A 226,111-nucleotide genomic window follows, 5' to 3' on the forward strand; every position below is an offset into this window, starting at 1 on the left:
TAACTGCAAAGGTGTGGAGGGATTATAGGGAAGTTTGAAGGTATTGCGCAGTAACTTGGAGCCAGCAGTTTCAGAGCCATCATCATTTCTAGGTGCCAAAGGACAAGGTGAGGGATGAGTATGAAAGCCTGTACTTCCTTTAGGATCTGCCACCTTGAGAAGAGGAATGACTTCCTATTGAGCAACACAGCCAGCCTGAGGTGACTCATGAGTCCCAGTATTTTTCCTTCCTCAGAACCCCTGCTGGATTCCGCATTGACCAAACCCAATTGGTAAACAGAAAGCAAGGAAACCCATTGATTTAATTCATACAGATTAGCCTCCGGAGGCAGAGTCTATGGGGATATGAATGGAGAGTGGTTCTGGAGGGGAGAACTCAGGAACAGCAGGCCAAGGCAGGATTGGATTCGTATTCTTGTTCCTACTCTACCATTCTACCATGCACTAAAATGTTTGTCTACATCCACGGATCTTATATTTGTGAAATAATTCATGGCCCAGGATGATTTGTCTTTCTCTGGAGTGAATTTTGTTTGTTGAATGCCTGGAGTTACCTTAATCCACTTTCAGGGTTTGAGACTTTTTTCTGGGCTACTCATATGTTCGGAAGGAAGAGTTGCTATCCATGAAAGGGTCATTTTGCGTCCAATTCACACATACATCTAGACTAGACTATAACACCCTTACTTTTTCTTCATCCTTTGAGGTGTCAGCAATGCAGTTCAGCCTCCCAGTCACCTAATTCCTGTGCACAAAAGTTGCCAGGCCCAAAGCAGCCCCAACTGTAGGCACACCCTCTGAATCCCATTCCTTTCTTTCAGAAGCTGGCCAGATAGTTCCTCATTGTCTCATTAGTCCTTTGATGCCTTTATTTTAAATTTTAAATTTTGTCCAGGCTTCTTAGTCTTCTTTAGTGAGACGGTTGATCAGTATTACCTAATCTGTTGTAATCAGAAGCGGAAATCTCTCCCTTATATTTCTCTAGCTCTTTATCAGGAAAATTCTTTGCCCTGCCTGTAGGTGTTCTCAAAGGTGTCCCCACGGGCAATCTCTAAGTGGAAGTGCAATGGACTCTGAGGGAGGATATAATTTTGACTAGTGAACTTCAGTTCTGTTGCCATGCCTTTTTAAAGTGTAAAGATGTCACAGACTATTTACGAAGTTAGAATTCTATCATTCATTGACTGTGATTTAATCTTTGCCAAAAGCTTCTAGGGAAGCCTGCTTTTGTGGTAAGGATCCAAGCAATATGTTACTTCTCCATTTCCTTGAATTCTTTTTTTTCCTGCTGTGGAATGCCAACTTGTGAGCTTTCAGTGAACAATACAATCCCCTCAGTTCCTCTTTTTTATTAAGTTAATATAACCAGAAAGCATTGTATCTGAATACTATTTTAGATTCCTCTAAAATAATGCCTTCACTGAATTAATATTTAATATCAGGTTCTTGGTTTTAAAAATATTAAATTTAAAGAACATATATAATTTTTTTACAAATCCATATTCAATTGTACTGTATTCCCCAATGTCCTCTCTATCAGATTCTATGTAATAAAGTCTTTATTTTATAGAATTCAGTGCCAGGTTAAGACTTGACTCTTCACATGAATGTCTGTACTATCATGTGCTTTCTTTTTATTTTGGCAGTCAAAACACAGAGCTAAATTTAGCAATCAATTGAATTCTTAATTTATCTTAGCTGCTTGATATATCTTTTACTGGTTTCCTTACTGATTTCTGATAATTTAAAATTATATATACCTTGTTTTGTATGTAGCATTATAGAATTAGGAGTATATAATATTCCTCACTCCCTCTTGTGAGAGCACCAGAATCACAACTGACTGCTAAACAACCATCGACAGGAAGACACTGGAACTCACCACAAAAGATACCTCACATCCAAAGATAAGGGAGAAGCCGCAATGAGATGGTAGAAGGGGCACAATCACAATAAAATCAAATCCAATAACCACTGGCTGAGTGACTCACAAACTGGAGAACAATTATACCACAGAAGTCCACCTACTGGAGTGAAGGTTCTGAGCCCCATGTCAGGCTTCCCAACCTGGTGGTCTGACAACGGGAGGAGGGATTCCCAGAGAATCAGACTTTGAAGGCTAGCGGGATTTGACTGCAGGACTTCGACAAGACTAGGGGAAACAGAGACTCCACTCTTGGAGGGCACACACAAAGTACTGTGTGCATCAGGACCCAGGGGGGGATGTAGCAGTGACCCCATAGGAGACTGAACCAGACCTGCCTGCTAGTGTTGCAGGGTCTCCTGCAGAGGCGGGGGGTGGCTGTGGCTGACCACATGGACAGGGACACTGGCAACAGAAGTTCTGGGAAGTACTCCTTGGCGAGAGCCCTCCCAGAGTCCGCCATTAGCCCCACCAAAGAGCCTGTAGGCTCTGGTGCTGGGTCCTCTCAGGCCAAACAACCAACAGTGAGGGAACTCAGCCCCACCCATCAGCAGACAAGCAGATTAAAGTTTTACTGAGCTCTGCCCACCAGAGCAACACCCAGCTCTACCCACCACCAGTCCCTCCCATCAGGAAGCTTGCACAAGCCTCTTAGATAGCCTCATCCACCAGAGGGCACAGCAGAAGCAAGAAGAACAACAATCCTGCAGCCTGTGGAACAAAAACCACATTCACAGAAAGACAGACAAAATGAAAAGGCAGAGGACTAGGTACCAGATGAAGGAACAAGATAGAACCCCAGAAAAACAACTAAATGAAATGGAGACAGATAGGCAACCTTCCAGAAAAAGAATTCAGAATAATGATAGTGAAGGTGATCCAGGACTTCAGGTAAAGAGTGGAGGCAAAGATCAAGCAGATGTAAGAAATGTTTAACAAAGACGTAGAAGAATTAAAGAAGAAACACCTAGAAGAATTAAAGAACAAACACCTAGAAGAATTAAAGAACAAACAAACAGAGATGAACAATACAATAACCGACATGAAAAATACACTAGAAGGAATCAGTAGCAGAATAACTGAGGCAGAAGAACAGATAAGTGACTTGGAAGACAGAATGGTAGAATTCACTGCTACAGAACAAAATAAAGAAAAAAGAATGAAAAGAAATGAAGACAGACTAAGAGACCTCTGGGACAACATTAAATGCACCAACATTCGCATTATAGGGGTCCCAGAAGGAGAACAGAGAGAGAAAGGACCCAAGAAAATATTTGAAGAGATTATAGTTGATAACTTCCCTAACATGGGAAAGGAAATAGGCACCCAAGTCCAGGAAGTGCAGAGAGTCCCAGGCAGGATAAACCCAAGGAGAAACACGCCGAGACACACAGTAATCAAACTGACAAAAAATAAAGACAAAGAAAAATTATTAAAAGCGACAAGGGAAAAATGACAAACAACATACAAGGGAACTCCCATAAGGTTAATAACTGATTTCTCAGCAGAAACTCTACAAGCCAGAAGGGAGTGGCATGATATATTTAAAGTGATGAAAGGGAAGAAACTACAACCAAGATTACTCTACCCAGCAAGGATCTCATTCAGATTCTATGGAGAAAACAAAAGCCTTACAGACAAGCAAAAGCTAAGAGAATTCAGCACCACCAAACCAGCCCTAAAACATATGCTAAAGGAACTTCTCTAAGTGGGAAACAGAAGAGAAGAAAGGGACCTACAAAAACAACCCCAAAACAATTAAGAAAATGGTAATAGGAACATACATATCGATAATTACCTTAAATGTGAATGGATTAAATGCTCCAGCCAAAACACACAGGCTTCCTGAATGGATACAAAAACAAGAGCCATATATATGTTATCTACAAGCGACCCACTTCAGACCTAGGGATACATTCAGACTGAAAGTGAGGGGATGGAAAAAGATATTCCATGCAAATGGAAATCAAAAGAAAGCTGGAGTAGCTATACTCATAACAGATAAAATAGACTTTAAAATGAAGAATGTTACAAGAGACAAGGAAGTACACTACATAATGATCAAGGGATCAATCCAAGAAGATATAACAATTATAAATATATATGTACCCAACATAGGAGCACCTCAATACATAAGGCAAACGCTAACAGCTATAAAAGAGGAAATCAACAGTAACACAATGGTAGTGGGAGATTTTAACACCTCACTTACATCAATGGACAGATCATCCAGACAGGAAATTAATAAGGAAACACAAGCTTTAAATGACAAAATATACCAGATAGATTTAATTAATATTTATAGGACATTACATCCAAAAACATCAGATTACACATTCTCCTCAAGTGTGCATGGATCATTCTCCAGGATAGACCACCTCTTGGGTCATAAATTAAGCCTTGGAAAATTTAAGAAAATTGAAACCATATCAAGCATTTTTGCTGACCACAATGCCATGAGATTAGAAATAAATTACTGGGAAAAAATGTAAAAAACACAAACACATGGCAGCTAAATGATATGTTACTAAATAACCAAGAATCACTGAAGAAATCAAAGAGGGAATCAAAAAATACAGAGACAAATGGCAATGAAAACATGATGATCCAAAACCTATGGGATGCAGCAAAAGCAGTTCTAAGAGGGAAGTTTATAGCTATACAAACCTACCTCAAGAAACAAGAAAAATCTCAAACAAACAATCTAACCTTACACCTAAAGAAACTTGAGAAAGAAGAACAAACAAAACCCAAAGTTAGTAGAAGGAAAGAAGTCATAAAGATCAGAGCAGAAATAAATGAAATAGAAACAAAGAAAACAATAGCAAAGATCAATAAAACTAAAAGCTGGTTCTTTGAGAGGATAAACAAAATTGATAAACTTTTAGCCAGACTCATCAAGAAAAAGAGGTAGAGGACACAAAACAATAAAATTAGAGATGAAAAAGGAGAAATTACAACAGACACCACAGAAATACAAAGCATCCTAAGAGACTACTACAAGCAACTCTATGCCAATAAAATGGACAACCTGGAAGAAATGGACAAATTCTTAGAAACGTATAACTTTCCAAGACTGAACAAGGAAGAAACAGAAAATATGAACAGACTAATCACAAGTAATGAAATTGAAACTGTGATTAAAAATCTTCCAACAAACCAAAGCCCAGGAACAGATGGCTTCACAGGTGAATTCTATCAAACATTTAGAGAAGAGCTAACACCATCCTTCTCAAACTCTTTCCAAAAATTGCAGAGGAAGGAACACTCCCAAACTCATTGTACGAGGCCTCCATCACCCGATACCAAAACCAGACAAAGATACTACAAAAAAAGAAAATTACAGACCAATATCACTGAGGAATATAGATGCAAAAATCCTCAACAAAATACTAGCAAACAGAATCCAACAGCACATTAAAAGGATCATACACCATGATCAAGTGGGATTTATCCCAGGGACGCAAGGATTCTTTGATATATGCAAATCAATCGGTGTGATACACCATATTAACAAACTGAAGAATAAAAACCATATGATCAGCTCAATAGATTCAGAAAAAGCTTTTGACAAAATTCAACACCCAATTATGATACAAACTCCCCAGAAAGTGGGCACAGAGGGAACTTACCTCAATAAAATAAAGGCCATATATGACAAACCCACAGCCAAGATCTTTCTCAATGGTGAAAAACTGAAGGCATTTCATCTAAGATCAGGAAAAAGACAAGGATGTCTACTGTTGCCACTATTATTCAACATAGTTTTGGAAGTCCTAGCCATGGCAATCAGAGAAGACAAAGAAATAAAAGTAATACAAACTGGAAAAGAAGTAATAAAACTGTTACTGTTTGCAGATGACATGATACTATACATAGATAATCCTAAAGATGCCACCAGAAAACTACTAGAGGTAATCAATGAATTTGGTAAAGTTGCAGGATACAAAATTAATGCACAGAAATCTCTTGCATTCCTATACACTAACAATGAAAGATCAGAAAGAGAAATTAAGGAAACAATTCCATTCACCACTGCAAAAAAAAGAATAAAATACCTAGGAATAAGCCTACTTAAGGAGGTAAAAGACCTGTACTCAGAAAAGTATAAGACACTGATGAAAGAAATCAAAGATGGCACAGACAGAGAGATGTACCATGTTCTTGGATTGGAAGAATCAATATTGTAAAATTGACTATACTTCCCAAAGCAATCTACAGATTCAATGCAATCCCTATCAAATTACCAATGGCATTTTTTACAGAACTAGAACAAAAAATCTTAAAATTTGTATGGAGACACAAAAGACCCTGAATAGCTAAAGCAATCTTGAGGGAAAAAAATGGAGCCGGAGGAATCAGACGCCCTGACTTTAGACTATACTACAAAGCTACAATAATCAAAACAATATGGTACTGGCACAAAAACAGAAATATAGATCAATGGAACAGGAGAGAAAGTCCAGAGATAAACCCATGCACCTATGGTCAACTAAGCTGTGACAAAGGAGGCAAGGATATACAATGGAGAAAAGACAGTCTCTTCAATAAGCGGTGCTGGGAAAACAGGGCAACTACCTGTAAAAGAATGAAATTAGAACACTCCCTAACACCATACACAAAAATAAACTCAAAATGGATTAAAGACCTTAATGTAAGACAGACACTCTAAAACTCTTAGAAGATAACATAGGAAGAACTCTCTTTGACATAAATCACAGCAAGATCTTTTTTGACTCACCTCCTAGAGTAATGAAAATAAAAACGAAAATAAACAATGGGACCTAATGAAACGTCAAAGCTTTTGCACAGCAAAGGAAACTATAAACAAGATGAAAAGACAACCCTCAGAATGGTAGAAATATTTGCAAACGAATCAATGGACAAAGGATTACTCTCCAAAATATGTAAACAGATCATGCAGCTCAATATCAAAAAAACAAACAACCCAATTAAAAAATGGGCAGAAGACCTAAATAGACATTTCTCCAAAGAAGACATACAGATGGCCAAGAAGCACATGAAAAGCTGCTCAACATCACTAATTATTAGAGAAATGCAAATCAAAGCTACAATGAGGTATCACCTCACACCGATTAGAATGGGCATCATCAAAAAAGCTACAAACAAGAAATGCTGGAGAGGGTGTGCAGAAAAGGGAACCCTCTTGCAGTGTTGTGGGAATGTAAATTGATATAGCCACTATGGAGAACAGTATGGAGGTTCCTTAAAAATCTAAAAATAGAATTACCAGATGACCCAGCAATCCCACTACTGGGCATATACCCAGAGAAAAACATAATTAAAAAAGACACATGCACCCCAATGTTCATTGCAGCACTATTTACAATAGCCAGGACATGGAAGCAATGTAAATGCCCATCAATAGACGAATGGATAAAAAAGATGTGGTACATATATACAGTGGAATATTACTCAGCCATACAAAGGAATGAAATTGGGTCATTTGTAGAGATGTGGATGGACGTAGAGTCTGTCATACAGAGGGAAGTAAGTCAGAAAGAGAAAAACAAATATCGTATATTAATGCATATATGTGGAATCTGGAAAAATGGTACAGATGAACCAGTTTGCAAGGCAGAAATAGAGACACATGTAGAGAACAAACGTATGGACACCAAAGGGGGAAAGCGGGGGCGGGGGTGATGGTGGTGGGAATAACTGGGAGATTGGGATTGACATATGTCCACTAATATATATAAAGTTGGTAACTAATAAGAACCTGCTGTATTAAAAAAAAAGAGTATATAATATTTCTACTTACCTGAGGATACAGAGAGAGGCAAACTTGTCACCTAAAGCAAAAGCTCGTTAGCTAGGAGACACTTGCCCATTTCAGGTTTAAAATTCACCATGTTGCATCTTCAAGAAGAAACTTGGAAGCCCAAGATAGGCAATGCTTTTTCTCCTGTCCACCATTACCATATTAGATGTGCTTTTGGCTTAGAAAAATGTGCGCCTTCTATACAGACGAATTGCAAAAAGCACAACTGCTGGGTGATCAAATTAGAAGGCTTTCATTCCTCCAGACAGACACCCTGAGGCGGGCCTGGCAAGCTGAAGGCAGGCAGAATTTCAGCACCACGCCCATGCCCTCTGCCTGGTGCCCCTGCCTCCGCACAGGACTCAAAGTTGAGTTGTAAATTGAACCATCTGAATTTACATACTTTCAACTGTTTATCAGCTATAAAAATGGAAATTTCATTTGGGTACACGTTGTGTAAGATTAATCAGCTAAACCATGCCTTTTAGGTGGGAGAGCCTTGGGACCAAGGAAAGTAGTCTTTCAGCATTGCGTTGGGGTTTGGGTGCCGGTAATCAGTAACATCTTTAAAGTTATTAAATCAATTCAAAGTAAAACAAAGTGAGTAAAATAAAACAAAATTATATATGAACAATGGCTCTGAAAAGATCTGGAAGGGAAGCAAAGGTGAAATGGTATAAAAATTATGGTTTTAAGAAAATAGCTCTCTATATAATTTTGGGCCTTATTTGTGTAGTCAAGTGCTCTTTGAGAATTTGGGCATTTTAATTTTCCAGACATGGTCCCAACGACCTTCCTGTGTTTATTGTTTTGGGCCAGTATGGGGTGGAGGATTATACACTTTCACAGAAGTTTGGAGGTTTGACAAGTTGTTGGAAGTATTAAAAGATACACATCTATTAGTAGTCCACCAACGTTTTGTTTCCTTATGGTCACGGATTCACTAAGTAATTACTTTCCTAATGATATCAAGTTCAAAAACAGATGTGGATCACATAGAATCCAGTTTCCTTGCTAGAAATTTACTTCTATCGTTTTACAAATCTTTAGAAAAAGCTAACTCACTTTGCTTCATTAAGGATACAATTGTGCAGATACAATTGTTCAGCTGCTAGGTGTTTTCCTACATTACTATTTTCTTCCTTCTTTTCACCGTTTACTACTCAACTGTGTTATCCTTCCTTTTCCCCCTAGCTTGCATGTAATTTGCAATATTCTTCAACCTTTTTCATAAAACTCATTCATCTCGGTTCCTGGAGATGGGAAGCCCAAACCTGTTACTTTATTTCACTGCAGCTTTCACTGGTTTTCCTGAAGTTATAGCATTTTGGAGTTCTCTGAGAACTTACACATCTGTTTTTGCTTCCCAAATAAGTAGATACTTTTTGATTGCTCTTAAGCAATTCAGGCATTCCCCCCCGCCCTCCCGTGGTGCAATTTAAAAAAATAGAAGTAATCACTTAATTTCCCTCTTTCATCTGGCGGATGATGAGTTGCCAAGTCCAGTATGGAACCGGTTTTCTATCTGAGGTAAGTATGCGCGATGTTGGGGGAAATTTTAAGAACCCAAATGGGAACGCTATACCGTTCAGCACTTGAAGCTAATCAATTATTCATGATAGCAGAGCTATTGAAAATTTGAAAATGAAAAGTGCCAGGGCAGACCCGATAAATTTAGCCTGCCACTTGCGGAGAGCCACTGTCACCAGTAAACCACCCTCCAGTTCAGGCCGGCTGCAGGACTGTAGTTGAAGTCTTCCCGCCCCGCGCAATGCTGGCCTCCAGATGCTGCCCTAGTCCTGCCAGCGCCGCACGCTTTACCGGACCGCGCTGCAGAGCGAGGCCGGCTGGGGCCGGAGGGGGGCGCCCTGGCTAAGGGGAACGCTGCTAATGCCTCCTGCGCTGGCTCTGAAGACCCGAGTATTCGCAAGAGAGACTTTTTTTGCGCCATCCTGTCGTCGCGTGCGCTCCGGGCTTTTGCCTACTCCAGGTCTTCTTGGGTGGAGGGCCCGGTGGGTGACGGTGCAGAACCTTGGCCCCGGGCGGCGCTCGGGGCTGGGTTGAGGTCCGGGAGCCGCGGCGCAGTCGGTTTAGTCCGGACTCGAGCTTCCCAGCAGCGCCCTCCCCCGGGGCGGGCCCTGACTCTCGGTGCCGCGACGAGTGGGCGGCCAAGAAGCCGGTGGCCGACTGGGCGAGCTGCTGCAAGGAGCGGTGAGACTGGAGCGGCCAGGCTGGTGCCAAAGCGGGCGCGGCGATCGGCAGAGAAACGAGGCCGGGGAAGGAGGAGGAAACAGAGCAGATGAAGGGGAGCCGCCGCCGAGGAAGAAGGCGGATCCTTTCGGCGGCCGCTGCAGCTGTTCCGGGACGCGGTCCAGGGAGTCGGCCCGCCTCTGAGGTGCTGGCCAGGTAGCTCCCCACCCAGAGGGCGCCCTCCCCGACCCCTCCCAGAGCGCCCGGCACGGAAGGAACCAGGACCGCACTCCGGGTGGCCAGGGCGCACCGCACCCCGAGAGGGGCGCCCTTGAGTCGCGCCGCGGCGCAGGTTCGCTAGCCGACTTGTCCGCCCGCCAAGAAAAGGAAGCGCTGTCTCTTCCCGCTCAACCCGGTTCCCCACCCCTTGTACTCTACACCCTGCAGCGGGCGAGCGGCGCGGCCACGGAGGCGCCGAGGAGGGGCGAGCCTCCGCCGGGCAGCGGCGTCCCTTCGGGGGAGAGGGCGCCGGAGAGGAGGCGGCGGCGCGGCGCGACACGGGATGGCAGCTGCTTAGCCCGGCGCGCGCGGAGCAGCCCCGAGCTGTGGCTGGCCAGACGGTGCGGCTGGGCGGGGGACGCCGCCGCCACTGCAGCCCGGCCGGGAGAGATGAGCGCGGAGGCGGGCGAGGGCATCACTTTCTCTGTGCCACCCTTGGCCGAGGGCGGCAGCTACCGGAGGGGAGGAGCGGCGGCGGCCGCCGAGGGCGAGGAGAACCAGCTGCCGCCGCCGCCACCGGGCAGCTTCTGGAACGTGGAGAGTGCCGCCGCCCCTGGTGTTGCGTGTCCCAGTGCCACCCCCGGGAGCAGCGCCACCCGGTGCCGGGGCAACTCTGGTGGCGGAGGAGGCCGACGGACCACGGTGGCATATGTCATCAACGAAGCGAGCCAGGGGCAGCTGGTGGTGGCCGAGAGCGAGGCCCTGCAGTGCCTGCGGCAGGCGTGCGAGACGGTGGGCGCCACCCTGGAGACCCTGCATTTCGGGAAACTGGACTTTGGGGAAACTGCGGTGTTGGACCGTTTTTACAATGCAGGTGCGTGTGCAACCCCTTCCCCATCCGCCGCGGTCAGGGTTCACTTTTTCCCAGGCCACCGCAGGGGGAAAAATGTTTTTTGTTTTCTTTCCTGGGCAGGAAAAAACAATTTCTGGGCAGCAATCGTGCTTCCTACTTATTTACTTCTTGCCCCATCTTAGAGGCAGCGAGCCGCGCTGCGTGACTGCTCCGGGCAGCCTCTCGCAGCTCTGGGGAGAGTGTATTTGTGCGAGAGTCTGACTGCCCAGCCACCAGGAGCCCGGCGTGCGTGTGGTCCTCTTAAAGAACTTCTGATCTCGTGCATTGCGAGATATTTGCCCCAGTCAGCCTTTTCTACATTTAGTGTTTTGGTTTCTGTTCTGTTAGGTTTGGCCCACATTTTCCTTCTGTATATACCTGTGCCTGTTTTAGATGATGTCCTCATTTTTTCTGTGTACTTTTGAGAGTACAGAAATCATGACTTCTGCCACTCAGCCAGCTGCAGGCAGAGCGGATCTGTATGAATTTGCATGTTATGTCATGATCTTCCCAGCTCCCTTAACCTTAAGTTTAGTGGTTTGATTTCCCATCTCTTACCAATTTGAAGTTTCAAGAAATTACTTCCAAAAGCAACTTTGTAATTTACACTAAACTTGTATGATATCTTTGTTAGGATTTTGGTGAAAGAACCAAGGCCTGTTTTTTATTACTCCATATGCCCTGATGGGCTGGAAAGTATATAATTTTTTGTTTGTTTGTTTGTTTGTTTTGTTTTTTGCGGTACGCGGGCCTCTCACTGTTGTGGCCTCTCCCGTTGCGGAGCACAGGCTCCGGATGCGCAGGCTCAGCGGCCATGGCTCATGGGCCCAGTTGCTCCGCGGCACGTGGGATCTTCCTGGACCGGGGCACGAACCCATGTCCCCTGCATCGGCAGGCAGACTCTCAGGCACTGCGCCACCAGGGAAGCCCCTGGAAAGTATATAATTTTAACATTGTTTAAAACACTGATATGCTATTTTAATAACTAAGATTAGATTGGCCTAATAAAGTGTGCCCATTAAAGTGGTTGCTAGAATAATTCATGAAAAAAAATCTTTTCAACCTATTACAGATTTCAGAAAGTGTCACTGCAATTCAAGTGACTGCAGCAATTTGCTATCTGTTAGCAAATGTTAGGGATGAAAGCATGTTATTGAAATTAACCTTTAGCACCCTGTACAACCAATGTTGAGGATATATACATATTTATTTCTTTTATAAGTGGGGGCATAAAATTTGATTTAATGGTGGTTTCAAGCAATAAGGTTCTTGCATTTGTGATCACATAGAAGGTTTTATAATCCAATCTTGTTTCCAGTTCTAATTCTCTTCAGTCTCTTCAAAACACCTTAAGTAGGCTTGTGTCCGTCTTGGAATTCAGCCAAAGCTGAATATTTTAAGAACAAGAAGAACTTCATGTTAAGGAAGCCAGACTAAATAAACTAGGACTTTGGTTCGGGTGTATTTTACAGTCTTGGTCTTCATAACTGGACATGAGTATAATATATTTTAGGTTGGTTCTTTGTGTGGCTTGCTTTTCTAAACAAGAAATATAACTTTTCTAAAAACTACAGCACTTTTATTTTTGGATTATAATTTAGAAGAAGTTTCAAAGAACTGAAAGGTATGTGAGGAAAACACCCAGTGAAATAAGAAGTCTGTTTTTATTGCATTGATAGATTGGGTATTTTTTATAAAAGTAATCTTAAATTCTAAGCTAATTTGCAAGAGTTTCCTAACAAGGCTCACGTACTGTTTATTCTCCAAATACTGTCTCTGGGAAAGGGAGAGAGAAAGATTAGAAGGGACCAGACATTTGAAATGTATCTCATTTAATCCTCCAAACAAGCCTGTGAAGAAAGTACTTAGCATCCTTCTTAGATGAGAAAACCAAGAGGTCCATCACTGGCCCAAGGTCATAGGTAACAACTGGTTAATGGAGGATTTCACTTTGGGTGCCTGATTCTAGAAAGTCCGGCTTCGCCCTTGCTATCTGCATTTAGCTGGGCTAATTTACTCTTAGAATCAAGAGAGGGAAGCATCAAACTCATGTGGCAGAGAGCTGGCAGGGACCTTATGAGCCATCTTGGTGCAATGTGGAATAGTGGGGAGGAGGACACGCTCTAGGAAAACCAGTGTTTCCGGGCCAGCTCTGTCCCATCCCACTGCTTTGTTCAACCTGGGCAGGCCCCAGTTTCACCCCTGCCTGTGACATGATCTCTGAGCTTCCTCATTCAGCATGAAGATGTTGAAGATGTGACCGAATAAGGATGGTATCAGTTTTGTCCAAACCCTTTGTTTTTCTAAACTGAGGGCGGCCAAGATAGATAGTAGTAGAACTTGACTTCTGATTTCTAAGAGAGCGCTTGCTCGTCCTCTACCAGAGTTCAGCAGATTTTTCTGTAAAGGGCCAGATGGCATAAACATTTTAGACTTTGCAGGAGGTGTCTCTCACAACTCCTCAACTCTGCACGTATTACTCAGGAGGACCTAAACAAATGATCGTGGCTGTATTCCAGTAAAACTTTGTTGATGGACACTGAAATTTAAATTTCATGTAATTCACAAAGTATTATTCTTTTTTGATGTTCTTCCCCCAACCATTTAAAAATGGAAAAACCAATCTTAGCTTGCAGGCCTTACAAAAACAGGCCTGGCAAGGTTTTGGCCCCATGCTGACCATTGCTCTACATCCACTACCTCTGCTCGAAAGTTGAACCATTATGATATAGTGGGAAGAACATCATCCCTCAAGTTCCATCTGAGTTTTCATCCTGGCTCTGCTCTGGACCACATAATTGTGAGTGAGGCCCTTTGTCTCCTTCAGCGGCCTATAAAACTGACCAAGGATGGAAGTAGAGGGGGAGATTGAAGAAAATTTCTAAGATTCCCTCATGTAATCCTGTGAGTTTGTAAAGGGAAGGCAGCAGGGTGTGCGGGGACAGAGCACTGGAACAAGAGTTTCAACATCTAGATCTGGTCCTGGTTCTTCTCTAATTTGGAGCAAGTAATTTAAAATCTCAGAGAAGGGTTGTAATAATTGGGTTCTAAGATTCCTTCCAGCCCTCAAATTCTGAACCTTAAAATTGTGACAGTATTGATTAAAAAATGAATCACTTCAGTCCACAGAGATGAATGAACTGCTTGTATTAATATCTATCATGTTGCCACCTCCAGGAGATCAGGGTCCGTGAGAAGCGCAGATTCATGTCCTGGTTGTGAGGGTCTACACGGAATGCCTTGGGCTTCCAGGAAATAGCCTCTAGAATCAAACTGGGGAGTGGGGTTCAGAGGTGACCCCAATCTGCAATAGAATGGTAAGCAAGAGGGACTTAACAAGGGCCTCAGCATTTCAAAGGGAATGTTGGTGTTCGAACAGCTCAGCTTAATAGAATGAATAAGAACTTAAAGCTTGGTTACATTTTTAGAAGCTTCCGCTATCTTTGTGTACTGGTATCTTTCTAAAGAATAGATTGCAGTTAAAGGTTTTCACTGATTTTTCCCTATTTGATTATCGTTCAACTGTAATCGAGTTTGTTCTTTGACTACACTTGTCATTCGCTCTTTCATTCCCGTTCTGAGAGGAAACTAATGTTCTATCAAAGATTTTATGAAAATTCATTGTACTTACATATACAATACTGTCACTCAGAGACGGCAGTTGCCAGGCTAACAACACCCCTTCCCAGCTCCCTGCATTGCAGGCAGTAAATTTCTGTGAAAGCTAAGAGATGTCAGTGATACAGATGTTAGTGATGCAGAACTATTCCATTCAGGTAGACAGACCCCAACTGGCAGGGTCTCAACATTTTTAAAAAAATGAACATTAGTTTTGTGAAGTATGGCTGGTATAGGCTTTGTTATTCCCCTGCTTTGCTTATGGAAAAACTGAACCATAAAAAAGTTATATTCGTTCATTCAGGCTAAATGATTCAAGGTTGCTGCTTAGATCCAGGAGCACACTTTTTCTTAGAAATAGATGGTGGTTAAATTTGGGACTAGACTATAAGAAGCCTTGTTAATTCAGTGTACTTGAAGTGTGAACCCCATTTATCTGTTTAAACATTCAGGAAATTATGTTCCTGCCAACCTAAAACTGGGACTTTTTTAAACAATTAATTATTTAACTTATTTTTGGCTGCGTTGGGTCTTCGTTGCTGCGCGTGGGCTTTCTCTGGTTGCGGTGAGCGGGGACTACTCTTCGTTGTGGTGCGCGGGCTTCTCATTGTGGTGGCTTCTCTTGTTGCGGAGCACAGGCTCTAGGCACGTGGGCTTCAGTAGTTGTGGCACGAGGGTGCAGTAGTTGTGGCTCGCGGGCTCTAGAGCTCAGGCTCAGTAGTTGTGGCGCACGGGCTTAGTTGCTCCACGGCATGTGGGATCTTCCCAGACCAGGGCTCGAACCCGTGTCTCCTGCATTGGCAAGCAGATTCTTAACCACTGCGCCACCAGGGAAGTCCTGAAACTGGGACTTTGAATACATCCTTCCCTGTGTTAGAGTCAGGAACTTTTGCGTTCATCTGGCTTCTGGTAGCATCTTGGCTGGATGTACGAGCATCACTTTGGATTGGTGGTGTTGAGAAGAGGGGCTCTGGTGAGGCAGGGGACAAAGGAAGGATTGGGTGGCTTTAGGGAGAGGAGGAAGCCTGGGCAGGGACTGAGGAGGAAGGATGCTCAGCGAAGGAGGAAGTGATACGGCAGGGGATCCGTAAACACTTTCACCTTCGTCCCCTCCAAACCTATTTATGGGGCTTGACTTGCAGCTGATGTAAGACCCAGGGACAGTGCTCTGCTCAAGGGCACCTCACTCCCTCTCTGGGGGCTCAGGATTGGATGGCTGCCTGCTTCCCCTTTCCTTGCCCCTGGCCAGAACTTCTCCTGGCCTTTCTCTTAGGCAGGCTCTCTGTATTGCAATCTCTTACTCAGCCTTTCACCCATTAGCAACAGTGGGTAACAGGAAGGAAACACATGGAGGCTGAAATTTTAAGAATTTAGCCTTTATATTTTCATCTCTATAGTGTTCCCGCCTTACTTGGGTTTGTGATAAAAGTCACCCATTTGGGCCATGTCACTGGACAGGCATCTGAACTTTCTGGGTTTGGTTCCACTTGCTTCCAGCACAGCTCCTTAGGACTTCCAGTCTCATTTGATAACAAAACAAAAGCAAACATAACCTTTGTCTCCTCTCTATCTCAGACTGAGAAGTTCCTGAGAATCTTCCAGCCCAATTCTGCATTTTCTACTTTTAAATCCAGGGAGGCTTTCATATATACTGTCTCATATACTTGGAGGGAGAAGTATACTTGGGTGGCGTCAGTATTTCCTAAATATTGGTTCCCATGAACTGGTTTAAAAAAATTGAAGACTGACATGAGTTTGTCAACATTTTATCTTTCCAGGTAAGTGTTATAAAGAGAGAAAAAGAAAACTTGACAACCAGCCAGCTACTGCCATGACTTCTTAAAAAGAAAACACATTTTTTTATGTTGAATTAGGGAAGGCATAACTTTAGAGTAAAGAATAGCTTTTTGCATACAGTAAATGTGTGGAAAAACGCATTATTTATTATTCTTTTTCCCATTTCACCATGATGGATGAAAACTTTATCGTGCCAATTAAAAGAGCAGTGTTTGAGAACCTCTAGTCTAAACCACCTTATAGCCCCTTCCTACCTCATCACTGCTTCTTCACCCAAGAAACAAGCCTTAGCAAAATTATCAAAAGAGCAAACATAGGCAAACTCATAAAGAAAAAGTCTAGTTTAGGAAGGGATTAAAAAAATATCCCAGTAGAGGCCCACTCATGGTTTTTCTCTGGGCTGTTGACTTTTTGCCGGCATATCATTGCCTGCCCCCTGTGAGCTCAGAACACTGTGCTTCCTCTTGCTTTCTTGGAGGCAAAGTTAAAATTTTCCAAAAAGAGCTTTACTAGAAAATTGGAAAAAAGCAAAACGAAAAACAAAACTCCAAAGCACAAAAATAACATTTGTTTTTAGAGCACCCATTTCTCATCCCAGATAGTCAACTGCAGCTTGTCCCCACTGGTCCTGCTTCCCAGGCTCCTGGGATCCTGGTTTCTTGTTTCAGTTTGGTTGCCTTTTGTCTGCTTCGTATGTTCATCAGTTGATAGTTCAAGTTGGTTCCACGTCTAGGTGAAGCCTAATTATAGGCTCACAACTTGGCCTTGTCTCACCAGTGGCCGTGGCTGGTGCCAGCCTTCTGGGAGTTCTCTGCTACAAGTCAGTTCCCCTCTGGTGGCTGCAGGGACTGTCCCTTGCTTCCTGTTTTGGAGGCCTGGTTAGAGGCCCGTTCAGTTCCTGTTTCTGGTTTGCGGGATAAAATTGGTTCACTGCTTCTCTGTGGAGCAGTGGGAGGTTGACAAGCACAAAGCCCAATGAATGTGCAAGTTTCCACCAACAGGTACCAACTGGTTTTGCTTTGCAAGTAGTTGCCCTAAGCGGACCCTTCAAACAGCACTCCGCTCTGCCTGAGGCAAGGTGAGAGTTGAGACTATAGTAAATGAGGTGGGAGTGGGCAGTGTTGCAGGAACTACAGCTGTGTGAGTATCAGGAAGAAACCGGTAACCAACAGCCTTGGGAAAGGTATATCTTGAGAAAACAGCCTCACTGTCCCATAAACTGGATATAGATATGTGGGGAAACTGGCTGTTTAAGAAAGCTACCCCTTATTTTCAGGGAGCAAAATTAGATTTGCAAATTTTATTAGTGTCATAAAAGAAAAATAGGAAAGCAAAGCAAAATTATAATTTATTTTAAAATCCACTGGTGATTCTAATATGTTGACTTCTTTCATTGCTTTAATATATTGGCTTTTATCTCTGGCTGGAGATGTTGACTTAAGAAACTCATCAAGGGCTTCCCTGGTGGCGCAATAGTTGAGAATCCGCCTGCCAATGCAGGGGTTACGGGTTCGAGCCCTGGTCTGGGAGGATCCCACGTGCTGCAGAGCAGCTGGGCCCGTGCGCCACAGCTGCTGAGCCTGTGCTCTAGAGCCCGTGAACCACAACTACTGAGCCCATGTGCCGCAACTACTGAAGCCCGCGCGCCTAGGGCCCGTGCTCCGCAACAGGAGAAGCCACTGCAATGAGAAGCCTGCGCACAGCAACAAAGGGTAGCCCCCGCTCGCTGCAACTAGAGAAAATGTGCGCACAGTAACAAAGACCCAACGTGGCCAAAAATAAATAAATAAATAACTTTATTTATTAAAAAAAAAAAGAAACTCATCAAAATATGTGTCAGATTATTGGCGAAGGAGAGACGCTATGAGACAAAGCTGATTTTTAAAGTCTTGTCTAATTATTCCAAAAAAGTTGGAAAGTGAGTACTTACATCTTATGTTTTTTATTTTGTAATTTTGTTTTTTTCCAAAAGAAAATATAAAAACTAAAAGATACAGAACCCAGGCTACATTGTGGCAGTTTTCTTAGGGGGACACAGAAGAGAGGAGAAAAAATTTAAATGTTAACAGTGTCTTCTACTGAAAATCCTAGCAGAGCGGATCTGTGTAACTTGAATGCTTCAGAAGTTGCACAAGGTAACAGTAAACATTCCACAAGCAAACCATTTCTGTTACAGTAGGTAATCAACAATGAGCAAAGCAATTGCCTTTGGTATATGATTCATGCAGGAAGGAAGTTATATTTCTTTGTACAGCAAGGCTTTAAAAGAGGTTGTGACCAATTACATTAGTATTTTCCAATACTTTTAGTCTCTTCTAAGAACTCTTAAGAAACGGAAACATGGAGGAGAACTACTCTAGTGAATTATCAGTGGATGTCAGGCCATCTGACCACTGACTCCAAACCATATAAAACCAGGTATTTGCCTAAGCCAGAGAATTCTCTCTCCTTTCAAAATCTAAGTTACCCCTATTTCTTATTTAAAAATCATCCCCAAAGAATTAAGGAAACCCAGGCTATTACATGTCAAATACCTCTTGATATCACATTCAAGTTTTCTAATAAGTTCATTGTGACAAGTATCAGCTTAGAGCCAAGGCAACCCAGGACCAGGAGTGTGATTCCTCCTGTCCAGGGGCCACAGCGGCTTTTACCTCCAACTAGGTGTTTTCCAGTTTATAGTTGGGTCACACTGGGGCGTAGGTGATTTTATGTGGCTAAATCAGAATGATAATGTAAATGTATATTGTTCTATGCAATGGAGTCCTCTTTTGATTATCTTACTTGCTTCAGAAAACAAATAGATGTGGCAGTGTAGTCCTCTGTCTTTCACAGTTGAGGCAACTCCTCCTTGGAGAAGGGTATTTGACTTGGCCAGAATAAATCGACTGGTGGAGTAGGAAGTCGAACTCACCTCTTCTGAATCCCAAATAATCCAGGCTTTTCCCCAGTATACTACAGAGAAAACCATGAAAAAACCAGTAAGATAATAAAATTGGTTCAAAGGATAATTTGAAGAGCAGATACTACACACACATACACACACACACACGCGCACGCACACAATCAGGAATGCTGCAATGAAATTGCTGATAGATGCCAAACTGCTAATGTACTGTAAGGCAATTCTTTTTTTTTTTTTTTTAACATCTTTATTGGAGTATAATTGCTTTACAATGGTGTGTTAGTTTCTGCTTTACAACAAAGTGAATCAGTTATACATATACATATGTTCCCATATCTCTTCCCTCTTGCATCTCCCTCCCTCTCACCCTCCCTATCCCACCCCTCTAGGTGGTCACAAACCCCCTAGCTGATCTCCCTGTGCCATGCGGCTGCTTCCCACTAGCTATCCACCCTATGTTTGGTAGTGTATATATGTCCATGCCTCTCTCTCACTTTGTCACAGCTTACCCTTCCCCCTCCCCATATCCTCAAGTTCATGCTCTAGTAGGTCTGTGTCTTTATTCCCGTCCTAACCCTAGGCTCTACATGACATTTTTTTTTTTTTAGATTCCATATATATGTGTTAGCATATGGTATTTGTTTTTCTCTTTCTGACTTACTTCACTCTGTATGACAGACTCCAGGTCCATCCACCTCACTACAAGTAACTCAATTTTGTTTCTTTTTACGGTTGAGTAATATTCCATTGTATATATGTGCCACATCTTCTTTATCCATTCATCTGTTGATGGACACTTAAATTGCTTCCATGTCCTGGCTATTGTAAACAGAGCTGCAATGAACATTTTGGTACATGACTCTTTTTGAATTATGGTTTTCTCAGGGTATATGCCCAGTAGTGGGATTGCTGGGTCGTATGGTAGTTCTATTTTTAGTTTTTTAAGGAACCTCCATATTGTTCTCCATAGTGGCTGTATCAATTTACCTTCCCACCAATAGTGCAAGAGTGTTCCCTTTTCTCCACACCCTCTCCAGCATTTATTGTCTCTAGATTTTTTGGTGATGGCCATTCTGACTGGTGTGAGATGATATCTCATTGTAGTTTTGATTTGCATTTCTCTAATGATTAATGATGTTGAGCATTCTTTCATGTGTTTGTTGGCAATCTGTATGTCTTCTTTGGAGAAATGTCTGTTTAGGTCTTCTGCCCATTTTTGGATTGGGTTGCTTGTTTTTTTGTTATTGAACTGCATGAGCTGCTTGTAAATTTTGGAGATTAATCCTTTGTCAGTTGCTTCATTTTCTCCCATTCTGAGGGTTGTCTTTTGGTGTTGTTTATGGTTTCCTTTGCTGTGCAAAAGCCTTTAAGTTTCATTAGGTCCCATTTGTTTATTTTTGTTTTTATTTCCATTTCTCTAGGAGGTGGGTCAAAAAGGATCTTGCTGTGATTTATGTCATAGAGTGTTCTTGTAAGGCAAGTCTATAAGTATAAATGTTGGAGTCATCTATTCTATAAGGTGGAAATCAATTGTATCTCTACCAAACAATATTCATTTGTATCGCTGTGGACAAGTATTATTTGCATTACTATCAGTTTTATACAACTTAACGTTTATCCCAAAAGCATTATAAAATGGTTTTATCACTAGAAAGACAGTCAAAGGTGCTTTTTTTTTTTTTTTTTAAATCAGATAGTTCCCAGAGGATGCCTTGACCAGAAATACACCAGTGTGTTGCTTGCAGTGTCTGCAAACCCAGCTTCATTCATATACTAGGAAATCATCATTACTAACAGGAACTTCAGTAGTCTAGATCACTCCAAACAGGTTTATTTTTTGGAGGGAAAAAATGCATATAATATTTTAGAGGGCTGGCAAATTGCTCTAAGACTCCACACACCAAATATGTTACTTTGATCTTGTAATTTAAGGCAAGTCATACGCAAATGAACACCGTGTGTTACTGAGTGCCAGGTGCCGTGCCAGTCACTCTACATGCCTGAACTTATTCAGTCTTTATGAGGCAGATAATACCAGTGGATCAGTTTCACACATGGGGAAACTGAGACCCTGCAGAGTTATCCACTTTCCCAGTGCCACTTGGTAGAACCAAGTTTTGAACCTAAGACTGTCTGATCCCAGAGTCTGTTCATTTTTAATTATGCTCTCCTGTCTGCTAGAAATAAATTTTCTGTTTGAGAACATTTAAATTACAGTCTTCTCATCAGTAGACATTTGTTGACTACTTAAAATCTGCAAGATTTCTTCCTAAGGTCTGCACAGAATTATGTTAAGAGTGCAATTTCTGCCTTTTATGGTCTTACAGTCTGCCCATTGAATTCAACAATTTAATAAATAATTATTGGGAGCCTACCACATGCAAGGTGATGCTCTAAGTAGTGAATAAGTGAAACATCCAAGGAAATTTTTTAAGGACTTCACAATATGGATGATATCATTAAACTGGACACATGAGAACAATGTTCATTACTGCTATAACAGATGTGAAAATGCATTGAAAATAATAATCTTACACACCTGTAAACTACGCGTTAGGCTCTTCACTTTATTTTTATATGAAATCAGTATCATGTTCCAAAATTATTTAAATAAATACCCAGATTTTATTAAAAACCTTTAAGGTCTTTTATAAATTTTGACAAAATCTATTAAATTGACTTCAAGGAAGAATTTTTTTATATAATGACTCATAGAAACAAGTGGAGCTATTACTTGAGACTTAGAATCTTTTTTCTTATATACTGTTTCTACAGTAGTGGAATTTGATCTGTATTTAAATTCTCTTGTATTAATCCTTTCAGTTTGTGAAAAAAATTGAGGCTATTTTAGGTAATTGCAACATGCCAACAATGTAGTATCAATTTAGGATTCCTTAGGCATATAGTCCATGATAAAATTGTGTTACTGGCTTGTTGATAATGCCTGGGGCCTATGTATGGTCCTTGGTTGACAGAAAATAGTCAGCTTGAATGCCAAGTTACTGAGTGGCTGGGCAAGAATGAAGATCGTAAACAAACAAACAGAATTCCATTTAGAGAATGGAATCTAAATGGCAGACACATATTAGATACCTTGTTGATGCTTGCAGAACCAGATCTGTGTTATGGTATACATAAAAATGACTAAGGTTGAAATCTGGGCGACCTTTGAACTTTCTAAGCAACATTATGAATGTACACTTTATGTAACCTTTCTAATTCTTTTTTTAATGTTTATTTATATATTTATTTATTTATTTTTGTCTGCGTTGGGTCTTCGATGCTGCATGTGGGCTTTCTTTAGTTGCGGTGCGCAGGCTTCTCACTGCAGTGGCTTCTCTTGTTTCAGAGCATGGGCTCTAGGCACGCGGGCTCAGTAGTTGTGGCTCGCAGCCTCAGTAGTTGTGGTGCACGGCTTAGTTGCTCCATGGCATGTGGGATCTTCCCAGACCAGGGCTTGGACCTGTGTCCCCTGCCTTGGCAGGCGGATTCTTAACCACTGCACCACCAGGGAAGTCCTCTAATTATTTTTGAGTCACATACATACAGTTGATGTATGTTAGTTCTACCAAGACAATTTCTAGATTTTTAGGAATTGGTCTTGGGAAACTAGCTTTGGTTGATCCAGTGAAAATTCAGATCTTTGGATCTAGATAGTCGGATTTTAGCTTTTCAAAACTAACTCTTGGTCAGTTTACTGTTTACTATTTATATACACTCAGAGTAAGAAAAGATTTCTAGACTATGTAGAGTGGCAGAGTCTGGCTTTAAAACCTAATGTATCTGTGTGTGTGTGTGTGTGTTGCAAAACAGAGTTGGGGTGTAAGTTGCTTGGCTTGATCTAGTGAAATTCGAGAACAATGCTGTAGCTTGCACGTGAGTTACGACAATAGTTGGCCTAACTTTTCTTGCCCAGCAACTTAGTGCTGCCAATAGTTTACGTGCTTAAAGTACACTTGGCAGTTGGTAAATCTGAAATAAAGTTGGAAAGGAAATGCTAGCCTAGACTCTTAATAGAGTCCTAGACTCTTCTTTCCTTTATAACTCAGTAGTGTAGAACATTTATTTGATCATTAAATATGCCACATGAGTGGGTTACCCAAGGACTGATCCTGCTGTGTTTACTAGTGTCAACCTGCAAATCTGCATTTGTGTTGTTTCCAATGTCTAAAATTAAGGGTTGTCAGCATTATGAAATCTTTGCACAGTCAGCTCTGCTTTTGACTTAACATTTAATTTCCAGGAGTACTTTGGTAGTGTTTCCTGGTCCATATGGCGTGTATTCAAATGAGTGACGCACTTGGTCATAAGTTTTTATTTGGATTGATTTATGTCACACCAAGGTATAAGTGACAAAAGTTCATATTTATCACAAACATAGTATGTTTCCAAATCTCACTTTTTAAGGTTCTTTTGAAGAAATGAGTTAGATGCAAAGATGGACTAGTGAAGAAGTAAATTGCAGGAGCGTTTCCAAGCTGCTAACATGTAAATATTCATTAGCGTTCATGAATGACAGGGTTAAGGCTTGGTTTGCTTGGATTTACAGAAAATTTAAAAGTCCAGACAGAATCCTGTTCTCGATTCTTTGTTTAAGGCAACAGAAGTCAGAAAAAAGGCAGACAAGAATTGTAGGTGACTGAGCTCAAGTAACCTCTGTGTAGTTTTATGGTTACATTTATAACTGTCGTTCGATGCCCATTTATGAAATCTCGGAGAAGGTAAAACCTTGATAGCACGAGAGTGACACTTTTCTGTGTCAGCCAAATCTCTTATACACTTGGAACCAAAGTTAAGATATTGCTCTATCTCTCTGGTTTGCCTCCAACATTGAATCATATTTTCACTGTTTGGTGAAAGGGAGATAAGTAATGGAAAATCGCTACTTCACAATTTCCAAGCTGCTCAGAGCTCAGGACTCTGCGTTTAATAAAACTCTGTTTTATTAAAGAAGCAGGTTTCATCTTGTTAAATATATAGTGAACATTCTTCGTGATTGATAATCTCTTGATTATCCAAGGCTGGTATCTTCTTCTTATTACCTCTTTCCATTCATTGTTAATCTTGGAATAGCCCAAGAGGGACTAGACACCATCCTTAGCAGCAAGTTTGTTCACACAAAAGCCGTTGCCACTGTGTTGTGACACTGCTTGGGAATTTTGAACAAAATTGTACTATGATATTTATGTGTTGTCGTGCCTTCATTTTCCCAGACCACCACTATTTAATAGGTTTGTGCTTTCCTATGAAAATATCATTAGACATGTTGGAATAAGTTTGCAGAGACAGATGTATGAAGCAGCCCTGATTTTTCTGTTTTCAAATTCCACTTTTTTGGGTTGGTTCTCCTTTATTTCTTTGCCAGGGGAGTAAGAGCATGTTCCCTAAACAGAGTTCTGTGCCAGAGGATAAGCCAACTTAATTTGAGACGATTTTCTAAGAGCATTAAAGGAGAAAAAAAAAAGCTATGATTGGAGAATCCAAGGCCCTAATCTGCTTTCAGTTTTCAGTTACCTGGTCTAAATTGTGAAAGCTCCACCTAAGACTTGAACTGGCCTATGAGCTTCTGATGACTTTATATTTAGTCTATGAGAATTACCTTCTCAAGTCTTTTAATTGTCTGCTTTAACCACAGAAGAAAGTATTGTCCAATATTTGAGCTATAATATGTGGTCACCAGGGAAATTCCTTCCTAAATCCAGCATATTGCATAGTTATTTATGAGCTGGAGCTTAGCATTCTTTTTTATTTAAGCTAAGAATAATCATGGAACTCTTTAACTTTCTATTTTTTAGCCCTTCTTTAAGATCTGTGTAATTTTTTATTGATGTTTATGTTAGTCTATCTGTTACCTCTTAAAATAATCTCTTAAGAACTATTAAATACATCTTAATTTGTTTACTTGATTCTTTGGAGGATATAAAAAAAAACTGTTGCTCCGTAAGTGTTGCATCATATGGGAAATGACTAAGAAGGAACAACCGAAGAAGTCAAGTCCAATGTTAGAGGATCATGAGAAATCCTTTGTTAGAAAGGTCTGACATAGAAGAAGCAGTTTCAGGTACTTTAAAGGATCGTTAAAGTATAATTCCATGTCTCTTTTCCTTGTCTGTCTTGTTTATCCTGCATCTCTAGTACCTAATACAGTGCTTGGCACTTAATAGGCACCTGATAACGTATTGACGGATTGAATGAATGAATATTGCATTTTCCCTTAGTGGTGTTTATTAATTGATTTTGATATCTGTCTTTTCTACTTTAGTGTGAGTGAAGTTCCTAGGTGGCAAGATCACGTTTTATGGATCTTGACATCCCCCAGGTCTTCTGTATCTGTACTTGACCTATAGATCTTTGCTTGATCATGAAGTGGCCGCACTTACTGAATTCAGTGAAATCAACCCTTCTGTTGAGGGGCTCACAGTCCAGTGCAGGAGACCAGCTATAAAGATAGAGTAGGGGCTTCCCTGGTGGCGCAGTGGTTGAGAGTCCGTCTGCCGAGGCAGGGGACACGGGTTCGTGCCCCAGTCCAGGAAGATCCCACAAGCTGCGGAGCGGCTGGGCCCGTGAGCCATGGCTGCTGAGGCTGCGCGTCCGGAGCCTGTGCTCCGCAACAGGAGAGGCCACAACAGTGAGAGGCCCGCGTACCGCAAAAAAAAAAAAAAAAAAAAAAAAGAGTAGGCTATGCTGATTGCCGATTGCTAATTGCTATATTAGAAGTTTATTTAAAGTGCTTTGAGAACACAAGTGACAGAGGATTCTTCTGGGGAAGAGGGGAGTGTGGAGGAGGTTGGCTAAGGGTTTGGATAGAAGATGATATTTGAATTGGGTTTTGAAGGATAACAGTGAAAGCACTTATTACATGCCAGGCATTTTAAATTCTGAGAATAAGTGAGACTCCCCAAAAGAAAGAGGTAGAATAAAAAGAGGGCCTATGGTGGAACAGAGACAACACCAGCATTTAAAGATGGACAGAGGAAGGCATCAACTCGTGAGAAAGCGAAGTTGTCAAGAGGTAAGACAAGGGACGGGGGAAAGTTCAGAGAGTGGAAGAGAGAGGAAAAGAGTGAGCTAGCTGAGAGCGACAGGAAGAGGTCAGAAGTCAGTAAAGTTGGATGTTTCAGAGAAATAGCTGGACTTGGAGATTAGAAAGCCCCTGATAACTTTTGCCAGAGCAATTTCAGGAGAGTAGGTGGTGGTGGTTGTCTGGAATAGTGTCTCTGAGTGATTGCTGGTGAACAACGGGAGGCGTATAACCAAGAGTAGTTTTTAAAGAAGTGTGTTGCAAATGAACCCGTCTACGAAACAGACTCACAAACCTAGAGAACAGACTTGTGGTTGCCAACGGGGTGGGGCTGGGGGAGGGGTGGGCCGGGAGTTCGGGTTTTACAGCTGCAAACTGTTACATACAGCGTGGATAAACAACAAGGTCCTACTATCTAGCACAGGGAACTGTATTCGATATCCTGAGATAAACCATAATGGAAAAGAATATGAAAAAAGATGTATATATATATATAACTGAATCACTTTGCTATACAGCAGAAATTAATACAACCTCATAAATCAACTATACTTCAATTTAAAAAAATAGATAAATAAAAATAATTTAAAAAAATAAACCAATGTGTTGGTGAGAGAAGCAGAAAGAGAAGGCAGCTGCTGGCAGCAGTGTACCCTGCTCCCAGGCTAAGGGACCTTGCCTGGTCCTGCCGGTGTTTATGCCTTAGAGACACGATGAGGTCAGTAAGCCTTTGTGGGCTCAAGTATTTAACATTGTTTCTGGGGGAACGTAGAATACAAATTCTCAACCACCTTCTTCCTGAAAGAACTTCGGAGTGTGACCCTTTGTAAATGTACTTGTTTTCTTGGCTAATTGTAATTAGCTGAAAGTAGAGTTGCTTTTCCTTGTGAAATTCTGTAACTTAGATAATAAATTTGAATTCACAGTGATACAGCTTAAGTTGAGTGTTCTTTACTGGTGGAACTCAGTTTACAGAAGTGTTGGACTTGTTCAGGAGGTGAAAGTGTTCACTAAGAAAATGGATAGCTCAGGCTAGGTAAGTTTTTCATTCTTTTCTCTCCAATGGCTGGATTTCATAGGTTTTTGAAGCTCAAAGAATAAGAACTGAGATCAAAAATGCTTTTGTTATTTCCTCAGCCACTTGAAACACTTCATTGCATATAACACTGGCCACTTTTAAGTAAAAATGATTCTTTCTTTAAAAGAGATCTTTTTTACTTAGTGCCATCTCACTTCGTAAACCTACACTGGAAACAAATTTTTTAAAAACTCTGACTGCCTTTTAGGCTTTCTTCACCTTAGGTTCCAGTCACTCCTGAGTGGAGAGCTGCTCTGACTACAGTACTGGTATAAACCCTGGATTACTTTGAAGGTGCTCTCACTACCAGACAGGCTCCTTCCCTTGTATTCTTTGTCTATTTGTCCATTCCAAAAGAAGCTCTCCCCCCTCAAAAAAAATCTTATCTGAATACTTACTATTGCTTTACTGGCTTATCTTGGAATCATCTCCCTTCAGCCTTATCTTTTTTGCATCCAGTGAAGGACACATGTGTCTGATGTTGACTCATGTTTCTGATGATACCCCCTTAGCTCTTTCGTGTAATACTTACTGGAGTAGGAGAGAGAAGGGACACATTTACTTACAAACATTTGCTTAGAAACATTTCGTTTACCTAAGGATGACTTTACCAAGGATTAAGTTCTCTCTCTCTCTCTCTTTCTTTCTCCCTCTCTCTGTCTCTCTTTCTTCCTTTCTCTTTCTTTCCTTTAGTAAAAAACCATTACAGAGCCCAATCTTTTAAAAACTTGTTTCGAAAATCAGTTCTCAGGGAGAAACTTGAATTTTCTAAAAGAGCATTTCCAAAGAAAACATATTTTAAAATATTGTGTTGTCAAGATAGTACAGAATCTTCTAATAGTAATAATAATATTATTATTATTTGATAATAATAGTGGTAATTACAATAAATAAAAAGATTAGAGTAGAAAGGTTTAGTTGTACAGGTTTCTAGTAACAATATGGGGGATTAGGTGGATTTCATTCCTTTAGTCCCTGTGAAATGAACAAAATGCCTTTTTGGGTGTCAGATGTTTCCCTACTATGTCTTTTTAGCTCAGAACTCCCTAGCTGTAGCTTTAACTGTCTGATGTATACTCCACATCTGCTGTGATCCCACAGATAACCTTCAAACTCATTTCCCTACAGAAATTGGTCCCCTCCTCTAGTTCCTAACATCTCATTAAATGGCACTCAATTGGGACTTCCCTGGTGGTCCAGTGGTTAAGAATCTGCCTTCCAATGCAGGGGACGCGGGTCCCTTCTCTGGTCAGGGAACTAAAATCCCACATGCTGCTGGGCAGCTAAGCCTGCGTGCCGAACTAGAGAGCCCACGTGCTGCAATTACTGAGCCCAAGCGCTCTAGAGCCCATGTGCCACAACTAGAGAGAAGCCTGCACGCTGCAATGAAAGATCCTACATGCCACAATGAAGATCCTGCGTGCCACAACTAAGACCCAATGCAGCCAAAAAAAAAGAGAGAAAAATGGCACCCAATTTTCAAAACCAGATTCTTTTTAAATTTATTTTATTTTATTTTATTTTTTTGCGGTACGCGGGCCTCTCACTGTTGTGGCCTCTCCCGTTGTGGAGCACAGGCTCCGGACGCACAGGCTCAGCGGCCATGGCTCACGGGCCCAGCCGCTCCGTGGCATGTGGGATCTTCCCGGACCGGGGCACAAACCCGTGTCCCCTGCATCGGCAGGCGGACTCTCAACCACTACGCCACCAGGGAAGCCCTCAAAACCAGATTCCTTTAAAATAATCATGAATTATATACATGTTAAGAATATCAGTCCTTTGTTTTTCCCAATGTATTACTTTATTTCCATAGTTTGATGTTTAGTTTAATTTTTGTCTTAATTCTTTACATATTTTTATAGTCAAAACTATTATCTTTTGTGAATTCTACTGTTGCTTTTAAGTGTAGATTCTTGCTTTATCTGTAGATCTGAAAATTATTTATTTGTACTTTTTTCTAGAAAATTTAAGACTTTCTTTTACACTTGACTCCCTCCTCCATCTTGAGTTAATTTTGTTGTAATGATGTAGGAAAAGTAATGTGTCTGTATGCCAATGTACTGCGATTCACAAAAGGAAACAACTTGTGAGCTAAGTGAAATTTAGCAACATGACATTTCTTTAAATAGCACTTACTGTTTGTTCATGCATGTCTGAACTACATCCGTTATTTCTGTAAGTGACCTTGTCTCTTGCTCTTAATATTACCTAATGCCTCCAGCCCATTTCTCGGAGGGAAAGATACCCCTTACATGGCTTCCCCTCCCCTGGGGGAAGAGGCAAACTTAGTAATAGTCATTTAGTTTTTACTTTACAGAAGTCATTTACTTTTTAGTGTAGCACATTGATGTGCTTAGAGTTAGCGTTATTGCTGTATGTAGTAGCCGTCTGCTCCAAACATCCCGTTTTTCCTCATTTATTCATTCGTTCATTTGTTCATTCATTCAATAAACATTGGTTGGGTCTGCATCATGTGCCAGACTTTGGAGAGAGAAAGTGGCTGGGACATAGTCCTCGCCCACAAAATACTCAGATGGTGGTTGGTCTTCACTCTCCCATCTCACCATTTGTTTTCTGTTTACTGTTTCCCCATCCCACTTCTGTATATTTATCTCTTCTTTTTTTTTTTATTTTTTTCAATCTATTTTTAAAATTGAGATTATAACATAGACCATAAATGCACTTTTTAAAAGTGTCGAATTCAGTGGTTTTTAGTAGATTTGCGAAGTGCGCCGCCGTCGTCAATATTTAATTCCAACACATTTTTATCACCTCAAAAATAAACCCTGTATCCATTAACAGTCACTCCCATGTCCCTTTCCCCTCAGTCCCTGGCAACTACTCTCTTTGGTCTCTCTGAATTCGCCTCTTCTAGATATTTCATGTAAATGGAATCATACAGTATGTGGCATTTTGTGTCTGGCTTCTTTCACTTAGCATCATGTCTTCAAGCTTCATCCATGTTGTAAACAGGTGTCGATACTCCATGCCTTTTTCTGGCTGGATACTATTCCACTGTGTGGGTATATAACATATTTTGTTTATTCATCTGTTGATGGACATTTGGGTTGTTTCCACTTTTTGTCTACTATGAATAAAGCTACAGTGAACAGGTATATACAGGTTTTCAGTTCTCTTAATTATATACCTAGGGGTGGAATTGCTGGTTCACATGGTAACTGAACTTTCTGAAGAACCATTGAAACACTTTCTAAAACGGCTGTATCATTTTCTGGTACCACCAACAATGTATGAGGGCTCTAGTTTATCTCCATCCTTACTGATGCATGTTATTGTCTGTCTTTTTGATTCTAGCCATCCTAGTGGATATGTAGTGGTACCGCATTGTGGTTTTGACTTGTATTTTCTTAATGACTAATGATGTTGAACACTTTTTCATGTGTTTATGGCCATTTGTATATCATTTTTTTGAGAACTGTCTCATCGGATCTTTTGCCCATTTTAAAATTCATCTTACTGAGTTGTAATAATTCTTTACATATTCTGCATATAAGTCTCTTATCAGATATATGATTTGCAAATATTTTCTCCCATTTTGTGGGTTTTTTTTTTGATAGTATCTTTTGAAGCACAAAAGTTTTAAATTTTGATAAAGTCCCATTTATCTATCTTTTCTTTTGTTGCTTGTACTTTTGGTGTCTTAACATAAGAAACTGTTGCCCAATCTGAGGTCACGAAGACTGACACCTATATTTTCTTCTAAGAGTTTTATAGTTTTTGCTCTTGAATATAGGTCATTGATCCTTTCTGAGTCAGTTTTTATATAACATGTGAGGTAAGGGTCCAGCTTCATTCTTTTGCATGTGGATATCCAGTTGTCTCAGCACCAGTTATTGAAAAGACCATTCATTCTTTCATCATTGAATTTTCTGGCGCTCTTGCCAAAAATCAGTTGACTATAAAAGCATGAGTTCATTTCTTGATTCTGTTCCATTGATCTGTATGTTTATCCTTATGCTAGTATTGTATAGTCTTGATTACTTGAGCTTTGTATTAAGTCTTGAAAAGGAAGGAACTTTGAAAAGGAGTATGAGGCCCCCAACTTTGTTCTTCTTTTTCAAGACTGTTTTGGCGATTTTGGTTCTCTTTGTATTTCCATATGAATTTTAAGCTCGTTCATTTTTGCAAAAAAGACAGTTGGGTCTTCTTACTATTTTTAACTGTCCTTTCCTTTCTCTTTAAAATGTTTCCCTTCCTGTTTCTCTTGCCTTTCTTGGCTTTTGTGACAGCCAGTCTCAACTTTTGCTTTTTATTTATTGGCTATTGGACTGATCATGGAACCATGGATTGCAGAGTTTTCAGGTTTTGGGCATTTATTGTCATTGTCGTACTCAGGGTTGGATAGATTTCACTTCCTCCCTGGCTTCTTTTCCTCCTTTCTTTGTTTCCTTTCTCTTTTCCTTCTTCCCTCCTTCCTTTCATCCTTCCTTCTTGTGGGTTTGGCACTTATCAGAATTAGGGATGTTGGTAGAGTCTGACTTCAGAATAAATGGGGAATCACTACTTACCTCTGTCTGCTTATTACTTAAAATTTAAATATTTAAATGTGAAAAGTCAAATATTTCTTGAATTGTGGTGATAAACTTATGATTTGGTTTCTTATACAAAAAATAGAAAATCTGGTTTTTATAAGAAAAAAACATTAAAATGTTAATTTTCCTATAACATACTTGTTAGTCCATGCTCTCTTTAAAAATAATCCCAGTCTGTAAATATTTCCAGGTTTAGCACTCTGTGTTTTGCAGACAACATCTTAGTGTTAAGATATTAGATGAAGGAATGGAGTTTATTATAGGTTTAACCTGCCCAGTATGGTCTTATGTTGGTGTAATGTGAAACCTTCTCTGAACTGTTGCCTTAACTTGGGCAATCACATTGACAAGCTCTTTGCTCTGTAAATCTCTTAATGACCTCTCTCCCCAACCACAGATTCCAACCTGTCTAGTTCTGTTGAGCCAGATATCCTACTACCTAGTACCCTAAAACGCAGTTGTTGACTGCTGTGTCTGGTAATGAAGGGAAGAGTCAAAACTCCGGTAATCTATCAGTCTGTTCGTTACCATGGGTGAATCAAGGTAAATCGAGTGTGGAAGTACGGAACAGCAAGGGCACAGACTTGACCTACTTGGCTATGAGACCAGTGGTGCCCAGCTGTTTTAGTTTTTAAATTGTGAAGGATGACCCAGAGGTCATCCTTACGGTCAGTTCTTTGCTGAGTTACTGCTTGGCCTTGTTCGAAGGGGAAACTAGAGCTTCAACTCAGAAACACACCCTGCAGAACAGTTGGTGTGGATTTGCGGGTGAGGTATTTAAGCGGACAGTGTCTGACTGCTCCCCGGGGTGGGGATGGGGGTTCTGGCTTTACCTGCAGCTTCCTTGGTTTTATGCTGTACCAGGTAGATTCCTGCCCACCTCATGACCTGTGGCACAGCTGGGAGGGCTCATCAGGGTTAGGGACTGTTTCTTGGAATGTTCACATTGGGGATTTCTGTCTCCACTGATCAGAGGACTAGAAAAAAAAATCATGTCTTCCTCATGAAGGGAGGGAAGCCATATACTGTAATGATGGAAACATGGACTGTGGCTCTGACAGACCTCTGTGTTTGAGCTTTGACCCTGCCACTTACTGGTTCTGTGTTCTTCTCTAAGCTTTATTTTCTCGTCTGTAAGACGGAGGTCAAAACAGTCACTGCCTTATAGATCTACTGAGAAGGTTAGATGGAATCGTGCAGGCAAGGATCTTTGCACAGTGCCAGGCAGGTCGTAGACTGTTGGAATAAAAAGGACTTTAGAGACCATTTAATCCAGTACTTAATCTGATGCTTGAATCTAACAAGAGGCTCTTAGATGCGCTTTTATTATGTTGCTATGTTGCCTTATAAATTTGATTGTCATGGTGGTGGGGACATCTAATGATGACTCCTGACTTTGTTAAGATACTGTTGAAAAAGTTCCCCATTGCCTGGGCATTTGGGGCTGGGAGAGCGACGCAGTCCTGGAAGCAGATGTGTGGCAGTCGTGGTGCCCAAAGTGACAGATTTGCAGGGAGCCCCGAGGTGACCCCACAGAGTTCACACATTTCAGTTCCCGAGACATGGTGGGAAGAACACATGCTTTAGGGTTAGGAGGCTTGCTTTGAGTTTCAGTTCTGCCTCACATATCCTCTCTGCGATGAGAAAGCCTATAGTTACCATCGTTTTGAGGATTAACCGAGAAAGTAGACAGGAAAGGAGCGGGCAACATTTATATATTCACAGTGACGATTTATTATTTTGAGAAGTGTGTGTTTCACTTTTCTGCATACTAAACCGTACAAAATGCAGTGGCTTCTAACAACAATCTGTTATTATCCCTCACAACTTAGGGCGTTGACTAGGTTCCTCTGGGTGGTTCTTCCGTTTCATGTGTAGTTGGTTGGGTCGGCAGTCATCTAGGGGCTGGACTGGGCTAGAATGTCCAGGAAGGCTCATTCCCATTCCTGGATGTTGGTGTGGGCTCTCTGCAGTGGCCTCAGTTCTCTTCTTGTGGCCTCTCCACACGGCCAGGTTGGACTTCTCACATGGTGTTTGCATTCTGAGATGGAGTGTTTCTCAGAAGAAGGAAGTGGAAGCTGTTAGTTCTCTTATGCTTTGGTCTCAAAATTCTCAGGACTTTGGCTGCATTTTGTCAGTCAAAGCAGTCACAGTGCCAACCCAGACTCAAGAGGAGGGGGATAGCTCAATGGGGAAGTGGGCACGTGCACACCGAGGGGTAAGGAATTGATGGTGGTGGTCTTTGGAAACATCCACCAAGCTTGAATGTCCTTGTGTACTTCACACCATGTGGGTGTGCACATGTGCAGGGGGTTGATCCCCAAGTCAGTAGCTCTCTGCCTGCTTCGCTTCCATGTAGTAGCTAAGTCATGGAGAGAACCAAGGCCTGAGCCTCAAGGAGAGTCATTGAATTTTGAGAAAGAAGCAATTAAAACTCAAAATGGAAGGTACCTGAATGGATTCAGCAAGAATATGCTTTACATGGAAAACATTTTTCCCCTATAAAAAAACTTATTTTTTCTCTACAGATAGGGCTGCTAGGAAATTTGCTGTCAAAATACTTTCCTGAGACTTTTTGCTATCCACCAGAAGAAGGTTTGTCTGAAAGCTGACCTGGTTCCCCACATATTTGGGTCTATTGGGATTAGATGGTTGAACAGAGACTGGACAGCTGAAAATTTGCCCTGGCTGCTGCTTGAAGTGGACAAGGCAGTGAACAACTTGGTGAAAATCCAGTTTATACATCCAAGGCTCCAGGTCTCTTTTATTCATTCATTGGCCATGCTGCGGCTTGTGGGATCTTTGTTCCCCGACCAGGGATTGAACCCACGCCCTCAGCAGTGAAAGCACGGAGGCCTAACCACTGGACCGCCAAGGAATTCCCCAAGACTCCAGATCTCTTTTATTCATTCATTGGCCATGATGTGGCTTGTGGGATCTTTGTTCCCCGACCAGGGATTGAACCCACGCCCTCAGCAGTGAAAGCACGGAGGCCTAACCACTGGACCGCCAAGGAATTCCCCAAGACTCCAGATCTTAACTCACTCGTTATGCGAAAAAGAGATTGATGCTTTTCAAAAATCTATGCAAATTAACATGCATCCAAGACTTACTACCCCATCTCAGCTTTGGGAATGGACAGGATTTGTTGTTTTTTCCCTCTAGCTGTGCAGAAGGCAAGGCAAGGAAGGAGTAGGGCCACAGAGAGGACCAGGTGGTAGCAATGGCCTGGCCATTAACCAAGAGACCTCAGGAGGCTGGGAATAAGAAGGGGGAGAGACCTTCCCTTAGGGTCAAGTGCAGATACATGTGGTTCATGGACCGGTTTAATCTGCAGGCAACGTGCCTATCCCTAGAGAGGTTTGCAGCCAGCATTAATGTTTCCAGAGCGATAAAGACAAGAGTACAGGAGGTACTTCCCTTGGTGCTTTCCACCTGTTGAATTCTACGTGGCTTTAGAAACTCGACTAGAAGTTTACTTTTCTTTTTGTACTTTCCGTAATCTAAGCTCTCCTCCTGCCTTGCCCTCCCACACTCTCTGCCTTATTTCTGGTGCCATCCATGGATGGCTGAACCAGTGACGAGCATGTGCCAACCTCTCTTTCTAATCTTTGCCCACAGAAAACCCGAGAGTCACGTGCAAACATCGGCAGACAGTTCTTGGCTGGGTATCCTATCAAACGTACTGTTTATATTTGGAAAAAGCATTGGTTCTTCTACTTGGCAAACAAAGTGTGTCCAGCGTTAACCATACAAAGTCAGGAGCTCTGTTGTTCTGTTGGTTCTTTCCCATACCCACTCCCTTCCCCATTTGCTGCCCTGCCTCTTTCTTGCAACTCTTCTCTGGTGGAGCCATCAGTATAGATTTTCCTTTCTTATTTTTGTTCCTCGATCCAGATGGACAGTGTTGTCCTCTGCTTAAATTAGAAACCGAAAGTATATGCCTGCCTTCCTTTAAGGTCATGGATTTTAAATTCAAAGAAGTTGAAGTCTTAATATTAAAATTATTTTGTTTCCTTTTTCTAGCACCTTGTTGGTCAACGAAGACACTAGCAATCTTGAATTTTTGGTAGAATTGCGGACTGAGCCAGTCTTCCCCAAACGCGTTCATTCTATCTGTCTTTGCTCTCAAGAGGGCCGTTTGGTGGCTCACTCTTTTTACCTTCCTTCTCCATCACTTCTCTTTTGCGTTGTCTGAGTAGTTGCTAAGAAATGGCTTTTTTCTTCTTTTTTAAAATAAATTTATTTATTTATATTTATCTTTGGCTGCGTTGGGTCTTCATTGCTTCACGCGGGCTTTTTCTAGTTGCGGCGAGCAGGGGCTACTCTTTGTTGCAGTGCGCAGGCTTCTCATTGCAGTGGCTTCTCCTGTTGCAGAGCACGGGCTCTAGGTGCACGGACTTCAGTAGTTGTGGCACGTGGGCTCAGTAGTTGTGGCTCATGGTCTCTAGAGCTCAGGCTCAGTAGTTGTGGCACACGAGCTTAGTTACTCCGCGGCATGTGGGATCTTCCCAGACCAGGGCTCGAACCCGTGTCCCTTGCGTTGGCAGGCGGATTCTTAACCACTGCGCTACCATGGAAGCCCCAGAAATGGCTTTTTAACCAGTGCAGTTTCTTGCTTCGGGCTCCTGACCAGCTGCAGGAGGAAACTTGTTAGCACAGCATTTGCAAAGTCTGCCCAGGTTGGGCGTCCATTTGCCTCCTCTGCAACTCCGTCTCCCAAGTCCTGTGTTTGGACCCAGATTCAGGGCTGTTTCCCTAATAAATCAAGCTCAGGGATCTCTCCATTTTTGTGTACAAATGTCATTTTCCGTTTGTTTTTCCATTTCCCCCCTTTCAAGTTCTGTAGTTTTACTGTGATGATAGGTTTTAGACCCGATGATTTCGAAAATGGGACCCAGTTCTTCTAGACTTCTTTCTTCTTCCTGCCTGGAATTTACTTCCCTCCCTTGCTGGGGAGCTCCTTTGCATCCTCTAGGCCAGTTCTGTAAACCGTTCCTCAAGCATCCCCACCCAGGCAGTTAGTAACTCCCTCTTCTGTCTTCCCACAGTGCCGGCTGCCAGGCTTCTACCGAATTTTCATGATTGGCCTCCCCGTTGAGACTGTTAGTTTTTTAAGTTAGGTTAAGGTCTGTTTTCTTCATTTTTGTGTCCCTAGTGCTCACCTGTAATAGATGTTCGATAAGTATTTCTTAAATAAATAAATAGTGCCGTTAATTAAATTCATTGAACATATGTGACTTAAGGATTTGATCATTTTCATAAGCAATACCGCATGTAAGAGCTTTATTCAGAAAATCTTTTGCCTTTTGTTCTAGCTGTTGCTCATGGCTAAAATGAAAGCGGATCAATATGTATAATGGCATGTATCTTGACATTTAGTATAGGATTTACTAGTCTTAACTGCCTTTAAGTCCTTTATTGTTTTGGGAAGGAAAAAAATAATCTAGGCTGGTGACAGTTATATGTTACTGACTGCTGACTATACTTTGCTGTTTAGGCTTGAGATGTTCTTGCCATTTTATGGCAATTTGAATATCACAATTGGATAAGTTTCATTTATTTTTTTTAAGATTTATTTATTATTTATTTAATTTATTTTTAGCTGCGTCGGGTCTTAGTTGTGGCGTGCGGGCTCTTCGTTTTGGTGCGCGGGCTTCTCTCTAGTTGTGGCGTGCGGGTTTTCTCTCTAGTTGTGGTGCACGGGTTCCAGGGCGCGTGGGCTTTGTAGTATGCAGCACGCGGGCTGTAGTTGAGGCGCGTGGGCTTAGTTGCCCCGTGGCATCTTAGTTCCCTGACCAGGGATCGAACGTGTGTCCCCTGCATTGTTAGGCGGATTCTTTACCACTGGACCACCAGTGAATTCCCCGGATGCGTTTTAAAAATACCATCGTTCTTCCACAAGATGAGGGAGGACTGATTGAATCATCTCATGTGGTTTCTATCCTGCTGTCCCTAGTGTCTGTCAGAACAGGATTCAAAAGTTAGGCAGTGATTGTAGCCCCCTCTCCTGGCTTACTGCATTTATTTGGCACTTGGAGATATAAAAAACTAGGTAAAGACTTTCAAAACCCATTCCCTGCCTCAGTAACTTAAAACATGTGTGAAAATGTTGTTTTAGCTTATTTTCATTTCCCCTTTAAAGTTCTGTGGACTTTTCCCATGTTGATAGTAGACACAGCCTGTCTTTGAAAATAGGGACTAGTTTGTGTATGGGTAGTCTTTTACCTCCTCCAACTTGTACTTTATGTATAGTTTTTAGTATAATGGCTGTTTTAGGAAACTTTCTTCTTTAAAGATCTCAGGACCGTGTTACTCTTAGGTTACAATATAGATTTTTGTTACTGATTCCTGCTTATCATGAATCAACTTCTTATGCATCTTTGTCCCTATTGTTCACCCTAGCACCTGGTGTATAGTGTTTATTCAGTAAATATTCATTGAATGAACAAGTAAATTAGGCTGTATAAAGACCAATTTACCTTCAAAAGCCTCTACTTAACAAAGGTTTGGCACATAGAAAAATAGGCAAAAAACAGGATTCCTACTGTGAATGTAAGATGTGCAGAAACTCAAAACACATTTTTATTTTCTCAGAAGGACTAACAGTTTTAATCAAGGCAGAATACACTTAAACCTAATGATTGATTATTTATAAATTATTGAAGTATAAACAAAGGCTTCACTTATGAATTGCTTCCTGCTGGTCTCTATTTTACTGACTTTTCTAGAGCTCAGGTAAGGGAGGAATAAAAATGTTTTTCTTCCAGAATCTACAGATCTGGACTGAAGGCGTTAACTACAAAAATTATTTGATACGCCAGTTGAAAATGGTTGGGTGGGAGGACAGAACCCATTTTTTAAAAATGAGAAACAAAAGGTATTATTAGTCATAGTAGTAGCTTAGAGTCCTGGAAGAATGTCTCAAAGACCTGTAAATGCAGCATAAATGCAGAGACAGTTTTCATTTTGGTTAAATTTTCATCATATAAAGTTATAAGGCTTTTAAAAAAATCATAAAAGTTAAAAATTAGAGTAATAAAAGCAAAAAATTCCAAAACTTTATTGCATAATGATTTTTTTGCAGTGCTTTAAAATATTATGTAAGAATAAACTTTGCAGGGGCTAAGAAGCTAACTTTTAAAGTGCATGAAAATTGTTTAATTTTATTTTGTTTTTTAAAAATTTATTTTTTTATAAATTTAATTAATTAATTTATTTATTTTGGCTGCATTGAGTCTTTGTTGCTGCATGCCGGCTTTCTCTAGTTGTGGTGAGCAGGGGCTACTCTTCGTTGCAATGTGTGGGTTTGTCACTGTGGTGGCTTCTCTTGTTGTGGAGCACGGGCTCTAGGGCACGTGGGCTTCAGTAGCTGCGGCACACGGGCTCAATAGTTGTGTCTTGTGGGCTCTAGGGTGCGCGGGATTCAGTAGTTGTGGCATGCGGGCTCAGTAGTTGTGGCTCGCGGGCTCTAGAGCGCAGGCTCAGTAGTTGTGGCGCACGGGCTTAGTTGCGCTGTGGCATGTGGGATCTTCGTGGACCAGGGCTCGAACCCATGTCCCCTGCATTGGCAGGCAGATTCTTAACCACTGTGCCACCAGGGAAGTCCCAATTTTAAATTTTAGTATGATGTAAGGACACTAATTTACAGTGCATTTAAGTGAAAGTAAAATCAAAATAGTATTTGCTCCTAAATTACTAAAGAACCTAATGTACCAAAATATTTAAATAAAAGCCTTACATTGGGTGCCTGTATTAAAATAGGCATTAGTTATTTACACAAAGGCTATTACTTTAGTTCTAATACTTTTATGTAACACTCATGACTAGTTTACCACTTTAAATGGTTTCATTTTTACATTCTCTATTTTATATCTAAAATGTATTCAGATATTTCAGGGTATGAAAAGAAGTCTCTAAGATCTATAAAATGAGTTCTCTGATTAATATGTCTGATGAACTTTTAATTTTTCTAATAGGTAAAAATTTTTCTAATTTTTCCAATAGTAGCAAAAGGGGATCTTGTTAATAGTTAATATATGAATATTTCACAGATCTGTGGTGCTATCTGACAAGACAGATGACTCTTATAAAAAAATTCTTGCTTCGCAATATTTGAACAGCTCCCTTGATCTTATTTCTCTGCACACCCAGCCCTGACTCTCTTCCTGTAAGCTGTGTTGAAATTGAGATGCTGTTATAGTTGTATTTGGCTGGGTTCCTAAGGAATACGACAATTCTGCCCTGGAACTTATTTTCTTGAGAGATCCCAGAGGTAGGTATGTGGCCAGAAAATGTAGCAAAGCAAAGCATCTCTTGATTATTACGTGGGGCTCTGGCCTCAAGCCGCAGTATAAAACTGGTGAGCTAGGCTGGAGCCCTTGAAGATCTCCTTCTCTGGGCTAGGTGGCTTGAATGGTTTGGAACCAAAGCAGGTCAAAGAGCCTTCCTATCAGTTTCTACCACAGCTCTGAAACCTCTGAGTTTCCTCAGGTCTTAACCCTGACTGGATGGAAGTTCATGAATGTGCTGGAGGAGCAAAAAGGAGCTTTGCTTCAAGGCCTAGAGGGGCTCTGAAGAGAAAGCCCATGTATGCACTTGAGAAAGTGTCTCCTGGAGGTGCCTTTGGGGTAATTCTTCCTGACAAGCTGGAAGAGGAAAAGGAGACCTTATCCACGTACTGGACCATCAGCTCCCACGAGGCTGAAACATCTCTGATAAAATTCTTGAAAAAGTAATCTCTGCTCTCTGACTCATGTTCTTCACCTCTTATGGTTGTCTTTTCCCCCATCACTTAATAGAAATCCATCTCTTCTGATGAATCCACAGAGACTTCAAGTATCACATAATATGGCCTTTTGTCTTCATTCTCCTTAACAGGAAAGTACGTGAGGCTGACAGCTCTCCCTCTGTCTTTCTTACTGTTCTCTCATTATTTAGGATATCTGGGATGAAAAGATGGTGTCAGTCAGTTCAGGCTGCTACAACAGAATACCATAGACTAGGTGGTTTAAACAACAAACGTGTATTACTCACAGATCTGGAGGCTGGGAAGTCCAAGATCAAGGCACTGGAAGATTCAGTGCCTGGTGAGGGCCTGCTTCCTGGTTCGTAAATGACTATCTTCTCATTATGCCCTCACATGGTGGAAGGGGTGAGGGAGCTCCTTGAGGTCTTTTGGTAAGGGTGCTAATCCCATTCATGAGGGATCCATCCTTATGACCTAACCATCTCTCAAAGGCCCATTCTCCAAATGCTATCACTTTGGGGACTATGTTTCAACATGTGAATTTCAGTTTATAGCAGCAAGAAACCGTGGAGCTTATGGTACCCCTAAGGAGCTTATAGTCTAGTTGGAAAGACAGACATCCCAAAAGATCATTTCACTGTGCTCTGACATAGCCACGTTGTTAACTTTCAAGTACATATTTGCAGCCCATTCTTCCCTCCTTAGCTCCATTTCCATGTGTCCAACAATCTACTGAATGAACATCTCTTCTAACCTCAAATTAATGCTGTCATCTTCTGTCTGAAACCCGTGTCCCTGGTTGTATTTTCTCTCCAGTCATTCAGACTGGACACCTCAGTGTCACCTTTGGTTCCTTACTCCTTATTCATCCATTCATCTGAGTGCCTAGCCAGCCTCTATGGATACAGAGAGCCTACAGTACTAGCTGTAGTAAGCACTGTTGCTGCGTAACACTGGGTTCATATAATTTCACAGGAAGGAAAGGTAGAGAATCCAGTGTTCATAGGAGAAAAAGCAAAAAGGCCTCTATTACTGTTTTATGGGTTGATGACTCAGATTTTTTTAAATTAATTAATTTATTTATTTTGACTGTGTTGGGTCTTCGTTTCTGTGTGAGGGCTTCCTCTAGTTGTGGCGAGCAGGGACCACTCTTCATCGTGGTGCGCGGGCCTCTCACTATCGCGGCCTCTCTTGCTGCGGAGCACAGGCTCCAGACGCGCAGGCTCAGTAGTAGTGGCTCATGGGCCTAGTTGCTCCGTGGCATGTGGGATCTTCCCAGACCAGGGCTCGAACCCATGTCCCCTGCATTAGCAGGCAGATTCTCAACCACTGCGCCACCAGGGAAGCCCTCAGATTTATTTAAATACAGGCTTCCCACATACGAAAAATTATCTAAAATGTAGGCATTCTTTTGTATAGCATTTGTGGTCCCCCAGTAGGTCTTAAGAAAATGTCACTCAATAAACAAGCAGACAAGTAAACAAATAATGACTCCCTGTTGGGATAAGTACCATGAAGAAAAAATAAGACAGCATAGGGCAGAGGTGGACTAGAGCCAGGAATTGTAGGTGGAGGGGCAAGAATTACGAGGAGGTGGTATTGAGACACAGAGCCTGAATGATGTGAAGGAACCATGCAGAGATCTGGGAGGAGCGTGTATCAGGCAGAGCAGGCAGAACCCACCTTCTAAAGCCTACACTCGGACTTGAACCCAGATCCTCAAACCCTTAAACCTCTGCCTGACCTCTGTCTCCCTTGCCACCAGCCACTGTCCTAGCCACGCTGAAATTCTCCCTTTTCACAACTCTATGTCTTTGCGTTATTTCCTCAGTCTAGAGTGAAACCACACTTCAGAACACATCTGAAATGTCATCTATAACCCACACACTCTCCCATGCACACCTCCCTATCATATAGACCCTATTGATGCAAATTACAGTCGATTTGTTTAAAATCCTCCTCCGCCTCTAGACTGTAAGCCTTTGAAAACACAGACTTACAGATTAATCATCTCAGTAGCACCAGTGCCTAGAACCATGCTTGGGGCATGGTAGGTGCTAACAAAATTGTGGAATATTTGAATGAGTGAGAGAGAGAGGGAAGGGGAGAGGGAGGGATAAAGGGACGCAGAGAATGAATGTACAAATCTTTCTCGGAAGGTATGAAGCACCCTGAAAAAGATGAACTAAAAGTAAATAAAGATGACTTTAGAAGAAGACTAGAGATGTTTTTATAAATTGAGTTAGAACCGTGCAAGCTATTATATATAGAATGGATAAACAACAAGGTCCTACTTTACAGCACAGAGAACTATATTCAGTATCCTATGATAAACCGAAATGGAAAAGAACATGACAAAGACTGTCTATGTATGTATAACTGAATCACTTTTCTGTACAGCAGAAATTAACACAACATTGTAAATCAACTATACTTCAATAAAATAACTTTTAAAAAAAGAAAGAAAGAAAGAAAGAAAGAAATTGAGCTAGAACCCAAATGATTACCGTGGTCAATGGGATGCCATCAAGCATAATCATCCTAAAGGTTCACCTATATTTCTAGGGTGGTAACCTTCTAAAAGTAGGAGTAGCTTGGCTTTTTCTTTTAAGTTGGTGTGTTTTTGATATTTTACATGTTTGGTGAGTTGGACTACAAGAATGCAAGCCTGAATCTACTTTCTGTATAACCACATCCCTTCTTGGGCGGCCTGGGTTGGGAAATAATACTTTGAACCAGAAAACAAGAACCGTAACAACACGCTGTCTTCTTCCCAAGCACTGTTCACAGCCTTTCTAGGCTGAGGTCACAGTTTTAAAACATGGCTCTTTGATTGTTGAGAAGGGTGGGGAAGGATTGTTTAATTTGGCACCTGCGGGCTGTAACTTACCAGCAGATTTCTACATTAGAGGCATTTTGGCATGTTTATGTTCGCTGGATAGAAGGAAGAAATAAGCAGGTTATTGTCTACCAATATGTTTCTTTGTGAAAATATTACTATATTTGGCCAAAGTCCTCACAACTATATTTAACATCCTGTTAGCGTTTGCTTCTGTTTCTTTAGTGCTAGTAAACTCCACATCTCCCAAATTCCCATGGGCTATAATAATGCAATCTGGAATTCAGTTCTTTTTACTAATCTGTGATTTAAACTACCGAAAGATATTGCTGTAATCCCCAAATAAAAGCTTAACATTCCTGGGAGAATGTAGGATGACGGGTCTTTTGGTGACCTCATCCAAAACGAAGGTGGTAAAATCAAAGCAAAAGAGCAGGCAGGGCCCAAGGAGAAGCAAAGGTTATGAGCAGATTTCTATAGAGCACTTGAATTATGGCAAAGGAATGCTGCTCCGGAAGGATTAAGCCGTGAAGAAGAGGGAGTGAAGGAAAAAAAAAACAAAAAGAGGGAAATGCACTCACTGGAGTTGGAAGTCATGAGAAAACGACCTAACGAGGTTCCCAAAGAGAGAAACAAATTCTCTGTTTTCCTTGTCATTCTGACAAGCAAAATTTTAAAGTTATATCAGAAAATCCAGAATTTTTAGCATCCCCTGAAACACTAAGTGAGATGAGTGGAAAGCTTTGCATTTAGTAGTTGATCCTTAGAAGCAGGAGACGATTGTGTAAACACACTGCAGGACGAGGACTTAGAGCTACTTAATTTAGAGAGGGGAAGAAAATGAAATGTCTGAGATGATAGCTTTTGACAAATTTAAGACCCTTTTTCTTCCCATCAATCGAAACCAAAGATAAATCGGGGAGAAAAAAAGCCAAATTTTTTAGTCTAGATTCAGAAATACCTTTTAAGAGCAACATGTTCTAAAGCTACCTAAGATACCATGTAAGCTTGTTGAGGAAGTAATGTGACAAGTTATTTTTAACAACAAAAATACTTCGATGCACCATGAACTCTAACAATTCATCCCTTCATCATTAAGGAGAACTAGTGGTCCTCGACAGTTCTTCGAGACACCAAAGTAGCAGGAGAAGAGGTGTTTATTGTCTTTCAGGGACAGTAGGATGTGCTTTTGAACAATTCTTTATTGGCTAATGAAAAAATGGAAGGGCAAGGGGCTGTGACTTTTCCCAGAGTCAATGGGGTAAGGAGGGAAGGTGAGCACATCTTTCTGCTTTGATGAGTATATTGGTGTAGGGGTGTTTGTGTAATGACGGTTGTTTGCATGTTGCTAAGTTGGAAGAGGATGAGTTTGAAAGGTGCATCAGTAGGTGGTTCACCTATACAGCTGCTTGCCATGAACTGTACTGGGTTGCTCCTTAAACTCTGGATGGAGATGTGCTGCAAAGCGCAGCCTCCATGAGCCCCCTTCATCCCTCACCTCTAACATCCAGCGTTATTCACTCAGTCACGCAATAGACATTCATGTAGGCTTATATGATGCTGATGAATTCGGCTCAGTTTTTACCTGGAAGCTCACATCCTGTTGGACAAGACTAATAAAAAAATGACAGATTCTAAGTTCATGGTAATTGCAAACTAGACTTTGTGCTGTGGGTGACAGAAGATCTAATAGGAGGTCATTTTTGAGCTCAGCCATTTGGAAGATGAGTGAGCATTCTGTTTGTGTGAAGGGGGTCATCTAACTATGGGCATGAAAATGGTCCTGAGACATTAAAGTCTAGATTCATATTAGTCTAGATTCATATTAGACAACCAGGTAGTATAGAGTGATTGCATCTTCACTGGTTGCCTTAGCATAAGTATCCTACTGGGGCCCCAATAATTATTAAGGCAAAGTCTTTTACAACTTTTCAGATATTATATAATTTTCTATATTGTTCCACTTTTATTTCTTAACTAAGATCAATAATTTGCCTATAACTGTATAAGAAAGATACTGAAGAAACCTCTTCCACTGGCTGAATTTTTCCTCCTTAATTATAAAAATTGTGTGTACATATGTATTATATATATTATATATGTGTGTGTGTGTGTGTGTGTGTGTGTGTGTGTGTGCAGGCATCTAAGAACCTTAACAGGTGTTGATCTATTTAAAGCTGTTTTATTCTATGGCCTTTCCTTGGAAGTAGTTGTCTCATTTTTTAAAAGAATTTATTTATTTTATTTATTTTTATTTTTGGCTGTGTTCGGTTTTCGTTGCTGCACGCGGCCTTTCTCTAGTTGCTGCGAGAAGGGCCTACTCTTCGTTGCAGTGTGCAGGCTTCTCATTGTGGTGGCTTCTCTTGTTACGGAGCTTGGGATCTAGGCACGCGGGCTTCAGTAGTTGTGGCACGTGGGCTCAGTAGTTGTGGCTCACAGGCTTTAGAGCGCAGGCTCAGTAGTTGTGGCACACGGGCTTGGTTGCTCTGTGGCATGTGGGATCTTCCCAGACCAGGGCTCGAACCCATGTCCCCTGCATTGGCAGGCAGATTCTTAACCACTGTACCACCAGGGAAGTCCCTAGTTCTCTCATTTTTTATCACAGTTTCTACAAAATGTCTACTTCACCTTTTAACTTTCTTAGATTTGCCTTCAATTTTAAATTCTTAATATCAAAGGTATTTCTTATTGTACTATGCCACGTGTTAAGTTCTGTAGTTTAATTTCACCTTCATTCTTACACAAAACAAAACAAAATACCAAAAAATTTCCCACCGTTGTATTGACATCATGAAATCTTATATATAATCTTTTTTCTTTTTTTTAAACATCTTTATTGAAGTATAATTGCTTTACAATGTTGTGTTAGTTCCTGTTGTGTAACAAAGTGAATTAGCTATATGTATACATATATCCCCATATCCCCTCCCTCTTGCATCTCCCTCCCACCCTCCCTATACCACCCCTCTAGGTGGTCACAAAGCACTAAGCTGATCTCCCTGTGCAATATAGCTGCTTCCCACTAGCTATCTATTTTACATTTGGTAGTGTATATATGTCAGTGCTACTCTCTCACTTCATTCCAGTTTACCCTTCCCCCTCCCTGCATCCTCAAGTCCATTCTCTACGGCTGCGTCTTTGTTGCTGTCCTGCCCCTAGGTTCGTCAGAACCATTTTTTTTTTTAGATTTCATATATATGTGTTAGCATACAGTATTTGTTTTTCTCTTTCTGACTTACTTCACTCTGTATGACAGACTCTAGGTCCATCTACCTTACTACAAATAACTCAGTTTCATTTCTTTCTGTGGGTGAGTACTATTCCATTGTATATATGTGCCACATCTTCATTATCCATTCATCTGTCGATGGACACTTAAGTTGCTTCCATGTCCTGGCTATTGTAAATAGTGCTGCAATGAATATTGTGGTTCATGACTCTTTTTGAATTATGATTTTCTAAGGGTGTATGCCCAATAGTGGGATTGCTGGGTCGTACGGTAGTTCTGTTTTCAGTTTTTTAAGGAACCTCCATACTGTTCTCCATAGTGCCTGTATCAATGTACATTCTCACCAACAGTGCAAGAGGGTTTCCTTTTCTCCACACCCTCTCCAGCATTTATTGTTTGTAGATTTTTTGATGATGGCCATTCTGACTGGTGTGAGGTGATACCTCATTGTGGTTTTGATTTGTATTTTTCTAATGATTAGTGGTGTTGAGCATTCTTTCATGTGTTTGTTAGCAATGTGTATATCTTCTTTGGGGAAATGTCTATTTAGGTCTTCTGCCCATTTTTGGATTGGGTTGTTTGTTTTTCTGATATTGAGCTGCATTAGCTGCTTGTATATTTTGGAGATTAATCCTTTGTCAGTTGCTTCGTTTGCCAATATATTCTCCCATTCTGAGGGCTCTCTTTTCGTTGTTTATGGTTTCCTTTACTGTGCAAAAGCTTTTAAGTTTCATTAGGTCCCAGTTGTTTATTTTTGTTTTTATTTCCATTTCTCTAGGAGGTGGGTCAAAAAGGACCTTGATGTGATTTATGTCATAGAGTGTTCTGCCTATGTTTTCCTCTAAGAGTTTTATAGTGTCTGGCCTTATGTTTAGGTCTTTAATCCATTTTGAGTTTATTTTTGTGTATGGTGTTAGGGAGTGTTCTAATTTCATTCTTTGACATGTAGCTGTCCAGTTTTCACAGCACCACTTATTGAAGAGGCTGTCTTTTCTCCAATGTATATTCTTGCTTCCTTTATCAAAACTAAGGCGACCATGTGTGTGTGGGTTTATCTCTGGGCTTCTTATCCTGTTCCATTGACCTATGTTTCTGTTTTTGTGCCAGTACTATACTGTCTTGATTACTGTAGCTTTGTAGTATAGTCTGAAGTCAGGGAGCCTGATTCCTCCAGCTCCATTTTTCTTTCTCAACATTGTTTTGACTATTCAGGGTTTTTGTGTTTCCATACAAATTGTGAAATTTTTTGTTCTAGTTCTGTGAAAACTGCCATTGGTAGTTTGATAGGGATTGCACTGAATCTGTAGATTGCTTTGGGTGGTATAGTCATTTTCACAATATTGATTCTTCCAATGCAAGAACATGGTATATCTCTCCATCTCTTTGTATCATCTTTAATTTCTTTCATCAGTGTCTTATAGTTTTCTGCATACAGGTCTTTTGTCTCCTTAGGTAGGTTTATTCCTAGTTATTTTTGTTGTTGTTGTTGTTGCAGTAGTAAATGGGAGTGTTCCCTTAATTTCTCTTTCAGGTTTTGCATCATTAGTGTATAGGAATGCAAGAGATTTCTGTGCATTAATTTTGTATCCTGCTACTTTACCAAATTCATTGATTAGCTCTAGTAGTTTTCTGGTAGCATCTTTAGGATTCTCTATGTATAGTATCATATTATCTGCAAACAGTGCAGAGCAGTGACAGTTTTACTTCTTTTCTGATTCAGATTCTTTTTATTTCTTTTTCTTCTCTGATTGCTGTGGCTAAAACTTCCAAAACTATGTTGAATAATAGTGGTGACAGTGGGCAACCTTGTCTTGTTCCTAATCTTAGAGGATATGGTTTCAGTTTTTCACCATTGAGAATGATGTTGGTTGTGGGTTTGTCATATATGGGCTTTATTATGTTGAGGTAGGTTCCCTCTATGCCTACTTTCCAGAGAGTTTTTACCATAAATGGGTGTTGAATTTTGGCAGAAGCTTTTTCTCTATCTATTGAGATTGTCATATGGTTTTTATCCTTCGATTTGTTAATATGGTGTATCACATTAACTGATTTGCATATATTGAAGGATCCCTGTATTCCTGGGATAAACCCCACTTGATCATGGTGTATGATCCTTTTAATGTGCTGTTGGATTCTGTTTGCTAGTATTTTGTTGAGGATTTTTGCATCTATGTTCATCAGTGATATCGGCCTGTAGTTTTCTTGTTTTGTGGCATCTTTGTCTGGTTTTGGTATCAGGGTGACAGTGGCCTCGTAGAATGAGTTTGCAGGTGTTCCTCCCTCTGCTATATTTTGGAAGAGTTTGAGAAGGATAGGTGTTAGCTCTTCTCTAAATGTTTGATAGAATTCGCCTCTGAAGCCATCTGTTCCTGGGCTTTTGTTTGTTGGAAGATTTTTGTTGTTGTTGTTGTTGTTTTTTTTGTTTTCCGGTACGCGGGCCTCTCACCGCTGTGGCCTCTCCTGCTGCAGAGCACAGCCTCCGGACGCGCAGGCCCAGCGGCCATGGCCCACGGGCCCAGCCGCTCCGCAGCACGTGGGATCCTCCCAGACCGGGGCACGAACCCGCGTCCCCTGCATCGGCAGGCGGACTCTCAACCACAGCGCCACCAGGGAAGCCCTGTTGGAAGATTTTTAATCACAGTGTCAATTTCAGTGCTTGTGTTTGGTCTGTTTGTATTTTCTATTTCTTCCTGGTTCAGCCTCAGAAGGTTGTGCTTTTCTAAGAATTTGTCCATCTCTTCCAGGTTGTCCATTTTACTGACATAGAGTTGCTTGTAGCAATCTCTCATGATCCTTTGTATTTCTGCAGTGTCAGTTGTTACTGCTCCTTTTTCATTTCTAATTCTGTTGATTTGAGTCTTCTCCGTGTTTTTCTTGATGAGTCTGGCTAATGGTTTATCAATTTTGTTTATGTTCTCGAAGAACCAGCTTTTAGATTTATTGATGTCTGCAGATGTTTTCTTCATTTGTTTTTCATTTATTTCTGCTCTGATCTTTATGATTTCTTTCCTTCTGCTAACTTTGGGGTTTTTTTTTTGTTCTTCTTTCTCTGATTGCTTTAGGTGTAAGATTAGGTTGTCCATTTGAGATTTTTCTTGTGTCTTGAGGTAGGATTGTATTGCTGTAAGCATCCCTCTTAGAACTACTTTTACTGCATCCCATAGGTTTTGGGTCATCGTGTTTTCAGTGTCATTTGTCTCTAGGTTTTTTTTTCCTTAATAAATTTATTTATTTATTTATTTTTGGCTGTGTTGGGTCTTCGTTGCTGTGCTCAGGCTTTCTCTAGTTGCGGCAAGCGGGGGCTACTCTTTCGTTGCGGTGTCTAGTCTTCTCATTGCGGTGGACTCTCTTGTTGCGGAGCACAGGCTCTAGGCATGCAGGCTTCAGTAACTGTGGCATGCAGGCTTAGTAGTTGTGGTTCACGGGCTCCAGAGTGCAAGCTCAGTAGTTGTGGTGCATGGGCTTAGTTGCTCCACGGCATGTGGGATCCCCCCCAGACCAGGGATCAAACCCGTGTCCCCTGCATTGGCAGGCAGATTCTTAACCACTGTGCCACCAGGGAAGCCCTCTAGGTATTTTTTAATTTCTTCTTTTACTTCTTAAGTGATCTCTTGGTTATTTAGTAGCATATTGTTTAGCTTACATGTGTATTTTTTACAGTTTTTTTCCTGTAATTGATATCTAGTCTTATAGTGTTGTGGTTGGAAAAGATACTTGATATGATTTCAATTTTCTTAAATTTACTGAGGCTTGATTTGTGACCCAAGATATGATCTATCCTGGAGAATGTTCCTTGAGCACTTGAGAAGAAAGTGTATTCTGTTGTTTTTGGATGGAATGTCCTATAAATATCAATTAAGTCCATCTTGTTTAATGTGTCATTTAAAGCTTATGTTTCTGTGTTTATTTTCATTTTGGATGACATGTCCATTGGTGAAAGTTGGGTGTTAAAGTCCCCTACTATGATTGTGTTACTTTCGATTTCCCCTTTTATGGCTGTTAGCATTTGCCTTATGTATTGAGGTGCTCCTATGTTGGGTGCATAAATATTTACAATTGTTGTATCTTCATCTTGGATTGATTCCTTGATCATTATGTAGTGTCCTTCTTTGTCTCTTGTTATAGTCTTTATTTTAAAGTCTATTTTGTCTGATATGAGAATTGCTATGCCAGCTTTCTTTTGATTTCCATTTGCATGGAATATCTTTTTCCATGCCCTTACTTTCAGTCTGTATGTGTCCCTAGGTCTGAAGTGGGTCTCTTGTAGAGAGCATATATACGGGTCTTGTTTTTGTATCCATTCAGCCAGTCTATGTCTTTTGGTTGGAGTATTTAATCCATTACATTTAAGGTAGTTATCGATATGTAAGTTCCTATTACCATTTTCTTAATTGAATTGGGTTTGTTATGTAGGTCTTTTCCTTCTCTTGTGTTTCGTGCCTAGAGAAGTTCCTTTAGCATTTGTTGTAAAGCTGGTTTGGTGGTGCTGAATTCTCTTAACTTTTTCCTATCTGTAAAGGTTTTAATTTCTCCGTCTAATCTGAGTGAGATCCTTGCTGGGTAGAGTAATCTTGATTGTAGATTTTTCCCTTTCATCACTTTCAATATGTCCTACCACTCCCTTCTGGCTTGTAGAGTTTCTGCTGAAAGATCAGCTGTTAACCTTACGGGGATTCCCTTGTATGTTATTTGTTGTTTTTCCCTTGCTGCTTTTAATAGTTTTTCTTTGTATTTAATTTTTGATAGTTTGATTAATATGTGTCTTGGAAGATTTCTCCTTGGATTTATCCTGTATGGGACTCTGCGCTTCCTCGACTTGGTTGACTCTTTGCTTTCCCATGTTAGGGAAGTTTTCAACTATAATCTCTTCAGATATTTTCTCAGACCCTTTCTTTTTCTATTCTTCTCCTGGGACCTCTATAATTCGAATGTTGGTGCGTTTAATGTTGTCTCAGAGGTCTCTGAGACTGTCCTCAATTTTTTTCATTCTTTTTTTTTTTTATTCTGCTCTGCAGTAGTTACTGCCACTATTTTATCTTCCAGGTCACTTATCCGTTCTTCTGCCTCAGTTATTCTGCTATTGATCCCTTCTAGAGAATTTTTAATTTCGTTTATTGTGTTGTTCATCATTGTTTGTTTGCTCTTTAGTTCTTCTAGGTCCTTATTAAACATTTTTTGTATTTTCTTCATTCTGTTTCTAAGATTTTGGATCATCTTTACTATCATTATTCTGAATTCTTTTTCATGTAGACTGCCTATTTCCTCTTCATTTGTTTGGTCTGGTGAGTTTTTACCTTCCTCCTTCACCTGCTGCAAATTTCTGTATCTTCTCATTTTGTTTAACTTACTGTGTTTGGGGTCTTCTTTTTGCAGGCTGCAGGTTCATTTTTCCCATTGTTTTTGGTGTCTGTCCCCAGTGAGTGAGGTGGTTCAGTGGCTTGTGTAGGCTTCCTGGTGGAGGGGGCTGATGTGTGTGTTCTGGTGGGTAGGGCTGCATCTTGTCTTTCTGGTGGGCAGGGCCATGGCCGGTGGTGTGCTTTGGGGTGTTTGTGAACTTAGTATGATTTTCGGCAGCCTCTCTGCTAATGGGTGGGGTTGTGTTCCTGTCTTGCTAGTTGTTTGGCATGGGGCGTCCAGTGCTGGAGTCTGCTGGCTGTTGGATGGAGCTGGGTCTTAGCGTTGATATGGAGATCTCTGGGGGAGCTGTTGCTGATTGATATTACATGGGGCTGGGCGGTCTCTGATGGTCCAATGTCCTGCACTCACCTCTCCTACCTCAGAGGCTCAGGCCTGACACCAGGCCGGAGCACCAAGATCCTGTCAGCCGCACGGCTTTTGCGAAGTCTGAGGTCTTCTGCCAGCATACAGTAGGTGTTCTGTAGGAGTTGTTCCACATGCAGATGTATTTTTGATGTATTTATGGGAAGGAAGGTGATCTTCATGTCTTGCTACTCCGCCATCTTGAAGGTCCCCTTTTATGTAGTCTTTAATACATTTTCTCAGATTTTGTTTGCCCTGTTCCTTTTCTTTGCATGTTTTATAAAGAACCCTCTTTATTTTTTCAAAGAAAAATTTATCTTCCAATTTTTTTCTGAATAAAAACATATTTGTGCAAACTCACATAAATAGACATGTTTGGTACTCATTATGGATACTTATAGGGCCCAGATGTGGATATGTAATGGTAAATATTAACATTTTTCCAAGTGCCTCCTTTATCTGAACACATTTCAGAAAACTTATCAGCTAAGATTTTCATGCCTGATGCAGAAAGGTGGATTAAGACAGTTGGGTAAGGGTATGAGAAGGATAACATCTCATACACCATGCCTACCTACATGTGTCCACAGCTTTACACATGACCAGGAGTACTGGTTTATTTAGGATTTCTCACTTTGGGACAGAAAATGGAAATGTGTTTCTTTCAGAGACTTGGCATTTTGAAATCTTTCTCTAAAATTATGGTAATAGATGTTATTGCCCCCAAAGAGTTACCATATATCTGATAGACTGGAGTTGTTTTTTTTGCTTGTTTTGTATAGCAATGTTTGCCGTGTTGGATAAAGTTTGTTTCATTTTATGCTAAAGCATCCTCTATATCCTGTGTATGGATTTGCAATATGCCTGTTGCTTCGAAGGGTGATCACTGTCCCAGCAGTGTGGGCATCACCTGGGTGCTTGTGAGAAAGGCAGAACCTCATCACTCCCTCCTCCCACAACTGAATCAGAATCTGTTTTTTAAAATTAATTAATTTATTTTTGGCTGCGTTGGGTCTTAGTTGCGGCACGTGGGATCTTTCGTCATGGTGCGTGGGCTTCTCTCTAGTTGTGGCGCACGGGCTCAGTAGTAGCGGCACGTGGGCTCTCTAGTTTGGTGCGCAGGCTTAGTTGCCCCATGGCATGTGGGATCTTAGTTCCCCCGCCAGGAACTGAATCCCTGTCCCCTGCAGTGGAAGGCAGATTCTTTTCTTTTTTCTTTTTAAATATTTATTTATCTGGCTGTGCCGGGTCTTAGTTTCGGCATGCAGGGTCTTTTAGTTGTGGCATGTGAACTCTAGTTCCCTGAGCAGGGATCGAACCCGGGCCCCGTGCATTGGGAGCACAGAGTCTTAGCCACTGGACCACCAGGGAAGTCCCCGGAATCTGTTTTTTTTAAGAAAATCTGGTGATTCAGGTACATGTTAAATTCGAAAACTCTGGTCTTCACTCACTATTTTTACTTCATAACCTCCCACTTATTCTCCAGTTATTGTCTTTAATCCACTGGTCTTACGAAAGACACTAATGACAGTAGTTTAAAGACACACATCGTTTCTCAGCCTTTGTCATACATTTTCAGCACATGCCATCTTGAAGGCTAATCAGTTCTGTAAGTCCCGTTAGGAGCTACACTTTGAAAAGTAGTTCTACGTAATTTCACCCCAGAAAACCCTTTTATTTATTGGTCCTTGGCTCCCTATACATCCCTTGGTCAGAGTATAGCCAGAGAGCAGGCATGTTAGCAGAACTGGAAATCCTGTTACCATACGAAGGGACTAGAGATGTATGTAATCTGGGGAAAAAAGATGTCAGAAATGCCAAGATTGTTGTTAAACATCTGAAGCCTTTTGGAGGGAGAAGAATTTGGAGGAAGAGGAATTTTTTTCAGGGTGGCTTTAGGAAAGCGGAACTAGAAACAAAAAGTAGAATTTAAGCAGATTTTGCACTTAGACAAATTTTAAAATAGAATTTGAATATTCCAGCAACAGTGGAGTGCATTTCTTCCAACTACATGTGTGGAGCAAGCTGACCATCCTTGGAGTACAGAGGGTGCTCAAGCCAAGGTCTCTGGGAGTACTGACGGGTCTTGGGGGGAGATAACCAGGTGATTTCTGCAAAGTTTTCTCATCTTCATTTTTTCTTGTTGCAAAAAAGAAAGAATATTATCGTGCATTCTGAAATTCTTTCCTTTTTTCCCTTTCTTAAACAGTGATTATACATAGATTTTGCCTTTCTTTCTTGGGCGTTAGAACCCTGTCTGGCTTTCTCTGCATGGATGGGCCACAGGTTTCTACTAGGATGGTTTTCAGGATGCAAACTACTTTCAGTGTTACATCTAGTATTCTTTCTATGATGTTCAGTGCTTCACTGGTCATTTTAGTCTAAGATCATGGGGCCAGTATCTTCAGGCAACAGTAGTTGGAAACTCCTACATCTCTAAATTACAATTAATGTTGTAACTAACAGTTCATAGTCAGATATCTTATTACAGTTTAGATCAAGTTCTCCTATGTGTATCCTTTGTCACAGACCTAAAAATGAACATGCTTTTATTTTTCTGGCCACTCAAAATTCTATGTTTTTCCATTTGATTCCCTTATGCCAGGTATTTTATAACTTAGACCTAGGGAAACCTTATTAATTTTAATGTTAGGCCATAAACCTGCTGTATGTACTGTGACAGGTATTTGCTTTATTGAAGAAGACAAGAATTTTAGATACTAAGTCTAAATTTTATTGGGATTTTATTGGGATACCAGTTGAGCTTTGGTGGAGGTGTAGAAAATGATACAGATGAGGGGTTTTTTTGAAATTGGTAACATTTCACTGTTATCTTCCTCTTTCTTTAAAAAAAATTTTTTTTCAACAGGTAATATATTTACAGTGTTTAAAAGGTACAAAAGTATGTACACTGAAGGGTCACCCTCCTACCATTGTTTCACTGCCACCTAATTTTTCTCTCCAGATTCAACAACGATATCAATTTCTTCTGTATCCTATAGATACATTTGTTAATACATAGCAAGGAAATGCATGTCTTTTTTACAGAAAATGATAACACACTTTACTTTTCTGCATCTTGTTTTTTGTTTATTTAAAGATAAAAATAATCTAGATATTAAATCATGTTAAGCATCTGTGATTCTCTAAAATGTGTCTGGAACCTATTTGTATCTTTCCATTGTTACTGCTATATCCCTAGTTGTAATAACATCTTCTTCTCATACCTGGACTTAGGCAAGTACCTCCTGGCTTATTTCTCTGCTTCTTGCTTGCCCTGTTTCTAGGCTGTGCTCTCTACAGCAGCTGGCTGATCCTCTACAGCTTAAGTCCCAAAAGCCAACTTCCCAGTATCGATCCAGGTTTTAACGAGAAGCAAACTTTAGAGATCAACCTGATTTCAACTTATTAACTTGAAATGTGACTAAGACATCCCTGGATCACACTGACTATCCTCGAAATTGTCTAGATTAAATTATCTGCCTCAAAAAAGAACAGATAATACATGCCTTCATTGAAAACATTGCAAAGTAGCACACAGATTTCACCCCCTTCTTGTGCATGTGTGTGTACACGCGCATGCGCCCTTTTTCTCTGTGTGTAGCTGGAAGGTGTTGAGGAAACAATCAATAGAAACATGCAGAATACCTGCAGCAAAACAGATGGAAGCAATGGCAGGAGCCTAGCTCATGAATTAAAGGGATTTTATTTTCAAAGTCCACCTTGTGAATAGGGTGTTGTGATTTTCATGGTCAGGAGTATAGGTGTCCTGGGGGTCATGGCCTGTCTGTACTCCCAGCTCAGAGAAGGGGGAGAAAGATCCACTTGCTGGGAGAGTTACCAGCATCTTCCCTCCCTCCCCATAGCAGCCAGAAGGAGAGAGCTGGCTGACCTTTGATTTAATGCTTTGTGTGCCCAGATAAAAACCTCTTTTCTAGGCCACATCAGTGTTATTTCATTACTGAAAAGTGTGTTCATGTGTCTCTGAGGGTGGGAAGTTGAAAACGCAAGGAAACTTGTTTTCTTCCCCCAAATTTGTATATTGGTGGAATACATGAGTATAATTATGTTTAGCCCATTTTTAATAATTTGATATAGGAAAAGGGAAAAGTAGTCATTATTCAACTAGTTTAAAGGAACTTTTCCAAACAGGATACATAACAGTTGCAAAAGCACCAATTAAAATTAAATTGCCCCCAAAATAAAAATATTTAATAACTGCCAAGTGTATGCCAGCTGCTGCCCTGTCACCATTCTGAACAGGAAAAATTGAGTTCCATCCAAACACTGCTCACCCAGGTCTTCATTATAAGAGCCGTTATTTTCATTGGTGCAAATGAATATTTGTTGGTACCATTTCTAAGGAGCACAATAATGGGTCAAAATGCTGAAACAAGCAGTCTGTGCTTTGCTTCTAGGCAGGTTGCGTGGTTGATGGATGCGTGAGCATCTTTAAATCAGCTTCCAAATTGGTGGTTCTGAGCCCTGCTGAAAATTAGAATCACCTGATTCTAAAAATTCTGATGCCCACGCCACACCCCACAGCGAGTAAATCAGGATCTTCAGAGCGAGTTCTCAGGCTGTTTTTCGAAGCTCCTAGGTGATAACGACCTGCATCCAAGGCTGTGACTCATCTTGAAATGACTAGGTCTTGTAGCTGCCCTGCATCTGGCTAGGACTCCCAGGTGCCGGGTTGGTGAGGGCTGTGCAGGGTGTGAATGCCAGTGCACATTGGGGCAGATGGGTCAAAGGGATCCGCTTTCTGCTACCAGAGTGGAGTAGCCGATTCCACACTTTGGTGGCAGGGAACTAGATCCGCCTTCCAGTACAATCTCAGGATGTGTGGGAGCTCCTGCGAAAGGAGCCCTCTTTATAAAATCTGATGTCATGAACACAGCCTTTTTGGGGCAGGGGAGAGGGATCTAGGATTCTTCTTTTTAAAAAATAGACTTTATTTTGAAGAGCTGTTTTAGATTCACAGCAAAACAGAGCAAGAAGTACAGAGATTTTCCATATACCCCCTGCTCCCACAGAAGCATAACTCCCGCCTTCCCCCCAATCAAAATCCCCCACCAGAGTAGTACATTTGCTACCATTGCTGAACCTACACTGACACATCATCAAAGTCCATTAGGGTTCACTCTTGGTATTGTACATTCTGTGGGTTTTGAGAAAAATATAATGACATGTATCCACCATTATACTATCATGCAGAGTAGTTTCAGTGCCTAACAGTACTCTGTGTTCTGCCTGTTCATCCCTCTCTCCTCCCTAACTCCTGGCAAACACTGACCCTTTCACTGTCTCCTAAATTTTGCTATTTCCAGAATGTCATATAGTTGGAGTCATACAGTATATAGCCTTTTCAAATTGTCTTTATTTCACTAGTAATATGCATTTAAAGTCCCTCCATATCTTGTCATGGCTCGATAGCTCATTTCTTTTGAATGCTGAATAATATTCCATTGTCTGGTTGTACTGTAGTTTATTTATTCACCTACTGAAAGACATCTTGGTTGCTTCCAAGTTTTGGCAGTTATGAATAAAGCTGCTATAAACATCCATGTACAGGTTTTTGTGTGACATAAGTTTTCAGCGTTTTGGGGTAAATACTAAGCACGATTGCTTGGATCATATCGCTAGAATATCTTTAGTTTTCTATGAAACTGTGGAACTTCTTCCAAAGTGACTGTACCAGTTTGCATTTTCACTAGCAGTGAATGAGAGTTCCTGTTGCTCTAAATCCTCACCAGCATTTGGTGCTGTCAGTGTTTTGAAGTTTAGCCATTCTAATGGGTGTGAAATGGAATCTCATTGTTGTTGGGGTTTTTTGTTTGTTTTTAATTATTTTTTATTGAAATGTTCATTTACAATGTTGTGTTAGTTTCAGGTGTACAGCAAAGTGATTCAGATATATATATATATATATATATATATATATATATATATATATGTTCTTTTTCAGATTCTTTTCCCTTATGGGTTATTACAGAATATTGAGTAGAGTTCCCTGTGCTCTACAGTAGGTCCTTGTTGCTTATCTATTTTATATATAGTAGTGTGTGTATGTTAATCACAAACTCCTAATTTATTCCTCCTCCTCCCTTTCCCCTTTGGTAACTGTAAGTTTGTTTTCTATGTCTGTGGGTCTATTTCTGTTTTGTATGTAAGTTCATCTGTATCATTTTTTCTAGATTCCATATATAAGTGATATTGTATGATATTTGTCATTCTCTGACTGGCTTACTTGATTTAGTATGATAATCTCTAGGTCCATCCATGTTGCTACAAATGGCATTATTTCATTCTTTTTATGGCTGACCAGTATTCCACTGTATATATATACCACATCTTTATCCATTCCTCTGTTGATGGACATTCAGGTTGTTTCCATGTCTTGGCTATTGTAAATAGTGCTGCAGTGAACACAGGGGTGCATGTACCTTTTCAAAATATGGTTTTCTCCAGATATATGCCCAGGAGTGGGATTGCTGGATCATATTGTAGCTCTATTTTTAGTTTGTAAAGGAACCTCTATACTGTTCTCCATGGTGGCTGCACCAACTTACGTTCCCACCAACAGTGCAAGAGGGTCCCCTTTTCTCCACACCCTCTCCAGCATTTATTATTTGTAGACTTTTGGATGATGGCCATTCTGACTGGTGTGGGGTGATACCTCATTGCAGTTTTAATTTGCATTTCTCTAATAATTAGTGATGTTGAACATCTCTTCTTATGTCTTTTGGCCATCTGTGTGTCTTCTTTGGAGAAATGTCTATTTAGATCTTCTGCACATTTTTTGATTGGGTTGTGGGTTTTTTTTTTTTTTTTTTGATGTTGAGCTGTATGATCTTCTATATTTTGGATATTAATTCCTTGTTGGTTGCATCATTTGCAAATATTTTCTTCCATTCTATAGGTTGTCTTTTCGTTTTGTTTATGGTTTCCTTTGCTGTGCAAAAGCTTTTAAGTTTAGTTAGGTCCCATTTGTTTATAAGAGATGGATCCAAAAAGATATTGCTGCAATTTATTTCAGAGTGTTCTGCCTATGTTTTCCTCTAGGAGTTTTATAGTATCCGGTCTTACATTTAGGTTTTTAATCCATTTTGAGTTTATTTTTGTGTATGGTGTTAGAGAATGTTCTAATTTCATTCTTTTACATGTAACTGTCCAGTTTTCCTAGCACCATTTATTGAAGAGACTTTTCTCCATTGTATATTCTTGCCTCCTTTGTTGCAGATTAATTGACCAATTGTGTGTGGGGTCATTGTTGTTTTAATTTGCATTTCTCCCTGATGACATATGCTACTGAGCATTTTTTCATATGCTTACATACCACATACCATCTGTATGTCTTCCTTGGCTGAGGTGTGTATTCAGGTCTTTTGCCTGTTGTTAAATCTGGCTGTTCTCTTTCTTATTTTTAAGTGTTCTTTGTATATTTGGGGTAACAATCCTTTATCAGAATTTCTTTTACAGATCTTTTTTCCCAGTTTATGGTTTGTCTTCTCATTCTCTTAACCGTGTCTTTCTCAGAGCAGAAGTTTTTTATTTTAATAAAATCCATCTTATCAATTATTTCTTTTACGGATCATGCCTTTGGTGTAACTAAAAAGACATTGCCATATTCAAGGTCATCTAGAGTTTCTCCTATGTTATCTTCTAGAAGTTTTATACTTTTACATTTAGGCCTGTGATCCATTTTGAGTTAATTTTGTGTGTCTAGATTCATTGTTTTTCATGCAAATGTCCAGTTGTTCCAGCACTGTTTCTTGAAAGGCTACCTTTGCTCCATTGTATTGCTTTTGCTTCTTTGTCAAAGATCAGTTGACTATATGTGAGTCTATTTCTGAGTCCTCTATTCTGTTTTATTGATCTGTTTGTATATTCTCTCACCAATACCACATTGTCTTGATTATTGTAGCTTTATAGTAAGTCTTAAAGTCTGGTAGTGTCACCCCTCCAACTTTGTTCTTCTCCTTTAATATTGTGTTGGCTATTCTGGGTCTTTTGCCTCTCCATATAGAATCAGTTTTTTTTATCTTTACAAAATAACTTGTCAGGATTTTGATTGGGATTCCATTGGATCTATAGGTCAAGTTGGAAAGAACTGACATCTTGACAATATTGAGTTTTCCTGTCCATAAACTTGGAATGGAATATCTCTGTATTCATTTAGTTCTTTGTTGATTTTCATCAGAGATTTGTAGTTTTCCTCATGTAGATCTTTTACATATTTTGTTAGATTTATATGTAAGTATTTCATTTGTAGGGTCCTAATATAAATGGTATTTTCTTTTTAATTTCAAATTCCATGTGTTTGTTGCTGGTATATAGGAAAGTGATTGACTTGTATATTAACCGTGAATTCTGAAACCTTGCTATAATCACTTGTAAATTCTAGTCGTTTTTTTGTTTATTCTTTCAGATTTTCACATAGATAATTGTCATCTGCAAAGACAGTTTCACTTCTTCCTTCCCAATAGTATACCTTTTATTTCCTTTTTTTGTCTTTTTGCATTAGCTGGGACTTCTAGTACAGTCTTAAAAAGGAATGATGAAGGGGGTGCATTCTTGCCCAATTCCTGATCTTAGTGGGAAAATTTCAAGTTTCTCACCGTTTAAGTACTGTTAACTTTAGTGGGGGCTTTTTGTATATGTTTGAACACAGACTTTTAGTATTTTGATTCAACAGCAAATTGTGAACATCAAACTCAAGCTTTCCTAAATGTAACCTTAGCAATTAGAAGTGGTTATGATTGGAACATTATATGTAGAATAATTGCAGTTTTGCCCCCATACCATATGGGTGTGTGTACGTACGTGTGTGTACGTGTAATAATTGTATAGGGAAAAGCCAAGAAAGAAATACACCAAAACGCTTAATATCTCTATGTGATAAGTTTTAACCACAGATCATTTTAATATGCATAATATTTTACTTCTTTAATGCTGAGGACTAGATACACTATATTTCTGAGAGTTGACAACATTTAAATTTATATCATTTACCTGTATATAGTTTTATTGTTTGATAAATTTAGTAAAGAGAGTCACATTGATGGGGTCATGTTGATAGTTTGTTTACCTTTAACCAACACAGTCATATTGATAGAAAAGCAAGTGTACATATTTAATGAGATATGATGACAGTTACTGGGAATTCAACATGAAGAAGTAAATAGTGGCTCCAGAAGTGAAAAACATTTACCATTTTAATTTAACCCACATTTCTAAGAAAAGGAAAAAATGTAGCTCTTCTTCAGAGGGATAGGCTCCAAATAAAGGGCAGAAAATTACTCCTTTGTTATTGAGCCCTCAAGCTCCCTTTCACAAGTCTGGTTTGTTTGTGACAATAGGTACAAAAGGAAGATCTGCAGTTTAAGAAAATAATTTGTGTCATACTTTTTCTAAAAGCAAGCTAACATAAAAATAATTCAGGAATCATAGTCAAAATAGCATCTGGGTTAATTGTGGTATGATTATGGGTGGTGGAATTTCAGGTAATTTTTCTGGTTTTTTTTTCATTGTCTCAGTCGTGCTCTGAAAGAAATCACATGGAAGTAGAAATAGCTGGAGAGAATATGGTCTTTCAGATCTGGCTGCCTGGTTTAAACCAGTTCCCAAAAGACCACTTGGGTCTTTTAGTCCCAGACTCAGGGGACACGTGTTCTGTTGTAAAACCAGCTCTGGCTTGTTGAGTCTAAAAGAAACTTGAACCTGACTTGGGTATTTTCGGTAGAAATGGTAAGTAAACAGCAGAAAGACGAGAGGACAAATATAAGCTCTTGGAGGAAGATGCAGATTCCAGAAAAGGAAAACCAAGATTAGAGTGAAAGAGGGGCCAGGTAAAAAGAGGGAAACATACATACACACACACACACACACACACACACACACACACACACACACACACACACACACACACACACACACACACACACACACACATGCATGAGTGCAGACAATGACCAAAGAAAAGGGGAAAAATCCCCGCAAAATGAAATGCATTTCATTGGGAGTAGCAAGAGGGTGAGTTTAAAAGCTGTCTGATTCTACTCCATGCCTTTTACACAGTTTCCCCTATTACCTTGGTCTGGGAGATTTGGAAAAGCAGCTTATGTCCAAAAGTAACTTGAAGAACATCCAGGGCTGAGGTCTTCGTCTAGTGAAAGACCCAGGGCCAAGCTTAATGGGGCGAGGGGAGGCGGTTCTTACTGAGATTTTTGACAGCTGCAGCCCCTGCTGCCATGGCCTATGGAAGGTGACAACACGGTGGAACAGGAACTGCCCCGTTGCTCAGGGTGACAGAGTGAAGGGCGCTGTACTAGAAATTACAGTGGGACAGAAGGCATCATCTGGGATTGTTTGAAGCAAAACAGGATATGGGCTCGGCTGGCCATTCCAGCACCTTCTGGGGGCCTTGCAATTATTTGCCCTCGTCTGCCTCCTTCAAACCCCAAAATACTAACCACAAATGTTGGTTGTTTCCATATGGTCTGGGGCCTCTCTTGAAGATGTTGTTTAACTAGAGTCTTTGTCAAGGCAGCAAGAGTCTGTTGAGGGGAATGAAACTCATTTTATGGATTTTATATGCCCTGTTTATCAAACAGGAAAAGTACAGGAACCTATTTATAAATTGTGGACAGTTCTCCGTGGTGGAAATAAGGTGTGAAGGTACCTCCCAATCCATGGCCCGCTCGCTAATAATGGCTAATAGGCATTGAGGGCTCATTGTTGTTCAGCCCTTTCTAGGACAGGGACTGTTGTTCTTATTTGACAGATGAGGAAACCGCTGTGGGAAGGTGGGTTCCCAGCGTAGGGCTACACAGATGAAGCGCAGACTCGGGCAGCCTGACCCCAGCCAGCTACCCACCGCCCCCACCTGGCAGGAGGGACACCTGGCTGTTTGTAATACCTGGTCAGCACTGCCTACTGATAGGCCACGTTTATTTTGATCTCCCTTTATTTCCACATCTCCTTCAGATCCCATCACTTGGTCAGGGGAGCCCCATCAACTAACTAGCTCTCTCTGTTGTACCTTTCCAAACGCCCTCTGTTTTATCATTTGCATTTGTATGATTATTTGATTTTCTGTCCTCCCACTAGAACATAAGCTTTCTGAAGACAGGAACTCTGCGTGTGTGTGTGTGTGTGTGTGTGTGTGTGTGTGTGTGTGTCTGACTTTTGTATCCCTGGGCCTGGCACGTGGCAGGGATGGGTTGAACTGATGGCTGAACTGGTACCCAGTGTGTCGGAGCTGACGTGGCTACAGGTTACTCTGAGTCCAATAGCAGCTGCTCCAAGAAGACATGCAGGTGCTGCCTGAACTCTCCTCACTGTAATTTCAGTTCTTTAGCTCTTTCTGTTTCTCGTTGTTAATATACACATAGAAACAAATGCTGAGAATTGGGGAGATATATCGCTCTCCTTGAAGCAAATTAACTGTGTTAATGCCTTCAGCAAGTACACATTTTGTGCTCCCCACTGCCTCAGAATGCTCTCCATGGCTGTGGTGATGTTTGGTAAACATATCTTTCGGCCAGAGCACTACCCGGAAGACTTTTTTCTCTTATTCAGAAGTCTTTCCTGTTGGTTGGTTTCTGTTTGTCTCTCCTGCATCAGCAGCGTGAATTAAAAGTTGTCTCCTTACCAGCGTTTTCTGTTCAGCTTGTAGGCATCAGCTACCTTCCAGCGCACAGACAGCAGATCCCTGGCTGTCGGATGGTGAGCGGAGAGAGCTCTGAAAAGGGAAGGGAGTGAAACTCACCTTGGACCAAGAAGTAGGGCAGAGGGATAACATGGGCGTCCCAGTGACACATAAAGGAAGGGGATGCACTTAGTAATGCAACTTAGAGTGTGTAAAGGCACGAGCAAAATGCAATCTCTCTCTTCCTAGTAAGAAAAAAGTTATTATTGAAAAGAATTCCAGAAAAAAACACAAAACCCACAACATCTGTGCAATTTATTTTACTGTCTGTAAACTTCCTGCAGGAGGACCAGGTAGATGGAGCAATAAGCCCTTCCTTGGTCAGTGGGAGGCTGTGCCCACGTCCATTCTTAGGTGGTGGGGCAATTCTTCTGGCGGAGAGAAACTCCTAAATTATGCAGTCACAGAGTAGCCAGAAATGGCCTTCCTTGCCAGCCTCTGTGTACTGAAATATTACCATTTCTCAAGGCTTACCTCAACGCCGTTGCCCCTACACTGCCTTCCCTGAGACCCCCATCAGAATCAATGGAATATTCACATCTGTTTCATTTGACCCTGGACTTCTGTAGTTCACATGCACTTGAAGGGCTGGTGCTGATTTCTTTGACCTCTTCACGGTCCCTTGCACAGAACAGATAATAAATGCTTGTTAAAATAAACAAGTGTGGGAGAAGAGGAAAGGGAGCATTTCCAGGGTGCTGTGATGACTGAGATTGAAGCGAGGTTAAGAAACCTGATCCTCCCATGCAGTGTGATAAGAAGCTCTTGGAAAGCTCTAAGGAGGGCATAACCTAATGGGTAATGCACGGAAGGGGGTTGCATATCATCTGCTGCCCGGCCTATTGCTGTGTCTATGGAACAGGTGTCTCCCATTTTCCCCATTGCAGAGCTGCTAAAGCGGTCTTTCCTTCCCTGTCTTCATCCTAGTGTGGCTGGCCTTTGAGATGGACCGACAGCTCCTTTTCTCAGTGACATTTTTATCATCCCATGAATGTGTTGCATTAAAACAAACGAACTGTAACTCTCCTAGAGCATAAGTGAACTCCTGAAGATTGACAGATTTAACTTTAGTGAGAAGGCAAAAAAAAGGACCCAGACTATTTCGTTACAGTCAGTTAAGGTCAGCAACCTAAGTCTGACAGCAATAAAAGGATTATTTAACAATGAATAGTTTCAGTTCTACTCATTCTCTCTAATAGATCATCTTCCAGAAAGAAGTGTTTAAAAAACCCCAAAATGAATTGTTGTACTCTACTGAAATATCAACATGTAAGCTGTGGAGTGAAATCATTGCTGGCGGAATCATATTTATACATCTGTTGTGCGAACAGAATTACAGATACTCTTGAAAGAAGAACAAAGTAAATTTGAATAAAAATAGCACACATTTTGACTAGATGCCGATTACTTATTAGGTATTGGGAGTAGCTTTGACAGCTTACAAAGAAAGCAAAAGCTTGGCGTCTTTTAGAGACATGCTAGATGAATCCTGCTTTAGGGGGGTTTCTGCCCGTCTGCACTTTAAGAATCTGGAGCACCGTGGAGCTCCCCGGCACTCACCCACACTTCTTAGATCCAGTTGGGTTTATGAGTACAACAGACGACAGTCATATATGCAAGAAGTAAAAACTCTTTCAAACTGACCTGCTTACCGTGGTGAGTCACTGTTTCTGCCAAACAAGTCCTGTGCAAGCTGGGCTTCTTTCATTTTACTACCTGTGTTCTTTCTTCTACAGCAGGAACAGTACAGTGTTTATTGCTTGCAATTAAATTCCGTATTGTGTGAGGAAGAACACTCTTTGATAAAGAATACATATGTGTTAAAAAAAAAAAGAAAAAGAATACATATGTTGTGTGGTCCCATACGCCAGCAGTTAGCTTTTTTTTTCCTTTTTGTAATATAGGATTAAATTACCATGCTCCTACCACAGGCTCTAATCACACTTAAAATAATTTCTTAATATCATCAATCATCCTGCCAGTTGTCAAATTTTCTATGTGTCATGATTTTTTAACATTTATTTTAGTTAGAATCCAAATAAGGTCCCTACTTTGCAATTGACAGGATCCCTTAAGTCTCTTTTAATATCTAATTTTTCCTTCCATCGCTCTCCCTCACCTCCTGTAATGTTTTTGTTGAGGAAACCAGGTCATTTTTCCTGTAGAATTTTCCATAGTCTGAATTTTCTTGATTGTATCCCTGTGTTACACTCCTTGAATCAGTATTGTTGTTTATGTAGATATAGCAAACATATACTACAGCTATTTCCCTAGACAGAGTGAGAAAAATCTTCCCTTAATCAGAACAGCCTTAAATGGGAATGACATTGCCACAGCCATTTTTGCTTTAGAGCTACGTGAGATAATGTTCAGGTGCTCTCTGGTCACTGTCTGTTATCTCTATGTGAATAAGTTGGAAAGGTGTAAAGCAACTAGGGAAGAGTATGTCACTCAGGATGCACATCTATGAGGAACAATTAGATTCTTTTTACAGAAATGATCACAAATGGACTCTTGTAACCTCACACAACTTAACGCCAGCGCCAGTTAATCCGGTCGGTAAGGATGGTGCTTGTGTGAGAGTCTTACGGTGACAGAGGGCTACTCTGTGTGCTTGGGAAATTCACTGAAGCATAAATGCAGACAGCTATGAAGAGTTCATTAAAATTAAATATGACAGACCTAAAAAAAAATGCCATACAACATAACCACCATAAAAACTAGAGTAAACTCTTAAAAAGCCTGTTCAAATTTTTCTGAATAGCTCTTTCAGTATCTAATGAAAATAGATTGGTTACTTAAGGACTGAAATTTAGTACATAAAATGAGTTTATAGAGATCTAAATTTGTGATTCTAGACCCTTAAACCCAGTATACCTTCAGGAAATAGAAAAATTTCAAGGAGAAAAATAGTTTTCAACGGTGACATAGACATTTTTGCCGTCAAAACAGCCTCGTATTCCATTTCTGCATATAAGGTGCACCGTGGCCCTGTCACATAAATATCTTTAGATTTAATTCTGATTCATACTTTTCTTATATAGCATACGCTTTATAGATCATGTCCAAGTCTATTGTAATTGCCGTAACATTAAAAAATAATTCTTAGATTATAAACTAGACCCTTTTTTGTACATGCTATGCAACTTTCTTTTTTCTTTTTTTTTGCCATTCCCCGTGGCATGAAGAATCTTAGTTCCCCAGCCAGGGATTGAACCCGTGCTCCCTGCAGTGGAAGTGGGGATTCTGAACCATTGGACTGCCAGGGAAGTCCCTAGACCCTTTTTTAACTTGGAAAGAGAGTTAATACTTTTTGATGTAGGACCTATTTGTATTTCTTTAATAAGCAGAATTGTAGGGGACTGCTATACCTGTGACCAGGAAATATCACTTCATAAAGTACTTGCTATTCACCAAAGATAAAAATTGTGATTTATCTCCTTTCCTTGTGCACTGATAATGAAGGATTCACGTGAAGATTGAATCTGGTTAGAGTATCTACAGGGCTCCCTTAATGACACTTACTAAACCGCCATCAAAATATTGTGTGCTTGAAATTCCTCTCTGATAAGGAGGAAGGATTCCTTATTAGCCCAGTCTTCCTTGTGACCCAGAATACTCATTTGTAAGATTGAGATTTTCATGTCTGGTTAAGGTTTTTGTCTGTAGCCAGTAAGCAGAATAAAATTGGCGTCCCTCTTTTCGTCAAATACTCCTTTACTACATCTTAGGCAGTAGAAGTAAGGAAAAAAATAGTTTTTGGTTCTTATAAGGCTTGGGTTCACATCTTGCTTCCTGTAACTGCAATAGTTAGCATTCTTACTATCACAAATGACATAAAGTTCTCCTAAAAAAGAAATGTACCGGGGTCATGACTTCCCAGAGCAGAGGTAGTGCCGCCTTCTGGCATGTTTCCAGGGATGTTCACAGGTTGTAGGCTTGCTCTTGCCGTCCCTGGGCTGGGCTTTCCTCTCTGTTGGCCACCAGCACCTGAGCTCTGGCCTAAAAAAGTCCTCACCTGAATTGAAGGATCTCAGCATTCTCCCTTCCACTTTATTATTTCTCAGTCTTTGTTTTGTATTACTTACCTTTTTCTTAAAAGTATCCCTCCTTTTTTCCAAGTTGACTTTTCCCCTTCACCTTTGATCCCATCCCATCTGTCTTATCCAAAAATGTAGAGACGGTCTCCACTAATTACTTCCCCCTCTTTAAAATCTTAATCTTTCTACTAACGTTCGAGCACACCATCCTAAAACTAAACACCTTTAGCCCTTTCAAATCCCCTTCCATTGTTTGATGTCTCAGTTTCCTTATTGAATGTGAAAATCTCTCCTCTGGACCTTAGTGGGTGTTAATCCTCTTCCTTGCTGGAGAATGTCTGTGCTTGTTGCCTCCATTTCCTTAGCTCTTACTCAACACCTTTGGTTCTGCTGGGTTCACCTTCCTCATCACGTGGCTTCTTTATAATCCTTGCAGTGGGCTGAAAAATGACCCTCACCCGTAGGCTTCAACATCTATGTCAAAACACAGGAACCAGTGAATCTACTTTATTTGGAAAATTTGATTGCATATGTGATTAAATTAAGGGTTTTGAGATGAGATGATCCTGGATGGGCCATAAATGCCATCACAAGGGTCCTTCTAAGAGAGGGGCAGAGGACACTGACACCACAGGCACACACACTGCAAGCCGAGGAATGCTTAAAACGTCTAGGTTCTGGAAGAGGCAAGGAACACATTGTGCCCTAGAGCCTCTGAGGAGGCCTGATCTGGCCCTGCGGACACCTTGGTTTTGAACTTCCAGCCTCCAGAACTGTGAAAGGATAAATTTCTGTTGTTTTAAGGGACCAAGTGTGTGGTAATTTGTTAAAATGGCCACAGGAAACAAAATACAGCCCTCTTTTGATATTCTGGACAAAATTATTGACCAAAATGAACATGCCTGAGTAACCAGTACCTAAGTTAGGAAGCAGACCCTTACTAGCTCTCCAGAAGACCCCTGGAGCCCCTCTCAGCCATTGCCCCCCACCAAAGAATCCTCTGTTTTGATTTTGAATATCACATTTATGAACCTAATATGAACAGGATCATAAAGTACCTACTTTTTTGTATCTGGATTCTTTCTTTTAACAATCTGTTTGTGAGACTCATCCGTGTTGTCACATAGGGTTATAGATTTTAAAATTCTCATTGCTGTATAGTATCCATTGTCTGTATATAGCACATGGTATTTCTTCTACTGTTGATGGTTTATAAATACTGCTGTTATGAACATTCATTACATGTCTTTTGGTGAACATCTATTTGTGTTTCTATTGGATATATAATGAAGAAAGGATGTCCTGAGTCAAAGCTGCCTTCTCACTTCTTTCTATACTAAGTTGATAATCTCATCTACAATTCTACTTGAACTATCGTCCATCATTCTGACTCTTAAATCACTCAGTCTGATTCTCATCTTTCTGTATCTGACAGCTGTCACTTTGTTACAGAGTGACAGCTGTCAGATACACACACGCGCACACACACACACACACACACACACACACAATGTTTAGTGTGTCCCAATCCAAAGTCAAGTTACTACCCAAAAAATGGTTCTTCCTCTCGTCATTTATTATGTTAATGACAGGTCATCAATCTTAAACATTCAAGTTCAAAACAGAATCATTTTTAATTCTTTTTTTGATTATCCTGCATCCACCAAATTTCTAAAGCTTCCCCACCATGATTTCCCCGCCATGTTATCTCTATATTAGTTTAGGGGCACACGTCCCTTGAATGACTCCTTAACTTAACTGATTTCCCACCTTCCAGTCTGTTGTGACACTCATCCATCCACAGATTCTAGGTTTGTCTTCACAAAAATTTGATCCTGCCGCACCTCTTCTCAAAACTCATGGACGTGGATAGATCACCACTGATTGTAAAGTCAGGTCAGAATTCTTTATGTTGGCTTTCTATGCCTTCAGAATTTGATTTCAACATCACTTCGATGAGTAATTATTCATCTGAGGCTTCATCAGGTGGTGCTGAGTTATATAGTCGCATTGTCTTCAATAACATGATAAATTGCTCAAAGGGCTTCCTATGAACATTTTTTGTAGTGGCTCCGTATAATGACCATATATTGAGAGTTTCCTGTGCCTAGTGCACATGTAACCCTTACAACAGTTTTATATGGTAAATACCTGTGTTACTTTCCTCAATTTACAGTTGAGGAAACCGAAACTCAAAGAATTTAAGGTGTCTAATGTCACCCAGCCAGAAACCTAATTAGGATTCAGACACTGGAAGTCATGAAACAGCTTGCCTGCCTTTTGCATATTCATGACTCCTCTCGAGGCCACTGGAGATGGGGAGGTTTCCTTTCCAGCTTTTCAGCTCTGTGGTGTGCTTTTCTGAGGCTGCATCTCCTCCTGGCCGAGAGCTGTGGTTCTAGGTCCTGCCGCTCTGGGCTGGGCACCTCCTACAGATGTGTGCTCTTTCCCCCTTGCATTCTCTCAAGCTGGTGCATCGTGAACTGAACTCTTGCAGCTATTGCCCAGGCAAGGGGACTTTAGTTCTTACACCACCAATCTTATTTGGTTCTGTTCCCTCCTTCCTTCTTTCCATGTTTCTCTCCTTCCCCTTTCCCCCCTCTTTCTTTCTCTTCTGTTTCTTTTTCCTCTCTAGGCTTCTCCCCTTTTCTCTCCCTGCACCCCCACCCCCCTTGGTAGGTGCAATGGCTCTCAATATGTTTACAAGACCACCCTCTGGAAGTGCAAACCGTCTCTCTGATCACTTAGCTCCCAGGCTTCTTTTCAGGTTAAACACCCCGCCCCCATACCTCAGTATAATAAACATCAAACAAGCAAATTAGGGCTGGGGTGGGGAGATTATATATATATTTGCTTGAGCAATATATGAGTGATTCACGCTTGAATCACTGTGCATATATTTATTGGAGTTTAGGGATGAGGAAATTGGGGGCCAAAATCTACTGTTGATACAAATGTGTATCGTTATACACAGCAGGGTTAACTAAATAACATACAAGAAAATAAAAGGGTGCTGATGAAGCTAAATGAGTAGTAATTTAAAGCAGGAATTGCCAAACCATGACCAATTCCAAACAACAATGATGATGGATTATTCTTCTATCCTTCCTGAAAATCTCAGCAATTCTAGCTGTACAGTAGGAGTTTTGCAATTTCTCAACATTGTATCCCTGCCAGGGTTTAGAAAACTGACTTAGAAACTTCAGGATACTCTCCTGGGGCACTACTTTTAGGCTATGAGTAACATTTTAGTAATTTTCATATTGTAGATTAGTTGTAAACAGCCCTTATTCATTCATAAAAGAAAAATCAATGGAATGCAGGTTATGCTTCCCTTAAGAATTAAGAAGGGATGATCATTTGGGGGTTAGTGTCTGCCCTTTAGAGAATCTCTCTTGGTTCACCCATTAAGAATCCCATTGGGAATTGACGTAGTTTTCTAGTGTGGTTTTCTGTATTTCTCAACCAAGTCCCAGGTACCCTTCCTTTCCTTGGCTTCTTCCATAATGCCTTTGATGTGCCGGGGGTGCTGTTTGAGGTGCTCCACTTTCTGACTCCGTTGCCAGCTGATGCCTCACCCACATAGGTTTCTGTCATCCATCCTACCAGAGAATGGCTCAGGATGTTTGCTGAATTAAACTGGAACTAATGGGTCATTGTGGGGATTAATCCGTCATGACTGGATGCGTAGTTCTGTGTAATAACTTGGGAAGTTTCCAGTGATTATGAAACTTTAGAGCACTTGTAGACTACAGAACAAGCTGAATCACTACTGGGCTCTTGCTTTGTCATCAGCGATCCTGATGCTTAAGGAAAAACGCTGAATAGATGGAAATAAACATTCATGTCTTCCTTCAATGCTGCTTTTTACAAGCGGCAGCAGCAGCTCTTGTGAGATATTTAACAGATATGGTTTACCAAGGAAAAATTAAATAGAAAGTAACGCAGACCATGAACCACTGCCATTTGCTGACCAAAATGCAATTACTCACAACAGTCTTATGTGATTGTCCTAGAAATTTATTATGCTTTAATAAACTCCTGGCAAACCTAATTCGATGCTCCATTTAGCGTTAATTGAATTGGAAGAAGGAAAGAAACTACACCTTATATACAACTGTGAGAGATTTTAATGTCTTTGCCTATATTTTTAAATGACTGACTTAGCCTTAAATTTTGAAATGTGGCAATTTTACGCACAATATTACCACAAAAGCTCAATTAGACGATTATTAAGTGCATTTACTCATGAAATACATTACAGGAGTATATGCGTCAGTCCCCAAATCTATTTTTTCATTTCATTTTTGTTCTGATCTTTAGAACCTCCATATCCTATAAGTGTAGTATGTGGCTCATTTAAGAAATAAGGGCATGGATTCTCCAGCCAGATTGCCTGGGTTTGAATCCTGGTGCTACCGCTTTCAGACTGATTTTGGGCTGATTACTTATACCTTCTCTACCTCAATGTCCTGAGATAATAACATTACCTACCACAAAAGGGGTATTATGAAGATTAAGTGATTTAATATTTGAAAAGCACAGAATGTCTGACACGTGTAATTACTAAATACATGTTTATAAAATAAAGTGGGTAAACTGTACCCCATATAAGTGAGTTTCAAAAATGGTGGCGTATCAGGCATTTATTTAGTTTGTTTTAATTACATCATCTTATGCATTTTTAGCATGTCTTAGGATGATTTCACAAGGAAAAAAATTTTCACCTGTTTATTTTATTACTTTTGAGAAGATATGCATCAGAGTCAGAAGGTAGCCATAATAAGATAATATTTTCTTTAGTTAGATAATGAAATATTATTGTGTAAAAAAATGCTGTGTAACTAGAAGTCCTAGCCAGTATAACAAGGCAAAACAAAACAACCAACCAGAAAACAAAAACCATGAAAGACATACAGATTGGAAAGGAAGAAAGAAAAACATTTCTAGTTACAGATGATATGATTGTCCATGTAGAAAATCCCAAAGCATGGACCAAAAAAAAAAAAGCTCCTTGAACTAATAAGTGAGTTTATTAGTAAAGCTTCAGGATACAAGGTCAATATACAAAAATCAACCATTTTTATGTACTAACAATGAACAATTGGGATTTGCAATTTTAAAAAGAGTACCATCTACAATAGCACCCCAAAAATGAAACAGGTATAAATTTAACAAAATATGTGTAGGAACTGTATGTTGAAAATTACAAAATACTGATGGGCAAAGTAATCAAAGAAGACCTAAATAAGTGGAGAGATACGCCATATTCATGCACTGAAAGACTCAATATTGTTAAGATGTCAGTTCTCCCCAAAATGATCTATAGTCATCATAATCCTAGTCAAAATTCTGGGAGAATTTTTTGCAGCTATCAACGGATAGCTCTCAGCTACCAATTGCTTCTAAAATTTATACAGGAAAGCAAATTGAAGAACTCAAATAGCTACAACAGTTTTGAAAACAGAAGAGTTGGAGGACTCACACTGCCTGATTCCAGTACCTACCATAAAGCTACAGTAGACAAAACAGTGTACATAGCACAGACGGTCCCCAACTTACAATAGTTCGGTTTACGATTTTTGGACTTTATGATGGTACAAAAATGATACCCATTCAGTAGAAACCATAATTCAAAATTTTGAAGTTTGATCTTTTCCCGGGCTAGTGGTACAGTCCTCAAGTGTTCTGAGCACATTGAACGTAGGCTAGGCTAAGCTATGATGTTCGGTAGTTTAAGTGTATTAAATGTATTTCCATTTACAGTACTTTCAACTTGTAGGCTTATCTGGACATAACCCCATTGTAAATCGAGGGACATCTGTATTGGCAGAAGGTAGACACAGAGATCAATGGAATGGAATAGAAAGTCCAAAACTTTTTGGAAGAGAAAATCAAAACGGATCATAAACTTAAATGTAAAATGTAAAAGCTATAAAACTTTTGGGAGAAAACAGAGGAGAAAACTTTTGTGACTTGGGTTAGGCAAAGATTTTTTTGAGATACCACACCTAAAGCACAATCCACAATAGAAAAAAAATTTGATAAATTGGTCTTAAAGTTAAAAACTTTGGCTCTCCTAAAGGCACTTAACAGAATGAAGAGGTAAGTCACAAACTGGGAGAAAGTATTTGTAAATAACATACCTGACAAAGGAAACATATCCAGATAATATAAAAACACACAAAACTCACAGTAAGAAAACAAACTCAACAATAAAAAAATGGGCACATGCTTTAACACTTTACAAAGCAGATGAAAGAGTAAATTTTCCTCTATGGAAATTAAGAAATATATTAAGAAAAAATACAAATACATTAGAACAAATCACTTATCTGAATTTGAGGTAGGAAAAATGCCTGTCTTCTTCTGAGTTATCATATGGTATTATGGTATTTTAAAATTACTATACAGTTTAGCAGTTTTAATGTTCTATATTGCATCCCCAAATGGGTCTGTTCCTGTTTAGATCTAGTGAATATACCTCAGTTTGCTTTTACCACTTATTTTAAATGTCTCGTTTCTCTCTTAATCTGAAAGCCTTCTGCAGCGTTTGTATTTTGTTTTAGCAACAAATTCCACGAGTCAGTTCTCTGGAAAGAACCCGTTTCCCCCCCTCTTGTCACTACTTTAACTTAGCATTTTTCTTTGTATATCTCTCATTTAGTTTTCATCGGCAGCTGTTTTATTTGGTTTCTCTCAGCCACACTGTATGCCTTCTCTTGATTTTAAAGCGGCGTTGCTGACTGAGTGGCTGGCATCTGTGGGAGGAGCAAGCCGTGTGGGCGCAGGAGGCAGATGGGGTGTGTGGGTGGGATGCAGTGACTCAGTTTGTTCGGGTGTTGATTTTTGATGTGTAAATGGTAAGGACCCCAAAAGAAAGCTCTCCATTTGTATTAAAGAGCCCCGAAGTCATGGTTAGCCTTGAAAACATCTTTTGACGCTCCTGTGACCTGTCCTCCCCTTTTATAACCTCACTCAATCTTCTATGTCTTTAGCCTCCATTTGATCTGATTTATTTCTCCTTCACAGAATGCAGACTCTAATTTCACATTCATTAGATAAGGCCGACTGTCTCAAACAGCCTCTCGAGGGTCTGTGTCGCTTTTATAAAAGTGCTGCAGTTTGGTTTTACATTCAGTCACACGGGGCTTCAATGTTCTTTGTGTATTTTGGTGGGTTCCTAAATTACAAAAGTAATCAATGTTCGTAATAGAAATTGTGAAAGACATAGAAGATAGAAAGAGGAAAAGGTAATTCATAATTCCATCACACAGCTTTATCACAGTTTACATTTTGGTATACAACTTTCCAAAACTTTTTTATTCATGTGCATATATACACATAGAATATATATAATAATCTATTCATTATAATGTATACATTATATTTTAATGTGTATGCTATACATTATAATGTATATATTTTAATATTTTTCCTTAATATAGCTTGAATTTACCCCAATATTAAATGTTCTTCTATAATATAGTTTTCAATGGTTATATAACGTGCCATTAATTGAATTAGTGTGTGTGTGTGTGTGTGTGTGTGTGTGTGTGTGTGTCGCCATTTTTCTACTGATGGATATTTAGGCATTTTCCATTGTTACTGCAAAAATAATATTTCAGTGCATATACTTACAAGTAAATCTGCTACATGTATAGGAATTTTCACAGGATAAATTCTTAGGAATGGAATTATTGAGTCAAAGAGTGTGCATAATTTTAAGGACTCAAGTCTCCTAAAATGTTCCCCACAGCATGTAAGAGTATCATTTCTTTGCATCTCCATTGGGTATTTTGAAATATCTTAGGCCACTTGTTAAAAAACTTGACACTATTATTCGTTTAATGTGCATTTATTAGTAGTGAGATGTAGAATATTTTTGTATGTTTATTTACCATTTTAGTTATACTTTTGTGATTTTACCTGCCTCTGTCCATAGCCTAATTTTCTATTGTAATGTTCTTATTTGTTTTAAATTGACCAATCGAGATAATTTATAAAGATATTAACCTTTCATGTGTCACGTATTGCACATATTTTAAACAAATTAGCATCATCTGTTAAATTTGCTGTATGTTAAAATTTTCATTTTAATTGTGAGTAGGATCTGTTTATTACATTTTCCAGAAGCTTATTATGATTATAAAGGAAGCTCTTGGTTTTCATAATTTTGGATCTTGACACCTTACTAAATTGTATTATTGCTCATAGTGGTTGTTTAATTGATTCTACTGGGTTTTTTTGGTTGGTAATTGTAACATCTGAGAGTAATGATAATTATGTATTTTATTTTATAGAATTATGTTTCCATACCTTGTGAAATTTTATTGCATTAATTAGGATTTTCAGAAAGTGTACTAGTAGTGAGAATAGTTGACAGTCTTGTCTTTTTCCTGATTTTCATGGGAATACCTATAAGCACAAAGTTGGCAGTTGTTATGAAATATGTATTATTCACTTTAAAGAAGTGCCCTTATATTTTCAGTTTGCCGTTATTTTTAATGAGAAATGGAAGTGGATTTTGAATTTTAGTTAAAGTATCAATACTTGGGGCATCTTTGGGAATGTTGATGATTTTTTTTCCATTGAGCCATCCTTGCATTCCCAAAATAAATTTTAAACCCATGATCTAGTGGTCTTATAGTATAATGCTTGATGCATTTTGCTCAGTTTTCTTTCATGTTTTTGTCTGTATACATAAATGAGTTTGAGACTAATCTGAATTTTATTTTTGGGACATTGTCAAATTTTGGTATCAAGTTTATGCCACCCTGGTGTTAGTCATCTATGAGCTTTGGAAGAACTTGTATCTGTGGTTATATTCTCCTTCTTAGTCATAATTTCTATACCTTTGATTTTTCTTTTTCTTGATTATACTTGCTAAGGACTTGCTAGATATTAATTATTATAAAATACAGCTCTGAACTGAGTCATCTTACCTATTTGCTTTTATAAATCTCATTTTACATTTATTACTTGCTTCTGTTTCCCATGTATCTGCTTCTGGAACCTTTGTTAACTTGTTTTCAGTGTTGAAATTTAACAGAGAGAATAAGTCCTGCTTCCCACCATTGCAGACTCTCCTTAGTTTCCAGTAATTATATGACCCCCTTATTGTTTTAAAAGTGCAGTTTTGCTGCAGTTTGTAAAACCACTTCTGATAGAACTGCTAATTAAAAAGTCAGTGGTAAATGAAGAGGGAAAGTCCCTATGGTTTCCTCATTTCCTCTTTGAATACTAAGTAACTGGAACCGAAAAGTGCTTACTGGGCATTATTTAGGTGTCACCTTTCGGGGGACTTTGTTTTCTGTTTGCAGATATTGCCGTGGTGGAGATGAGTGATGCCTTCCGGCAGCCGTCTTTATTTTACCACCTTGGAGTGAGAGAAAGTTTCAGCATGGCCAACAACATCATCCTCTACTGTGATACTAATTCAGACTCTCTGCAGTCCCTGAAGGTACCTCACTTGTTTACTAAATATTTACTCTAGGCACCAGAGTTTTAGGGATAACTCTCCGTCATCCAAAAAAAAAAAATTCAAGTAGTGTATGTTTATGAAAGGATGTTTTTGTTAGTCCAATAAGTATGTAACAGTGACGAATTACATTGTGAGGTTTATCTGGAATTCAATGTGGAAATTTGATGATACACAGATAGGGGAAAAACTTAGTGTTGATTTCTGAGCTGTGATTGGAGTTGCAGTTGAGGAGACTGTTGTTAATAGGAAGTTGTCAGTGTACACACTGGAGAAAGAAGAGGAGATTGCATAAGGTATGGACAGCCCTCGTGCTGTGTCACCATTGGGGGTTTCATTGGGCACACCTGTCTCCAACTAGAAATACGCTGCCTACTGAAAGTACTCTGAGTAGAAATTCTCTATCACCAAAAATTGCCATCCTCTTTCACTGGGATATGATTTCAATTAAAGTGGGAAAAGGGGAAGGAAAACTTACCGTATTTGTCTGCAAAATTCAGCATGTCTCATGGCATTCTCTCCATTATAGGAACTTAATGATAGGAGGGTATTTCCTCCATCCAAAAAGATTGCCTAAAATGCTTTTGCAAGGCCAAGTGAGTCTCCACTGTGTGATTCTTTGAAAAACATCTAACAGTTCAGCACATAACTCATGCTGAACCTGGTATCATTCATTTCCTTTGCGAAACTTCCATCTACCTCTTCGTGGCTTTTTCTCATCTATACTTTCAAGTTCCCAAATCAAAGCCAACCTTGGAACGTGGAGTCCTAAAACCCAGAGCCATACTTCCAGTAGCTTAGGAATTGGTAATATGAAGATCTCTAACCCAAAATCCAAGCCAAAAAAAATTTAGTAGTATTTTGCTTTTATCTGAATATCTGAAGCTTATACGACTTTCTCTAAAAAATCTGCAGAGTGTCATTTAGCAAATACCTTTGCTGTATGCCAGGCATTGTGCTGGGGATTTATAGGCTATCCCTTTCCAGAATACTCTGAAATAGTACTAAGGGATTTTCCCCAACTCCGTCTAAATCTATCTTTCACCTGGAACAATTCTTTAAGCACCCCCTACTTAATTTTGCCCCAGATGTACCCCTTTAATTAATGTATCATACATTTCATGGTGGCGTATTTTTAATTAAACATTTTGATTTGGTACTATTTACAACGTATATTAGCAGTTGATGAAGAGATTATTTTATTTACTCTTTGTATTCTGCTATTTTATTTTCTTTGCATTGTTTATTTTCAGCAGGCAGTGTTGTGTTGGACATTTTTCACACTACACTATTTTTATTCTTGTCCTACTGGTATCTGGTGATTTAATTTTATGGCCATCCTTTCCTAAGGAAATTTTTTTAAATTACATTTGAGAGAAAGAGATAAAGCTAATCTTATCAGAAATTTGTGTGGGACAAATAAACTGATTTATTTAATTGCTTTCAGCCAGCCTTTGTATAGAAGTGTTATTGGTATTTGAATAAAACAGTTCTTTAAAGAGACTTGTCTATCTAAAATATACTCATTTATCTTGTACATAATTGCTGCTTGTTATTGAGCTCTTACTATGTGCTAGGTACTAGGTACTTTACCCACATACATATTCACATTTAATTCTTAAAACATCCCTGTGAGGTATATAATCTTTTTTTAAAAAAATTTTATTTATTTATTTATTTATGGCTGCGTTGGGTCCTCGTTGCTGCATGCGGGCTTTCTCTAGTTGTGGTGAGCAGGGGCTACTCTTTGTTGCGGTGCACGGGCTTCTCACTATGTTGGCTTCTCCTGTTGCAGAGCATGGGCTCTGGGCACGCAGGTTTCAGTAATTGTGGCTCGTAGGCTCTAGAGCACGGGCTCAGTAGTTGTGGCACATGGGCTTAGTTGCTCTGCAGCATGGGGGATCTTCCTGGACCAGGGATCAAACCTGTGTCCCCTGCATTGGCAGGAAGATTCTTAACCATTGCGCCACCAGGGAAGTCCCTGGGGTATATATTCTATCACCAAATTATAAGATTTCAAACTGAGACTCTAACAAATTCAATCATTTGCCCAAGGTGATATGGAAAATTTGGGACCATGTCTGCCTGACTCCAAGGCCTGTTCCCTTAACCACTAAACTTGGTTGCAGTTACTTTTAGTTAGAAGGATATCAGACATTCCTGCTAACTGTGTTCATTTAGAAAAACCCATCAAGCATACGTCCTGAGTTGTTCCATGCAACATCCATCCCTTCTTTTGTCTTCCTCCTTCCACTGACTGTATGTTATTGACTGTATTCCCTAAGCTTTTGCCATTTTCTTATTTAGTTTGTTCCTGGCCCAAATAGGTATGTGGTTGCAGAGGACAAAGTTCTGGGGTAGAAAGTGTTTTTTTTTCAGTCTCTGAGCAATGGAAGTTCCTTGGGTTCTGCTACTGAGGAAAGTCTGTGTGTGTGTGTGTGTGTGTGTGTGTGTGTATGTGTGTGTGTATTTTTAATTTTTAAAATTTATTTCTGTTGCAGGTAGTTATAGGTGTAACTGTTATCCCTGCCATCTACCAACAGAAAGGAAAACTGCTGTGAAATAAGGCAGAACAAGAGATATTTACAAATAATATATTATGTATGGATTAACCAAATAAGAACGAAGCATCTCCCTATTTTCACAGGGCAAAGACAGAATGAGTGTTATTCTTATCCCATACCTAGCTTCACTTAGGTTGATTCTTCGGGCATCTAGAAAGTACAGCTGTACCAGTTTTATTTCCATCTACTGCTCTTTGTTGAAGAGAACAGTTTCTCTTTAGCAGCAAATTCTTAGGAAGAAATCATAGGAAAATTTTTTTTTAAGTTTAAGCTTCTGAGAAATCATTGTTAGGAACCATATAAGTACTTAAAATCTATGTCTGAGTTTTCATATGAAAGCATATTTAGAATCTAATCAAATCATGAACTTGCAATAGGATTCGTAGTCATTTTAAATTACAAGTACTCTCTTATTGTAGCAAGAAATATTTAATTTTCTTCAAAAAAAAAGATCATCGTTGCACTTTGAGAAAGGGAAGTTGATAGATATTCTTTTTTTTTCCTTAGCATTGTAATAACAATTTTCTCTAGATAAGTATCATGAAAACTTCTTATGTGCCTATTAGTGAGACTCTTAATGCTGAGATTTACATTTGCTTGAAAATAAGAAATTGCTGGGAACAATTGTTTTCTGATTTATTTCGTGCGTCAGAGAAATTATCAGATCTTCCCTTGGGGTCTCTCGGTAAACGGGACAGTAGGTCTGGACACCATTGGACAGTAAGTTGTTGGGCCAATACACAGAATGCGTCTGTCATCAGAAAGGGCTTGGGAGAAATGAATGGCTGTTGTGTAGAGTGAGGAAGTTGTTTTAATGAACCGTTTCTTCTATCATCAGAAATTCCTTTACAACAACTGCTCTCAGCTCTAATTCTTGTGATTCTTCCCCCTTTTCCCTTGTTTAGCTCCTTCTGTTTTTTCTAGGCTACTCCCCACTCACATTAAATAATGTTTCATATAAAAACAAAGCAAAACAAAACAAGGAAATACCACTTAAAAGCCAACAATTAAAAGCCCTTATTATACCAATGGCAAGGCTGTGGAGAGTGGAAAACGTATGCATTGCTGGTGGGAGAGTATGTTGGCGCTACCTTTTGAAGATCAATTTGGCAATAGCTTATAATATCAAATGAGCGTATCACCAAGAGTCAGCAGTTCTGTCTCTAGATGTATACTGTAAAAAAAAATCTTTAGCATGCATAAGGAGATATAATCAAGAATGTTTATGTTAACATTGTTTGTAATAACCTCTCCCCCAGAGGAATTGGTAAATATCTATCAACAGAAGAATGAATAACTACTTTCTGGTATAGTCATTTAATGGAATCTTATAGAGCACTTAAAATGAATTAACTAGAGCTTTCTGTACCACTATCAATATATCTCATAAAGAGTGTTGTGGGAAAAAAAATTATAGAAGCTTGTGTACAGTATAGTGCCATCTATACAAAATGTAATGACATGAAGGACAATTTTTTATACATTTATATTATAAAAGGATAGAAGTATGTATGGGAATTATAAATAAATTAAGAATAGTTACCTCTTTGAAGGATAGGAATGGCATAGAGTTGAGAGGGGATGACAGGAGTCTTCAACTATATATGTAATATTATATTTCTAAGACTAGGTGGTACATGCATAGGTGTGTGAAAAAGTTTTATTTTAAATTTTTAAAATTGAAGTATAATTAACTTACAATACTGTATTAATTTCAGGTGTGCAGCATAGTAATGATCACCATAAGTCTAGCTACCATCTGTCACTATACAAAGTACATTACAGTGTTATTGACTGTATTCCCTATGCTGTATACTACATCCCCAAGACTTATTTATTTTATAACTGGAAGTTTGTACCGCTTAATCCCCTTTACCTATTTTCCCCATCTTCACACGCCCCTCCCCTCTGGCAACCATCAGTTTGTTGTCTGTATCTATCAGTCTGTTTCTGTTTTGTCTTGTTTGTTTGCCTGTTCTGTTTTTTAATTCTGCACATAAATGAAATCATATGGTACTTGTCTTTCTCTGTATGACTTACTGCACTCAGCATAAATATTCTCTAGCTCCATCCATGTTGTTGCAAATGGCACAATTTCATTCTTTTTATGGCTTAGTAGTATTCCATTGTACATATATAAACATATGTATGTACCACATCTTCTTTATCTGTTCATCTATTGATAGACATCTAGATTCTGTATCTTGTTTCTGTATCTTGGCTATTGGAAATAATGCTGCAGTGAACTTGGGGGTGCATATATCTCTTCAAATTAGTTTTCATTTTCTTCAGATAAACACCTAGAAGTGGAATTGCTGGATCATATGGTAGTTCTTTTGAGGAACCTCTATACTGTTTCCACAGAAGCTACACCAATTTACATTCGTGCCAACGGTGAATGAGGGTTCCTTTTTCTCCACATCCTTGCCAACACTTTGTTGTCTTTTGATGATGGCCATTCTGACAGGTCTGAGGTGATATCTCATTGTAGTTTTGATTTGCATTTACCTGATGATTAGTGATGTTGAGCATCTTTTCATGTGCTTGTTGACTATCTGTATGTCTTCTTTTCAAAAATGTCTATTTCAGATCTTCTGCCCATTTTTTTTTTTTTAAAGTTACAGATATCTTTTATTTTGTTCTTTTTTTTTATGTTGGGGGTAGGAGTTTATTAATTAATTTATTTATTTTGGCTGTGTTGGGTCTTCATTTCTGTGCGAGGGCTTTCTCTAGTTGTGGCAAGTGGGGGCCACTCTTCATCGCGGTGCGTGGGCCTCTCACTATCGCGACCTCTCTTGTTGCGGAGCACAGGCTCCAGACGCGCAGGCTCAGTAGTTGTGGCTCACGGGCCTAGTTGCTTTGCGGCATGTGGGATCCTCCCAGACCAGGGCTCGAACCCGTGTCCCCTGCATTAGCAGGCAGATTCTCAACCACTGCACCACCAGGGAAGCCCTCTGCCCATTTTTTATCAGGTTTTTTTAATATTGAGTTGTATGAGTTCTTTATGTATTTTGGATATTAATCCCTTATTAGATATATCATTTGCAATTATCTTCTCCCATTTAGTAGGTTGCCTTTTTGTTTTGTTGGTGGTTTTCTTTGCTGTGCTAAAGGAGTGTATGATTAAGTTTTATATTTTTATATACTTGAAATATTTCATAATTAACCTTTTTAAATGAAAAAGTTGTTATACTCTGTTATTTCCTGTAGCCATCAGGATAATTTACATGTATTTTGGGCATTTGAATCTCAAAATATTTTTTTAGTTTCTTTTTTCTAATGTTCTAGCTGTGGTTAGAAAGCCTCACATGCATTTGGATCTTTCTTTCTGCACTAGGATAGGCTTTATTCCCATTTTGTCCATTGCAGAATAAATCTTTGTCTAGAGACTGATATACGCATCAGTTAGTGGTGACACAGCTTGTGTTGAAGCTTAATGATTATGTGAGATTATTCCTTATTCAAGAAATTTAGTTGTATGGTTACAAATTTAGTTGTATTTTCAAAGGGGAGTAACCATTGCTTTTTTTTTTTTTTTAATTGGTCCAGGGATCCTTTATTTATTTAGTTTGGCTGTGTTGGGTCTTTGTTGCTGCACGTGGGCTTTGTCTAGTTGCAGCAGTGAGCAGGGGCTACTCTTCATTACAGTGCGCGGGCTTCTTATTGTGGTGGCTTCTCTTATTGCAGAGCATAGGCTCTAGGCGTGCGGGCTTCAGTAGTTGAGGCGCACGGGCTTAGCTGCTCTGCGGCATGTGGGATCTTCCCGGACCAGGGATCAAGCCCGTGTCCCCTGCATTGGCAGGCAGATTCTTATCCACTGCGCCACCAGGGAAGTCTCTGTAGCCATTGCTTGAAAAGTCACTTTCCAGATGGGATTTGCTTTCATAAACTGTTCTCTACAGCAGTCTATCTACATGCTTAATCCTTCAAGATCTCACTGAATATAGTACATACATGAGATATTTGTACACCCATGTTCATAACAGCATTACTTACAATAGCCAAAAGATGGAAGCAACTTAAATGTCTATCAGTGGATGAATGGATAAAACAAAATGTGGTATACACATACAATGGAACATTATTCAGCCTTAAAAAGGAAGGAAATTCTGACACATGTTACAACATGGATGAACCTTGAGAACTACCATAGTTGCTCATTCAAACAGTTCCATGGTACCTAGACCCATGATGTATATCTGTAGATACAGAGAGACCCAATCTCCTTTAGTGCTTATATATGAGAAATTGGACATTGTCTGTTTTTCTGGTAATCATTCATTTCCACCTGAAGCAAATGGTTATAGTTTTGCAAAGAGCAGGCAGTGATGTCCATGTTGTAAATTTTGATGATTATACCAGTTTCTAGTAAATTGGTGAGGTGATCAAGGTAATTTTTGTTATAAATACCTTGAACTTAAGTTAAATTTTTACATGTATTTGGCAAATTTGCTCAGATTCTAGAGTGTTCTTAAACCCATGAAACTTTTTTTTCGTCTTATACCACTGCTTCCTTTTCTTAAAGTTTTATCTCCCTTACCAAGATAAGTAACTAAGATGAGTTTAGTTTTAGATTGAATTGCGTATGAAATTAAAATTTGTTATTTTCCCAAAGGTTTATGATTCTTTAGTTTAATAATGAATTTTTACTGCATTCTTTTCAGCACTCTAAAATAGCACTTAACTTAGTCAGTGGTACAAAGTACACAGTAAGTATTAGGGAAAAAAGTCATTTGAGAATATGATCCTATAAAGTAGTCTAACGATTTGTGAATGTTGGCCCTGCCCCATATAACAGCGCTGCTCCTGGACATTTTCACAAGTGTCTTGCTTACTTGATAACTAACCGTTGATTTGTAAACCATGGCATTCTGCATCTCCCCTGTTCAACTTAGCCATCACATACCCTTTTTTTTTTTTTTTTTTTGCGGTATGCGGGCCTCTCACTGTTGTGGCCTCACCCGCTGCGGAGCACAGGCTCCGGCCGCGCAGGCTCAGCGGCCATGGCTCACGGGCCCAGCCGCTCCGCGGTATGTGGGATCTTCCCGGACCGGGGCACGAACCCGTGTCCCCTGCATCGGCAGGCAGACTCTCAACCACTGTGCCACCAGGGAAACCCCCACATACACTTTTTAATATTTCATGGAAAGATTTTTTTTTCTGTTGAGAGAAAAAAATAGTCTTGTTCTTTTGTTTTACTTACTCCAGAAATTATCTAACTTTCACCTGAGCTATAATAATTCCATGTCAAATTGGGGGAAGAAAAAGAGACAATTTTGGGGAGGAACAGCTAAGAAATACCTGTGAGCACTGCTGTATGAAGATTTTCTCTCAAGATCTTGAACTGACAGACTAGATGAATGATTTCTTTAGCAGGAATTGATTTCCAGTTGTTGAATCCCTGAGGTTGGGGAAAGGGCTTGAGACTAGAAAATCCAGTTTTCTTTGATGTCAATTAGCAATATTACATCTTCAAAGGAATTATCTGTATACTGGATAAAGTATGCCCTTGCTTTCCTTCCTAATTCCTCCTTTACCCTCCCCCATCCCATTGTTTCTAGCCTCTTATTTTCATCTTGTCAAAGGGAGAAGGGAATCTATGCTACATAGTGAATGGAAGATGACGTCATATCTCTGGGTTGGCACCAGGTATTCTCTTCATTTGTAGAGACTTTCATCACAGGACCATGAGTTCGAATACCTTAAAAAGCAAGAAGGAATACCTCTGCACACAGAAGGCGTGAGTCTGAAAGCCTCCTAACTCTCACCCAATGGGGCAAGGCTTGCTGGATTCTGTTCCCTTTTGTTCATTATAAATAATTGATTCTTTCTGTGGAAGTTGATCTTTGTGGCACTGCAACCCATCATCCTATTTGAGTCCTTTTAGAATGCATCCTTGAAATTTTTACTGAAATCGATGTGTAAAATGTAATTTACTGTGCCGAAATTCATTATGTTTTAACTTTGCAACAATACAGTTTGTTTTTTGAGAAATACTTGTACTTGAATAATATGATCCAATTAGGCATTGCTGAAAGAAACAGCTAATGACAAAAAAGAGGAAGTTGATTTTAATAATAACAACACATTATAAGAAGTTTGCGTTAAGAAGCTCTTTCAAATGCTGAACGTATAAAATGTCACTCTTCAGCTGTTTGAAGATATGTATCTACTTACAGTAGAGTTCTCCCACCAAGATAAATTATTTTTAACTTGAAACAAAAGTAATAGAGCAGGAGAAGAAAGTCTAGAATTTCTTTTAGGATTACTTTCCAGCCTGGGTATAATTTAACCTGATTTTTGGTACAGGTTGTTTTTATTGACAGTTGCTCATATGTCTTACCCATGATCATGATGTGTTCTTCCCCATGATCATGAACAACACTGGTACAAGATGCCTCTGTATCTGATAACGGTGGGAATTGAGTTGGGGTTGTCTGCTTTGATAGTATTAATACCTCATGTTGCCTATGGCTTTAAAACACTTGAAGGTCTCTCATAAACTTATTTCATTTGGTCTTTCAAAATGACCCAATGAGATAGACAAGTTACTGTGTAGATTGAACAGATGGAAGATGCTTTCTTTACAGATGAGAACTAAACCCACAGGGATGCAATGACTTAGAGGCACACACAGTTAATAAGTGTCAAAGCAGGACAAGCGCCATATTCTTGGACTTGTCATCAGGTACATTTCCCTCTAAGTCTGTCCACAGATTTCATATGTCCGTTAAAAATATGATGTTCCAGGTTGTTGTTAGATTTTTTTTTTAACTGGAGCTTTTATGTAAGCATAACATGTAAGCACAAGTCTACTTAGTTCCCTAACTTTAAAGATGAGCCAGTTCTGTGACACCTGTGTTGGCGTGTTCTTCCTAAGCCCGCTCAGCATGTGGAAGGGTAAAGATGAGTCCCACCTTCTCAGTGAGGCCCGTGGTGTTCACAGCAGCCCGTCTGATATTTCTTTGTTTAGCTTTGAAGCATTGAAATCAGGTAAAAGGATGGAGGTGGGGAGTACAAAAAAGATTCCTTTTTTCCTAACTTTAGTAGAAAACTAGCCACGTTCCACTGGGACAGAAGGATATATCAGAAGAGAAGACCTAGAAGGTCACCAGCAGGGGAGCCATGGTCTTTTTTCCTGGCCAAGAACTCCCAGCCCTCTCCTTTCTTTTCTTTCAGGAAACAGATCCTGGTTGCTAACTCTGTTTCTTCCACCCTGAGTCCATTTGACTTGGCAACCTCACACCAGCTGTTCCCACTTCCTACTTCTGGCTGTAATTACCTAAATGTTAGTCACAGAAACTTTCCAGTTTGGGGGACTCTCCATTTATTTATCCTTACGATGACCTCTTCAATGTTACATTGTCCCAAATAGCTCTCAAAAGTTGTCTTTGTCTTCCCTTGGAATGAGACCTAGGCTAGATTGTCTCATTTGTCTTGCTTCTGGGGTTGCTTATCAGAGGGTCCTGGAGTATTGAAAAAACATTTGAGGATGTTTCTGTTACAGCCAGCGAGCGCACTGATCAAAAGCCCCCTAAAGGCTTTAGGCAAGAACAAAGTTGTAGTGGGGTAATGTATCTTCAGAAACATTTCACTGGTAAGGAACTGGAATTTATGTTGACTTTTATTTTTTTCATTTCTAGGCACTTTAGGTGAAAAGTTTCCATGAAGTGATGTGAAATATTGCAGTTGCCTCTTAAATTTATTCCCTTCGTCCTTTTTTTTCCTTCAGTGGATTTAGCACAAGTTAAACATTCACTATTCTACCTCAGTAGTTAGATACCTTCTGAGGTCTTGTTTGCTATTTATTTGTACTGAGTTAAAATGCACAAATAGTACCTTTCTTATAGTTGATACCTCCTTTAAGGTTGCATCGTAAGCTGTAAGTAAACTCTCCTTCAAGAGAGCCATTTGTATCCAGTTAGCTTCTATAAAACATGAGCAAGCGTTCATAAGAATTCAGTAGATTGCTATAGGGGTGATTTAATATAGTTTTAGAATTTGTTATAATGCACGCATTACCTGAAATGAAAGCAAAGAAGACATGTAAGAGGGTTATTACTTCAGTGAGCAATTCTTCAGGAAGACATAACGTGTTGGCTGTAGGCCAGTAGCAGCTGTGGTTATTTCCTATGGTGCCAAGCAGAGGGGAGGCTTCAGTGCGCTCAGCCCTCACCACAGATCCCTTCATCACCACCTCCATTTCTGTGCCAGATGCACCAAACAGAAATCATGGTAGAGTGGCTCCTGTGCTGGGCATGAGGACATCTCTCCTTCCACTGGCACAAGGACAGTGCTGACTCTGATAGGCCTTTAGCTAAAAGTAAATGATAGAATACAGAGTTGGAAGGGACCAGCGATCACTCAATCCAATTCTTCGTGTGTTATATTAGAGAGAGGTGAAATGGCACGTGGCCACTCAGGAGAAGAGCCAAGACTTACACGTATCTATCCTAATTCATAGTCCAGTATTTTATACATTCATTAACTAATTAATGTATTCATCCTTTTATTGAGCACCAACTATATGCCCTGCAATCTGCTAGGCAATCAGTGGGGATACAAATATGAACTAAACAAGGCTCTTGCATCCAAGGAACTCATGCTGTAGGACAGGAGAATTGTATGAAGCAATATTTGCAATGTCGTACATGCAGTGCTTCATAGAGGTCCGTATGAGGGGTCATGAGGGCAAAAATAAGGACATCACCTGTTTCTGTTAGGAGGTTAGGTGTCATTGAAGGCAGTCAAGGCCTGCTTCACAGAGAACAGGTTTCTTATGCTATTCGCAGAGCATGCTGTGTGGTACAGGATGAAGATAAGGGTGTGTTTTGTTTGTTCTTTTGTTTTTTTACTTAGAGAGATGAGAGAAGGACATGCCTATCTCAGGAAAAGGTGTAGTTTGCTACTCTGGAGAGATGCTCCATAAATTGTTTGGAAAATCCCGCATGCTATGTTCCTGGCTTTGTGATTATCCAACATTTTCCTATTTATGTTCTTCATGAACCGTGTGTGTGTGTGTGTGTGTGTGTGTGTATGGATGGGTGGAGAGATGCATTAACCACCTGTGAAACACTGTGGGAAAAGCCACTTTCAACCTTCCTCAACAACATCACTCATTTGTCTCTTAATTTCCATCCCCCAGGGCACCACCATTGTCCAAGTCCTTATTTTGGCATCCCTGAGCTTTGCAATAGCTACCTAAGTGCTTTGTCCCATCCAATACTAAATACCACTATCTAATTCATATTTTTAAAACTTTAACAATGTTTACCTTTTAATTATTTGTCTTTCTTGGGTAATGCATTCACCTGATACAAAAATTTATAAGTGCAAAGGATATGTTAGTGAAAAGTCATGCTCCCATCCTTGTCCCCCAGCCAGCCAGCTCCCCTCTCCATTGGCAACCACTGTTAATAGTTTCTTGTATATTCTTCCAGAGAGATTTTAGAAATACACAAATTAGAATTTTTTTTTTCTCCCTTTTATATACATAAATAGGAGCATAGGGTAACAACCATTCTGTCCTTTGCTTTTGTTCACTTAGCAGTATATCTTGGAGACCTTTCCATATCACTCTGTAGAGAAATTCCTCATCCTTTGTTCAGCTGCATTGTATTCCATCGTATGGAGGGACCATAGTTTATTCAGCCAGTTTCTAGTTGATGGAACATTCGTGTTGTTCCAAACCTTTGCTTTTACAAACAATGTCCTTGTGTGTGCTGATACTTCTTTATGTATATCATTCACCTAAAAAAACCACTTTTACTGTCATATGCCCAAATGCCCACACAACAAAGTACTTTATTTTGACATTCAAGGCCTTCTTCAATAAGGCCCCAGATAACTGTCTAATATTATCAATGTGTGCCAAAATGAACTTTCTGTTTTAGCCCAATGATTGAATTCAAGATCTTTTCCAAGTACCCCTTTATTTCTCTCTTCTGTACTTCTCGAAATGATCTGTTTTCTTTAGCCCCCAGTAATAATATTTATTGTTCCCTAAATGGGCCTTTGTGGCTCCTAAGTCCTCTGGCCTGGATCTCCACCTCCCTGCTTCGCCTTTGGAACGTGTGACCTATTCTTGGCTCCTCTTGAGTTCCGCCTTCTCTGATGATCTTTTCAGCCTTCCTCAAACTCTAGGAACATCCTCCTCTTAGAAACCCCAGCCCTTGCTACAGTATAGCTCTTTGGGTGTAGCATGTGTGTGCATACATGCCTGCGCGTACAGGCTTATAATGTTTCTTTATAAATGTGTGTATGTTCTTTTTTCATCAGCAAGATTGTGAGGTATCGATGGGTCTCTTTTAGTATTTTATATACATCTTTATGACTCTCACAATTACGCTGCACAATTCCTTCCTCTATAGATTTTTGTTTCCTCATCTGTTACCCATAAACATTCAAAAATCTTACATGCTGCTCCAAGCGAAAGCCTTCCTAGGTTCCCTTTTGCGCCATATTGATCCTGGGATGAATGACAGCTGGTCCCCTGGGCCTTGCGTTCCTCCTCTGCTCCTCTCTTACCTCCCCTGAGCTGGCTCCTCTTCTTGGCCAGATGGACCACCCTTTAGGCTCCACGAATGCCTTACATTTCCTGTTTCCATGGCAACATACATGCCATCTTTTCCAAAACACTGTCCCATCTCTCCTTCCTAAATCATGATTCCCCAACCTCAGTGAAGCCCTTATGCCACAGGCTCTTCTAGATTGTCTCTTCCACGTCTCTAGTCATTTTAAAGTCTAGGAATAATAATATGTTAGCTAGCTTTATTGGGAACTTTGTATACACCAGACACGGTATAGCCACGTTATTTGCATGATCTCACTTATTTCTCACAGCCTAGAAGATAGGGACACTGCCTGCAGTGTATTTATCACATTTCACTTCTTATGGAACAATACGTAACAATATTTATGACTAGTTATTGTCAGATGTTCTTATTGTCTACATGTGGATTTGCCCACTCTGACAAGTAGCCAATGCCCTTTACTTCCAGCTTTATTCCACGCATGCTGCTACGTTTCTTCCCAGGGCATAAGTGAGATTGTGCTTTGGGAAAGCAAACTCGTTTAAATCTCTTCCCAAAAAGATTGTAGCTATAAGATAATTCTGCACATACATACGCTGCAGAAATGATGTTTTTGTTATTCGGGTTTTGGATTCTACGTGTTTATGCTGTTTTCCTTCAACTGTAGATGGTACCTTTGTGCATTCTTGTCTCCTCCATCAGATTGTAAACTTAGATGCAGAAGCTTACTCTACACCTTCTGTTCATATTTTAAATTTCCAATTGCTAAATTAATAAATAATAAAATTGTTAATACAAATTTTTCTACATAGAATATTTTAATTAATTAGTTGAATTAATTTTGTATTAACTTCTGCTTTACTTTTCTCTTTTCTCATTTTTCAGGAAATCATTTGCCAGAAGAATACTGTGAGTATTTTACTTAACCCTTCCAGAAACTTTTTTATCTTTTCTTTTCCATCAAACTGATCTCTGGTATATTTTCCATTTCCACAATTATTAATTTCTATTTCTTTTTTTCCTCTTTAGAATTTCTAACATATCAATATAAATATGGGTTATTTTACATAAATATTGCTTTATAGTGAAACTTTATACTAATGGGAGATGACACTGATACCTGTTTTCTTCTATATATAATTATGTTTTAGAAAAAAATTTCCATACTATATTCAATTTTGTGTAATTATGAGTGTTACTAAAGCAGCAGATATACATACACGTATATGTATGTCTATCTGTATATATACATATATAGATTTCTATGTCTATATATACACTGTATATATACACTATATATACAAATTATAAATATACATATACACACATATGTACACACACACATATGGAGATTTGTATCCATATATTGATATATACATACCTCTATCATCTTTATATTGGTACTGACTTAAGTTCCTAAGTCCTTTTGTTTCTTTTATAATATCACACACATTCTATTCTTTTATTTAAATTAAATTTATTTATTTTTTATTTATTTTTGGCTGCATTGGGTCTTCATTGCTGCCCACGGGCTTTCTCTAGCTGTGGCGAGTGGGGGCTACTCTTTTTTTTTTTTTTCTTTTGCGGTACGCGGGCCTCTCACTGTTGTGGCCTCTCCCGTTGCGGAGCACAGGTTCTGGATGCGCAGACTCAGCGGCCATGGCTCACGGGCCCAGCCGCTTCGCGGCCTGTGGGATCCTCCCAGACCGGGGCACGAACCTGTGTCCCCTGCATCGGCAGGCGGACTCTCAACCACTGTGCCACCGGGGAAGTCCAAGCGGGGGGCTTCTCTTCATTGTGGTGCGCGGGCTTCTCATTGCGATGGCTTCTCCTGTTGAGGAGCATGGGCTCTAGGTGTGCGGGCTTCAGTAGTTGTGGCACACGGGCTCAGTAGTTGTGGCTTGTGGGCTCTAGAGCACAGGCTCAGTAGTTATGGCGCACGGGCTTAGTTACTCCGCGGCATGTGAGATCTTCCCGGACCAGGGCTCAAACCCGTGTACCCTGCATTGGCAGGCAGATTCTTAACCACTGCGCCACCAGGGAAGTCCAAGTTCCTAAGTCTTGTAAACCACACTTTAAGACCTTTGAAACCACACTTCAAAGTTCTTACCCTCCACACAGAATTAAACAAAAGTTAAAAAGTGATAAAAATAAATTTAAAAATTTTAAATGCATGAAAGATAATTATAATATATTCTGAAATCAGCCTTGTTATGCCAATGGTTTTTCATTTTGGAAGGTAAGCCAGTATTTAAAACCTTAAAGAATGTATCTCTGAAACTTAGAGTGGAAATAACATACTACATAAAGATCTGCACGTGATTCCATTTAAGATGAGGATAAGATTAAAATTACAATGGGTAAATTTCCCTTAGATTGGAAATTTAAGAGATAAAGATTTAAGAGTTCAGATCAGAGACTCATTGCAGCATAAATAATGTTGCCATGATAAACTCATTCTTCACATCTCAACAGGAAATGAACAATTACTGCTGCATGCATCAATTCGGTGTAACAGATTTTGTGAAGCAAATGTTGATGGAACATGAACTGTGTGCCAGGTTTTGGGCTTGGTGCCACAAGAGACTCACTGTGAAGGCTGAAAGTAGAGACAGCCCATTCATAACTGTCTCAGGAGACAACAACTGAGAAGTGCCAGAGTCTTGCTGGGGGAGAAGGTCAAGCAAATAAGCAAACAAACAAATTAGAAATTAACATAAGGTCGTGTGTGCCAAAGAGTGGGCGCCCCTTCCCTCAAGCGGGGATGGAAGGTCTTTCAGAGGAGGTGGCATTTACCTGAATGGCAGGGAAGAGCTAATCATGCCCAGTGATTGGTTGGATGTGTGGGGAAGCAGGTTTATAAGTTGACCCTATACTGCACGTTATGAACAAGTCACCCATTGACTTGAGTAAGCTGCTGTGTTTCTGGTGCTGGGTGTCCTTCTCAAAAGTTGAGTATTTTGAGCATATGTTTCAATATGTTTGACTGCTGAGAGCATATCTTCCCAGGTTAATTCATTTTCCATACATACTTATGTTCACCTTTATGTAACCTTTAAAAATTGAAAAACAGAATTGGCATTATTATTTTTTAAAACAAGCAGTGAAGGTAATCGGAGAGAACACACTTAGATTGTGAGCTCTGTGTTTTTATGGCCATGAAAACAAGCATGGGCCGGAGAGATCAGCCTTGTTATTTTATGATCATGCCTTAGTATTTTGAAATGTAAAGAAATGTGCTGTGGTCTTTCTTTTTCAAGAAGTAGGTTTAAATATTTTAGAATTAGTATCTTATTAATAAAAGACAGTTGTTGCACTTGAAATGTCTTTTCTTGATCACACAGTCATTGTTTTTATTTGCTTCGGATTATTATTTATTTCAAACTCGGGGTTTGGTAGCAATCTGTAAAAAGAAATTGCAGTAATGATATTTCTAAGTTATACGTGAGCCAGCTTGGGAAATAAATGTTCCCTTATTATTAGTGTTCATCATTTTGAAAAAGTGCTTTTCTCAGCAGCTGTTATCTTTTTAAAAAACACGAAGGGTGGGAGGGAGATGCAAGAGGGAGGAGATATGGGGATATATGTATACATGTAGCTGATTCACTCTGTTATACAGTAGAAACTAAGACAACATTGTAAAGCAATTATACTCCAATAAAGATGTTAAAATTAATTAATTAATTAATTTAAAAAAAACAATCTGAAGTCCACTCCCCGCTCCCCGCTCCCCGCACGCACACTTTCTCCCTGCTGCATGCTCGCTGGGCTGGCTCTCAGCTCGGGCCTAGAAGCATCCATGTGCCTCCTGCTGTTTACTGCTCTCCCCCTTTTTTGGCCATAAACAATGGGACATTGAAAAAAAATATTGCCTTAGAAGCATAGGGAAGAGACTCCAAAAAGAGCAGTGAGGCCAGGAACTTGGGAAAGCCTTAGCATGCTGAATACCTTCAGCAAGGATTCTGAAACCTCATCCCATGGGGTTTGAAGACAGTTTCAGGAATCTGATTTCCTCTGCTGTTTGCATGACTCTCATTTTCTCTCTTTACCCGCCTGCTGCTCAACACACACCCAGACATCTGATAGAATTAGTTTTACACAGATGCATTATCCCCCAATATCCAGTCTCTCAGTAATAATGTGTCCTGGTTCATGTCTTATACACAGATACACATGGTATTAAGGCTTTTGAGGATACAGAACTTTATCCAGCAGCAGAAGAAACTCTAAAAGTGCTTTTCTGGTTTATTGGCTTCTCATCTGTTTGTCCTTATTTTGTGACTTAGAAGATTCAGAGCCTTTCTTTGTAATTTTGAGTCCAAGTGCTTATATAAAACAAGAGTATTTGATTCTGTGGCTCTTTTATATAGCTCCCTCATAGTTCAAGCTCCAGAAACTTTGGAAAGCAATCTCTTGATATACTTGCCTTTCTTTTCTGTTTAGACAGTAGCTTGGGTAAAAGGATTAAAATGGTGGACCTGCTGTGGGATCTTGGTAACATTTTAGTAGCAGGATATGTTTATTTTTCCTCTTCCCCACTAATCTTCCAATTATTGGTCCATCAAGGAGAACTTGCAAAAGGAACAATTTAATGTGCTTGATTTAAAAATCAAATCTCAACCTTTGGAGGTTCTTCTCGCACTTTAAATGGAAGTCACGTCCAGTTTCCGCTTCATTACCTGAAATACAAGTGTCTCAAAGGATAACATGTTCATAAATAATTAAACCTAGCCGTAAGGGCATTTGACACTTCTCATCTGTTTGCTACAAGGCAGTAACTTGGCTCTTGCAGGGGTCCACGCAAGGTGACCTGAGGCAAAGGGGTTGATGTGCCGGCAGGTCAAGGCCAGGCGGGAGGGTGCCCAGCCCCCAAGCCATAATGGCAGGCCCTCTGGAGAAGGAGTTCCTGGACTGGAGTCCCAGACACATCACAGCCCAGCTGTGTGACCTTGCCAAGCCTTACCTGAACCCTCACCTGTAAAATGGAGACAAGATCCCCTCCCTCAGTGGGCTGTTGTGAATGTATGGCCATTCATTCCCCGGCACATGCCAAGGTGAATAAATGTTTGCTCTCATTTGTTTAGTTCAAAGGATAAGAGAAGTGATGCCTCGTTCTCTGTAATTCTGACATGGAACAAATAATTTGGGCTTCTGGACTCCCTAGAACAGTGATAAATAGAGTTTTCCACCCATCTCATTCTAGTTTTCAGCCCCCTGCTTTTTGCTTTCTCTCTGGATTTTTCTCTTAGAGGTCTCCCCCATTTCCTCAGATTCAGCCATGCCAGAGAATCACCAGGTCTGTATTTTGGCTTGAAACTCTTTTACATTCCAATCACACATGTCCAACTCTGTTTTGGACATTACCCCTTTAGATGTCCTGTTCCCCTTAAATCCCAACCTTTCAAAAGTGTGCATGTCACCCTACCCATGCCAAATCAAATCTCACCCACTTGAAGTTCTTCTCATATTTTAACTGGAAGTCAGGCTCTGTGTATAATTCGTTACCTGATACGTATCAAGTGCCCCCGAGTGTAATCTGTTCATAAATAATTAAGTCTGGTTCCGCCTCCTGAATTCTTGCTTTTTGTTAAGGATCCCACTCTTCTTTAAGGAGCCCCATTTACAACGGTAGAGTCACCTTTGATGCCTTCCTCTTCATCTCTCTCAATATCTGTAATCAGCTGGCTGGTCTCCATGATTTTTTCTTCTTGAAGTCAAGTGCACACGTCCACTGTTGCTGCTGTCAATCTGGTCATGCTTTGTAGCTTCCCACCTAATTTCCTTAAATCTCGTTTCTTTCTCTTTCAGTTCTTTCCGTTTTCTGGCCAGACTGTCAAAATGCACAACTTTGTTTATGTTTTCTTTCCTGCTCTGAATCCTTCCATGATTCCCACTGCCCAGCATATAGAGTTTGAAACCCTTATCTATTCACTTCTCCTTCCCTGAGCCCTAAGCTCTGGTTAAGACTCGCTTACTCAGGGGTGTCCAGTTCAATTTCTCCTTTACACTTCCCACCTCCACTTTTGTTTGCACTAGTGCACCCTCACTTGGCATCATCGGGAGCGGACAGAAGGCGGTGCTGAGTGAGCGGAGAGTGGCACAGGCTGAGGCTGGAGAGAGAGGCAGTGTTTGGATAGTCAAGCCCTTGTAGGCTACAGTGACCTGTTTTATCTTCATGCCAGGAGCAAACGAGGGGGCTTGAAGCACCTGAGGGAAGTCATCTGATATAGGTTGTTGAAAGATCACTTTGACAGCTGGGTAGAAAATAGATTGATGGGCAAGAAGAGAAGCAGAGAGCCCAGCTAAAAGCCAATTACAATGGCTCGGGCCAGGTATGTTGGTGGCATGGTCTGCAGTGTTGGCAGAGAAGATGGAGGGAAATGGACCAGTACGAGGCGGAATAGACAGGACTTTGATAGGCTATGGAAGGAAATGGAAGCATCGAGGATAACTTCAGGGTCTCTAGATTTAGTAACTGGGACACTAATGGAGCCACGACTGCGATAGAGCAGCCTGGAGGGGAGCAGTTTATTCCGGCATCACTCACACATTGCTGTCACGTGGGCAGCCCTGAAATGTTAGCTCTTATCATTTCCATGTATTTATGCTGTGTCTCTCTGACTAAAGTTTAAGTTCCCTGAAGGCCAAAGGCTGTGTTTTAACCTACCCTGTTTTACCTACAGCATATATCATTTTTCCTTAGCCATGAGAAACGGTGAATAAATATTTAATCAATTGATAGAAACTGTGCCATGCTTTTTTTCATCATCTGTAAAGTCCTAATTATGTGAAGTAAGGAATTAAAGAAATTGGAAGAGACTTCCGTTTCCATAGGTCATTAAATAGGAAATGAGGTTTTTAAAAATTTACCTTCACATTCAGGATTATTATTTAAAAGTAGGATTTAGGGTTACGTCAGTGTGGAGTCTGCAGGCCGGCTCAGCACCTTCTGGCGCCTCCTCTTTCCACAGATGTGCACTGGGAACTACACATTTATTCCCTACATGATAACTCCACACAACAAGGTCTACTGCTGTGACAGCAGCTTCATGAAGGGCTTGACAGAGCTCATGCAGCCGAACTTCGAGCTGCTCCTTGGACCCATCTGCTTACCTCTTGTGGATCGTTTCATTCAACTTTTGAAGGTGGCACAAGCAAGTTGCAGGTAAAGTTTAGTAATGCTATTTGGTGGTGATAATGAAGTTCATCTACTTCATTTATTTGTGCAACTTATCAGATGTTTCTTACATGCAGTACTCAACCAAGAACCAGGGAAAAATATATAAAACCCTCTAAGTGGATAAAATAGATGCTGCCTAGTCCACCTCTTGTATTTTGTCCACTTTATTCAGAGGAGAACAACTTGAAATCAGAAAAAAAAAAAAGACTGTTAACTGTGTTGTAGAAATGGTAGAGCTAAAAATATATTCAAAGTACAGAAATATTATCTGAATAAATGTCCAGAGACTTTTAGTGTAAGGACAAGAACTCTCTAAAAATTGCTGAAAGCACTATTATATTTTAGTTAAGAGCAATCATTTAGGTTGATAAATGATGATGCTGGATCAGAAGGAAAATGTTATATTATGTTCAAATCACAGGCACACCTAATTTATTTAGAACAATTTCTACTCAAAACAGTAAAATGAAAAATAAAGTTTTAGCATTTTAAGTGGTACATTGCAGGGTCTTGGAAAATTCATTATCTTGGAGTGTCTTTACCTTTAATTCTTACTGAAGCAAGGCAGAGTGTAAAAGAATAGGATGCCCCAGTTTTTAAATAATACCAGATAGATAAGGTGTTCATTCTGTGCATCTTAACGAACTGAAAGGTACGAGTGCTGCAGATGTCATCCGTTTCCTTATAAGATCATTGCTTTTCATTGAAATCCTTTCTAATATTAACTCCAAAAAATGTGTGTTTTCCCACCAGCCAGTATTTCCGGGAATCTATACTCAATGATATCAGGAAAGCTCGTAACTTATACACTGGTAAAGAACTGGCAGTTGAATTGGCAAGAATTCGACAGCGAGTGGATAATATTGAAGTCCTGACAGCAGATATTGTCATAAATCTGTTACTTTCCTACAGAGATATCCAGGTGAGAAGCTGCTCAAAGTCACGTCTTTGTCATGTAGCACGTTGGAAGAATGAGGGAGTGTTAATATCCAGTTTTAGTTAGCTATTAAGTCATTCATGTCACTACATGTAATTTTTCATTGACTCTCCTAAGCTTTCCATCCAGAGATTTTATGATAAATGAAACAGACTCATATAAGTTAACCATCAGTGATTGTGAAAGACTTGTACGGTAAAGGTCTGACTTTTTCCTCCAAAAGAACAAAAAGAAAAATTTGCATGCATAGCTAATCTGCAGACAGCCTGTTCTATTCCATTAGCCTCCGGCACACCCATCAGTCAATAAGTGAAAGCTTTGTTTTGGCAAAGAGCAGAAATTTTTAGAGCTTTCCAGACATCTCTCTTACTCTTGGAATTTGTGTTGCTTGAAATTAATAGTGCTGGGCCTAACTAGATAGAAGTATGAAATGTGCAATTGATTAATTATAAAAATAACTTTAAAAATATATAAAGTAAAGCATGAACATGCAATATTATTTTTATCGGGATGTCTTAAAATTTTTAAATTATGGTAAGTAGAATGAAATCCTCTCTGAGTTGGGGATTTGCTATTGGAGTTTTACAGTAAACTTTAAGCGACTTCTGGTTTCTTATGCCCAACCTTTCAGGCCCGAGTAAAGCTTCATGTGGACAGCAAAGATTCACATACGTGGAAAAAGTGTGGCACTTAGGATTCCATGACTAGAGAGCTTACTTGTGTTGAAACGGAATAGTTCTGTTACTTATCACAGAAGTTCAATTGGTTGCTCCATGTCCTTGATATTTTGGAAATTATTTCCCTGAAAGTAATGGATAAGACCCTGCATACCAGGAATCTGGCTCCAGGGAGAAGTAAACCACCCATATTTAGACAATGTAGCATTACCATGTTAGATGGTTTATTGTTTTTTAGGTCAGATGTGGTAACTCAATATTTCTAATGTTTTATCTATATAATCCAAACCCCTTATTTAAACAAACAAACAAACAGTTTCTTCTTGGTTTTAGATTCTTCAGAGTATTCCGTGGGTTCTAGTTCATTTTTTAAATGCCCTTCTCAGATTCAGGTAGCTGGCTGGCCAAAGGCATTTCATTGTCAGGACTTTCTCCCAATGGTTTAATTCTATGTTATTCTCCTCTTGTTTAAAAGGACTATGATTCTATTGTGAAGCTCGTAGAGACTTTAGAAAAGCTGCCAACCTTTGATTTGGCCTCCCATCACCATGTGAAGTTTCATTATGCATTTGCACTGAATAGGTAAGAAGAAAAAGTTTCCATCCACAACGTGCTAACATTTTATTTTTTAACCTCCATATTCTTTCTATGGTATGTTTTTGCTATAGCCTTGCAACCACTCCCTATTAGAATTTAATGTTAATATTTCTACTTCAACCATGTAAAATATAGGAAGCATGCATTCTGATTTTTTCTGACTTTTTTGTCAGTAAAAAAATGTCCCTCAATGCTTGTATATTTAAATTCTAAAAATTCTTTTTCTTCTCTGTCAAAATTTGTATTTGCTATTTATATATTTTTTAGGATTTTTTAAATTCCATGGATATGATGTTATCTTTAAATATACTCAACACCAAATGATTATTTACACAAAAAGTAACTAGAGTAGGGATAGTTATATCTAGGTGAACATATTCCTAACCAGAGAATATGTTCACTGGGATTGCCCTGAACATAACCTAATTATAATTAAAACTCTGTGGGCCACATTTTAGGCATGTGTCCATGAATCTTCTAGGACCAGGACTAACACTGCTGCTTCCAGTCCTGCCTCCACGCCTTCTGTTGGCATCATGGCTGGCAGCTGCCTCAGTGCCACTTTCTACCCAGAGTCACCGTGGAGGATCATCCCTGCGCTGGCCATAGAGAGGCCTAGAGCACTGAACTGTCCAAAACTTAGTTGTGCTGTTCTCTGCCATGGCGGAGAGTTGAATATGTATGTAATTACTACAACTGGAGAGAATGATAAAAAGAAAAAGGGAGGGGACCTCACATCTATCATTCATTTGCCATGAAGGCTTAATTAGTTTACCGATGAGGAAACTGAAGAGGTGGAGTAAGCATATCATAAAACTGGGGCTCAAACCCAGATCTAGCTGATGCTGGTATTTCTGTTCTTCATCACTAGGTTCTCCTGCCTTTGTCTCCAAAGAAAAGTCAGCATGCTCTTTAACCAGAGATTGTGTGTTTCCTTTTTTATCTACCCAAACTCTAGAAATTGCTAACTTTATCAGTACATGTATAATGAAAGTCTATTTTATCTCCCCGTTTATTAAACATCTTTTTCTTTAGATTTGGCAGAGTGAGATGAAACCTCCAGAGATTATCTGTTCCAACTGGTTTTCAAATAAATCCTTTTTGAAAGATGAAATGAAAGATGGAATGAAATATATTCTATATTGAAATGAAAAATGAAAGTCCATAGAGCCTCTTATATTTTCCTTTATCCATAGTTTGTCTCTGTCTTTCCTAAAATAGAATAGAATGAAATGATAAATGTATTTGTATGCAGCATTATTCTAAACTCAAGGTATTTAGTACAAAGTGTAAAAAGGAATTTCACGCACAGAAGGATTTAAAATAGTAGTTGAGAATACAAATAACTCTTTTTATATAGCAGTTTTATTGAAATATAATTCATATACCATACAATTTTATTTAAAGTGTACTGTGATTCAATGGATTTTAGTGTATTAACAGAGTTGTGTGACCATGAACACCAAGACTTTTAAAACATTTGTATCACCACCAAAAAAAACCCCCTCCCCATTAGCAGTCACCCTCCCATTTCCTCTCAAATACCCCAGACCTAGGCAACCACAAATCTACTTTCTGTCTCCATAGATTTGCCTACTCTGGACATTTCATATGATGAGCTCATACACATGTAGTCTTTGTGACTGGCTTCCTTCACTTCGCACAATGCTTTCAAGGTTCAAGAAATAATTCTTAAGAGAATTTTAATCTTTGAGAACAATCTATATGTACTCGCTGATTTTAAAATGAGCTATATAAAGCAGCTTCCTTAGATAATCAGTTGGTCACGTGTAGAAGATAAGTGACTCTTGGGTTAAAGTTGGATTGTTGGTATTGTCTGTGACTTAGTTTGCTCAGTGTTTCAGAGTAAAAGCCATTGAAACCTATAGCATCAGGGTTTTGTTTCTGTTTGGATTCCTTGACTCTACCCCATTCAAGGCCACAGACTGCATTCCTAATCTCACTGCATCAACTTAAATTTGCACAGAGACTGCAGGGAAATTGGAAGGACTATGGATGGATAAGCACAAATCTATCACCATTAGCAGAAAAGCAACTCAAAAGAAATCCTTGTTAAATGCAGTAGACATGCAATAGGATAAAAAGATTTACAGAAGACTCTCAAAATATAATTGTTGTTTTTATCTTGCCAAACTTCACTAATGTGAATCAATATATTAAACAGAGTTTTAAAAAGATAACTGGCCTAAACTGCTTCTGTAATCTATACTGAAACAATGATGTTTCCCTCCTCTACCTTAGGAGAAATCTCCCTGGAGATAGAGCAAAAGCTCTTGACATTATGATTCCCCTGGTGCAAAGTGAAGGGCAAGTTGCTTCAGATATGTATTGCCTCGTTGGTCGAATCTACAAAGATACGTTTTTGGACTCTAATTTCATGGATTCTGAAAGTAGAGACCATGGAGCTTCTTGGTAAGTGCACAGGATAAGATACTTGATAAATCCATAACATAAAAATTTGTTTGCAAATGAGTGTTAAATTATTGTTATTATCCTTTTGATTGTGTATATGAATAAATCTCACAATTTATAGCTTTAGTAAATAATTTCGTTGGAATTCATTTAATAAGGCAGAGTAAAATGGGATAAATTGGTTGAAAAGATAATGATTTAAGAAAAAAGAATTTTAAAAGATATTCTAAAGTATAATACAATAAAAATAAAATTTGGGGGAAAATTCAAGAGACATGAAAGAAGAACTGAGTGGAAAAATATACGAAGTTTGGGCTTCCCTGGTGGCACAGTGGTTGAGAGTCCGCCTGCCAATTCAGGGAACATGGGTTCGTGCCCCGGTCTGGAAGGATCCCACATGCCGCGGAGCAGCTGGACCCATGGGCCGTGGCCGCTGAGCCTGTGCATCCGGAGCCTGTGCTCCGCGGCGGGAGAGGCCACAACAGTGAGAGGCCCGCGTACTGCAAAAAAATATCTATCTATCTATCTCTCTCTCTATATATATATACCAAGTTTGTGGATGAGAAGACTTGATATTTTAAAGATGTTAATTCTCCACAGCAGGGCTTTTCATGTAATTCAACAAATTGATTCTAAAGTTTATGTGAAAAACTAAAGAGCCAAGAATGGGCAAAGCAATTTTGGAGAACAAGGTAGAGGGACTTGCTCTCCCAGATAACAAGACATACTACTACAATGTAATAATTAAGATGTTGCAGTATGAGTGCAAGCATAGACAAATAAAACACTGGAACCGAAGAGAGAGGCTGGAACAGACTGAGATATATAGATTTGAGACTAGATTTATGACATGGTATGCTTCATGAGCCAGAGTGGAAAGAATAGACTCTTCAGGAATGGTACTGGGAAAATTTGTTTATCTGCTTGTAAAATAAAAATGAATCCCTAGTCTATGCACAGAAAATAAAATCCAAGTGAATTAAAGATCAAAATTTTTTTAAAAAAAAACCTTTAGAAAAAATATTTTTAGAATAAAATATACAAACTGAATTTATGACTTTGGGTTAGGAAAGAATTTCTTAAACAAGGTATTTTTAATACCATAAACCATAAAAGATTGGGAAAACTAGAGTCCACTAAAATTTGCATCTGCTCATCAAGGTTCTGTCTTTTGGAAAGAGTAGGTTCTATCGCACTGATCGTCCTGCCAATAACAATTATAAACATTGTAAAAACACTTAAAAAAAAGTTTGAAAGCACCGAAGAGTGACTAAAGATAGTAAGAAACTGAAGAGTTTTAGATCTTTAGATGAAGGGTACTAGATTAGATAGGGCGGTTAGAATTTAAGATGAAAATCATAGTTTCACTGGTTGGAGGAGTTAGTCTGAGGCTGCCAGAGTGCCTGGAAATTGAGTGATAGACCCCCTAAATGAAGGAGCCACAGAGAGAGCCCAAAATATAAGTATAAACTGCCCTTCCATTCTTGGCTGACCCCTGACATGTGCACATGTGGGTAAAACTCAAAGGAGTCCAGTGGAAAATAGCAGCCAGAAGACTGGAGCTGAACAGAGATTTCAGCAGTTGTGTAATGCAGGAGAGACAGAGTTTGGAGTTTGAACCTCACCAAGTCAAAGGGGCTTGGGTAAACAGTTTGAGCTTTCCACTGAAACTCCAGAAGGTCCAAGACTTCAGAATAAAAAAACTACATCCCAGGACTAAGGAAAATTAAGAGGAAAACCAAAACAGAGCCACCCTAATAAAACCTAAAACCAAGACTCCACATGAACAAGGTGAACTGCCAGTGATTTATTTGTGTGTTGGAACAAAATTCAACACTCTTAAGAGGAAGAAAACAGAATCCAAACTCTCTACAACATATCATCCAAAATGTCTACTACACCATCAGAAGCTACTAGATTTGTGAAGAGATAGGAAAGTATGATCCATAGTAAAAAGAAAATCAGTCAATAGAAGTAGACCCACAGACAACAAAGATTTTGGAATTAGCAGAGAAGGATATTAAAATAACAATGATAAATATGTTGAAGAGACTACTGGAAAAGATGGATATTATGGGTGAAAATATGAAGAATTATAGGAGATAAATGTAAACTGGAGAAGAACCAAATGGAAATTCTAGAACTGAAAATATAGTATTCAAAGTCAAAATTCCATCTAATGGGATTAATAAATAGGACACAATACAAGAAAGGATCAATAAACTTGAAAACAGGTGATTAGAAATCATTCAAACTGAAACAGAGAAAAGAAAAAGATTGAGAAAGAAATTAATGGTCTCAGTGACCTGTGGAATAGCATTGAGCAGTCTAACATACGTTATTGGAGTCTGAGAAGTAGAGAAGAGAGATGATATATCAGGAAAAATATTTGAAGAATTAGTGACCAAATATTAACCAAATCTGATCAAGCAAACAAACAAACAAACAAAAACAGCCCACAGATCTAGGAAGCTCAGCAAAAACCCAAGCAGGGTAAATACAAAGAAATCCATTCCTCAGCACCTCATAGTCAGATTCCTGTAAAACAAAATTAAAGAACATATCATAAATGCAGCCAGGAAAAAAGATACATTATATTCAAGGGAAAGAGTGAGTTCTGACTTTTAATCAGAAGGAAGCCAAAGACAATGGAATAACATCTTTAAAGTACTTAAAGCAGAAAACGGTCAACCAAGATTTCTCTACCCAGTGATATTGTCTTTCAAAAGTGAGGGTGAAATAAGGATATTTCTTGATAAATAAAAAACTGAGATACTTTGTTGCCAACAGACCTTTACTACAAAAAATGTTAAAGGAAAATCTTTAGGTTGAAGGGAAGTGATACCAGATGGAAACATGGATCTGTTAGAAGGCATGTAGAGCACTGAAAATGGTAAAAGTATTTATGAATATGTAGAAAAGATATCATCAACAAAGTAAAAAAATAAACCACAGGCAGAGAGCAATGCATGTAACCAATATGGGATTTATATTCAATGTATATAAATAACTCCTAAAAATACTTAAGAAAGAAAGAAAAAAGATTAAAAATGGGCATAGGAGAAGAACAGATCACTCACAAAAGAGGAATCACAAATGGCCAACAAACATATTTTTAAAAAATACAAAAAATGCTCTACCTACAAGCTAAAACAGACATACCATTTTACACTATGAAGATTAACAAAAATTTATGAATTTGACATTGTCAGTTGTTGGCAAGGATGTTTGAGAAATGGGAGTCCTAGTCCACTGCTGGTTGTGGTAGAAAATCTTATGACTACTTAAAGATTTTGGTATTATCAAGGAAAGTTGACAGTTAACCTTCCCTAGATCCAGCAGATCTATTCCTAGTTTATACCCTAGAGAAATTCTTGAAGTTTCTCTACATAAAAGTTAAAACATAAAAAAAAAAAAAATCTTAAAAGAGTTGAGCAAAATAACCAAATGGCAGGATACACAGAGTATGATTTCGTCTATAGAAACTTTAAAAACAGTCATACACATATAGTAAAAGTAGAGACACATCATAAATTCCCAATTCAGTAGAATAGTTACCAGTGGGGAAGGAGTAAAAAGGGATCGTGAAATGCTTCATATGCAGCTGCAAGAATATTTAAACATTTTATTTCTTAAGTTGAGTGGTGGGTATATCAGTGGGAAGTGTTGCTTATATTATCCTTCTGTACTTTTTAGTATTTCTAAAATGTTCCCCAAAGAGTGCCTGATTTAAAAAAAATATTAAAGGAGGTTGACTTACAGAAAGAGACAAACACCATATGATATCATTTATACGTGGAATGTAAAGCATGACACACAGGTACCCATCTACAAAACAGAAACAGACTCACAGATGTAGAGAACTGACTTGTGGTTGCCAAGGGGGAGGGGGTTGGGGAAGGGATGTATTTGATGTTTGGGGTTAGCAGATGTAATTATATATGGAATGGATAAACAACAAGGTCCTACTGTGTAGCACAGGGAACTATATTCAATATCGTATGATAAATCATAATGGAAAAGAATATAAAAAAGAACATATATATACATGTATAACTGAATTACTTTTCTGTACAGCAGAAATTAACACAACATTGTAAATCAACTATACTTCAATTAAAAAAAAAGGAAGTTGACTTAGTTCAGGTGTTATGAGAGCATAACTTTTTTAAAATTGTGAAACAGAAATCTTAACGTTTCAAAATCTTGTATCACCTTAACAGTTTAATGGTGGCCTGAAATTGGGATAATAGGTTATAATAAGGGAGGAAAACTTCCTAGATTTTCATTGACGGCTTTGGTTTGGACTTTTAAATTTGTATTATAAATTGTTACTGCAATTCAGAGAGTTTTACCATTTCTCTTAACCAATTTTTTCCCTGATGTTATAAAAGAGAAATGTAACTATGCAACCTTTCTGTTACCAGAAGATTTCCACTTTTAGAAGATTCTTAATTGTAGGAGAATTAGAATCTGATATTTGGAAGCACTGTGCTGGTATAAATGCTTTGATTTGGCAGTGATAATGAAATGCATAGGTAATTTTTAAAAGCCTGATTTTCATGGTCAGCAGATTCAAATGGAAAACATCTTATGAAGTTAATGTGCATCGTGCACAGGAATAAAATAGAAGTGTTTCCCCATTTGAAAAACCAAACAGTTTAGACTACTGAGAGCTTTCAAGGTCACATAAAGTTCAATAAAGGAACACAAGTTTTTTTTTCTGGTTGTGTTTTTGTTTTAACTTTCTATACTTCCCAGTTCTGGCTCCTTTTCAATGGTTCCCATTTAGCTGAGGAACATTAACTACATTAACTCTCTCTCAAAAGATCTTTGTGTTCAAAGTTTTCAGGTCAAATTGAAGATGTCCGTTTTTTATTATTTCATTTTAAGCTATTCATTAATTTTCTTTTTTTTTTAATTTATTTTATTTATTTATATTTGGCTGTGTTGGGTCTTTGTTGCTGTGCGGGCTTTATCTAGTTGCAGCGAGCAGGGAGTCACCCCCCACTGCGGTGCGCGGGTGTCTCATTGTGGTGGCCTCTCTCGCCGCAGAGCCGGGCTCTAGGCACGTGGGCTTAGTAGTTGTGGCACCCAGGTTCTAGACCGCAGGCTCAGTAGTTGTGGCGCACTGCTGCTCCGCAGCACGTGGGATCCTCCTGGACCAGGGCTCGAACCTGTGTCCCCTGCATTGGCAGGCAGACTCTCAACCACTGCGCCACCAGGGAAGCCCTCATTAATTTTCTAGTAAGAGCAGTGAAAGCAGTTAGAACTCAAAGCCTTTTCATGGGAAGAGCCTTAGGAGTTGACCTGGGTGTGTCACTCACTGATTTATCGAGTAATATAAGAATGTCACTTCTACTGTAGATTATCTGTCTATAACCTGCCATATTATCATCATACCCATTTGTCCTACAGGTTGTTAAGAACAATTCCCCCCTATTTTAAAATGGGTGTTTTTTCATGCCCTCACACTTGTAAAGCCACTTCAGTATTTCTTAGTGTTTCAATCCAACTCCCACAGTCCTGCAGACACACTCATTCGTGTTGGTGTGTTGGCATCATCTGTAACCTCCCTTTCTGTGAGAGCTGAGAAGTAAAAGCACGTTGTCAAGGTGCTGACCTAAGAGGGCATTACCGAGGTTATTAGGCATCTGGCCAGACTTACCAGGATTATGCATTTCCTGAGTCCCAGAGAGTTGTTGCAACTGACCTTTTTTGACCCATAATCCTCTGAACTTTCACTCGTCAAGTGCCGCGATGAGATAAGGAGTGAGTGGCAGGCAGTCAGTCCCTAAAGCTTCTTTCCATGGACAGTTTCCATAGCCTGAATCATTTTCTGTTGGCTTGAATGGACAGTCATCTACTGAGCATGGGAAGTTTAGGATAAGAGCTTCAGCTCAATAGAAAAAGAGGCCCAAGCAGTTGGGATTACAATGGCACATAGAACTCTTTCTTGAAATGTCCCTTCTTTTTTTAAAAAAATTTATTTATTATTTTTGGCAGTGTTGGGTCTTTGTTGCTGAGTGCGGGCTTTCTCTAGTTGCAGCAAGTGGGCGCTACTCTTCGTTGTGGTGCGCGGGCTTCCCATTATGGTGGCTTCTCTTGTTGCGGAGCACGGGTTCTAGAGCACGCAGGCCTCAGCAGATGTGGTGTGTGGGCTCAGTAGTTGTGGATCGTGGGCTCTAGAGTGCAGGCTTGGCAGTTGTGGTGCACGGGCTTAGTTTCTCCGCGGCATGTGGGATCTTCCCAGACCAGGGCTCGAACCCGTGTCCCCTGCATTGGCAGGCAGACCCCCAACCACTGCGCCACCAGGGAAGTCCCGAAATTTCCCTTTTTAACATCTTTAATGAGTTTACTGTTCCTGACTTACACCACAGGGAGAAAGCTTGACACTCCTCTGAGCATTCATTGTGTTTGGTATGAGTACTATTATCAGGGCACTTTTTTACTTTTTGGGAGATCTTCTAATGCAGGTCTATTTTCTGAGCGGTTTACTTGGGATTCAGAATGCAAAAATACAAAATAAGAGAAAAGTTTATGGTTTAGATTTTTTTTAAGTTTGGAGAATAGTAATATGTTGTAGAACAAACTTTACTTGTTGAAGCTTATCTGGGACAGAGGGTGAGTGGCTTAAAGGAACACATCCTGCTGATTTAAGTATAAAAAAAGAGTAGTTCTCTAACATTTGATGTTTTTCATTGTCACTTCCTTAGTTATTTTTGGTCACTGAAGCTCTTGCGGATGGCTAAAATAATGCTAATTTTTTTCTGTATGTAAGTTTCTATAATCCAAGTTAAGGTATGAAAAATACCTCTTTGATCTTTAGGTAACTAAACTGAGTTTGACTTTTAGTTATTAAACGGTTGTAGCTTTTTTTTTATCATGGCTTGTCAATATAAAGTTAAATATAAGTTAAAGAAAGCAGCAGTGGTACCTGTCACAAGTGCTGGTTTGAGGATGTTTGGGGCTACTATAGAATCAAGAGCAAGGTCGGGACTTCCCTGGCGGTCCGGTGGTTAGGACTCAGCTTCCACTGCAGGGGGCGTGGGTTCGATCCCCTGTAGGGGAACTAAGATCCCACATGCTGCAAGGTGCGGCCAAAAAAAAAGAAAAAAAAAGAGCAAGGCAAGAGAGTGAAGCTGGGAGGATAGCCAGCTTTCAAAGGAAATATTGTGACCCAAGAGCCTAGACTTACATCCTAAAAAACCAAAAAACCAAAATAACACTGAAAACAAAACCCACGGAGTTTCTGAAGTGACAGACTGAAATGGAATGACCCAAAGCAATATTATGGACCATGACTTGGAGGTCATGGAAGGTTCATTGTCAAGGTTATCTCTACAACTTCTTTTTGAACCTAATCTGAAAAAGAAATAACCACAAAGAAGTTATGCTGAATTCATATGTAGAATGACTTAGAACGTTTTGATATATGCAGTATTTATTCAATAGGTAGAAATAATAATCAATCGCTGAAACATTAGAGTTCACAGAAGGTTTTTGTATATGTTATTAACCACTGGAGGCTTAACACACCTTGTAAAGTAGGCAAGGCTGACATTTTTCTTTCCATTTTACAACTAAGGCAAGTGAAACTCAAAGAACTTAAGTGAATTTCTTGATGTTTTGTGATTAATAATATTTCAAGTACAATTTTTTCAGATCCAGTGTTGTTTTTACTACATCCTAGGCTCACTTTCCTGGAATTTCTAGGAACAAACATTTCTAGGAATATCTGTACTGTTTTGTTGAGGAGACCTGGACTTTTGGGAGACCGGCGTGAAATAAATGTTGACTCAGGACTTGGAAACAGTGTGATCTTAGGCAAATTACTTAACCTTTAGGAAATTCAGTTTTCTTATCTGAAAAATAAGAATAATACCTACCTAGATGAATTAGAAATGTTCTTAGCATCCTAAAAGTAGCCGAATACCTTACTCCAATGGGCTTAAGCAATAAGAAAATGTAACTTCTAAAACATGAAGTCCAGAGATAGGGCTGAGTCTGGTTTAGGTTGAGTCGGCAGCTTAAAAATGTCAGCCAAGTCTGTTTCCTTGTTATTGCTGTGGGTGGCTCTGCCCTCAGTCTGGCCTTCTTAGAGTTGTAAGGGGCTGTGGCCATTTCAGTTATCAAACTTAGCTATGCCAGGTCTGAGATGGGAGAAAAGTAGGCCATCACTTTTTGTATCTTTTTCTTAGGACTAAGAAAACACTCATAAAAACCTACCCCACACTTTCCTTACATTTCTTTATGCTTCTCGTATTTCATCATCACCGCAGCACTACACAAGTCACTAGCAAGGAAGACGGCATTATTACAAATGGTTTAAACTCATCACTTTAGGAGGAATAGATGCTCTGTTTGAGAGATTAAATGAAGCAACATATGTTCAAGTCCTGGAATTTAGTAGGCCCTTGGCGTTATATCCTTAGTATATAATATGAGAAAATATTTTGTATTTCTTTATATAATGTGATATTTATCCCTGTCCAAAATGGACATTGACTAGATTAATGGGTATTGATTAGATTCCTTTTTCCCAAAATATGCCTGAGTTTCCTTTCTCTTATTTCTGGATCTAGTTGAACATTTTAGCTAATGAGGGAAAAGAAAGTCTGTATACTTTGTACCTAGGACTTGCTAGAATTTCATATATCAATACCATAGCTGTCATGGGGTCACCTGGGATAGGCACTGATTGCTTGAAATCATATTTGGTTTTAGAGCTCATGGTATTCTTGAGGGGAGATAGGAAATCATTTTCAGAATTTTGAAAGGGAATTAGGTACCTATACTGTATTAGCATAATCATGTCTCCCTGTTGTAATGCCAAAAAAGATCTGTAGCCAGGAAATTAAAAGCATTTAGTCTGTTTTTAGCATTAATACGTTCATTTTTCCATAGTAACTTGGGAAAGAACAGACAGCTTTGCCTTATCGACTAATTTTCTTTTACGTCAGTGACAGTGCTATTCAAACAGTCATGCGGGCCTAATAACTGTTTAGTTTTTACATGATTAATGGGGTTGGCTTTACTTTGGAAGAGTTATGTAACAAACCAATCGACATACAAATAAAGACCAATGTCTATTTTCCATTTGCCAGATTAGCCCTTTTTTTTTTCCTTGGTTTTGAGATATCTTTCTCTGTGGTATCTCTATTTCTACCACCCTCTTCCCCCGTCCCAGAGTTTTATCTCACCATTATTTCACTGACATTTTTGTTTAGTCCTTGGTTGTCTCTATAAGTGAGTTTCCAAATTTTGGATGATTTTTGTCCTTAGAGCACAAAACCTGAAGAGTTCTTCATAACTCAGCGTGACACCCAGCTCATTGGTATCCAGATGTAGATGGCTCTTAAGGGACCAGCAGTTCCAGGATGACCTGGAGATTTGGGTAAAACACAGAGTGTGCCCATGATTACTTTGTAAACAAGTGCCCTGGTGCATTGCTCTCAGGCCTTGACCTTGATTTAATATGGGATTCAACAGATGACAGATTGCGTGAAGCTCTGTTGTGGCATGACCAAGTCGAAGTCCAAGAACGGTCATATTGAATAAGTCACTGTGGAGGTTTTCTAATTGTGGCTAATGAGCATTATGCACCTAAGCAGAGAAGCTAAGGCTTGCTTTCTGTAACCCAGTTGTCAGAGGGATGAGTGAGAGAACTAGATGTTTGCCAGGCATTATGGTGAAAAGGAAGGAGCATTTGGAAGAATAGGGGTGATTTCACTTAGTGAACCAAAGCAATTGTTTCCAGGCCTGGCTGGATATCAGAATTGCTTGGGGAGTTTTTCAACTATGCAGAGTTCCTTGTCCCTGGAAATTTTGCTTAGTGGATCCATTTTATTGAATAGATTAACCATAATTGATAATATGACTGTTCCTTTTTTATTAAATGTTTAGACTTTCCCTGTATTTTGCTGTCAGTCCCTTCTTCCTAAACCTTCACTGCTTTTCATATCTTTTAAGAATAAGTTTAAACCCCCGGCCCTACCTCCCCTTCAGAGCTTTCCCGAATCTGTCTCCTCCCATCTTCCCAGCCTTCTTAGAATATGGGTTTTGCATTTTAATTTGAGGGAATTGGCAGTTATTGGAAGGATGAGTTTAGATTGGTCATAAACATATGAGAACTCTTCACTCTCAGGAGCAATCAGGTAAGTGCCCACTAAAATCCTGAGCTGTGCTTTCTTGTTATCAACTAGCAAGAATGAAAAGAGACGAGAATACTTTAATTTGGCATGGGTGCGATATAAAAGTCTCTCACCTATACTGCTCTTGGGAATGTGAATTGGTAAGAACTTTCTGGAACGCAGTTTGGCATTATGTATCAAGAGCCTTGAAATAATTCATGTTCTTTAATCCAGTTATGTACTTCGTAAACTATCCTCAAAAAATAGCAGATATGGAAACAAAGATGTGTTTATAATGTTCCTACACTGAATTGTATGGTAATGAAAAATTGGAAGAAACCTAAATGTCCAACAGTAGGGAAAATGTTGAATGGAAGGATAACGTCCCCGAGTGATGGAATATCATTCGTTCAGAGTTGTGTGTGTTGGTGGTAAAAATATACATAAATAAAACTTACCATTTTGACCATTTTAAGTGACCATTTTGACCATTTTAAGTACATTCACACTGCTGTGCTCTCATCACCACTGCTCACCCACAGCCATCTCAACTTGCAAAACTTAAAGTCTGTACCCATTAAACAGCTTTCGATTCTCCCCTCCCCCTAGCTCCTGGAAAACACCATTCTTCTTTCTGTCTCTCTGAGTTTGACTACTCTAAGTATCTCATATAAGTGGAATCATATAGTATTTGTCTTTTTTGTGAATGGCTTATTTCACTTAGCATGATGTTCTCAAGGTTCACCATGTTGTAACATGTGTCTGAATTTCCTTTTTAAAGGCTGAATAATATTCCATTTTATGTATATACCACATGGTGTTTATCCATTCACCTGTCAGTGGGCACTTGGGTTTGTTTCCACCTTTTGGCTATTGTGAATAAATGCTGCTGTGAACATGGGTGTACAAATATCTGTTTGAGTCCTGCTTTCAATTCTTTTGAGTATATGCCCAGAAGAAAATTCGGGTTTTGTGAATTTCTTTCTTCTTTTTATAAAAATTTTTTTGGCTGCGTCGGGTCTTAATTGCGGTGCATAGGCTCTTTGTTGTGGCACTCAGGCCTTCTCTCTAGTTGTGGCCTCCGGGCTCCAGGGCACGTGGGCTTTGTAGTTTGTGGCACATGGGCTCTAGTTGAGGCGCACGAGCTCAGTAGTTGTGACACTCAGGCTTAGTTGTCCCACGGCATGAGGGATCTTAGTTCCCCAACCAGGGATCGAACCTGTGTCCCCTCATTGGAAGGTTGATTCTTTACCACTGGACCACCAGGGAAGTCCAGAAAATTGTGGTTTTAAACAAATATTTAACAGTAACATGCTTCATGATATCATGTGAAAATTAAGAAACAGATTATTAAAATAGCATGATTCTCTTTTTGTGGAAAAAAATATGCAAATAGTAAAAGGACTGAAAGAAGGTAGTTAGAATTTTGAGTTTTTAGATTTTTCGTCCTGACTTTTCTTTAATAATAAAGCTCATATGCAAATAAGTAGTTTGAATTGGAGAGGGTTTCCCCCCCATCTCCAGATCAGATCAACAGTGATTTGGCACTAGTTTTCATCCCATGCTGTCTTGCTTTACCTCTGAGTTATTTTATGAGTGATAATTTCAGAAATATCCCTGGAGATGTAAGGCACCGTGAAATTCTAATTTAATTACTTGTGTGTCTCACAGAAAGAATCACAGCTGTTGTATCACAAAGAAGGAAAATGACAGCTAAAGAGAAGGAGCTTGAGTTGAGCTCAGTTTCTTCTTTGATGGAAAGTAGATGCTCTTTAGCTCGAAACAATTGATTCAAGAATATTTTCTTTTTTCTTGACTTTGTTGAACAGCTCAGTAGAGATGCAAAAAGTGAGCTATGTCTTTATTATAAAGAGCTCATCACTCCATTATCAAGCACTTAGCTAGCTTACAATCAGGTGACAAATACAGTGCTGATATAAGGCAGCCCTTGAACAAAAATCTGCTGCTTTGAAAACTTGAACAAAAGCTTTGAAAGTCTTCAATGTAATAATGAGTTGAAGAATACAAATTATTTATCCTCTTTCAACAAATATTGAGTACTAAAATAGAAAAAAATCAACAATAGTGGAAATAACTTCATACAGTTACTCAAATATACTCACTAGAATTTTCTTAAGATGCCTGGTTCCATCCTTAAGATTTGTTTCCTTCATGAAGTCTTAATTTAGCTTCACTTACCTCTAATCATTTTACTTCTCTATTTTTATAGATAGTTTTACACTATTAATCACTGTTTATAGATTTCTTTATGTAAGAGCTAACATATTGTTCATGTTCATTTATCTTCTTGCTAGTTAAACTGTAAAGTTTTCAATGACATGAAATGTCTTTGGTGCATTTTTATGGACACATTCATCAGTATTGCCATATCAGTCTTTTAAAAATATTAGTCTATAGTCTATAAGATTGATCAAATACATTTTGTGACAAACACCATTCTTTCCAAGAATATATCAATACCTGTTTCTGTAGTATATAGAATCCAAGCTTTATCCTTAATATAAAAGCAGTTCTATTTTTATTTCTCATTATTATTCTTCCTATTTCACCCAACTCCCTTTTACTAAAAAGCAAAAACAAAAGCAGAGGTAATGAGAAAGGACTAAAAAAATTTTTTTTAAACACACACCAAAGGTTAAGTAGAGTCAAACAGAGAAGAGGGCTCAGGTTTGGAATCCAGCAGAATTGGGTAAAGTTCCTGCTCAACCACTTTTAAATTGCGTGACTGACTATTTCCATGCTTCAATGTTCTGATTAGTAAACTTGAGAGAATCCTTCCTACCTTAAAGAGTTGTCAGAATTAGAAATATTATGCTCGAAGTGTCAGGTACAATGCCTGTACCCAGTAGGTGCCCAGTCATGATAGGCAGCTATTGTTATTGTTTCCTTTACTATCTGGTGGTACCCACAGCTTCCTGTGGTAGAGAATATCATCAGGGCTATATTGTATTATTGTTAGAAATACACTGTCCCTGTTCATAGGAAGATGATATATTCCTACCCCATGACACCAGGTTCAGGTATGTGTGTTGGTTGATACTCTTTATCAGCAGAAGCTTTAAAAGCTATGTCATGGCTGTGCCAGGTTTACTTTTCCTTAGCCATTTTCTGGGGAAAGCCTCTCCTTCAGGCTGGGTCCCAGAGGGAGAACAATGTCAGGCAGAGCTGAGCCAGCTGATACAGAAACTTGCAAGCCACTGGGATTTGCTGTTGATACTTGGCACATTTACCCTAAAATGACTAATTTATCATCTTCAGGTGAAATGGATGGTTTCATTATTGTAGCATCTATATTTATTTTTATCAAGTTTGAATTTTAAAAAAACAGTGAGGGCTTCCCTGGTGGCGCAGTGGTTGAGAGTCCGCCTGCCGATGCAGGGGACACGGGTTCGTGCCCCGGTCCGGGAAGATCCCACATGCCGCGGAGCGGCTGGGCCCGTGAGCCATGGCCGCTGAGCCTGTGCGTCCGGAGCCTGTGCTCCGCAACGGGAGAGGCCACAACAGTGAGAGGCCCGTGTACCGGAAAAAACAAAAAACAGAAAACAGTGAAATGATAAAATATATATGGAAAGTTAGCACCAGGGAACACAGATACTCCAGTGATAAGGATCAACGTGCTCTTTAAAATAAGCTTTTTAGTAACAGCATGAAAAGTGAATCATATGACACTTCTTCAGAGGAGACTATACCCTCCTAGCAATAAATTAAAGGAGCTTCTCATGTAAGACTCTAAGTAGGCAGCAATGAAAACTATATAAACAATATCTTCAATATTTTTTATTAAATAGTGAATTCCAATAATATTAAAATGTAATATGGTGAAGATGGTACCCAATTTAGTAATGTGGTCCAAGGATGTAGCTTTCTGGTCTTATGGTCTTAACAAGGTCAGGATTTACATTACTAGGGAAGTGAATAGATTATTCAAAGTTTATACGACCTGCTGTATTTATCACTTGTCTCAGCCTGGCTCTTGGTAAGAAGTGGATACAGTTTTCCTTCATTCACCTGCAATGAGTCAGGCATCCTGATGGATCAGGCATTGGAGATTTAGTACTCAACAAGACGGACAAGGTCCCTGCTCTCAGAGAGCATACATTCTATAGTGGGAGATAGCTGATAAAAAGAATAATTTCAGATTGCTATAAATTCTGTAATAGATATAGAACTATTCAGTTTCCTTTCTTTTTCTTGTGTCATGCTAATCTGTGATTTTCAAGAAAATTTTCCCGTTCACCTAAGTTGTCGTATTTATTGGGATAAGGTTATTCCAAATATACTTTTAGTTTCTTTTTAATGCTAGTAGGACCTATACTAATGTCCCACTTTTCATTTCTGATACTTTTGAATAACAGTAATTTGTATTCTCTTTCTCTCTCTTATGAGCAGTCTACCTACCTAGGAGTTTATCAATTTTATTTATCTTCTCCTAGAACCAACTTTTGGCACTGTTGATTTTCTTTATTGCACATCTATTTTCGACTTCATTGATTTCTGTTCTTTCCTTTATTATACCCTCCTTCCACTTTGTGTGGGAATATATGCTGTTATATTTCTAGATGGAAGCTTAGAGCATTGATTTTTCAACCTTGCTCCCTTCCCAGCATATGCATTTAAAGATAAAAATTGTTCTGCATCCCAGAAGTTTTGATGTATTGAACTTTCAATATTGTTCAGATCAAATACCTTTTAATTTTCAGTGTGAGTTTTTCGACCCCTGGGTTCTTCAGAAGTAGGTGCCCAATTTACAAACATATCTTTCTTTCTTGTTCTCTAGTTTAATTCTATTTCTGTGAGAGGCGCCTTTATAGCCCAGGATATAGTCCACTGTTGTTGGGTGTAGTGTTCCACATAAGTCAGGTAGATTAACTTGATTAATCATGTTATTCAAATCTTCTGCATCTTCACTGATATTTTTTGTCTGCTTGTTTGATCATCACTGAGACAGGTGTTTTGAGATCTCCCACTATGAATGTAGATTTGTCTGTTTTTTAGTTTTATCAGTTTTTGCTTTATGTATTTTGAAGCCATGTTAACAAGTGTGTTTAGGATTATAAATCTTCCTGTTGAACTTACCCTTTTATCATTATGAAATGTTCCTCCTTATATCTTGCAATCATTTTTGCCTTAAAGTTAGTTTTGTCTGATATTAATATATAATCACAACAGATTTCTTTTGGTTAGTAGTTGAGTGATACATCTTTATGCATCGTTTTACGTTCAACCTAACTGTAGCCTTATATTTAAAGTGTGTCTCTTTTAAATGCATTATAGTTGTTTCTTTCTTTTTTTATTTTATTTTTTCCACTGTTGTTCTTAAATCAAATTTGAGAAGTCTTTTTTATTTGGAATGTTTAGGTCATTTACATTTAATGTGGTAACTGGTACTTGTGCTTATGTCTTACCATCCTGCTATTTATTTTCTATTTATTTCATATCTTCTTTGTTCCATTAATCCTCCATTCCCTCCATTTTTTCGATTAATTTAGTATTACATTTTATCATCTGTTAACATTTTAGTAATACTTTTTATGTTATGCTTTTAGTAGTTCCCTAGAGGTGAGAATCCACATCCTTGGCTTTTACAGTCTACCTTAAATTTGTACTTTACCACTTCCTGAACAAGGAAAGAAACTTAGAGCAGTGTAAATATTTAATAGTTTAGTTAATATCTTTTATATATAGTCAAATATTTACCCTTTCTGATGCTCTTCCTGCAGTTCAGTGCTTCCAACTGGAATCACTACTCTTCAGCCTGAATACGTTTAGTATTTTCTGTAATATGGATCTGCTGGCAACCAATTCTGCCAGTTTTTGTTTGTATGAACACATCTTTCTTACACCTTTTCTTTTTCCTTTTATCACTCTTAAGATGTTGTTGCATTATCTTTTGGCTTCCATAGTTTGTATTGCAAAGTCAGCTCTCAATTGTATTGCTCCTTGGAAAGTAATGTATCTTTTTCTTTCTGGCTGATTTTAAGATTTTCCTCCATGTCTTTGGTTTCAACATTTAGGCTGTACTTATTATTTTATCGTGCTTGAAGTTAGCTGACCTTTTTGGATCTGTGGGTTAATGTTTTCAACAGTTTGGAATATTTTTGGCCTTATGTCTTCAAATATTTCTTGTGTTCTGTATTCTCTCTTTTCTCTTCCTGGGGCTACAGTAATACATATGTTAGACCATTTAACTATATCTCACATGTCTCTTATGCTCTGTTTTGTTTTTTACCCTACCTTTTTCTCTCCCTGTTTCAGTTTTGATATTTTTTATTGACCTGTTTTTTTCATTTCACCAAATCTATCTTCTGCTGCGTCGTCTGCTATTAAACACATACAATGAATTCTTATTTTCAGGCATTGTACATTTTAGTTCTAGATTATTTGATTCTCTTCTTTTAGATTTCAACTCTCTGTTAAAATTGTTTCTCTTTTCATTCATTTGTCCATTTCTTTCTTAATTTTCTTCACCATATTTGTAATAATTATTTAAAGTTCTTGTCTACAAACTCCAACATCTGAATTATCTGTGAGGCAGGTCTCTTGTCTGTTTTGCTCTTTTGTTTATTGGTCACATTTTCCTGACTCTTTGCATGTCTCATAATTCTTTATTGTATGCCATATATTTTGTATTTAAGAATTATTGAGACTGAGGAGATTTTATTTTCTCTCATAGAAGGCTCTTACTTTCCTCTGTTAGCCAGGCAGGGTGAGAAGATGATTACCTCAAAAACCACAACTGAGTTGAGTTGGTCGGGGTTTCAGTTTTGGTTTTTTTTTTTTAATTACTTTATTTATTTTTTAAAAATTTTTATTTAATTTATTTTTTTATACAGAAGGTTCTTATCAGTCATCGATTTTATACACATCAGTGTATACATGTCAATCCTAATCTCCCAACTCATCCCACCACCACCCCACCACCCCACCCCCGCTTTCCCCCCTTGGTGTTTGTACGTTTGTTCTCTACATGTGTGTCTCTATTTCTGCCCTGCAGACTGGTTCATCTGTACCATTTTTCTAGGTTCCACATATATGTGTTAATGTATGATATTTGTTTTTCTCTTTCTTACTCACTTCACTCTGTATGACAGTCTCTAGATCCATCCACGTCTCACCAAATGACCCAATTTTGTTCCTTTTTATGGCTGAGTAATATTCCATTGTATATAGGTACCACATCTTCTTTATCCATTTGTCTGTCGATAGGCATTTAGGATGCTTCCATGACCTGGCTATTGTAAATAGTGCTGCAATGAACATTGGGGTGCATGTGTCTTTTTCAATTATGGTTTTCTCTGGGTATATGCCCAGTAGTGGGATTGCTGGATCATATGGTAATTCGATTTTTAGCTTTTTAAGGAACATCTATACTGTTTTCCATAGTGGCTGTATCAATTTACATTCACACCAACAGTGCAAGAGGGTTCCCTTTTCTCCACACCCTATCCAGCATTTGTTGCTTGTAGATTTTCTGATGATGCTCATTCTAACTGGTGTGAGGTGATACCTCATTGTAGATTTAATTTGCATTTCTCTAATAATTAGTGATGTTGAACAGCTTTTCATGTGCTTCTTGGCCATTTTTATGTCTTCTTTGGAGAAATGTCCATTTAGGTCTTCTGCCCATTTTTGGACTGGGTTGTTTGTTTTCTTAATATTGAGCTGCATAAGCTGTTTATATATTTTGGAGATTAATCCTTTGTCTGTTGATTCATTTGCAAATATTTTCTCCCATTCTGAGGGTTTTCTTTTTGTATTGTTTGTGGTTTCCTTTGCTGTGCAAAAGCTTTTAAGTTTATTAGGTCCCATTTGTATATTTTTGTTTTTATTTCCATTATTCTGGAGGTGGATGAAAAAAGATCTTGCTGTGACTTATGTCAAAGAGGGTAATTCCTATGTTTTCCTCTAAGAGTTTTATAGTGTCCGGTCTTACATTCAGGTCTGAGTTTATTTTTGTGTATCGTGTTAGGGAGTGTTCTAATTTCATTCTTTTACATGAAGCTGTCCAGTTTTCCCAGCACCACTTATTGAAGAGACTGTCTTTTCTCCATCATATATCCTTGCCTCCTTTGTCATAGGTTATTTGACCATAGGTGCGTGGGTTTATCTCTGGGCTTTCTATCTTGTTCCATTGATCTATGTTTCTGTTTTTGTGACAATACCATATTGTCTTGATTACTGTAGCTTTGTAGTATAGTCTGAAGTGAGGGAGTCTGATTCCTGCAGCTCCGTTTTTTTCCCTCAAGACTGCTTTGGCTATTTGGGGTCTTTTGTGTCTCCATACAAATTTTAAGATTTTTTTTGTTCTAGTTCTGTAAAAAATGCCATTGGTAATTTGAAAGGGATTGCATTGAATCTGTAGATTGCTTTGGTAGTATAGTCATTTTCACAATATTGAGTGTTCCAATCCAAGAACATGGTATATCTCTCCATCTGTTGGTATCATCTTTAATTTCTTTCATCAATGTTTATAGTTTTCTGCTTACAGGTCTTTTGTCTCCCTAGGTAGGTTTATTCCTAGGTATTTTATCCTTTTTGTTGCAGTGGTACATGAGAGTGTTTCCTTAATTTCTCTTTCAGATTTTTCATCGTTAGTGTATAGGAATGCAAGAGATTTCTGTGCATTAATTTTGTATCCTGCAACTTTATCAAATTCATTGATTAGCTCTAGTAGTTTTCTGGTGGCATCTTTAGGATTCTCTATGTATACTATCATGTCATCTGCAAACAGTGACAGTTTTACTTCTTCTTTTCCAATTTGGATTCCTTTTATTCCTTTTTCTTCTCTGATTGCTGTGGCTAGGACCTCCAAAACTATGTTGAATATTAGTGGTGAGAGTGGACTTCCTTGTCCTGTTCCTGATCTTAGAGGAAATGCTTTCAGTTTTTCACCATTGAGAATGATGTTTGCTGTGGGTTTGTCATATATGGCCTGTATTATGTTGAGGTAGGTTCCCTCTATGCTCACTTTCTGGATAGTTTTTATCAAAAATGGGTGTTGAATTTTGTCAGAAGCTTTTTCTGCATCTGTTGATATGATCATATGATTTTTATTCTTAAATTTGTTAATATGGTGTATCACATTGATTGATTTGCGTATATTGAAAAATCCTTGCATCCTTGGGATAAATCCCACTTGATCGTGGTTTATGATCCTTTTAATGTGTTGTTGGGTTCTGTTTGCTAGTATTTTGTTGAGGATTTTTGCATCTATATTCATCAGTGATATTGGTCTGTAATTTTCTTTTTTTGTAGTATCTTTGTCTGGTTTTGGTATCAGGGTAATGGTGGCCTCATAGAATGAGTTTGGGAGTGTTCCTTCCTCCACATTTTTTTGGAAGAATTTGAGAAGGATGGGTATTAGCTCTTTTCTAAATGTTTTATAGTATTCACCTGTGAAGCCATCTGGTCCTGGACTTTTGTTTGTTGGAAGATTTTTAATCACAGTTTCAATTTCATTACTTGTGATTGGTCTGTTCATACTTTCTATTTCTTCCTGGTTCAGTCTTGGAAGGTTATACCTTTCTAAGAATTTGTCCATTTCTTCTAGGTTGTCCTTTTTATTGGCATAGAGTTGCTTATAGTAGTGTTAGGATGCTTTGTATTTCTGCTGTATCTGTTGTAACTTCTCCTTTTTAATTTCTAATTTTATTGATTTGAGTCCTCTCCCTCTTTTTCTTGATGAGTGTGGCTAATGGTTTATCAATTTTGTTTATCTTCTCAAAGAACCAGTTTTTAGTTTTATTCATCTTTGCTATTGTTTTCTTTGTTTCTATTTCATTTATTTCTGCTCTGATCTTTATGATTTCTTTCCTTCTGCTAACTTTGGGTTTTGTTTGTTCTTCTTTCTCTAGTTCCTTTAGGTGTGAGGTTAGATTGTTTATTTGAGATTTTTCTTGTTTCTTGAGGTAGGCTTGTATAGCTATAAACTTCCCTCTTAGAACTGCTTTTGCTGCATCCCATAGGTTTTGGATCGTCGTGTTTTCATTGTCATTTGTCTCTAGGTATTTTTTGATTTCCTCTTTGATTTGTTCAGTGATCTTGGTTATTTAGTAACGTATTGTTTAGCCTCCGTGTGTTTGTATTTTTTATGTTTTTTTCCCTGTTATTCATTTCTAATCTCATAGTGTTGTGGTCAGATAAGATGCTTGATATGATTTCAGTTTTCTTAAATTTACTGAGGCTTGATTTGTGACCCAAGATGTGATCTATCCTGGAGAATGTTCTGTGAGCACTTAAGAAGAAAGTGTAAACTGCTGTTTTTGGATGCAATGTCCTATAAATATATCAATTAAATCTATCCTGTTTATTGTGTCATTTAAAGTTTCTGTTTCCTTATTTATTTTCATTTTGGATAATCTGTCCATTGGTGTAAGTTTGGTGTTAAAAGTCCCCCACTATTATTGTGTTACTGTCAATTTCCTCTTTTATAGCTGTTAGCAGTTGCCTTATATATTGAGGTGCTCCTATGTTGGGTGCATATATATTTATAATTGTTACATCTTCTTCTTGGATTGATCCCTTGATCATTATGTAGTGTCCTTCCTTGTCTCTTGCAACATTCTTTATTTTAACATCTATTTTTTCTGATATGAGTGTTGCTACTCCAGCTTTCTTTTGATTTTCATTTGCATGGAATATCTTTTTCCATCCCCTCACTTTCAGTCTGAATGTGTCCCTAGGTCTGAAGTGGGTCTCTTGTGGACAGCATATATATGGGTCTTGTTTTTGTATCCATTCAGCAAGCCTGTGTCTTTGGTTGGAGCGTTTAATCCATTCACGTTTAAGGTAATTATCGATATGTATGCTCCTATTACCATTTTCTAAATTGTTTTGGGTTTGGTTTTGTAGGTCCTTTTCTTCTCTTGTGTTTCCCAGTGAGAGAAGTTCCTTCAGCATTTGCTGTAGAGCTGGTTTGGTGGGCTGAATTCTCTGAGCTTTTGCTTGTCTGTAAAGCTTTTGATATCTCCATCGAATCTGAATGAGATCCTTGCTGGGTAGAATAATCTTGGTTGTAGGTTCTTCCCTTTAATCACTTTACGTATATCATGCCACTCCCTTCTGGCTTGTAGAGTTTCTGCTGAAAGATCAGCTGTTAACCTTATGGGAGTTCCCTTGTATGTTATTTGTCATTTTTCCCTTGATGGTTTCAATAATTCTTCTTTGTCTTTAATTTTTCCCAATTTGATTACTATGTGTCTCGGTATGTTTCTCCTTGGGTTTATCCTGTATGGGACTCTCTGCACTTCCTGGACTTGGTTGGCTATTTCATTTCCCATGTTAGGGAAGTTTTCAACTGTAATCTCTTCAGCCTTTTTCTTGGGTCCTTCCTCTCTCTGTTCTCCTTCTGGGACCCCTATAATGCAAATGTTGTTGCATTTAATGTTGTCCCAGAGGTCTCATCGGCTGTTTCATGTCTTTTCATTCTTTTTTCTTTATTCTGTTCCGCAACAGTGAATTCCACTGTTCTGTGTTACAGGTCACTTATCGGTTCTTCTGCCTCAAGTAGTCTGCTATTGATTCCTTCTAGTGTATTTTTCATTTCAGTTATTGTATTGTTCATCTCTGTTTGTTTGTTCTTTAATTCTTCTAGGTCTTTGTTAAACATTTCTTGCATCTTCTCAATCTTTGCCTTCATTCTTTTTCCGAGGTCCTGGATCATCTTCACTATCATTATTCTGAATTCTTTTTCTGGAAGGTTGCCTGTCTCCACTTTATTTAGCTGTTTTTCTGGGGTTTTATCTTGTTCATTCATCTGATACATAGCCCTCTGCCTTTTCATCTTGTCTATCTTTCTGTGAATGTGGTTTTTGTTCCACAGGCTGCAGGATTGTAGTTCTTGCTTCTGCTGCCTGCCCTCTGGTGGATGAGGCTACCTAAGAGGCTTGTGCAAGTTTCCTGACGGGAGGGACTGGTGGTGGGTAGAGCTGGCTGTTGCTCTGGTGGGCAGAGCTCAGTAAAACTTTAATCCGCTTGACTGCTGATGGGTGGGGCTGGGTTCCCTCCCTGTTGGTTGTTTGGCCTGAGGCGACCCAACACTGGAGCCTACCTGGGCTCTTTGATGGGGCTAATGGTACACTCTGGGGGGGCTCACGCCAAGGAGTACTTCCCAGACCTTCTGCTGCCAGTGTTCTTCTCCCCATGGTGAGCCACAGCCACCCCACTCCTCTGCAGGAGACCCTCCAACACTAGCATGTAGGTCTGGTTCAGTCTCCCCTGGGGTCACTGCTCCTTCCCCTGGGTCCCGATGCACACACTACTTTGTGTGTGCCCTCCAAGAGTGGAGTCTCTGTTTCCCCCAGTCCTGTTGAAGTCCTGCAGTCAAATCCCAGTAACCTTCAAAGCCTGATTCTCTAGGAATTTCTCTTCCCGTTGCTGGAGCCCCAGGTTGGGGTGCCTTCACTCCAGTGGTGGACTTCTGTGGTATAAGTGTTCTCCAGTCTGTGAGTCACCCACCCAGCAGTTATGGGATTTGATCTTACTGTGATTGCGCCCCTCCTGCTGTCTCATTGTGGCTTCTCCTTTGTCTTTGGATTTGAGGTATCTTTTTTGGTGAGTTCCAGTGTCTTCCTGTAGATGATTGTCCAGCAGCTAGTTATGATTCTGCTGTTCTCACAAGAGGGAGTGAGAGTACGTCCTTCTACTCCGCCATCCTGGGTTTCAGTTTTATTTGACCCTGTCTGTCTCTGTTTTGTTCCTGCTTCCTGGATGTGACCGCCCTCAGCTTTTGATTGAGAGCCAAGCAGGGTTCTATCTTCTTATCCCTTAAGTACTGTGGAAGATTTTATAACTGCCCTTTGGGGTTTTGAGTTTGACTGCTTATTCTCTTATACAGCTCCAGACTTTGGAGGAGATTGCCATCTATTTGTTGCAGCCTCTCCCTCAAGTAACACTTCACTCCTAAGTACTGCTGGACTTCATATTTCACTGCCATTCCAGCCATACCTCATCCCCAACTGCTCATATAGCCAGCATTCAACAAATGTCCTGTGGAGAAAACCGGCTGCACATTTGCGGTTCCTCCAGGTTTCACCCTGTCATGCCAGCCCATGCAACTATCAGGAAATCCACTTGTTTCTCTTTTCCCTGGTAGCGTTTCAAATAGGTAGAGTTTCTCTGCCTGTGCCAAGCCTATGCTTAATATTATGGTTGGAATCAGCAAATGCCCCTATAGTGACAAAAGCAATTCAGCTCTCCTTGGTAGGACACGTCCCTGTTCGGAATTTTATTTCAGTGATTTTGTTGTGCTGTTGCTTCCATAGATCTCCAGCATCTATAAAAATATGTTTTTGATGTGTATCCTTTTTCCCACCTAGTTGTTGTAGCAGGAGTGATGGCTCCCAAGTAGACTATTATATCTTACCTGGAAACTCAGGTTTTCCCCTGACATTGACTATTCTTCTAATTTAAACAGTTACATAGCTTTCCAACATTCGGAATACATTTTATTCCATATTCCATTTTATAATATTGTGGGAAACTTAGGAAGTACTGTTTCATGTTGTAACAAATATTCTTGTAACCAAATTTCTGATTACATATTTAATGTTTTTTCTTAGTATAAACCCATAGATATGGAAATCTTGTGTCAATAGGTATGCATTGCTTTTTTTAATATTTTACAATTTTTGATAGATATTGGCAAATTTCTGCCGAGAAATACTATACTAATGTACTTTTACAGTGTGTGAGAATTTCCACTTCCTTAAGACTTTCTCCTCGATACCCAGCTTATTATTATGGAGTTCTGTGAGCCATAAAAAGTGTAAATTATTAATTTATTGCATCTATCTTTTGGTTAAAATATTCTTAAATGTATTGTTCATGGTAACAGAAAAACAGCTATAAGCCCAATTTTTCATTTTGGTTAGTTTGACACATAGGGAGCACTTAGTCAATATTTATTGGTTGATTTGGTGTTATCTTGCTTTCTGCATCTTCCTTTGAATATGTTGAAGAGAACTCTTCCATGTTCTTTTCTTTCAGGAGAAATGAAAGAATGTATTTGTTGAAAAATATTATGTATCTTGATATGAATTTGTGGAAACTATAAAGTATTGGTAGAAAGAAAGGTATTAACTCCTCTCTTCTCCTATATCTTTTTTTGCTGGGACCTTCTACTTGCCTCTGAACAAACACAAAGACCTTTGGGTCTTACATGAGTCTAAGACTTACAAATCATGTCTTTCCTTGATATGACCTGCTTTGGATATCAGCAGTCTGGGTACATGCTTTTTCCATTTTAGATTTGGGAAACATCTGTACTTCTGGAGAGATAAAAATGCTTTTTAATCAGCAACAGTGATGCAGTTAGAAATATTTTTTTCTTGTTTCACATATATAACTATTCGAGCCAACTAGTTAAGATTAATAGTTATTTGAGTTTTGTTTCCTTTCAGAGACACTTTTTTTGCTTAAAAAGTAAGACCCTTAAAAAGGGCACATGATTCTCAATATTCAGAAAAGATGTACTTTTCTTCTGAAGTTTACCTTACCATTTTAAATTATGGAAAACTTCAGGTGTATATAAAAGCCAAGAATATACTCTAATGTACATTATTGTGGGGGCTGCCATTTTGGCAATTCACACCTTTCAGTTTCACAGTTAATGATTTTAATAAGAATGCCTCTGTCTTGGAATTTTAATGTGTTTTTCCCTAGGTATCCTTTTTTTTGTATCATTAAATGGTTATTCATTAGGTATTTAGTCTTTATATTTTCCTTGATCTGATTTTTTTAAATAGCTATTTCATTTTTCATGTTTGGCTCAGTTTCTATTAGTCACTAGGGCATTTATTTTAATTTTGTTCTTCTTCATGCTCTTAAATGAAATAATATTGAATATTGTTGCCTGTTAAATGACGTATGTGAGGAGACCCTTGAATGGAACCTAGGAAGTGTTACCTTGAAAATACAGGGGATGTACAAACACTGAAGTCTTCTCAAATTGTGAAACGTTTTTAAAGGTTGATATTCAGTTTCATGCATATTCAGAAAAGTGTTCTCATTCTCTTTGAGCCAAAATTAGTATGCACAGGCACAATCTCTGTTTTCCTTAATTTCTTACTACAACTGACATTCTTTATTGCATTTCTATATCACTCTTATGGAAGTGATTGTTTCAGTATGTTACATAAATCATCTTCCTCATTGTTTTGTGTATATATATATATATTTTTTTTTTGCTTTGTGTATTTTTGAATCTTTTAAAAACTACTTAAAATATGTACAGGGTTCTTATCTTTAAATTTTCACTGTTTACACATGTTTGCGCGCACACACACGCTCTCTCACATTTCTGGAAGACTTTGAAGAGAGGATTTTTTTAAAGACTGGAGATGCTATGACGAGGCTGAGTTAAGTGAGGGGAATGCCATGTTGCTGAGGGTGAGGGTATATAGTCACTTAAGCATTAAATCCTAATAGCACACTAGATTCTGGGGTGAAAGCCGTGGAATATTTTTACTTGCTCAGGCCTTGGAGTTATGCAAACAGAAGCTATTGCAAACTCAAACTTTCATGACTGAAAAAGTAAACTCGTACATTTGTGTGTGTGTGTGTTTTTTTTATAGGTTCAAAAAGGCATTTGAATCTGAGCCAACACTACAGTCAGGAATTAATTATGCGGTCCTCCTCCTGGCATCTGGGCACCAGTTCGAATCTTCCTTTGAGCTCCGAAAAGTTGGTAATTACAGCTTGACGCTTTCCATGGAAATCAAGAAACTGTACCCAACGATACAAAGAAAAAGAATCTTTGATAGATAGTCCCTTTGCTTTCTGTCCCATCTGACTTCCTAAAAAACAAATTACATCTCCTTATTTAATGTTTCATATTGTTGTGCAAAATCCTGACATTGGGTTGTAATTCAGTTTTTAGTTTATTTTACCTGATATTTTTAATTCCAGCTCAAACTAATTAAAAATATGGGCTCTGCATTCAGCCCTCAACTGCCAAATAAGATAGTGTTTTGTGGAACATCAGGGAAGTTTGCTATCTTAGATTGATTTTGCTTTCCTGGGGCTGAAAGAAAGAAAGAAAGAAAGGGAGGAAGGAAACTCTGATATTTCCTGTTTCTGTTTCTTGTACACTTGCCCGTATGATTTCAGTTTTGTTGGAGGTGGAGCCTCCCAAACCCCTAGAACAACAGGTCAAGCAGATGGCAGTCTTGGCAGTGACTGGTCTCCTCAGAGACCATCTCTGAATTGTAGCCATTGATAGAATGTGCTTTTTTCCCTTTTATCAGTGGACATTGTCTCATATGCTGACCCTTCTTTGGAATTTTTGAAGATTAGGATAACTCAGTGAACAAATTCTATGTGATTTCCTTGGTTCTGGCTTTGATAACATTTTTTAAGGTTCTAGATATTGAATACTATCTAAGGTAATCAGATTTTGCTCTCTTTTGAGTGTCTAACCCCTCTCTTTCAGAGACCCTTTACAACTCTTGCAGGAGTTTTTACTACAGACATAGAAATAGTTTACCATATTTTTCGTAGAGGAAAAAAATTTATCTTAGTTAAGCTATGAATTGTAGAAGAAACTTTTCCTTTAAGATTTTTAACTGGAGAAATGTTTTGTTTAATTTGTCATAAGAAAAAATGAGCCCTGGACTTTTTTTTTACATTATTTGGGAAAGACTAATAAAATGGCCTTATATGATGTTCTGGGAAATCTTTGAGGCAAGTAAAGTTTGAGTATTAAGTATGTTTTAAAAGACGCAGACTAAAAGAATGATACAATGGTTGTTGCTGCTGGATTGCAGTGGTATTCAATGCACAAAGTTTTATTTGAAATAATATTTTTAGTTGGAAAATGAAATCAGTAAAATATACACTTTTCATAAATATAATTATTTTATTATAAATAATTATTTATTATAATTAAATTATAATTATAATAAAATTCTGCATCTAAGGTTATTTTAAAAACTCTACACTAGCCAAAACTCCTTATGCATCAGTGATCTAAAAATGATTTGTATTGCTCTGTTCTTGAACTTGAGGTTGAAGCCTGCAGATCATCACAGAATTTGACACTGATTTGCATGTGTAAGTAGAGCAGTAACATAGTGGTTTGAAATGTACCTATTCTAAATTCTCATTTTTAAGTTAAATGTAGATTAAAATGGTCAGTAGATCTTAAATGTTCTCACCACAAAAAAGAAGTGGAAATTATATGACATGTTGGAGGTGTGAGCTAAGGCTACAGTGTGATCATTTTGCCAGATATAAGTGTATCGAATCAACACATTGTACACCTTAAACTTACACAATGCTATGTCAATTATACCTTTCAAAAGCTGGGGGAAAGAAAAAGGGTGGTCAGCACTCTGAGGTTTGAGGAACTGTGATTAATGTAACTTTGTAAAGGAAACACACTTCAATTTTTTCCAAGAAGAGCTGATTCATAATACATGTTGAACAAACATTTGAAAGCATATGAAGTTGAATTTTTAATTTTGGAAATTGCAAAACATACACAGACTTAAAATCTGACTTGACGATAAATTTTTAGTTCCCATAAGAGCTAAGTTTTAGGCTTCTAAAATACTGTGATATACACTCTAAATTATATGTCCTTAAAAACTAAAAGGCAATTAAAACTCACTAATTTAGATTCTACTCAATCACCAATTATGCTAATCAACATAGGTTGACCTAAAGTTAATATTTATATGGTAAAATAGAGTTAAAGGGATTTTCAAGGAAAATAGTTTGACTAAATAAATGAATATTTTAATATAATAATTTTATTAGTAATAGTATATAATAAAAAAAGATTGATAACATATCTGGCATATTTAAAAATATAAGTTGCATTCTCTTTTTAATCAAAATTTTTAGTAATTTATATCTTCTCCCACTTTTTTTTTATTGGTCCCCTGCAAATATACAAATTATTCTGAGTTCCTGAGTTCTGATAGTAATCAGACTTTAATTTATAAAATCTTTTCTTTAGATGTATTTTGAAATTTGATTTATTCATAAAGGATAAGCAATTAAAGATTAAGATGTCATAAGAAGATCACTAAATCTGAGGCTTTCCAAACGTATCATCTTCACTTTAAGAACTCTAATGTAAGAACAGTTCTTAGCTGTCATAATCTGTTGCCCAAAGACTCTTAATTCTAGTTGTGTGTTTGTTTGAGGTTGTGACTAATTGCTTCATGATCTGTGTTTTAATTTCCCAGTTTTTGAATAATCACTGATGTTTGTACTGTTTAGAACTAGGATTTAAAAACACAGAACCACTTCTTACATCTTTATCCTTTTTTCAGCTTCACAAGTCTTAAAATTAATATTCAAACTTGAGCTAAATAAAAGATGATTCTCCCATCTTCTGTGGAATTTTTCAACCATGAGACACTTTATGAGATGATGATGTAATAAAAGAACAGTGTGATTGGAATTGAGACAAACCACTATTTGAATCTTATTTTCAGGGAGCTATTAAAATAAAATTTGTATTACTGAATATAAAAATCCATGAGTCTAAAAGGATAATCAAGAAAAAGAAATCAAAACTAAAACAAAACGCGTCACCAACCACAAAACAACTCACTTGCCATCTATGGAAGTGACCAAATTCTTAGAAAATTGAAAATTATAAGGAAAAAAATTCAAAATTTAAAATTCCTCTTAAAGGGATACTATAGTTCATCCAGTTGAGGAGGTAAAGCTCTTCTTAAGACATGCTACATACTAACTGTATATTCTTCAGGAGAATGTATTCTTCAAAAGAATGCTAGCTAATAAAGTAGAAGGAATGATAAAGTTGATAATGCTAGTGATATTAAAATAATGATTCTGACAAGGATCATCAATTAGAACTAAAACCATTAAGATGCTTATTTTTTTAAATTTTCATTTGCCCTATTTACATGATACCAAAGCTCACCCACAGATTGCTTGTTAATAACAAAGGAACAAACGTTCCCATACAATTCATTGTATATATTTCCTCGAGGGATCCAGCTGTCAGTGATCCAACCAGCATCCCTAATGGTGGGATGGCTGGATGTGTGCCACCTGATATGGTGAATGTGAAATAAGTGGTTTAAAAAGACAATGTTTCCTTTTTCCTCCATCATATTGGCAAAGATGAAAGGACATGATAGTGTCCGTAATATCAGCACTTAAAATGGGCATACCTACTGTCCCTAACAAGTCCAGGTTTAGGACTTTATTACAAAGAAGTAATCGAACAAGTGCACAAAGCGACGTGTATAAGAATGTTTATAGTAATAAAAAGCAGCCACCATCTGCATTTGGGGAAATTAAAATGATCCATCCATATACTAAAATACTATTTGCCATTTAAAAATAAAATTTTGTCTGAATGCTGAATGGCTTAGGGTAACAATCATGTGACAGATTTATGCCAAGGCTAACGTTAATATCACCCTCATAGAATGAACTTCTGGGAAGCATGAATAAACCTGAAATTTTATTTTAAAACTAATGTTGTAATTTTACTATTAAACACTTTCATAGTCCCTATTTAAATGTTTAAATGGTTTGGCACTAGATCAGTTCTGCATTCATTGTTCCCAAGTATGACACAAAAAAGAGAATTCATTTTCAACTGAGGTTGAGACACATATTTTTAGTGTCTGATTTCCCCCCTGCACTTTCTTCTTCCATTTGTATTTGTTGTATTTTTTATGTCCAGATAGGAGATCATGGATGTTGTTGCATACACATGTGTAATTTTTCTCATCTCATGAAATTTTAAGGTGGCAAAGCCGTTCTTTTTAATTTATCATCTCAAAATGTGAAGAATTCCCAGATGGACTTTTTCCTAAAAGTTTCTTGGCTTAAGTGGAATTATATGATAAAAAGCAGCATAAAGTTTGTGGGGTTTTCTTTGTTTTGTTTTTTTGCGGTATGCGGGCCTTTCACTGTTGTGGCCTCTGCCGTTGCGGAGCACAGGCTCCGGACGCGCAGGCTCAGCGGCCATGGCTCACGGGCCCAGCCCCTCCATGACATGTGGGATCTTCCCAGACTGGGGCACGAACCCGTGTCCCCTGCATCAGCAGGCGGACTCTCAACCACTGCGCCACCAGGGAAGCCCAGCATAAAGGTTTTTAAAGGTTGTTTTGTTTTGTTAAAGTATAATTTTCAAAAAAGATAAATTTATGACTCTCAGAAAATATAAAATATTACTCTATTTAATTCAGTTAACGTGGAAACAGTAAGAGGCTATGTCCCGTTTAAAGTTTATTTAAGAAGGCTAGGGTATTCATAATTGAAGAAAGAAATGTTAGAATCAGATATCCGAGTTTGATTGTTTTAAAAAGCTTGTTTATGTCCAACAGTTTATAAATCTTAGGGATTCACTGTTTAACTAGGCAGAAATTATTTACATCTCTCCTGAACAAAAACATATTATACAAGTTAACAGGTAAACTTCTCTAAGATCGTTAATAAATAGTGAGATGAACTTAGCTACACTTTCCCTAGACAGTCCTCGAGTGGCCTTATGCCTCCATATGATATTGAAATGACATGTTCCACATTTTTACCTTACTCCCAAATCTCAGATAACTTTCCTGACATTTAGTAACTTTCCTGTCATATGTTATGGATGTTAGTGGCAATTCTACGGAGATATATATATTTTTAAGCAAACAAATCCTTCCAAATGCAAAAATAATACAAGGCAGAGTAGAGATAAAAAGTTAGAATGAAATGGAAAGAACCCAGAAGTAACAAAACAATGTTAAAAAAGAACAAAGTTGGAGGATTTACATGACCTGATTGTTACAAAGCCACAGTATTCAAGACAGTGTTATTTGTCAGTTTCCTTATTTCTTTAACTTTGTAAGTGTATAAGTGTTTTCGCATAATTATTATAACATTTTACTCTTGTAAACTATATGTACTGTATACATTTATACTTCACCTGATGGATAGAATTTCTGTATATTTCCCTTTCAAGTAATTTAAGAATCCATGATATAGTAAGGGAAAGAAGGAGGTTACACAGCAAGAGGTTGAGTGTTATCACCTTTTAACTTATGCATATATGCATATATAAAAATTCTAGAACGATGTACATCAGTGTGACACTGACAGTTATTTTGTGGTTTTCAAATTGAGGGAAATTTTCACTTGCTTCTGTGTACCTTTCTGATTAGTCTGCTTTTTTTTTTTCTTTTTTTTTTTTTTACAGTGAACTTAAGCCCTTTTTAGAATCAGAAACTTAACAACACTATTTTAATCTGAAAGGAGGAATGAAAGCTTAGTTTTGCTTTTTAATAAAACGTCAGCTCTGCCTGCCTGCCATGTGTTGTAAAGTTATTCTTCCTTTTCATCTTCTAGGGGTGAAGCTCAGTAGCCTTCTTGGTAAAAAGGGAAACTTGGAAAAGCTCCAGAGCTACTGGGAAGTTGGATTTTTCCTGGGAGCAAGTGTCCTGGCCAATGACCACTTGAGAGTCATTCAAGCATCTGAAAAGCTTTTTAAACTGAAGACACCTGCATGGTAATAGTAAATTGTTAGGTGTTCGTACAGTTATTTTTGATAAAAGCTCCTATCACTTGTTTCTAAATTGTTAAATCTGTTGAACTGACAATTGGGGGATTTTATTTGCTTAGAGAATAAAATGCAGAATCTAGAGGAAAAAGTGATTGATGCTCGTAAATAAAATGTGTTATATGTAGGTTCTGATGGCTTTGGACACAGGTATGTCCACCAGCCACCAAGCTTAGCTTTTCCATCACACTGACCAACCTGCTAGCCTAGGTTGGGCAGGGTCACCCACTTGAATCATGCAAAGGCCTCGAATTTTATACCTGCAACTCTAATCAGCAGATTCACAAGCTTCCATCTCAGCCTTCCCAGCCTCCGCTCCAAACATGTGCCCTTTGTTTCCTTCATGATCTAATCTCACTTTTGGAATTCTCATTCTTGCTTTTCACTTCTTTTTACTCAGGGTTTACTGACACATTTAGATGTTTCCTATATTATATGTGTTTTTCTAATTTCAAATTTTTCTTGGGATGTACCCAAGTCTCATCACTATGGATGTGGTAATTGGAGAGATGAAAACAAAATTCCATCTGCATTTAGGACTGTTTTTTTTTTTTTTTTTGCGGTACACGGGCCTCTCACTGTTGTGGCCTCTCCCGTTGCGGAGCACAGGCTCCGGACGCGCAGGCTCAGCGGCCATGGCTCACAGGCCCAGCCGCTCCGCAGCATGTGGGATCTTCCCAGACCGGGGCACGAACCCGTGTCCCCTGCATCGGCAGGCAAACTCTCAATCACTGCGCCACCAGGGAAGCCCAGGACTGTTTTTGAATGCTAATTTTATCGTGCATCACATGTAATGATTGACCATTAGCTGTAAAGACTTTTAAAGGTTAACTGTGATATCAAGAAAAGCTCAGAGCGCCCAGAGCTCAGGCCACGAGGGACCATTTGAGGAAATTCCCACCATGGTAGACCTTCATGGATTCTTAAAGCATTTCCTCACATTCAGATCTCCTTTATTAGCAAATCCTCCCCAGCATTGCTCTCATAGTGATCTTTCTAAAATGCATGTTTGACCCTTCCCCTCCACTGAAATCTTTAAATCAGCGTAGTTTAATGCCTCCCCACAGCCTAAGGGATAAAGTCCACCTCCTTGGCGTGGCAAACAAGGTTTGCCCTTAGTCATTAAACCTCAGCTGTTGTCACACCCCTAGGTTTATGCTGCTCTCTATTTACTCTGAACGTGCCAGTTTCTGACGTCATGCCATTGTGTCTCAGCACACACTGAGCATCGTCTTCCAGCCCTCTTCTCCACCTGGGGAACACTCACGAATCACATCAGCTCATAAATCACATGCTGGCCTAAAGCCCTTCCCCACACCCAGAGAGACGATGGTGGATGCTGTTACATACACTGTGATTCTTTCATCTCAGGAAATTTTCTTCTTTCGTGTTTCCGTCGTTCTTCAGTCATATCTCTATTGATACTGACTGTATGACTTTTGTTAGTCGTATCTCTGTGAGTTACAGCTCTGTGGGCATTTATTTCATGGTGCTGTAATACCTGTTACATTTCTGTCTCCTCAACACCATGTGCAGCTTGAGGACAGGGCTGTACTGTCAGTAGCATGTCGACGGCAGGCATTCAGCAAATGGCATGAAAATAACTGAACCAATAAATGCACACGTTTACATGCAGCCAAGTTGGTTATTTCTTTATGTGACCATTCCGATGACGGCTGAAGAGGAGACTGAAGCATGGTTATAAAGAGCTTTGGTCTGAGGTGTCTTGGCCTCTGTTGACAAGAAAACAGACGTTATTTTATGCAATAGTAATAACAACCACAAAACAATGCTTTGTTTCCATTAGCTTAATGTTAACTTCCATGTCTATAGTTTACAAAGTGCTTGCTTACCCATTATCTCATATAATTATCTTGCTCCTCATTTTTTCCTGACTTTTTCCTTTGAGGCACCATCTGTCTTAAGGTTTGAGGATATTTGTATAATATATATGAGCTGAGTTACTTTAGAGCCAAATAATATCCCTTATGATCGGTCTACTTAGAAAAGCTCTCTCAAGGGAGCATATTTTAAAACAAATGCATTAACCACTTTCTTGAATAGAATAGGCATTACTTTAAAAGTCATGTTTTAAGTAGGTGTATTGTTTAGTCCAAGTTACTTAAGCTGTCTAAACCTCAGTTTCCTCATCTTTACAATGGAGGTAAAATGGCCTACTTTACTGAATTTTTGTGAGATTTAAGTGAGATAACATGTGATAGTACATGACATATAACAAATAATAAAGTTTAGTGACTTGGCATGCATAATTATTAATGCCGTATTTAAATTACATTTACAGAGTAAGACTGGGATAGATGGAACAGGTGGTTCTACATTTGCCTATTATGTGTCTTATATCTTTTGATTTTTTTAGGTACCTCAAGTCTATTGTAGAGACGATTTTGATATATAAGCATTTTGTGAAACTGACTTCAGAACAGCCCATGGCCAAGCAGGAACTTGTGGACTTCTGGATGGATTTCCTGGTTGAGGCCACAAAGACAGATGTCACTGTAGTTAGGTTTCCAGTAAGTACTCTTCACTTAACTCTAAGGACATTTATGTTTTGTTTCCTTTATTTGAAGAACACCTTGGACTTGTGATTGTGACTGTATTAATGTGCTGGTTTTCATGCCCTAAAAAGAAAATGGTCATCTGGTTAATATATTTATTTTCTACAAATTGGTTTGCTTTAGCTTACTTTTTAAAATAACTTCTCACAATCGAGAAATAAGATACATTTTCATGCTTTTTCCATGAAACGTGTTGGTTTCCTTTGATAAGTTGTAACATGTGCTTCCCCAAGAAAAGATTATCTCTTAGCTCAGGAAGTCAAGATATCTCTTCAGACCAGATGAATGGCTGGTTTTCATTCGTACTACAGTTTTGTTGACATTGTCAACATCAATATCATCAACGTTATTGTGGTGAAAAGTGTCAGGCTCACCTGCATTGTTACTCCATCACTACCACTTACTACCCATGTGGGTCAGAGTTAGATGCGGTGTCCCCAGTCACTTTTTACAGTGCTTTAGAGGATGGGAAATGATGCCTTATAGGTTCTGGTCTGCAACTCATTTTGGCTAGTCTCTATCAAATTTACATATTTAAATGTATCACACACACACACACACACACACACACATGCACATACACTTTAAAAATATATTGTCCATCTCAGCTGATGCCATCCCCATACTGATAGTTCTTGGAATACCATCCAAAGCAATATAGCTTTAGTATCCAATTCAAGAAGTACTGGCAACTGACTGTGTACACAGATCTCTTCCCATGTCAAAGTGATGCCATAAATCTCTCTGTTTTTAGCTCTCTTTGTCTCAGTCTTTCATACTCAGAGGTGGTGACAACTCTCAATTTTTTTTTCAATTCTTTTTATAAAATCTTGTTTTCTAGTTCTTGTTGGTAGGATCAAATGTTTCATTTAATTAAATCCATCACTGGCATTAACTCTCTTCCTTTACTCTTGCTTCCAGATGAAGCCGTAAGCTCAGCAGGATCTTTAGTTGAAAAACCTTTCAAACTAAAACACTTCACTCTATTTTCTAGCCTAGATAATGTGTAGTCTAGGAAAATACTTATCTCAGAGTGAGCTGGCAGCTTGCCTTTAGCTGGTGCTCTGATGGTAGTAAATGTGGTAGTGAAAGAAGACAGCACAGAACTGAAGTATTTAATCAACTGTTGCTGGACTAAGAAAGTTGGCTATGAGAGGAAACCACTCATATCAGCTATTCTGAGCTAATTTAAATTACTTTAACATGAATTAGTCTGTCATAAGGTGAATATAAAAAAAAATAAAACCAGAAAATAATAAGAGAGAAGCTAGGAGAATATAGGTATATACTCCAGGAAAGAGAGGCTTTCTTAAGCCAGAAAGGGACCTATAAGCCCCAAAGGCAAACATTGACCAATTTGGTTTCATTAAAAATTCAAGTTTTTGTTCACCTTAAAAAAAAAATCCACCATAAACATGGCAAATGCTAGGTAGGGAGAGAATATTTAATACTAGTGCTGCAAAAGGATCAATTTGTCAAATATGCAAAAAAACAAAACAAACACAAACAAACAAAAACAACTCCTACAGACTGATAAGCAAGAGAAACAGAAAAATGGTCAAATCCTATGAAAAGGTAATTAACCTCACTAGGTAGCCAAAAAATGCAAATTAACACAAGACAAGACACCATTGTACCTCTGCCATTTTGCATGTGTGCAAATATATGTATAGGATAAATTCCCAGAAGTGGAATAGATTCATATTGCATGTTGCCTTCTGTAGGGATGATATCAGTTGACATTCCCACTGGCAATACATGAAACTACCTGCTTTCACAAAGTTTCTCCAAACAAGTGTATTTATCAGGTTTGTACTTTTGCTAAACGTATAGATGAAAAATGGCATATTGGGGTCATTTGAGTTAGTATTTCTCTTATTATGCGTGAGTTTATGCACATAATTAAGTTCATATGTTTAAAAGACCACTCAGTGATTTAAAAAAAAGAGAAGAATTTGTCGCCAACATTTAAAAATGAAGAGAGTTGAACCTTCTGTGCTGGCTGTGAGGGAGTAAATGGTCTTGATACTGCTATAAATCGCTGTAAATCTGAGATAATCTCTTCTTGGGAAAGCACATTTTACAACTTATCAAAGGAAACCACCAAAATATATAAAACAACTGTTTGCAGGCATTAAACAGCAATCATGTGAGGGCTGCCATCCTTGAGAGGGGAGGTACTAGAGCTGAGTCCCACCTTCACCTCCTCTTTTTTCACTAAGGTCATTTTTCTGGCTGCAGCCCAAGGAGGTGGCTTCTCCCTGGGCAGCACTGGCAGGGATCAGTGTTCAGGATCCTAAGACAGCTGGAATATGAGGGACAGGGTGTTGGAGAAGGGGGAGCCTTGACAAGTGAGCCCCAGGATTCTGCCTGCGTATTTCTCTTGAGCCCTAGGGCACCTCCTCGATGGTGTGAACGAGGAGTAAGCATGTCCTGAATAAACACAAGTTCCAGTCCCAATATTTGATTAAAATTGGGTTTTGGATGAAACCTACATGGCTTAAATAAACTTTATCAAGGTAAGTTCCCTTGCTGATTAGGAGATCAGGACCAGAAGTGGCAGAGAGCATCTTTTGGAAGGCTGACAAGTCTGCAGATATTCCAGAGAATAAATAATGCAGGGATAAGTTGTTGGACTTTGAGCCCAGACTGTGGTCCACAAAGCATCTGGTTGAGAGTATAGAGCCCATGCTTTACAAGTAAAGGCAAAACTAAAACAAAGCTGCAATAAAAGTATGCCTTGATAAGATCCAGATCATACACTGATAATTTAACTGTTATGTAGGTGAAAAAAAACCAAAAACGCAAAAACTTTGGAAAGATATTATCCTGAGCCTCTGCAATGTGTCATTCAGATGTATTAAAGATTACTAGACGTTCTAAGGGGCAGGAAAAAGTGACATGATAAGAGCTAAAACCAGGCAATAGAGGTATTCCCCAAGGTGATTCTCATGTTGTAGTTCCCAGGTAAGGACGTCACATAAGTATAATACGATTTTAAGGAAGATAAAGGAAAAGATGGACAAAATGGATGGAAAGGTGGAGTATTTCAGCTGAAAAATAAAGTTTATAAAACGTCAAATGAAAAATGAGGAGAATTCACATAAAATTCCAGATCTTTAACTACTCTTGAAAAATTAAAGGGATGGGGAATTCATAACTGCATTCTCCCAAAGCAGCAATCTCCTGAGCCAACTGGATGCTACCATTTAAGAGGTCAATTACAGTCCCATTCATCCTGCTTCACTCACTCACCTTTTCCACTCACTCCCTGAAATCACTGGAATTTGCTGCCCATGCTCTACTGCATAGAGAAAGGCAAGCTTCTAGTGCCTGTGGTTCTGCGTCAGTCACTATAACTCTTCGTGTCCTGAGAGTAGCAGCTTCTGTAGCTCACACTTGTGAAGGCTGTGATAGGTCTTGATTGGGGTGATTACCTTATCCTTCTTTGGAAGTGGGTTTGACCAGGTTACTTATATTAGAAAATATTTAGGGGAGATTGGGTCAAGATGGCAGAATTGAAGGACGTGTGAGCACTCCCTCTTGCGAAAGCACCAGAATCACAATTAACTGCTGAACAGTCATCAACAGGAAGACACTGGAACTCACCAAAAAAAAGACACCCCACATCCAAAGACAAAGGAGAAGCCACAATGAGACTGTAGGAGGGGCGCAATCACAGTAAAATCAAATCCCATAACTGCTGGGTAGGTGACTCAAAAACCGGAGAACAGTTATACCACAGAAGCCCACCCACTGGAGTGAAGGTTCTGAGCCCCACGTCAGGCTTCCCAACCTGGGGGTCCAGCAACAGGAGAAGGAGTTCCCAGATTCCTTTGAAGAACCAGTTAATGTAGGGATCTGAGTGTATGTATCATATTGAGAACTCCATAATGGACCACGTAACAAATAATGCTACTGGTGTGAATATTATTGAGAAGTAATCTATTTTGCAGCTAAGTGTTAGTTTAAGGGTTCGAAGGGTGATCCAATGTCAGTTTGAAATAACTATTTCTTGGCCTATATGGACAAATATTATTGTTGGATCTAGTCTGGTAATGAAAGCATATGAGACAGACTTCAGACTTTGAAGGCTAGCGGGATTTGATTGCAGGACTTCAGCAGGACTGGGGGAAACAGAGACTCTACTCTTGAAGGGCACACAAAGTAGTGTGTGCATCAGGACCCAGGGGGAAGGAGCAGTGACCCCATAGGAGACTGAACCAGACATACCTGCTAGTGTTGGAGGGTCTCCTGCAGAGGAGGGGGGTGGCTTTGTCTCACCATGAGGGCAAGGACACTGGCAGAAGTTCCAGGAAGTACTCCTTGGCAGGAGCCCTCCTCAAGGCTGCCATGAACCCCACCAAAGAGCCTGTAGCCTCCAGTGCTGGATTCCTCAGGCTAAACAATCAACAGGGAGGGAACTCAGCCCCACCCATTAGCAGACAAGCAGATTAAAGGTTTACAGAGCTTTGCCCACCAGAGCAACACCCAGCTCTACCCACCACCAGTCCCTCCCATCAGGAAGCTTGCACAAGCCTCTTAGATAGCCTCATCCACCAGAGGGCACAGCAGAAGCAAGAAGAACTAGAGTCCTGCAGTCTGTAGAATGAAAACCACATTCACAGAAAGATAGCCAATGAAAAGGCAGAAGACTATGTACCAGAGGAAGGAACAAGATAAAACCTCAGGAAAACAATTAAATGAAGTGGAGACAGGCAACTTTCCAGACAAAGAATTCAGAATAATGATAGTGAGGATGATCCAGGACCTCGGAAAAAGAATGGAGGACAAGATCAAGCAGATGTAAGAAATGTTTAACAAAGACCTAGAGGAATTAAAGAAAAAAAACCAGAAGAATTAAAGAACAAACAGAGATGAAGAGTACAATAAATGACATGAAAAAGACACTAGAAGGAATCACTAGCAGAATAACTGAGGCAGAAGAACGGATAAGTGACCTGGAAGACAGAATGGTAGAATTCACAGCTGCAGAACAGAATAAAGAAAAAAGAATGAAAAGAAATGAAGACAGCCTGAGACATCTGGGACAACATTAAACACACCAATATTTGCGTTATAGGGGTCCCAGAAGGAGAAGAGACAGAGAAAGGACCCGAGAAAATATTTGAAGAGATTATAGTTGAAAACTTCCCTAACATGGGAAAAGAAATAGTCACCCAAGTCCAGGAAGTGCAGAGAGTCCCAGGCAGGATAAACCCAAGGAGAAACACGCCAAGACACATAGTAATCAAACTGACAAAAATTAAAGAAAAATTATTAAAAGCAACAAGGGAAAAATGACAAATAATATACAAGGAAACTCCCATAAGGTTAATAGCTTATTTCTCAGCAGAAACTCTACAAGCCAGAAGGGAGTGGCACGATATATTTAAAGTGATGAAAGGGAAGAACCTACAACCAAAATTACTCTACCTGGCAAGGCTGTCATTCAGATTCGATGGAGAAGTCCAAAGCTTTACAGACAAGCAAAAGATAAGAGAATTCAGCGCCACTAAACCAGCTCTACAACAAATGCTAAAGAAACTTCTCTAAGTGGGAAACACAAGAGAAGAAAAGGACTTACAAAAACAACCCCAAAACAATTAAGAAAATGGTAACAGCAACATACATATGGATAATTACCTTAAATGTGAATGGATTAAATGCTCCAACCAAAAGACACAGGTGCACTGAATGGATACAAAAACAAGACCCATATGTATGCTGTCTACAAGAGACCCACTTCAGACCTAGGAACACGTATAGACTGAAAGTGAGGGGATGGAAAAAGATATTCCATGCAAATGGAAATCAAAAGAAAGCTGGAGTAGTAATACTCATATCAGATAAAAGAGACTTTAAAATAAAAATGTTGCAAAAGACAAGGAAGTACACTACATAATGATCAAGGGATCAATTCAAGAAGAAGATACAACAATTATAAATATATATGCACCCAACTTAGGAGCACTTCAATATGTAAGGCAAATGCTAACACCTATAAAAGAGGAAATTGACAGTAACACAGTGGTAGTGGGGGACTTTAACACCTCACTTACACCAATGGACAGATCATCCAGACAGAAAATTAATAAGGAAACACAAGCTTAAAATGACACAATAGACCAAATAGATTTAATTGATATTTATGGGACATTCCATCCGAAAACAGCAGATTACACTTTCTTCTCAAGTGCACATGGAACATTCTCTAGGATAGATCACACCTTGAGTCACAAATCAAGCCTTGGTAAATTTAAGAAAATGGAAATCATATCAAGCATCTTTTCCAACCAAAACGCTATGAGATTAGAAATGAATAACAGGGAAGAAAACACAAAAAACACAAACACATGGAGGCTAAACAATACGTTACTAAATAACCAAGAGATCACTGAAGAAATCAAGGAGGAAATCAAACAGTACCTAGAGACAAATGACAACGAAAACACGACGATCCAAAACCTATGGGATGCAGCAAAAGCAGTTCTAAGAGGGAAGTTTATAGCAATACAATCCTACCTCAAGAAACAAGAAAAATCTCAAATAAACAATCTAACCTTACACCTAAAGGAACTAGAGAAAGAACAAACAAAACCCCAAGTTAGTAGATAGAAAGAAACCATAAAGATCAGAACAGAAATAAATGAAATAGAAACAAAATAACAATACCGAAGATCAACAAAACTAAAAGCTGGCTCACTGAGAAGCAAAATTGATAAACCTTTAGCCAGACTCATCAAGAAAAAGAGGGAGAGGACTCAATCAATAAAACTTGAAATGAAAAAGGAGAAGTTACAACGGATACCGCAGAAATACAAAGCATCCTAAGAGACTACTATAAGCAGCTCTATGCCAATAAAATGGACAACCTGAAAGAAATGGACAAATTCTTAGAAAGGTATAACCTTCCAAGACTGAACCAGGAAGAAATAGAAAATATGAACAGACCAATCACAAGTATTGAAATTGAAACTGTGATCAAAAATTTTCCAACAAACAAAAGTCCAGGACCAGATGGCTTCACAGGTGAATTCTATCAAACATTCAGAGAAGAATTAACACCCATCCTGCTCAAACGCCAAAAAATTGCAGAGGAAGGAACACTCCCAAACTCATTCTACGAGGCCACCATCATCCTGATACCAAAACCAGACAAGGATACTACAAGAAAAGAAGATTACAGACCAATATTGCTGAGTAATATAGATGCAAAAATCCTCAACAAAATACCAGGAAACAGAATCCAACAACACATTAAAAGTATCATATACAATGACCAAGTGGGATTTAACCCAGGGATGCAAGAATTCTTCAATATATGCAAATCAATCAATGTGATACAGCATATTAACAAACTGAAGAATAAAAACCATATGATCATCTCAATAGATGCAGAAAAAGCTTTTGAGAAAATTCAACACCATCTTTTTAAAAATAAATTTATTTATTTATGGCTGCGTTGGATCTTTGCTCCTGTGCGTGGGCTTTCTCTAGTTGCGGTGAGCGGGGGCTACTCTTCGTTGTGGTGCACAAGCTTCTCATTGCAGTGACTTCTCTTGTTGCAGAGCACATGCTCTAGGCGCACGGGCTTCAGTAGTTATGGCTCACAGGCTCTAGAGCGCAGGCTCAGTAGTTATGGCGCACAGGCTTAGTTGCTCCTTGGCATGTGGGATCTTTCCAGACCAGGGCTCGAACCCATTCCCCCCTGCATTGGCAGGTGGATTCTTAACCACTGCACCACCAAGGCAGTCCCAACACCCATTTTTGATAAAAACTATCCAGAAAGTGGACATAGAGGGAACCTACCTCAACATAATAAAAGCCATATATGACAGATCCATAGCAAACATCATTTTCAATGGTGAAAAAATGAAAGCATTTCTTCTAAGATCAGGAACAAGGCAAAGATGTCCACTCTTGCCACTATTATTCAACATAGTTTTGGAAGTCCTAGCCACGGCAATCGGAGAAGAAAAAGAAATAAAAGGAATACAGATTGGAAAGGAAAAGCAAAACTGTCACTGTTTGCAGATGACATGATAGTATACATAGAGAATCCTAAAGATGCCACCAGAAAACTACTAGAGCTAATCAATGAATTTGGTAAAGTTGCGGGATACAAAATTAATGCACAGAAATCTCTTGCATTCCTATACACTAATGATGAAAAATATGAAAGAGAAATTAAGGAAATACTCCCATGTACCACTGCAACAAAAAGGATAAAATACCTAGGAATAAACCTACCTAGGGAGACAAAAGACTTGTATGCAGAAAACTATAAACACTGATGAAAGAAATTAAAGATGATACCAACAGATGGAGAGATATACCATGTTCTTGAATTGGAACAATCAATATTGTGAAAATGACTATTCTACCCAAAGCAATCTACAGATTCAATGCAATCCCTATCAAATTACCAATGGCATGTTTTACAGAACTAGAACAAAAAATCTTAAAATTTGTATGGAGACACAAAAGACCCTGAATAACCAAAACAGTCTTGAGGGGAAAAAACGGAGCCAGAGGAATCAGACTCTCTGACTTCAGACTATATTACAAAGCTACAGTAATCAAAACAGTATGGTACTGGCACAAAAACAGGAAGATCAATGGAACAGGATAGAAAGCCCAGAGATAAACCAACACACCTTGGGTCAACTAATCTATGACAAAGAAGGCAAGGATATACAATGGAGAAAAGACAGACTCTTCAATAAGTGGTGCTGGGAAAACTGGACAGGTACATGTAAAAGACTGAAATTAGAACACTCCCTAACACCATACACAAAAATAAACTCAAAATGGATTAAAGACCTAAATGTAAGACCGGACACTATAAAACTCTTAGAGGAAAACATAGGAAGAACACTCTTTGACATAAGTCACAGCAAGATCTTTTTTGACCCACCTCGTAGAGAAATGAAAATAAAAACGAAAATAAACAATGGGACCTAATGAAACGTCAAAGCTTTTGCACAGCAAAGGATACTATAAACAGGACGAAAAGGCAACCCTCTGAATAGGAGAAATATTTGCAAATGAATCAATGGACAAAGGATTAATCTCCAAAATATATAAACAGCTCATCCAGCTCAATATTAAAAAAACAAACAACCCAATTAAAAAATGGGCAGAAGACCTAAATAGACATCTCTCCAAAGAAGACATACACATGGCCAAGAGGCACATGAAAAGCTGCTCAGCATGACTAATTATTAGAGAAATGCTAATCAAAACTACAATGAGGTATATCACCTCACACCAGTTAGATTGTGCATCATCAGAAAATCTACAAACAACAAATGCTGGAGAGGGTGTGGAGAAAAGGGAGCCCTCTTGCACTGTTGGTGGGAATGTGAATTGATACAGCCACCATGGAAAACAGTATGGAGCTTCCTTAAAAAACTAAAAATAGAATTACCATATGACCCAGCATTCCCACTACTGGGCATATACCCAGAGAAAACTGTAATTCCAAAAGACACATGTGGGCTTCCCTTTTGATGCAGTGGTTGAGAGTCCGCCTGCCGATGCAGGGGACACGGGTTCGTGCCCCGGTCCAGGAAGATCCCACATGCTGCGGAGCGGCTGGGCCCTTGAGCCATGGCCGCTGAGCCTGCGCGTCCGAAGCCTGTGCTCCACAACAGGCGAGACCACAACAGTGAGAGGCCCGCGTACCGCAAAAAAAAAAAAAAAAAAAGACACACGCACCCCAATGTTCATTGCAGCACTATTTACAATAGCCAGGTCATGGAAGCAACCTAAATGCCCATCGACAGACGAATGGATAAGGAAGATATGGTACATATATACAATGGAATATTAATCAGCCATAAAAAGGAATGAAATTGGGCCTTTTGTTGAGATGTGGATAAATCTAGAGACTGTCAAACGGAGTGAAGTCAGAAAGAGAAAAACAAATATCGTATATTAACGCATGTATGTGGAACCTAGAAGAATGGTACAGATGACCCGGTTTGCAGGGCAGAAATAGAGACACAGATGTAGAGAACAAGCATATGGACACCAAGGGGGGAAAGCAGGGTGGGGTGGTGGTGGTGGTGGTGTGATGAATTGGGAGATTGGGGTTGACATTTATACACTAATATATGTAAAAAAGATAAGAACCTGCTGTATAAAAATAAAATACAAAAAAAAAGAAAATATTTAATTTAATTGTCTTCATTTATCTCACTACCATATCCATTCTCATGCTTCCAAGAAATAAGTGTGACCCTGGGCAAAAGAAAAGAGGCAAAAGTTTCTTTGGGAAATGAAAGGTCCCATCATTTATTATTATTTGAGTTCAGGTTGATTTATTCTTTTTCCTGACCTCTCTTCTGTGTATATTTTCTTTCCTTCCTACATTGGAGACCATCAACCCATCACTTAATGTCAGGCAAGAAGAAGAGGAGGTGGTGTTTTCACAGACGCTATAGGAGCTTAGATATGTACCTCTACTTAATATCTGCTCTTTAGAGTTTACAGGCCTTGCTGTCTTCCTTCATTCACACTTCAGAAGTTAGCCGTTAATTGTAATGTTAACCGATATAAAAGACTAGAAACTAAAAGCAAGAATGTGTATACTCTCTAGCAAGTTGTATCTAGCTGGTTTTGTCAAATTGCCTCCTTTTTTCTTGTCTTTTCTCAGGCTTTCTGTGACATCCACAATACGTGCTACAAATTCTTCACATTTTGTCGTTTCAAGGCCAGTTCAAAGGGCTCAGCGAGCATTAGAGAATAATAATTTCAACCAGTTTTTTATTCCGTATCTCAAGATAAGAAACACATAGTTCATATTATATCTATTAGAAATATTTGAGACAATACCACCATCATTTAAGAAGACAGGAGATAACCTGTGCTCTGCTTTTCTAATGTTAGATAGCAGGCCACGTCATTAGGGAACAAGGTATGTTCTCATTGTCAGCGGAGTGACTTGGGTGCGATTTTGGGAAACCTTTTATTCCCTATTATTCGTTTTAATTTCACAAACACTGGGATACTCAGATTTGAGAGCACCATTTCTGCCAAATTCAGATTGAATATTAATGATCTTCATTATTATTCACTGGTGCCACTTAGCTGTTGATGGGAATTTGGACCTTGACTCACACAATATGTTTCTGAATCAGACTATGTTCCCCAGTGGGCTCTTACTGTGTGTTTATTTTGATACATGTCATCTTATTTTCATAGCTAGAGCCTGACCAAGAATTCTTTATGCCCTTAAAGTTTTTTATGCTCAAGTAAAGAAAATTTTGTCTTTCTAATCCCCTTTCTCTAGTTCTCTGTACCTGAACTTAAAGAAAAAGTATTCCAGTTTCTCTGAGTGTTAAGTATTTTCTTTTCTTTCCAAGTATTTCTACTTAAGACTGCACAGAAATTTTGAGCTAGATAGGTGCCTTTAAGTGTTTGTACAAATAGGTAATATCTGTAGCACCTTTGAAATCAGGGCACGTGTGGCATTTTAATGTTATTTGCTCCTAATATGAGATATTAGCAATAATATAATGCATCATCCAGTCCTTTGATGGAGATTCTCATCTCACTTGTCATATATCCCTCATATATCTCCAAAACAGGAGCAAAGTTAAAGTCTCTTTCTCTGACAAAGTTTAAATCATTATTAAAGATACCAGTCTTATCTTTTTTTTTTTCTTTTTTTGCGGTACGTGGGCCTCTCACTGTTGTGGCCTCTCCCGTTGCGGAGCACAGGCTCCGGACGCGCAGGCTTAGTGGCCATGGCTCACGGGCCCAGCCGCTCCGCGGCATGTGGGATCTTCCCGGACAGGGGCACGAACCCGTGTCCCCTGCATCGGCAGGCGGACTCTCAACCACTGTGCCACCAGGGAAGCCCACCGGTCTTATCTGGAAGGCAGTGCAAAAACATTTTATTATTTCATGCAACTACGTTCATTTCTTTGGTTTATATATAAAACTCTTTCAATAATAATCAAAATTATTTCTCAATCCCTTTATAAGGGTATGAAAACCATACTACTACATCTTTATGGTAAGGTGTGGCTGCAGAAAATCAAAAATAAGTATGTGACACTCTATATATGGAATCTTTTCTGTGCACAGAATTATTTGTTTTACCACATTTCTGCCTTTCTTTGACACATTTATATTTATAGAAATAGATTATGGGAAAAGAATATGAAAAAGAATAGATATGTATCTATGTGTAACTGAATCAGTTTTCTGTACACCTGAAACATTGTAAATTAACTATAAAAAAATAAAAATTTTTTAAAAACTGAAATAAAAGATTCTGTATTGATTATAAGATAAAACAAAAGTTTTTGAATATATATATACATATGTGTGTGTGTGTATATATATATATATAAAATTAGTAGATTCCCTGGGGATAGCAAACCAACATATGGATTTCAAACATTTATTTCTAATTTCTTTAGCAATGAAAGGTGATGCATTATTGGAATTTATAATAATTGTTTAATACCATAAAATGCTCAAAGGACTCATAGGGGTAGCAACAATCAGAAGTTAAAATGGTTTTACTCCAGCGTTGGACTCAGCCTCATCCGTTAATCTCCTGTGTCAATGCAGTGTTGTTATAACAGCTCTAAATGGCTTAAATCTTAAGTCACTAATATTAGCCTTATATTTTCAAGGTATTAATATTAGAACCAACCAAAATCTATCAACCTTCGTATTTGTCTATCAACAATGAAGTGGAGGAAAAGACAATATCTATCTGGCATGTACTTCCTGATGACAAGGTAAATTGTGCAATTATTAAGACAAGAGTATTCGTAGCGAAGGACTTTAGACCCTTTGGGCATTTATATATTCCAGCAAATATATACATTAGTTAAGAAGAAATAGCTTCCTGTGTATTTATCTTTGCATAAATACATTCTGTAATATAAAAACTGTTAGATTTTGGTTATGGATTTCATTCACTTAATAAAATATAATTCAACTGTTTGGATTTTTATTATAGATGGCATAGTCCTCCAAAGGGCACCCAAAATGGGATTGTTTCTGTTTTGCAAATTCATGCTATAAATTAAATTATGTGCCAAAGACCTGATACTTAAAATATATGATTTAAAGGATGCATATCTTAATTCTAGGAAGCCTGTCAGAATAACGCTATTTCTAGTCTTACGGTGTTACGATTAGAGTTATAATTGCATCTCGCCGGTTGGTTATCAGAGTAGCTGATACATTTCAGATTACCACTGACTTATGTGCTGGGTGTAACATGAGGTGGGCTGCGCTGCCACTGGTTTTCAAAAGAATCTTAAATGCTCTCATTTCCACTCATAACCATCATTTGGATAATCCTTACATTTCTATATTTCATCAGTTTTAATGCATGTACAAATCATCCTACTATTTTTTAAAAATAGAAACTTTTCAAGAGCTGATTCCAGTCCATAGGATAAACCACAGAAATGAGGAGTCTTGTGGCAAAGTAGTTTTGTGGGTTTTTTTTAATTACTTTGTAAAATACCCTTCTCATTTTCCTTAAACATCATCCGTGCACTCAGCAAATCTTTATGGAGCACTTAGTCTGTGACAGGCACTACCAGGCTCTGTGTTAAGCACGAGGGAAACAGTGTATACAAAATAGGCCAGATTCCTGCCCAGGAGTTTACCTTCTACTCAGGGAACCAGAAGATAAATAAATAAAAGATATAGGCACGTTAAATGGGGAAAAGCGGGAAATAAAGCAGAAAAGGCAATTAGGAAGTCTATTTGAGGGTGTGGGGTTGCAGTTTTTTAAAATGTCAGTGTCAGTTTTTTGAAATGTCTTTGAGTCAACAGACCTGGGCTCAAATCCCTTGGGCAACATGGCATCTCCAAGCTGCGGTGTTCTCATCTGTGGAATGGAATAATAATATCCACCTCAAAAGTTGTGAAATTAATCAAAATAATGTAGGTAGAGTATATTGCACAGAGCCTGACATATAATGAATACCGAGTGTATTTTAACAACAGTAACAACAACAGTAATAAAATTGCGGCAGTACACAAACCCTAACATTGAAAGCCCAGAATTTAACCCTGCTCTTCTCCTTAGATGACATGGCAGCAATCATTTGGGAGGTTGTTCGTGTTATATTAGGGAACTGTGATATTGCAATTTATAGTAAGAAATATATATTTGATCTTAGGCCCTGTTTCTGCCACAGAGTTCCTAAAATCCTTGAATTTCTTAGGTGCTGAGAGCCACAGAGGTGTCTTTTGTTATGTTAATGAGGTGATGTTTGGAAAACACCTAAGGATGGGGTCTGGTTGCCAGGGGAACCAACCAGGTGATTAGAGGATTGGAACTTTCATCCCCACACCCCTGACCTCCAGGGAGGGGACAGCGGCTCTGGTAAATTAATTGAACTGAAGGAGGGGGTCCTTGGAACCTCCAGTCTCTACTCCACTTGGAGTCGTGCCCTCATGACGAAATTGATAATGACTAATATATCTATATGCATCTCATTAACCTTGTTTTAAAGTATACAGTGTCTTATTTACATTATTTTAAATTATATGCATACATGTTCTCATAAGCAGAAGTAGAGTAGCCATCCATTGAAACTACAAAACCAAGAGAGGTTAGAGACATGAACGTTATTATCTGGGAGAGATTTTCAGAAGCCTGATTGGGAAGAGCAAGGTTATCCAAGGACACTTGGAAACAGAATGTGGCTAAAGGAATTAGCGATTAGCCAGACCCTGAGAGTGAGTGGAGAGCCAGAAGTTATTTGGAAGACAGAAAAAGAAGAGAAAGTAAGCCAGAAATTTTTGGAAAAAGAGTACTATTTCCAGTTGTCATTATTTTCTTTTTCTGGAGGTTCTATGTTCAATACAGTTAGCCTTGTTTTGATTCTCTTATGTTTTGTGACAATTGTAGAGACAATTTTTATATTATGCTAAGAAGTATATTAGGATATAAATTAGTACATTAAGAAGATTTATAGATTTAGGCTGTGAATTGTCCTGCTTCCATTTTTACCATCTTTTGATCAAGAAATATTACATTTGCATTGTCCCCACTGCCTATTACCTTTAGTGCTAAAAATAGTCCTTGTTCAAAAATGTAAGCTTTCTTAAATCAATCTGTTTCCATTTAAAATTTTTGTCAGTTTCTTTGCAAACCCTAGTTCTATCCATAATGTGTTCATTACCACTACCATTTTCTCTGTTTTTTAAAATAGAAATGATATAACTGGAATGAGGACAAGCAATGAAGATACCTTTGTTATTATTTTATTAGTTTAAAGCAACTGTAATGTCTATAATTAAATAACAGATAAGCAACAGGTTTTATAGGTCTTACTGTTAAACAGGAAGTGGATTTTTTGGTCATGGAATGTTTAATTTGTTTCCTCTGAAAGTGGAAAAACAGAGTGTTGCTTTTCATTTATCATATTTATTTCTCTACTCCCTCTCTCAGTATTTTCATTCTAAAATGTGGGATGAACAGTTATACGAGCTAGTATATACTTTATATTGCAATTTTCAAAACTTTAAGGTCATTATACCAAGTCCCAAGAGTTCAGGGAGTCTTTGAGAGTTACTCTATGGTCAGGGGCAAATTAACTGAAATCCCAGTCCTTTAACAGCTCTCCCTGGTTGCTGCTTAAAGTAAGTTGGTGCTTGAAGAAAGTCTTCATGAATACCTGAAAGAAAAACCTAGAATGAGGAAGAGAGAAGTTATTTGCAAGATATTTTAAATCGTTGTTATTTAGAATTCCCCTCCTTTGAGGGTTGAAGCTAAGCACTCCTGGCCTATCTGGTGGCTTGTCAGGCCAAGGTAGCAGGGTCCCAGTGGAGGACTTAGTGTTGACTCCCCTCCCTCACTCCAGCTCCAACCAGTGGCCACTCAGAGAAGACCCGGGAAATTTCTTAGGGGAATATATTAATCCCAGATTCTAGATTTTGATGATGTGATGCTCTCATCCATCAAGGACGTTTTTAACTACAAAATTCCCAACTAAAAGTGGCTTAAGTAATAAGGAAACATTGTCCCATATTACAAGAGCTTCTGAGGTGGATCATTCTGGGGGTAACTTCAGCGGCTTAACAGTGTCAGAATTCTGGTTGGCTTCTCTATGTGCTCTTGTTTTTTCTCTTGTGGTCTTAAATAGCAACTCCAAGCATCACTTCATGTGGACAGCATCCAAAGAAGGTTAGGGCCTTTGCCCTGGACCAAAAGTTACATCACATGTCCATGCCTAAGGCAATCACCAGCAAGGGAAATGGGCTTACCATGGCCAATTTAGGGAATCAATTTCACTGTCCCTAAACCTTGCCACCTGAACCTGAACAAAATTCATTTTTTCTTAGCAAGGAAGGACGGGAATGGCTGTCGCCTGGGGAGCCAGCAGTGTCTGCCACAGGCATTCCTGCCATCTTAGCTCAGTATTAATTCCTTGTCTTCATGCTTGCCCTAGCTGGGGCATAGCATCTGAGGCTAACCAGTTTCAAGAAATTGGTGCTTGTGCTGACTGGAGTAGGTTGAGTGTTGGTTTGGGGCTTGTTGGGGTTGATTATCACTCCAGTTCTGCCTCTGCTCTGCCCTTTTCCCCTGATTCCCACACGGACCCAGAAGACTTTTACCTTACCTGTTGGCTTTTATAGCCCACCAGCGCCTCTCTGTGGTGAGAGGCAAGGGAGGTGGGGAGAGAGGACTCCTCCTCCCAGATCACTCCATCTCAGGCCCTGGGCTTTGCACCACTGAAATGGAACATTTCCTGGCGGCACTCACAACCTTCCAGGAACCTAAAATTCTGAAAATGCTCTACTTCTTTCCTACAAAACCAGCCCAGTCAATCTGGGAAATCTCTCCTCGGCTGTTCCCAGAACAGGGCTGATGGAGGATAGATTTTACCAGGGCTGTCTTGCAGGTGTTTGTCAGTTGCTGTGTTCCGTTGCAGGTTTATACACTGCCCTGCCCGCTCCGCACTCACCCCCACCTCCTGATCCTGGGGATGGCCTTAGAAAGCAGCTCAGTTGCAGGCTCTGAGGATAAGGCGGCATTGTGTGCAAGGAGCGTGCAGGTAACAGCTGCAGCTCTCGGGTCACATATTTTTAGAAGGTCACCTGAGGCCGACAGGATTTAGAAGCAACTTTCCAAATTACCAGCTGAAGCTGCAGGCTGCTATTTTAATTTAAGTCCCTCTGTACTCCTGTTAAGAAAGCCGCATTCCATGAGTACCTTTCTGTGGTCTCTGCCCTCTCTGGGCCTCGTGCACAGCAGCATTTGCTCTGTGTTAATTCAGGTCACATCCCCATGACCTGACTGATGTGCATTGAAAGTAGTTTTTTAGTAAATCTACTTTGGATTTGAGAGGATCTATTTTTAAGTTGCATGGTCCTAGCAAAGAACTAGGTGCTATGGATATAAATGATGGCTTTTTGAGTTGCTTTGGCCAAAAGGAGAGTTCTGGGCCATCTCAGAGCCATGGGCTTCATTACCCATTTCACTAGCCCAGCCAAGACCTCAGCCTCTGGCAGTATTTTAAGTGGGTGGATAAGAGCTTGTTTCCCCGGTTGTTTTACATTTATAGAATTGAACTGAAATCAAAATTGACTACAATACAGTATTTGAACTGCAATCAGAATTGACTACAAAACAATACAATACAGAATTAACTACCATACATGTATCAACTCCTTTATTTCCATAAAAATATTTGTTATTAATTCTATTCAGTATATTGTCACAAATATTTTTATAGGGAATGCCATCTAGCTTGTCATTTATTTAATTTAGATACATATGAATTTAATACTAGTTTTAACTCAGATTTAGTAATAAACTCAAGAAATAAATGCCCACATTTTTTTTTTCATCTTGGCCCTGTAAATCATCCATGTTTATCATATGATAATTAAATGTCTTATGTTTAAACTTTATTAGCGTATTGACTTTTGCATAAATTAGGTAACAACACATTGTAGCAACGATGGACACTGTATACATGTGTCTACACACATACATGCTTGCTGAACTATTTTCTAAAGAAATAGAACCACCATTTTGGTTAGAAAATGTAACTAAAGATAATTCAGAAGTAATTATCTTTAAACCTTGAAGAGATTTTATTCAAATTAATGTTTTTCTTTCTCAGAAAAGAAATATCGCTCAACTATAATTGAATTACCTTGATCACTGGGTTTTTTTACTTGAAAATTTCAGGCTCTACAGTTATTATGTTAATCTGCTAAAAATCAAGTTTTAGAATTTAATAAGACTAATTCTCCTAGGTTCTCTTGGAAGCTGTTTTATTGAAGTACAGAAATTATTAAGTAGAGTAAATATCACCCTTGTGGCTTGAGAATGAACTGCAGTTTCCATCCAGATAGTTTGTCTGTGGAGAATTATGCACTAGGAAAAATGACTCTGTGTATATTTTTTAAAAGTAATAAAACAAAATTACTGTTATGTTATTTTCATTTGGATGACTCAACCTTTGTTGTTGTTCTTCCCCTGTGTTCTAGAAAGGTATACATGAGTGGAATTTTAGTGCTTCTTCTGTCAGGGGAGTGAGGTAAGTTTCCTTGGTGCATTTCGTTTACTTAGAAGATGTTTTTCTAGAGTGTGAATGTCTTGGATAGGACTTGTAGTCATGATTTAAAAAGGCAAAGAACTTCAAGAATCCTTCTGTTGATGAAAATGCTCAGCCTTCTTCAGACTCTTTATCTCCATTACAAAAAATTTGCAACAAAACCTTCACTGTTTGAACTGACTCTGCACTTGCACTTGTCACCTACTTAAAATGTGGTGACAGAGATAAATGTGAACTGTGGACCAGAGTCAAGGTGAGGATAAAAGTGAGCTGTGTGGGGTCCTCTCTAGCTGGGTTTATGTTAGAGGATGGTTTTTCTGGTCTTTTGGTATCCCAGGAACTAATCTCTCCTTAGATGTATTGAAAACATACATACCATCTGCCAGATTGTGTCCTGTAGCTAATATTAGTATGGTGAGATTATGGGAATTCATTTTTCTACAACTTTTCCTGAGGTCACCGTTAATGAAGTGTTCTTGAGGTTACAGTGGCTCCCTTCAGTTCTGACATTGCCATCCTAATGCCAATTCCTGGGGTTTAGAAATGAGATTTATTTCAGAATCAAGAGCCACTGGTTAAATGTTTACATACTTGTTCTACAGAAGTTTATGAGACACCAGCTCTTGCAAATTTCAAACCAAATTAGTTGTGTTTACTACTGTGTGCCCCATATAAACAGAAATGAGCAAAATCAGATTTCTGTGTGCCAGTTATGCAATACTCTGTTGCTTTTGGCATAATAGTAATTGGTTTTGTTGGAGCATATGAACTGGCAGAGTCGTCTGGGTCACTGATAATTGGAGTTTGCCTGGTAAAAACACCTCTTACCTCATGAATGATGTGAACAGAAACAGGCCAGACTGACTCAATATATATCTTTCCAATCCATGCCTTCTCAAATAAAGCATTACTCTCTTAATATTTAATTTTTAAGACCAGTCATTAGCAAGACACTCATTACTTACTGCTGCCTTTTTAAGCCATCCATCTAGGAAAGTATGGTAAACATAAATTTCACTTTATCAGCATGGAATGATTATATGCAGCTACTGTTGGTTTATATGTTGAGAAACTTGAGTTCCAGTGTGTGACTTCAAAGAGAGCTAACTTTTCTTGACTTCCTCCTCTATAAATAGAAGACAAACTATAGAAGAAAATCCAGCTGTCAGCAGTTTGTCTTGCATCAGCTTAGGACTTGTTCAGCTCGGCCAATGGGCATTTATTGAGCAGCAGCTATCTGTCAAATGTTGAGTCCTGTTCTGCTAAGGATACACAAAGGACTAAGACATGAACTCTGCTCTTGAAGCACTCACAGCCCAGCAGAGCAGCACACATTTAACAACTAATGATAGTACAGTGTGAGATTAACAGATGTATGTTCAAAGACCAGAGGGACAAGAGGAAGTCTTTCTGTTTCAGGTAGAAGTAGTGAAGGGAGAGAGGGTAAGCTCTAAGGTGGGCCTTAAATGGTAAATAGAATTTCTTTAAAAAGTCAAAAATGATGTGCATTCCAAATGGCAGGAACAGCAGATGCAGAGGCATAAAATAGGGATTGGAGAACTATAGCCCACAGGCCAAATATGGCCCGCTGCCTGTTTTTGTAAATAAAGCTTTATTGGAACTCAGCCATGTTCATTCATTTATGTATTGCCTAAGGCTGCTCCAACAGCAAAACTGAGTAGTGTGGCCTACAAAGCTTGATATATTTACTCTCTGACCTGTTACAGAAAATAGTTGCCAACCCTTGGCATAAAAGAGCATGGCCTGGGGACTTCCCTGGTGGCGCAGTTGTTGAGAGTCCGCCTGCCGATGCAGGGGACATGGGTTCGTGCCCCGGTCCGGGAAGATCCCACATGCTGCGGAGCGGCTGGGCCTGTGAGCCATGGCCGCTGAGCCTGCGCGTCCGGAGCCTCTGCTCCACAACGGGAGAGGCCACAACAGTGAGAGGCCCGCGTACCACAAAAAAAAAAAAAAAAAAGAGCGTGGCCTGACTGGTAAACTCAAAATTGTTTCAATTTCTGTAAAGTAAAGGACTTGCTGAGTCCAAACCAACTGCTGTTTCATATTTCTTCACTCCTTTATAATCTCTACAATAATGAGGTGCTTTACCTGCCTCCACACATTGCCTTCCTACTTCGGAAGCATTTTATTGTTCGACACATCTTACGGAACCAGAATCACCAAGGTCAGTAAGCCAGTTGATATTTACGCTTTTCTTTCAAGCACACAGTTTAGTGCTACAGCAGGCAAGACCCCTTCCCCATGCTAAGTTGTAGGACACATGGCTTGTGTGCCTACAACACCCCAGAGCAACATTATCTGCCGATACAAGCAGGAGGATAATGCTCAGAATGTGACAGGGAATGTCACTTTTTAAAGTGCTATTTATAACATTTTGGTATAAACAACACTGGTATCATAATTGGGACTGAATATAAAAAGTATTTATTTTTCATTACAGTACATGGAAGTATTGATTACTGTGAATAATTCTTTGTTTGTTTCAGTGTTTCTAAATTTGAAGAACGATGCTGTTTTCTTTATGTGCTTCACAATTCTGATGATTTCCAAATCTATTTCTGTACAGAACTTCATTGTAAAAAGTACGTATTAGTCACTGTTTATGTGTGAAAAAGACTGTTCTTACCTGATCATTATTTTTAATTAATGAATGAACATGTAGCTCCTGTAAAGAATTCATGGCCATGTGCTTATATAAATATTTCATTTGCACTGATATCTTATAATTATGTGGCATGTTTAACTGAGAATTTGGGGAACTTTCTTTAATAAATGAACCTTTTTCTTAGTCGTAATTTATTTTTCCTTAGACAAAACATTAACCAAATTTACCAGTTAGTTGCCAAGTATTATGACTCATTTTTAAAGTGGTCATGTATTATGTGATTACCAAAATTTTCATTCTTGAATTCTTTCGAATAATCTCACCATCGTCTGCAACAGTGGCTCCTAACTCTGGTTCATATTAGAATCAACTGGTGGGCTCTAGAAAGTGCCTGAGCCCGACCCTCGACGAATTATATTGGATTTTTAGGTGGAGGAACAACTTGAGCTAAGAGCCAGTGATGTAATCTACACCCATAAAAGATAATCCAAAAATACATGGACTGCATTGTATATTTGGGTTAACCTCCCTGGGTATATTTGTCTTGGGCTAATGACTAAGTACTTCCTGGTCCCTTAGAACACAGTGACTAATTGTGGGGACCTATAGAAGTGCGTGACAATTTAGACACCAACATGCAGGTAAAAGCCAGCTTGGACTTAAGATTTTGCTGGGGTGGTTCTTTCAAATAATCACTGTTTGACCCCATTATAAATGATTGATATGCTAGCTCCAATATACAGTCAATCATTTTAATCTTGGTACTAAAAATATGTATGTTTAATTTAAGATTCTTAGCTAAAGTTTTATCTTTATTATTGTAAAATGTGTAGTAAAATGACTTGGAAATAAGAAAGAATTCCTAGCACGTGTATGGTCGACTTTTCTACTTACACTTGAATTCTCAAGGCTCTTCATTTGTTTCAGTGATAATTATAGCTAAGATTTATGGAGTAATGACCTCAGACCTCATATCTATTTTAATCTTCAAATAAAATTTATTAGGTAGGTAATATTAATATTTTTGTTGAAAAGAGTAAAAAAAAAAAAAAAGTAGAGTCTTGGAGAGTTTAACTACCTATAATCATATATAGCCAAAAAGCATAAAACCCGGGATTTGAACCGGGCACATGTTACTCCAGAATCCAAGCATCTAAAAATTACACTGTACTCCCACCCCACTAGAAGTGTTATATTCTATTTAGAAAAGTTGGTGTTGAAAATTTTTGTGTGAGTAGCTGATGGAAATCTTTACCTCACATCTTAAAGTCTATCTTTAAACCTAGAATTTGTTTAGGTCTTTCATGTTCTTCCTTTTGGTTGAACTTGCTTTTGTCTGTAACTCATCAGGATATGTAATCTTCATCGGAGCATACCATCATTCTGATCAGGTTTGGGATTTTCTTGTCTTGTCTTTAACCTCCAAAGAATGTATATATAGAGAAAGGAAGAGTGAGGAACTAGGCATCACACGCAGACTCCATAGAGAGGCTTCCAACTCCATAATGGACTTTGTCTATTTTGTTCATTGTCATATTCCCAAAGGCCAGAACAGTTTTTTATCCTAGTGGAAACTTGATGAGTATTTGTTGGATGGATGGATGGATGATAAGAGGTACTGTATAAGAAAAGGTTTTTTCCTTCCTGTGTAGGAAAAAAACCCAGTTCTTCCCTACTGTGTTTCTTTCCTTCGTGTCTCCTTTATTCCTCACACAAAACACTTTATTTCTGACATTTCTGGTCCCCAGATGTGTGGAGGTTTTACCCCACAACAAGCAATTCTCTGTGACACCTACAATTGAACTCAGTCTACCTGGAGATAGAGTGAGATCCCACAGGTTAAAGGCTCAGTCCCATAGACCGTCTCTTCCCCTGACTTCAGATACTAGTCACAAGCCCGGATTATCACCTGTGCTTTAGATATACCAGCTATAGATCAGAGGTTCCAGCGACCCCCTTCTTGGGTTCGATTAATTTGCTAGAGAGGCTCACAGAACTCAGGGAAACACTTACTTACATTTACCAGTTTATTAAAGGACATGAGACAGATGAACAGCCAGATGAAGCGATGTCTAAGGTGAGGTCTGGGAGGGTCCCCAGTGCAGGAGCTTCTGTCCCTGTGGAGTTGGGGTGCATCACCCTCCCTGTATGGGTATGTCCACCAACCCAGAAGCTCTCTGAACCCGCTACTATTGGGATTTTATGGAGGCTTCCTCATGTAAGCATGAACAATTATTAACTCTATTTCCAGCCCCTCTCCCCTCTCTGGAGGAAGGTGGGGGAGTGAAGCTGAAAAGTCCAAGCTTCTGATGGTGGCTTGGTCTTGACCAGCCCCATCCAGGAGTCCACCCAGAGTCGCTTCGTTAGAACAAAAGATGCTCCTGGTTCTGTATCACTTAGGAATTTACGAAGGTTTTAGGAGCCCTATGTTAGAGATGGGGTCTTAGACAAATATTAGAACACAGGAGATGCTCGTAGTGTTCTTATCATTTACAAGGGTTTTAGGAGTTCTGGGCCAGAACCTGGGGGGCAGAGACCAATATTTATTTTCTATTATCTCATAGGTACAGAGATAGCATAAACGTTCTGAGTTGTGTTAGGGAGACTTTTCTTGTCACACAGTAACCTGCTCTTCCCTTGGGCTGGCAGTGCACAGCATCACCTGCCTGTGAGATCATCAGTTCTGTTCACAGTGCCTCCCTTACTCCACCTCTGGGCTAGAAACCATTAGCATCCCTTCTGAATGGATAGACACAGCTAGCGTTGCAGAGGGAAGATCTGTTTCTTACCATAATTTTTGGGGGGAGCTCTGAAATGACCTCTAGGAAGAAAAAAAAAAAAGGAACTTTACAAGAATAGTTCCTGAAGAAAATGTTTGTCACCAACAGAAAGGTGGCTTCTGTCACAAACATACAAGCTAGCCATTCCTGATTCCATCAGTATTTTGCAGACTGTATATATGGGACCCCACATGTATGACACTGAGGTGCTCAGGCAGAAGATTCAGTAACTGAGATCAAATGTAGTGGCCAACACTGTGTCGCAGAGTCAGCTCAGAATTTAGAGACACTATTCCAGAATCTGGGTATTTCTGTTATGTCCCATTAAAAATAGTAATATTAACAGCAGCAAAACAATAATAGCTAATATTTAATGAGTGCCCTGTGCTGAGCACTTTACAAGTATTACCTCAAGTCATCTTCACAACAACCTGTAAGATAGGTACTCATATTCCCCATTTATAATTAAAGAACGAGGCTCAGAGAGGTGGAGAAACTTGCCCCAAATCACGCAAATACTAGCAACCTTGGTATGATATTCAAGTCCACATTCTTAACATTTCTGTGACCTTGTCTAGCCTTACTGTTCTAATTCTGTAACATATCATGTTACTATTACTTGAGGCATTAGGTCAGAAATTTCCGGCAAATCCTACCAAAAATATGAAAAATCATATTTTTCGCACTGATGCTGATATTTTGTTTATTGCCTGACTCTTCTAGGTCCCATTTGTTTTGCTCTGAAGTCACTTTGAAACGTGCTTGCTTATATGTAATATCTTATGTATTACGAGTGACCACATACCAATTTTCATTGCAGGTTTTTTGAAATGGTGAACACCATTACTGAAGAGAAGGGGAGAAGTACAGAGGAAGGAGATTGTGAAGGTGACTCCCTGGAGGTAATGACTTTGGTTTCTGAGTTCATTTTACTAAATTTCTCTGTGGCTAATTTTTTAGAATGAACTATTTAAAGCTTTACTGAGGGAAAGGGGTGTGTGTGTGTGCGTGTGTGTGTGTGTGTGCGCGCGCGCACGTGCGCGCTTCGTAAGTAGTGACGAAGGGTAGAGAGCTCAGCCAGAGTCTGTAAACTTTCCCTTAATGTTTAAAAGCAGCTTCTAGAATTCCTTTGGTTAAAAAGGGCTAAAAAGCAAACATTGGAGAACTCTTAGTCAGGAATACTGAGTTTTTTGTGTCTTACTCTGATGTGAGTAACTATGCTTTACCTTTGAGGGTGCTGATAGCCCTCAATGCAAGAGTCACAGTGCCCTTACACATTTTTTTTTCTCCTCTGAGTTATGTTGCAATTCAGACAAGCAAAATTCAGTGAAAATTCTGAATGTTAGAAGCATTCGTGGTCCTCATTTGTATGCTTAAGCAGAGAACCTGAAACAATGGAAGATTAACAGAATAAAGAGAGGAGATGAGGGCTTCCTGGTGGCGCAGTGGTTGAGAGTCCGCCTGCCGATGCAGGGGACGCGGGTTCGTGCCCCAGTCCAGGAAGATCCCACATGCCGCGGAGCGGCTGGGCCCGTGAGCCATGGCCGCTGGGCCTGTGTGTCCGGAGCCTGTGCTCCGCGGTGGGAGAGGCCACAGCGGTGAGAGGCCCACGTCCCCCCCCCCCAAAAAAAAAGACAGAGGAGGTGATAACAATCACCCCAGTGCTGTTGCTCTGACCGCAGTGCTTTTCCTTGTGCCTCCTAGATATAGTACACTGCAGACACCTATTTTTCGACTGTGTCCATTTTCTCCATCATGTCTTTCTGCTGTGTATAGCACAGGCTTCCACCACAGTGAGGACAGTGCTGGGGACTTTCAAGAGAGCTGACTCTCGCACTAGAGCATCTTCAGTGTCTGAAGGTTGACGCTTCTCCAGGCATGGTAGTGGGCCTCTGTTTCCTCCAAGCCTTTCCCAGTGTATGACTTGGGACTGAATTCTGAATCCAAGCAATATGAAAATTACATTTCTAATGTTAAACTGAAATTGAAGAAACTAGAACACCAACCTGACTGGTATACCTAGTGTATTAGATCACTTGGATAATGTCATCTCGTAGGCTAGAAGTTTTAGGTAAGCGTTGAAGTAGTAGGGTAACAGTCGAGGGAAATTTAAATATAATAACCAATGGTTAATTCTGCCTGTAGTTAAGTTCTGTACTTCTCTAGCAGTTGTGTAGCTTTTGATATTCCTGGCTAAGCCTAAGCCTCTTTCCTTTAAGTTATAAAAAGATGATAGACCTAATTTGGAAAAAAGAAATCTTCCCCACGCACTAGCTTGCTGTCTGCAGAATAGACAATACTTCTTATTTGTTATGCTTTATATTTTGCACTGTTATATTTTCTTATTTAAGTGATTGTGGGTAGGGACTAGATCTCTTGATTTCTACATCAGTGCTCTTTTGACTGCACCTCATTATCTCTGTTTTTATTTGGGTTAAATTTAGAATCACTTGATACATAGCAACTGCCAGGGTAAAAGTTAACAAAGAAAATGAAAATGAAACAGTTCCATTAGTAATAAATTAGCAAGTGGATAGATTTGAAAATCCATAAAGTTACTTTACAATATCATAAATTGCTGGTTTTACAAAAGCAGTAACAGTGATAGCTATCCTTTATTTCATACCCTTCTTTGAAAAACTAAATCCATCTTACCAAAAATACACATAGCGCAGACAGGCTACGGTAGCCATGTTAGACAAGCTTGGTCTTCATAATTGATTGAATCAACAGTTGAGAGACTCTGCTTTAGAAACTCATTTAACCCTGTGCATTGCATAACATGGCTTTAATTGCCTTAGAATTTGTGGTGAATCTGGCCAGCTGATTTTCCTGACTCAGTCTCCTATAATGTAAAAGGGGTAGGTAGATCACTTTTCAGAGAGCTGTCAAGAAGATCCAGGGTCAAGATCTCCTGATCTGTGTGCAGTGGTACTAAATGGGGTGGATTTTGTAAGACACCCTTCTTGATCAGACAGTTCTCCTGCAAACGCTGAGAACACTCACCAGCCAAAGATGGAGGAAAGTGCTTAGGTTTCTTCCTAGGAATATCCAGAGAGTTTTAGTAGGTCTACTGACCTTACAAAAACCATCTCATACCATAGTGCTCTCCGATTCATCAAAGTGCTCCTAACTCATACTTCTCAAGAAAGCACAGGTATACTATTCCTTAAAAAATAACAAAAAAAAAATTTTTTATTTGGTTGTGTCAGGTCTTAGTTGAGGCTTGCGGGCTCCTTAGTTGTGGCATATGAACTGTCAGTTATGGCATGCATGTGGGATCTAGCTCCCTGACCAGGGATTGAACCCGGGCCCCCTGCACTGGGAGCACAGAGACTTAACCACTGCGCCACCAGGGAAGTCCCATTATCCTTTTAATGTTAGAAAAACACTCGTGTACTTCTGTCCTTTGCATTCTATCAGAATAATTTAAAGTCTATGACATAGAATGACTTCTGCAGTATTCCCAGTGGACTGTATAGTCTATACAGTGAATTCAAGAGTACCTCTTCTAAGTATTGAAGTAATATTTTGGCTTAGTTTGCCATTTTGCCACTAGTGACATTGCTGATGTTGTAGTCTTGGGTGTTCTGTTAGCATAACATTAATGAATGGATACGGTGATGTGCTGGGCTGTGAAGATGATGAAATCCATCTTGGCTCTCCCTCTCACGGAATGTCCCTTTGTAGCCAGAACACCTATACAATATGAGTTATTAAATAACCTTAACTTATATTTTTACATAACGTATGATAACTCCATTATACCCTTGATCACATTTCTTAGCTATTTTCAACATTCTCGACTAACATTATTTTTTCAGTATTCTAAATATTTGATTAAAATGAATTCCTTAATTTCATTACCACAAACTGAACTCAAACTTCAGCCCATCAATGACGTAGCAAAAATAATTCCTCCTCTTCCCATTCTTCATAGTATAAACAAGAAGGATTCCTTTGGAGATTTATATGCAGAATAATTATTTTCTGGTCTTTACCTTCATTTGAGATAGAATTAAAATTGTTTCAGTCCATGTGCCAATTATTCCTGAAGCCTTTGGGTACCTTGGCCCAAAACAAAATTAAAATGTTGGAAAGATCAGATGCTTTTAAAAAGTTTTACCTTCACTTGGGGTGGCATCAGCATTTGGCAAACATTAACTATTAATGTGGTTCCATAAACCACAAATTGGAAGCTAATCCTTAGACTTCCTGGTGTTTGAAAACCTTCTTATTCTAAGCCCAAGTTAAGATTTACTTTTCTTTTTGATTTAAAAAACTAAGGTTTCTTTGAAGCATTATAGTTGTGGGAGGGATTCAGCCTCCTTCGGGTCATGGTCAGACCCCTCCTCCAACTGATCATATTGGACTCTGCTCTAGTAAGATCCTTGTGCTGGGCTCAGTGGTTCTGGCTTGGGTTCTGGCTCTAACTTTGCCAGTAGCCAGTTTTATAACTTTGGACAAAATTCTTACTGCTGCTGGGTTAAGATGATATCATTCCTTACATGAGAGTTGAACAAGAAGATCTTAAATGTCCTTTCCTAGCTCACATTTTTTATAATTTTCAAGGTTAGTATAAACTGTACCAGGTCTTTTAAATATAGCTCAATACCACTTTCAGTGGACTTTTCTGTTTTTAAACAGAAAGAGAAACAACTTCTTTTGATTCAAGGCCATGTTTTTTGATTCAAGGCTGTCTTTTGAAATGGAAGGGTTATGAACCCATATCTTAAATAGTTTAATGTATTAATAAATTTATATTGAAATCACTGAACAATGAATTACAGTTAACTGTAAGAGTTCTAACACTTATCAGCTGTGGTCCCTGTTTTTGTTCTCCCAGCCTTTCATAGCTTCACTAAGAACAAGGGCATCTACACTGTTACCCAAGCCAGACACCTCAGAGCAACTTCTGCTCCAGCCTCACCCCCAGCATTTTCTCCAGTCCCTCACCCCATTCCATCAGCCCCCCATCTCAGGTCCTCAGCATCTCTCATGCAGCCTGATATCTCTCCTGCCATCAATACACTGTCCCTGCCATCACTGGAGAGATCTCTCAGGCAAATTTAATCCGGTGACTCCCCTAATTAAAAAGTTTTGTTTTGTTTTTTTCTTAATTTTTTTAAATTGGAGTACAGTTAATTTACAATGTTGTATTAGTTTCTGCTGTACAGTAAAGTGAGTCAGTTATACATACACATATAACCACTCATTTTTAGATTCTATTCCCATATGGATCATTACAGAGTACTGAATAGAGTTCCCCATGCTATTCAATAGACCCTTATTAGTTATCTATTCTATATATACACTAGTGTGTATATGTCAATCCCAATCTCCCAATTTATCCCTCCTCCCCCCACCACCCCGTTCCCCCCTGGTAACCATACGTTTGTTTTCTACATCTGTGACTCTATTTCTGTTTTGTAAATAAGTTCATTTGTACCATTTTTTTAGATTCCACATATAAGCGATATTATATGATATTTGTCTTTCTCTCTCTGACTTACTTCACTCAGTGTGATGATCTCTGGGTCCATCCATGTCGCTGCAAATGGTATTAAAAAAATTTAAAAATTAAAATGAAAAAGCTTTGATGCTACTCTTTGTAGAAGATTTCCGCACCATAGAACATTCTTACCTCCCTGGCTGTAACTTAGCTTTCCTTTGCACTCTGCGGTCCAGCAATGCCGAACTCCCTTCCATTATTCAGACAGCCAGGCTGTTCCTGCCTCTGGGCTTAACGTGCAGGTGCCCAACTCCACATGCTTTTTCTGCTTTGTCCTACTTGGTGACTGCTTCCTAATTTTTTAAGATCCAGCTCAAGGGTCATTTTGACTTTTGAATCATTTTTACTTTTGAATCATTTTCAACACCCTTCTCCCTTTTCTCTGCTCTTACAGCACTTTTGCCCACTCCTCTGCCCTAGCTCTTCTCACTGCCTTGTAATTCAGTAGCCTGCGCCAGACTGTTTACATCCCAAGGCTGGACTGTGGCTCTCTTTCCCTTTTTACCACAGTCTTGCATGGTGTCAGGCATCCAAGCAGAAGTTCATTCAGAAGGCTTAGAAGGGTTTGAAGCTAGGGAGTGACAAAACCGGAGCTGTTTAAACCATATCTCAAACTGGGGGGAGGGGGATGTGGATTGCAGGGGGGCAGAGTAAATGCTGGGAAATGAGCTCGAAGATTGTTTAATCAATGTTAAGTCCATAATCAAGCTGAATACCATAATCAAGCCACTCAACCCATTCTCTTCATCTCTCTCTCTCTCTCTCTCTCTCTCTCTCTCTCCCACTCTCTCTCTTTTAGATTCTTGAAAAAGCCATAAATTACTGAGGTACTTTGGTGTTCAATACAGAATATGTTGTCTTCCTCCTCATGCCTCTCCCAAACGTACATATATTCTCCCTCTCTTTTCCCCTCCTCGTCCTTTTTCTTTAATGCATTTGTAATATTTACCTCACTGTTTTATCAAAATGGGCATATGATTGACACAAGCCTCAGGTAATCATAGCAGCTGGCCCTGTGAACCTGTTTATATGTAGTTTCCAGGGTGCATAGAGAGGAAGTTGCCCCCTTGTGGGATGGGTTAGGGACAAGCAAGATAAAAGGAATGTTTTCCTTTCACTCAAACATCTGCCGGATGATGAAATACCTTACCGTTTTTTTTTCTGTTGATTTGTCTCACAGACAGACATTAACAGTGAATGATGGTTTAGAATTCATTTAAATCGATTCAGAGTCATCCAGTAGCACACTGGTTTGTTTTTCTTTGGCATCCTGTTTCTGTTTTTGTACAGATCTCAAGTTGAACATCCACAGTTACTGCACTGCCTGAGAAAAGCTATCACTTCTGGTGTTGTATGATAAGAATATCAGTTTGTTACTCATTCATTTATTCTGTTGTGAGAAAAAAACCTTTTTCCTCTACCACCTCAGGTTCAGTAATTGGGAGCCTGCAAATTAACTGACGAAAGACAGATTACAGAAGAAAAGACAAAGTTTATTTCTGTACGAGGGAACACGCAAAGAAGTGATTCCTGAACAACTAGAGTTAAGAGTTTATTTATCTTAATGAGGAAAGTTCTTAATAGGACGTCAAGGGAAAGCAACATGGTGGGAAACTAATGAGAAACAAGTGGAAGGTACTGAAAGTTTTGAAAAGGTTTGGTTTAGTCATTTCTTATCCAGGTATAAGTGGTCCTAAACCTCCTGGAGAGGGGATCATGGCAGCTGTATTTTCGAGAGACTTTGCTTAAGTCAGCAAAAAAAGTTTAGATCAGGCTTTTTCTGCAGCTGCCATTTATTCAGATGTTTTCAGCTTAAAATAATCTTGGTACCACATTAGTGGGTCCAAGTGGATACCATCAGTTCACTCAACAAATGTTTATTGGACACCCGTGGAAGGCACTCTCTAGGTGCTGGGGATCCAGCAGAGAACAAAATACAGAAAATCCCTGTCTTCACTGAGCTTGCAGTATAGTGGGAGACTGATAATAAATAAGTGAAATACATGCTATATTTGATAATGATCAGTATAAAGGAGACAAATTAGGCAGGGAAGGATTTAGGAAGTTACAGTGAAACAGGATGTATAATTTTAGACAAGGAAGCCAGGGAAGGCTCCTTGAGAAGGGAAGGTCTGAGTAAAGATCTGAGGGAGGAGAGAGCTATGAGATTAGATATCTGTACCTGCAGCGTTTTTCCTATTCTATTAATGCTATTAGTAGCATTAATGTTTTCATGAATTATGAAATGAATTAACGTAGTTATTAATGTTTTCAGCATTTACATATTACTAAGGCGATATAGACTGAAAATCAGCAAAGCTGTCGTTTGGCTTTTTGAGGTGACTACTCAGCTAAGGTAATTAGGTGCCGGGGGAAGTACATGGCTTTTTAGAAGGTGGCTGTTTTACTGTGGATCCCTGGACGGTGCAAGGACTAAGTGAGTCATCACTTCGTTGTTTGGCCTTGTCAGGACTGTCTTCCTACGCTCATTCTCCTCCCAGTGCCAGTTTAGGCAGTTGTGGGCAGGCAACGAGAGAGGGCTGATTCTAGAAGCGTCCTCATCACTGCCTCAGTATGCAGTGGTCTCCCTCAGCAACGGCCTGAGTTGCTAGCCCTTCGTTGTAGAAATAGAATGTGAGCTATATAAGCAGTGTCATTTTATTTTTATTTTTTTAAATACTGAATTCGCCTTGTCCCCACCTTCCTTTTTCTACCTACTTGTCATTTGACAGACCTGCCTTCCCTTGGCTTCTGGCCAATGCTCTGGTCTACTTTTTCTGGCCATCACATAGATAATTCTCTCTTCTTGTAGATCAGGGCAGTTTTCTCAAGCCTGCTTTTTCAATTTATATCTCTATATTGTAAGAATAGGAAAAAGGGGTTAAAAAAGGAGAAACCAAGCGGCAGCTACCCATTGGAATGTTTTCAGTTTTATTGAAAGCCCTTTTGATTTTTACCATGACCACGTCATTTAACAGGAGTCAACTTCTATACTTAATTTTGTTTTTTTTAAAAAGGAATAGTCTGTTGATGCTTTACATTCCTTAGGGAAACTAAAACTTGAGCAGTTTCATCAAGGCTTATATATTCTTCTCTATGTTAAGTAAGTATCCCTGTGGCAAAGCTCCTTTCAATCAAAAATAAATGGATAGCAACATTAAATGTTTTGTTTTGGCACCTGGTTTTTAAAAAGGGTCTCATCAATTTTTTTATAGCCTGATTGATTAATTACGCCAATAATCACTGAGCCTCTACTACAAGCCAGATATGGCTAAGACTAGGGACAGAGAAATTAAAGTCCTGTTCTCAAAGAGCTCAGAGTACAGACTGGAATGCAGATTTGGGTAAGAGAAGAGTGAAAAAGGTGTGAGCGAGTGAGGGCAGAAGGCCTTGGAAGCATATCAGACTAGAATCTAACCCAGCTTTTGAGGGTCAGGTGGACAGTTCAAGAAAGCTTCCTTGTTTTGAAGGCAGAATTACCTAGGTAGAAAACGCATATGTGTAAAGGCACAAAGATCTGTGGAACCTCCCTGGGAATTCTGGGGGGACACTGATGAGATAGAAGGTTAGACACAGAGGCAGAAATAAGGTCCTGAAGGGCATTGATGCCAGGCTAAGGAGTTTGGATTTGATCCAGAAAGTCATGAGGAACGGATAAAGCAGAGGCAGTGGTATGAACATGGAAAGCTCACTTTGGAACTTTGAACTTTGGAAAGTTCACTGTCCACTTAATGGAGAATGAATTAGGGAACAGGGCAACAAGAGAGGAGAAGACAGGGAGGCCAATTCAGAGTCTGTAGAATTAGTACAGAAGCAAGGAAGGCCTGAAATGAGGCAAGAGCAGTGAGGATTAACCTGGTGGCATTTGGCAATCAGTTTGATGTGGGGAGTAAGGGAAAGGGAAGAATGGAGTCTAAGATGGCCAAGAGATGTCTACTGTATGCTTGAATAAGTGAATGGGTGTTCATTGGATATTGACAATGTGCTGGAACATCTTTACAGTACTGGTGTTTGGAACCAGAACTAAGGACTAAGATGCAGCTCTCATGCTGTAAAAGGATTTTCCTTCACCATTGGCAGTAGAAGGAACAGAAAACCTGGAACCTGATGAGCTGGTTTAAACCACTGCTCTAACATACTTTCAGTGGAAGATACTTTTGATCATTTGTAAATTGGAGCTAATCATAGACCTTCCCTACTATGACAAAGGCTTATTATGACCATCAAATGAGGTAGGTTATTGAAAGCTGTTTTTTTTTCTTTTAATTATAGTGCATTATAATAATGTAAGGTGGTGGTAGTACTAGGTTCAGTGTACAGGTTTCCGTCCCTTTGATAGACACACTGGCGAAGATGAGCTACTTTGGTGATGGTCCCTGTCCTGCCTCCTGCCAGCCTGGGTCCTGGCTGGTAGAGTTCCGGCATGCATGGTACAGCATGGCGGAAGTCCGGGCCACAGGAGTTGGGTGTAGAGACTTGGACTCCTTCAAGTGGAATTTTTGGACTATGTTTACTGCCTCTTTGCTGGAGTTTTATCTTAGTGTGGGGAAATTGCTAAATAATCCCTGTTTCCTATTCTCTCATCCTGTAAACATATCTAGTTTTCTCCTCTGGTCTAAGACAGCCTTCAACCATATATTAGGTAGCTAGGAGTATTCTCTATTGTACATTGGGTACAGTGTTGCCACCGGGCAAGTAGACACCTGTCTTCCAAAGCTTGGCCTCTTTCCTCTGCCAAAGAAGGGTCTACAACAGGGAGACCAGTGCTCACCCGGTCCTAGCATGTGGGCATAGCTTTCCCCAAAAGCATACAGCCTGATTGCCTTCTGTCAAACCTATTGGAAACAAATAAACAAGCTGGTAACAGTATGCCCCCATATTCCTCATCCTCTGTGACAGTGGTCTCTCAAGTTGAGAGTGTATACCCCAGAGAGTTCACCGAGTAATCTGATTACCTACTTTGTAGGTAATTTGTCCTTGTTATCTCTGCTTTCTTTTATGATCTTCTCTTTGCCTTTCATATTTTGTAGTTTCCCTATATCATATCTGAGTGTGAATTTATTTTTATTTCTCCTACTTAGGGCTCAACTTCTGGAGGTTAGGTTTGAGTCTGTCTCAAATCTGTCTGGCCTTTTTTAGAGTGTCTTATCCTTTTCTCATGTTTTGGATTTCTTATTTTATATCTTTACGTTAAATGTACTTAATTTAGAGTTTCAATTTCTTTTATTTTGTGAAATTTTAGGGATTGATATTTGTCAAATCAGCCAACACTCACTGATGGTGAATTGTTTCATTATATATTTTAAAATTTTGGACTGTGAGCTCAATTTCAGTGGTGCATTATCAGTGAGAATCCTGCATAGCCTGTATTAAGCGAGTCTTCCTTTTAAATGTTTTGCTTTGTTTCTGTTGTCACTCCAGGGATTTCCCAGGCTCAAGACCAATTACGGGTATTAATTATAAGTGTAAATGTGAACTTCAGACGGCATGAGGATCGGCCAATGGTTGGAAGCATTCAGAGGAGACTTGTTTTTGTCAACTCAGAGCTTAGTCTAAGACAGATAAGCTTTCTTTTTGTTTCTCAGTGCAGTGGGCTGACTTTTTTCTAATCTACCATCTCACCATGTTATAGTCCTCAAGGACCCTGGTTTTATGTGTTCCAGCTCTTCACCTTGCATAGGCACAAGGCTTCATTTCCTGTCCCCAATGACCATTAAGACCAAAGTCTCAGATAAGGAATTGGTGAATTGGAGCCCAAAGACCAAATCCAGCCCACCACTTCCCTTGGTAAATAAAGTCTTATTGGAACAAAACCATGCCCATTTGAATAGACTATTTACAGTGGCAGAGTTGAGTCAATGCCACAGAGATCGTTTGGCTCACAAATCTGAAAATATTCAATATCTGGCCATTTACAGAAAGTGTTTGCCAACCTCTGCCCTAGATTAATAAGTCTGAAAGCCCTGCCCTCATCCCCACCGCTTGGGCTGCAGGGACATCATTTCTTGTGATTATCCCTTTAGTGTTCCTTTTCCTCTTAATCTCTAGCTCCTTGAAGTCTTCTTTATGTTTTTATAAGCCTGGCTAGGCAATAAAAGTATTTTATTTTATCTAGGTATTTTGGACAGGAACATTTTCTTTTTTTTTTTTAAATGATAATGTTTTTTTAAATTTTATTTATTTATTGGCTGCATTGGGTCTTCATTGCTGCGTACAGGCTTTCTCTAGTTGCGGTGAGTGGGGGCTACTCTTCGTTATGGTGTGGAGCACAGGCTCTAGGTGCACGGGCTTCAGTAGTTGTGGCATACGGGCTCTGTAGTTGTGGCTCGTGGGCTCTAGAGCACAGGCTCAGTAGTTGTGGCGCACAGACTTAGTTGCTCCACAGCATGTGGGATCTTCCCGGACCAGGGATCAAACCCGTGTCCCCTGCATTGGCAGGTGGATTCTTAACCACTGCGCCACCAGGGAAGCCCAACATTTTCACATACCTAGCCTACTGTATTGCCAAAACCAGAAACTTATTCTACTGTCTTTGGATAGTAATATATTCTTCTTTTTTGTATTTTCTTGACTGACCACTTAACTTGATCATTTAAAATTTTTCTTTCTTTTCTAATGCAATTCTTTTTTTTTTAACATCTTTATTGGAGTATATAATTGCTTTACAATGGTGTGTTAGTTTCTGCTTTATAACAAAGTGAATCAGCTATACGTATACATATATTCCCATATCTCCTCCCTCTTGCGTCTCCCTCCCTACCACCCCTCTAGGTGGTCACAAAGCACCAAGCTGATCTCCCTGTGCTATGCAGCTGCTTCCCACTAGCTGTCTATTTTAGATTTGGTAGTGTATATATGTCCATGCCACTCTCTCACTTTGTCCCAGCTTACCCTTCCCCCTCCCCGTGTCCTCAAGTGCATTCCCTATGTCTACGTCTTTATTCCTGTCCTGCCCCTAGGTTCTTCATTACCATTTTTTTTTAGATTCCATATATATGTGTTAGCATACAATATTTGTTTTTCTCTTTCTGACTTACTTCACTCTGTTTGACAGTCTCTAGGTCCATCCACCTCACTACAAATAACTCAATTTTGTTTCTTTTTATGGCTGAGTAATATTCCATTGTATATATGTGCCACACCTTCTTTACCCATTCATCTGTCGATGGACACTTAGGTTGCTTCCATGTCCTGGCTATTGTAAATAGGGCTGCAATGAACATTGTGGTACATGACTCTTTTTGAATTATGGTTTTCTCAGCATATATGCCCAGTAGTGGGATTGCTGGGTTGTATGGTAGTTCTATTTTTAGGTTTTTATGGAAGCTCCGTACTGTTCTCCATAGTGTCTATATCTAATGCAATTCTTTAAAGCCATGAAATTTTTCATCTCCTTGTCATTCTTTTCAACTATTTTGTAATTCCCATGTCATTTACTTTTAATCCCTTGATAATTTTAAACTGTAATAGTCAGTTTTCAAACATAGTTTTTGGCTATCTTATTTTTAATATCTTATAGTCAAAGATCATGGTTTTTATGATAGTTATTCTTTGAAATTTGTCTAAATTTTCTTTGTGGCTTAATATGTGACTAATTATTTTATGTCTTTCATATATGCACAAAAGGAATTTATATCTGGATACAGGGTTCTCTCTGTATTTGTTATACCAAACTTGTTATTTGTGCCATTAGGGTCTCTATTTTGAATTTGTCTGCTAGATATATTGGTTTCTAAAAGAGTTCTATTAAAACCTATTGTGATTTATATTTGTCTATTTTTCTCTGTAATTTTGTCAGCTCTGTGTATTTTAAGGCTATGTTGTTAGTGACTGTCAGATCATTATCCTCTTTTGGATGATTTTTTTGTTTTAAAGTTAACTTTGCAGGTTTATGAATGTTAGAAATCAGGTTTTTTTTAATGGCTAACTCAAACTCTTCGGTGAGTTGAACCTAGCTATATGCTGCCAGTTTTATACTCTAGCAAAATGTAGACAAAAGAAGGAGCTTGTGCTTATGGTCTCCCCTGCTGGTTTGTAGTTTTACATTGGGTTTCTACAGACACTTGGCTTGATCATTTGATGACCCTGAATCCTGTAGTTTAAGTTCACAACAAAAGATGTGCCTTTCTGGGTGACACCTCCAGGTCTGAGAAGGTCCCTCCCTATGAAATGTCACTATACCCCTTTCATTTGATCCATTTTCCATATTCAACTGACACGCTTGACGCTTTGGGGTTTAGGGCTGTAAATATTTCCTTTTTACATCAAAAATGAAATTTTTCCTTCATTTTTATTTTTAAAATGTTTTTTAATCTGGGGAATTGGGAATCGGGGCTGAAGTACAAATAATCCTTATTTTATTATTGTCAACCAGTAGGACCTCAAAATTTTCCTCTTAAGCAAAGCCTTTCAGTGGTTTTATTCCCCTGGCAGAGTGTGAAATACTTTCATAGTACCAAAAGCTGAAAAACAAAAGAAAGGTTAATGAGATATGATAGCTATTGATAGACGTTGATGCTAATCATACTCATCTCCAGAATCAGTGAAAACCAGGACTCAGTGGGTAGAAAAACTCCAAGTGGGCTTTTGGAGAAGCACCTTTACAGATTTCAATACAGTCCCCCCTCTATTCATAACAGTTGTGAAAATACGAACACACTACGCTCTATGTTGAGTCTGTATTTTGGCTCTTGAAGCTGCTGCTTTGAACTTCGTCTTATTCTTTCCCTTGTTAAAGCCATTTGCTAAAATAAGAAAAAATGCTCTTGGAAAAAGTTGATGTTTAAAATGTGGACTGCAACTAATTTTCAATCTTCTCTCCCCCTTTTTCCTTTTGTAGTATGACTATGAATATGACGAAAATGGTGACAGAGTCGTTTTAGGAAAAGGCACTTATGGGATAGTTTATGCAGGTCGAGATATGAGCAACCAAGTCAGAATCGCCATTAAGGAAATCCCAGAGAGAGATAGCAGGTACAGTAATTGTGACTAATGAAAGCTGTTTTCTAAGGTATTTTGGTTGTTAATAGCATTTTAAAAAATATTTTGGTAATATTCTAATTAATGAATCTGTGTCTGAAAACTCCATGGCTTTAGTTAGCTCCCTGTGAGGCTTAGCTGCTGCATCATTCAGTGATTCAAGCACAACACTTTAGTGGGGAAGGATGGCATCTCCGAGGTAACAAGGACAGGACTTTCAAAGAGAAGAAAAGAGAATAGTCCTGCGTGTGTTGGGCTCAGGTTATGTTGGATCATGGTTGGTTTATTATCTAGATAGATGGGGAATAAGCACCAGCAGAAATGGTTTGAACCAGGGGTTCCAGTTTCCGGTCAGACATGTAATGACGTTGGAAGTCAGCACTCCGTCCTAAACAGCAAGTGGAGAGCTGAACAAACTGAGAAATCAACAACTCTTACTTTTTCTGAGCCGTTGGAAAAGCGACGTCACAGGACAAACCACTGCTCCCCACATTGGAGACACAGTTGTAGGGCAGAAGCCCTATCAGATCCTCACAAAGAATGTCAGAGAAAGTCCCCTTCCCCAGGCTTCCTGCGGAGGTAGAGGGGAAATAACCATTTGGAAATACACCTGTTCTTAACAAGGCCTGCCCTCAAGAGAAACTATTCTACCAGAGCCTAAACTCTGTGTCATCAGAGCCTAACTAACCTAGGGGAAGAGACATGCCCAACCCCAGGCCCCTCTAGCCATCCTATTCCACCGAAGCGGGGACTGAGAAACATTTGTGAAGTTCACGGCTCGGCAGTGCAGGCTCTCTAAAAGACAAGAGACTAATTCACAAAACCACAGAACAATGCTTCCCCTCACCCCACACCTCAACACCATACCACTAAAGGTCTATTTAGCAGAGTTCTTTTTACCTAATACATCATGTCCAGATTTCCACAGCTTTTTTTGTTTGTTTGTTTTGGGTTTTTTTACAAAGCATACTGAAAGGCAGCAAATACAGTTTGAAGACACAGAGCAGGCATTAGAACCAGACTCAGATATGACAGGGATGTTGGAATTATCAGACTGGCAAATTTAAAACAACTGTGATTAATACGCTAAGGGCTCTACTGGAAAAAGTAGAAAACATTCAAGAACAGATGTCAGTGTAAATGGAGAGATGGAAATGCTAAGAAAGAATGGAAAAGAAATGCTAGAGGTGAAAAACACTGTAACAGAAATGAGTTTGAGGATATGTCGATAGAAACATTCGAAACTGATAAGCAAAGAGAAAAAAAGACTGAAAAGCTTGAACAGAACATCCAAAAACTGTGAGTTGACTATAAAAGGTGTGACATACCTAAAGGGAATACCAGAAAGAAAAGAGAAGGAGAAGAAATATTTGAGGAAATGGTTTGAACCACACATAATGGGGCCTTGAGGAAGATGGAATGGTTTTTAGGAACAAGAAAGTTGTGCGGGGAGCAGGGCAGCTGTGGTGGCAGGGTTATCTGCTGCCCCGTGCTCCAGTGCTCTGTCCTACCATTTGTTTCTCCAAACAACAATTCTCTCTTCTCTCAATCTCATGATTTCTGCTGCCTCATAGCTTTTCTTACGGCTTCTCTTTGTAAGGTAGCTGCTCCTACAATCAATTATTTACATTTTCTACATGTTGTGGATTCAGACTCTGAAAGAGAGAGAATTGGATTGAGTCTCTTGTTGCAACATTTCTTATTCGGCCAAACTTCAATGCTGGGCTACATCATGGATTTATTTTGGCTGCCCCTCAAGTTCACGGTATTTGGCCACCGTGGTACAGTCACATGATTGGCTTTCTTCAGAAAGGCCACTCCTATGTTTACCCAACCTCTCCACTTGTAAATCTAAAAGGCACCTCAAGGTTAACATGGCCCAAGCTGAACCATGGAGTTTTTACCCTCAAATGTACTTGACCTGCAGGATTCCCTATCTCAGTTAATCTCACCCCACCCATCCAGGTGTTGAGGCTACTAGAATTCATTTGGATTCCTCTCTGTCTCAGTTTATGTTACTCCATCATGAGTTCTACTGTTGTCTCAACCTCTAATGCTTTCTGAATTTTTCCACTCTTTCCCATCACCAGTCTAAGCCTTCGGGTTTCCCACGCAGACTCCTTACTGCAACTGATTCATAACTAGTCTCTGCATTTGAGGTAGGAGATAGATGGGCCCCTGGGCTGGACAGCTGGTGTTTGTCAAGTGGAGTAAAATTGAAGCCTTGTTTTCCCTAGACACTCGAAGGACAAAATTAGTGGCCGGAGCTGAACTCTGCTGAGGTAAAGAGATAAGATGACCACTCCTAAGGTCAGGGAAAACTTCCCAGTCTGCACATGCACAGGAAGGAAGCCTCCTTGGGGGTCAAAAAGGGAGGGGGCACCACCCCATAATAAGTGTGGACATGCACCCACAGGCCTCTGCAGTGGAATCCATCTTAGCAAAAAATTGTGCACGCATGTTGGGGAACAGGTCAGGTGTGAAAAAAGAAACAAGGTAATTGGCCAAAGGTAAACAAAGACCTGGAAGGACTGTCCTATATGAGTGATTTAAATCACCTCTTTACTGCACTCCTCCTCTTTAGAGAGAACGCCTGTACCCTTTCTCTCTGGGTGTGTATTTCTGCCTTGCTTCTGTCTTAAATAAACAAATGGTTCTTAGTGTGCTCTCCCACTTGTTGTGCTGTGTCTCTAATAATAAACTTTGTGCCTGTTTTACAGTTTTTGCCTCCTTGAAACATTCTTGCTTTCAAACGGGGACAAGAACCAGGGGAACTTTGCTTCTAGCCTCTAGCCCCTGGTGGACTAGCAGCTAGGATTCCTGGTTTTCATCCAGGCTACCCAGGTTCGACTTCTGTGTAGAGAACTAAGATCTCTTCAAGCCCACTCACTGCTGGCTCTCCAAGATCACTTCACTCTTTCCTCCACTCCTACTCCACCCTTCCAGAACCCTTAGCATAGACATCTGCCTCCCTCTGGGGCCTCACCTTCTCTATTGCAGCCACGCTGTCCTCTCTCTGTCCATCAGGCCCACCAAGGCTCAGTCCCCAGATTTTGGCAGGATTGCCTCATTTTCATCAGTTAGGTCCCAGTTCAATTCTCAGGCCCTCAGAGACGCCTTCTCTGATTACCCCAAGCTGAAAAACAACACCTTTCTTTCCCATGCATCCAGTGTCCCAGGCCTCAGCGCTCTTTCTGCTTCTCCATCCTTAGTCTCCATCCTTGGTGCATGACTGTGACAAGGGGCCACTGTGCCTTCAGCCTCCATATCTGCATTCCAGGCAGGAAGAGGAAAAAGGAAAACAAAGTTTCTCAGAAATGTCCAGCATACTTTCGCTTCTGTTTCATTGGCCAAAAGTGGACACCCATAACTACAAAGGAGGCTAGAAACTCCATAGCTTTTAAGTTGGCCAGTTGTTTCTCCAAACAAAATCATAAAAAGAGGGAAGAACAGATATTAGATAGGCAGACACTAAATTCAATTTTATGTTTTCTGTGGTATTTTTGCAGTTTCCCCTTGGTTAGTTCATGAGACATATATATGAGTTCTTACGGGATGGTGATAGAAACTATTCATTAAATACCTAAGGGAATATACATAAATTTGTCATATTAAAATTTTTGTTAAATATTCCTATAGGTTCTTAAGTATTATATACATAGAGTGGATTTTTAAGCAATACAAGATTTTAAAGTGTTGTCACTATCAAATTGCTGCAGCAAGCTCACTAATCTGCAGCAACATCACCTCCTTTCCCACCACCAGATAAATTTAAATAGGTACTTGGAAGGAAACCACTTTTAAAACTATCTTTGTAGCTTAAGTTTATTCAGCTGCCACTGTGCACACACAGAGTACACCAACACCAATAAAGATCCGTTTGGTATAATATGGGTTGTTTGAAAATACTTGGGTGACAAGCCCTTCTCTTGAACAACTAGTGTGGGACATCTTTTTGTTACCTCTAAAAGAAGATTGCAGTGAAGTCTATCATGTTATCGTGAGATATAGCACACAAAGGTATTTCTACCTTTGTGACCTGGAGAGGTTTTTCCAGGTTGCTTTTGGTAGCAGTTACAAAGGATAATTGCTAAGATGGTAGAATGGGTATGAATAATGCGTAATCCAGCATATAGTAACCACTGCCATCTGGGGTGAAGGATCATAGCAACAAAAACAGCTTCTTCTGTGTTTCCCTCACATTCTAAAAACGCTTCGTTAGAGCATCACAGTCGTCATAAGAGCGAGCTGGTGCATTTTACGGACACTCTCATAGTCTGTCTCAGCTAGTTGTTCATCTCAGGTTGGCTTCCGCTAACATTCTACACACCCCTCAACTATTAACTTAGATCAGGTATTTCCACCCAGCTGTATACTAGAGCCATTTGGGGAACTTTACTGATACTCAGGCCCTACCCCTCAGAATTCTGGGGTGGGTCGTGGGCATTGATATTTTTAAAAATCCTTCCGGGAGATACAAATGTCCAGCCGAGGTTGGGAACCACTGCTTTGGATGGTTGTAGTGGGAATTTGACTCAGCAGAGGTGCTCTGGAGACATGTATGACTTAATAATTTTTCAAAACTAAATGCGTGTATCTCTATCTGTACCATTTCTTCTTTCCATTGTCACAGCTAATTGAAAAGAAACGGGATTTTTTTTGTAATTCCTGTAGACGAACATTGCTTATTGACCTGAGCAAATTATAATTTCATGCTAATTCAGTGCTTGATACTTAAACTTTCACTTACATTTAGTGAGAATTGCTAGGTGTTACTAATCATTTCCATATTGGAGAAAAGTTCTTTTTCTTAGCCAGGATGAATCCTGACTATTATTGGAACTTTGAGCTATCCTTTGGTTACGTAAGGAGGAGTGTGTGTAGTACATTTGTTTCTCCAGGATCTTATATTTAAACATTCGTGATTGATATTTAATAGAGTGTCAGGGGTGGGAGCCCTTTAATTATCATAAACTGAGTTAGCCTCTTGCTTCAGATAATTTAGGCATCTTGATCTATCAAATCTATAGAATTGGCCCAATATTGCCACTATTTTATTTCATGCATATCAAGAGCAATCTTAGTAATTAGTGTTAATAAATTGTTTTAAACTCCATGGAAAAAGTAACTTGTAAATGTCTTCATAGTTGAGAGTCATTACCTAAGGATCTTCTTGGTAACACTGGTATTTCTTGTGTTAACTCATTCAAGCAATATTCAAAATGGTGTTGTCCCTAACTGATACCTTGTTAAGGGGGTTAGTTTAATACCAGCCTTTAGTTCCTAGAGCAATTCTAAAGAAAACTAAAATTAGTAAAAAATCTAATATACAAGTCAATTTTTTGTTGTTGTTGGCAGCTTTCTGAGTAATATTTCACAGAATATAAAAGTTTGTTTAAATTAAATGAATTTGTAGGAATTCCCTGGCAGTCCAGTGGTTAGGACTCAGCGCTTTCACTGCCAGAGCCTGGGTTCAATCCCTGGTCAGGGAACTAAGATCCCACAAGCTTGGCAGCATGGCCAATAAATAAATAAGTAAATAAATTTGTAAAATATATTTTAAAATTAATTAATTAAATGAATTTGAGTTTTTTGTAACCTACTAATATATTATTCAATACTAACTGATTCTAGTATTTCTTACTGGCATTCAAAAAAAATCCATTCTCCTTATATGGATTTGCCATTATAAGATCTGAGCATTTCTTACATGTAGAACTGAAGCAAATTATGAGGCAGTACACTTGTATTTTATGTTTTAGTGGTTAATGCCTTTCATACCTGTAGCCTCCATTGTACGACAGAAAAAAATTAGGGAATAGCTTTGAGTCTCTGTTTATGTTTATCGTTGCTGACATCCTACCACAGTTAGTTATACAATAATTATAGTAATATAATATATGATGGTATATTAATATTCAGGATTGTTAAGAGCCTACAAACTTCATAGTACTTCAGATAATCATCAAAAGTGTTGTTCTGATTCCACATATATGCATTAATATATGATATTTGTTTTTCTCTTTCTGACTTCACTCTGTATGATGATCTTATTTACAAAGCAGAAATAGAGACACAGATGTAGAGAACAAACATGGACACCAAGCGGGGAAAGTGGAGGGTGGGGGGAAGGGGGTGGGATGAGTTGGGAGATTGGGATTGACATGTATACACTAATATGTATAAAATAGATAACTAATAAGAACTTGCTGTATAAAAAATAAATAAAATTCAAAAAAAATATATGGGTACCAAAGGGGAAGGGGGGGATGAATTGGGAGATTGGGATTGACATATATACACTATTGATATTATATATAAAATAGGTAACAAGTGAGAACCTACTGTATAGCACAGGGAACTCTGCTCTGTGCTCTGTGGTGACCTAAATGGGAAGGAAATACAAAAAAGAGGGGATATATGTATATGTATAGCTGATTCACTTTGCTGTACAGTAGACACTAACACAATATTGTAAGGCAACTATACTCCAACAAAAATTAAAAAAAAAAAAAGTGTTGTTCTGTCTGTTCTAGAAATACAAAACACTTTCATCTTATAATTTGATAAAGCAGTATATACCAAGTACATGATTTTGAGGTCTGGTCTAAAACTGGTCTTTCGGTATGGAGGCTCGGTTAGGATTGGGTAAAAAAATTATGATAGAATAGAATTGGATAGAACAGAATCAAGGAGGCTTGGCATATAATGGTTTTATGTTTTCTACTGAAGAGTTGCTGGGCCTTTCAGTAAGTTCTGGAATGAATATTAAAATTATTTGCAATTTTTATCTTCCTGAGCAAGAATCTCCTGGAATAATAAACTTATGAAGCCAGTGGAATAGAAGGTCATGTTAATGTGGACAGTGAGCTGTGTGGATGATTTCAATTTTCCTGGGTTCAAATCTTAGCTCTTTCACTTACTAGCCTCGAGATCTTGGGCAGGTTAGTTATCCTCTCTGTGAATCAATTTCCTTATCTGTAACATGGACATCTTAGTAGTACCTTCTCATGGGCTTGTTGTGAGAAATGAGTTAATATATACAGAACACCTGACACATTTCCCCTTAGACCCTACCAGGGTTCCAACTTCACAGAATTTATGTGATGAGAAATAAAGGCCTTAGATGGTCATATTTGATTTCATATATGGGAATTTTCCATTTGTATTGCTTAAATTTTTACACAAAAGTCTGGCTACATAATTAGCTCACTGGCATTTGCATGTCTTTCAGATACTCCCAGCCCCTACATGAAGAAATAGCACTGCATAAGCATCTGAAGCACAAAAATATTGTTCAGTATCTGGGCTCTTTCAGTGAGAATGGTTTCATTAAAATCTTCATGGAGCAGGTCCCAGGGGGTAAGAGATGGTTTTCTTTCTTTAAAAAGTGTAAGTTTCTTCTATGTATAAATAAGCTACAAGGATATATTGTACAACACAGGGATTATAGCCAATATTTTATAACTATAAATGGAATGTAACCTTTAAAAATTATGAATCACTATGTTGTACACCTGAAACTTATATAATATGGTACATTAACTATATCTCAATAAAAATAAATAAATAAAGTATAGGAAAACCTCAGAAAACAACTTACTTAAAAAAATATATGTTTCTAGGGCCTTGAAGAGGAGTAAAATTGAATGGGATTTACTAGTTTACAGGTCTTAATTTGTCTAAATGTACAGAAAAATTTGACATATGACATTACCTTACAGTTTATCAGGGGACAATAAATAAGTATCAGAACTGTTTTTGTATCAATCATCGTGACTTGGATTAAGGTTAGCAAACTGAGCGGTCTTTGACTGTGTTTGATAATGACCATCTTCAGAGCAGGGACACTTTCCTATTTATATTTGAGCCCAAGTACTGTATCTAGTATAGTACCTGGGCCACTGTTAATAACCAATAAATGTTAGCTTAAATTCATGGTACATTATTAATGTGCTTTAAAGAATTCATTTGGATAAGATTTTATCCACTGTCTCTCCCTACTTACAGGAAGTCTTTCAGCTCTCCTTCGTTCCAAATGGGGCCCACTGAAAGACAACGAGCAAACAATTGGCTTTTATACCAAGCAAATACTGGAAGGATTAAAATACCTCCATGACAATCAGATAGTTCACCGGGATATAAAGGTAGGATGAGCTAGGATTCATTCTCCTAAGTTCCCTGATGAGTAATTGTTTTATTTGCAAAAGTCATATTGTCTTATGGGTAGCAATTTGGAATGATCAGTAAATCCTAGAAACAGCAGAAATATATCACTCTGCCCTGAGTCAGTTATTGATATTCATGTCTTATCTCTTCTACTCAAGGAATAAACCCCTTAACCATGTTCAACCAAAAAAGATTCAGTTTGCACTATATGCCTGGCCCTGTTTCAGGTGCCCTGTGGGACTGGTGGCTCAGCAGAACAAAGTTAAACAGGATATGGTCCTTGCTCCCGAGAGGCTTACAGGCTGGTTAATCTTTGTATACTTACTACTCAGTAAATATTTGTTCAATTAATGGATGAATAGTTAGAAGGAAAAAATAAAATCCCCACTTCTCACAAGTATCATATACTCATGTGTTGAACTAAAATTAGATAATTTATGAAATTCTCCTTAAAAAGGAAAGATTCAGAACTAGTCAATTTATGACAAAGTCTGGACTATTGAAAGTAAGTTAATATTACTACCCTAAAACCAACCCAAATACCCATTTATTTGTGCTGCCCCTAAATATTCCAGGAAAAAAATAAAACAACATAGAAAAGAAAGGAAAGTGATTGAGAAGTTAAAAATATTGTAAGTTATCATACCCATATCACACACAAATAGCCCCTACTATCTGTAAACCTCGTTTGACCTTGTGACCTGAGTAGCAGATTGTGAACTGATAATATGTAAACGAAAGTGGTGTCGTGGTGTCGAGAATTCACTACTGAGATTAACTATTAAGGAAGAGTATACAATCAGTGTCCTTTTTGCTGTAAGGACACCTTTACTTACTAGACTTTCAAGCCAACAACAAACAATATTGGAAGAAAGGTAACATTTTTGATTAAAATTCTCTCTTCTCTAGGGTGACAATGTGTTGATTAATACCTATAGTGGTGTTCTCAAGATCTCTGATTTCGGGACATCAAAGAGGCTTGCTGGCATAAATCCATGTACTGAAACTTTTACTGGTATGTTTTTGCAATGATGATAGAGACCTTATGTAATTAAAGAAATAATTGCTGCATTTGAGCATAATGTGAGAGAGAAATTTAGTCTGTGTTCTCACCAACATTAATGTTGATATCTTTTGATGCCCTGAAAAATGTTATAGAGAATTTGATCTGGCCCATTTCTTACCTGGTATTTATATGACTCGCTCAGGCTCCTGCTTAATGCCGCTGAAGATTTTTTTTTTAACTCTCAATTTGTTATTTGTTTTTCTTTTCATGTCATTACTTCTCTCCTGGTTGGTCTACAACCACTATAATCCTGACAAGATTCCTTTTTTTAACGTTTCTTTAGCCCAGCCTCTCAGTGATTCTTACTTATACTTTAATCATTTCCCATTTGGACTGTGAGTTCCCTCTTTCCTAATCTGTTTACTCCCTGTGGTCTGTTTCCCTACACAGCACATAAATAACTAAGATTTCAATTCAGAAAAAGGAAGTGACTCACTAACTCAGAAGCAGGGTGGGGAGAAAACTTTCCCCGAGAAATTAGGCAATGCAGCTACTGAGCTGCCGCTGGAGCAAAATCCTGGGAGGGTGGAGACAAAGTGATTTCCAAACAGGTGACAGTAGCCAAGAGGAAACAGAGGCTCAGAGAGATTGACTGCCCAACAGTTATGGGGAGGACATCTGGAACTCCAATCCTGCTCTCCACTCCAAGTTTTTACCACTCCATTATTCTGCTAATTCTCATGAAATGTTAAGTTCTTGTTATTGGGAATTCCCTGGCGGTCAGTGGTTAGGACTCAGTGCTTCCACTGCTTTGGCCCTGGGTTCAATCCCTGGTCAGGGAACTAAGACCCTGCAAGTGGCATGGTGCGGCCAAAAAAAAAAAAAAAGATAATGAATTATCTTTGGTCTAATATAAAGCAAAATGGACAGATGTCCCCCTTTCTGAATTCTGTGAGGAGGTGGCATGGCCTCCATTTTGCAGATGAGGAAATTGAGAGAGAGAAGGGACTTCATACCCAGAAGAAACGATAGAACTCAGATTTGTAATCTACCCCTTGTTCTTTGCTTTGATCTTCTTGCCCAGTCCATCTTTCTCTCCACCTTGCTGAAGAATCTGTTCTGGAAGCCTGGAAAGGGGAAAGGAAGAGAGAGAGAAAGTCTATAAGGCTTCGCCTCAGAACATTCAATCAGCAAATTCTCTGACCCCATTCCTACTCTCACGGCAGTGGGTATTTCAGGGCACAGAATTAAACACATTTACAATGTATTTTTTTGAACAAAATAAATTTCATCCTTCTAGCAACTTTAAATATATTTACATTTCTTTTCCTCATACTCCCTCCATTTGGCAAGAGTCACTTTAGATGGTGCCAAGACTCAGTAATTTCTGCAAAGAAAATCCTTACTTTCAGACTCTTGATTTGGGCCAGGTGTTAATTTACTATCTGCTGCTTATCTTTAAAACATTTTTTTTTAATTGCCAGAGAAGTTGTAGTAAAGCAGTCCTCCAGGACCCCTTTGCCTGGACTTCTTGCACTGACCTCTCATGATGTGATGTGTGTGACACATATGCGTGGGTCTGTCTCCAGCGCTGATCACGAGGGCCTGGGGTGTGCAGACCTCACAGCACTTAACTCAGTGCTGGCCAAGGCACAGGTGTAGGCAACCTCTGATGAACTGAGTTGAAAGACAGTGACCTGTGTGACTTCTTCGTGATTTGGTGAGAGGGAAGGCAGCAGCAACTACTCCCCTGTGGAGCGCTTACTGCATCCCTGTTAAGTGCATTATATGTTATTTCATTGAAATTCATATATTAGCCCTAATCCTTAGGTATCATTTTCCCAGTCTATGGTGAGAAAATTAAGGTTCAAAGAGGTTAAATAACTTGCCTGAGGTCACAAATCTAGTAAGGAAAAGAGCTGCAATTCAACTAGACTTAACATGCCAAATGGAATGAATTAGCTTCTCCCCAAAACCTGTTCCACCCACCCTCTTCTCTGTCTCGATTGGCCACTCCAAACTTAGAGGTATCCATGGTGCCTCTCTTTTCTCACGCTTCAACTCAATCCACCAAGGAAACCTATTGGCTCTGCCTTCAAAATGTGTCCAAATTTGGACCAGTTCCTCCTTCCTTCCACAGCTCCCACCTCACCTGCATGACCTCAATAGCCTGTTCTCCCTGCTTCCACTCTTGCCCCTACGGTCTTCCCTCAACACCACGGCCAGAGCAATCCTGTAAAAACATAATTCAAGCCCTATCACTCAAAGACCTCAATGGCTTTCTATTTTTTGAGTAAATAGACACCAGAGTCCTTACAATGATGGACAAGGCTCAGACCTACTCGGATTCTGTTACCTTTTAGACCCACTTCCTATCCTTCCCACCTTGCACAGGCCTTCCTGCACTTCCTTCATTACACCAGGCGGGGTCCTGCTGCAGGGCCTTTGCACATGCTTTTCCTTCTATAACACTCTTCTCCCAACTCTCTGCCTGGCTCAGTCCCTCACTTCCTTCAAGCCTTAACTCGGATGTCATCTCAGTGAGGCCTGTGATTGCCCTGTTTACATGGCAGCCCTTCCCTGGGCACTTCTTTTTTTTTTTTTTTTTTTTTTTTTTTGCGGTACGCGGGCCTCTCACTGTTGTGGCCTCTCCCGTTGCGGAGCACAGGCTCCGGACGCGCAGGCTCAGCGGCCATGGCTCACGGGCCCAGCCGCTCCGCAGCATGTGGGATCTTCCTGGACCGGGGCACGAACCCGTGTCCCCTGCATCGGCAGACGGACTCTCAACCACTGCACCATCAGGGAAGCCCTCCTTATTTTTATAAACACAGCCAGTTTCTAGCCTTTGATAGTGGATTTTGTAGGAACTGTTTAGAGGAAATTTGTGTAGCAGTTTTCACCTATAAATCAGGCATGGGGCATTCATAAAAGGTGTTGCCTGTATTTATCAAAATGTCTGTCACTTTGGTTATGAATCAGAAAATACTGAAGTGGCTCTTTTGGCAAATGCCTCAGAACTTGAAATAATTCATTATGGCATCTCGGATGGGTTATATCATTTGTGTGAGTATATCAGAAGCCAGGGATATGCAATTATCTGTTCCTGTTCACACTCCTGACTCATTGCTGGACTTTGAGAAATCACTACAGGTTAGATGTATAAATTTAGTCTCTAGTTTGAGCCAATGAGACAATTGCAATTGAGTGTCCACTTGGGATATACGAAGCCGGAACTAGAGCCGGAGTTCTTGGCCCCCACTTAATGCTCTTTGCGTCATACCACACTCTATGACTTTCTGATTCCGTGAAGCCTTTTAAATCTCCTCTCTTTTTCTTTCTATTCTTCTAAACTCTGGTGGTTTGTCTATACTGATGGCTCATGACCTGTCTTTGACCCATTAAATCTGTTATCCGTGGACCACAGGCTCACAGCAGAAGCCACGTATGTTAGATTTACAGAATAACGTACACCCAAAATTATTTACATTATTATTATTATATATATATATTTTAGAGGATATTGGGGGTAGGAGTTTATTAATTAATTAATTAATTTTTGCTGTGTTGGGTCTTCGTTCCTGTGTGAGGGCTTTCTCTAGTTGTGGCAAGCAGGGGCCACGCTTCATCGCGACGTGCGGGCCTCTCACTATCGCGGCCTCTCTTGTTGCGGAGCACAAGCTCCAGGCGCACAGGCTCAGTAGTTGTGGCTCACGGGCCTAGTTGCTCTGCAGCATGTGGGATCCTCCCAGACCAGGGCTCGAACCCGTGTCCCCTGCATTAACAGGCAGATTCTAAACCACTGCGCCACCAGGGAAGCCCCTATTTACATTATTTTTAACAGTGACTTTCAGAATCTTCATGCTTTCATGGTTAAGAAATGAGAATGAAAACAGAAGAACTGAGCATTCAATCAGGAACTGAGAAATAACAGACTAAGGAAATGGATGAATGACCTAAATTTTTCCTGGAAAAGATTAGAAGTATACATAAAGGGAGTCTTCATGTATTTGAAAAACTGATTGCAGAAAAATGTGTGTTGATATATTTTCTGTTATTCTCAAGTGATTGTTAGAAGTTTCTAAGAGGTCCCAATGAAATGATGCCTCAATTATAATCAACTATCTAGGAAAGGAGAAAGTATCTATTTGTAAACAGATAATATTACTATGCTGTTTTTATGTCACCAATGAAATCCATTATGAAAACTGCTATTTCCCCTTTTATTAACAGCATATAAAACTGGAATTCAAAGAAGATGAGCTATTAAGACCCGAATCGTGCTTTTTTTTTTTTCCAAATCATGCTTTTAAAGTTACCTTATTTATATAAAGAAATTGAAACTGTCATTAGGTGTTCATCTGTTTTCTCTTTTTAACGTGTAACTGTGTTTGAATTATGTGCAGGTACCCTTCAGTATATGGCACCAGAAATAATAGATAAAGGACCAAGAGGCTACGGGAAAGCAGCAGACATTTGGTCTTTGGGCTGCACGATCATTGAAATGGCCACTGGAAAACCACCCTTTTATGAACTGGGGGAACCACAAGCAGCTATGTTCAAGGTCACATTTCATATGTCTTAAATGTCTTAAAAACCAGTGGTTAAAGCTCTTCATAGCTCCTGGATGTTCCATGTGCGTATGTCATATTTTTTTAGGTAAAATGAAAGGAGCCTAAGTAAGCACAATGTAAGATATAAAGTTCAAGATTCACTCCCCCTGGTCAGCACCTCTGCCTCACATGGAGCATCTCTCTCCACATTAGTTTTCCCAACTGTAAAGTGAGATTCAGTGTAACTTCCTGTGACTGCCCTTTCACCATGCAGTATAAATAACACATCACTCCACAGAAGATGATTTAAGCTCTTTGGGAAACACAGTCTGAAAAATCTTCCACTGAGGGAGATATAAAAACATGTTTTCTCCATTTAGGTATTAAAGACATATTTTCCTTTACTCCTCTATCATAATAGTTTGAAGGCTCCGTAGATAAAAGGGCATAGTTTCTATTTTAAGTACATCAAACTTATTCTCATCTGTCTACTCTTCTAGCCTGTTCATTTGCCCATTAGTAACTGTTTTGGGGGTGGGAAAGGAAGCAGCTCCATCTCTCAAAATAGGGAGCACATGATATGCAAATAGGGAGCACATGATATGCAAATAGGGAGCACATGATATACAAATAGGCCTGAGAGAGCCCAGGGGCCACAGCTTCAGCATCCGGGTCCTGGGCAAACAATGACCTGCCCATGAATCCCTGTAGTCCTCACCTGCCACTCCACCAAGCCAGAAGAACATTAAGCGGAACACCTGTTTCCCAAGAAGTAAAGCTCACATGTCTGCTATTCTCTAAGGCATCGGACTTTTGATCATAATTTGTTATTCCTTTCCCTGCCACTGATCGTGTTTCTAGTACTTACTCCGTTTGTGAATAGCCTCTTATGAGGGACCACGTAGTACGTACCCTTCTGTGTTTGTACAAAGCTTGGTTTACTTTAAGAGACAATATGATAGGCTACTGCTGATACAGAAATAGTAGTGTAACCAAACCTGAAAGAACAATGAGAGCTGCTCAGGGAGCTGCCTTTCTGGACCTGAATGGATGTCTTTCTCTTCTTGGCCAGTCTTTCAAGTTTTCACCAGTCTCTAGGACTTCACTCTGAAATGCTCCTCTGTTACCCACACGGTGCCGGGATTATTATACAACATGCTTTAGATGAGATAGCATACTCTGGCACAGTTTGAATCCAGGCTCTGACACAGTCAAACTATTTGATGACTTTAGGTAAATTACTTAACCTTCTTGTGTCTCAGTTTCCTCATCTATAAAATGGGTATAAAAATAGTACCTATCTAATAAAAGGGCTTTGAGGAGTGGATAAGACAATATGTGCAAAGCACTTAGAACAGTGTCTGACACATAGTAAAGGCTTTATAATTATTACAGATAATTATATCTTATTATCTATATAATAATAAATTCATATAAGCTATTTAATAACAAAGAAGATTTCCTTAGGAAGTTTTCTCTGTACTAAATACATGAAAACATTACTGAAAGAAAATTAGAGTGACGTCAATGCGAAGAAAGTTCTCATTGTTATAGAAAAACTGTTTAATTTTAAGTATTTTTATTTATTTATTTTTATAAATGTATTTATTTTATTTATTTATTTTTGGTTGCATTGTGTCTTCATTGCTGCGCGGGCTTTCTCTAGTTACGGAGAGTGGAGGCTACTCTTCGTTGCGGTGCGCAGGCTTATTGTGGTGGCTTCTCTTGTTGCAGAGCACAGGCTCTAGCCACGCGGGCTTCAGTAGTTGTGGCATGCAGGCTCAGTAGTTGTGGCTCACGGGTTCTAGTGTGCAGGCTCAGTAGTTGTGGCACATGGGCTTAGTTGCTCCGTGGCATGTGGTATCTCCCTGGACCAGGGCTCGAACCTGTGTCGCCTGCATTGGCAGGTGGATTTTTAACCACTGTGCCACCAGGGAAGTCCCAATTTTAAGTATTTTTAAATATCTCTTTTAATGTAGGCAATTTGAGACAGGGAAAACATTCACAAACCATGGCACAGGAGAAACAACATATGCTTTAAGCCAAACAAATGAAGGTTCAAATACCAGATCTGCCTTTTCATAAGCATATAACCTCACACCCGTGAGGTTATTTTTCTCATTGCTGTAACAGGGATAATATTTAATCCACTGGGTTGCTGGGAGTATTCAGTGAATCTCATAAATGGAAAAGCCAAGCACAAAACGTTGAGGACTGAATTATTACTTTATAGTGCTGCTGTCTACTGTCTTAAGCTAATTACTATGCCTGTGTCATTGATAAACTTACAAAAGTGCTCTGGAAACTTTCCATAACCTACAGAAAACAAGTCCTGTCTCACTTTGAGAAAAGCCATGAACTTGTAGTATATGATAAAGGAGGTTGTTGCATTAGGTGACCAGGTTATGCAACCCAGAGCCCATGGGATAAGATGGTCACTCAGAAGTCACGTTGTGCTGTGTCTTAGGTGGGAATGTTTAAAGTCCACCCGGAGATCCCAGAGTCCATGTCGGCAGAGGCCAAAGCGTTCATATTGAAATGTTTTGAACCAGACCCTGACAAGAGAGACTGTGCTAACGACTTGCTTATGGATGATTTCTTAAAAGTTTCAAGCAAAAAGAAAAAGACACAACCTAAGCTTTCAGGTATGTCGTTGCCTTGAAGGGGGTATAGGTCATAGTCACTAAATCCTAAACTTTTAAGGTGGAAGATTTTTCCAGAAGTAAGCTAATTTGCTTAAAGACATCACTGAAAACTGGTCAGGAAGCAGTGTTACCATCAGTTTCACAAACGCTAGGGCCTCACACATAATAATCTTCCATCACATGGTTACTAGGGAACTAGAATATAAGCATCTATATACTAGCATTGGTGATACAAAGATCAAAGTTAAAGGGGTGAAATGTAGCCTTTTCAAGCTGAAACTCCAAATTACCACAGATGGGCTATAGGGCTATTACAGAGCTGTTAAACTTCTAAGCCATCTAGATAATATGTTCTTTCAATTTTAGGTAGTAGAAAATACTCATTGCCTCTTAGAGGAGACTATCTTTCTGAATAATGAACCCCCCCTCAAAAAAAAAAAAAGGAGAAGATCGCCAGTTATAAATAAAATAGCAGTGTGAAAATATAAATTGTCTTTTTGCAATAATTTCCATAACTCATTTCAGAAAAAAAAACAAGCAAATGATTTGTTTGTTGTTAGCATTTTTGGGGATTATGTGGGATGACATGGGCAGACTGAATGTCTGGAAAGGACATCAATCTCACTTCAAGCATTCACTTCATGTTTTGTTGGTTTCTTAGTTCAACAACACACCCAACGCGTGCTTATGTTGCTGTGTTTGCTTTTCTTTCCACAGCTCTTTCAGCTGGATCGAATGGTGAGTTTATTTTTATATTGTCCATTGAGCTGAAGCTTGCTGCATCACAGTTAAGCTCTAGATTGCCTGTCAAAGAGCCTCATCCTCTGTTCCTTGCTTACATGGAGGGGCTCCTCTGGGTACTAAGGATGTGTGGCTGCAGGCCTGGCTGGGTTCCTTCCTTCAGAAAACCCCTCACCTTTCTCCTTCATGAGAGAGGCTTCCATTGTTCCTCCCTAAATGGAAGATGGTGACTGTTTTTGAAATCTTCAATTTGAGAAGAGTCCATACTTTCTTATTGAGGAGCCAGTTGGCCACCTAATGGATTTCTTGTGGAAAATTTCAATGCCAGACACCTTCCTCTGTCAGCTTTGACGTCCTATATTCTCTCTGGATTTAGTTGGTCAGGACAAGTTGTGATTTTTAATATTGGCCTTTGCAGATCATAACTAGGAAGGTAAATTTGCTCTAGGAAGATCAACTAATGCATTTCAAGGAACAGGAAAGAAATGACCATGGCTTTGGCTTTTCCTAAGTTGGATGAGCTGTTGATCACGTAGGCAGGGGGCTTAATTGTTCACTGTGAGCATCGTGTGCATTCTCCCACAGGCCAGGGGCAGTCTTTTGCAGGTTCCTTAAGGTTCCTTAAGGTGCCTCGGGCCAGAGAAGAGGCCCAGTAATTGGGGTTTCTTGGCCACAGCCTTTCCAGATTCCTCCATCAATTCTGAGAGTCAAGGAGAACTCTGTGAAGAGAAGCCCCTCCCTTTCTTCCTTTCTCCACAAGCAGCCTAGACGCTGGAAGGCAGTCACTGCGTTTCACAAGGAGGACCCGGGGTGCGCCACAGCCTCCCGACCAGCCTGTTTTTGGTGTCATAAAATGGGCACTGACTTTGGACTTAAGCAGAAGTTGATTCACTTTGGACTTAGTTGGAAGTTGGTTCTGATCCCAACTGAGGCACTTTCTAAATACGTGACAGGCAGCAATTTACTTGTTTCATCAGGCATTCTATGTTGAGAACAGTACCTACTTCACAGATTTAGTTCTGAGAACAAAATAAAAAATATATACCAAAAGAGGCTGGAGCCATGCCCAGAAGCTCAATGCATGATAGCTTTATCCCTTCCATATGGGTCGGTTTTTGTTTTAGGAAACATTCTCATCACGCACATATTTAAATTATGTGAACTCAACTATACACACTTGGCAAGAGAGAGCTAGAGAGAGAGAATTTAAGCTGATAGTTTTGCCCACAAGCCCTCTCGGTGAGCATGTGCCTTAGAACAAGCGTGAGATGGAAGGTGTCCACCTGCTCAACTCTGGGTCACCTTTCCCACGCGCCCTCCCCCCTCTGCACTCAGGATGACTCAAGAGCATTGGGGACTCTGCTCTGGCTTTAGAGTCTAACTTAAGATATTTTAGAATCTTAAAGGACTTCCCGGCAGTCCAGTGGTTAAGACTCTGCGCTTCCACTGCACGGGGCACAGGTTCGATCCCTGATTGGGGAACTAAGATCCCACGTGCTGCACAGCCAAAATAAAAGATATTTTAGAATCTTAAGATTTTATAGAGTCAGAATTAAGAGGATGGGCACTGGGGTCAGAGCTGGGTTCATGCATTAACTGGGGGACCTTGGAAATGACTTACCCTTAGTCACCTCATCTGTCCAGTGGATTCAGTTAGACAACCTGCCCATGGGTCTTTGTAACTATTAAAAACGATTACACATGTGAGATGCTTAGCAACTGCCATAGGTGGTTATTGTAGACCACAGTCCAAAAGTCCCCTCTCCTTTTTTTTTTTTTTTTTTTTGCGGTACACAGGCCTCTCACTGCTGCGGCCTCTCCCGTTGCGGAGCGCAGGCTCCGGACGTGCAGGCTTAGCGGCCATGGCTCACAGGCCCAGCCGCTCCGCGGCATGTGGGATCCTCCTGGACCGGGGCACGAACCCGCGTCCCCTGCATCAGCAGGCGGACTCTCAACCACTGCGCCACCAGGGAAGCCCTCCCCTCTCCTTTTCCTAAAAACCCTCCTGTTCCTCCTCTCTCAGAACTTCTTCCAGGCCTCCTGAATTCTCTGGATGTTTTTTTTATCTCCCAGTGACCCATCCCTTTCTGTTCTGCCCTCTTGGCCTGAGACATTGATTTGCTTGGTAAAGATGTTTCTGGCAAAAATTACTTATTTTAAAACCAGTATTTGATGAAATGTAGGCACCTCCTGTTGTGCCAGTTCAGTCTCCATCAAAATAAAATAAAAGCTTACATTTGTTATAGAATCATAATGTCTGAGAACTGGGAAAGACCTAAGAGATCATCTAGTCCATTAGTTTCCAAAATCTGTGTTTAGTAAAGAACCTTTTTTTTAAATATGAATCCTTAAGCAGAGCCCTGATACATGACTGAAAGAACATATTTGTTTCAGGAAAAACAGGGTTGGAACCTCTGTTCTAGAATCACAGAATCCTACTCACTCACCCCATCCAAGGCAGCCCCAAGAAACAGGTGAACCTTAAGCTTCTGAGGCACACAGTTTACAAATTATGAATCTGGTCCTTTATTTTATAGATATGAAAACTAAGACTCATCAATGACCTTCCAAATAGGAGGACAATAAAAACGAAGGGCTCAGAACCCAGAAATGCTGGGCCTGGTGCTTCCTCCAGTTTCACATCCCTGAGATACTCCTTTCAGAGCCCAGGAGGCCCTTTCCTCGCCGACCCCCTGCATGGGTTACACTGAGCATTGGGAGGCACCGTGGTCCCACGACCAGCCTCTTACGAAGCGTAATTTTGCTACTCACTGAAACGAGACCCTTGACAAATAATCTTGCTGTCTTTCAATAGGTGTGTCCGTGTGTGCACGTTCTTAGAAGCATTAATCGTCTCCTTCCCCCTCTCGTGACACGCAGAGTATCTTCGGAGCATCTCCCTGCCAGTGCCTGTCCTGGTGGAGGACACCAGCAGTAGCAGTGAGTACGGCTCAGTTTCTCCAGACACGGAGTTAAAGGTGGATCCCTTCTCTTTCAAAACAAGAGCCAAATCCTGCGGAGAAAAAGATGTCAGAGGAATACGGACGCTCTTTCTTGGGTAAAGACCTGGCTTGTTTTGGGTGAGAGAAGTATGTTGTGTGTCATTTTGTGAAGAAAATTGTGATTTGTGCTGTCTGAATTATTGCAGCATCCCTGACGAAAATTTTGAAGACCACAGCGCTCCACCTTCTCCTGAAGAAAAAGATTCCGGATTCTTTATGCTGAGGAAGGACAGTGAGAGACGGGCCACGCTTCACAGGATCCTGACGGAAGACCAAGACAAAGTTGTGAGAAACTTAATGGAATCTTTGGCTCAGGTAAAACCCCTCATGGAGACTTCATTTCCCCTATTTTAACACTGTTATAACCACTTGGAACTGTCACACGTGATGTGAAGACATGAGGAAGCTGCTGCTCTCCTCATGATAAAACAAACCTACCCCAGGGATAGGCAGATCCCTAACACAGAAACTGGGTTTTTGAACATAAGCTATTTTTAAGTCAGCAGCAAAATTTTCATGTTGATGAAGTTCCAGCTGGTCCCTACACACCTTTTCACCCTTCATTCATTTGTTTATTCATTCAGTCAATAAACATGCACTGAGCCATGTGAATTGCTAATTCTGATATTAGCATGAGGGTACCTGCCATTGGCTCCTCTGAGCATTTGGGAAACATCACAAATTCAACAGAGACCCCTGTGCTTGGAGGGCTACAATTAGATGGAAGGTGATGGGCAATAATAAGTAAATTATCTAGCGTGCTAGGAGGCCATTCGTGCTATGGAAAAACAAAGCTGGTCAGTCAAATTCTTTTTCCCTGAAGTATTTGTTTGCTAAGTTGCCGTCACAAAATACCTTAGACCCAGTAGCTTAAACAACAGAAATTTCTCTCTCACGATTCTGGAAACTGGAAGTTTAAAAGCAAGGTGTTGGCAGGTTTGGTTTCTCCTGAGGCCTCTTTCCTTGGCTTGCAGATGGCCACTTTCTTGCTGTGTCCTCACCTGCCCTTTCTTCTCTGTGTGCCCCTGGTGTCTCTTCCTCTTCTTATAAGAACACTAATCCTATTGGATTTGGGCCTCACCCTTATGATCTCACTTAACCTTAATCACCTCCTAAAGACCCTGTCTCCAAATACGGTCACATTGGGGGTTAAGGCTTAAAAACATGAATTGGGGGGTGGGGGGAATGGCACTGTTTCATCCATAATACCTGGGAAAATGTATTCCCTGGGATTCTGTTTACAGAAATGAGGAAGAATCCCCTCTGAACTCTGCCCCAGTGGAAATAGGGTTTCCCCCACCTCCAAGCTGTAGGTGATGCCTCCTGTGCCTGGAGCAGAAGCTCAGGCCCCCTGTGGGTGTAAACCTCCCAGACATGCTTGGCCCAGACATGACACTTGCATCCTCTTTCAATTCTGTTGGCGTCAGGGACTTGTGTACCTGCTTTAGCACCTGTGGCCACCACCTGTCCCTCTCTGATCATTGTGGATGACACATAACTTCTTCCCTCCCTTCTGTCCTAGGAAAATACCTGCAAAAATGGATGGAGCTGGAGGGATTGGGTCAAGTTTTAGTCTCAGTCTAGCAGTTTACCTGTTCTCAGCTTTTATTGGGATGTAAAGGGAGCCAGGCTCTCTCTTTCTCAGCTCTTGCTCTATAGCCCCTGCTTGTCTTTGTCTCCAGAACCCCACTAAGTTTCTCTGCTGATTCCATCACCTTAGGAATTCTGTAGTGTTCACATCGTTAGATCCCGTAGGAGGAGCTGAAAGGCCATGTGTGTGTCAGCAGGGTCTCTGGGTACAGGGAGAACTGAAATTTCCAGGTTCTGGGAAAACTCTGACTTGGGTCCTTAAGGGAAGCTGCCTCCAGCGAGCAGGGACTCTGAGGCCCAGAAGGGAGGTGCTCTGGGCTGAGGGGCGGCCAGGCCTCTGAGTTGGAGGTAGAATGAGTGCTGAGGATGCCATGCAAGAATCTGGAGAGGTGGAGGAGACAGGAGCAGTCTGGAACCTTTAGCTGTCACTCTTGCCTTTCTGTCTCTTCACTGTGGTCATTCAAGGACTGAGAATCGGATGGTGTAAGATAAGAAGGGGAATCAAGTTTAGACGGAAGGAACAGCTGGACAGTAATTGGAGGTCATTCATTGAACAAATACTTATTGAGCATCTACTAGATGCCAGGCACTGTTCTGTGTGCTGGGGACACTATAGTGAGCAAAATAGAAAAAACATCTGCATCCCATTGAAGCTGACATTCTAGTGGAGGAAGAAAAGCAATAAAAACACAGTAAACGTGTAGTTGAATATATAGTAACAAATATAGTTAAATATATAGTTATATGTTGCTACATACTATGTGTGTTACATATATGTTTCTATATATGGTAAATATATAGTAATACTAGCAAACACTTTCTATGGGCCAGATATTGTTCTTAGTATTTCCTGTGTCTCTGCTCACTTAATCCTCTTGATAATAGTCCTACAGCACTAGTTTTATTAGTATCCTCATTTTGCAGATGAGGACACAGAGGCACAGAGTTGTTGAGTAACTCACCGAGGCCATGCAGCCCCAAGTGATGGAGTCGGGATTTGAACATAGGCAGCCTGGCTCCAGGGTCTGTGCCGTCAAGTACCACACTGCTCTCCCCACTGCTACACCAGAGGGTGACAAGTGCTGGGAGAAACATAAACCAGGGGAGGGGACAGGGTTTGGGTTGGGGGAGGGAATCACCAGCAGCCACTGTGGAATGAAGGCTTCTGTTTTAGGTCAGAAACACAGAACGCAGGGATTGCTTAAATCTCATAATCATCCCCAATGAGTGTGCTTTTCTAATACAGAAAGTATCTGCTTGTTTGGGGGTTTTCTTTGTCTTCCCTGCTGGACTGTAGGTCCATCAGGGCAGGGACTGCCTTGGTTAGTGTCGTTGTCCCAGCCCTCAGCAAAGAACCTGGCAGGTTTCATGACCATGCTGAAATTCTTAAATTTGGAGTTGGTTAATCCTATTCAAGTGTTTGTGACTCCCTAGTTTTTTAAGCAGGCTTGAATGTTCTCTATAAAAGGAGAAAGGGGAGCTTCCCTGGTGGCACAGTGGTTGAGAGTCCGCCTGCTGATGCAGGAGACACGGGTTCATGCCCCAGTCTGGAAAGATCCCACATGCCGCGGAGCGGCTGGGCCCGTGAGCCATGGCCACTGAGCCTGCGCGTCTGGAGCCTGTGCTCTGCAATGGAAGAGGCCACAACAGTGAGAGGCCCGCGTACTGCAAAAAAAAAAAAAAAAAAAAGGAGAAAGGAAAGAAAAACTTAAAAGCGACTGTCAGAGGGCATGCCTCAGTGCACCAACATGAAGTAACCAGTGGGGACCAGAAGTGATTCTGAGGTCAGAATCACTTAGTAAATCCAGAATCGTCAAGGGATAGACAGGGTGCTTCTGACTGTACTGCTGGGGACTCTATGAACCCTTTCCTGTGGCATCCCATGGTGATCTTGTGATAGAGCAGGTTCTGCCCCAAGGTTACTGCTGGTTCATCCAGCTGATTGGGGCAATAGAAGGTAATGATTAGGAGCTTGGGTTCAGCCTCAACTTGACTTTGAGGCCTGGTTCCACCACATAAAGGCTGTGTGATTTGAGCAAGTTATTTAACCTCTCTGAGGCTGAATTTCCTAATCCATAAAATAGAAGAAACAATGGTATTCACCTCATAGGGTTGCTATAAGGAGTAACTAAGATCATGAATCATTGAGATAATGATAGAACGTATTCCACAAATGTTAACTATTATTGTTATTATTATCATTATCAAGCAGGCTAATAACAGTTACCTAGTATCTTTAATTCTCTTCTACTACCAGATGGAGATAAGTCTTTTCATTGTATTAAATATTTCTATTAATAGATACATCTTTACATTTAAGCCTACCCTTTCGAACAAGACTGAAAGGTAGATGTTGGTCAGGTCCTCAAAGCGGCCCATGAAAGCCCTTTCAATCTGTAACATCCTTCTGAAATCCACTCTCCATTTTTAAGGAAGTTTAAGGGATAAAGAAGAGAGAGCCCCTTTGCAGGAGAATCTGTGATGGTCCTCTGGGTGCTCGGGAAAGGCTCACTGTCAGATGCTACTTTCTGATACTGAATCAGTCTCACCTGGTACCTAAGATGCTTGTTCATGAAGGCACGTTAATGAGTGCACACGGGGAGGCAGGAGTGAGAACAGAAATAACCATTAGGTACGTGATGAAATATCCCAGACAGAAGAACATTTCCCAGGGTAGACAGCATTCCTTTGTAGGGCAGTGGCACCAAAAACCAGAAGCAGCATGTTTTTCTGTTGTGAAAACAAAGCTAATGTCCAAAAAATGATTGCTATTTAAACTGCTGGCAAACACGTAACTGATTTTTCACTAAGATAAGCTTCCAATTTCTGAATAACTCACATTTCTCTTTTTGAACATATTTTCATGCTACTGTGATATTGCCTATGAATCTTTACTTTGGTTGTAATTTAGTTCGTGGTAAGAAAAGAAACAAAGTTTATAATTGTTCCCAGTCTGATTTTAAAATATTCCCTTAATGACAGTTTTCAAGCTTTTTAATATAATCTTTTCTCGTCAAAACATAAACATGAGAGGGAGCTCCCAAATGAAAATATATTGAGAGAAAGAACTTGATGGGACATTTCTCGTTTATTTTAGTAGACTCCTAGAAATTGTAATTTTCACAGCCCAGCTGAGGAATTTAATTTTAATGATGCAATAACAAAATGTGCAATATGAGATAGAAATGAGCATGATAAAAATCCAGTTGTTTCTTAAAGTTAAATGAGGATAAATAACATCCTACTGTGTTTCCTTTAAGGAAGCAATGTTCCTTGCTCAAAGTAAAAAAAAGAGTTCAACTTGAGGGAGGGAATTTGTTTAAATATTGTATTTAATTTTTAATATGTGAAGTCATCCATTTGGTCCGTTCTTATAACTAATTGCCTTATCAGTGGGTAGGGAAAGTTTTCCCGGGTGGAGTCTAAAGCGAGCCCCTTTTGACTGCAAGGAATTGACGCGCTTTAAGGGCAGTTGAAGGACTGCAGACATGTAGGCAGACACACGTAGCAATGAGGGAAGTGGCCTTTTCAGGTTAATTCCAACCACGGCACCTAGCTGCGCCTCACACAGGCTGAAACTAGAGTGTGATTCCAAGGGCCTTCAAGTCCCAGGAGTCTGTACATCTCTCCTCTGGCTCGGTTGCTGTTGGCCCACTTGGTGTGCCATTGCTGTGTCCGTCCACTTCTCTCCCTACTGATCATCATTCTCTACTCAGTTGTTTCTGCTTCCTTCCTTCCTTATAACTGGATGTACTCTTGCCCCTATTTTATTATATTTTTGTAAAGTTTTCTTGATGTGGACCATTTTTAAAGTCTTTATTGAATTTGTTACAATATCGCTTCTATTTTATGTTTTGGTTTTTTGGCCGTGAGGCATGTGGGATCTTAGCTCCCCGACCAGGGATTGAACCTGCACCCCCTGCATTGGAAGGCAAAGTCCTAACCACTGGACCACCAGGGAAGTCCCATTGCCCCTATTTTATGACTTATCTCTCTGGGCAGACTTTGAGCCTGAGATCCTACGGCTGAATCTCTCTTTAGCTCCCAGTTAAAATTTCTGAGAGTGGAATCTTATGGCCCCAGCCTGTCCCTGTTTGGGCAGAGCTTTGTCTATCTGACTATAACATGACTGTTAGACAATGTATGGGGCAGGTGCCTTTCCTCCCAAAGTCTGATAATTTCTCTCTTTTTTTTGCCAGGGAAGGAGCCATATAGTTCAAATATGGTCTTTCCCCTTAGCAGGGGGGCATTTCTAAGCCCAGTTCTTCTGGCAGCGGCTGTGGGATGGCAGACCCATGGCTGATACATCCAGCACAGATACATCTGATCGACAGATTATTGGTTATTATTCACAGGGGGCCGAAGAACCTAAACTAAAATGGGAGCACATCACAACCCTCGTCGCGAGCCTCGGAGAATTTGTGAGGTCCACTGACCGGAAGATCATAGCCACCACCCTGTCCAAGCTGAAGCTGGAGCTGGACTTTGACAGCCACGGCATTAGTCAAGTTCAGGTGGTGCTCTTCGGTTTTCAAGATGCTGTAAGTATGATATTTTGCCCATGTTTTCCCGCAGACTCCAGCCAAAATTAGTCAGAAAAATAGGATAAGAACATAAGTTTTTATCTTTTCTTTCTTTAATAATTTTGATCAATTCTGTTCTCTTTGGATCATAAATAAGTATGAGATGGTTGCCTGTCCGTGTGCCTCAAAGCACCAGATTTGTTGTTTGGTGTGTAATCTTGTATCTCCCCAGATTAGATACACATAAAATTGAACACCATGGAAAATAACAAAACTCACAAACATCTCCCATGGCTGCACTTTGTTCTTATCAAATCATGTAGTCAGTCACTATTTATTTTGATGATTTTAGCAACAGAGCACACTTTAGTCCTGCACTTTCTAATTCTATATGAGACATGCCATCTAGTGGTCATTGAGAAAAATGTAACCGTACAGACAGGAATGATCGGTAATTTTTTTCCGCCCTGCTGTGGTTTCCATACAGAACATTTTAAACATACTTGTTTAATAAATATTCACTATTTCCTAGCCAGCAATATACTTCAGAGCACAAGGCATCACTGGATGAAAATTAATTCACAGGATCTGGTGAGAGATCGCTGAGGATTCCTCTCTCTCATATTGAGTTGCTATGCAACACAAACTTGAAGCCAGTTTTCCAGAAGCCTGATTCAAACCATATGCGATATTCTTGAATGAGACTTGTTTGTGGAACTGTGTACCAAAAAAAGCCTGAGGTCCTTCCCGGAAGGCCCTTACGAGGTGTGGGAGACTGAAATAAGAGAGTTCTTAAGTGGCAGGGGGGGCGGATGGTGGTGGGATGAATGGGGAGATTGGGACTGACGTGTATACACTAATATGTATAAAACAGATAACTAATAAGAACCTGCTGTATAAAAAATAAATAAAATAAAATTCAAAAAAAAAGAGAGAGAGAGAGTTCTTGACAGTGCCTGTCGTGTGAATAGGGAAGCACTTTGCATGATTTTATTTAAATTCCCCAAACTGACTCACTCCTAATGTGTTTATTGCTCCTACATAGGCGATGTCTTGACAATTGCATTTGGTGCATCAAATGATCCCTGATTTAAAACCAAATTGTAATCCTTCAGTGGCTACTTGTGCTCTCGGGAGCTCTGTGTTAGCCGCTCAGTCTTGTGCTGTACTGTGGGCAGGGCAACGCTCCTGACTCGATTGGGGTCGTGGAAAATGAGAGCAAAGCCTATCACTAATATTAAATGCTAAAGGCACACTCACTCTGTAACTAGCGAGCCCCAGCCATCTGCGAACCAAATGAAATAATTTAGTGACTTTGTACTTGCCTACACATTTGGCTCCCAGCCTAGAGACTGGAAGGCAAATAGGCGAGTAGAATTCAGATTGAGAGTGGGTAAGTTGTAATCCTGGGCCACAGGCCAGGTCTCTCTCTCTCTCTCTCTCTCTCTCTCTCTCTCTCTCTCACACACACACACACACACACACACACACACACACACACACACACACACACACACCGTTCTTGCTCACTCACTGTCCAGGATGGGAATGAACCCAAAGAATGGGCCGGATATAATATACTGTTTAATGAAGGGCTATGAGAAGCTGGTCGTGGTGATAAAGGACCCCTCTTCCATTTACTATTTGTGACCCTCGAGAGAAATATTCTTAGTTACTAAATGTTATACCGGCATTTGTCAAATAAACAGGCAAGTCCTTTATGAAAGTACCAGGACAAAATCAGTCTGAAAGGACTTCCTAGAACAGGTGGGAACCTTGCAATGGTTCGCTTCCTTAGGAGCAACTATTCTGAGGAATTCCTCAGACAGACTGCTGTCTAAACTGGGGGATTTTGATGAAGATGGACCAAGGGCAGGAATAAGCAACTGGAGCTCCAGCTTTTGGTGTGAGATTACAGCTAGGTCCCCTTCTCCCCAGCGTCTTCTTAGATCTCGAGTCAGAGCCCTGTTGGGAAAATAGCCTCTTTTCTTAGATGCCCATGTCAACCAGAAATTAGTGGAGTTAACTCAAATTTTAGATAAGCCTCTCTTAGCCTTATGATAAAAGTTATTTTTAAAAAGGTAATGTGGGGACTTCCCTGGTGGTCCAGCAGTTAAGACTCCGTACTCCCAATGCAGGGGGCCGGGTCTGATCCCTGGTCAGGGAACTAGATCCCACATGCATGCCACAACTAAGAACCCACATGCCGCAACTAAAGATCCCACATGTTGCAACTAAAGATCCCAGTGCAGCCAAATAAATAAATATTTTAAAAAATAAATAAAAATTAAAAGGTAACGTGCATGGCTTATACATACAATGGAATATTATTCATCCTTATAAAGGAAGGAAGTTCTGACATATTACACTAAGTGAAATGAGCCAGACACAAAAATACTGTATGATTTCACTTATGTGAGATACCTTCAATAGTCAGATTCATAGACAGGAAGTGGAATGGTGGTCGTCAGGGGCTGGGTGGAGAGGGCAAGGGGAAATTGTTGTTTAATGGGTGTAGAGTTGCAGTTTTGCAAGGTGAAAAGAGCTCTGGAGATGGAAGGTGATGATGCTTGCACAACAATGTGAATGTACTTAAGCCATTGAACTGTACATTTAACAATGGTTAAGATGGTAAATTTTATGTTATGTGTATTTTACCATAATTTTTGAAGAGAAAAAGAAAGGTAATGCATATATCTACTTCAGTGTCTACTTAAATATGTGAAATATTACTAGTCACTAAAAAAATATAGCCTGACAACAAAGGTTTTTAATGTGAACAGCTTTTCTGGAAGAGTTTGGCAGATTATTCCCCCGTTTAAAAAGGTATAAGTAACACACCATTGTAAAGCAATTATACTCCAATAAAAATATTAAAAAAGTAAGATATAAGGAAGCGTGGGAAGGAAAACAAGGCGTGCACTGTGGCACATCTGTAGGTAGCATGTATGTGCTCATATTCCCCCTTTACTGTTGTTTCCAAGTCACCAGAGTATGCTGCAGCACTTGGTTGTGTTAAACAGTAGTTATAACGTTTAAGAATAGCAATCACTTTTATTTAAATCCCCTTGGACTCTTTTTTTCCTCCTTTACTGCTTCCACCATCCAATCTGCTGACATCGTGAAAGGCGGAAGCTACAGGTTCTGAGTCCCAAAGAGGCAACATTCCCATTTAACCAGATTGCCTTTCACTTAAGTGGTGTATCTCACTTGCTTACATGAGGGTCACCAAACTTCATTTTGAAGTGGCAATTTTGCATTTGTTTTCCGCTGACATAAAGAAATTATCCACCATTCAAGGTAAAGAAACCTTTTAGTTATTTTTGTTGATGGAATGTCGTCCAGATGTGTGCATCAGCTAGGTTATTTGCAATTAAATATTAAAGTAGACCAAATGTCACTCTCTTCCTCCAGGTCAATAAAGTTCTTCGGAATCATAATATCAAGCCACACTGGATGTTTGCCTTAGACAGTATCATCCGAAAGGCGGTGCAGACAGCCATTACCATTCTGGTTCCAGGTCAGAAATACTTAATTACTTGGTAAATATTTAGTGTTTGATAATTTCAATGACTGTTCATTATCATTTATGGTGTCTCCTCACTGTTTTTAAGACCAGGTTAACCTTTTTTTTTTAATCTTTCAACGCCACCAAATAATATTTATCTAGTGCATATAGTCTGAGCAATGGTACACCCAGCAAAACGTTTACTATGAATGAGGAAGACTTGCTTCCTTGTCTTTAAAGAGCATAGTTGGATATGAAGACAAAGAGAAAACTATACAGGTGACCCAAATACATATGCATTTCAATATACAGATATCTGTGCCCACAAAACATATTCCCATGTCATCCTTTACCAGTGGTTCCCACACCTGCCAGTGCATTGAGTGATGTAATGAACTGTGTGATGTAAGGAGCTCTTTAAATTACAGCTTTCAGAGCTTCGTCCCGGACTGGGTGAGAATCTGCTGGGGATACAGCCCAGGAACCTGATTTTCATCCAGCTTCCAGGTCATTTTGATACACAGCCAGGTTTAGAAATCACTGGGCTAGACAGGTCCCAGCTGTGTTTGCAGTGAGCTACGAAAGGGGTAGTGTTCATGAAACCAGGTTTTATGCAGTGAGGGAGAGATGTATTCATATTCTAAGACAATCTTCCAAAGTGGTTTTTTTTTTTTTTGCGGTACGCGGGCCTCTCACTGTTGTGGCCTCTCCCGTTGCGGAGCACAGGCTCCGGACGCGCAGGCCCAGCGGCCATGGCTCACGGGCCCAGCTGCTCCGCGGCATGTGGGATCTTCCCGGACCGGGGCACGAACCCGTGTTCCCTGCATCGGCAGGCGGACTCTCAACCACTGCGCCACCAGGGAAGCCCCCAACGTGTTTTGATAGTGTACCCATTAATAAAACTTTTAAGCAGAGCTCTTCCACCGTACGTGTGTGTGTGTGTGTGTGTGTGTGTGTGTGTGTGTGTGTGTGTGTGTGATGTGTGGATATGGATAGAGAAATAGATTGATTTAGATATACGAATTAGAAACATGTTCTATTGTACTAATTTTACATGTATTATAAAGTGTTCTAAAATAGAAATCTAAAAATATAAGTATGAAACATTTTAAATTTTATGTTATTTATAAATGGTACCACAAACTTTTAAGTTATCATCAACCCTTCTGAGTTGTGGAATTCCCTCTCTTCTCTCAGAATACCTTGTTTGGTTTGAGAGTGAGGAATTAACTTCTTTCTTTCTTATGAAAGGATGGAATGGAAGAAGTTTTAACGTCCCTGAACATGCTCTTCCTCTAAAGAGCGCACCTGCACCCCTCGTCCCTCCTGCCACCTACCTTTGCATTCTTGTACCTTACAGCATGCCTCTGCAGAGTCCTGACCAACCCCGAAGTCTACAGTAGGCTCCGCCATCACTCTCTCTCCCTGGAAATGGTTTTTCCCCATTGGCGACACTTGCACCAATCAGAAACTGCTTTTATTTTCTTGTCTAATAGCTGTTTCCCTCATCAGAGGGTCTGTTTTATTTTATTCTGTGCTAAGCACACTGTCCATCATGGTGCCTGGAAAATAATAGACTCCTGATAAATACTGGTTGAAACAATAAGTAAATGAGTTTCACCTGGTTATAACAAATCAGTGTGAAAATATTTGCAGAACTTCGAAAAAAATCCTAGAGAGCCTTTGAAATGCATGACTAGCGGTGGGATGTGAACCTGAGGAATCTAAAGCTGATGGAAACCTACTGTAATGCTCTAAGGAAGTCAGCACATACTTATGTTTAGATGGTTGATCACTGGAATAAGCTTGGATGTGGAAAATGTACCAAAGAGGTGTTGTAAACCCAAAAGATACAAGAGGTGAGAGAGATTAGGTGTGTATCAGTAAAAGCGATAGGTATAGGCCATGAGTTATATCCACTAGTAGCCTAAATTAAGAATGCTCAAATGAGGAGAGGAGCGAGGGATTATACTTTGAAATAATTTAACTAGAATATAAATTGTTAATCTAATTTTTGTTAAAAAAAAATCCTTTTAAAATGGATTACCTAAATGCAATGAATTGTATCCTGGAATAGGAAAAAGAACATCAGTGAAAAACTGGCATAATTTGAAAGTAGTCAGTAGTTTAGTTAATACAATTGATACTGTACTGATGTTAATTTCTTAGTTTTGACAGAGGTACCATAGTTACATAAGATGTACTGGGGGAACTGGGTGGAAGGTATACAGGAGTTCTCTGTATTATCTTTGCAGTGTTTCTGTAAATCTAAAACTCTTCCAAAATATAAAGTTTATAAAGCACACTGATTATCACACTGTAGGTGAAACACTGTTAAGTTTAGAGAGAGTGACAGGCACAGTGCAGCGAGGCATGTCTCCTCGCATGGGTGTCCCCGTGATGGGCACTGCTTCAACCCAGCCATGTGCAGAGCAAGGCACGTTCTTTATGCAGAGGGTTTGCTAAGGAAAGTTATTTGTCCTTCCACTGAATTGGCTTCTTTGAGGCCACTAGGGGTCTCTGATGACAACTGAAATGACTGTTTGGAAGCATTTTAAAAAGTGGACCAAAGAAAAAAAAGGAATTGCCTGGCAGTCCAGTGGTTAGGACTCCACACTTCCACGGCAGTGGGCACGGGTTCAATCCCTGGTCGGGGAACTAAGATCCTGCAAGCCGTGTGGTGCAGCCAAAATAATAGTAATAATTTTTAAAATAAAATAAAAAGTGGAAATTTTAGAGAATTACATTAAGAAAGTATTTTTTTATATTCCTCTCGGGATAGGGGAAGACAATGTACACTGTACACCAACATATAAATGATGAAATATATGAAGAAGAGGAATTGATTTCAAGCATTTGACAATTCCATCAAATTTCCAAATATCCCTAAAGATTTTGTTATACAATTAAGATTCAAAGAAACACTAAAAATGTCTCTCTTTATAGTCCCCTGATAAAAATTCCTTTTAGATGACAAAATACTACAATTTACTTACCAAATTTTAAAAGACATGCTAAAGAAATCAACAAACTCAAAAGTATACCATCATCAATACATACATTTTCCTAGATGTGTTTGTTGACAGAACCCAGATCTTGGTTTCTAAACACCATTCTCTAATAAAAGGAATCAGAGCTCCTTGGAGAAATGGTTGATTTCCAGGCCTAGGGCAGGGGAAATACAAGATGAACTTGGAACATACTGTGATGGCAGAAAGTAATGAAGTGCCCCCAAGGGATGGACGCTTATTCAAAGGACACTGGAGACAGCGTGAGGGAGTTCCCCAAAGCCTAAGCCAGAACAAATTAAAATAAAAGAATAATAGTATTGGGTTATAGTCCATAGAATAAATTAAACATCCATGAGTCCATACTGATATAAGTAATTAAATAAATAACTATATGGAGGAGAAGGGCCAGCTCTTCTTTTTTTTTTTGCGGTACACGGGCCTCTCACTGTTGTGGCCTCTCCCGCTGTGGAGCACAGGCTCCGGACGCGCAGGCTCAGCGGCCATGGCTCACGGGCCCAGCCGCTCCGCGGCATGTAGGATCTTCCCGGACCGGGGCACGAACCCGTGTCCCCTGCATCGGCAGGCGGACCCTCAACCACTGCGCCACCCAGGAAGCCCACCAGCTCTTTTTTTTTAGTAGAATTCCAATTAATAAATGTAGAAGGAATGAGGGAAATAGAAAATCACCGTTAGGCAAACATCACAGTAATAATTATTGCAAGCAAGAACAATCAATGGCTGTCAAGATCAGTAGATAAAAGTGTGCTGAGAAACAGGATATTTGAATGGTCTTGGGGAATCTCCCCACAAGATATCTACTAATTACACAGCGAAAACAGTGACAACCCCCTTTATCAAAAGATCAAGGTAAGCATCACTCGTAATTAGACACATCAGCATTATGTACCTCTTGATATGATGCACTGAGAAGGGCACAACATCACCTTTGTGGTATTCTTGTCAAAAGTGCAGAGCCGCAACCTCATCATGACAAGACATAAGTGAATAAAAATGAGACACAGTACAAAAAAAACTGACCAGTACTCCTCAAAACTAAGGAGGTCATGGGGGATAAAGAAATACTAGGGTTAGGACTTCCCTGGTGGCCCAGTGATTAAGAATCCGCCTGCTGATGCAGGGGACACGGGTTCGAGCCCTGGTCCGGGAAGATCCTACGTGCCGTGGGGCAACTAAGCCCATGCGCCACAACTACTGAGCCTGGGCTCTGGAGCCCCCGTGCCACAACTACTGAGCCCACGTACCACAACTACTGAAGCCTGTGCACCTAGAGCCCGTGCTCTGCAGCAGGAGAAGCCACTGCACTGAGAAGCCCACGCACCACGATGAAGAAGAGTAGCCCCGCTCGCCGAAACTAGAGAAAGCCCGCACACAGCAACGAAGACCCAATGCAGCCAAAAATAAATAAATAAATTTATTAAAAAGAAAAAAATGCTAGGGTACTGTCACAGATTGGCAGAGACTAAGAAACATGACAACTAATGCATTGTGGGATCCCCGATCAGAAAAAGAACATTCTTGGGAAAACCAGTGCAATTCAAATAATGTCTATAGATTAGTTAATACTATTGTATCCAAGTTAACTTCCTGGTTTTGTTAATAGTGCCAAAGTTGCGTAAGATGTTAAGTTTAGGGCAAGCTGCTAAAGGATATACAGGAACTCTCTGTACTGTGTTTGCAACTTTTCTGTTATCCTAAAACTATTTCACAATGAAAAGTAAAAAATAAAGTGTTCAATCTTCTTTCTTCTGAAAACGAGCTCACAGAACAGAGAGTACAGTGCAAGCCCCTTAAAAGTTTTTTTTTTCGGGCTGTTTTCCCACTTGTCATCAAGGATCAGCCTGTGGATTACTGGCAACGTTAAGTATCTGTTGTTACTCCTCAAGTAACATCTGGTCAGTCTGGCTGTGGGTGACCAGATGGAGAAATGCTGAGCGTGAGATCGTGTTGGCAGTGCTAAGGTAGAGAGAATCGACAGTGAAGGCACACTTCTCATAGAAACTCTAATTGTTTAAACTGCTAGAGCACTTGGTATTACTACCAGTGTGAAGCTGAATCAGTCATGTGCCCCATGTAGACATTAATGTAAAATGACCAGCATTGTAAACTATATGCAGTGCTTGATGCAGGGATCATACGTCATTCTGACAAGTATTGTGATCCTAATAGGCATCAGAAATACCTTGTGTTAAAGAAGCTTGGTCTAGGGCTTCCCTGGTGGCGCAGTGGTTGAGAGTCCGCCTGCCGATGCAGGGGACACGGGTTCCTGCCCCGGTCCGGGAAGATCCCACATGGCGCAGAACGGCTGGGCCTGTGAGCCATGGCCGCTGAGCCTGCGCGTCCGGAGCCTGTGCTCCACAACGGGAGAGGCCACAACAGTGAGAGGCCTGCGTAACGCAAAAAGAAAAAAAAAGAAGAAGCTTGGTCTAGTTATTTTCCTCTGGGGAATTAACTAGTTGGGGTGGAGTGGGAGGGTAGGGAGGTGGGAATAATATCGTTGTTTGATCCTGTCTTGCTGTTTTGGAAACATGCACCCGCTCTAATTTCCCACACATGGGCTTAAATGCCATCCACTCATTCCAGGGTCCCCTGGGTCCCTGCCTTTCTCCTGACACTTGGCTGACACATGTTATCTTTGTACATGCTTTTATGACTCTTCTGTATATTTGCCCTAGTTCTCCTTTAGGTTCTTATCTCTTTGAGGACAAAGACCAGACGCTCTGTCTCATTTGCATGTTTTACAATGTCTATTCGATGATGTGTCCTCAGGGAGCCACCATTGAAAGACCAAAATAACAAAGTATTGCATTCACTTACAATTTTTTTAAAAATAAATTTATTTATTTATTTATTTGGCTACATTGGGTCTTCGTTGCTGTGCGCGTGCTTTCTCTTGTTGTGGCGAGCAGGGACTACTCTTCATTGCGGTGTGTGGGCTTCTCATTGCGGTGGCTTCTCTTGGTGCAGAGCACGGGCTCTAGGCACGCAGGCTTCAGTACTTGTGGCACACGGGCTCAGTAGTTGTGGCTTGCAGGCTCTAGAGCCCAGGCTCAGTAGTTGTGGCACACAGGCTTAGTTGCCTGTGGCATGTGGGATCTTCCCAGACCAGGAATTGAACCCGTGTCCCTTGCATTGGCAGGCGGATTCTTAACCACTGCACCACAAGAAAAGTCCCTACAATTTTCTACCTTTTTCTAATTACTGAGAAAAATTTTTAGTCACTTGCACATAAGTAAAATGATAATATATGATAATTTAAAGTGTACAGAGTTAGGGGAATGTAAGGGAACATTTAAATGTAATAATAAATATCAGAAATTTTCCTTCCCCCAAAGTGAGATTATATTCAGCAGGACAATAAAACTTATAAATTGTTTTTAAAATTTCAGTTTAGAGACCATGAGAAAAAATTTAGAAAATTTAAAAGGCCTACTCTTGCTCTAATTTAACATAGAATTGAACTCTCTTAAATTATTTTTAAAGTAAGATTTTTTTTTTTTTTTTTTTTTTTTTTTTCCCAGTACATGGGCCTCTCACTGTGTGGCCTCTCCCGTTGCGGAGCACAGGCTCCGGACGCGCAGGCTCAGCGGCCATGGCTCAAGGGCCCAGCCGCTCCACGGCGTGTGGTATCTTCCCGTACCGGGGCACGAACCCGTGTCCCCTGCATCGGCAGGCGGACTCTCAACCACTGCGCCACCAGGGAAGCCCTAAAGTAAGATTTTTTTCACTGTTTTGTTCCCTTATAAATGCAAATAATCCTAGTAGGATAACTTCCATTCTGCCAACATTTTTTGAGAGACTAATATGTCTTAGCCCCTATACCAGGTGCCAGGCTTACAAAACTTAAACACCTGATTTTGAGTCACACCTACTATAGATGATCTAGGAAATAGAATTTTGGAAGGAGAAAGGAGATAATGCAAAAAAAAAAAAAAGCAGTGTAGAGGTGGAGCTTGGTTAACCTTAAGAGATAAAGGGTGAGGATGTGGAGAAATTAGAACCTTTGTGCACTATTGGTGAGGCTGTAAAATGCTGCAGCCACTATGGAAAACAGTATAGTCGCTCCTCAAGAAATTAAAAATAGAACTACCATGAGCTTCCCTGGTGACGCAGTGGTTGAGAATCTGCCTGCCAATGCAGGGGACACGGGTTCGAGCCCTGGTCTGGGAAGATCCCACATGCCGCGGAGCAGCTAGGCCTGTGAGCCACAACTACTGAGCCTGCGCGTCTGGAGCTTCTGCTCCGCAACAAGAGAGGCCATGACAGTGAGAGGTCCATGCACCGCGATGAAGAGCGGCCCCCGCTCGCCGCAACTAGAGAAAGCCCACGCACAGAAACGAAGACCCAACACAGCCAAAAATAAATAAATTTTAAAAAATTTAAAAAAGAACACAAATAACAAATGTTGGCGAGGAGGTGGAGAAAAGGGAACCCTCCTACACTGTTGGTGGGAATGTAAATGGGTGCAGCCACTGTGGAGAACAGTATGGCGGTTTCTCAAAAAACTAAAAACAGAACTACCATATGACCCAGTAATTCCACTCCTGGGGATATATCCAAAAGAAACAAAAGTAGTAATTTGAAAAGATACACGTATCCCAATGTTCATAGCAGCATTATTTACAACTGCCAAGGTGTCAACAGATGAATGGCTAAAGAAGATGTGTGTGTGTGTGTGTGTGTGTGTGTGTGTGTGTGTGTGTAATACTACTCAGCCATACAAAAGAATGAAAATTTGCCCTTTGCAGCAACATGGATGGACTTGGAGGGCATTATGCTAAGTGAAATAAGTCAGACAGAGAAAGACAAACCTTCCACAAATATTATTATCACTTATATGTGGAATCTAAAAAAGACAACAAACTAGTGAATAAAACAAAAAAGAAGCAGACTCACCGATACAGAGAACAAACAAGTGTTTACCAGTGGGGAGAGGGAAGCGGGGAGGGGCAATGCGAGGGTAGAGGGAAAATAAGGGTTATTATGGGATTATATAAAATCATGTGTGTGAAACTTTTGAAAGTTGTAAAAGACTATAGAATTTAAAGAATCTTTCATTCAAAAAAAAAAAAGTTCCATGTGTCATAGCATATGGAACCAAGACCCAGTATTTCTGCTACCCTGATTTCACTTAAATTATGAATGTAATTCCCTTTGGGGGGCCATTTTGAGACCCTAATCACAATTTAATAGTTTTTCCCATGGGAAGGTATCACCCCAGTTCTGAAGTGACATGCAGATGAACTCGTGTCATACAGTGTTTTTAAGCTGGAGACTTGTAACTTTTACACTTTAGATTTCAATGGTTAGTCAACAGGTTAGGGTAGGACACACACCAAAAATTAACCCAATAGTCAAAAGCAGATCGTCTTCTAGAATGAATATAAGCATTGTGTGGCATTTTCAGTACACACCCCCCCCTTACATTTTGAATGTTACAAGCAAAAAGCATTCTGTGTTCTTACTTTTGTTTATACAATCTCTCCATATCTCAATTTCCTCATTTCTAAGTGAGTTAATAGTTGCCAGATATTATATAATTGAAAATATGAATTTTAATTGTGTAAACAAATTTTTATATTCTTAACAGGTTTTTATATAATTGCTTTCTGATTTTAACATATTTCCCACGTAGCTTATGCGCAGTGTGGAAGTTTCTCTTCTGTTTGAGTTAGATCATTCTGAGTTTATACATCTTGTGAATTTTGCAAATTCACTGGAAAAACAAATCTGAAGTAATGTGCAGAAATCCATCATCACTTTTGGAAAAGCAGTTGGGAATACATCTCTTACTGATAGCAGGGGAGATGACATTCATGTCTTAAGAAATTAAGGCAATCATTCTTATTTCATTAACAGTGTTGTTGATCATATGCTTAACAGAACTGAGGCCACATTTTAGCCTTGCATCTGAGAGTGATACCGCCGATCAAGAAGACTTGGATGCAGAAGATGACCATGAAGAACAGCCTTCAAATCAAACTGTCCGAAGACCTCATGTGGTCCTTGAAGATGCTGTGGCCACCTCAGGGGTGAGCACACTCAGTTCTACTGTATCCCACGACTCCCAGAGTGCTCACCGATCGCTGAATGTACAGCTTGGAAGGATGAAAATAGAAACAAATAGGTAAGTCCTATTCTGACATGGGTGGGTTCTTTTTTCTTACTTTTATATAAGTGCCTGTGTTTGGGGTCTACTTTAAAGATTGGTCTGCAGAATATACAAAATATTATTCCTTTATCCCATTCATATAAACTTGATTTAATGCTTTATTCATTAAAATGAGAGATTTATTGGTCTCTTTAGTCAAATACGTTTTCTGCTTCTACCAGTTCAGTCCTTCAGCAGCTCTTCTTTGATCACTGCTTTATCTCCAAGTGCACTGAGATTTTCAGAGTAACTTAGTTGTAACCTCATAGACTCTCTGGGATGCAGACTCAGAGCAGCGTGTACCATCCAACAGATAGCTGAGAGACAGGCAGAGAGTTTTTGTTCTTGAGAGCCTATGATTTGGAATATCAGGTTCTTTCAGGAGAGGAAGAGCTCTGTTCTGGAGGAGATAAAATGAATGGTTCAAAAGCTTTTCATTTTAAAACTTTGAAAGGATGATCTGTTGACCACATTTGTGATTCTGCTTTATTTTTAATATGCTGTATCATATCTGGAGTTTAATTTTTCTTTGAGAATTTGATAACACAGAACCCACATGATCAGGTTATTAAATGAACAGTAAATATTTCCTGTCCTTCACAGATGTTGGCACAGTTCAAGGTCTGAATCTTTATGATTTATAGCTTCCTGTGCTGGTTACAGTTGACATGTGGGCAACTGACTTTATGACTTTGGGTTTTGACAGGGAAAACTATTTTTTTTGGAGTGAATCAATAAATGTGGTTCAAATATTTAGCAACCTTAGTTGAAAATCCAAGTTGTTCACTGGGGAGATAAAACCATTTTATTTTTAGTCATAAGTTCAGGTTTTTGATAAGCTTGAATACCAAGCTTGTATGAGTAGTACAAACCTCATCCTGTATTTAGAAACATGAATTTTAGTTGCATGATTAAGTGAATCTATACATATCTTCTATGATTTACATACACAAATCTTTCTGAATAAAGGGAAAGTGGCTTTCTGACTTCCTTATCCCAGTCTTGTTCTCTGAAACCCAGCTCTTTACTTCGCATCTCTGTTGCTTAGTGGAAAAGAACGGGAGCCTTTTCTAAGACTTCATCGAAATCTTCCTGCTCTTCTCAAGTAATAGTCCCATTAGGATGCTCCATCCATTATAGTAGCCGTCGACTTCAGTCTCTTCTCTTCAGTTTACTGTCTGTCGCTCAGTCCTGGAGTTGCTTTTTCATACCCTTCTCTGATCCTCGGAGGAGGAAAGTGCACTCGTAACTGTTTGGGTCCAGCCACCCAACCCTGCCCTGCCCATGCCGTCCAGACAGTAGAGCTACTTTATTTACCAGTGAGCTGGTGCATTTGCTCCTCTGGCCCCTGAACCTTCCGTCTACGTATCCTGGCTTATGTCACTAGAACGTGTCTCTCCTGAGTGCAGTCTTTTCCTTCTCTCCTCAGTCCATTTGCGTTACCCTGACTTACACCCCGTCCCCGCCATCTGTCCACCATGCTCGATCCATCTGTAGTCCCTGAGGGCTGCCTTTCTCCGGCTGCTTTCTTCAGGTCTTCACATCTCTTTTCTGAGGGTCTTAAGCTAGCTGAGGGCCTGCTTCCCACGTCTGCCCGCAAGACTGACCACATTTCTTTACTACATTAGTATGTTGTTAACAGTTCTTACAAGGGCCCACTCATTTGTTTTTTCTCTGTGTATTTACACATGTATCTGTGAAATCTATATGGTTGTTGGCCTCCTTTTTTCTTTTTCTAGTAGGATCTCCCACAGCTCCATCACCCCCAGAAAAGTGAGACCAGGTACAACATTCACTTCACTTAGGATTTAAAGAAAGGGCAGCTGCTTCTGTCCAAGTGCTGATCAAGGGCTGGTCATGTCTATATTGGTCCTTGTAGCTTTCAGTGGAATATTCCTTGCTATACATATATAGATGTACGTATATTGCAAAATAAATTGAGGAAATGTTAGTGTGATTTTAGGAAAGCTTGTAAACCCTCGGGCTAGAAATCTTAAGCTTATATTTAGGATAATCACTGATAAAGATACATCAAGTTTATCCAGCTCTTGATGATTGGATCATCGATAATACTAAATGGCAGAAAATAACAAAATAGCTTTAGAATGTATGCTTTACTTAAAGTATACGCTTACAGAAAACGTTCTGACAATAATTTGCTTCACACAAGGAGTCGGGACAGTACTGCAGAGGTAGTTAAAATCGAACTCATTTCCCTTTCCTGCAATTCTGGAATTACCCGTCAACCCAGCTTCCCACCCACACCCATCTGAGTTAAAAAATTGATCTCATGGCTGATCCTTGGCAAACGTCTCTGGAACAGAGAGGCAGTCATTTGCCTTGGTTTCAAAGGATTTCCCTACTAACTGAAGACAAAGTAAAAATAAAACTGATGGACTGGATGGATATGCCTTTAAAATAAATAATTTTGAGAGCTGGATGTGGGACAAATGAGGTGGCCTGTCAGTGCTTTGCTTCCAATGTTACGTTCTGGCTTTTAAGATAAAAAGGAAATATATAGTCTAGGTAAACATGGGTTAAATTCTAGAAAATTTCACTTGTGTTCTTTGAGAAAAACATAAGAATATGCTGTCACTATTCCATACACGTAAATTAGCAAGAAAGACAAAAATATATACCAGACCAAAAAGTTGCCAACTTAAAAAAATTCATAATGAGCTTGCTATCCATTTCTTTGAATATCATTCGTATTAGAGTAGATAAAAGTCTCCCTTAATCCTCTGCTTCCCTCTTGCTTTCAGTTCCTACTGCTTAATCCACCTATTGTACACTGTTTACTCTGCAGTTGTGCAATTGTCTTTAAACACGCTGTCTTCCTGGAACCACTTTCTGTCTGCCTCTCATTGTGTTTTCCTTTTGTCTCACCTCTGCTACCTACTCTACTGTGACCCTTTCTCGCACCTAATGGCCTCACGTGTCTCTGTTGTGTGGAAAAGGGGTGGAGCCTGGGGGTCAGGGAAAAAAACCCTATTAAGCCTTGGATGGCCTCTTTTCCGGGGCCTGAGGCGGCAGCAGGGAACAAAACAGCCCTTCTTAAAGGCCAGGCACTGTGCTTGGCACTTTACCTATACTGTCTCATTTAGTGCTCACAGCAATCCTTTCAGGAAGTTCTACTTTTCCTTTTGACAAATGAGAAAACTGAAGCCCAGAGGCATTAAGTCATTTGTCAAGGTTAACACAGGAAGTGGGTGGCTGAACCAGGATACAAGGCCCAGGGCTGCCTTCTGTCGGGCTGGGCTGTCTTCAGACCATGTCAGCTGAAGCAGAAACAAACTTTTGGAATGGAATCTGGCCCTGAGTTAAATCTGTCACTACTCAGAAAGTAAAATAAATACAGCTTGCTAAGAGCTATAGGGCATGCAACAATGTACCTTGATGATCTTATAAATAATTATGTATCTTAAATTGTTATAATTCTGAATCCAAGTTACTTGAAGATGGTTTTCTAAAAAATCAGAACATCTCTCTTCACAACCTGGAATGTTTTCCCAGAAAACTGTGTTGAGAATGGTGAGTGGGTTACCACTTGGCTCTCAGTTGTATAGTGAACCTTTCATGCGTAAGAACTATGTGTAATAATATTTCTCCTTGTTTCTTTGGAGAATGCATCAGATGCCAACTGGAAACTGAATGTACCAGGAACACAGCTATCCTTTCACCCACTTCACTGCTCCCCTTAGAAGGAGAGAAATAACAGTAACAACCACAACAACGCAAGCAACCACCATTAACATTGATTGAGGATTTATTATATGCCAGGTACTATAGGTGACTTCACCTATAGTTACTTCTCAGATTTTCATAGTTTAAAAAAAGTGACTACCTTTCTGCTTTGCATTGCCTGTTGTATTACCCATATTGACACACTGTTTTTGATGAGGGGCCATACATGTAAAATATAGGTCTGTTAATATCATATATAAACTTTTTTGCCATTTACGGTCATAAAAAGAAACAGAACAACAGCTCTGAAGATTTTGGCAGACAACTGGGGGTGGAAGTTTTAAATTCTTGTCTGGAAACACGCCTTCTAGAGCTTCGCTGCTCAACCTGGGGGTCTGTGGACCAGCAACATGAGTATCAGCTGGGAGCTCATTAGAAATGCAGAAGCTCAGAGGTCCCTCCCCCTAACGCTCCCCAGCCCCAGGCTACTGGATCAGAATCTGCATTTTAATACAATCCCAGGGGTGCCTGTGTTCATGACAGCTTGAGAAGCCCTTGCCTAGGAGATCACTCTATGACTGCTCTAGCTTTATTATCCTGTCAACCAATATAATTTCCTTCCGCAGATTACTGGAAGAATTGGTTCAGAAAGAGAAAGAATTACAAGCACTTCTTCATCAAGCTATTGAAGAAAAAGACCAAGAAATTAAGCACCTGAAGCTTAAGTCCCAACCAATAGGTGAATAGCTGAAAATTTTAAAGTAATACTGTTCAATCAGGCTGCCACAAAAAGCTAGGAAGCCAAAAAAAAAAAAGCTAGGAAGCCAACAGGTAGCTTTATGTCATGGCTTAATCAGCATCTGTCACTTGTACCACAACTACAAGCAGAAGTTGCCTTAAAAAAAGTTCTTAATTGTAGCAAGCTATCATTTCTTATAAGTGCAGTAAAAATAAGATGATTCATAATCACTGTTTCCTGAGATTATGTATTATTGAAGTAAGTAGGGCTCTCCATTTTTTGGTCCTTATTTCTTTTTAAGATTCCACAATGAAATTACTAGAATAAAATAATATTTTTTGTCATTTTGCATTTGTATTCTGTGTTTTCTAGTGTTCCCACCCCCCTTATAACTTGACAAGGCTTAAACAGGATCAAGATACAGTAATAAAAAGTCATAAGTTGGATACACCTTAAACTAATACAATGTTATATGTCAATTTTATCTCAATTTTTTAAAAAAGTCAGATGGAACTTTGACGAAATCTATTCTGTGAGAAATTGGGTATGAAAGATAATCTTTAGACAATCTTATTTAGCCTGTTTAGAGGAAAATAAAGTTCATATTTTTTTTCTTCAGATATATGGTCCTTCCATATTATTGCAAATAGTGGAAAAAGAGATTATTATAATTATATGGCGCTCTGCTAATCATGCTCATCTTTGTTGCATGAAAAACACACAGTACAATTCTGGTGTACCATTTTATTCTACGAAGCTATAAAATTGATATGAAACTATAAGGTGGGAGTATCATTAATTATTGTCACTGACTCTCCATTTACTGGTATAGTAAGCAGTGTTAAAGAGTTTTATTTATATGATCATGTAGACTACCAATCTCAATGGTTTCTATTAATTATACTCTGATAGACAAAAATCTTTTAAAGTATCAATAAATGTTGACCAGGAGGGTCTCAGATGACCTCTGTTAGCTGAAGCTAAGAACGTCCTTCCCTCCTCCCAATGCTGTTCTAGATATTCCTGGGTTGCCTGCGTGTCACCTGAATTCTCCTGGCGCAAATACTGAAGATTCCGAACTTACTGAATGGCTGAGAGAAAATGGAGCCGATGAAGACACTATAAGTCGGGTAAAGAAAACATTCTGTGGGACAAGCATTCTTTCACTTTGTTTCATAATGTTGAGTGCCTACTATGTGCTAGGCACAGGGGGTACACTGGTGAGAAATGCAGACCCAACCCTGCCCTCACAGACCAGGGTAGGCAGATGATCATCAAATAATCCCATAGGTACAAGTGTAATTATGTCCTGGTCAATTCTGTGAAGGAAAGGTTATCAAGTGTTACGAGACAGAGGGAGGGAGACGCTGGGGAAGGTTTTTGGAGATGACCAGTGAGCTGAAGTCTGAAGGAATATGTAGGAATACACTATCTGTGTGGGTGTTCTGGGGTGGGGGGCAGATGAGAAGGGAAAACTATTTGGGGGTAGAGGTGCAGAATGTGCAGGGCAGGTGAAAGCTCTGTGGTCCAGAACTCCTAAGGATTTTTATGTTTTTGAGTTGAAAATAAAGAGTAGGACAAAAAAAAAAGAGTAGGAAAAATCAAGACAGAACTGAAAGAAAAAAGTTCTTCTGTTTCTGATTCTTTCTCTTGTGTGTTAACTTTTTAATTCTCTTGTGACATTCTTAGACTCCACTGGCAGCAGCTGTTTACTGCTACTTAATAAACTAGACGAGTTAGTGAACTTATGGCAGAAACAGACACTTTCTATATAAACTATATTATGTCTATAAGAACCTAATTCATCTCTGCTCCCTGTGGGGAGCTTTTGTAGTCAGCATGAATAGCATTTCTTTATGTTTTAAGATTACATAATATGTATACACATATATACATAGTAAGAGGTTATATTTTTATTATTTTATAGAAAGAGCCTCAGTACAATATTACATTGATTTCAGTTTTATATTTAAATTTTTTAAACAACTAAGAATAAAGATGTATTTCTCTTGACTTGATAATTTATTGGACCACTAAATAAAAATGTAGGGTCTCCTTAGAAATCTGCATAACAAATTAAATAAATTTAAAGGACTCTCTTACCTATGGGAAATAATGTATCCAATCAAGTTCATCAAAATATTTTTCCCTCTAACTTAGGTTCAAGTCAAAATTAAGGAGTAGTAATTGATGATCCACTAAATCACTGCCCTTCTTAAAAGATTTAGAATTAAAAGCTTCACTTAAATTCAGGACTCTGATTTCGTAGTAAGTATTGGAAAGTATCTTTTATAAGAAATTAAGTGGAAGCAACACTTTTTATCCACTGGAGAAAAATAAAGCTACAAAGCAGTAAACCCTGAATAAAAACATTATCTTCTAAGCAGCAGGTGTAATTACAAGCAAGTCTTATCTATTCATCAGAAGACCAATCAGAAATTCTGTGTTGCTTGTAATCTTTTTGCTCCTGGAAGGCATATGGATGTATTTCTTTGTAATTATTTTGTAATAGGGGGACCTTTTTTCTAATAATTCCAAAAGATCGTGTCTTTCGTGGATTTGCTTTTAGATTTTTTTTTCGTTCTTGCCAATGTTTACATTATGGCTGGTTTGCTACTTATTGAAAGTACATAAAACATCTTACTTTTGTGCATATTTTACTTTCTCCACAGTTTTTGGCCGAGGATTATTCACTAGCAGATGTTCTCTACTACGTTACACGTGACGATTTAAAATGCCTGAGACTAAGGTACCACTTTGCTTTCTGTTCAGTCTTCATCGTGATGGAAAGAGCACTGGGCTGAGATCAAGAAGCCTGGGTCCCTTCCGTCCTGGGTCGCTACCTAGCTCTAACTAGCTCTACAGTCCTGGGTGAAGCTCTCCAGTTCTCAGCTGCTCTGAGAAACCTGAGTTAGTTGTAGCAGGCTATTATTGGGAGCTCTAATAAGCAATGTGTCTATATCAGTAAATGCAGAGTGAGCTGGAAGACTTTTCTTGATAACACATCAGATGAAGAGCATACAGATATTCTAAAGCTGCCTTAAACAAATGCTCCAATTTGGTTCGTGATTGCATCATGCTTAATAGAAATAGCAGGATGAGGTACTGATTTGCCATCCAAATACCTGCTATAATCTGATAGTTTCTTATAATAATTTGTTTTTTCCATCAGGCCAAGCACATACATAATGATTACTCTGACCCACCTCTAGAAAGACACATTTCAAAAGTGCAGAACGTCTAAAATGACACTTTGGGCCCTGGTAGTCTGTGGGAGTGGAAAGGAAAGGCATGGAGGGATGAGGAGAAAATATATACAAAAAGAATACATAATGAGTGATAAGACTTTGGGATCTTCATGTTCTGATCAGAGCCACTGAAGACTAGGAAGTCACTTTCATATTTCAAGGGCATTGTTTCAAATGAAGTGATCTCTTCACCATGTTCTTGTCTTTAAACAGGGGAGGGATGCTGTGTACACTGTGGAAAGCCATCACTGACTTTCGAGACAAACAGACTTGACTGTCGCTCAATTTGTTTCCAACTTTCCTTGGAGATTCTAAAAACGAATACAGACCTGATCTTCTAGGCGAGGGAGAATCGAAGGGAGAGGAGAAAGAAGCTGCACTTTAAATCCAGTATTTGTTTACTCGTGTTAGAAAAAACAGAACAGACAAAATACACTGAAATTTCCTAACTGCTTCTATTTCTATGATTCATAAGGACTCTTTGTAAGGACTCTCAAAATAATCCTAAACACTGCGATGTTTGGGATTACTTTAGTCTGAACATTTTTATGGAAATATTGTTAATTCAGCGGCTATAGCACTTCAGCCAAATGTTTATTTCACACGAAACAGATAGAACATTTCATGTGATTGTGCATCACTGGAACAAAACCAAAATGTGACCATAACTTTTTAGGCTTATGTGTGTTTGTAATATGCCCTAATAATTTGAGTAGAAATGCGTGATTTTGATTATTGTATAAAGTTTATGGGTTTTTTTTTAAGTGTGCAGAATCTGAGAGCAATGGTTTTTACTTACCTGTATTAATTGTAATATTGACTATATTTTGTAACTTAAGTTTCCGGTCTAGAGTACATTTGTTTGAGTCATTTATGTACTACTGAACTGTACCAGTTGCACCTGCCTGAATCCTAGTAACGTTAGCTTGTTCTAAAGCTACCCCTTGTGTCATATTTACTCTAAAAAGTAAAAAGACTCTCGACGTACTGTTTTGATAAATTCTAAAGAATTCGTGTTTTGTTTTGGCAATCTAGATAATTACTGTGTCAAAATTCTAACCATTTCTTCATCTCTAATGTTAAATAGAATCTGTCTTCCCTTCAAGTAGTCAAAGAACAACTGACGTCCAAGTTATTCCTCAGGGCTACAGAGTGGTAAAAGAGAGAACGTGGAAAAACAGAATAAAAGAAAGTCAGTGTCTTTTTCTCGAGGCCCCAAGTTACCATGGATGACTACTGTGTACCTCAAAGGGGCTGCAAATAGCATCCCAGTGGAGAACACTGCATTTTCTATTCCCTTAATTTTAGTTCTCATATTTGAGGGAAATATTTTTATTTTAAGCTGGATACATATTATATTTTATAAGCCTGCCCATGTGAATAGGATGAAGTCTGAAGCTCCTAGGTGGATGAATGACATAAACAAATTTCTTAAATACAGAGGAACCTGTTTATTATGCAAGATAGAAATATCAGAGCTGTATCATGATTTGATCCATACAGAACAGTCTTTGATAAAACAGGAGGCATCTTTATTTCTATGTAAAAATCAGCATACTATATATATATATATTTTTTAATATTCATTTATTTATTTGGTTGCATTAGGTTGTAGTTGTGGCAGGTGGGCTCCTTAGTTGCGGCTCCAGGGCTCCTTTAGTTGTGGCTTGCCAGCTCCTTAGTTGCGGCTCACAGTCTCCTTAGTTGTGGCATGCGAACTCTAAGTTGTGGGATGCGTGTGGGATCTAGTTCCCTGATCAGGGATCGAACCCAGGCCCCCTGCATTGGGAGCACAGAGTCTTATCTGCTGTGCCACCAGGGAAGTCCCATCAGCATACAATATAATTTTTGTATATTGCATTAGAGTATGCAAAAAGTTCTCACCGATATGTCCTCATTTGATACTTGCAACAACATAGGTGCATCTTCTTCTTACATCCCAATCCTGAGGACAGATAGTTGCCTCCTGTGTCCTGTGGGGAAATCTCAAAGAGGTGAGGTATAAATTAAATGATATATCATTTCACTCATATTGAAACACAGGGTAACTTCTTTATTAAGCCACAGTTCATATCCCCACCTGTAATGGTAAAGTGCTTTTTTTAGACCGTATATAGGATCATGCTACCCATCTTGAGCCGACTCTTTAATGATGTAATCTCCCCTTGGGATCTTCCTCTTACCCTATATCTATGGGCAAATATTCCACTCTCCCTACATGGTTCATAATACATTCCCAGACTACCATCACTAGGTTTTTTTAATTCTTGTTTTTGTTTGTCTTTTCCAGAATGCTGGGTCTTAGTCACAAAAGAAGGCAATTCCATTATGGCCCAATCTTCATGAAAGGTTTGCATTAAAAGGCCTTTGGCATCCACCTAGGCCAGAGAGTCTCAACCCAGCTTCACACTGTCGTGACCTGGATGCTTTAAAAACTACATCGATGCTGCCACCTCAGAGAAACCGTTGTTATTGGCTTGGGGTAGGGCCCAGAGGTCTTTTTACAAAGCTCTACAGATAACTTCAAACTATCAAGCCCCACCTCCTAATTCCAAGTGCCACCTGGAGAGATACAGGGACAGCCCCTTTCCATTGAGGTGGCCGTCAGATGGTTACTATTCATTGTTCATTTAGCGCAGCAAGAGTCTAAGTACGCAGGCCTGGAGCAAAACGACCACTTACTGGTGACCTTGGGCAAACTAGTTAACCTCTCCAAGTCTCAGTTTCCTCATTTGAAACGGGGGAAATAACATGGGATTGTGGTAAGATTTAAATAAAATAATGCAGGTGAGGTGCACAGTGCAATGCTTAGCAGATAGTGAACACTGCGATGCCGCCTGCTAGTGTTACCTTGTTATTCATTCCAAAGTACTTAGTAAATACGTACTGGGTACTGCATCCTGTGCCTGAAGAAGACACAGTTCTTGGCCCTGAAGCTCACTGTCAGACGTGGAATCAAGACAATAAAAGAACAGTACATGTAGTAAGTGCTATAGTTACATCTAACTGCCAGAGGGGGTCAAGAAAGGCTTTACAGAGAAGTAAAGGTCCAGAGCTGAACCCAGAAAGACGGTTTGTAACAAAACAGTTATGCATGGGTGCTGGCGGCAGTCTCATTAGAGAAACAAAACTGGAATTTGCTGGGAAAAGTAGATCCAATGTTTCTTTTTAACCACATTTTGACCTCTCTCTCCCAATTCTGTCATTGCATATTTTGTTTCATTCATTCCCAAGCCGTCACATGAAACAGTGTGACAGTGCGGAATCACTGCGAACCCACTGGAATGCTTACTCTGTGTGAGGCGCTGTAGCAGCAGGAGAGAGATACGTGAAGCCCATCAAATTCAGAATGCAGGTAAGGCACGTGTGTCATCAGGGACATCTGCAGTCTGTCAACAAATCAAATAACTGATGGCTCCAGACTTTACGGACACCTATAGAGAAAGAGAAGACAAAGTCCCTGCCACCACGTAATTCGTATCAGGTTGAAGAGACAGGTTTGCAGTAACAAATCACATCTAGTCTGTATTAAAGGCTGGACAAGTGGCAAGCTCAGAAGGCCCTGGACAGGTTCAGAGGACAGGCTTGCTGGGAGCCTGGGCAAGTGGAACAGGCTTCACTGAGGAGGCCTTGGAAGGAAGGAATTATTAAATTAGTCAGGACTGGAGAAGTCGCTCTGGGCAAAGAGCTCCAAGAACAAAGGCAGAAAGAGATTTTCAAGGTGTTCTAGAGAAAGTGAACAACTTTTATATTGCATTAAAGCACACAAAAATTTTAACTCATTCAAATTCTTACTTGGCTGGAAATATAAATTATAGAGATGAGAAGTGGAAAATGGGATAGGAGAGAGCTCAGGATATGATTGGGGGTGGTCAGAGAGGGAAGTGAAGTTAGTATTTAATTACGTAGAAACGGGGACTCAGTTTTTTTTGAGCAAGGGAGTGGGTGTGTGTAAAGTAGCTGTGTATTAGAAGATTAACCTGGTGAAGTTGTGTTGGGTAAATTAGGGGGAACGGAAATTGAACAGAGCAGTTCAGAGACTGTTTCAGATGTGAATGAGGGTCTAGTAGGAGTTAGAGCAATAGGAATTG

General features: G+C 39.5%; 1 protein-coding gene across 2 annotated transcripts; it reads left to right on the plus strand.

Moving 5' to 3' along the window:
• Positions 1 to 10,147: 10,147 nt before the first annotated feature.
• Positions 10,148 to 223,020, plus strand: MAP3K5 (mitogen-activated protein kinase kinase kinase 5). Of its 2 annotated transcripts, XM_060029910.1 has the most exons (30): positions 10,148 to 10,992; positions 77,633 to 77,772; positions 91,772 to 91,795; positions 97,858 to 98,051; positions 98,820 to 98,988; positions 100,156 to 100,262; positions 102,540 to 102,710; positions 128,437 to 128,549; positions 134,189 to 134,348; positions 136,777 to 136,930; positions 149,632 to 149,739; positions 155,471 to 155,520; positions 158,046 to 158,141; positions 161,765 to 161,846; positions 175,296 to 175,429; positions 182,670 to 182,797; positions 183,446 to 183,582; positions 184,514 to 184,619; positions 189,014 to 189,171; positions 191,628 to 191,805; positions 192,523 to 192,543; positions 195,427 to 195,604; positions 195,695 to 195,863; positions 201,494 to 201,679; positions 205,076 to 205,181; positions 214,082 to 214,325; positions 218,660 to 218,772; positions 219,790 to 219,902; positions 221,445 to 221,521; positions 222,234 to 223,020. In XM_060029910.1, the coding sequence occupies exons 1-30, from the start codon at positions 10,569 to 10,571 to the stop codon at positions 222,292 to 222,294; spliced, it is 4,101 nt and encodes a 1,366-aa protein (XP_059885893.1). In that variant the 5' UTR covers positions 10,148 to 10,568; the 3' UTR covers positions 222,295 to 223,020. The 2 variants fall into 2 exon arrangements, with proteins under 2 accessions (XP_059885893.1, XP_059885894.1); XM_060029911.1 differs by lacking the exons at positions 10,148 to 10,992; positions 77,633 to 77,772; positions 91,772 to 91,795 and adding an exon at positions 95,756 to 95,940.
• The last annotated feature ends 3,091 nt before the right edge of the window (positions 223,021 to 226,111 follow it).

The sequence above is a fragment of the Delphinus delphis genome, chromosome 14 (assembly GCF_949987515.2).
Source record: "Delphinus delphis chromosome 14, mDelDel1.2, whole genome shotgun sequence".
NCBI lineage: Eukaryota > Metazoa > Chordata > Mammalia > Artiodactyla > Delphinidae > Delphinus > Delphinus delphis.

Excerpts from the sequence above, each read along its gene's own strand:
- MAP3K5 (XM_060029910.1), top strand. The coding sequence starts at position 10,569 with ATGAGCGCGGAGGCGGGCGAGGGCATCACTTTCTCTGTGCCACCCTTG. Across the intron at positions 128,550-134,188 it reads CTTTGAGCTCCGAAAAGTTG|GGGTGAAGCTCAGTAGCCTT; the intron begins GTAATTACAGCT and ends TTCATCTTCTAG. Across the intron at positions 182,798-183,445 it reads CATGGAGCAGGTCCCAGGGG|GAAGTCTTTCAGCTCTCCTT; the intron begins GTAAGAGATGGT and ends CCCTACTTACAG.